Source organism: Podarcis filfolensis (genome assembly GCF_964270895.1).
Source record: "Podarcis filfolensis genome assembly, chromosome: 4".
Taxonomy (NCBI): Eukaryota; Metazoa; Chordata; class Lepidosauria; order Squamata; family Lacertidae; genus Podarcis; species Podarcis filfolensis.
In genome coordinates, this window is record NC_139607.1 from 98,481,024 (window position 1) to 98,693,758 (window position 212,735).

General features: G+C 44.5%; 6 protein-coding genes and 3 long non-coding RNA genes across 11 annotated transcripts in view; 7 read left to right on the forward strand and 2 right to left on the reverse strand.

Annotated features, from left to right (window-relative positions):
* PGM2L1 (phosphoglucomutase 2 like 1) overlaps positions 1–6,215 on the forward strand; it is a 41,521-nt gene extending 35,306 nt beyond the window's left edge. Inside the window, exons 14-15 of the mRNA XM_083609914.1 lie at positions 1–807; positions 2,246–6,215. The exon at positions 1–807 is cut by the window's left edge and continues 632 nt beyond it. The gene's annotated coding sequence lies outside the window, so the exon portion shown is untranslated. The remainder of the gene's footprint in view (positions 808–2,245) is intronic.
* Positions 6,216–13,523: 7,308 nt separating this feature from the next.
* Positions 13,524–100,965, reverse strand: LOC310761005. Its single transcript, XR_014547173.1, has 2 exons — positions 100,617–100,965; positions 13,524–13,909 (listed from the first exon to the last, which is right to left on the reverse strand). It is a non-coding gene; the product is annotated as an uncharacterized lncRNA (long non-coding RNA).
* LOC310760675 (uncharacterized protein) lies at positions 16,832–35,338 on the forward strand. Of its 2 annotated transcripts, XM_083609590.1 has the most exons (6): positions 16,832–16,945; positions 18,108–18,600; positions 18,768–18,849; positions 19,134–19,216; positions 24,084–24,210; positions 31,638–35,338. In XM_083609590.1, exons 2-6 carry the CDS (start codon positions 18,199–18,201, stop codon positions 34,238–34,240), a joined length of 3,297 nt encoding a protein of 1,098 aa, XP_083465716.1. In that variant the 5' UTR covers positions 16,832–16,945; positions 18,108–18,198; the 3' UTR covers positions 34,241–35,338. The 2 variants fall into 2 exon arrangements, with proteins under 2 accessions (XP_083465716.1, XP_083465717.1); XM_083609591.1 differs by lacking the exons at positions 16,832–16,945; positions 18,108–18,600; positions 18,768–18,849; positions 19,134–19,216 and adding an exon at positions 21,239–22,737.
* Positions 61,297–77,537, forward strand: LOC310761026. The gene is made up of 2 exons (XR_014547198.1): positions 61,297–62,512; positions 77,034–77,537. It is a non-coding gene; the product is annotated as an uncharacterized lncRNA (long non-coding RNA).
* On the forward strand, positions 65,028–75,356 carry LOC310760810 (uncharacterized protein). Its single transcript, XM_083609988.1, has 5 exons — positions 65,028–65,091; positions 68,640–68,721; positions 68,984–69,066; positions 69,999–70,125; positions 72,919–75,356. Exons 2-5 carry the CDS (start codon positions 68,661–68,663, stop codon positions 74,511–74,513), a joined length of 1,866 nt encoding a protein of 621 aa, XP_083466114.1. The 5' UTR covers positions 65,028–65,091; positions 68,640–68,660; the 3' UTR covers positions 74,514–75,356.
* Positions 86,255–129,978, forward strand: LOC310760749 (uncharacterized protein). The gene is made up of 7 exons (XM_083609879.1): positions 86,255–86,355; positions 86,921–87,413; positions 87,609–87,690; positions 87,975–88,057; positions 92,467–92,593; positions 114,103–115,902; positions 129,916–129,978. Exons 2-6 carry the CDS (start codon positions 87,264–87,266, stop codon positions 115,443–115,445), a joined length of 1,785 nt encoding a protein of 594 aa, XP_083466005.1. The 5' UTR covers positions 86,255–86,355; positions 86,921–87,263; the 3' UTR covers positions 115,446–115,902; positions 129,916–129,978.
* On the forward strand, positions 101,882–129,605 carry LOC310760752 (uncharacterized protein). Its single transcript, XM_083609890.1, has 6 exons — positions 101,882–101,901; positions 121,595–122,087; positions 122,284–122,365; positions 122,649–122,731; positions 123,653–123,779; positions 128,269–129,605. Exons 2-6 carry the CDS (start codon positions 121,686–121,688, stop codon positions 129,441–129,443), a joined length of 1,869 nt encoding a protein of 622 aa, XP_083466016.1. The 5' UTR covers positions 101,882–101,901; positions 121,595–121,685; the 3' UTR covers positions 129,444–129,605.
* LOC310760989 lies at positions 108,919–126,634 on the reverse strand. The gene is made up of 2 exons (XR_014547157.1): positions 126,228–126,634; positions 108,919–110,650 (listed from the first exon to the last, which is right to left on the reverse strand). It is a non-coding gene; the product is annotated as an uncharacterized lncRNA (long non-coding RNA).
* Positions 129,979–134,179: 4,201 nt separating the features above from the next.
* On the forward strand, positions 134,180–187,544 carry LOC310760700 (uncharacterized protein). 2 transcript variants are annotated; one of them, XM_083609696.1, is made up of 7 exons: positions 134,180–134,296; positions 143,848–144,340; positions 144,537–144,618; positions 144,903–144,985; positions 150,777–150,903; positions 160,711–161,893; positions 186,337–187,544. In XM_083609696.1, the coding sequence occupies exons 2-7, from the start codon at positions 143,939–143,941 to the stop codon at positions 186,998–187,000; spliced, it is 2,541 nt and encodes an 846-aa protein (XP_083465822.1). In that variant the 5' UTR covers positions 134,180–134,296; positions 143,848–143,938; the 3' UTR covers positions 187,001–187,544. The 2 variants fall into 2 exon arrangements, with proteins under 2 accessions (XP_083465822.1, XP_083465823.1); XM_083609697.1 differs by lacking the exons at positions 134,180–134,296; positions 143,848–144,340; positions 144,537–144,618; ... (1 more) ...; positions 150,777–150,903; positions 160,711–161,893 and adding exons at positions 173,964–174,074; positions 175,292–175,784; positions 175,952–176,033; positions 176,319–176,401; positions 177,347–177,473 and having other exon boundaries at positions 185,490–187,544.
* Positions 187,545–212,735: the final 25,191 nt, after the last annotated feature.

The following is a 212,735-nucleotide window of genomic DNA, read 5'->3' on the forward strand; positions in this document are numbered from 1 at the left end:
AGGTATCTTTACTGTACTGTTGAGTCTTACCTTTTTTAAAAAATCAGTCTGTTCAGTAGAATTCAGTACTTAGGGTTTTCTAGTGCAGAAGTTGTTTAGAAGTCATAAAGGTTCCAGCTCTTTAAATCTCTTCTTTTGAAAGGTGCTCTTTGTGCATTGTATTCTTATCTGTCTGTGTATTTGCTGAAGTTTACTCGACAGTTAAGCAGTAGTGGCAAGCTATATCATATGAGGTGTAGCTGGCTAGCCCTGGGGCCAAAGCAGGTATGATGGACCACCTCATTCCTCTTTTGGCCCTCAGACTGCCTACTGGGCTTCTTGGAAGTTAGGAAGCAAGACAGAATGCAGACCTCTTGGCTCAAGGGGATACAAAATTGATCATTGCTGTGCCTGCTTTGCCTTCACCTGCCACCGTTAGAAATCCTTCTAGTCTAGACATACCAACTTTGCCCCTGCCACTATTTTAAAGTCACAGTATCTTTAAAATAAACAACCTACATCAAATAAAGCAATATTCAATAATCCATCCAAATCTAAGAGTAAACAATAAAACATCAGCGAATAATAACTAAGCAGTTTGCACCTATCAGTTACAACAAAGAATTACTAATCTATAATCAATAAAGATAACACCAAATCGCAATGCATAAAATACCACAAAACCATGTAAAAGCGTCAAATGGAGAAACAGAGACACACAACTAATAATTATTTTTTAAAAAAATATCCCCGAACGCCTCTATTCCCAGCTGCTTCTGCTGTTCTCAAAGTCATGGAAAGGCTCCCAGAGAGGGCTGGAGGCCGGGGGCCAGGCAGGTGGAAAAAGCCATCTTGCTGCCTCTAACACGGAGCTGCAGCTCTGCGATAAAGTAATTATGCTTAATCAGTATTTTCTTTAAGGGTCTGATTCTGGAGGGTGTTGCATTAGTGTTGGCCAGCAGTGCATGTTAATAAACATGGTATTTGCAAGGTCACATGTGACGTTTTTCTGCATCATCACAGGCCTTAAAACAGCCTTGCTGTGCTGTCAGCTGAGCGCCAGATCTTTGGAAGATCTTGGCTAGACTAAGAGCCTCCAGAAAGGAAGGGAGGAAGGTTGTGAATCAAGGCCCTTGAAAACTGCTAGGACACAGTTTTCGTCAGCTAAAAGTGCCACAGCTGAGTGCATTTTTCAACCCATAGCCATGGGCTGTACCTCTTAGCCACTACTGGGGAGGGGCCGGGAATGGTGGTCTGCATGCCAGGGCAGAGGCAGAATTTCATAGTAACAGCCCAGAAAAACCCAGCGGAAGTGGAGTCTTGCCTTTATTCTGCTGTGTGCAGACAAAACTCCATGGAAACAAGGATTTCTGGGGTGGCAATCATTCTGTCATGGTGCCAGGCTGCACCTCAGTGACATTATATCCAGTTCTGACATTGTCAGACGTGCTTGTGAGGTGGAAGGGAGACTTAGCTGCAGATCACGTTTGTAATCTGCATCAGTCTGCTTCAGACAAGGTAATTCACGATGGAGCGTCTCTGGGGTGTGGCATATCATGTTTGTGCTTGGATTAACTTTGTCCAAGGCTCTGTATGAAACAAGTTTGGAAAATAGAGAACAATGATACTCAGGACTACGGCCTGGTTGTGGGGATGTTCCAGTGTTTGGGCTTCACACTGCAGGAGGAAGGTCACATGATTGACTCTGTACCTTCATATACCACCACTCCCAACACCTGGGAAGCTAGCATGGGTGGGGTGAAGGCTACTCTAGAAACCTTTTCCCTGGCATGTGTTTGAATGCAGGGACATTTGTATGGAGCATTTGGTCAATCAATCATAATTTATTACGGCCAAAGACCAGCTCGAAAAGCACAACTGGGACAGCTTTCACAAGAATAAAATATACATTTAGAACATTGTACAACAACAGCTTAAAGATTAAAATCTGAGATAAACACATATACACATAAAGACCTAAAATTTGGGCTACCATACAAATTGGCCCTGCCACCATGAGGGCCTACTTTGACTGTTTTCCTAGTGAACTAATTTGTTTCAGGGGGTGCAAATCTGCGCGCAGAATCTGGCGACCATCCAGGTCGTCTTGTGGTCTTTGCCTAAGAGGAGAAAATTGAGTTTAGACTTACCCGAAAGGTCAGGAAGCCTCTCCAGCTGAGGGTCAATGGTATCTCTGCGTATCTCATCATAAAAGGGACATCTAAGAAATAAATGCTCGGGGCTTCCTAGGCGCAAAGTCTCTGAGCATACGGGACTTTTCCAAATGTTCCTTCCAAAACTGGCGAGGGCAAGGCCGAGCTTCTGGCTAGAGTAAAAGCCCTTTTTGTGTTTCTTGATGTGAGAAAGTAGAGGTATGCTGCCGGGGCCGCAACATATCTCTCATTGTCTGCAATTATATAATTGGGGGACCTCAAGCAGTCCTGTTGTCTCTCTGTATCCATGATTCTTTGCCTGACCACAGATCTTGCTTGACCCAGGCCCAAATGGAGCATTTGGTCATTGGAGCCTCCAAGCTGCAATGCGAAATGGTACAGCCCGGACACAGCTTTGCCACCTCAGAACTAGACATAATGCCGCTTGGTTAAATTGATCAAGTATATATTTGAAACAGGGAGAAGTCCCATCCGTTTCCCCATCTGGCACTACCAAAGTTTCCAAGCAGATTTTTTTCTTCTTCTTCTAAACCCAGTAGCTTCTTTCTTCTGAGCTGACGGAAAAGCTGAGTTTCGGTAGCCCAGTTGATATAGCTTTGCCACCGTTGCTTGACTTTGTCCTCCTCTTTCTCCTTACACCGTTTGTGAGTTGGATCTGATAAGGTGGTGCAGGTGACTTCTGTCCTGATGACCCAGCTTTAGGCCACAGGGACAAGAAACTCCATTTCTTGTACATCTGGGTTGGGGGTTTGGGGGGAAAGAGGGGGATTGGTGCCAACTGAAGCTTTTGCTCTGTGGCATAACAAAGTACCTTTGTGGTATCTGAATGTATGTGGACAGCAGGAACTTGCTTGTATTGCACGAGGCTTTCGGGGCAAGATCCACCAGGAACTCGTCCTGCGCGCGGGACGTTTTCCTGTTGTGTTTTGCCGTTGATTTACATGCAATATTTATTTATTATTTTTATTATTTAATGCTTAAATGCCTTCCAGGTTGTTCGTATATATCTGAGTGAAATGTATTGAATGCCAAAAAACCTTCCTTTTTATTTTATTTTTTACTCTTTGTTTTCTTTTTCATTTACTGTATATTTGAAAGTGCTGCGAGGAGAAATTACGAGGGGGCAATTAAAGCGACAGAGCTGCCCCAACCTACGTGCCAGAAGGCATCCAAAGACAGTGGGGGCAAATGTTTGCCTCATGGGGAGTTTTGTCATCCTTTAAGAATCCAATTCCCATCTCCTTAAAGTGTTGCTGTTTGGAACAGAGAGAGCAGAATCCAAGGCCTTAAGAGGCTCTTTCTGAATCCTTTGCTGATTTGGGGGGAAAGAACCCTCTTTCTCTGGTTTAGTTTGAACAAACATAAGTCATGGAAGAACAAAGCAACATGTTTATTGACAAGTTTTCTACCTGTAGAGAGGATAGCAGAGGTGGCAGCCTAGGTCCTCCCAATTCACATGATGGAGTGAGTAGCTTAGGGATCACTATCGGATTGATTCTGTCCTGGGACAAGAGTTTAAAAGAGAGGGGGCATATACTCCCTACCCCCAAAATGTATGGGAAAGAGGTCTATGGCTCCAGTTTTATTTAGTGTCCTGAGAAAGCTGACTTGTTAAGGATTCGGTTATTTCTGCTGGAACCGCTGCTATCGGTGGTTTTTTTTTTATTTTTTCAATTGTTCACAATGCTTGAAAATCCATCCTATTCCATTGGGGGAAGTTTCTTTTTCTTCTCTTCCTTGTTTTTCTTAACTGTGAAAGATCACCTCCTTCTCTTACCTCAACAATGAGCAACATGGAGGTCCTTTGGCCTTCTGCTCCCACCCTCCTTCCCTGCGGGGTTCCTCTTGACTGATGCCAGGAACATTTATAATGTGGCATGACAGGCAAAAGTATTTGAAACCACTTCAGAAACACACTGTGGTTTGTTTAAGATGCCTCTTCCCTTCTAAGATGTTGGTGTGGAGCGATATCACCAGGTTGTTGTATGATGATTTGACAAGGTGGGGGGTGGTTTGTTGTTTTGCTGTTTCAAATCTTGAAAAGATTTGCGGAAAGCACTTTCATCTCCTGAAATTCTGTAGCGTGGTCTCTGTGCATGTCTCCTCAGAAGTAAATCCCAGTGAATACAGTGGGACTTACTCCAAGCTAAAAGAGTATAGGTTTGCAGCTTAAAATGCAGGCTTTGAAAAAGCAACACACACACACACACACACACACACACACACACACACACACACACGAAGTTTGCTAGTTGAGAATATTTATAATTCACTTTGGCTACTTTGTTTACTTGAGCATGCTTTTGAGAAAACGTCCCCTTTCCTACCCAATAAGAAAACGTCTTAATGGTCTTCATCGTCTTAACTTTGTTATGACAAAAAATGACAACCACTGTTTTGGGAATGGGTGAGGGAGAGAACAGATTTTCCCTTGTAATATCAACTGCAAAGGAAGAGCCTAAAATCTGGTCTCATTTTTATTATGGAGAAGACTCCCTTTCTGGTGCAGCCTTTCACTTGATGAATCACATCCCATAAAGAAGTAGCCCCGCACATGCAAGCAAGATTTTTTTCCATTATCAGCAGAGTCCAGTGCTATAGTGGGCTCTGTATACTTGGAGCTCCAAATCACACTCAGTAAGTTTTTAAGTCCTCATGCCAACAGAGTGCGTTGAAATAACCTTTAGAAACTGGCAGGGCACATCCAGGCCCCTGCCCCAGTTTCTTCCAGCTCCTGCCACTCCCTGTGCCAGGTTTACAAGTCCCAGGTGGGGCCCTCTCCTGTGTGTCTTTCAGCCTTGACAGCACTGCTGCCTGAGCAGCTGTGCTTTACGCTGACAGGGAGCCCAGCAACATCTCAGGGAGCTGAACTCTCCTAGGCCAAATAGGGAGAATCACAGCAAAAATTGGCCAAGCGGAGATGAGTCTCTTTGACTGACACGTTGTTGGTTCTGGTGAATGGAGCTTCGTAGCTCACCTGTGCCTCACTGCATCCAATTTCATCTCACTTAAGGATGCTTTCAGGGCATGGGGAGTCATGCTCTGCAATGTGCGCTTGTGCAAACAAGCACTGGAGCTTGTGTAGAACTTAAGGTCATAAAGCATTCTGTTGATCAGTGTGAAGATAATTCAGTTTTTTGCAGGTGGGGCTGACCATTCTAGTCCATAGATGTTTGACTCAAAGCAAGACCTTCCTTCATAATTTTTGTTCAGTGTGTACTGAGACTTTCAGAAATGTGTACCGCTTCTTCTGGGCTGTTTATTGCAGACAGCCCAAGTGCAGCAGGAATGCCAGCTGAAATGAGACTCGGTTGGAATACTTGTTTGGCTGCCCCAACCCAGCAACATCCCAGGCTATAATGTGGCACCTCCCCCTTCCTCTTTTCACAAAGCTCCAGACTGTTGAGAGACTTCAAGAATAAATAGAGAGAGAGAGTTTTGCTCTTTATTGGAAGCACACATATGTGCCATAATGAGAGACCTTGTGTGTTTCCTCTGGGACCTTGCAGCGTTATCTGCCACTCAAAAGCTGGAATGGTAGGAGTTGAGGGTGTGATTCTTACAACTGATAAGATTCCATGTCTCTTCTTTTTGTTCTGAAAGATGCGCATGTCCTAAGTTTACATAGGTGTACCCTTCCCACAAGACAGGGTGTGTGTAGTACAAAACACGGAGTACAAAAAGCAAAGCGAGGCTTCGCCCCTTACTGTGCCTGCCTTCGTTTGGTAGCCCACTTAGCTTGGAAGGAGGTGATGCACTTAGCACCTGCCCAGCCCAACCTTCAGCTTCCTTTTTATGTATCCTACTTGACTTCATTTTCAGGACTGTTGCTTTAACCAGGGTAGTCACCATCTTGGACTGCCCTTCAACTAAATCTAAAGAGTGGTACCAGGCAAGCTTTTCATTATCCTTCTTTCATTTCAGATGTGCTTTTCTGCCTAAGAGACAATGGGTGTATTATCAATATGGACTGAAAATTTGCACTTTGATTCTGTTGGAAGTATTTTTTTGTGTCTGGATTATGAAGTGGGTTTAGTTGAATAAAGTGTTAAGTTAATAAAACTTTCTCCTTGTAGAAGTGTTCTTCTGTGTCTTTGTTTCTCCAGCTTTTGAAAAGGACTGCGGGGGGATTCTTGGTGACCAGATAATTTCCTGGGCTCTCTGGACGGAGACTCGAACCCTTGTTTGTTTCTAATTAAAACCAAATTGTGAGGCAGATGAATTTTGCCTTCTGTGCTCTGTGGGGGGGGGGGTTGCAGTTTAGATGCAGCCTTGCTTGTGGCTCCCTGATGGACCCAGGGAGGCAACAGGGCAGCCAGGGTTATAAAAAAAGGTAATGAAGGAATGGGTTTCCCAAATCTAAAACCTGACTGTTCAGTCAGTCTGAAACGGGCCCCAAAATTCCCATTTTTCCTCCTCCAAGGATGCATTAGCTAAAAACCATTAACGTAAGCCCCTGAGCAAATGTGTAACAGGAACCCAGCTGTATAAACAGCAGCTCTCTCCTTTATCAGTCTGTGACGCTTAATGGATGACCTTGTCAGTGGAGACAGGATGGCAGAGCTGGGGCTTCTCTTGTAAGCACACTGACGCACAGACTCTGCAAGACAGGAGGCTTTGCCCCGCTAACCCCAAGCTAGAACAGCGAGATGGAGCGCTGCGCAGCGCTCCGTCTCCCTGTTCTGGCTTTGGGCTTAGCCGCGCAGCCTGCATTCGCTCTATAGGACGCACACACATTTCCCCTTGATTTTTGGAGGGGAAAATGTCCGTCCTATAGAGCGAAAAATACGGTATGTCCCCTCTCAGTCCCTAATAGGAGTGCTGTTGTTCAGCATTCCAGGCAAGCCAGAAACTTTGCAGCAATTGGGCTGCGGGGAGAGAGAAACCAATTTTATTTGTGTGCACGCGTTGCAATTGACATAAGAAGAGGCCTGCCTAGTTTAACTATGTGCTGTGTGACATGCTTTTTTGTCTGGCATTCAGCTTCATTGGATGACCAAGGGTTGGGTTCTAGCATGATGGGTGTGAAGAAATAGTGCACTCTCTGCTGTGGCATGGCTCCCCAAATCTATTTTCTGATGAGAGCAGCTTTTGCATCTCATCTGGAAACCAAGGACCCAGAGTCTGGAGGAAGAATGGGGAGGCACACAATGCCAGATGCTTGAAGTCCAGTGTGAAGTTTCCACAATCTGTGTTGATTTGGGGAGCCATGTCATCAGCTGGTGTTGGTCCACTGTGCTTCATTAAGTCCAGGGCCAACGCAGCCGTCTACCAGGAGATTTTGGAGCACTTCATGCTTCCTTCCACAGACGAGCTTTATGGGGATGCTGACTTCATTTTCCAGCAGGACTTTGGCACCTGCCCACACTGCCCAAAGTACCAAAACCTGGTTCAATGCCCATGGGATTACTGTGCTTGATTGGCCAGCAAACTCTCCTGACCTGAACCCCATAGAGAATCTTTGGGACATTGCCAAGAGAAAGATGAGAGACATGAAACCGAGCAATGCAGAAGAGCTGAAGGCTGCTATTGAAGCATCCTGGTCTTCCATAATACCTCAGCAGTGCCACAGGCTGATAGCATCCATGCCACGCTGCATTGAGGCAGTAATTGATGCAAAAGGGGCCCAAACCAAGTACTGAGTACATGTGCATGCTTCTACTTCTCAGAGGTCCAATATTGCTCTATTTGCAATCCTTGTTTTGCTGATTTCATTTAATATTCTAATTTTCTGAGATTGTTAATTTGGGGTTTTCATCAGCTGTACGCCATGATCATCACAATTATAACAAATAAAGGCTTAACATATCTCGCTTTGCCGGTCATAAAACTATCTCATATATTAGTTTCACCTTTTAAGTTGAATTATTGAAATAAATGAATTTTTCCACGATATTCTAATTTTCTGAGTTTCACCTGTATTGCGTTCTGAAGAGGGAAGAAAAATCTGGGTCAGATGACACCACAAAACCCACCTTGGATGGCTGCAAGAGAGCACAGAAGCAGCCCCAAGCCAGAAAGGATGGGGCTCCCCCTGGTTTGGACCCAATCCCTTGCCCCAGAGGACCTCCCTGGGCCCCACAGCCTCCTGGGCAGAGGTGGAAGGGCAGCATCAGGAAAGGGGTCAGGAAAAGCCTCTGGCCTCATCCTGGCACCCAGGGACACATACTGCATCATCTGTGTTGAAAGTTGTTTGGGGGTGTGCTCTCGGGAGCGATGGAAGCAACCAAAGAAATGAATACAGGAAGGAGAGCTACTTATTCTGAGGTGGGCGAATCTCTGCGCAAAGGCCAGCAGTTCAAAAATGTTGCTGGCCGGTACTTTCCCCAAGGGCATAGCCTTGAAGGTCCTGCGGGAGGAAAGAGCATCTCAGAGTTGGGGGCCAGTGTGGGCCAAAGCGGCCCTGCCCTGCCCCCACCACGGAGTCCCTGGCACTCCTGAACCATGAAGGTTTTGGTCTTGGGCCAACCCCATCCTGCCTATGAAGCAGACAGGAACATCTTCCCGGAGCAGGGTCACCATTTGGAGTTTCCGCATTGGCCTAAAGGAAAGTCACTAAAGTTCTAGCGATTCTACCAGTCTCTGCTTCCTGCCCCTGTGTTTGTAATATAAGGGGTCACAAGGTGGGTCTGCAATACGGGGGGTCTAAGAAGTGCTGAAGTGGGACGCGGGTGGTGCTGTGGGTTAAACCACAGAGCCTAGGACTTGCCGATCAGAAGGTCGGCGGTTCGAATCCCCGTGACGGGGTGAGCTCCTGTTGCTTGGTCCCTGCTCCTGCCAACTTAACAGTTTGAAAGCATGAAGTGCTAGTAGATAAATAGGTACCACTCCGGCAGGAAGGTAAACGGCGTTTCCGTGCGCTGCTCTGGTTCGGCAGAAGCGGCTTAGTCATGCTGGCCACATGACCCAGAAGCTGTACGCCGGCTCCCTCGGCCAATAAAGCGAGATGAGTGCCACAACCCCAGAGTTGGCCATGACTGGACCTAATGGTCAGGGGTCCCTTTACCTTTACCTAAGAAGTGCTGAAAAATAAGTTTTTTTTAATAATAATAAAAATACCCCACAATCAGTTGTAACAATGGCAGATGACATATGGCATCCTAAAATCTGCATTTAGTTCGACGAGAGGGAAAACATATTTCCAAAACAATTACAGGGCAGGATTAATATAGGATCCAAGATCCCTCATTTGCACAGGCACCAAAGCTGCTGTTTCCGGGAGAAAACGCTAATACAGTGGTACCTCAGGTTACAGATGCTTCAGGTTACAGACTCCGCTAACCCAGAAATAGTATCTCAGGTTAAGAACTTTGCTTCAGGATGTGAACAGAAATCGTGCTCAGGCAGCGGGAGGCCCCATTAGCTAAAGTGGTGCTTCAGGTTAAAAACAGTTTCAGGTTAAGAACGGACCTCCGGAACAAATTTACTTCTTAACCTGAGGTACCACTGTAGAAGAAAGGTCGTGGATCAACACAAAGAAAGCCCCATCCCCAGATGCCTGGCCACGTCCTTCATCCTGCAAACGGAACTAAACTACACTACACAGACTCCTTCCTCCCTGCCTCCCTGCCTCTGTTGTGGAGAATAAACTCTTTCTCCACGCTTGGAAAAGGCTGAAGCGTCCATCGGCTGGCCGGCTTTGAAGAGGAGGGCAGGCTCAAGGGCCTGAGCACTGAGCAAGTTGGGGGGGAGCCCACAAGGGCCAATTTCTGTTCTCTCCCCCCCCCCAATAATTTTTATTATTTTTTTCCAAATGTCGTAAACACAATAATAATATTATTCTCCTTTCAATCTATATCTTATCCAAATTAACTTCTCTCCACCCCTCTTCCAGCTTCTTCACATTGCTCTTACTTAAGCGTGATTACTGTATATACATTCTATAAATGTCTATAATTCCTTAATAAATTTTTGTATTATACTTCAGACATACATTCCTTATTACAGCATTACATCTTGTGGTCTAACCAAACGTTTACAATAAACGTTATGAGTTTTATTCCAGTCCTGTGAGTGTCTTTCTTTATGTACAGTTTTCTCTCTCTTTTTTTTAACAAAAATTTTATTAGTTTTTATAATATCAACAACAAACAAAAAGACAAAACAAACAAAACATAACAAACATAAATCATAGCCTTATTGAAAATAACAGTTATTTACTTTGTAAAACGACTTCCTCATTTCCTCTTAGTTGAATTTCATTGCATATCCTTATAACAGTTTTCCAAATCCCAATTTTAATACCCTTTAAATTAAACATTAACATATTTAAATCTTCTCCTTCTTGTATTAAACATATTATTTTATCAGTTAACATAAATACAATCCTAAGCCCATTAAGTATCTGGAAGCTATTTTCAAATATTTTAGCTTAACAAATTTAGCTAAATAATCATTAAATTTCTTCCATTCTTCATGGTGTTCCTCCTCCTTCTGGTCGCGGACTCTTCCGGTTAGATCGGCTAGCTCCATAAAATCCATCATCTTCATCTGCCATTCTTCTACTGTTGGTAATTCTTGAGTTTTCCACTTTTTAGCTAACAAAATACGAGCCGCAGTTGTGGCATACAAAAATAAATTAACATCTTTCTTGGGCAATTCTGAACCTGTTATTCCAAGAAGAAAGGCCCCTGGTTTCTTTATAAATGTATATTTCAACATTTTTTTCAATTCATTATAAATCTTTCCCCAGAAGTCTTTCACCTTGGGACATATGAAAGAATGTTCCTTCTTTTTCTTTACATTTCCAACATATATTATCACAATTATGATACATCTTTGCTAATTTTACAGGAGTCAAATACCATCTATACATCATCTTCATAATATTTTCCTTTAACAAAGTACATGCGATGAACTTAATCCCTTTCTTCCACAATCTTTCCCAGTCCTCAAACATTATATTATGTCCTAAATCTCTTGCCCCATCTATCGTCATCGATTTAACTTGTTCATTTTTCGTATGCCACTCCAGCAAAAGCTTGTACATTTTAGATAAGTTTTTACCTTCAGTATCTAACAACTCCATCTCCAACTCCCTCCCTCCCCCACCTCTCCATGGGGGTCCCTCCCCAGAACGGCCTCTGCTGTCGGGTACTTGGACACCTGAAGGGCATAGAGTTTGGGTGTAATCTTCGATACCTCCCTCTCCATGGAGGCGCAGATTACATAGGCTATAACAAAGGCGGCATTTTTCATCTCCGCCAAGCTAAGCAGTTGGCTCCTTACCTCTCTCGCCCTGACCTAGCCACTGTGATCCACGTGACGGTCACCTCCAGACTGGATTATTGTAACTCGCTCTACATGGGTCTGCCCTTGAGACTGACCCAGAAACGGGGGGGGGGGGGGCGGCGCTAGGGGCACATTGGAAGATGGCCAACAATACCATCTCTCTGGCTCACACGAGGTAATTAAGAGGCTAATATGGGAGTAATTAGGCTCCTGGCTTTTCCCAGGGAGAATGGGAAAACGCTGCCTCATCCGTGAATGCCTATAAATCACCCTTGAGTTCGAAAGAAGGAGGGGGTGAGGGCACTGGACGGAAAGCCCTTGTGTGAGTTTTTGGCTCTCCCGGACGCTGCTTCTGATCGCGACCCTAGTTGCATGACTCAAGATAAACAATTGGAGAAGAGTAAATGCACATGCTTCAAGCGAAAGAAAGGGAGTATTGATTGCTAATTGAATCGACCTCTGATAAGCTGAGTGACGGGTTGGATTGAACAGAAAACTACATCAAAAGAAGACTACATCAAAGAAGCACAGCTATGTCGGTATGTGAAATGGAGCGGAAACGGGGGGGGACTTTTCTTTTTTTCTCTGTGTGATTTACCTAACAACCCCTCCCTAAGAAGAACCGTCGCACGACCGATAGCAAACGAGATGGAATAATAAACTGTGTGGAAATGAATTATTAACCAGAGGCCTTGTTTTGTGGAAGATCTGGAAAGGAAATGAAAGGCTTTTGGATGACGCAGTTCTAATTGAGACAGGCTTTGTTGCAGGATTTACGGTCAAGAGGGGGAGGAAGCCACGGATTTGCTATTATATCTGAATTCTACGTTTGTTCTGGCAAGAACTCCCCTGAAAAGACTGATGTTGGAGCAACAGGTCTGGGAAAGTTAATGAGCAGACGCTTAGACTGTATTTTACGGGAAATGCTGAAATGGCGTCTGCCGTTCGAACAGGACCTTTGGATTAATGTTAAAATCCACACAGGACTACAACAATGTTTGTTTCAACTCGCTTGTGGAGACTCTCAGAGATTATAAAGAAAGGGGGGAAAAAACAAAAAACGATAACAACAAGAAGATTGGAAGACAATTTGTAAAGGATAATAACAAAGAGATGGAAAGATAGAACTGTGAGCATCAAAGCAGCAGAAATATGAGAGCTTTCTGAGCTTGAAGAATGGGTACCCCCAACAAAAATTTAAAATTCGGCTAAATATTTGGAAATATTTGGAGTTTATTATGTATTGGTATAATTTGGAATTAATGTGATTTGATTTTGGTTTGTTAATAAAAATTATTTTAAAAAAGAGAGAGAGAGACTGACCCAGAAACTCCAGCGGGTGCAGAATGCCGCGGCGAGACTCCTTACGGGGTCCTCGCTGCGAGATCACATTCACACGGTGCTATACCAGCTGCACTGGCTCCCGGTGGAGTACAGGATCAGGTATAAGGTGCTGGTTTTAACCTTTAAAGCCCTATACGGCCTAGGACCCTTGTACCTATGGGACCGCCTCTCCTGGTATGTCCCACAGAGGAACTTACGGTCTTCAAATAAAAACATCCTGAAGGTCCCAGGCCACAGGGAGGTTAGGCTGGCCTCCACCAAAGCCAGGGCTTTTTCGGCTGCGGCTCCATTCTGGTGGAATGCTCTGCCACAAGACTAGGGCCCTGCGGGACTTGACATCTTTCCGCAGGGCCTGCAAGACAGAGCTGTTCACCAGGCCTTTGGCCAAGGCACAGCCTGACTTCTTCCATTGGCAATCTTTGCAGAGCTGTGGCCCAATGGTTGCCATCGGTTTGATTTGAATTAATTTTATAATGAATGATTTTAGAGTGTTGTGTTGTGTTGTACTGTTGTGCTGTTTTATTGTTGTTAGCCGCCCTGAGCCCGGCTTCGGCTGGGGAGGGCGGGATATAAATAAAATTTATTATTATTATTATTATTATTATTATTATTATTATTATTATTATTGAGGTGTCTCAGGGCAGCTGCCTGGCGGCTCTGTCACCTGGAGCAAGAGGTCTTGCTCCGGCTCCAGCAAAAGTCAGGCTGTCAGTTCCTCACAACTGAAAGTCCTGGCAGCGGAGAGCAGGTCTTTGGGATCCTCTCCCTCATAGCTGTCAACTTTTCCCTTTTCACGCGAGGAATCCTGTTCGGAATAAGGGAATTTCCCTTCAAAAAAGGGAAACGTTGACAGCTATGCTCTCCCTACTCTTGTTTCCTCCAATACTCACCATTGCTGGATGAAGAAAGCCTGTGGCACATCTTCAAGAAGAGAAAAACAAGTAATAAATGAAATAAGAAACTGAGAAAATAAGAATCCACTGATTGCCTCGCCTTGTCCTCCGTCAACTGCCACCAACTGCTCTCTCCTCCACTCGCCTCACTGCTAACCCAAAATGGCCGCCTGCAAGTCTGTGATTCTTGTCACCATGGCAACCCCCCCCTCACCTGGACCTGGGCCCACCTGGCTCCACCTATTGGGAGATGATCTATAATGAAATGAAAAAAATGTTTAAGATAACCTTTGTTAAAAGACCAGAAGCGTTTCTATTAGGTATTTATTAGGCATTTTAGGTATCTTACAAAAAAGTAAGAAAAATCTATTCATGTATGCGACAACTGCAGTCAGAATTTTACTAGCTCAAAGATGGAAAGGCGATGAAAAACCAGCAAAAGAACACTGGCAAGAAAAGTTGATGGAATAGGCTGAAATAGCGAAGCTAACTGAGAGACTGAAAGATAAGGACAATAATGACTTTAAAAAGGATTGGGAACCTTTTAAGATGTATATACAGAAACAATGCATAGAAATGAACTCACAGGCAGGATTTGAATGATGCACTTACAATGGACAAATACAAACAGAAAATGCAGTTATGAGGTAAAAATGAGAAGGAAGAGACAAATGTTATAACCTTCATTTTAATATATAAGGAATACAAATTTATAAGAAAAAGAAACAGAGATGTTATAAACCAGGAAGGGAAGTTGAGGGAATTCGCATGGCGGGGGCGGGGGTGTTAATTGAAATTGTAAAATGAAATTTGAATATTTGATTATGTTAACATTTCTTTAATTAAGTTATTTTTTAAAAAAAGAAAAGAAAGCAAAGCAATGGCTCCTCTTACTTAAGGGCCCCACAGACGTCATAGGACACCAGAGCAAATTCCCTTGTTGCTTTTTTGAGTCAACCAGCAATGGGAGTTGCATTTCCTTATTTCCAGGAGGGCTGTTGCTAAAGCACATGACATGCTCTTCACACTTATCTATTAGAAACACAGGCACAAATTATTGTATGTGTGTTTGTATTTGCAAACTACCCCAGTCTCTGAGCGGTGAGATTCCAGGGGTCCCAGGCGCTTCCCCATCTTCGGTTTACTTGGAACGAAAGTCAGCGGAGACTGTGTTGTCTTTATGATATCTAGTTTTATTTACTCGCATACACAACCGGAGTGTCGGATGGAGGGGCTCACAGCATCAAGACCCGAACAGATCTTGCTTCTCTATTAGTCGCAGCTTTGGCTCCAGCACAGAGCAAGCTGGTTTCGGGGTTTCCCACAGCTCTCTCTGGGTCTTGCTTTCCTACCTAGCAGCCAGGTGAGATGGGAGGGGGGAGGACAGCCCCCTATTAGCTGCAGCTTTTGCAACCCAGCTCCCTTTTGGGGGCCAAACTGTCAGTATTTCATTCTCCCATTGCTAGCGTACCATGATACCATGATACTGAAGTCAGTCTGTACAGAAGTCAGTCTGTAAATCACTTCTATCCTTTGTTCTTTGTTCTTTGATTCTGACCAAGAAGGAGACGACTGCGGAAGACAGCTCACGCCATGTTTCTTTGTTATTTTCCGCTGTTGATAAAGCTTGATGTCACATTCCAACACAGTTTGCAGCACATCTGCAAAGAGAAGCACATGGGGACAGGTGAGTCCATCCCTGAGCACCTGGCAAGGCTATTCCAAGAGTTTTCTCCTGGATTCCAAATCCTACTACAGTGGAGGGACAGCCTAGGCCTTTGGGAGATTATCCTGGCCCCCTTCAACCAGAATGTGGCTCCCCAGTCTAACGAGATGTTCAATATCTGGTTTCACTCCATCCTTTAAAAATTTAAATATCAAAACAGATCCCAACTTTCAGAGCATGTAAACCACATGAGTGGAAAGACCGCTGCGCCACTCACAGAAATAGAACTATACTTCCTTCTCCCACCTTTAAAGTAAAAGTCTATGTAACGAATCCAAATCGACCCAAGTCTGCCTTCCTACACCAACCTCAACTTCGCTCTTCAAGCCAAAAGACAACACTTCCCCATCCCCTGGCGAAACCCCCTGGCTTTTCATTGGTAGAGCTGCCACCACGCCAGTGGCGTTTACCTCAGCGCAGCATGACGACTGACTCAGTGAGTGGTGAGATGCTTTGAGCCTCGGGCACTTGGCGGGTTCTAAAATGGCCGTACAGGACACAGTTTGAGGACCCCTGGTCAACACTGACTAGGACATTCTGCATGCCAAACAGATGCTCTAGGGCTCCCCATATTTCACTAGCCTTTCAACGTTATGCTATTAGCAACTATGGAGATTCCACCTGCCTCTTTTGAAAGGAGATCTGATCAAATGAAATAATAATAATAATAATAATAATAATAATAATAATAATAATAATAATATATTTATAATATATTTATATATTTTTCCCCTGCCACTCTGGGCGGCTTCCAACAAAATATTAAAATACAATAGTCCATCAAATATTAAAAGCTTCCCTAAACATAACAACAACCATCCATTTTCAGTCCTTTGAATTAGCAATTAAACATTTCTGGAAAGGGAAATGGCATACTTTTGTATATTAACATAAAAAGCATGCATGAGAAAGTATTACTCATTTATGATGAGAATAGGATTTATTTATTTTGAACTTCACTGGGTTCCTCCTTGGCAGCCAGTGCGATTGTTTCAGGAGGGCTAGAACTCAGGACCCGCTGCCTTGAGGGACATCTAAGAGCAGATGGGCAGGGAAAGGTCTCCCTTGGGAGATGGTGGACTCTCCTTCCTTGGAGGTTTCTAAGCAGAGATCGGACGGCCATCTGGCATGGATGCTTTAGCTGAGATTCCTGCATTGCTGGGGGTTGGACTAGATGACCCTGGGATCCCCTCCTATCTCTCCACTCCGGAATTCAAGGAGGAGCTTCCTTGCCTCCTGCAAAGCCCCTTTCTCTGCAAGCTCTTCCTCTGGTTTCCACCCAAGGGAGGGAGATGCTCAGAGTCCAGCCAAGAGCCTCACCCCCAAAGGATATCTGGGCATTGGCATAGCCAGGGGGGCAGCTGCCCCCTTAATCCATGAAAAATAATAAAAATCTGAGGTTCTGCCAAGCGGGAAAGGGCTGAGCTGGAGGGACTCGGCTTAGCAAGGGTTAAAGGGAAGTGAGCTGCCTTCCTAGAGAGGCCAGGAAGCAAGAGGGGGCCAGGTCCTCCAGAGCCAAGGCCCCTCCCTCCCCAGTCCTTTCCTTGCTTTGGGGTCTCTCCTGCAAGGGCTGCCTCGCTGTCCCCTCCTGGGATCTGGTGAGTCTCCTCTCTCTCCCCCCAGAGGGTGCAGTGGGGAGACGGGGGGGGGGTCCCAGGGCTGCAGCAGGGGAGGATGCCTGGGGGGCCTGATCAGGGAGGGGCCAGGTCTGCCACGCTCTCCTTCCTGGAGATCAGAGGATCCCAAACTCATTTGGCCCTCCGCACCCCCTTTCGGAAAAAAATCTCCCTTCTTTAAACAAAGGAGTCCCTGGGACTTTAACTCTGTGTGACATTGCTCAGCCTCATTGCACAACAGAGGAAACATGTGCAAATGGTTTTCCAAAGCTGGACGAGGAGATGGACTAGCCCCCCCCCCAAAAGAAAACCCCACATGGAGGGAGGAAGGAAGGAAAGGTGGGAGAGGAAGGCCAGGAATAAAGAGAGGGATCCCAGCCCATAGTCTGGCTGCTGCATTGCAGACCAGTTTCCCAGTCGTCTCCAAGGGCAGCTCCCCACGGAGGCCACTGCAGCAATCCCCTCGCACCCAGAGCATGGCATCCCAGGACCACATCCTCTCTGTCCCAAAGGGATTGTTGCTGGCAAAGAAGCCGGAAATGGGTGCTGCTACTCACCGAACCTGCAGGGACCTTGGCATCAATGGCTGTGTGTGTTAAGCTATCTAGCGGGATAATAATAATAAATTACCCGCCTAAATTTCAAGGGAGATGTCTTTGGCTTTGCCCACTTGGCCCTCAGGGGGTTGGTCAGGGACCTGGCCCTCAGAGCAAATGAAAAGGGTCCCCACCCCAGGAGTCTGTCTGGAGAGCGGCAGAGAGTACAAGTGCAAGAAAAGGAGACAGAAGCAGGGGAGGGGGGGGAGCAACTCCTGAGGACCCCCGGGTGAGGACCCCACTAGACCCACAAATGACTCCCTTGTCAATCGGTTCTGACTTCATGCATTGACTGGAAGGGCAGCAGAAACCATGTTGATTAATCTCACAGAAATCCCTTCAGTTGCCTCCACATTTTGCATTGCTAGAAGGCGAGAGACTTGGTTATTCTCCTCTTACTGCTCTTTCTTTTCAAAAAGATAGCTCATGGTCTGGGATGCGATGCAATCCTGCCCTGGTTCCCAGCAAGACTCATCCATGCTTGCTCAGGGAACCATTTCCCCCCCGTCCTACAAATTCTGTAACAGAACAATGTATTTGCTTTGTAGGATTTCCTAGAGCTTTTCATTACAACAGACAGAACTTGTCAAAAGACCAAAGGGTTCCTTCCGATCTCTCAGAGGCTTCCTGAGAGCACAGATGGATGAGCGAAACTCAGCTGGCCCTGGAACAGGAAGAGGCCATGCCAGCCAAACTGGGAGCAGTGGGGGATTCTGGGAAAACCCAGTGCAGAAGATCCTGGGGGAGGAGGACACCCTCCGCTCAGAGGTGCAGAGCCAGCAGTTGAGGCAGTTCTGCTGCCAGGAGGCCAAAGGACCCCGAGAGGTTGGCAGCCGACTCTACCACTTTTGCCACCAGTGGCTGAAGCCAGAAAGGCACACGAAAGCTGAGATGCTGGACCTGGTGATCTTGGAGCAGTTCCTGGCTGTCCTTCCCCCGGAGATGGAGAGCTGGGTGAGGGAATGCGAAGCGGAGACCAGTTCCCAGGCGGTGGCCCTGTCCGAAGGTTTCCTCCTGAGTCAGGCAGAGGAGAGAAAGCAGGTGAGAGAGACTTTCCTCTGGATACTCCCAAGGGGCTCCAAACAGGACAGAGAACATCCCATAATGGTCTGCTGATGGCCCATCCGTTTTCTGGGAAAGCATCCATGGAATGAGATCTCACAGCCTTTCTCCCCATTCTCTGTTTTGAATCCGTGTTTCTTTTTCAGGGAAAGGATCTCTTTGCAGAAATGGACCTGGATTCCTGTGAGGCAGAGAGGCCTCCGTTGGACACCAGAGAGAGGCCACTGGGTAAGGAGGAAGGTGGTTTTTCTCCGTTTGGTCTCATTCTGTTGGTTTTCCAACTCATCTGAGGGTTCTTTTCATCTTGTTTTGCGGGGAGACAGTTGGGAAGGAGGGTCCAGAGGAGGGGAGATGTATTTCTGCACAACTAACATATGAAATGGGCACAAACGTCCAAATGCTCTCAGTTGGTAAGGCTTTCTCAAAAGCCCATCTGTAGTAAGAGATGCCCTGTTTCACCTGTGAGAGAAGCAGGCACTCCAGGTGTCCTGATCACCTTTTTTCTCTTGCAGGTGACACAATGATGCCGGCAAGACCTCCTGATCCGTCTTTTCATGGGGACAGAAGGGAAGTAGTGGCTGTGGAACCAGATCAGGTCAGGGGAAGCTGCCTTGTGGGGACAGAGGCCGAGGGATGGAGCAGTGTCATGGACTGGTTGGGCACAGAGGAATGGTGGGAGGATGCAGCTGGGGAACCAGGAAGGGAAGATGGCTCAGAGTCAAAGGAGTGGAGGTAGAAGAAGGATGGGTGGTCAGAGGGGGAAGAGGGAGAAGCCTGGGAAGAGGAGGTGTCAGAAGCTGAAGGGCGAACAGGGCTTAGTGAGCTGGGAGACTCTGTGGCAGAATGCAGTGCAGAATCAGAGGCAGAAGAGGAAGGAAGCGAGTGGGAGGAGGGAGGTTGAGAGGCAGAGGTGAGTCAGGATAAGGAAGAGCTCCCTCTCCTTTTGCCAGAAGGTGGCTCCCTCTCCTTTTGCCAGAAGCCACCCTCCCTGCTTGTCTCTCAGAGCCAGGAGACCCCGTGCATTGCAGGAATCTCTGCTAGATCACCCAAGACAGATGACCATCCAAAACAGGCTTATTTTATTTCTAGATTGATCACTGAATGCTCAGATTGCTTTCTAAGCAGTGAACAAATCAGAACAAATAGTGGCCTGGATTCACCTAACCAGCCCCATCGGCTACAAAAAGGGGCCTGCCCCCCATTCCTCCCCCTCTCCATGCCCCCATGAACCCCTGGATTTTGGCTCTAGGGCATTGGGAGGGAACTCCCCAGAACAGCTCAGGAGGAGAGGAGAACGTGGACCCTTCCATTGGGGAAACTGGAATGCTTGTGTAGGCAGAATGACTTGGAAAACACAAGGTGGAGTACCACCTATTTGCACAAAGACGAATACCCATAATTAAAACTTAGAATAAAATAAGCATCCAGAATTAAAATGTGCAGCAAAGTAATCCTATTGAAACAACTCCCCTGCGTGAGTGCCTGAGGGCCCTGCTCCTGCCACTCACCACCTGGCCCAGGGCAGGGCCCGAAGCCTCATAAGGACTGCTTGCTGCCCAGGAGGACTCCCCTCCATGAGTGCCTGAGGGCCCCGCTCCTGCCACTCACCACCTGGCCCAGGGTGGGGCCTGAAGCCTCTTAAGGACTGCTTGCTGCCCAGGAGGACTCCCCTGCATGAGTGCCTGAGGGCCCCGCTCCTGCCACTCACCACCTGGCCCAGGGTGGGGCCTGACAGGCCTCATAAGGACGGTTGCTGCTGCTGCTCCTGCTGGCCAGGAGGACTCGGAGCGGCGCAATGTTCTTTTTAAAATGTTATTTAAATTTTCTTTTTTCCCTTTTGATTACTTTTTTGTGGGGGGTAGGATGGATGTTTGGTTGGGCTCGGGAATTTGTTTGATTTTGATTGTAATTTTTTTTATTGTAATTTGATTGTAATTTTTTTTGGTTTGTATTGATTTATTGTGGGTTCTTTCTTTAAGGGTTTTATTTTGTTCTTAAGGGGGGGGGTAAGGGCTGCCGGGGAGTGGGCCCCAGCCCACAAAATAGCTGGGGCATGTTCCATGAGGGGGATGCACTGGGACAACCGATCTCAGTGATCACGGGTAGGAGGAGGAGTTACGCTAAGAGCAGACCATGTCATTACAGAGGAGACAGGTTTAGTCGTTGTTGGAGGACTATCCCTGCCTCCGGGTCTGGTCCTGACTGGACGGATACTAGAATCAGCAAGCGATACCCACAAGACCTAAAGGTGCTGCTGTGCAATGCCAGGTCAATGATTCATAAAACCACTGCCATCCATGACTTGATCATGGATGAAGGACTTGACCTGGCATGTGTAACAGAGACTTAGTTGGATGAAGCAGATGGGCCTGTCCTTGCCGTTGCTTGCCCACCAGGTTTCTCTTACACAGCAACCCAGGACTTGTGCATAGCTGTCAAGTGTCCCTTATTTGAAGGGACAGTCCCTTATTCCAGCGCCATGTCCTGCTGCTGTCCCTTATTGATAGATGTCCCTTAAATGATGTCCCTTAAATTTCAAAGGAAGCAGCTCCTCTCCCTCCCTCCCTTCCGGCCAGGGAGGAGGGAGGCTCCAACTGTGTTGCAATAAGAAGTCTAAGAACGACTGGGGGGTGGAGCTTGCATGCCTTGTGTGTGGCTAGTTAATGCAAGCTGAGGGTGTTTTTGAATGCTGGACGCCATTTTGTTGCACGTGCTGTTGCAAACTTTACAGTGCAAAGCCAGTCTGCGGAGCCATCTTAAGTTGAGGCTGCATAGGCCTTGTGGTGCATGTGATTCAGATTCTATTCAGTTGAACCTCTGGTTACAAAGTTGGTTGGACAGTGTTCTCGAAGCTACCCAGCATGAGTTTGACCAGACTGCAGGAGGACAGGAAGACTGGAGTGCCTGGAACAGATGAGGCTGCAAGTCCCTTATTTTGGCTGCTGGTCCCTTATTTTCAAGGCTGCTGGTCCCTTATTTTCAAATCTATAAGTTGACAGCTATGGCCTTGTGGGCAGGGAGGGGGGGTTGCAGTGCCATGGTCAGATCACTTCCTGGTGCAACTGGACTTCTCCGCGACCCTTCCCCTCTGCAGGGAGGTGGGACCGATTCAGATGGTCCACCCCCGCCACTTAATGGATTCAAATGGTTTCCAGAGAGTGGTAGGGGATGCTTTATCCCATGTTGATGGCCTTTCAGCTGATTCCCTGGTGGCCCGCTGGAATGTGGAGTTAACCAGGGCTGTTGACTGTTTGGCTCCGAAGCGCCCTCTTCGATCGCATGGAGCCTGGACAGCCCTGTGGTTTTCCACGGATCTGAGGGCAATGAAACAATCGCTGAGACGGCTCGAGCGCTGGTGGCGGATAACTCATTCTGAAGCTGACCGGACACGGGTTAGAGCTCAATGCCGAGCCTACCAAGTGGCGGTAGCAACGGCGAAGAAGACTTTCTTGGCCGCCTCTATTGCATCTGCAGAAAACAGCAGCAGGAGACTTTTTCAGGTGGTTTGCAATATAGCAGAACCACCTGCTACATCGGGGCCCAGTATAGGCCACATGATCTCCTGCAATGATTTTGCAAAGTTTTTTGCAGATAAAGTCGCTCAGATTCAGGAAAAGGTAGACTCCACCGTGGGAGCAGGGCCGGGGCAGGAGAGTGCTAGAGCCCTGTCTAGTCAAGTTGTGTGGGATCAATTCCAATCTGTTACCTCTGAGGATGTGGACAGGCTGCTTGGACGAGTGAGACCAACCACCTGTCTCCTTGATCCTTGCCCATCCTGGCTTATAAAAGCTAGCCGGGAAGGGCTGGGCGATGGGCTTTGAGGGGTCGTGAATGCTTCTCTCTGTGAGGGAGCCTTCCCAGACCCGCTGAAAGAGGCGGTTATCAAACCGCTTATTAAAAAAACATCTTTAGCTGCTGCCAATATGGCTAACGCCCAGTCTCAAATCTTCCATTCTTGGGCAAAGTGATTGAGCGAGTGGTTGCTGAACAACTCCAGGCACGCCTGGAAGAAGCGGACCATTTGGATCCCTTCCAGTCAGGATTCAGGCCTCATCATGGGGACTGAAGCTGCCTTGGTCGCACCGGTCGATGATCTCTGGCGGGCTAGGGACAAAGGTAAGAGCTGTTTCCTAGTTCTGCTGGCTCTCTCAGCAGCGTTTGATACCGTCGACCATAACATCCTTCTGGACCGTCTTGAGGGGCTGGGAGCTGGGGGCACTGTCATCCAGTGGTTCCGCTCCTTCCTCCTGGGCCGTGTTCAGAAAGTGGTGGTGGGGGATGAGTGTTCAGACCCCTGGGCTCTCACTTGTGGGGTGCCTCAGGGTTCCGTCCTCTCCCCCATGCTTTTCAACATCTACATGCAGCCGTTGGGAGAGATCATCAGGGGGTTTGGGCTGGGTGTTCATCAGTATGCGGATGATACCCAGCTCTACCTCTCTTTCAAATTGGACCCAGTGAAGGCGGTGAAAGTCCTGTTTGAAAGTCCTGTTGGAGGATGGATGGCAGCTAACAGATTGAGGTTGAATCCTGACAAGACAGAAGTACTGTTTTTGGGGGACAGGAGGCGGGCAGGTGTGGGGGGACTCCCTGGTCCTGAATGGGGTAACTGTGTCCCTGAAGGACCAGGTGTGCAGCCTGGGAGTCATTCTGGACTCACAGCTGTCCATGGAGGCACATGTCAATTGTGTGTCCAGGGCATATGTTTATCAGCTCCATCTGGTACGCAGGCTGAGACCCTACCTGCCCTCAGACTGTCTCACCAGAGTGGTGCATGCCCTAGTTATCTCTCGCTTGGACTACTGCAATGCGCTCTATGTGGGGCTACCTTTGAAGGTGACCCGGAAACTACAACTAATCTAAAATGTGGCAGCTAGACTGGTGACTGGGAGCTGCCACCGAGACCATATAACACCGGTCTTGAAAGACCTACACTGGCTCCCAGTACGTTTCCGAGCACAATTCAAAGTGTTGCTGCTGACCTTTAAAGCCCTAAACGGCCTCGGTCCTGTATACCTGAAGGAGCGTCTTCACCTCCATTGTTCTGCCCAGACACTGAGGTCCAGTGCCGAGGGCCTTCTGGCGGTTCCCTCGCTGCGAGAAGCCAAGTTACAGGGAACCAGGCAGAGGGCCTTCTCGGTAGTGGCACCCGCCCTGTGGAACGCCCTCCCACCAGATGTCAAAGAGAAAAATAACTACCAAACTTTTAGAAGACATCTAAAGGCAGCCCTGTTTAGGGAAGCTTTTAATGTTTAATAGATTATTGTATTTTAGTGTTTTGTTGGAAGCCGCCCAAAGTGGCTAGGGAAACCCAGCCGGATGGGCGGGGTATAAATAAATTATTATTATTATTATTATTATTATTATTATTATTATTATTATTAACAGGAAGGAAATAACAGAGCATTGTGTAGCAGATCATATTTCTGCTGTCTCAGAGGAGGACATTTCCCTTTTTCTTTTAGGGTCCAGTGTGCTTTGAAGATGTTGCTGTTCGTTTCACGGACGAGCAGTGGGCATTGCTGGATCCTGACCAGAGAGCTCTGCATAAGAACGTCATGGACGAGAATTGTGGGATATTGGCTTCTCTTGGTAAGGCTCCCTGTGGGATCGTCATATCAACCTGGAAATTCAAAAAATACCTCAATGTGACCAACCTCATATATTTTCACAGAGCTCAACAGTGCCCCCTATAACACCTGGGAACCTAACACCCCCACAATAAAGAGTAAATTACAGTTTTTTCTTTGAACAGCCTACCTCAAATTATTCCTTTTTCTACCAGGATTGGGCTGGTCTGAACTTCCCAGGCCATCTTCAATGTCAGCTTCAGAATTGTTAGGAAAGCTAAGTAGCTTCAGGTTTTTGTTTTTGTTGCTGTCAGTCTTGGGTTGACCAAAGCGACGACTGGCAGCGAAGCTCAGGTGCTGCCAGCCAGAGAAGAAGCAGGCCTAGGGAGAGGAGAGTTAGCAGCGGAAGGCAGAGAGGAGGGGGAGAGGAACTGTCATCTGAGTTCTGAACAAAGGGGAGAAGAAAAAGAGAGACAGAGTGACAGCTGTATGAGAGCTACAGGAGTGAGTCAGACGCTGGAATGCAGGAAGCATTCTTTGCCTAATTTAAAGATACTGGAAGAGAAGGTGGGGGCTTCCGTGCTGGGGAAGGGGGAGGAGCTCAGTCTGGGCAACTCCATCTTGTGGGGAGGACGATGAGTAGAGGAGCTCCGTCCAAGTTTGTTGTTTTACCAATACATCTGAAATTCTTAACAGAGTCGTCTCACGTTTGTGGGAGAGACCAAGCCATAAGAAGGACTGACATTGGAGATGGAGGGGATGCCATGACTGGGCCAAACAAAATCCATCCCAGAGAAGAGCTAGGCTTATGGAATCTCAGGTAGCAGTAGCAGTGATGAGGATGATAGAATGGTACCTCGGTTTACAAAATTAAGCTTTTCCAGAACAGGTACCACTGTAGTAATAATAATAATTTTTATTTCTACGCTGCCCATAATAAGAATAAGAATAATAATCTGATTCCATATAAAAAGAACATTAACTTTAAAATGAACAACTTCTACTAGTGGCCAAAATTGTGGAAACCTTTTGTGAAAAGTGTATTTCTGAGGTTTGATGGCTCATAACTCCACCTTTGTGTGGAATAATGCCATAAAATTATATAGCAATGGAAAGATATTTTAATGAAGAATGTAATGCAATGACTTTTATGAAGGAGTATTTATTAGAACAGCAGTCATAAAGAAAAAATGTGAAATCTTTGGTAACCATTGGTATCCTTTAGCTTTCACTACTGCCTTACAATGCCTTCCCATGAAGTGAACCAAGTTTTTAGTTCTGCAACTGTAAGAATGTGAAACCAAGATTGAATTATTGGCTCTGTTCACTGGGCTTTATTGCTGGGTTACTTCTGACTAACAAGTTTCTTTCAAGTATTTCATTTATGTATTTTGAGGCATTTACATTCCCATTAATGACGCAAATTCTGCCCACACCTTTTGCTGCCATACAACCTCAGATCATCACACTATCTGGGTGTTTCACGGTCGGTGTAATGCAAGTAGCATGTAAATCTTCTCTGATTCTTTTCCTTGTGTATTTCATGCCATCACTACCAAGCAAGGAGATTTGGGTCTCATCGCTCCAAATAACACTGTCCCATTGTTTCACTGTCCAGTTAACATGGATTTAATCTTTTCAACCTTTGCTTGAGAGATAACAATGGCTTTTTCCTTAGAATTCTAACATTTTGACCAGTCCTTGTACTCAACTTCACATTGCATCTCGCCATGTCATCTTGTATACACCAAGATGATTTTCTTCTGTCAGGTAGGGACAGTCTCTCCATTCTTCGATCGTCACTTGCCTTTGTGCATGTTTTCCTGCCTTTACCAGTCTGATTTTGTAGTGCCTGGGACTTCCGGGTTAGCACCATCGCCTAATGGCAGATTCCCTCTGAGCTCCGGAGGGAATCGGCTCAGCAGGGGTCGGGTCCTGACGCGCCGGCAACGCGGGGACCCTTAGAAACCACAGGCGTGGAAGCCTGTGGACTTGGTGACTTGGTGGGCACCTTTGCGTCCCCCCGACCCGCGAAGGAGCCTTTTTAAAGGCTGCGGAACGGGGGACGGGGAGCGGCGCGGTGCTGAGAGTCCTCTGCTTCCCCTGCTGAGTGAAGCCGCATGCCATGGACGGAGAGCGCTGACTTCTTCCTTTAAATATCTGGACTAAAAGTAACAACCCGTGAGTAATACGGAAATTGGATTTAAAAGGGAATTTTTTTTCGGATTTGGAACGAACAGGGTAGGCGCAAAGAGGAAGTCCGTCTCCCCGCCTTGTAAACATTTTAAAGCAAGGACTAGCTAACTAAGGTTGAGAGAACATTTTCTTTTTTATTGGATAAAAGTTATTAATTTCACGACTTGGCAGTTTAAGCTATTTGCTGGATGATAAGAGTTGTTTTTAAGAGTTGAAGTGCAACCCCCCCCCCCCCGGGATCCGGGAGTGATCCGCGAGAGAGCCTGTTTAAGAGACATAGAAGATTTTGACAGCTGTCAAACTAGCTGTCAAAGTTGGGAAAGAAAGAGAACATTGTTTCTGTTGTCTCTGCTGGATATATTTGTTACAATTTGGTTATAAATTGTTGGAAACAAGGAAGAATTGATACAAACTAATTTGACTTTTGGTTTTTTGAACTAAGTAACCAGAATCGCTCTAGAGGGGGTTCTGAGACACTACAATGGCTGCAAGTGGAAAAATACTGATGGACTTAAACAGGACTTTCTTTCTACTGGGAAAGTTACAAGAACAAAATGATGTTTTGGCTATAAGGGTCAAAACATTGAATGAAACCGTAAACAATCTTACTGAACTTGGAAGGGACTTGACTCAAGTGTTTGCAATTGAACAAAAGGCCCTTGCAGCAGAACAAAAAGTTTTGGTAGCCGAACAGGAAGAGAAACTTGAGAAACTTGAGAAAGTGGGAAAAGAAATATATGATGTGCTGGAGAGTAAGGAAGGAGGAGCAACAATGCCACAGATGAAGGAAAGCCAGAGGCCTGTCAAGAAGGATACAAAGGAAAATAAGAACTGGATGAGGAAAATTTGGTTTGAATTGGAGAATGAAGAATGGAGAGATCTCCCCAGGAGATCTGAAGACTCTTGGATTATAAATCTGATCAAGATGGAAGTTGGAGCTTTTGGGACATTTGGACTTAAAAGGATTAAGAAACAAGATTTGAGCTCCACTTTTAAATATGGAGATCTGGCTGGAAGAAAAATGGACATTACTGAGACAGAGCTTCTCCGAGTTTTGGTGTTTGATATAAAGGACTATCAAAAAAACCGGCAGAGAGGAATTGAGAGAGAACTACGAGCCTCGGACGTGAGATCTCCAGGCTGACTGCAGATAGACTGATAGACATTGGTGGGGGATCAAAACCGGGAAAAGGGGGGTGGGGATTGGGAATCCAAAGGGTGTATAATTATATTTTGATCTTTTTTATTTTATTTTGTTAGGGGTATTAAAATGGGGAATTCGTGGAAGGGTATTGGGGTCGACCTTAGAAAAAGATTCTAAGAATGGGTACTGAGGTACAAAGATGGATGTTTATAAGTTAAAATTGGTTATATAAAATGAGCTAAATATAACAATGAATTAAATATAATAAGGTTAAAAACTGGGGATAAGAACTTGTTGAACTAATAATTGGAAATGGAATACAAGAGAGGGAGGTGTGGGGAAGTCATGGAAATACGTTGTTGAAAATAAGGTTGTAAACGGTGAATGGTTTTTTTTCTTTTTTTCTTTTTTAATCTTTTTTGTTCTTTCTTTTCTTTCTTTTTTTCTGGATTTTTGGAAAATTTTAATAAACATTTTTGGGGAAAAAAAGATTTTGTAGTGCCTGAGTCTCCTTATACCTCTTCAAAAATATAGAAAGGCCAGCTTTGGTTATGTTTTCCCCAATCTCTCTTCAAATTTCTTCATAATTGTAGCCTTGTTCACTTAATAGTACTATTTTACATCGCTTTCTGGGTGACCCGTCAACTCCTGTGCCATTTCTATAATTTTATTATGTTTTTCAACCTCACTAAATGAAAGAACACAAAAAAGCAACCAACTTGATAGCAATCACATAACACATTGACAAAAGTAAACCTAAGCAAGTTGTGCTTCCTTTTTCTGGTTAATTGACTATAACATTTGATAAAATACGAGTAATTGAACATACTTGCATTCAGACAAAATTACTCTGTAGAGACCCTTTTCATATCCCACAAAAATGCCTCTGGCATTCTTTACTCCACCTGGAGCTTCTGTCCTCACATGAGACCCAACAACCTTGAAATGGGCAAACGAAGGTTTTCTATGGAACAGTTTCTCAAAAGGAGAACTTCCCAACTCTTTTGATACCTTTCTCAACCACGTATAACAAAACGACATTAGCAACTCCGCCCAGTACTCATGTGGCAGATGTGAACTAAGCAATTGCGCATTCATCCCCTTTTGCAATTCTTTGTTCACCCGTACACAGACACCCCTGTTCCATGCTTCCGCTGAAACAGCAACCTTGTGTCTTATCCCTTTCTTCTGCAGGAACTCCTGAAAATCCTGTAAAAGAAAAATTTGCTTCTCATCTGTTAAAAGACAATCAATGTTAGCATCATGCATATTTTTAACCTTGTCACAAAACTCCTGAAACCTTTCCAAGGCTTCCTGTGGCCTCTGTAACATATAAATCCAGACAAAGTTAGAGAAATGATCCACACACACAAGATAAAATCTTGCATTGCCTCTAGATGGTTCTAGAGGACCAATCACATCAGCATACACCCGCTGAAACGCTCTGTCGACCCTGGCCATCTTCTCGGCACTCGTTTTGGTCACACCTGCGAGAGAAATCAAGTTAGACTCAGAATTACATTCCATGTAATCACTTTGCTCATAAGTCAACAAATACAGTCCATCTTTCTCTCTGGCAGAAAGATACAACTCTCCATCTTTGAAGATCTTGCAGCTCTCAGCATCATAGGACAGTTTCAGTCCTTTCTTTGCAATCTGCGAAACATTCAGCAGATTGAACTTCAATTCAGGAACCAAGTAAACATTGTGTATAGTCAGGTTCAGACTCTTAAGATACACAGTCCCTATCCCGCTCGCTTCCAGCTCCTGACCGTTGGCTTGTTTCACAGCGAAGCTTTGCTTCTTAAACGTTGAAAAGAGTCCTCTGTGTGGGGACATATGAAAAATACAGCCCGTGTCGATTATAAACGAGTTTTCAACATCTGGCGTGGTTCCTTTCGCCATCAAAGCCTTTGCAGGTTTCACTGAAGACTTGGTATGACCTTTGCCTGCTGCCTCAGGCTTTGCTGAGCGGGCCTTAGCTCCTTTTGGCTGGCGTGGCTTCTTGCAGTTCCGCTGAAGATGCCCAGCCTGTCCACAATTGTAACATCGGACAACGTTTAAAGCTACAGCATTCTCTCCAGTAGCAACATCAGTGGGGGAATTAGAACTCCGTTCCTCCCTCCCCCTGTCCTTTACTTCCAGTGCAGCAAGGCGGTCGTGTTCATTCAAAACAACGGCACACACCCTCTCCGCGGTCAAATCTTGAGCCGGAAGGGAACCAAGCTGACTGGCAACCGTTTTGTAAGTCTGATTTAGGCCGTTTATCATCATGAAGCAGAACACTTCCTCCTGTAGACGGAAATTGCGTTCCACCATCTGTTGGCGCAGATATTTCATCTCCGTCAGGTGCGCTTGAACATCTCCATCAGGCGCAAGCCTCAGAATGGTCAGCTTCTCAAAATACAGCAACGCTGAAGAACCAGCATCCCTCTGATGTGTTCTACGCAGCGTCTCCCAAATCTCTCACGCATACTCTAAATTCTGAATATGCACCAATTGGCTATCTGAGACACACAGAATTATGGCCGTCCTGGCCTTTAGATTCTGTGATTCCCAACCTCGCGTTGGTGCTGCAGGGATGGGGTTCTCAATCACCTCAAAGATCCTCTGATTCTGCAGCAGGGCCTTCATCTTTACAGACCAAGATGAATAATTGTCATTAGTCAGGGGAGGGGGATAAGGTAAACCTCCCCCCTTCTTGGCATCCATTCTGAATCCAAGTCTCTGCTCTTACCTCCAAGCCAGTAAATTCCAAAAGTCTATTTTTGGGCTGTTTACTGCCTTCTCTGGCAGGTTGACTGCAAGCTGTTTCAAAGTCCTTGCTAAGATAGTCAAAACAATTCCACTTCCTAGGCTCTCTGACTGAGCCAGTAACTTTCCACTGTACTGACTGTCATTGCCTAGCAACTGTGCATACCTTTCTTCAGACAGGAAATCTTATCAACCACAAGAATTCCTGGTATGCAAGCCTTTGCTCTCAGAGCTGTTTTTCCAAACGCAGCTCCCGTGAACCAGAGAATGAATCAATCTGCGTTCACACTTTTAGCCCGAAATTCAGCATACCTTTTGGGGCTCCGTTGCTTGGAAAACACCCCCTCTCGGTGTCCAGCCGTCTGTTCAGCTTCTGGCTGCACGCAGACGTTATCTTCTTTCCTTGGTGCAGAGGATGGCACACGATCCATCGACCTCTCACCTCTCATGCTGATTCCCATGGATCAGATAACCATCGGTTTCTGCTACCAGTTGTCGGAATCAAGCCTTAGTCAGAGGAATTGGCCATTCTCCAGGTGCCCGGCTTGAGTTCCTTGTTGACCTCCCCGTCAGCGACTCCCGGCAAGACAAGGCGAGATCTCAATCGGCGATCCTCCTCAACGTGAGAAGAACACACCACTCCTCCCCTACTATCCCCAGGGAGGGGAGAGAGAGAGAGAGACAGAAATGTATTTACATGCCTTTATTCCTGTTTTCCAGCAGTATAGAGAAAACGTGTCTGCACTCTCTTAACATCAACAGCAGAGAGAGAATAACTCCTCCCATGTACTTCCAGTACAGGTCAGGTGACACTCTGAGCTAACATCCGGTGCTCAGTGGTGTGAATAGACTGTTCCTTTGTTCCCACGGTACAGTCCCAAAACATCAACATCCTGTTTGGCTTTCCAGCCATCTGGAGCACTCAGCTGCATTGCTCCTTTCTCGTAACACATAACACATTGACAAAAGTAAACCTAAGCAAGTTGTGCTTCCTTTTTCTGGTTAATTGACTATAACATTTGATAAAATACGAGTAATTGAACATACTTGCATTCTTGATGGATTGCATTCTTGATTAAATTATCTTTCCATTGATATACAATTTTATGTTATTCTTATAAAAGAAGTGGTGTTATGAGCTATCAAACCTCGGAAATACACTTTTCTCCAAAAGGCTTCCACAATTTTGACCACTACTGTATATTAAACAAACCAACATTCAAGAACTCATCAGAATCTAATAATAAATATGTTGGTTAATGACAAACAACACAGGTAATGAACACCCCCCCAACTTCCTTCAGTTCTTCTCCATTTGTTCCTGAGGCTCTAATCCCTTTTTGTCTCCATTGCAGATTGTGATGAATCGGAAATCGAGAACAAAGGTGACCACGATAAAATCCCCAGAGAGGAGAAGCCACGTAAAAATTTGGAGTGTGGAGAAAGCTGCAGTCAGAGCTCCCATTCCACTTCCCATCAACAAAATCTCATTGGAAAGAAACTCTATCACTGCATGGAATGTGGAAAAAGCTTCAGTCACAGCTCCTCTCTCACTTGCCATCAAAGAATTCATACAGGGGAGAAACCCTATCAGTGTGTGGAATGTGGAAAGAGCTTCAGTCACAACCACAGTCTCACCTCCCATCAAAGAATTCATACAGGGGAGAAACCCTATCAGTGTGTGGAATGTGGAAAGAGCTTCAGTCACAGCCACAGTCTCACCTCCCATCAAAGAATTCATACAGGGGAGAAACCCTATCAGTGTGTGGAATGTGGAAAGAGCTTCAGGAAGAACTCCCATCTCACTTCGCATCAAATAATTCATACAGGAGAAAAACCCTATCAGTGTGTGGAATGTGGAAAGAGGTTCAGGACACGCTACAAACTCACTTCCCATCAAAGAATTCATACAGGGGAGAAACCCTATCAATGTGTGAAATGTGGAAAGAGCTTCAGGAAGAAGGACAAACTCACTTCCCATCAAAGAATTCATACAGGAGAAAAACCCTATCAGTGTGTGGAATGTGGAAAGAGGTTCAGGACATGCTACGAACTCACTTCCCATCAAAGAATTCATACAGGGGAGAAACCCTATCAGTGTGTGGAATGTGGAAAGAGCTTCAGTCACAGCTCCTCTCTCACTTTCCATCAAAGAATTCATACAGGGGAGAAACCCTATCAGTGTGTGGATTGTGGAAAGAGCTTCAGTGACAGCCACAGTCTCACCTCCCATCAAAGAATCCATACAGGGGAGAAACCCTATCAGTGTGTGGAATGTGGAAAGAGCTTCAGGAAGATCTCCGATCTCACTTCCCATCAAAGAGTTCATACAGGGGAGAAACCCTATCAGTGTGTGGAATGTGGAAAGAGCTTCAGGAAGATCTCCGATCTCACTTCCCATCAAAGAGTTCATACAGGGGAGAAACCCTATCAGTGTGTGGAATGTGGGAAGAGCTTCAGTCAGAGCTCCAATCTCACTTACCATCAAAGAATTCATACAGGAGAAAAACCCTATCAGTGTGTGGAATGTGGAAAGAGCTTCAGGAAGAGCTCCGATCTCACTTCCCATCAAAGAGCTCATACAGGGGAGAAACCCTATCAGTGTGTGGAATGTGGAAAGAGCTTCAGTCAGAGCTCCTCTCTCACTTTCCATCAAAGAATTCATACAGGGGAGAAACCCTATCAGTGTGTGGAATGTGGAAAGAGCTTCAGTCAGAGCTCCAATCTCACTTCCCATCAAAGAATTCATACAGGGGAGAAACCCTATCAGTGTGTGGAATGTGGAAAGAGCTTCAGTGACAGCCACTATCTCACTTCCCATCAAAGAATTCATACAGGGGAGAAACCCTATCAGTGTGTGGAATGTGGAAAGAGCTTCAGTCAGAGCTCCAATCTCACTTCCCATCAAAGAATTCATACAGGAGAAAAACCCTATCAGTGTGTGGAATGTGGAAAGAGCTTCAGTCACAGCCACTATCTCACTTCCCATCAAAGAATTCATACAGTGGCGAAACCCTATCAGTGTGTGGAATGTGGAAAGAGCTTCAGTCATAGCTCCTCTCTCACTTCCCATCAGAGAATCCATACAGGAGAGAAACCCTATCAGTGTGTTGAATGTGGAAGGAGCTTCAGTCATAGCTCCTCTCTCACTTCCCATCAGAGAATCCATACAGGGGAGAAACCCTATCAGTGTGTGGATTGTGGAAAGAGCTTCAGTCACAGCTCCTCTCTCACTTTCCATCAAAGAATTCATACAGGGGAGAAACCCTATCAGTGTGTGGATTGTGGAAAGAGCTTCAGTTACAGCTCCTCTCTCACTTTCCATCAAAGAATTCATACAGGGGAGAAACCCTTTCACTGTGTGGAATGTGGAAAGAGCTTCAGTCACAGCCACAGTCTCACTTCCCATCAAAGAATCCATACAGGGGAGAAACCCTATCAGTGTGTGGAATGTGGAAAGAGCTTCAGTGTTAGCTCCGCTTTCACTTCCCATCAAAGAATTCATACAGGAGAAAAACCCTATCAGTGTGTGGAATGTGGAAAGAGCTTCAGGAAGAGCTCCGATCTCACTTCCCATCAAAGAGTTCATACAGGGGAGAAACCCTATCAGTGTGTGGAATGTGGAAAGAGCTTCAGTCAGAGCTCCTCTCTCACTTACCATCAAAGAATTCATACAGGAGAAAAACCCTATCAGTGTGTGGAATGTGGAAAGAGCTTCAGTGACAGCCACAGTCTCACCTCCCATCAAAGAATTCATACAGGGGAGAAACCCTATCAGTGTGTCGAATGTGGAAGGAGCTTCAGTCATAGCTCCTCTCTCACTTCCCATCAAAGAATTCATACAGGGGAGAAACCCTATCAGTGTGTCGAATGTGGAAAGAGCTTCGGGACGAGCTCCAATCTCACTTCCCATCAAAGAATCCATACAACGGTCGAAAAAACCATTATGCAGCTTTAGGAACCAGGAACCTTTTTAACCAGGCTTTTGGCTGATTGACATCTAATGCCCTTTTTAATAGGTGGTGTTTTTTTGTTTCTTGTTTTTTTTATGTTGTAACCATCCTGAGGCTTTTGGGTGTAGGGAATAGGTGCCAACTCTTAAAGGCCTAGGGGTCTTTGCCCCACCCCCCAATAAAATATTTAAGGATGCCACCCCCAGCTTTGGTGTGTATTTTTCCAAACACAACTTTTTATTCTTCTGCCGCTTGCCATACAATTTCTCTTTCAATTTGCTCTCTTAAAAAATAAACAAAACTAAACGCACAAAGGTCATGAGGAAAACAAAATACAAGAAAATACAAACGTGGACAGGTCCCATCTTTGCAGGTAAACCGGAAAAGTTGCTTTGAAGCTGGGTTTCCCAAGCTTAGGTCCCCATCAGCTCCCGGACTACAGTTTCCATCATCCCTCCCCATTGGTTCTGCTAGCTAGGGATGATGGGAGTTGTATGAAAAACAGCTGGAGACCCAAGTTTGCTTTAAAGGGAAAGTAGGCTGGCCCTGTGACACCCTCTGCTGGACAAAAGCACTGCCCCAGAATCTGAACCACCCCCAGTACTGCTAATTGGAATTAACAGAGCGCAAAACTGAAGTTTGATCAGCACTTCAACCTCTAGGGAGCTTCTAGGTGCTTTCTGCACCACCTAGAGTACCCACAGAATTGTGGCGTCTACTGGCAACACACATAGGAGAACAAATGAAAGACAAACACAAGGGGCAGGAAAAAACCTGGAAAGGGCCATACCAAATGGACATCCGGTGTGAAGAGGTCACTTTCCCCACTGCTGAACAATGCCACAGGTAGAGGAGATAGAATGCTAGAAGTGTCTCCGGGGCAAGGGGAGCTGCTGGGAAACTGAACTACGGGCTCAAAATATTACTTTTTAAAAAAGTTGTTGCCATTATAGGCATTGCCATTCAAATGGCATGCATGCATCATGTGATTGATTGTGCAAGGCGGGCCTTACCTGGCCCCCCATCAATATTTTATTCAAGTCGGCACCACTGGGGCGGGTGGTTTCCAAATTAAATAAAGACATAAATCGCCTTCCTTTGCACATGTCAATGTCCTCATTTATTCTTTTTAAAATTTATTTGCATTCATCTGAAAATTTTACAATATAAGCATACAGGATGAAATCATGGCTTTCTCAAAAACAAGTGAAGCCAGAGAAACCTCTTTTCTCTTTTTGGATGGAGTTACAAAGTTTGTTGATCAGGGGACTGCTGTTGAAATAGTGCATCTCGATTTCAGTAAGGCTTTTGACAAAGTCCTCTGTGATATTTATGTGAGGAAGGTGGTAATATGTGGGCTGAATGAGGTAACTGTTAGGTGGATTTGACTGACCAAACCCAAAGAGGACTCCTTCATGGTTCCTCCTCATCCTGGGGAAAAGTGACCAGAGGGGTGCTGCAGGGTTCTGTTCTGGGCCCGTTGTTGTTCAACGTCTTGATAAGTGACTTGCATGAAGGAACTGAGGGGATGCTCATCACATTTGCAGTCAACACCAAAGGGATTATAATGGCGTCCTCTCTCGTCTTCAGCAACAGACAGGGAGACACAGAACAGCGCAAAAGCACAGCAGAGCGGAAGAGATAAGACTGACTTCCATTCTTACACTTTCCAAGCCTAGGAAAGTAAACAGCTTCATGTTCAAAATGAACTTTCTTAAACACCCTGAAGCCTTTTTGTTAGGTATCCCAAACCAAGAGCTGCCCCAAAAAAAAAGGATATTACTTATGTATGCTACACCAGCGGCCAGAATCTTGATTGCACAATATTGGAAGACGGAAGACATACCATCAAAGGAATAAAGGCAAGAAAAACTGATAAACTATGCAGAGTTGGCTAAGCTAACAGATAAACTATGAGAGAAGGACAAAAAGGACTTCAAAAGAGTCTGGGAACCATTTACAGTGGAAAGAAGCGTATATTACACTTATACCAAAGTCAGAGACTGAGAAGAACCAGGTTAAGAACTACCGCCCTATATCATTACTTAATGTGGATTACAAAATTTTTGCAGACATTTTGGCAAAAAGATTGAAGAGAGTTTTGGTGGGGGAGATTCATAAAGACCAAGCGGGCTTTCTTCCAGGAAGACATTTGTCAGACAATGTGAGAAACATAATAGATATTATGGAGTTGCTGGAAGTTAATATTAATACTAAGGCAGTATTAATATTTGTGGATGCGGAGAAAGCCTTTGACAATATTTCTTGGAGTTTTATGAAAAAGAATCTCCAAGGGATGGGGGTAGGCCAAGGTTTTGAGAATGGTATAGGTGCAATTTATTCTGAACAAAAAGCAAAACTGATTGTAAATAATGTGGTAACAGAAGAATTTGCTATTGAAAAAGGGACACGACAGGGGTGCCCAATATCCCCATTACTTTTTATATCTGTCTTGGAGGTGTTATTAAACATGATCAGAGGGGACCAGCTGGTTAAAGGGATTCAGGTCGGAGCTAAACAATATAAATTGAGAGCGTTCGCAGATGACCTAGTATTAACTTTACAAGAGCCAGACACTAGTACGAGAAGAGTTTTAGAGTTAATACAAGCATTTGGTCAAGTAGCAGGATTTAAGTTGAACAAACAGAAAACGAAAGTATTGGATAAAAACCTAACAGTTGCTGAAAGAGAGAAGTTCCAGAGTGAAACTGGCTTAATGGTAGCAAAGAAGGTGAAATACCTGGGGATTAATTTGACATCTAAGAATGTGAATTTATTTAAAGATAACTATGAGAAATGTTGGTCAGAAGTTAAGAAAGATTTAGAAGTATGGTCAAATTTGAGACTTTCCTTGTTAGGCCGAATCGCTGTTATTAAGATGAATGTCTTGCCGAGAATGTTGTTTTTGTTTCAAACATTGCAGATTTTGGATAAAATGGATTGTTTCAAGAGGTGGCAAAAAGACATATCTAGATTTGTCTGGCAGGGCAAAAAGCCCAGAATAAAATTTAAGATACTAACTGATGCAAAAGAAAGAGGGGGGTTTGCCCTGCCGGACTTAAAGCTGTATTATGAATCAGCGGCTTTTTGCTGGCTGAAAAGCTGGCTGCTTCTTGAAAACACAGACATTTTGGACTTGGAAGGGTTTAATAACAGATTTGGCTGGCATGCATATATATGGTATGACAAGGTTAAAATCCATCAAGGTTTCAAAAACCATATTGTTAGGAAAGCATTATACAATGTTTGGATTCGGTACAAAGATTTGTTGGAAAACAAAACCCCTAGGTGGTTGTCACCAATGGAAGCCAAGGAAGTGAAAAAACTTAATATGGAATCCAAATGGCCAAAATATTGGGAAATTATAGAACATGAGGAGGGAAAAGTGAAATTGCAGAGTTATGAGAAATTGAAGTCCAAAGTAAGAGACTGGCTTCATTATTACCAGATAAATGAAGTTTTCAAACTTGACAGGAAAATTGGCTTCCAGGTGGAGAGGTCAAAATTAGAAACAGAGCTATTGGAACCCAATACTAAGAATCTGTCAAGAATGTATAACTTGCTGTTGAAATGGAATACACAGGATGAGACGGTTAAATCAGCTATGATTAAATGGGCACAAGACATTGGTCATGACATTATGTTTGCTGACTGGGAACAGTTATGGACTACCGGTATAAAGTTTACGGCATGTAATGCCTTAAGAGAGAACATTATGAAAATGATCTATAGGTGGTACATGACCCCAGTCAAGCTTGCAAAAATTTATCATACGCCCAATAATAAATGTTGGAAATGTAAGGAAACTGAAGGTACTTTTTACCACCTTTGGTGGACGTGCCCAAGGATCAAGGTCTTCTGGGAAATGATTTATAATGAAATGAAAAAGGTGCTTAAATGCACATTCGTGAAGAAACCAGAAGCCTTCCTCCTGGGCATGGTAGGCCAATTGGTGTCAAGGAAAGATAGGACGTTTTTTATGTATGCTACAACAGCAGCAAGAGTACTTTTAGCAAAGTATTGGAAGACACAAGAGCTACCCACACTGGAAGAATGGCAGACCAAGGTGATAGACTACATGGGACTGGCTGAGATGACTGGCAGAATCCGTGACCAAGGGAAAGAGACGGTGGAAGAAGATTGGAAGAAATTTAAAGTTTATCTTAAGAACTGTTGTAAAATTAATGAGTGTTAAAATGTCTTGGGTAACGCAAAATAGAATTGCAGTGACAAACAATTGGATATGAGAAAAAAGATTTAAAGAAAGTGCTATAAGTAATTGAAATTAGGGGTTGCTGGAAAGATTTAAAACAGGGATGCAGAAAGGGGAGGTATGGGGAAGTCGCTGAAAGAAGGATTAAGGAAAAAAAGGTTAAGAAATTATACGTGTTTATATGTTTGTTTGTCTATGTATTGTGTTGTATTGTCTTTTAATATGTGTTGAAAAACCAATAAAAAATTTATAAAAAAAAAAGTTCAAAGTTCAAAGTTTATTATTAGATTTGTGAGGTCCATGCCTTTACACAAAATACCATAAAACATTATTAAAAGATGAACAATAAAATTATAAAAATAAGTTAAAATTCATGCCATGCTGTCCCAGCAAGGAAACTACCCAAAAACCTCGCCATTCAGGAAAGCAGATACAGCAACAGGTTAGGAGAGCAATGGGAGGAACCTCTCCATTTCCTCCAGGAACCATACCCTAGTTTTCATAGCCTTCACCACAAAGACCGCTACCACGTGAGAAATCCGTGGATCAGCGTCCACCAGTAAAAACTTTACTTGGTCCTCAGAGTTAGCTATTGATTTGGGAATAGTTTGTAACATCGCATCCCTGAAGGCCGAATAGATGGGACAATACAACATGTAATGTGTGAGATCCTCTTTGGTTCTCATATGACAAGGACATATATGCTGCTTGTAGTAAAGTTAGGTTTAGTTGGAAGCTATTCCTTGGTCAAGCAACAAGAGTAAGGCCTTGTGGGTAACCAGCTAGCCACAAGGATCATGGGATATAAGTTCTGTCCCTTTAACCTCAGACTAGCAGGCTCCCAGAGTGTGAGAGATTTACTATGGGAAAGGAAACCCCTTGATTTAATGAAAGCTTTGACACCTGGGTCCAAAGTTAAGTGCATTCCCTCAGTGATGTTATCTGGCCTTGATTGCCTGAGAATGTGAATCTACATAAGTTTCACGGAAAGGGAGGAACCCTTTGATTTAGGCTCTGGGTTCTTAATGAGTCCAGCTGCCAGGAGTTAGATTGATTAGTCCACAAGCTCGTCATTGGCGAATTCAAAAAATAATCAGGAGTTATGATTGGTTGTGGGGTTCCGACGCTACTTGGAAATGGGGGATAAAAGATCTTAGAAATGGCTGAGAAAGCGCGCTCTGCAATCCGCCCGGCTGCTGATGTTCCACCTAGTAGCCGTCCTTTCATCCTTTGTAATGGAGAATCGGAAAAGACTTTGAATGCGGACTTTGGAAGGACTCCAACTATTCTATCTATTTCTTAGTTGTGAGTATGTAAGTCAGTTAGACTCTACAATGTCTTTATTTTTCTTACTTGTAACTTGTCAAAGAAGTGCCTGCTATTTTAGCATGTTTTTCTGTTGTTCTTTTAAAATAAATTTTTAAAGAAGAAACTGTTTGGTTTATGTGCCTTTCCAAGGGAATAGCTAAATCCTAGCCTTGCGCTTGGTTACGCTCTACCGTAGAATTTCTGTCTGCAAGTCTGTGGATACAACTTGTAGAGTGGGGATAGCCAGTGATAACGGGTCACAGCCTACTCCCTGGGTTGTGGTTCTGGGTCCCCGGGAACAGAGGGAGTGGTGGCAGCCCTACCGGGTTTATTTGGTCTTGGTTCTGTAAAACGTAAACACGCCTACCAGCCCTGCTCAAGAAGCCTGGACTGGCCGGAGAGCAAAGACAGGTGAGGGAGGGGCAGGCGGCTGGAGGCGAAGGTTTACCACACTGCTCTACTGGGATTTTTGCATATCTGCCTGACAAATAGGCCGTAGGAATGGTTTGAAAACGGGCCATGGTGAAAGCTCTCCGAAGGGTGGGATTGGTGATATTCGCCAAATAATTGGCGCAGGTTTTGACTGTTTTCAGTCGGGGAAACCAGTGGGAGGACCCTGGGTTCTGTATTTTTGTGATATTTAACAGAGCGTCTCTCTCCAGGATCCATTCCCGAACTTTGTCCGGGCTCCACAGTTTGAGAATATTAAACTCTGGTAGGGTGTATCTAACCAGGATCTCAGATAGGTTTTGACGCCAAGTGGTGTTCTTTTGAAGAGATACAAAGGCTTGTTTGGCCAATAAGGTGTTTGAAGTGTTTGCAAGGTTGATGTAAAATCGTAGGAATCTTAAGTGGGCCCTGGCAGACACAGAGGGTAATCCAACTTCCACCCTCAAGAAAGCTGCTGGTGTTCCTTGAAGAAGGCCTAGAATCCTCTTGAAGTAATAATTTTGCAAAATTTCAAGCCGTTCCAACAGCCTCTGGTTCCACCCCCAGAGTTCTATCCCATATAACATCTGGGGAATAGCTTTCCCAACAAAAGCTCTTAATGCCGGGATCACCAATTGTCCTCCCCAGGTATGGAAGAAACTAAGCAGGACACCAATTGTTCTTCGTGTTAGGATGGTTACAGCCTTAAAGTGGGCTAGCCAACTAGATGTAGCCTGAAATGTAACACCCAGATATTTAAAAAAGGGGCACTGTTCAATCACATGTTCGTCTAAAGACCATCTAAAGGTGTGGCGAGCTCTAGTAAACACCACAATTTTTGTTTTGTCATAGTTTATCTTTAGTGAGTTATGAGAGCAGTAGGCTGCGATCCCCTCCAGCATGCTGCGTAAGCCTCTTCGGGTGAGTGCCATTAAAGCCATGTCATCGGCGTATAGCAATATATTCAAACGTTTACCTTCAATGGCTGGAGCCGATGACTTGTACTTTGCCATGTACTGAACAATGTCGTTTATATAAAAGTTAAAAAGAAATGGATTAAAAGGCCTAGAAAGGCTACAGGACGTCCAACTTCCAAGATGCTGAGATCTACTCCCAGTAATAAAAAACCTGCCAGTGATCTACCCATTGTCTTTGCCCAGAGTTGTTGAGCTTTTCTCAGGGAGCAGTGACCAGAGTTGTGGATCCACCAGTAGATCGCGACTGACCTCTTGCACATGCCTCCATTCTAGGAACAGCATCCCTGACGCAGAATTTCACAGGAAGTCCCTAAGATGATTCCCCTTTCAGACAGGATACCTGAACGTAAGCCAGCAGGGTCCTCCTCTCCGGCAGCCCCAGAATGGCCTCCACTGTCCGGTGCTTGGACACCTGAAGGGCGTGGAGGCCTCTCAGGGCAGCTGCCTGGCAGCTCTGTCACCTGGAGCAAGAGATCTTGCTCTGCCTCCAGCAAAAGTCAGGCTGTCAGTTCCTCACAACTGAGAGTCCTGGCAGCGGGGGGCAAAGAGTCCTGGCAGTGGGGAGCAGGTCTTTGGGATCCTCTCCCTCATTCATAGCTGTCAACTTTTCCCTTTTCATGCGAGGAATCCTGTTCGGAATAAGGGAATTTCCCTTCAAAAAAGGGAAACGTTGACAGCTATCCTCTCCCTACTCTTGTTTCCTCCAATACTCACCATTGCTGGATGAAGAAAGCCTGTGGCACAACTTCAAGAAGAGAAAAACAATAAATGAAATAAACTGGGGAAAAAAAGAATCCACTGATTGCCTCGCCTTGTCCTCCGTCAACTGCCACCAACTGCTCTCTCCTCCTCGCCTCACTGCTAACCCAAAATGGCCGCCTGCAAGTCTATGGCTTTTACCGGTCCTTGTCACCATGGCAACCCCCCTCCCCCTGGACCTGGGCCCACCTGGCTCCACCTATTGGGAGATGATCTATAATGAAATGAAAAAAAAGTTTTAAGATAACCTTTGTTAAAAGATCAGAAGCGTTTTTATTATGTATTTTAGGGCAAGATTTACCAAAAGATAAGGAAAATCTCTTCATGTATGTGACAACAGTGGCCAGAATTTTACTAGCTCAAAGATGGAAAGGGGATTAAAAACCAGTGAAAGAACACTGGCAAGAAAAGTTGATGGAATAGGCTGAAATGGCGAAGCTAACTCAGAGACTTAAAGATAAGGACAATAATGACTTTTAAAAAGATTGGGAACCTTTTAAGATGTATATACAAAAACAATGCATAGAAATGACCTCACTGGCAGGATTTGAGTGATACACTTACAATGGACAAATACAAACAGAAAATGCAGTTATGAGGTAAAAATGAGAAGCAAGAGACAAATGTTATAACCTTCATTTTAATATATAAGGAATACAAATTTATAAGAAAAAGAAACAGAGATGTTATAAACCAGGAAGGGAAGTTGGGGGAATTCGCATGGCGGGGTGGGGGTGTTAATTGAAATTGTAAAATGTAATTTGAATGTTTGATTATGCTAAAATTTCTTTAATTAAGTTATTTTTTAAAAAAAGAAAAGAAAGCAAAGCAATGGCTCCTCTTACTTAGGGGCCCCACAGACATCATGGGACACCAGAGCAGATTCCCTTGTTGCTTTTTTGAATGCAATGGGGGTTGCATTTCCTTATTTCCAGGAGGGCTGTTGCTAAAGCACATGACATGCTCTTCACACTTAGTTATCTATTAGAAACACAGGCACAAATTATTGTGTGTGTGTTTGTATTTGCAAACTACCCCAGTCTCTGAGCGGTGAGATTCCAGGGGTCCCAGGCGCTTCCCCATCTTCGGTTTCCTTGGAACGAAGGTCAGCGGAGACTGTGTTGTCTTTATGATATCTAGTTTTATTTACTCGCATACACAACCGGAGTGTAGGACGGAGGGGCTCACAGCATCAAGACCCGAACAGATCTTGCTTCTCTATTAGTGGCAGCTTTGGCTCCAGCACAGAGCAAGCTGGTTTCGGGGTTTCCCACATCTCTCTCTGGGTCTTGCTTTCCTACCTAGCAGCCAGGTGAGATGGGAGGGGGGAGGACAGCCCCCTATTAGCTGCAGCTTTTGCAACCCAGCTCCCTTTTGGGGGCCAAACTGTCAGTATTTCATTCTCCCATTGCTAGCGTACCATGATACCATGATACTGAAGTCAGTCTGTACAGAAGTCAGTCTGTAAATCACTTCCATCCTTTGTTCTTTGTTCTTTTATTCTGACCAAGAAGGAGACGACTGCGGAAGACAGCTCACGCCATGTTTCTTTGTTATTTTCCGCTGTTGATAAAGCTTGATGTCACATTCCAACACAGTTTGCAGCACATCTGCAAAGAGAAGGACATGGGGACAGGTGAGTCCATCCCTGAGCACCTGGCAAGGCTATTCCAAGAGTTTTCTCCTGGATTCCAAATCCTACTACAGTGGAGGGACAGCCTAGGCCTTTGGGGATTATCCTGGCCTCCTTCAACCAAAATGTGGCTCCCCAGTCTAACGAGATGTTCAATATCTGGTTTCACTCCATCCTTTAAAAATTTAAATATCAAAACAGATCCCAACTTTCAGAGCATGTAAACCACATGAGTGGAAAGACCGCTGCACCACTCACAGAAATAGAACTATACTTCCTTCTCCCACCTTTAAAGTAAATGTCTATGTAACGAATCCAAATCGACCCAAGTCTGCCTTCCTACACCAACCTCAACTTCGCTCTTCAAGCCAAAAGACAACACTTCCCCATCCCCTGGCGAAACCCCCTGGCCTTTCATTGGTAGAGCTGCCACCACGCCAGTGGCGTTTACCTCAGCGCAGCATGACGACTGACTCAGTGAGTGGTGAGATGCTTTGAGCCTCGGGCACTTGGCGGGTTCTAAAATGGCCGTACAGGACACAGTTTGAGGACCCCTGGTCAACACTGACTAGGACATTCTGCATGCCAAACAGATGCTCTAGGGCTCCCCATATTTCACTAGCCTTTCAGCGTTATTCTATTAGCAACCATGGAGATTCCACCTGCCTCTTTTGAAAGGAGAAAACTCACCTGATCAATTTAATTAACAACAACAACAACAACAACAACAACAATAATAATAATATATTTATACCCCTCCCATCTGGCTGGATTTCCCCAGCCACTCTGTGCAGCTTCCAACAAAATATTAAAATACAATAGTCCATCAAATATTAAAAGCTTCCCTAAACATAGTAACAACCACCATCCATTTTCAGTCCATCGAATTAGCAATTAAGCATTTCTGGAAAGGGAAATAGCATACTTTTGTATATTAGCATAAAAAGCATGAATAAGAAAGTATTACTCATTTATGATGAGAACAGGATTAATTTATTTTGAACCTCGCTTGGTTCCTCCTAGGTAGCCAGTGTGATTGTTTCAGGAGGGCTAGAACTCAGGACCTGCTGCCTTGAGGGACATCTAAGAGCAGATGGGCAGGGAAAGGTCTCCCTTGGGAGATGGTGGACTCTCCTTCCTCGGAGGTTTCAAAGCACAGATCAGACGGCCATCTGCCATGGATGCTTTAACTGAGATTCCTGCATTGCTGGGGGTTGGACTAGATGACCCTGGGATCCCCTCCTATCTCTCCACTCCGGAATTCTAGGAGGAGCTTCCTTGCCTCCTGCAAAGCCCTTTTCCCTGCAAGCTTTTCCTCTGGTTTCTGGCCAAGGGAGGGAGATGCTCAGAGTCAAGCCAAGAGCCTCACCCCCAAAAGGATATCTGGGCATTGGCATAGCCAGGGGGGCAGCTGTCCCCCTAAATCCATAAAAAATAATAAGAATCTGAGGTTCTGCCAAGCGAGAGAGGGCTGAGCTGGAGGGACTCGGCTTGGCAAGGGTTAAAGGGAAGTGAGCTGCCTTCCTAGAGAGGCCAGGAAGCAAGAGGGGGCCAGGTCCTCCAGAGCCAAGGATCCTCCCTCCCCAGTCCTTTCCTTGCTTTGGGGTCTCTCCTGCAAGGGCTGCCTCGCTGTCCCCTCCTGGGATCTGGTGAGTCTCCTCTCTCTCCCCCCAGAGGGTGCAGTGGGGAGACGGGGGGGGGGGGGTCCCAGGGCTGCAGCAGGGGAGGATGCCTGGGGGGCCTGATCAGGGAGGGGCCAGGTCTGCCACGCTCTCCTTCCTGGAGATCAGAGGATCCCAAACTCATTTGGCCCTCTGCCCCCCCTTTCAGAAAAGATCTCCCTTCTTTAAACAAAGGAGTCCCTTGGACTTTAACTCTGTGTGACATTGCTCAGCCTCATTGCACAACAGAGGAAACATGTGCAAATGGTTTTCCAAAGCTGGAGGAGGAGATGGACTAGCCCCCCCCCCAAAAAAAGAACAACGGGGAGGAAGGAAGTTAAAGTGGGAAAGAAAGGCCAGCAACAAAGAGAGGGATTCCATCCCATAGTCTGGCTGCTGCATTGCAGACCAGTTTCCCAGTCGTCTCCATGGGCAGCTCCTCACAGAGGCCACTGCAGCAATCCCCTCGCACCCAGAGCATGGCATCCCAGAACCACATCCTCTCTGTCCCAAGGGATTGTTGCTGGCAAACCAGCCGGAAATGAGCGCTGCTACTCACCTAGCCTCCTGGGACCTTGGTATCAATGGCTGTGTGTCTGTTAAGCTATCTAACAGAATAATAATAATAATAATAATAATAATAATAATAATAATAATAAAAATTACCTGGCTAAATATCAAGGGAGATGTCTTTGGCCCTGCTCGCTTGGCCCTCAGGTTAATCAGATACATACCTGGCCCTCAGAGCAAAGAAAAAGGGACCCCACCCCAGGAGTGCAAGAAAAGGAGACAGAAGCAGGGGAGTGGAGAGGAGCAACTTCTGAGGACCCCCGGGTGAGGACCCCCACTAGAGCCAAGCATCCATTTTTCACAAGATACAAACGATTCCCTTGTCTGTTGGTTCTCACTTCATGCATTGACTGGAAGGCTGCAGAAACCATGTTGATTAACATTCCAGAAATCGCTTCAGTTGCCTCCACATTTTGCATTGCTAGAAGGCTAGAGACGTATTTCTTCTCCTCTTCCTGCTCTTTCTTTTCAAAAAGATAGCTCATTGTCTGGGATGCGGTGCAATCCTGCCCTGGTTCCCAGCAAGACTCATCCATTCTTGCTCAGGGAACCATTCCCCCCCCCCCCGTCCTACAAATTCTGTAACAGAACAATGTATTTGCTTTGTAGGATTTGCTACAGCTTCTCATTTAGAAGGGCAGAACTTGTCAGAAGACCAAAGGGTTCCTTGCGATCTCTCAGAGGCTTCCTGAGAGCACAAATGGAGGAGCAAGATTCAGCTGGCTCTGAAGCAGGAAGAGGCCATGCCAGCCAAACTGGGAGCAGTGGGGGATTCTGGGAAAACCCAGTGCAGAAGATCCTGGGTGAGGAGGACACCCTCCGCTCAGAGGTGCAGAGCCAGCAGTTGAGGCAGTTCTGCTGCCAGGAGGCCAAAGGACCCCGAAAGGTTTGCAGCCGACTCTTCCACTTTTGCCATCAGAGGCTGAAGCCGGAAAGGCGCACGAAAGCTGAGATGCTGGACCTGGTGATCTTGGAGCAGTTCCTGGCTGTTCTTCCCCCGGAGATGGAGAGCTGGGTGAGGGAATGCGAAGCGGAGACCAGTTCCCAGGCGGTGGCCCTGGCCGAAGGTTTCCTCCTGAGTCAGGCAGAGGAGAGAAAGCAGGTGAGAGAGACTTTCCTCTGGATACTCCCAAGGGGCTCCAAGCAGGACAGAGAACATCCCATAATGGTCTGCTGATGGCCCATCTGTTTTCTGGGAAAGCATCCATGGAATGAGATCTCACAGCCTTCAAGTCTTTGCCATTCTCTTTCTAGTATTTCTCCCCATTCTCTGTTTTGAATCCGTGTTTCTTTTTCAGGGAAAGGATCTCTTTGCAGAAATGTACCTGGATTCCTGTGAGGCAGAGAGGCCTCCGTTGGTCACCAGAGAGAGGCCACTGGGTAAGAGAAAGGTGGTTTTTCTCAGTTTGATCTCATTCTGTTGGTTTTCCAAGTCATCTGAGGGTTCTTTTCATCTTGTTTTGGAGGGAGACAGTTGGGAACAAGGGTTCAGAGGAGGGGAGATGTATTTTTGTACAACTAACATATGAAATGGGAACAAACCTCTAACTGCACTCAGTAGGTAAGGCTTTCTCAAAGGCCCATCTCCAGTTAGAGATGCCCTGTTTCACCTCTGAGAGAAGCCAGCACTCCTGGCATCCTGCTTACCTATTTTCTCTTGCAGGTGACAGAAGGATGCCAGCAAGACCTCCTGATCTGTCTTTTCATGGGGGCAGAAGGGAAGCAGCGGCTGTGGAACCAGATCAGGTCAGGGGAAGGTGCCTTGTGGGGACAGAGGCCGAGGGATGGAGCAGTGTCATGGACTGGTTGGGCACAGAGGAATGGTGGGAGGATACAGCTGGGGAACCAGGAAGGAAGATGGCTGAGAGCCCAAGAAGTGGAGGTAGAAGAAGGATGGGTGGTCAGAGCACTTGAGAAGATCTTTCGTAGCCTGTGAAAACTTCACGAACAAAGCATTGTTTTGGCTAAAAATGTCATAATATTGAATGAAAAAGTAAACAAACCTGTGGAAATTGGAAGGGACTTGACTCAAGTCTCTGTACCAGAACAAAAAGACTGTGCCCTTGAACTAAAAACTCTTGCAGCTGAACAAGAAAAGGAATTTGAGAAATTTGAAGAAGCTACAAATGACAATTTAGAGGGAAAGGAAGGAGGAGCTATAATGCAGCAGAGGATTAAAGAAAGAAGCAAAAAACAAGATTTGGATTACAATCATAAATATGGAGACCTGGCAGGCCAGAGGCCTGTAAAGATGGCCTTAAAGGGAAAGGTAAATTTGACCAAAGTGGAAGCAGGAGTTTCTGGGACATTTGGACTTAAAAGAAGTAAAAAACAAGATTTGGATTACAATTTTAAATTTGGTGGCCTGGCAGGAAGAAGTATGGACCTTATGGGGACAGAGCTTCTCCGAGATCTGGCGTTTAACATAAAGGACTATTAAAAAAACCGGCAGAGAGGAAAGGAGAGAGACTTAAGGGCCTCGGATGTGAGATCACCAGGCTGATACCAGATGGATTGATGGACATTGGTTGGAGATTGAAACCGGGAAAAGTGGGGAGTGGGGTTTTGGGTATCCAAAGGCGGTATAAATATATTCTTTTTTTTCTTTCGTGTAAATAATCTGTTTTGCTATTTTAGATTAAAATGGGGAAATCGTGAAATGGAATTGGGGTCGACTTTAGAAAAAGGTATTAAGAATAAGATTTGATGTATCAAGATTGAGATTTATGTTAAAATTGGTTAAACAAAAAGGATTTAAATATAATAAGGAAAAATTTGGGGACAGGAACTTGTTGAACTAAAAATTGAATTGGAATACAAGAAGAGGAGATGTGGGGAAGTCAAGGAAAAATGTTATTGAAAGGTATATGTTTGTTCTTGGTTTTTTCTCTTTTTTTGTGTGTGTTTGGTTTTTTTTTTGTTTTTTAAACTTTTTGAAAATTTCAATAAATATTGTATAAAAAAAAAAAAAGAGAGCCCAAGAAGTGGAGGTAGAAGAAGGATGGGCGGTCAGGGGGGGAAGAGGGAGAAGCCTGGGAAGAGGAGGTGTCAGAAGCTGAAGGGGTTAGAGGGCTTAGTGAGCTGGGAGACTCTGGGGCAAAATGCAGTGCAGAATCAGAGGCAGAAGAGGAAGGAGGCGAGTGGGAGAGGAAGGTCGAGAGGCAGAGGTGAGTCAGGATAAGGAAGAGCCACCGATGGCTCCCTCTTCTTTTTCCAGAAGCCACCCTCCCTGCTTGTCTCTCAGAGCCAGGAGACCCCATTCATTGCAGGAATCTCTGCTAGATCATGCTAGAGACAGATGGCCATTCAAAATTGTCTTATTTTATTTCTTGACTTCGGTTACCAGACGTCCCCTTTTCCCAGGGACTGTCCTCGGATTTGTGAATAAGTCTGCGGACAAATACCATCCCTGGCATGTCCCCAGATTTCATCTAATGTCCCTGGGAAATGCAGCAGTGGCAGTCTCAGCAGCCCAGAGCTGCCTGAGAGATCCCTGCCTCCTCCTGCTTGCACGCAAGTAGCAGTTGGGATGGGGCTGCTCCGAAAGGCAGTGTAAAGCCTCGCTTCGCAGCTAAGGGATCTACGCTCCCTCCTGCTAGCATGCAAGTAGGAATGGAATTGGGGCTGCTCTGATGAGAAGGGAGGCATCGCGCTGCCCGAACCTTGGCGTTGCTCTTGGCCCTCCTTCTTCGCCTTCCATGCCTGACCCACCGCGCAGCGCTTCCCCACCACCACCACCACCGAAGAACCAACAACTCAGGGGCTACCCAGGCTCATGGAGAAAGGAGATAGAAGCCTCGGAGGAAGGGGAACCGTGGCGGTTGAGGTCAAGGTGGTGGCCGCCCCTCTGCCACCTCCGTCGCTGCAGCATCAACGTACCACACATGTAGTATTATTTATTTATTTATTTATACTTAGTGTCCCCAGATTCATCGAAAAAAATCTGGTAACCTTATACAAGATTGATCAATGAATGCTAAAATTGGTTTCTAAGGGGTGGACAAATGTGAACAAATAGTGGCCTGGATTCACCTAACCAGCCCCATCGGCTGCAAAATGGGGCCTGCCCCCCATTGCTCCCCCCTCCATGCCAACATGAACCCCTTGAATTTGGCTCTAGGGCATTTGGAGGGAACTCCCCAGAACAGCTCATGAGGAAAGGAGAAAGTGGACCCTTCCATCGGGCAAACTGGAATGCTTGCGTAGGCAGAATGACTTGGAAAACACAAGGTGGAGTACCACCTATTTGCACAAAGACAAATACGCATAATTAAAACGCAGAATAAAATAAGCATCCATATTTGAAATGTGCAGCAAAGCAACCCTATTGAAACAACACCGCAATGTACAGGAAGGAAACAACAGAGCATTGTGTAGCAGATCATATTTCTGCTGTCTCAGAGGAGGACATTTCCATTTCCATTTAGGGTTCATTGTGCTTTGAAGATGTCGCTGTTCGTTTCACGGACGAGGAGTGGGCGTTGCTGGATCCTGACCAGAGAGCTCTGCATAAGGATGTCATGGAGGAGAATTGTGGGATCGTGGCCTCTCTTGGTAAGCCTCCCTGTGGGATCGTCATATCTGCCTGGAAATTCAAAAAATACCTCAATGTGACCAACCTCATCTATTTTCACAGAGCTCAACAGCGCCCCCATAACACCTGGGAACCTAACACCCCCACAATAAAGAGTAAATTACAGTTTTTTCTTTGAACAATCTTTCTCAAATTATTCCTTTTTCTACCAGGATTGGGCTGGTCTGAACTTCTGAGGCAATCTTAAATGTCAGCTTCAGAATTGTTAGGAAAGATAAGTAGCTTCAGGTTTTTGTTTTTGCTCCTGTCAGTCTTGGGTTGACCAAAGAGACGACTGACATTGGAGATGGCACCACTGTGATAATAATAGTAATTTTTATTTCTATCCTGCCCGTCTGGCTGGGTTGCCTCAGCCACTCTGAGCGGCACAACACATATATAATCATGAAACATAAATAATAATAATCTGAACCCATATAAAAAGAACATTAACTTTAAAATTAACAACTTATACTAGAGGCCAAACTTGTGTAAATCTTTTGTGAAATGTGTATTTCTGAGGTTTGATGTCTCACAACACCACTTTTGTGTGGAGTAATACCATAAAATTATAGAGCAATGGAAAGACAATTTAATGAAGAATGTAATGCAATGACTTTTATGAAGGAGTATTTATTAGAACAGCAATCATGAAGAAAAAAACGTGAAACCTTTGGTAACCATTGGTAACCTTTAGCTTTCATTACGGTCTTACAACGCCTTTCCATGAAGTGAACCAAGTTTTTAGTTCTGAAGCTGTAAGAATGCCAAACCAAGACTGAATTATTGTCTCTGTTAATTGGGCTTTATTGCTGGGTTGCTTCTGACTAATAAGTTTTTTTAGTCGGCTCTATAGATTTCTGATTGGGTTAATGTTTGGGCTATTCCCAGGCCATTCCGGCAGTGAAATAAGATTATCTTGAAAGCACCTTTTGCACACAGCAGCAACATGACATGGAGCTGAATCTTGTTGAAATAGAAAACAAACAAACAAACAAATATAAATGCTTCCGTATCTGGGTAAAGATCACCTGCGGAACGCTTCAGTTTGCGCTCAAGTATTTCATTGATGCGTTTTGTTGTTGTTTAGTCATTTAGTCGTGTCCTACTCTTCGTGACCCCATGGACCAGAGCACGCCAGGCACTCCTGTCTTCCACTGCCTCCCACAGTTTGGTCAGACTCATGTTTGTAGCTTCAAGTACACTGTCCAACCATCTCATCCTCTGTCGTTCCCTTCTCCTTGTTTTTTTTTTTTTTATAATATTTTTATTTTTTCCATATAAACACAACATACATAAACATACAAAAACAAAAACAAAACAAAAAACATGTACCATTTCATATCCTAATTTCTTATACCTTTCTTCCCCGACTTCCTCATGCCTCCCTTTTCTGTATTCCAAATTCTTATCGATTGCTCAGCAAATCTTCCCTTATTTTAATTTAAATTTAGACTAATCTTCCTTATTCTCCTTGTCTTAACCATTACTAATAGTAACCATTTACTTTCCAGTCCAACATCATTCTAACTTTCATTAATTTTGTAATATTTCTTTAAATAGTCCTTGAATTTTTTCCATTCTTCTTGCGCTGCTTCTCTTCCCTGGTTTCGGATTCTGCTCGTCATTTCTGCCAAGCCCATGTAGTCTATCACCTTCATCTGCCATTCTTCCAGTGTGGGTAGCTCTTGCGTCTTCCAGTACTTCGCAATGAGTATTCTAGCTGCTGTTGTAGCATACATAAAGAAAGTTATATCCGTCTTTAACACCGCTTGGCCGACAATACCCAAGAGAAAGGCCTCTGGTTTCTTGGGGAAAGTATATTTAAATACCTTTTTAAGTTCATTATAGATCATTTCCCAGAATGCCTTAATCTTCGGGCAAGTCCACCAAAGATGAAAAAATGTACCTTCAGTTTCTTTACATTTCCAACATTTGTTGTCAGGCACATGGTAAATCTTTGCAAGCTTGACTGGGGTTATGTACCACCTATATATCATTTTCATAATGTTTTCTCTTAAGGCATTACATGCCGTAAATTTTATCCCGGTGGTCCACAACTTTTCCCAATCAGCAAACAAGATATTATGACCAATGTCCTGAGCCCATTTAATCATGACCGATTTAACCGTTTCATCTTGTGTATTCCATTTCAGCAGCAAATTGTACATTTTTGACAAATTCTTAGTACTGGGTTCTAACAGTTCTGTCTCCAATTTTGATCTTTCCACCTGGAAGCCAATTTTACTGTCCAGTTTAAACGCTTCATTTATTTGATGGTAGTGGAACCAGTCTCTCACCTTCCCTTTTAATTTCTCAAAACTCTGCAATCTCAATTTGTCCCCTTCCTTTTCCAAAATTTCCCAGTATCTTGGCCACTTGGACTCCATATTTAACTTTTTAACTGCCTTAGCTTCCATTGGCGACAGCCACCTTGGAGTTTTATTTTCCAGCAAGTCTTTATATCTGACCCAGACATTTAATAGTGCTTTTCTGACAATATGATTTTTGAAACTTTTATGTGCTTTAACCTTGTCATACCACAAATATGCATGCCACCCAAAAATGTTATTAAAACCTTCCAAATCCAAAATGTCTGTGTTTTCAAGAAGTAGCCATTCTTTCAGCCAGCAGAAAGCTGCCGCTTCATAGTAAAGTTTAAAGTCTGGCAGGGCAAACCCCCCTCTTTCCTTTGAATCCGTTAATATCTTAAATTTAATTCTGGGCTTTTTGCCCTGCCAGACAAATTTAGATATGTCTTTTTGCCACCTCTTGAAACAATCCATTTTATCAATTATTTGCAATGCTTGGAACAAAAACAACATTCTTGGCAATACATTCATCTTTATAGCTGCAATACGGCCTAACAAGGAAAGCTTTAAGTTGGACCAAATCTCCAAATCTTTTTTCACTTCTCTCCAAGTTTTTTCATAATTGTCTTTAAACAAATTCACATTTTTAGCTGTCATGTTTATACCCAAATATCTCACTTTTTTAACCACAGTTAACCCTGTCTCATTCTGGAACCTTTCCTTTTCTATCTGTGTCAAATTTTTCTCCAAAACCTTTGTCTTAAACTTATTCAATTTAAATCCTGCCATATGACCAAACTCTTGAATTATTTCCAAAACTCTTTTCGTGCTAGCTTCTGGCTCTTGTAATGTAAGTACTAAGTCATCTGCAAATGCTCTCAGTTTATATTGTTTAGCTCCGACCTGAATCCCTTTAACCAACTGGTCCCTCCTAATCATATTAAGCAAAACCTCCAGGACCGATATAAAAAGTAGTGGGGAGATAGGGCACCCCTGACGTGTCCCTTTTTCAATCTTGAACTCTTCTGTAACCACATTATTTACAATTAGTTTAGCTTTCTGTTCAAAGTATATTGCACCTATACCATTCTCAAACCCTTGGCCTACCCCCATCCCCCGGAGGTTCTTCAACATAAAACTCCAAGAAATGTTGTCAAAGGCTTTCTCGGCATCCACAAATATCAAAACAGCTTTAGTGTTTATGTTCACTTCCAGCTTTTCCAAAATGTCAATTATATTCCTTACATTGTTCGACAAATGCCTTTTTGGGAGAAAGCCCGCTTGGTCCCCGTGAATCTCCTCCATCAAAACTCTTTTCAGTCTCTTTGCTAAAATATTAGCAAAGATTTTGTAATCCACATTCAATAACGAGATGGGTCGGTAGTTTTTAAGTTGGGTCTTTTCAGTCTCTGTCTTTGGTATAAGTGTAATGTAGGCCTCTCTCCACGTATCGGGTGCCTTTTTCCCCTCCATAATCTCATTGCAGACTTCCTTCAAAGGTTGTATCAACCCTTCCTTCAAAACTTTGTAATATTTGGAAGTCAGTCCATCCGGTCCGGGGGATTTGCCCAGCGTCATACCTTGAATGGCATCTTCTATTTCTTGTGCTGATATCTCCTGATTCAATATTGTCTTACTTTCTTGCGAAACTTTTTTCAGCCCATTTTCCTCGAGGAACTGTTGTATGTCCATTTCTTTCTGCGGCCCTTGTGTGTAAAGTTGTCTAAAGTAGTTCTGAAAACAGTTCCTAATTTCCGCTGGGTTGCTTATGTTTTTTCCTTCCACTTCTATATTTGTTACCGTGTTGAGTTTTTGTCTCTTCTTTATTTGCCAAGCCAGTAACTTGCCACATTTATCAGCAGATTCAAAGGTCTTTTGTCTCATTTGTTTAATTCTCCACTCTAATTCTTGATTCATCAGTTCCATATATTGTGTTTGATGAAATTTGATTTCTCTTAAAATCTCTTGGGATTTTGGCTTTGATCTTAATTGTTTTTCCCCTTCTTTTATCTTTTCCAAAATTCTCTCCTTCTTCTCATTTTGCTTTCTCTTCTTTAAAGCATTTTGCTGAATCAAAAACCCTCTCATCACGGCTTTGCTTGCGTCCCATACTATTCTTTTTTCTACTTTAGACCTTAAGTTAATTTCAAAGTAGTCTTTCAAGGTTTTTTGGGCCTTCTTGCAGATCTCCTCATCTCTGAATAAGGTGTCATTCATTCTCCATCTGAAGGAACCAGTTGTTGTTTGCCTCATCACCATCTTTACAGCATTATGGTCGGAGAAAGTTTTTGGGCAGATTTCTACTTTTTTTATGTTCGGAGCCATACTGCTAGTCACCCAGATTTGGTCAATCCTTGTCCATGTCATTTTGGCTTCAGAAAAGAAGGTTCCCTCTCTTTCTAATGGGTGTTTTGTTCTCCAAATATCAATCAAGTCCATATTGTCAGTCATTTCAAAAAAAGTCTTTGGTAGTCTTCCATCTTTTGTTATTACCTGTCTTTGTGCCTTGTCCATATTTGTTGAAACTACTCCATTCATATCTCCCATCAAAATTAAGTTGTAATCCATATGGTCCATCAAGATTTCATGCAACTTCTTAAAAAATTCAGCTTTCCCTTCGTTTGGTGCATAGATTCCCACTATCAAATACTTCTCTCCTTGGGATTGAATTTCAATTGCCAAATATCTTCCTTGATCATCTTTAAAAATTTGTTTCGGTTGCAATTTTTCTTTTGCATAGATCACCACTCCTCTCTTTTTTACTCTGTCTGAGGATATAAATTCCTGTCCCAGTCTTTTATTTATTAGTAATTTTCTGTGTGCTCTTGTCACATGGGTCTCTTGTAGGCAAATCAAGTCCAATTGGTCTTTCTTTAAGGCATGAAATATACTTTTTCTCTTCCTGGGAATGTTCAAGCCGTTACAATTCCAGGTTAGAAGTTGCAGAGCCATGATGGGATTATTTACTCCTTCCTCCTACAGCTCCCTGTTTTTGTTCCTCGTCCGTCGGTGGTGCCGTGTTCGTGTCCAGTGATGGATGCCCCTGTCCTGGAAATGTCTCTTTCTGTAGGTCTTCTTCGTGCTCTCCCAAGAACTTGTCTTTATCACTTACAGTCTTTATTCTTCTCTTCTTTCCCTTATATTTAAAAGACAAGCCTTGGGGAAATTCCCACCTGAATGGTATGTAGTTCTTCTTCAGCAGTGTCACCAGGTCCTTATAATGTCCTCTTGCGTCCAAGATACTCTTAGGGATGTCTTTAAAAATCTCAATAAAAAAGTCTTCAATTCGAAGGGTTGTTTGGTAGTGCAGGTTCAGTATTTTATCTCGCTCCTCCTTTGATCTTAGAGTAATAAGACAATCTCTGGGTCGATTCTTCTTCTGTCTTGTTCCCAATCTAAATGCACTTTCTATCTTAAAGTCCTCTTTCTCCAACTCCTGCTTCCAAAAATCAGAGAATTCTTTTGTCAAATAATCCACCAAGTTGTCTCCTTCCTTTTCCGGCACAAGTCTGATCCTTAAATTCCTCTCCTTACGTTGCATATCCTGCATAGAGAGTGCCAGTTCATACTCGTCCAATTTCTTGTAAACTGGTGGAAATCTTTCCTCCGCAGCAGTTGCAATTTCCTTAGCTTCCTCAGCTATTTTTCGTGTTATAGATGAATCTTCCAATAATTTCCCAATTGCTTCTGCATTTGAGTTCACTTTGTTCCCAAGGTCAGTTATACTTTTGGTATTTAGGTCAATTTTCCCAGAGATTTCTTCAATTTTTTTATTTGTTTCAGCAACTTGTACTTTAGTTTCAGCAACTTGCAATTTAGTCTCTGCGCCTTGCTTTTTTAGTTCCTCCAAAGAGTCATTTATCTTCTCCAATACCTTAGCAAATGATTCTTCTGTAGACATTGCTTTCACTTTTGGCTTTGCAGCCACTATAGTTCCAGAGGCTCCTGTTACAGAGGCCCTTCTTTGCATGAAAGGGTCAATTTTATATTGTCTGCCAGATCTCAAGGTTGTTTCTTGTAAATTCCCTTTCTCTTTACCATCTGCCATAACAAAGTCTTTTAGTCAAGGTCATTCCCAGACTTTGGAGCTCACAAACAAAAGTTCTCAAACTCCACTTGTTGCTGAAACAATTTGTAGGTCCTCTAGAGGGCGTAGAGTCAGTTCTATGCTTCTCAAAATAATCCCACTCTTCAGAAAAAAATAAAAAAATAAAAGTTTCCTAGTCCCTTTCAATTTTTCTTTTCTCTTTCAAGGGGATCCCGATCAATAATGTCCTGTAAGTAACTTTGTAATGCCACAGAGACAGTGTTTCAAATTGGAAGTAACCAAAGTCAATTAAAGATACTTTTTACCTTCTTATAGCAACAGTCCTTAGCCGGTTCCTTTTCTCCGGCAGTCCGATCCCAGGTTAAAGAGCAGCGGTACTTAATCCAATTCTTTTAAATTGGCAGGGAAACACTTTTAAAGTCTTCTTCCCCCCCCCTCCTGCCTTCGGGGGGGGGAGTTCTTTGCTTTGGTGGTGGATTTCTTAATTCCCACAAGTTTCCTCTCAAGCAGTTACAGCTAGAGTGCCTTTCGCTTTGATCTTGCTACAGAACGGAAAGCAGACTTCCTTTTTAGTGCTTATCCGTCTCGGTGCCCAATTTCTTTATTTTAGAGTCCAATTATACTTTAACAGTCAATCCTACTCACGGATGGTTGTTCTTTTAATCCAATTTCACGGGAAGAAGTCAGCGCTCTCCGCTAATGGCGACGCGGCTTCGCTTCGCAGGCTGGGTGAAAACGACTCTCAGCACCGCTCCAAAACCCCTCCGCTGCTCCGCAGCCTTTAAAAAGGCTATTTCGCAGCGTCGGGGGGGCGCAAAGGTGCCCGCCGAGTCTCCTGTTCACAGGCAACGCGCCTGTGATTTTTAAGGGTCCCCGCTTCGCCGTAGCTGACAGGACCCGAACCCGCGAAGCAGATCTCTCCCGGAGCTCCGGTTGAGATCCGCCATTAAGCGCCGGCGCTAACCGGAAGTCGTTCCCTTCTCCTTGTGCCCTCCATCTTTCCCAACATCAGGGTCTTTTCCAGGGAGTCTTCTCTTCTCATGAGGTGGCCAAAGTATTGGAGCCTCAGCTTCACGATCTGTCCTTCCAGTGAGCACTCAGGGCTGATTTCCTTAAGAATGGATAGGTTTGATCTTCTTGCAGTCCATGGGACTCTCAAAAGTCTCCTCCAGCACCATAATTCAAAAGCATCAATTCTTCGGCGATCAGCCTTCTTTATGGTGATGCGTTTTACATTCCCATTAATGACGCATATTCTGCCCACACCTTTTGCTGCCATGCAGCCCCAGATCATCACACTATCTGCGTGTTTCACGGTCGGTGTAATGCAAGTAGGATGTAAATCTCTGATTCTTCTTGCATATTTCATGCCATCAATACCAAGCAAGGAGATTTGGGTCTCAATGCTCCAAATAACACTGTCCCATTGTTCCGCTGTCCAGTTAACATGGGTTTAATCATTTCAAGCTTTGCTTGAGAGATAACAATGGCTTTTTCCTTAGAATTCTAGCCTTTAGATGAGTCCTAGCTCTCAACTTCACAGTACATTGCTCCATGTCATCTTGTATACATCCATATGATTTTCTTCTGTCATGTAGGGACAGTCTCTCCATTCTTTGATCGTTATCTGCCTTTGTGCACTTTTTCCTGCCTTTACCAGTCTGATTTTATAGTGATTGAGTCTCCTTATACCTCTTCAAAAATATAGAAAGGCCATCTTTGGTTAAGTTTTTCCCATCTTTCATCTAATTTCTTCATAGCGGTAGCCTTGTTCACTTAATGCTACAATTTTACATCTCTTTCTGGGTGACCAGTCAACTTTTTGTGCCATTTCTATAATTTTATAATGTTTTACAACCTAAGCAAATTGTGCTTCCTTTCTCTGGTTACTTGGCTATAACATTTGCTAGAATACGGATAATTAAATGAACTTTGTTGAATTGCATTCTTGATTAAATTATCTTCCCATTGATATATAACTTTATGATATTACTCCAAAAGAAGTGGTGTTATGAGCCATCAAACCTCTGAAATACACTTTTTTCCAAAAAGCTTCCATAATTTTGACCACTACTGTATATCAAACAAAGCAACATTCAACAACACATCACAATCTCATAATTAATATGTTGGTTAATGACAAACAGCACAGGTAATGAACACACACCCTTCAGTTTTTCTCCATTTGTTCCTGAGGCTCTAACCCCTTTTTGTCTCCATTGCAGATTGTGATGAAACGGAAATAGAGAACAAAGGTGACCATGACGAAATCCCTAGAGAGGACAAGCCACGTAAAAATTTGGAGTGTGGAGAAATGTGTAGTCAGAGCTCCCATTCCACTTCCCATCAACAAAATCTCATTGGAAAGAAACTCTATCAGTGCATGGAATGTGGAAAAAGCTTCAGTCACAGCTCCAAACTCACTACCCATCAAAGAATTCATACAGGGGAGAAACCCTATCAGTGTGTGGAATGTGGAAAGAGCTTCAGTCAGAACTACCATCTCACTTCCCATCAAAGAATTCATACAGGGGAGAAACCCTATCAGTGTGTGGAATGTGGAAAGAGCTTCAGAATCAGCCACGATCTCACTTCCCATAAGAGAATTCATACAGAAGAGAATCCCTATCAGTGCGTAGTATGTGGAAAGAGCTTGAAGAATAACTCCAATCTCACTTCCCATCAGAGAATTCATACAGGGGAGAAACCCTATCAGTGTGTAGAATGTGGAAAGAGCTTCAGTCAGAACTCCGATCTCACTTCCCATAAGCGAATTCATACAGGGGAAAAACCCTATCAGTGTGTGGAATGTGGAAAGAGCTTCAGTCAGAGCACCCATCTCACTTCCCATCAAAGAATTCATACAGGGGAAAAACCCTATCAGTGTGTGGAATGTGGAAAGAGCTTCACTGATAGCTCCGATCTCACTTCCCATAAGCGAATTCATACAGGGGAGAAACCCTATCAGTGTGTGGAATGTGGAAAGAGCTTCAGTCACAGCCACAGTCTCACTTCACATCAAAGAATGCATACAGGGGAGAAACCATATTAATGTGTGGAATGTGGAAAGAGCTTCAGTCACAGTCAGAATCTGACTTCCCATTATCGAATTCATACAGGGGAGAAACCTTATCAGTGTGAGGAATGTGGAAAGAGCTTCAGTCAGAGCTCTGATCTCACTTCCCATAAGCGAATTCATACAGGGGAGAAACCCTATCAGTGTGTGGAATGTGGAAAGAGCTTCACTCATAGCTCCTCTCTCACTTCCCATCAAAGAATTCATACAGGGGAGAAACCCTATCAGTGTGTGAAATGTGAAAAGAGCTTCAGGAAGAGCTCCGATCTCACTTCCCATCAAAGAATTCATACAGGAGCGAAACCCTATCAGTGTGTGGAATGTGGAAAGAGCTTCAGTAACAGCCACAGTCTCACTTCCCATAAGCGAATTCATACAGGGGAGAAACCATATCAGTGCGTGGAATGTGGAAAGAGCTTCAGTCACAGTCAGAATCTCACTTCCCATCAAAGAATCCATACAAAGGTTGAAAAAACCATTATACAGATTTAGGAGCCAGGCAAATCCACACTTTTTAACCAGGCCTTTGGCTGATTGACATTTAATGCCCTTTTAAAATGTGGTGTTTTGTGTGTTTTTTTGGTGTTTTTTATGTTGTAACCATCCTTAGACCTGTGGGTGTAGGGAATAGCTGCCAACTTTCTGCACCACCTAGAGTACCCACAGAATTGTGGCTTCTACTGGCAACACACATAGGAGAACAAATGAAAGACAAACACAAGGGGCAGGGAAAAACCTGGAAAGGGCCATACCAAATAGACATCCGGTGTGAAGAGGTCACTTTCCCCACTGCTGAACAATGCCACAGATAGAGGATTTGAAATGCTAGAAGTGTTCTCGTGGGCAAGGGGAGCTGCTGGGAAATTGAACTACGGGCTCAAAATATTACTTTTTCAAAAAGTTGCTGCCATTATAGGCATTACAGGCAAAAAGATGGAAAAAACTGCGACCAGGGCCATGGGCTAAGCTGGGTGATTGACAGTGGGGCCAGTCACCACCTCATGCCATCGCCATCTAGTGTTTTTTTGTGGAACTGCAAGGCTGTGAAAACTGGAAGAAGTGTATCACTTGCAGATGGTTCCAAGCGCTAAGTCTGGCTCTGTTTATTGTTCCTTTTTACAGGCGGAGATTGAGGCCTATGTCATTCCAGAGATGCAGTGCTGTTTGCTTTCTGTTTCCTCTCTTGTCCATGATGGATTCAAAGTGTGTTTTGAAAATAATGTTTATTCCATTTCCAGAGGTGGGTGACAACTGGTCAGTGTTGAGTGCAAAGACAGGCTGTTTGTGCTAGAAACGCCTACTGCAGGTAAAGGTCCCACTGAGGATGCACAAGCACAGTGTGCTAAGGTTCCCATCCATGATGGGTGCCATCATGGCATTTGGCACCAGAGAATGTCATATGTCAACTGGGGTACATGAAGAAGGTTCCAGGGTGCACTGAAGGGTGCAAGATGAAGGCATGTGACAAATACCTGGAATGCAGGGCCTTCAAGAAAGCTCTTATCCTAGGTCTGACAGGGTAACCACAAAACCTTTTCAGCTAGTCCTTGCAGACCTTTGGGGCCCTATGCCAGTTGCCAGTCTGGGCGGGGCCAAATTTGTGTTATCTCTGGTGGATGATTATTCCAGAAATGGGTGGATTTTCTCTCTGAAGCACAAGGGAGAGGCCGCTGCTTTGGTGAAAGACGGGATAATGGCAGTAGATCTACAGATCTCACTGCAGGTCAAGAGCTTTCAATCAGATTGCGGTGGAGAGTTCACCAGGTCTGTGTTGCAGAACTTCTGCCAGAAAGGCATACGCCACAGGTTGACTAGCAAATTCTCCTCAGGAGAATGGAGTTGCAGAATGCAGGGAGAGAACGCTGCAGGAGGCAACCGAAGCCATGCTCTTTGACACAGGGTTGCCCCAGCAGTTTTGGGTGGAAGCGTGGAAATCTGTGTCCTTCACTCGGAACCTTTCTTACAGTTCTGTAGTAGGGGTCACGTCCTATTTTCTGCTGCACGGCAAGAAGCCCAATGTGCATTTCTTCTTTTCCTACAATCCCTAACAATAATGCTTCAGGCTTTTTTACAAAAGTTAATTGGAACATTTTCTTCAACTCATTGCATATCATTTCCCAGAATTTTTTTATTTTATTACAATCCCACCACATATGGTAAAAAGTCCCTTTTTCTTACATTTCCAACATATCTTTGAGCTGGTTTTATACATTCTTCCTATCTGCACTGGTGATATATAGTGTCTATACATCATTTTCATGTAATTTTCTTTCAGCAAAGAGCAGTCTTTAAATTTTAAATCAGTTTTCCACAATCTTCCCTAATCTTCAAACATTAAATTATGACCTACATCTTGTGCCCATTTAATCATGACTGATTTCACCTCTTCATCTTTTGTTTCCCATTCTAGCAGAATACTATATGCACTTTTCAGCAACTTCCCTTTCCCTTCTACGACTTCCTTTTGAAATCTAGATGTCGTGTAGCTAAATCCTTTCTTATTGTCTTCTTTGTATGTTTCATGTAGTTGCCGATAGTGTAACCAACTCTGAAAGTGGTCTATTTCCTTGTAATCTCTTCGTTTGCATTTTCCTTCTTGATCCTTTAACAAGTCAGCATACGTAAGCCACTTTCCTTTCTATCCAAGTGGTTTGAGCAGTAAAGCTTCATGTGGTGAAAGCCACCAAGGGGTCTTCTGTTCTAACCTATCTTTATACAGTAGTACCTCGGGTTACATACGCTTCAGGTTACACACTCTGCTAACCCAGAAATAGTGCTTCAGGTTAAGAACTTTTTCTTCAGGATGAGAACAGAAATGGTGCGGTGGCAGCAGGAGGCCCCATTAGCTAAAGTGGTGCTTCAGGTTAAGAACAGTTTCAGGTTAAGAACGGACCTCCGGAATGAATTAAGTACTTAACCTGGGGTACCAGTGTATCTCTACCATATGCTCATTAGTGATTTCCTAATTATATGGTTATAAAAACTTTTTTTATATACCTTCCCTTTCCTATGCCATAAATATCCGTGGAAACCCCCCCCCCCATAAACCTGATAATTTATTTCTGCCATTTTTTGAAACATTTTGAAAAATCTTTCACAATTACTGGGACTGATTGAAAGAGGAATAGCATTTTTGGCAGAACATTCATTTTAACCACTTAAATTGATCTAATCTAAATACTGGACTACACAATAGCCCAATCTATTTGAAAGCTTAAAATGCATGAGAATCCTCCATAGGGCTGTAGGTAATAAGACACTATACATTGAACATAAAAGCAATTATACACAAAAATTGGGTGTCCCCCCCCTTTGTGGAAATAACATACTGTCAGACACATGTTAGCATTCCTACACAATATCACACAATACACCATATACTAATTAAATATCAGTTGCATATCTTGAGGCAATTGTGATCTTTTACATATCTTCAATCCTGGGGCACAGAGTCTTGATGTTTAAAAGGTGAGAGAAAAAAAAATTTTTCCTTCCAGTAGCACCTTAAAGACCAACTAAGTTAGTTCTTGGTATGAGCTTTCGTGTGCATGCACACTTCTTCAGATACACTGAAACAGAAGTTGCCAGATCCTTCTATATAGTGAGAAGGTGGGGAGGGGTATTACTCAGAAGGGTGGTGGGAATGGGTGGTTGGCAGATAGCTGTGATGTGTTTTTAGATGAGTTATTTGTGGGGCATAGGACTTCGTTCATCCCCCCCCAAAAAATATAGTCTGGCCCCCTACATGGTCTGAGGGACGGTGGACTGGCCCATGGCTGAAAAAAGGTTGCTGACCCCTGCCCCAGGCTAACAAGGTGGCCAATATCCGGTTCCATTCCACCCTTTAAAAATCTAAATATCAAAACAGATCCCAGCTTTCAGAGCATGTAAACCACATGAGTGGAAATACCGCTGCTCCATGCACAAAAATAGGACTATACTTCCTTCTCCCACCTTTAAAGTAAACCTCTACGTAACGAAACCGAATTGATCCAAGTCTGCCTTCCTCCACCAACCTCAACTTTGCCCTTCAAGCCAAAAGACAACACTTCCCCATCCCCAGGCAAAACCCCCTGGCCTTCCATTGGTAGAGCCGCCACCATGCCTGTGGCGTTTACCTCAGTGCAGTGCGGGGACTGACTGAGCTGACGGTGACATGCTTTCAGCCTCAGACACTTGGCGGGTTCTGAAATGGCCGTGGAGGACATAGTTTGAGGACCCCTGGTCTACACTGACTGGGACATTCTGCATGCCAAGCAGATGCTCTAGGGCTCCCCATATTTCACTAGCCTTTCAACATTATGCTATTAGCAACCGTGGAGATTCCACCTGCCTCTTTTGAAAGGAGAAAACTCACCTGATCAATTTAATCAATTAATAATAATAATGATAATATATTTATACCCCACCCATCTGGCTGGATTTCCCCAGCCACTCTGGGCAGCTTCCAACAAAATATCAAAATACAATAGTCCATCCAATATTAAAAGCTTCCCTAAACATAATAACAGCAACCATCCATTTTCAGTCCATTGAATTAGCAATTAAGCATTTATGGAAAGGGAAATGGCATACTTTTGTATATTAGCATAAAAGCATGCATAAGAAAGTATTACTCATTTATGATGAGAATAGGGTTTATTTCTTTTGAACCTCGCTTGGTTCCTCCTTGGCAGCCAGTGCAATTGTTTCAGCAGGGCTAGAACTCAGGACCCGCTGCCTTGAGGGACATCTAAGAGCAGATGGGCAGGGAAAGGTCTCCCTTGGGAGGTGGTGGACTCTCCTTCCTTGGAGGTTTCTAAGCAGAGATCGGGCGGCCATCTGCCATGGATGCTTTAACTGAGATTCCTGCATTGCTGGGGGTTGGACTAGATGACCCTGGGATCCCATCCTATCTCTCCACTCCAGAATTCAAGGAGGAGCTTCCTTGCCTCCTGCAAAGCCCCTTTCCCTGCAAGCTCTTCCTCTGGTTTCTGGCCAAGGGAGGGAGATGCTCAGAGTCCAGCCAAGAGCCTCACCCCCAAAAGGATATCTGGGCATTGGCATAGCCAGGGGGGCAGCTGCCCCCTTAATCCATTAAAAATAATAGAAATCTGAGGTTCTGCCAAGCGAGAGAGGGCTGAGCTGGAGGGACTCGGCTTGGCAAGGGTTAAAGGGAAGTGAGCTGCCTTCCTAGAGAGGCCAGGAAGCAAGAAAGGGCCAGGTCCTCCAGAGCCAAGGCCCCTCCCTCCCCAGTCCTTTCCTTGCTTTGGGGTCTCTCCTGCAAGGGCTGCCTCGCTGTCCCCTCCTGGGATCTGGTGAGTCTCCTCTCTCTCCCCCAGAGGGTGCAGTGGGGAGAGGGGGGGTCCCAGGGCTGCAGCAGGGGAGGATGCCTGGGGGGCCTGATCAGGGAGGGGCCAGGTCTGCCACGCTCTCCTTCCTGGAGATCAGAGGATCCCAAACTCATTTGGCCCTCCGCACCCCCTTTCGGAAAAAAATATCCCTTCTTTAAACAAAGGAGTCCCTGGCACTTTAACTCTGTGTGACATCGCTCAGCCTCATTGCACAACAGAGGAAACATGTGCAAATGGTTTTCCAAAGCTGGACGAGGAGGTGGACTAGCCCCCCCCCAAAGAAAACCGCATGTGGAGGGAGGGAGGAAGGAAAGGTGGGAGAGAAAGGCGAGGAATAAAGAGAGGGATCCCAGCCCATATTCTGGCTGCTGCATTACGGACCAGTTTCCCAGTCGTCTCCAAGGGCAGCTCCCCACGGAGGCCACTGCAGCAATCCCCTCGCACCCAGAGCATGGCATCCCAGGACCACATCCTCTCTGTCCCAAAGGGATTGTTGCTGGCAAAGCAGCCGGAAATGGGCGCTGCTACTCACCGACCGTCCAGGGACCTTGGCATCAATGGCTGTGTGTTTGTTAAGCTATCAGAATAATAATAATAAAGTAATAATAAAGTACCTGCCTAAATTTCAAGGGAGATGTTTTTGGCCCTCCCCACTTGGCCCTTAGGGGGTTGGTCAGATACATACCTGTCCCTCAGAGCAAAAAAAGGGACCCCACCCCAGGAGTCTGTCTGAAGAGCGGCAGAGAGTCCCAGGGCAAGAAAAGGAGACAGAAGCAGGGGAGTGGGGGTGGGGAGCAACTCCTGAGGACCCCCACTATTTTTCTTTTTTTTTATATAATTTTTTATTAATTTTCCAACTTAAATTAAAACACAATACAACTAACAATACACAGACAAACAAACATATAAACACGTATAGTTTCATAACCTCTTTTTCTTAAACCTTATTTCAACGACTTCCCCATACCTCCCTTTTCTGCATCCCTATTTTAAACTTTTTCAGCAACCCCTAGTTCCAATTACTTATAATTCACTTTCTTTAATCCTTTTTCTCTTACCCAATTATTTATCACTGCAATTTTGTTTCACATTACCCATGACATTTTAGCACTCATTAATTTTACAACAGTTCTTAAGATAAACTTTAAATTTCTTCCAATCTTCTTCCACCGTCTCTTTCCCTTGGTCGCGGATTCTGCCAGTCATCTCGGCCAGTCCCATATAGTCTATCACCTTCGTCTGCCACTCTTCCAGCGTGGGTAGTTCTTATGTCTTCCAATACTTAGCTAAAAGAACTCTTGCTGCTGTTGTAGCATACATAAAGAACGTCCTATCTTTCCTTGACACCAATTGGCCCACCATGCCCAGGAGAAAGGCCTCTGGTTTCTTCACAAATGTGCATTTAAGCACCTTTTTCATTTCATTATAAATCATTTCCCAGAAGACCTTAATCCTTGGGCACGTCCACCAAAGGTGGTAAAAGGTACCTTCAGTTTCATTACATTTCCAGCATTTATTATTAGGCAAGTGATAAATTTTTGCAAGCTTGACTGGAGTCATGTACCACCTATAAATCATTTTCATAATATTCTCTCTTAAGGCATTACATGCCGTAAACTTTATACCGGTGGTCCATAACTGTTCCCAGTCAGCAAACATAATGTCATAACCAATATCTTGTGCCCATTTAATCATAACTGATTTAACCGTCTCGTCCTGTGTATTCCATTTCAACAACAAGTTGTACATTCTTGACAGATTCTTAGTATTGGGTTCTAACAATTCTGTTTCTAATTTTGACCTCTCCACCTGGAAGCCAATTTTCCTGTCCTGTTTAAACACTTCATTTATCTGGTAATAGTGAAGCCAGTCTCTTACTTTAGACTTCAATTTCTCATAACTCTGTAGTTTCACTTTTCCCTCCTCCTGTTCTATGATTTCCCAATATTTTGGCCATTTAGATTCCATATTGAGCGTTTTCACTTCCTTAGCTTCCATTGGTGACAGCCACCTAGGGGTTTTATTTTCCAACAAATCTTTATACCGAATCCAAACATTATATAGTGCTTTCCTAACAATATGGTTTTTGAATCCTTGATGAATTTTAACCTTGTCATACCATATATATGCATGCCAACCAAACCTATTATTGAACCCTTCAAGATCCAAAATGTCTGTGTTCTCAAGAAGTAGCCAGTTTTTCAGCCAGCAAAAAGCCGCTGATTCATAATACAGTTTTAAGTCTGGCAGGGCAAACCCCCCTCTTTCTTTTGCATCAGTTAATATCTTAAATTTTATTCTGGGCTTTTTGCCCTGCCAGACAAATCTAGATATATCTTTCTGCCACCTCTTGAAGCAGTCCATTTTATCCACAATCTGCAATGTTTGGAACAAAAACAGCATTCTCGGCAAAACATTCATCTTAATAACAGCAATTCGACCTAACAAGGAAAGTCTCAAATTTGACCATATTTCTAAATCTTTCTTAACTTCTGTCCAGCACAAGCATCCATTTTTCACAAGATACAAACGATTCCCTTGTCTGTCTGTTCTGACTTCATGCATTGACTGGAAGGCAGCAGAAACCAGGTTGATTAACATCCCAGAAATCCCTTCAGTTGCCTCCACATTTTGCATTGCTAGAAGGCTAGAGACGTATTTCTTCTCCTCTTCCTCCACTTTCTTCTCAAAAGATAGCTCATGGTCTGGGATGCAGTGCAGTCCAGCCCTGGGTCCCAGCAAGACTCATCCATGCTTGCTCAAAGAACCAACCCCCCCTCCCGTTCTACAATTCTGTAACAGAACAATGTATTTGGTTTGTAGGATTTCCTAGAGCTTTTCATTACGACAGACAGAACTTGTCAGAAGACCAAAGGGTTCCTTCTGATCTCTCAGAGGCTTCCTGAGAGCACAAATGGATGAGCAAGATTCAGCTGGCCCTGGAACAGGAAGAGGCCATGCCAGCCAAACTGGGAGCAGTGGGAGATTCTGGGAAAACCCAGTGCAGAAGATCCTGGGGGAGGAGGACACCCTCCGCTCAGAGGTGCAGAGCCAGCAGTTGAGGCAGTTCTGCTGCCAGGAGGCCAAAGGACCCCGAAAGGTTTGCAGTCAACTCTACCACTTTTGCCACCAGTGGCTGAAGCCAGAAAGGCACACGAAAGCTAAGATGCTGGACCTGGTGATCTTGGAGCAGTTCCTGGCTGTGCTTCCCCCGGAGATGGAGAGCTGGGTGAGGGAATGCGGAGCGGAGACCAGTTCCCAGGCGGTGGCCCTGGCCGAAGGTTTCCTCCTGAGTCAGGCAGAGGAGAGAAAGCAGGTGAGAGAGATTTTCCTCTGGATACTCCCAAGGGGCTCCAAACAGGACAAAGAACATCCCATAATGGTCTGCTGATGGCCCATCCGTTTTGTGGGAAAGCATCTATGGAATGACATCTCACACCCTTCAAGTCTTTTTCATTCTCTGTCTAATATTTCTCACCATTCTCTGTTTTGAATCCTTGTTTCTTTTTCAGGGACAGGATCTCTTTGCAGAAATGGACTTGGATTCCTGTGAGGCAGAGAGGCCTCCGTTGGTCACCAGAGAGAGGCCACTGGGTAAGGAGGAAGGTGGTTTTTCTCAGTTTGATCTCATTCTGTTGGTTTTCCAAGTCATCTGAGGGTTCTTTTCATCTTGTTTTGGGGGGAGACAGTTGGGAAGAAAGGTCCAGAGGAGGGGAGATGTATTTCAGCACAACTAACATATGAAATGGGCACAAACGTCCAAATGCTCTCAGTAGGTAAGGCTTTCTCAAAGGCCCATCTGCAGTTAGAGATGCCCTGTTTCACCTGTGTCCTGTTTATGTTTTTTCTCTTGCAGGTGACAGAAGGATGCCGGCAAGACCTCCTGATCTGTCTTTTCATGGGGGCAGAAGGGAAGCAGCAGCTGTGGAACCAGATCAGGTCAGGGGAAGCTGCCTTGTGGCGACAGAGGCTGAGGGATGGAGCAATGTCATGGACTGGTTGGGCACAGAGGAATGGTGGGAGGATACAGCTGGGGAACCAGGAAGGGAAGATGGCTGAGAGCCCAAGAAGTGGAGGTAGAAGAAGGATGGGTGGTCAGAGGGGGAAGAGGGAGAAGCCTGGGAAGAGGAGGTGTCAGAAGCTGAAGGGCGAACAGGGCTTAGTGAGCTGGGAGACTCTGTGGCAGAATGCAGTGCAGAATCAGTGGCAGAAGAGGAAGGAGGCGAGTGGAAGAGGAAGGTCGGGAGGCAGAGGTGAGTTAGGATAAGGAAGAGCCACTGGTGGCTCCCTCTCCTTTTGCCAGAAGCCACCCTCCCTGCTTGTCTCTCAGAGCCAGCAGATCCCGTACATTGCAGAAATCTCTGCTAGATCATCCAAGACAGTTGGCCATCCAAGACAAGCTTATCTTATTTCTGTATTGATCTTTGAATGCTAAAATAGTCTTCTAAGCACTGGACAAATGAGAACAAATAGTGGCCTGGATTCACCGAACCAGCCCCATCCGCTACAACAAGGGGCCGGCCCCTCATTCCTTCCCCTCTCAATGACCCCCTTGGATTTGGCTCTAGGGCATTGGGAGGGAACTCTGCAGAACAGCTCAGGAGGAGAGGAGAAAGTGGATCCTTCCATTGGGAAAACTGGAATGCTTTCATAGGCAGAATGTCTTGGACAACACAAGGTGGAGTACCACCTATTTGCACAAAGATAAACACCCATAATTAAAATGCAGACTAAAATAAGCATTCATATTTAAAATGTGCAGTAAAGCAATCCTATTGAAACAACACCGCATTGGAAGGAAACAACAGAGCATTGTGTAGCAGATCATATTTCTGCTGTCTCAGAGGAAGACATTTCCCTTTTTCTTTTAGGCTCCAGTGTGCTTTGAAGACGTTGCTGTTCGTTTCACGGACGAGGAGTGGGCGTTGCTGGATCCTGACCAAAGAACTCTGCATAAGGACGTCATGGAGGAGAATTGTGGGATCGTAGCCTCTCTTGGTAAGGCTCCTGTGGGATCGTCATATTTGCCTGGAAATTCAAAAAATACCTCTATGGGCCCAACCTCATTTATTTTCACGAAGCTCAACAGCGCCTCCATAACACCCCCACAATAAACAGTAAATTACAGTTTTTTCTTTGAACAATTTCCTCCAATGATTCCTTTTTCTACCACAATAGGACTGGTCTGAACTTCACAGGCCATCTAAAATGTCAGCTTCATAATTTTTAGGAAAGATAAGTAGCTTCAGGTTTTCTGTTTCTGTTTTTGCTCCTGTCAGTCTTGGGTTGACCAAAGAGATGATTGGCAGTGAAGCTTAGGTGCTGCCAGCAAGAAAAGAAGCAGGCCTAGGGAGAGGAGAGTTAGCAGCGGAAGGCAGAGAGGAGGGGGAGAGGAACTGTCATCTGAGCTCTGAACAAAGGGGAGAAGAAAAAGAGAGACAGAGTGACAGACAGCTGTGTGAGAGCTACAGGAGTGAGTCAGACGCTGGAATGCAGGAAGCATTCTCTGCCAAATTTAAAGATACTGGAAGAGAGGGGGGGGCTTCCGTGCTGGGGAAGGGGGAGGAGCTCAGCCCGGGCAACTTCATCTTGTGGGAAGGACGGTGAGTAGAGGAGCTCTGTCCAAGTTTGTTGTTTTACCAATAAATCTGAAATTAGCCAGAGTTGTCTCACAAGCCATAACAAGGACTGACAATGGAGATGGAGGGGATGCCATGACTGGGCCAAACAAAATCCATCCCAGAGAAGAGCTAGGCTTATGGAATCTCAGGTAGTAGTAGCAGTGATGAGGATGAGGATGATAGCAATAGTAATACAGTGGTACCTCGGTTTACAAACTTAATCTTTTCCTGAACAGAACTGTTCTTAAATCGAGGTACCACTGTAGTAATAATAATAATAATTTTTATTTCTACCCTGCCCATCTGGCTGGGTTGCCCCAGCTACTCTGGGCGGCTTCCAACACATATATAATCATGAAACATAAAAAACAATAATCTGATTCCATATAAAAAGAACATTAACTTTAAAATGAACAACTTCTACTAGTGGCCAAACTTGTGGAAATCTTTTGTGAAAAGTGTATTTCTGAGGTTTGATGTCTCATAACACCACTTTTGTGTGGAGTAATACCATAAAAGCAGTACCATAAAAGCAGTACCATAAAAGCAGTGGAAAGATAATTTAGTGAAGAATGTAATGCAATGACTTTTATGAAGGAGTATTTATTAGAACAGCAGTCATAAAGAAAAAATGTGAAACCTTTGGTAACCATTGGTAACCTTTAGCTTTCATTACGGCCTTACAAAGCCTTCCTTTGAAGTGAACCAAGTTTTTAGTTCTGCAGCTGTAATAATGGGAAACCAAGACTGAATTATTGCCTCTGTTAATTGGGCTTTATTGCCGGGTTGCCTTTGATTAACAAGTTTCTTATTCGGCCCCATAGATTTCCAATTGGGTTAAAGTTTGAGCTATTCCCAGGCCATTCCGGCAGTGGAATAGGATTATCTTGAAAGCACCATTTGCACACAGCAGCAACATGACATGGAGCTGAGTCCTGTTGAAATAGATAGATAAATAAATAAATAGATAAATAAATAAATAAATATTTATAAATATATATATAAATGCTTCAATATCTGCGAAAAGATCAGCTGCAGAACGCTTCAGTTTGGGCTAAAGTATTTCATTTATGTATTTGGGGGCATTTACTTTCCCATTAATGACGCAAATTCCACCCACACCTTTTGCTGCCATACAACCCCAGATCACCACGCTATCTGGGTGTTTCACGGTCAGTGTAAGGCAAGTAGGATGTAAATCTTCTCTGAATCTTCTCCTCGCGTATTTCATGCCATCACAATCAAGCAAAGAGATTTGGGTCTCATCGCTCGAAATAATACTGTCACATTGTTCCACCGTGCAGTTAACATGGGTTTAGTCTTTCAACTTTGCTTGAGAGATAACAATGACTTTTTCCTTAGAATTCTAGCCTTTAGATGAGTCCTTGCAATCAACTTCACATTACATTGCACCATGTCATCTTGTATACACCCAGATGATATTCTTCTGTCATGTAGGGACAGTCTCTCCATTCTTCGATCATCACTTGCCTTTGTGCACCTTTTCCTGCCTTTACCAGTCTGATTTTATAGTGACTGAGTCTCCTTATACCTCTCCCAAAATATAGAAAGGAAGCTTTGGTTATGTTTTCCCCAATCTCACTTCTAATTTCTTCATAACTGTTGCCTTGTTCACTTAATAGTACAATTTTACATCGCTTTCTGGGTGACCAGTCAACTCTTTGTGCCATTTCTATATTTTTATTATGTCTTACAATGTCACTAAATGAAAGAACAATAACAACCCAACCAACTTGATAGCAATCACATAACAAACTGACAAAAGTCAACCTAAGCAAGTTGTGCTTCGTTTTTCTGATTATTTGGCTATAACGTTTGATAGAATACGGATAATTAAACAAACTTTGTTGAATTGCATTCTTGATAAAATTATATTTCCCTTGATATATAATGTTATAATATTACTCCAAAAGACGCAGAGTTTTGAGCCATCAAACCTCTGAAATACACTTTAATCCAAAAGGCTTCCACAATTTTGACCATTACTGTATATCAAACAAAGCAAGATTCAACAAATCTCCAGAAACTCATAATAAATATGTTGGTTAATGACAAACAACACAGGTAGTAAACACCCCCCCCCCCAAACTCCCTTCAGTTCTTCTCCATTTGTTCCTGAGGCTCTAATCTCTTTTTGTTTCCATTGCAGATTGTGATGAATCGGAAATCGAGAACAAAGGTGACCACGAAAAAATCCCCAGAGAGGAGAAGCCACGCAAAAATTTGGAGGGTGGAGAAAGCTGCAGTCAGAGCTCCCATTCCACTTCCCATCAACAAAATCTCATTGGAAAGAAACTCTATCAGTGCATGGAATTTGGAAAGAGCTTCAGTCAGAGCTCCTCTCTCACTTCCCATCAAAGAATTCATACAGGGGAGAAACCCTATCAGTGTGTGGAATGTGGAAAGAGCTTCAGTCAGAGCTCCGATCTCACTTCCCATAAGCGAATTCATACAGGGGAGAAACCCTATCAGTGTGTGGAATGTGGAAAGAGCTTCACTGATAGCTCCAATCTCACTTGCCATCAAAGAATTCATACAGGGGAGAAACCCTATCAGTGTGTGGAATGTGGAAAGAGCTTCAGGAAGAGCTCCTCTCTCACTTCCCATCGAAGAATTCATACAGGGGAGAAACCCTATCAGTGTGTGGAATGTGGAAAGAGCTTCAGTCAGAGCTCCGATCTCACTTCCCATAAGCGAATTCATACAGGGGAGAAACCCTATCAGTGTGTGGAATGTGGAAAGAGCTTCACTGAGGGCTCCAGTCTCACTAAGCATCAGAGAATTCATACAGGGGAGAAACCCTATCAGTGTGTGGAATGTGGAAAGAGCTTCACTGATAGCTCCAATCTCACTTGCCATCAAAGAATTCATACAGGGGAGAAACCCTATCAGTGTGTGGAATGTGGAAAGAGCTTCAGGAAGAGCTCCTCTCTCACTTCCCATCGAAGAATTCATACAGGGGCGAAACCATATCAGTGTGTGGAATGTGGAAAAAGCTTCAGTCACAGCCACAGTCTTACTTCACATCAAAGAATTCATACAGGAGAGAAACCATATCAATGTGTGGAATGTGGAAAGAGCTTCAGTCACAGTCAGAATCTCACTTCCCATCAAATAATTCATATAGGGGAGAAACCCTATCAGTGTGAGGAATGTGGAAAGAGCTTCAGGAAGAGCTCCCATCTCACTTCCCATCAAAGCGTTCATACAGGGGAGAAACCCTATCAGTGTGTGGAATGTGGAAAGAGCTTCAGTCAGAGCTCCTCTCTCACTTCCCATCAAAGAATTCATACAGGGGAGAAACCCTATCAGTGCGTGGAATGTGGAAAGAGCTTCAGGAAGAGCTGCGATCTCACTCGCCATCAAAGAATTCATACAGGCGAGAAACCCCATGAGTGTGTGGAATGTGGAAAGAGCTTCACTCAGAGCTCCAGTCTCGCTAAGCATCAGAGAATTCATACAGGGGAGAAACCCTATCAGTGTGTGAAATGTGGAAAGAACTTCAGTCAGAGCTCCCATCTCACTTCCCATCAAAGAATTCATACAGGGGCAAAACCCTATCAGTGTGTGGAATGTGGAAAGAGCTTCAGTAAGAGCCGCAGTCTCACTTCACATCAAAGAATTCATACAGGGGAGGAACCATATCAGTGTGTGGAATGTGGAAAGAGCTTCAGTCACAGGCAGAATCTCACTTCCCATCAAAGAATCCATACAAAGGTTGGAAAAACCATTATACAGATTTAGGAGCCAGGCAAATCCACACTTTTTAACCAGGCCTTTGGCTGATTGACATTTAATGCCCTTTTAAAATGTGGTGTTTTGTGTGTTTTTTTGGTGTTTTTTATGTTGTAACCATCCTTAGACCTGTGGGTGTAGGGAATAGCTGCCAACTTTCTGCACCACCTAGAGTACCCACAGAATTGTGGCTTCTACTGGCAACACACATAGGAGAACAAATGAAAGACAAACACAAGGGGCAGGAAAAAACCTGGAAAGGGCCATACCAAATGGACCTCCGGTGTGAAGAGGTCACTTTTCCCACTCCTGAACCATGCCACAGGTAGAGGATTTGAAATGCTAGAAGTGTTCTTCGGGGCAAAGGGAGCTGCTGGGAAATTGAACTACGGGCTCTAAATATTACTTTTTTAAAAAGTTGCTGCCATTATAGGCATTACAGGTAGAAAGCTGGAGGGAGAGTAGGCCCAGGCTGTGCTGCACCCAAGAATGGGGGTGAAGGGAGAAGGGAGAAGTGAAGAAACAGTGAAAGCTTTTTCTTCCCGACGTTTCCGGTGCGGCTCTGACTTCCACCTGGTCCGGAATTGTCCAGTAGAGGGACAGGATGTCTCCAAGGCCGTTTTCTGTGGCAACCAGATAACAGGAGCTGCCAAGTGTGGGAAGCCTCGCAAAAGTCCCAAGGGAAGTGGCAGAGACATGTCGTCACAGCATCATTTGGCTGCTGCTATGGCAACAGTGAAAAACTGCAACCAGGGCCACGGGCTGAGCTGGGTGATTGACGGTGGGGCCAGTCACCATCTCATGCCATCGCCATCTAGTGATTCTTTGTGGAACTGCAAGGCTGTGAAAACTGGAAGATTGCAGATGGTTCCAAGCGCCAACTATGTCTGGCTCTGTTTAATGTTCTTTTTTACAGGCAGAGATTTAGGCCTATGTCGTTCCAGAGATGCAGTGCTGTTTGCTTTCTGTTTCCTCTCTTGTCCATGATGGGTTCAAAGTGTGTTTTGAAAATAATGTGTGTTCCTTTTCCAGAGGTGGGTGACAACTGGTCAGTGTTGAGTGCAAAGACAGGCTGTTTGTGCTAGAAATGCCTATTGCAGGTAATGGTCCCACTGAGGATGCACAAGCACAGTGTGGTAACGTTCATTCATGATGGGTGACATCATGGCGTTTGGCACCACAGAATGTCACATATCAACTGGGTGTACGTGAAGAAGGTCCCAGGGTGCACTGAGGGGTGCAAGATGAAGGTATGTGACAAATACCTGGAATGCAGGGCCTTCAAGAAAGCTAAGGTTCAGAGGTGCTCTTATCCTAGGTCTGGCAGGGTAACCACAAAACCTTTTGAGCTAGTCCTTGCATACCTTTGGGGCCCTATGCCAGTTGCCAGTCTGGGCGGGGCCAAATTTGTGCTATCTCTGGTGGATGATTCTTCCAGAAATGGGTGGATTTTCTCTCTGAATCACAAGTGAGAGGCCGCTGCTTTGGTGAAAGACTGGATAACGGCAGTAGAACTACAGTTCTCACTGCGGGTCAGAGCTTTCAATCAGATCGCGTTGGAGAGTTCACCAGGTCTGTGTTGCAGAACTTCTTCTGCCAGAAAGGCATACACCACAGGTTGAATGTAGCAAATTCTCCTCAGGAGAATGGAGTTGCAGAATGCAGGTAGAGAACGCTGCAGGAGGCAACCGAAGCCATGCTCTTTGACACAGGGTTGCCCCAGCAGTTTTGGGTGGAAGCGTGGAAATCTGCGTCCTTCACTCTGAACCTTTCTTACAGTTCTGTAGTAGGGGACACGCCCTATTTTCTGCTGCACGCAAGAAGCCCAAGGTGCATTTCTTCTTCTTTTCCTACAATCCCTAACAATAATGCTTCAGGCTTTTTTACAAAAGTTAATTGGAACATTTTCTTCAACTCATTGTATATCATTTCCCAGAATTTTTTTAATTTTATTACAATCCCACCACATATGGTAAAAAGTCCCTTCTTCCAACATATATTTGAGCCAGTTTTATACATTCTTCCTATCTGCACTGGTGATATATACCATCTATACATCATTTTCATGTAATTTTCTTTCAGCAAAGAGCAGTCTTTAAATTTTAAATCAGTTTTCCACAATCTTCCCCAATCTTCAAACATTAAATAATGACCTATATCTTGTGCCCATTTAATCATGACTGATTTCACTTCTTTATCTTTTGTTTCCCATTCTAGCAGAATACTATATGCACCTTTCAGCAACTTCCCTTTCCCTTCTACGACTTCCTTTTGAAATCTAGATGTCGTGTAGCTAAATCCTTTATTATTCTCTTCTTTGTATATTTCATGTTGTTGCCGATAGCGTAACCAACTGTTAAAGTGGTCTTTTATTTCCTCGTAATCTCTTCGGTTCCATTTTCCTTCTTGATCCTTTAAAAAGTCAGCATACGTAAGCCACTTTCCTTTCTTTTCAAGTGGTTTGAGCAGTAAGGCTTCATGTGGCGAAAGCCACCAAGGGGTCTTCTCTTCTTACATATCTTTATACAGTGGTACCTCGGGTTACATACGCTTCAGGTTACACACTCCGCTAACCCGGAAATAGTGCTTCAGGTTAAGAACTTTGCTTCAGGATAAGAACAGAAATCGGGCTCCTGCGGCGCAGCGGCAGCAGGAGGCCCCATTAGCTAAAGTGGTGCTTCAGGTTGAGAACAGTTTCAGGTTAAGAACAGACCTCCGGAATAAATTAAGTACTTAACCTGGGGTACCACTGTATCTCTCCCATATGCTCATTAGTGATTTCCTAATTTTATGGTTATAAAAACTTTCATGTACCTTCCCTTTCCCATGCCATAAATATGCGTGCCAGCCAAATCTTTTGTCATGTCCTTCCAATTCTAATGCTTCTTGCTTTTCCAACTTCACCCAGTCCCTAATCCATACCAGGCATGCTGCTTCATAATATAATGAAAGATCTCGGAGGGCAAAACCACCTCTGTCCTTTATGTCTGTAAGTACCTTGTGTTTTATCCTTGGTCTTTTGCCCCCCCCCCCCACTAAACTTGCCATTTTTTGAAACATGCATCTTTCAGAATTACTGGGACTGATTGAAAGAGGAATAGCATTTTTGGCAGAACATTCATTTTAACCACTTAAATTCATCTAATCTAAATACTGGACTACACAATAGCCTGATCTATTTGAAAGCTTAAAATGCATGAGAATCCTCCATTGGGGTGTAGGCAATAAGACACTATACATTGAGCATAATAGCAATTATACACAAAAATTGGGTCCCCCTCTTTGCGGAAATAACATACTGTCAGACACATGTTAGCATTCCTACATAATATCACACAATACACCACATACTAATTACCATTTTTCGCTCTATAAGACGCACATTTTCCCCTCCAAAAATTAAGGGGAAGTGTGTGTGCGTCTTATGGAGTGAATGCAGGCTCCTTGGCTTCAACGATAGCAACGCGAAGCCTCCGAAGCGCAGTGGGAGCGCTGCTGCCACGCTCCGGAGGCTTCACGTTGCTTTCACTGAAGCCTGGAGAGCGAGAGGGGTCGGTGCGCACTGTCCTCTCTCGCTCTCCAGGCTTCAAGGATAGCCGCCTGAAGCCTCCGGAGCGTGGCGGGAGCTCCCGCTGCACTCCAGAGGCTTCGGGTTGCCTTCACTGAAGGGTAGGTGCCCCTTCAGCTAAGGTGCAGCGCCCCTTCAGCTAAGCGGGAGGAGAAATGGAAGGGGCTCCATTTCTCCTGCCGCTTCGCTGAAGGGGCGCTGCGCAGAGAGAGGGAGATTTTTCCCCCATGGTCTCCCCCCTCTAAAACAAGGTGCGTCCTATGGTTGGGTGTGTCCTATAGAGCAAAAAATATGGAAAATATCAGTTGCATATCTTGAGGCAATTGTGATCTTTTACATATCTTTTCAATCCTGGGGCACAGAGTCTTGAGGTTTAAAAGATGAGAGAATGTGCTTGCAATTCAACTTTCCCCCCTTTGTCAGCCCCCCCGTCAGTCTATATCCTTTGGAAAGAGTTAGCTGTGGCCACTCTGGTGTCTTTTGTTGTTGTTGTTGTTGCAGGTAATGAATAGTCTTGTGGTGACGAGGTCTGCGTTGACATCTGTAGAAGGGATATCCTGTGGGGGGGGGGGGGCAGGACTTTTGGGACTTAAAGACACAGTTATAAAGGGAAGAGGTAAAAGCCAAAAAGGGGAGAATCTCCTTGAGTTTTCTTGGGAAGCTGCGCACATTTTATTCATTTCGCTATTATTATCTTAGCGAGTTTAGCATTTTATTCATTTCAGTATTATGATCACATTTCTATATACCAGTATTTACTACTGTTATTATATGCTAAAAATACAAAAAAAAGTAAAAATATAAAAAGAAAACAAAAGTAAGAAAGATAGATTACCAGTTAAACATTTTTTCCAGATAAAAAATAATGAGGGAACTTTATTTCACAAATAAAGTAAAATAAAATAAAATAAATGCTATTTATTTTAAAGAAAACCAAAGCTTTCCTATTGGATATTCTAACAATAAGCATACCAAATGAAAATAAAAGAGTGTTTCTTTACACGACAACAGCGGCTAGGATGTTAATAGCAAAATACTGGGAAATGAGTTAATATCAACAAAAGATGAGTGGCAATTAAAGTTGTGCTAGTACCTTGAACTAGCCACAATGCCAGAACTTCCAAGAGACTCAAATCTATTCCCAGTAATAAAAATCCTGCCAGTGATCTACCCATTGTCTTTGCCCAGAGTTCTTGAGCTTTTCTCACTGAGCAGTGACCAGAGTTGTGGATCGACCACTAGATTGTTTAACAAATTAAAATTATATAAACAATTGTGCTTATAATTGTTATGACATATAAAAGTTATGACGTATATAAAAGTTATGACGCTGGAAGATGAGCCCCTCAGGTCGGAAGGCGTCCAACATGCTACTGGGGAAGAGTGGAGGACAAGTACAAGTAGATCCAGAGCTGATGAAGTGGCTGGGCCAAAGCCGAAAGGACGTTCAGTTGCGGATATGCCTGGAAGCGAAAGGAAAGTCCAATGCTGTAAAGAAAAATATCGCATAGGGACCTGGAATGTAAGAACCATGAACCTGGGTAAGTTGGATGTGGTCAAAAATGGGATGGCAAGAATAAATATTGACATCCTGGGCATCAGTGAACTAAAATGGACGGGAATGGGCAAATTCAGTTCGGATGACCATCATATTGAATGGGTGAATTCAGTTCGGATGACCATCATATCTACTACTGTGGGCAAGAAACCCGCAAAAGAAATGGAGTGGCCCTCGTAGTCAACAAAAGAGTGGCAAAAGCAGTACTGGGATGCAATCTCAAAAATGATAGAATGATCTTGATACGAATCCAAGGCAGACCTTTTAACGTAACAGTAATCCAAGTTTATGCACCAACTACTGGTGCTGAAGAAACTGAAATTGACCAATTCTATGAGGACTTACAAGACCTTATAGAAGTGACACCAAAGAAGGATGTTCTTCTCATTATAGGGGATTGGAATGCTAAAGTAGGGAATCAAGAGATAAAAGGAACAACTGGCAAGTTTGGCCTTGGAGAGCAAAATGAAGCAGGGCAAAGGCTAATAGAATTCTGTCAAGAGAACAAGCTGGTCATCACAAACACGCTTTTCCAACAACACAAGAGATGACTCTACACGTGGACATCACCAGATGGGCAGCATCGTAATCAGATTGATTATATTCTCTGCAGCCAAAGATGGAGAAGCTCAATACAGTCAGCAAAAACAAGACCTGGAGCTGACTGTGGCTCAGATCATCAGCTTCTTATAGCAAAATTCAAGCTGAAACTGAAGAAAGTAGGAAAAACCACTGGGCCGGTAAGATACAATCTAAATCAAATCCCTTATGAATACACAGTGGAAGTGAGGAACAGGTTTAAGGATTTAGATTTGCTAGACAGAGTGCCTGAAGAACTATGGATGGAGGCTTGCAACATTATACAGGAGGCAGCAACGAAAACCATGCCAATGAAAAGGAAATGCAAGAAAGCAAAGTGGCTGTCCAATGAGGCCTTACAAATAGCGGGGGAGAGAAGGCAAGCAAAATGCGAGGGAGATAGAGAAAGATACAGGAAATTGAATGCAGATTTCCAAAAAATAGCAAGGAGAGACAAGAAGGCCTACTTAAACGAGCAATGCAAAGAAATAGAGGAAAACAACAGAATGGAAAGAACCAGAGATCTGTTCAAGAAAATTGGAGATATGAAAGGAACATTTCGTTCAAAGATTGCCATAATAAAGGACAAAAGTGGTAAGGACCTAACAGAAGCAGAAGACATCAAGAAGAGGTGGCAAGAATACACAGAGGAATTATACCAGAAAGATATGGATGTCTCGTACACCCCAGGTAGTGGGGTTGCTGAGCTTGAGCCAGACATCCTGGAGAGTGAAGTCACATGGGCCTTAGAAAGCACTGCAAATAACAAGGCCAGTGGAAGTGATGGTATTCCAGCTGAACTATTTAAAATTTTAAAAGATGATGCTGTTAAGGTGCTACACTCAATATGCCAGCAAGTTTGGAAAACTCAGCAGTGGCCAGAGGATTGGAGAAGATCAGTCTACATCCCAATCCCAAAGAAAGGCAGTGCTAAAGAATGCTCCAACTACCGCACAATTGCACTCATTTCACACGCTAGCAAGGTTATGCTTAAAATTCTACAAGGAAGGCTCAAGCAGTATGTGGACCGAGACCTCCCAGAAGTGCAAGCTGGATTTAGAAGAGGCAGAGGAAGCAGAGACCAAATTGCAAACATGCGCTGGATTATGGAGAAAGCTAGAGAGTTCCAGAAAGACATCTACTTCTGCTTCATTGACTATGCAAAAGCCTTTGACTGTGTCGACCACAGCAAACTATTGCAAGTTCTTAAATAAATGGGAGTGTCTCATCACCTCATCTGTCTCCTGAGAAATCTCTATGTCGGACAAGAAGCTACAGTTAGAACTGGATATGGAACAACTGACTGGTTCAAAATTGGGAAAGGAGTACGACAAGGCTGTATATTGTCTCCCTGCTTATTTAACTTATATGCAGAATTCATCATGCGAAAGGCTGGGCTGGATGAATCCCTAGCCGGAATTAAGATTACTGGAAGAAATATCAACAACCTCAGATATGCAGATGACACAACCTTGATGGCAGAAAGTGAGGAGGAATTAAAGAACCTTTTATTGAGGGTGAAAGAGGAGAGTGCAAAATATGGTCTGAAGCTCAACATCAAAAAAACAAAGATCATGGCCACTGGTCCCATCACCTCCTGGCAAATAGAAGGAGAAGAAATGGAGGCAGTGAGAGATTTTACTTTCTTGGGCTCCATGATCACAGCAGATGGTGACAGCAGCCACAAAATTAAGAGACGCCTGCTTCTTGGGAGGAAAGCAATGACCAACCTAGACAGCATCTTAAAAAGTAGAGACATCACCTTGCCAACAAAGGTCCGTATAGTAAAAGCTATGGTTTTCCCAGTAGTGATGTATGGAAGTGAGAGCTGGACCATAAAGAAGGCTGATCGCCGAAGAATTGATGCTTTTGAATTATGGTGCTGGAGGAGACTCTTGAGAGTCCCATGGACTGCAAGAAGATCAAACATATCCATTCTGAAGGAAATCAGGCCTGAGTGCTCACTGGAAGGACAGATCGTGAAGCTGAGGCTCCAATACTTTGGCCACCTCATGAGAAGAGAAGACTCCCTGGAAAAGACCCTGATGTTGGGAAAGATGGAGGGCACAAGGAGAAGGGGACGACAGAGGACGAGATGGTTGGATAGTGTCTTCGAAGCTACAAACATGAGTCTGACCAAACTGCGGGAGGCAGTGGAAGACAGAAGTTCCTGGCATGCTCTGGTCCAAGGGGTCACGAAGAGTCGGAAACGACTAAACAACAACAACAACAAACAATTGTGCTATAGAAGTACATGCCATATACGAAGTATCAAGATAATAGAACTTTTAACACAGTGGTTTCTTCAGTGAACCACAACTTATTTTTCAGGGGGGGAAATCAAGGAAAAAATATAATCCCCCCCCGTAGCTCTGGGAGCAGCGGAGAGGCTGCACGCAGCCTGTGCACTACTCCAAGACCTTCTCCCTGCTTTTGCGGGAGGTGGTGGAATTCCCCCACCTCCCAAGCGCGACTCCTGCAGGCTTTTCGACCAGGAGGGAGAAGGGACTGAAACGGCGCTACTCCAAGACCTTCTCCCTGCTTTTGCGGGAGGTGGCGGAATTCCCCCATCTCCCGCAAAAGCCCACAGGAGGGAGAAGGGACTTACTCAGCCAGTCAGTCCCTTCTCCCTCCTTGGGGAAAAGCACCCAAGAGTGGTGCGCTCTTTAAAGGCTGCACGGCTCCTGCGGGATTTTCTATGAGGTGGGGGAATTCCCCCATCTCCCGCAAAAGCCCACAGGAGGGAGAAGGGACTTACTCAGCCAGTCAGTCCCTTCTACCTCCTTGGGGAAAAGCACCCAAGAGTGGTGCGCTCTTTAAAGGCTGCACGGCTCCTGCGGGATTTTCTATGAGGTGGGGGAATTCCCCCATCTCCCGCAAAAGCCCACAGGAGGGAGAAGGGACTTTAAAGAGTGCGCGGCTCCTGCGGGCTTTTCAACCTAGCTTGTGGGGCTGGCGCTGCTTTTCCCCACCGCCAGCCTCAAAGCCGGGTCGTGGAGCAGCGCTTAGGAGTCACACGCCTTCCCGCTGTCCCTCCCCCCAGCTTGTGGGGCTGGCGGTGGGGGGAAGCGCTGCTTTCCCCCACTTCTAGCCTCAAAGAGCAGACTCTCCTGGCTTCAGCGAAGCAACACGAAGCCTCCAGAAAGCAATGCGAAGCCTCCGTTGCTATCGCTGAAGCCAAGGACGCACACACATTTCTCCTTCATTTTTGGAGGGGAAAAAGTGTGTCCTATAGGGCGAAAAATACGGTATATAGACAGGCGCAGCATTTATTTTAGCTTCAGGTGACAGAAATCTGCAGCTGTAAGGTTTTCTTCTTTAAGTGACCCCTTTAAAACAACAAATGTAAAACAAACTTTATCCATTCACAGGTTTGTTAATTTGTTCAAGTATGTTGAATTACAACATTATATTCATTTATATTACTTAGAATATGTGCAACGGATGAAGCCCATGAGAGCGAAACAAGGCATTATTCCGGAAATCCTTGTCAACACTGTGGAACTGTAGTAGGCTCCAATCTGGACTTTATGAACGTATGTGGAACAGAAACTAGCAGACATTTGGTCTTTCGAATGAACTGATTTACTGGGGACTTCAGTCTATATTATTGCAATTTATGTGTTGTTTATGTGCAATATAAACCTTTGATATTGTGATAAGAATGTATAGAAGAGTATTGTTTATGTGAATGCACAGCCGATTACATCTTGTGTGTTTGTCAATTCCGGAACAGCATTCCCGACCCAGATTTTCACAGGAAGTCCCTAAGATGATTCCCCTTTCAAACAGGATACGTGAACCTAGGCCAGTAGGGTCCTCCTCACTGGCAGACGAAGAACCCCTTCCCCAAAGCCCCTCCCTCCCCACTTCCTCATGGGGGTCCCCCACACTATCCATCACTCACCAGGATGGCTTTGGCCGTCTCCTGCTTGGAGCACTTCAGGGTTCGGAGCCCCCTGAGCTGAGCTGCCTGGCAGTTCTGAATCACCTCTGGCAGGTACAGCTGATCTTCCTCCAGCAGCTGAAAGGCAAAAGTCAGTTCCTCAGGAAGGGAGGGCTTCTCCACCTCCGAGAGTGCAGATTGGGGGGCAAGGAGGGCAGGTGTGAGTCCCTGCTCTGGTTCTCTCCAATACTCACCTCTGGGGGAGGGATGTACAACTGCAGCACATCTGCAAAGAGAAGGACATGGGGACAGGTGAGTCCCTCCCTGAGCACCTGGCAAGGCTATTCCAAGTGTTTTCTCCTGGATTCCAAGCCCTACTGCAGGGGAGGAGGGACTCCCCAGGCCTTGGGGGCAAATCCTGACCTCCTTCAACCAGAATATGGCTCCCCAGGCCAGGGGTAGGCAAGCTAAGGCCTTGGGGCCAGATGCAGCCCAATCATCTTCTCAATATGGCCCGCGGACAATTCTGGAATCAGGATTCTTTTATATGAGTAGAATGTGTCCTTTTATTTAAAATGCCTCTCTGGGTTATTTGTGGGGCATAGGAATTCGTTCACCCCCCCATATAATCTGGCCCCCTATATGCTCTGAGGGACGGTGGACCGGCCCACGGCTGAAAAAGGTTGCTGACCCCTGCCCCAGGCTAACAAGATGGTCAATATCCAGTTCCACTCCACCCTTTTAAAATTTAAGTATCAAAATAGATCCCAGCTTTCAGAGCATGTAAACCACATGAGTGGAAAGACCGCACAAAAATAGGACTATACTTCCTTCTCCCACCTTTAAAGTAAACGTCTACGTAACGAAACCAAATTGACCCAAGTCTGCCTTCCTCCGCCAACCTCAGTTTCGCTCTTCAAGCCAAAAGACAACACTTCGCCATCCCTGGGCGAAACCCGCTGGCCTTCCATTGGTAGAGCCGCCACCACGCCTGCGGCGTTTACCACAGTGCGACGCAAGGACTGAGCGGATGGCGAGATGCCTTAAGCCTCAGACACTTGGCGGGTTCTGAAATGGCCATGCAGGCCAGATTCACGACCCTGGCAGGCTGGATTCGGCCCATGGGACATAGTTTGTGGACCCCTGGTCTACACTGACTGGCAGCAGCTCCCCAGAGTTTCAGGCAGGGATTTCGTCCAGCCCTTGCAGATGTCAGGGGTTCACCCTGGGACATTCTGCATGCCAAGCAGATGCTCTAGGGCTCCCCATATTTCCCTAGCCTTTCAATGTTATGCTATTAGCAAGCGTGGAGATTCCACCTGCCTCTTTCGAAAGGAGAACACTCACTTGATCAATCTAATAAACAAACAAACAAATAATACCCCGCCCGTCGGATTTTACCAGCCACTCTGGGCGGCTTCCAACAAAATATTAAAATACAATAGTCCATCAAATTTTAAACATAAAAATAACAACAATCCATTTTCAGTCCATTCAATTAGCAATTAAGCATTTCTGGAAAGGGAAATGGCATACTTTTGTATATTAGCATAAAAAGCATGCGTAAGAAAGTATTACTCATTTATGATGAGAATAGGATTTATTTATTTTGAACTTCGCTGGGTTCCTCCTTGGTAGCCAGTGCGATTGTTTCAGCAGGGCTAGAACTCAGGACCCGCTGCCTTGAGGGACATCTAAGAGCAGATGGGCAGGGAAAGGTCTCCCTTGGGAGATGGTGGACTCTCCTTCCTTGGAGGTTTCTGAGCAGAGATCGGGCGGCCATCTGCCATGGATGCTTTAACTGAGATTCCTGCATTGCTGGGGGTTGGACTAGATGACCCTGGGATCCCCTCCTATCTCTCCACTCCTGAATTCTAGGAGGAGCTTCCTTGCCTCCTGCAAAGCCCTTTTCCCTGCAAGCTCTTCCTCTGGTTTCTGGCCAAGGGAGGGAGATGCTCAGAGTCCAGCCAAGAGCCTCACCCCCAAAAGGATATCTGGGCATTGGCATAGCCAGGGGGGCAGCTGTCCCCCTAAATCCATAAAAAATAATAGAAATCTGAGGTTCTGCCAAGCGAGAGAGGGCTGAGCTGGAGGGACTCGGCTTGGCAAGGGTTAAAGAGAAGTGAGCTGCCTTCCTAGAGAGGCCAGGAAGCAAGAAAGGGCCAGGTGCTCCAGAGCCAAGGCCCCTCCCTCCCCAGTCCTTTCCTTGCTTTGGGGTCTCTCCTGCAAGGGCTGCCTCGCTGTCCCCTCCTGGGATCTGGTGAGTCTCCTCTCTCTCCCCCCAGAGGGTGCAGTGGGGAGACGGGGGGGGGTCCCAGGGCTGCAGCAGGGGAGGATGCCTGGGGGGCCTGATCAGGGAGGGGCCAGGTCTGCCACGCTCTCCTTCCTGGAGATCAGAGGATCCCAAACTCAGATGGCCCTCCGCCCCCCCTTTCAGAAAAAATATCCCTTCTTTAAACAAAGGAGTCCCTGGCACTTTAACTCTGTGTGACATCGCTCAGCCTCATTGCACAACAGAGGAAACATGTGCAAATGGTTTTCCAAAGCTGGACTAGGAGGTGAACTAGCATCCCCCCCCAAAGAAACCACCACGTGGAGGAAGGAAGGAAGGAAGGAAAGGTGGGAGAGGAAGGCCAGGAACAAAGAGAGGGATCCCAGCCCATAGTCTGACTGCTGCATTGTGGACCAGTTTCCCAGTCGTCTCCAAGGGCAGCTCCCCACGGAGGCCACTGCAGCAATCCCCTCACACCCAGAGCATGGCATCCCAGGACCACATCCTCCACATCCTACAAATTCTGTAACAGAACAATGTATTTGCTTTGTAGGATTTGCTAGAGCCTCTCATTAAGATGGACAGAACTTGTCAGAAGACCAAAGGGTTCCTTCCGATCTCTCAAAGGCTTCCTGAGAGCACAAATGGATCAACAAGATTCAGCTGGCCCTGAAGCAGGAAGAGGCCATGCCAGCCAAACTGGGAGCAGTGGGGGATTCTGGGAAATCCCAGTGCAGAAGATCCTGGGTGAGGAAGACACCCTCTGCTCAAAGGTGCAGAGCCAGCAGTTGAGGCAGTTCTGCTGCCAGGAGGCCAAAGGACCCCGAGAGGTTGGCAGCCGACTCTACCACTTTTGCCACCAGTAGCTGAAGCCAGAAAGGCACACGAAAGCTGAGATGCTGGACCTGGTGATCTTGGAGCAGTTCCTGGCTGTCCTTCCCCCGGAGATGGAGAGCTGGGTGAGGGAATGTGGAGAGGAGACCAGTTCCCAGGCGGTGGCCCTGGCCGAAGGTTTCCTCCTGAGTCAGGCAGAGGAGAGAAAGCAGGTGAGAGAGACTTTCGTCTGGATACTCCCAAGGGGCTCCAAGCAGGACAGAGAACATCCCATAATGGTCTGCTGATGGCCCATCCGTTTTCTGGGAAAGCATCTATGGAATGAGATCTCACACCCTTCAAGTCTTTGTCATTCTCTGTCTAATATTTCTCCCCATTCTCTGTTTTGAATCCTTGTTTATTTTCAGGGAAAGGATCTCTTTGCAGAAATGGACCTGGATTCCTGTGAGGCAGAGAGGCCTCCGTTGGACACCAGAGAGAGGCCACTGGGTAAGGAGGAAGGTGGTTTTTCTCCGTTTGGTCTCATTCTGTTGGTTTTCCAAGTCATCTGAGGGTTCTTTTCATCTTGTTTTGCGGGGAGACAGTTGGGAAGAAGGGTCCAGAGGAGGGGAGATGTATTTCTGCACAACCAACATATGAAATGGGCACAAACGTCCAAATGCTCTCAGTAGGTATGGCTTTCTCAACGGCCCATCTGCAGTTAGAGATGCCCTGTTTCACCTGTGAGAGAAGCAGACACTCCTGGCATCCTGTTTACCTTTTATCTCTTGCAGGTGACAGAATGATGCCGGCAAGACCTCCTGATCCGTCTTTTCATGGGGGCAGAAGGGAAGCAGCGGCTGTGGAACCAGATCAGGTCAGGGGAAGATGCCGTGTGGGGACAGAGGCTGAGGGATGGAGCAATGTCATGGACTGGTTGGGGACAGAGGAATGGTGGAAGGATACAGCTGGGGAACCAGGAAGGAAGATGGCTGAGATCCAAAGAAGTGGAGGTAGAAGAAGAATGGGTGGTCAGAGGGGGAAGAGGGAGAAGCCTGGGAAGAGGAGGTGTCAGAAGCTGAAGGGGTTAGAGGGCTTAGTGAGCTGGGAGACTCTGTGGCAGAATGCAGTGCAGAATCAGAGGCAGAAGAGGAAGGAGGCGAGTGGGAGAGGAAGGTCGAGAGGCAGAGGTGAGTCAGGATAAGGAAGAGCCACCGATGGCTCCCTCTTCTTTTTCCTTTTTTTTTAAATGAATATTTATTAAATTTTCCAATTTTAAATAAGGACAAAACGAAAAAGAAAAAGAAAAAAATTAAAAACAATTCAGTATCAATAACAATTTTCAATCACATATTTCTTTGACTTCCTCATACCTCCCCTTCTTGTTCTCTAGTTCAATTTGTTAGTTCAGCAAATCCTAATCTCTTAACATTCCTTTTAAAATATCACCTTATTTTCCACTCAACTTTTTTAAATTTAGTAACAAAAACAATTATAATCCCCATTATCTTTATCATAACAGCTGGAGACCACCAAAGTTCAAACCAACATCTTTTCAAAGTTCATTAGTTTTATAATATTTCTGTAGGTATTCCTTAAATTTCTTCCAATCTTCTTCTGCTGACTTTTCTCCCTGGTCGCGGATTCTGCCGGTCATTTCCGGTGGCTCCCTCTTCTTTTTCCAGAAGCCACCCTCCCTGCTTGTCTCTCAGAGCCAGGAGACCCCGTTCATTGCAGGAATCTCTGCTAGATCATGCTAGAGACAGATGGCCATTCAAAACAGTCTTATTTTATTTCTTGACTTCGGTTACCAGACGTCCCCTTTTCCCAGGGACTGTCCTCGGATTTGTGAATAAGTCTGCGGACAAATACCATCCCTGGCATGTCCCCAGATTTCATCTAATGTCCCCGGGAAACGCAGCAGTGGCAGACTCAGCAGCCCAGAGCTGCGTGAGAGATCCCTGCCCCCTCCTGCTTGCACGCAAGTAGCAGTTGGGATGGGGCTGCTCCGAAAGGCAGTGTAAAGCCTTCCTTCGCAGCTAAGGGATCTACGCTCCCTCCTGCTAGCATGCAAGTAGGAATGGAATTGGGGCTGCTCTGATGAGAAGGGAGGCATCGCGCTGCCCGAGCCTTGCGGCTGCTCTTGGCCTTCCTTCTTCTCCTTCCATGCCTGACCCACCACGCAGCGCTTCCCCATCACCACCACCACCGAAGAACCAACAACTCAGGGGCTACCCAGGCTCATGGAGAAAGGAGATAGAAGCCTCGGAGGAAGGGGAACCGTGGCGGTTGAGGTCAAGGTGGTGGCCGCCCCTCTGCCACCTCCATCGCTGCAGCATCAACGTCCCACACATGTAGTATTATTTATTTATTTATTTATTTATACTTAATGTCCCCAGATTGCTTGAAAAAAATCTGGTAACCTTATACAAGATTGAGCAGTGAATGCTAAAATTGGTTTCTAAGCGGTGGACAAATGTGAACAAATAGTGGCCTGGATTCACCTAACCAGCCCCATCCACTACAAAATGGGGCCTGCCCCCCATTGCTCCCCCCTCCATGCCCCCATGAACCCCTTGAATTTGGCTCTAGGGCATTGGGAGGGAACTCCCTAGAACAGCTCATGAGGAAAGGAGAAAGTGGATCCTTCCCTTGGGGAAACTGGAATGCTTGCGTAGGCAGAATGAATTGGAAAACACAAGGTGGAGTACCACCTATTTGCACAATGACGAATACCCATAATTAAAAAGCAGAATAAAATACCGTATTTTTCGCTCTATAGGAGACACCCGAGCATAGGACACACCTAGTTTTTAGAGCAGGAAAACAAGAAAAAAATATTCTGAATCAAACGTTGTATAAACTACTGTATTTAATAAACAACCAGTATATCAGAATCATATTACAGCCATGTAAAGTGATCAGCAGTCAACAGTGGCATTAAGAACCACCACCACTGTCATTAACAAATGAAGAGAGACTTTAAGGTTTGAGTACTCTTCTAGTCTTCTGTGAACCCCAAGAACTCATCGCTGCTAGAGTCAGAATTTATGAAGCTCAGTTGCTCACAATCACTGACATCACTTTCTTCGCTGTCTTCATGTAAAATACCATCTTCGTTTCCACCCAAAGCATTGCTAATGCAACATTTTTTGAATGACTGGACAACAATTTCCTCCTTCACCGAGTGCCATGATGTTTTCACCCATTCACAAACTTGAGTGATAGTGGGCCTCTTCATTTGTCCAGTGGGTGTTAGATCATGATTACCATTAGCCATCCATTTGTTCCACTCTTCTCGCATAAAGACCTTAAATGGCTTGTTGATGGAAACGTCGAGAGGTTGCAACTGGCTGGTAAGACCTCCAGGAATTACAGCTAGATGAGTCTTCACTTCTTTAAAGCACTTTTTTGTAGTTTCGCTAATATGTGCTCTAAACTGGTCAAGTACTAATAAGGCAGGTTTTTTCAAAAGCGTGGTCCAGGACGTTTGGACCACACTTTTTCAACCCATACTCTCATTCCATTTTCGTCAATCCATTCTTTCTCATGAACATGTACAAATAATTCCTCGTGGAATCACTTCTTTTGGAAATGTTTTCCTTTTGAAAATTAACATGGGTGGCAATTTGGTGCCATCTGCACAGCAAGACAACACAACCGTGTAATGGGTTTTCTCATGTCCAGAGGTTTTCATGGCGATAGTTTTGGCACCTTTCAGATCAACAGTCCTATTAGATGGCACATCAAAGATTAGCAGGACTTCATCCATATTCCCAATGTGGCCAATTTCAAATCCATTTCTCTTCCTAGCATCAATTACAAATTTATGAAAAGACAGAATCTTAGATTCATATTCTTCTGGCATTTTTTGTGCCATTCTAGTTTTGGTGCGCATAGCAAGGCCACATCGCGTCATAAATCTGTAGCACCATGATGGTGAGCCAGTAAAATCATGAATGCCTTTCTCTAAAGCAATGCTTTTGGCTTCATATATTATCATTTTTGTAGAGACTACAAAGCCATTATTCCGGTGATTGGTGATCCATTCTTTCATGGCAATGTCCATCTGTGGCTACTTTGTAGCATTTCCACAAAATGTGTGCTTACTTCTATCTGCTTTTTCAAGCTGATCCTCCTGTTTCCTCCACTGTCTTATCATTTTTTCAGTTGGAGGTGGTCCAAAATGTCTCTCTGCTGCTCAGTTTCCATGCTCCTTAGCGTATTTTACTACCTCTAGTTTAAAAGGAATCTTATATGCTAGTCTTTTCTGCTTTATCATCCTTATCAGAATGGGGGAGGTTTTCTGCAAGAAAATACAGTGATTAAGGAACTGTCAGTAATGTACAGTACAGTATCTCCAGTGTTTACCATTGAGCGCTTAACTGCCTCCCCCCAATATTTTATTCAAGTTGGAAGAGGGAGGGAGGGAGGGAGGGAAGGAAGGGAGGGAGGGAGAGGGAGAGGGAGAGCTCAACCTGTGGGTCCCCAGATGATGTTGGACTACAACTCCTATCATTCCTCAACTCCCATCTTCCCTGAGCTCTGGCCTTGCTACCTAGGGGTGATGGGAGTTGTAGTTCAACATCTGGGGACCCACAGGTTGAGAAAGGCTGAATTGTATGTGAGGTGGGGCTTAACTGCCCCCCTCTAATATTTTATTTAAGGTGAAAGAGGGAGGGAGGGAGAGAAGGAAGGAAGAGAGAGGATGTCTGTGAGGGCAGCTGCCTTGCCTCGTGGAACCAGAGCAAAAGGAGGAAATTCCGGGAATTACCGGCACAGTAAGCTGGGGGAGGGGCGGAAGGGGCTATCCCCATCCTTCCGGCTCATTGTAAAGCCAGCAGAGTAAGAGCTGCTTACACGTGTGCAAGCGGCTCTCCCTTTGCTTAAATTACAGTCAGCTGGGGGAGGGGCAGAAACAGCTGGCCTCGGGGCTGAAGGGGGAAGCCCGGGGTTTTCCCAGCCAGCCCCCAAGAGCGGCTCACGGGACAGTGGGCAAACTGCACGCAGCCTCTCCGCTGCGCCCTGAGCTTGGAGGGGCTGGAGGGGGAAGCCTCAGGACCACACATTCGCTCCATAGGACGCACAGACTTCTCCCCATAGTTTTTAAGGGGGGAAATGTGCACCCTATGGAGCGAAAAACACGGTAAGCATCCAGAATTAAAATGTGCACCAAAGCAATCCTATTGAAACAACACTACAATTAACAGGAAGGAAACAACAGAGCATTGTGGAGCAGATCATATTTCTGCTGTCTCAGAGGAGGACATTTCCCTTTTCTTTTAGGGTCCAGTGTGCTTTGAAGATGTCGTTGTTCGTTTCACGGACGAGGAGTGGGCGTTGCTGGATCCTGAGCAGAGAGCTCTGCATAAGGACGTCATGGAGGAGAATTGTGGGATCGTAGCCTCTCTTGGTAAGCCTCCCTGTGGGATCGTCATATCTGCCTGGAAATTCAAAAAATACCTCAATGTGACCAACCTCATCTATTTTCACAGAGCTCAACAGCGCCCCCATAACACCTGGGAACCTAACACCCCCACAATAAAGAGTAAATTACAGTTTTTTCTTTGAACAATCTTTCTCAAATTATTCCTTTTTCTACCAGGATTGGGCTGGTCTGAACTTCTGAGGCAATCTTAAATGTCAGCTTCAGAATTGTTAGGAAAGATAAGTAGCTTCAGGTTTTCTGGTTTTGTTTTTGCTCCTGTCAGTCTTGGGTTGACCAAAGAGACGACGGACATTGGAGATGGAGGGGATGCCATGACTGGGCCAAACAAAATTCATCCCAGAGAAGACCTGGGCTTATTGAATTTAAGGTAGTAGTAGCAGTGATGATGATGATGATGATAGTAATAGTAATACAGTGGTACCTCGGTTTACAAACTTAACAACAACAACAATAATAGTAATAACAAGAGTAATACAGTGGTACCTAGGGTAACAAACTTAATCTTTTCTGGAACAGGACTGTTCTTAAATCGAGGTAACACTGTGATAATAATACTAATTATTATTTCTATCCTGCCCATATGTCTGGGTTGCCCCAGCCACTCTGAGCGGCTTCCAACGCGTATATAATCATGAAACATAAATAATAATAATCTGATCCCATAGAAAAAGAACATTAACTTTAAAATTAACAACTTATACTAGTGGCCAAACTTGTGGAAATCTTTTGTGAAAAGTGTATTTCTGAGGTTTGATGTCTCATAACACCACTTTTGTGTGGAGTAATACCATAAAATTATACAGCAATGGAAAGATAATTTAATGAAAAATGTAATGCAATGACTTTTATGAAGGAGTATTTATTAGAACAGCAGTCATAAAGAAAAAATGTGAAACCTTTGGTAACCATTGGTAACCTTTAGCTTTCATTACGGCCTTACAACGCCTTTCCATGAAGTGAACCAAGTTTTTAGTTCTGCAGCTGTAAGAATGCCAAACCAAGACTCAATTATTGTCTCTGTTAATTGGGCTTTATTGCTGGGTTGCTTCTGACTAACAAGTTTCTTTAGTTGGCTCCATAGATTTCTGATTGGGTTCATGTTTGGGCTATTCCCAGGCCATTCCGGCAGTGAAATAAGATTATCTTGAAAGCACCTTTTGCACACAGCAGCAACATGACATGGAACTGAATCCTGTTGAAATAGAAAACAAATAAACAAACGAACAAATAAATAAATAAATATAAATAAGTAAATATTTATAAAAATATATATAAACGCTTCAATATCGGCAAAAAGATCAGCTGCGGAACGCTTCAGTTTGGGCTAAAGTAATTCATTCATGTATTCGGGGGCATTTACATTCCTATTAATGGTGCAAATTCTGCCCACACTTTTTGCTGCCATACAACCCCAGATCATCACACTATCTGGGTGTTTCACGGTTGGTGTAATGCAAGTAGGATGTAAATCTTCTCTGATTCTTTTCCTTGCGTATTTCATGCCATCACCACCAAGCAAGGAGATTTGGGTCTCATCCCTCCAAATAACACTGTCCAGTTAACATGGGTTTAATCTTTCAACTTTGCTTGAGAGATAACAATGGCATTTTCCTTAGAATTCTGACATTTAGACCAGTCCTTGCACTCACCTTCACAGTACATTGTGCTATGTCATCTTGTATACACTCAGATGATTTTCTTCTGTCATGTAGGGACAGTCTCTCTATTCTTCGATCGTTATCTGCCTTTGTGCACCTTTTCCTGCCTTTACCAGTCTGATTTTATAGTGACTGAGTCTCCTTATACCTCTTCAAAAATATAGAAAGGCCATCTTTGGTTAAGTTTTTCCCAATCTTTCATCTAATTTCTTCATAACGGAAGCCTTGTTCAGTAAATACTACGATTTTACATCTCTTTCTGGGTGACCAGTCAACTTTTTGTGCCATTTCTACAATTTTATTATGTTTTACAGACTAAGCAAATTGTGCTTCCTTTTTCTGGTTACTTGGCTATAACATTTGATAGAATATGGATAATTAAATGAACTTTGTGGAATTGCATTCTTGATTAAATTATCTTCCCATTGATATATAATTTTATGATATTACTCCAAAAGAAGTGGTGTTGTGAGCCATCAAACCTCTGAAATACACTTTTTTCCAAAAAGCTTCCATAATTTTGACCACTACTGTATATCAAACAAAGCAAGATTCAACAACACATCAGAATCTCATAATAAATATGTTGGTTAATGACAAACAACACAGGTAATGAACACACACCCAACTCCCTTCAGTTCTTCTCCATTTGTTCCTGAGGCTCTAACCCCTTTTTGTCTCCATTGCAGATTGTGATGAAACGGAAATCGAGAACAAAGGTGATCACGACATAATCCCCAGAGAGGAGAAGCCACGTAAAAATTTGGAGTGTGGAGAAAGCTGCAGTCAGAGCTCCCATTCCACTTCCCATCACCAAAATCTCATTGGAAAGAAACTCTATCACTGCATGGAATGTGGAAAAAGCTTCAGTCACATCTCCTCTCTCACTTACCATCAAAGAATTAATACAGGGGAGAAACCCTATCAGTGTGTGGAATGTGGAAAGAGCTTCAGGAATAGCTCCGATCTCACTTCCCATCAGAGAATTCATACAGGGGAGAAACCCTATCAGTGCGTGGAATGTGGAAAGAGCTTCACTGATAGCTCCTCTCTCACTTCCCATCGAATAATTCATACAGGAGAGAAACTATATCAGTGCTTTGAATGTGGAAAGAGCTTCAGGAATAGCTCCTCTCTCACTTCCCATCATAGAATTCATACAGGGGACAAACCATATCAGTGTGTGGAATGTGGAAAGAGCTTCAGGAGGAGCTACAGTCTCACTTCACATCAAAGAATTCATACAGGGGAGAAACCATATCAGTGTGTGGAATGTGGAAAGAGCTTCAAGAAAATCTCGAATCTCACTTCCCATCAAAGAATTCAAAGCTGCAGTCAGAGCTCCCATTCCACTTCCCATCAACAAAATCTTATTGGACATAAACTCTATCAGTGCATGGAATGTGAAAAGAGCTTCAGTCAGAGCTCCCATCTCACTTCCCATCGAAGAACTCATACAGGGGAGAAACCCTATCACTGTGTGGAATGTGGGAAGAGGTTCCATACGCGCTACAGGCTCACTTCCCATCAAAGAATTCATACAGGGGAGAAACCCTATCAGTGTGTGGAATGTGGAAAGAGCTTTAGTCACAGCAACAATCTCATTAACCATCAAAGAATCCATACAAAGGTTGGAAAAACCATTTTACAGATTTAGGAGCCAGGCAAATCTGCACTTTTTTAACCAGGCCTTTGACTGATTGACATTTAATGCCCTTTTAAAATGTGGTGTTTTGTGTTTTTATGTTGTAACCATCTTGAGACCTGTGGGTGTAGGAATAGGCGCCAATGCTTAAAGACCTAGGGGTCTCCCCCCCCCAATAAAACATTTAAGGAGGCCACCCCCCAGGGTTTGTTTTTTTGCTTTATTTCCAAACGCAACCTTTTATCCTTCTCTTAAAAAATTAAAAAATAAACTCACAAAGGTCATGAGGAAAACAAAATACAATAAAATACAAACGTGGACAGGTCCCATCTTTGCAGGCAAAACGGAAAAGTAAAGCAGGCTTTCCCAAACTTGGGTCCCCAGCAACTCCCAGACTACAGTTCCCATCATCCCTCCCCATTGGTCCTGCTAGATAGGGGTGATGGGAGTTGTAGTCCAAAAACAGCTGGAGACCCAAGTTTGCTTTAAAGGGAAAGTAGGCTGGCCCTGTGACACCCTCTGCTGGACAAAAGCACTGCCCCAGAATCTGAACCACCCCCAGTACTGCTAATTGGAATTAATAGAACGCAAAACAGAAGTTTGATCGGCACTTCAACCCTTAGGGAGCTTCTAGGTGCTTTCTGCGCCACCTAGAGTACCCACACATAGGAGAACAAATGAAAGACAAACACAAGGGGCAGAAAAAAACCTGGAAAGGGCCATACCAAATGGAGATCCGGTGTGAAGAGGTCACTTTCCCCACTGCTGAACAATGCCACAGGTAGAGGAGATGGAATGCTGGAAGTTTCTCTGGGGCAAGGGGAGCTGCTGGGAAATTGAACTACAGGTTCAAAGTATTACCTTTTTTAAAAAAATTGCTTCCATTATAGGCATTGCCATTCAAATGACGTGCATGCATCATGTGATTGATTGTGCAAGGCGGGCCTTAACTGGCCCCCCACCAATATTTTATTCAATTCGGCACCACTGGGTCAGGTGGTTTCCAAATTAAATAAAGACATAAATCTCCTTCCTTTGCACATGTTCCAGCTTGTCAATATCCTCATTTATTCTTTTGAAAATTTATTTGCCCTTCATCTGAAGATTTTACAATATAAACATAGAGGATAAAAGCATGGCTTTATCAAAAACTAGACAAGCCAGAGAAATCTCTCCTTTTCTTTTCTTTTTTTTGGATGGAGTTACAAAGTTTGTTGATCAGGGGACTGCTGTGGAAATTGTGCATCTCGATTTCAGTAAGGCTTTTGACAAAGTCCTCTGTGATATTTATGTGAGGAAGGTGGTAAAATGTGGGCTGAATGAGGTAACTGTTAGGTGGATTTGACTGACCAAACCCAAAGAGGACTCCTTCATGGTTCCTCCTCATCCTGGGGAAAAGTGACAAGAGGGGTGCTGCTGGGTCTTGATAAATGACATGGATGAAGGAACTGAGGGGATGCTCATCACATTTGCAGACGACACCAAAGGGATCATAAACAGCGGCCAGAATCTTGATTGCACTATATTGGAAGACGGAAGAAATACCATCAAAGGAACAATGGCAAGAACAACTGATGAACTATGCAGAGTTGGCTAAGCTAACAGATTAACTATTTTAACCTTATTTTCCCTTTAATACTCCAATGATCTATCTGTACTTAATTCCTTCTAACATTTCTACTAAAGCCGTGTAACTTCATTCCAACATTTTTCTAACACTCATTACTTTTACAATATTTCTATAAATAGTCTTTAAACTTTTTCCAGTCTTCTTCCACCATCTCTTCTCCCTGGTCTCGGATTCTGCCAGTCGTTTCCGCCAATTCCATATAGTCCATCAACCTGGTAATCTTCTGTCCAAGGCTCTTAACTCTTTTCCAAGTCCCTTCTGCAAGTCTTCTTCATATTTATGCATGCACTTTACTTTGTCTTCTGTTGATCTTATTCTTATTTTCCTTCCTTTGATGCTGAAGAGTAGATCTCGGGGAAACTCCCACCTAGTGATGTTTTTATTCCTTCTCGACAGGGCAACCAAATCTCCATAGTTAAAACTAAGATGCAAAAGATATTTCAGGACGTGTTTCAGGATTCCTCCAAATCTGAAGGCCCCCACAGCTCCAATCTCCTCCTGACCCAAGTCCAGGTCCCAAAAATCAGCAAATCCCTGCGTGGGGGGATCTATCAAACTTTCCTTCTCCATTCCAAGCAGGGCTCCAATCCTCAAAATCTGACTTTCACTAAATTCAATCATGGAAGGCATCAACTTATTGTCATCAAATTGCATCTGTAAGGCCAGGGCTCTCTCCCTCTCCACTTGTGTTACTTTAGGTTCAACGGCAACGACTTTCTCCCTAGCCTTCTCCACAGTTTGCCATGTCAAAGTAGATTCCTGTATCAATTCCTGAATAGTTTCTGTATTGATGTTCACTTTTTGTTCCAAATTGTTCACTCTTTGTCCCAAATTACCAATTTTGGTAGTTGTCACGTCCATCTTCTTGTGGAGCTGTTCCAGTGAGTCATTTATCTTACATAATGCAGCCACTAAGGCTTCTTCTGTCGACATTCTTAACCGATTCAAGGTCAGTCCCAGATTCTCAGAGCTTTTTATCTTGCAGCTGGAAATTCCCCCAGCTCAATTCTTGTAACAGTTTCAAAGGCTTCCTCTAGAGGGAAACAGTTTCTATTTGTATCGATCCTTTTAAACAATTTTCTTTTTGTAAAATTGGGAGCCATTGAGGGAACGGCAGTGAGAAGGACCCCTTTTGTGTGTTTGTGTAAAATGGTTGGTTGCCCCAAATCTTTGCCCCAGGGGGTCCCAAAGGGGAAATAAGGGTGAAGTACTGAACCATCAACAATGGAAGAAAGGTTGCCAAGGTCCAAAAATAACATGAAGGATTCTTTCCACAGGTAAATTTCAGAGTTCTCCCACTCTGAATTGTATCTGAGTAGTTGTTTTTTTTAATGGATTTTTATTGATTTTATCAGGTTTTGTTTCGTGTGTATATACCTCTGCATTACAGCAGGGACATCCAACTTCCAAGATGCTGAGATCTACTCCCAGTAATAAAAACCTGCCAGTGATCTACCCATTGTCTTTGCCCAGACTTGTTGAGCTTTTCTCAGGGAGCAGTGACCAGAGTTGTGGATCGACCAGTAGATCACGACTGACCGATGCCTCCATTCTAGGAACAGCATCCCTGACACAGAATTTCACAGAAAGTCCTTATGATGATTCCCCTTTCAGACAGGATACCTGAACGTAAGCCAGTAGGGTCCGCCTCTCTGGCAGACGGACAACCCCTTCTCCAAAGCCCCTCCCACCCCCACCTCCGCATGGTGGTCCCTCCTCAGAACAGCCTCTGCTGTCTGGTGCTTGGACACCTGAAGGGCATGGAGGCCTCTCAGGGCAGCTGCCTGGCAGCTCTGTCACCTGGAGCAAGAGGTCTTGTTCTGGCTCCAGCAAAAGTCAGGCTGTCAGTTCCTCACAACTGAGAGTCCTGGCAGCGGGGAGCAGGTCTGAGGGATCCTCTCCCTCATTAATAGTTGTCAACTTTTCCCTTTTCATGCGAGGAATCCTGTTCGGAATAAGGGAATTTCCCTTCAAAAAAGGGAAACGTTGACAGCTATCCTCTCCCTACTCGTTTCCTCAAATACTCATCATTGCTGGATGACGAAAACCTGTGGCACATCTTCAAGAACAGAAAAACAAGTAATAAATGAAATAAGAAGCGAAATAAGAAGCTGAGACAATAAGAATCCACTGATTGCCTCGCCTTGTCCTCCATCAACTGCCACCAACTGCTCTCTCCTCCACTCGCCTCACTGCTAACCCAAAATGGCCGCCTGCAAGTCTATGGCTTTTACCGGTCCTTGTCACCATGGCAACCCCCCCTCACCTGGAACAGCATCCCTGACACAGAATTTCACAGAAAGTCCTTATGATGATTCCCCTTTCAGACAGGATACCTGAACGTAAGCCAGTAGGGTCCGCCTCTCTGGCAGACGGACAACCCCTTCTCCAAAGCCCCTCCCACCCCCACCTCCGCATGGTGGTCCCTCCTCAGAACAGCCTCTGCTGTCTGGTGCTTGGACACCTGAAGGGCATGGAGGCCTCTCAGGGCAGCTGCCTGGCAGCTCTGTCACCTGGAGCAAGAGGTCTTGTTCTGGCTCCAGCAAAAGTCAGGCTGTCAGTTCCTCACAACTGAGAGTCCTGGCAGCGGGGAGCAGGTCTGAGGGATCCTCTCCCTCATTAATAGTTGTCAACTTTTCCCTTTTCATGCGAGGAATCCTGTTCGGAATAAGGGAATTTCCCTTCAAAAAAGGGAAACGTTGACAGCTATCCTCTCCCTACTCGTTTCCTCAAATACTCATCATTGCTGGATGACGAAAACCTGTGGCACATCTTCAAGAACAGAAAAACAAGTAATAAATGAAATAAGAAGCGAAATAAGAAGCTGAGACAATAAGAATCCACTGATTGCCTCGCCTTGTCCTCCATCAACTGCCACCAACTGCTCTCTCCTCCACTCGCCTCACTGCTAACCCAAAATGGCCGCCTGCAAGTCTATGGCTTTTACCGGTCCTTGTCACCATGGCAACCCCCCCTCACCTGGACCTGGGCCCACCTGTCTCCACCTATTGGGAGATGATCTATAATGAAATGAAAAACATGTTTTAAGATAACCTTTGTTAAAAGATCAGAAGCGTTTTTATTAGGTATTTTAGGGCAGGATTTACCAAAAGATAAGGAAAATCTCTTCATGTAAGTGACAACAGCGGCCGGAATTTTACTAGCTCAAAGATGGAAAGGCGATGAAAAACCAGCGAAAGAACACTGGCCAGAAAAGTTGATGGAATACGCTGAAATGGCGAAGCTAACTGAGAGACTTAAAGATCAGGACAATAATGACGTTTAAAAAGATTGCAAACCTTTCAAGATGTATATACAGAAACAATGGATAGAAATGAACTCACTGGCAGGATTTGAGTGATACACTTACAGTGGACAAATACAAACAGAAAATACAATTATGAGGTAAAAATGAGAAGAAGAGTTATAATGAAATGTTATAACCTTCATTTTAATATATAAGGAATACAAAATTATAAGCAAAAGAAACAGAGGTGTTATAAACCAGGAAGGGAAGTTGGGGGAAGTCGCGGGGGGGGGGTGTTAATTGAAATTGTAAAATGTAATTTGAATGTTTGATTCTGTTAAAATTTCTTTAATTAAGTTATATTTTTAAAGAAAGAAAAGCAATGGCTCCTCTTACTTACGGGCCCCACAGACCTCATGGGACACCAGAGCAGATTCCCTTGTTGCTTTTTTGAGTTGACCAGCAATGGGGGTTGCATTTCCTTATTTTCAGGAGGGCTATTGCTGAAGCACATGACATGCTCTTCACACTTAGTTATCTATTAGGAACACAGGCACAAATTATTGTATGTGTGTTTGTATTTGCAAACTACCCCAGGCTCTGAGCAGTGAGATTCCAGGGGTCCCAGGCGCTTCCCCATCTTCGGTTTCCTTGGAACGAAGGTCAGCGGAGACTGTGTTGTCTTTATGATATCTAGTTTTATTTACTCACATACACAACCGGAGTGTCGGACGGAGGGGCTCACAGCATCAAGACCCGAACAGATCTTGCTTCTCTATTAGTGGCAGCTTTGGCTCCAGCACAGAGCAAGCTGGTTTCGGGGTTTCCCACAACTCTCTCTGGGTCTTGCTTTCCTACCTAGCAGCCAGGTGAGATGGGAGGGGGGAGAACAGCCCCCCCATTAGCTGCAGCTCTTGCAACCCAGCTCCTTCGTTGGGGATGCTGAGGAGGACACTCTATGGCCAGCGAAGGCCCTTGTCTTGCCAAGAAACTTGTCTGTGGGAATTGTGCATCCATAATGCTATGGAAAAGGTGAATGTCTTCTAGAATTCTCTGGTGTCACCAGAAGAGGAAGCCGTTCTTTTCAGTTAGGTCTGTTCTCAACTGCAGAGGATGAGTAGCCTTGGGAGCCTCTTGGGGAGATGGAAGTATTTCGAAAGGAGAACACTCACCTGATCAATTTTAATAATAATAATAATAATAATAATAATAATAATATTTATACCCCGTCCATCTGGCTGGCTTCCCCAGCCACTCTGGGCGGCTTGCAACAAAATATTAAAATACAGTAGTACATCAGATATTAAAAGCTTCCTCACAGGGACTGACTGAGCTGACGGTGACATGCTTTCAGCCTCGGACACTTGGCAGGTTCTGAAATGGCCGTGCAGGCCAGATTCACGACCCTGGGGGGCTGGATTCAGCCCGTGGGACATAGTTTGAGGACCCCTGGTCTACACTGACTGGCAGCAGCTCCCCAGAATTTCAGGCAGGGATTTCATCCAGCCCTTGAAGGAGGTGTCAGGGGTTGACCCTGGGACATTCTGCATCCCCGTATTTCCCTAGCCTTTCAATGTTATGCTATAGCAACCCTGGAGATTCCACCTGCCTCTTTCGAAAGGAGAACACTCTCCTGATCAAATAATAATAATAATAATAATAATAATAATAATAATAATAATAATATATTTATACCCTGCCCACCTGCCTGGGTTCCCAAGCCACTCTGGGCGGCTTCCAACAAAATATTAAAATGCAATAGTCCATCAAATATTAAAAGCTTCCCTAAACATAAAAATAACAACAATCCATTTTCAGTCCACTGAATTAGCAATTAAGCATTTCTGGAAAGGGAAATGGCATACTTTTGTATATTAGCATAAAAAGCATGCATAAGAAAGTATTACTCATTTATGATGAGAATAGGATTTCTTTATTTTGAACTTCGCTGGGTTCCTCCTTGGTAGCCAGTGCGATTGTTTCAGCAGGGCTAGAACTCAGGACCCGCTGCCTTGAGGGACATCTAAGAGCAGATGGGCAGGGGAAAGGTCTCCCTTGGGAGATGGTGGACTCTCCTTCCTTGGAGGTTTCAAAGCACAGATTGGACGGCCATCTGGCATGGATGCTTTAGCTGAGATTCCTGCATTGCTGGGGGTTGGACTAGATGACCCTGGGATCCCCTCCTATCTCTCCACTCCAGAATTCTAGGAGGAGCTTCCTTGCCTCCTGCAAAGCCCCTTTCTCCTGCAAGCTTTTCCTCTGGTTTCTGGCCAAGGGAGGGAGATGCTCAGAGTCCAGCCAAGAGCCTCACCCCCAAAAGGATATCTGGGCATGGGCCTAGCCAGGGGGGCAGCTGCCCCCTTAATCCATAAAAAATAATAAAAATCTGAGGTTCTGCCAAGCGAGAGAGGGCTGAGCTGGAGGGACTCGGCTTGGCAAGGGTTAAAGGGAAGTGAGCTGCCTTCCTAGAGAGGCCAGGAAGCAAGAGGGGGCCAGGTCCTCCAGAGCCAAGGCCCCTCCCTCCTCAGTCCTTTCCTTGCTTTGGGGTCTCTCCTGCAAGGGCTGCCTCGCTGTCCCCTCCTGGGATCTGGTGAGTCTCCTCTCTCTCCCCCCAGAGGGTGCAGTGGGGAGACGGGGGGGGGGGGTCCCAGGGCTGCAGCAGGGGAGGATGCCTGGGGGGCCTGATCAGGGAGGGGCCAGGTCTGCCACGCTCTCCTTCCTGGAGATCAGAGGATCCCAAACTCACTTGGACCTCCGCCCCCCCTTTCAGAAAAAATCTCCCTTCTTTAAACAAAGGAGTCCCTGGGACTTTAACTCTGTGTGACATTGCTCAGCCTCATTGCACAATAGAGGAAACATGTGCAAATGGTTTTCCAAAGCTGGAGGAGGAGATGGACTAGCCCCCCCCCCCAAAAGAAAACCCCACGTGGAGGAAGGATGGAAGGAAAGGTGGGAGAGGAAGGCCAGGAATAAAGAGAGGGATCCCAGCCCATAGTCTGGCTGCTGCATTGCGGACCTGTTTCCCAGTCGTCTCCCAGGGCAGCTCCTCACGGAGGCCACTGCAGCAATCCCCTCGCACCCAGAGCATGGCATCCCAGGACCACATCCTCTCTGTCCCAAAGGGATTGTTGCTGGCAAAGCAGCCGGAAATGGGCGCTGCTACTCACCGAGCCTCCAGGGACCTTGGCATCAATGGCTGTGTGTGTTAAGCTATCTAGCGGGATAATAATAATAATAGTAACAATGATAATAAATTACCCAGCTAAATATCAAGGTAGATGTCTTTGGCCTGCTCACTTGGCCCTCAGGGGGTTGCTCAGATACATACCTGGCCCTCAGAGCAAATAAAAAGGGACATCACCCCAGGAGTCTGTCAGGAGAGCGGCAGAGAGTCCAAGTGCAAGAAAAGGAGACAGAAGCAGGGGAGTGGGGTTGGGGGTGGGGAGCAACTCCTGAGGACCCCCAGGTGAGAACCCCTACTAGAGCCAAGCATTCGTTTATCACAAGATACAAACGATTTGCTTGTCAGTCGGTTCTGACTTCATGCATTGACTGGAAGGCAGCAGAAACCAGGTTGATTAATCTCCCAGAAATCCCTTCAGTTGCCTCCACATTTTGCATTGCTAGAAGGCGAGAGTTATTTCTTCTCCTCTTCCTCCTCTTTCTTTTCGAAAAGATAGCTCACGGTCTGGGATGCGGTGCAGTCCAGCCCTGGTTCCCAGCAAGACTCATCCATGCTTGCTCAGGGAAATATTTCTTTTCCTGTCCCAAAAATTTTGTAACAGAACAATGTATTTGCTTTGTGGGATTTGCTACAGCTTCTCATTTAGAAGGGCAGAACTTGGCAGAAGACCAAAGGGTTCCTTCCGATCTCTCAGAGGCTTCCTGAGAGCACAGATGGATGCGCAAGATTCAGCTGGCCCCGAAGCAGGAAGAGGCCATGCCAGCCAAACTGGGAGCAGTGGGGGAATCTGGGAAAACCCAGTGCAGAAGATCCTGGGTGAGGAGGACACTCTATGCTCAGAGGTGCAGAGCCAGCAGTTGAGGCAGTTCTGCTGCCAGGAGGCCAAAGGACCCCGAGAGGTTGGCAGCCAACTCTACCACTTTTGCCACCAGTGGCTGAAGCCAGAAAGGCACACGAAAGCTGAGATGCTGGACCTGGTGATCTTGGAGCAGTTCCTGGCTGTCCTTCCCCCGGAGATGGAGAGCTGGGTGAGGGAATGCGGAGCGGAGACCAGTTCCCAGGCGGTGGCCCTGTCCGAAGGTTTCCTCCTGAGTCAGGCAGAGGAGAGAAAGCAGGTGAGAGAGACTTTCCTCTGGATACTCCCAAGGGGCTCCAAACAGGACAGAGAATATCCCATAATGGTCTGCTAATGGCCCATTCGTTTTCTGGGAAAGCATCTATGGAATTACATCTCACACCCTTCAAGTCTTTGTCATTCTCTTTCTAATATTTCTCACCATTCTCTGTTTTGAATCCTTGTTTATTTTCAGGGAAAGGATCTCTTTGCAGAAATGGACTTGGATTCCTGTGAGGCAGAGAGGCCTCCGTTGGACACCAGAGAGAGGCCACTGGGTAGGGAGGAAGATGGTTTTTCTCTGTCTGGTCTCATTCTGTTGGTTTTCCAACTCATCTGGGGGTTCTTTTCATCTTGTTTTGGGTTGAGACAGTTGGGAAGAAGGGTCCAGAGGAGGGGAGATGTATTTCTGCACCACAAACATATGAAATGGGCACAAACGTCCAAATGCTCTCAGCAGGTAAGGCTTTCTCAAAGGCCCTTCTGTAGTTAGAGATCCCCTGTTTCACCTGTGAGAGAAGCCGGCTATCCTGGCATCCTGTTTACCTTTTATCTCTTGCAGGTGACAGAGTGATCCCAGGAAGACTTCCTGATCCATCTTTTCATGGGGGCAGAAGGGAAGCAGTGGCTGTGGAACCAGATAAGGTCAGGGGAAGTCAAAGGAAGTCAAAGTCAAAGGGGGAAGAGAGATAAGCCTGGGAAGAGGAGGTGTCAGAAGCTAAAGGGGTTACAGGCCTTAGTGAGCTGGGAGACTCTGTGGCAGAATGCAGTGCAGAATAACAGGCAGAAGAGGAAGGAGGCGAGTGGGAGAGGAAGGTCGAGAGGCAGAGGTGAGTCAGGAGAAGGAGGAGCCACAGGTGGCTCCCTCTCCTTTTGCCAGAAGCCACCCTCCCTGCTTGTCTCTCAGAGCCAGGAGACCCCCTGCAATGCAGAAATCTCTGCTAGATCATCCAAGACAGATGGCCATCCAACAGAGGCTTATTTGATTTCTAAATAGATCACTGAATGCTCAGATTGGTTTCTAAGCAGTGGACAAATGAGAACAAATAGTGGCCTGGATTCACCTAACCAGCCCCATTGGCTGCAAAATGGGACTTGCCCCCCATTCCTCCCCCTCTCCATGCCCCCATGAACCCCTAGAATTTGGCTCTAGGGCATTGGGAGGGAACTCCCTAAAACAGCTCACGAGGAGAGGAGAAAGTGGATCCTTCCATCGGGCAAACTGGAATGCTTGTGTAGGCAGAATGACTTGGAAAACACAAGGTGGAGTACAACCTATTTGCACAAAGACGAATTCCCATAATTAAAACTTAGAATAAAATAAGCATCCATAAATAAAATGTGCAGCAAAGCAATCCTATTGAAACAACTCCCCTGCATGAGTGCCTGAGGGCCCTGCTCCTGCCACTCACCACCTGGCCCAGGGCGGGGCCTGAAGCCTCATAAGGACTGCTTGCTGCCCAGGAGGACTCCCCTGCATGAGTGCCTGAGGGCCCTGCTTCTGCCACTTACCACCTGGCCCAGGGCGGGGCCTGACAGGCCTCATAAGGACAGTTGCTGCTGCTGCTCCTGCTGGCCAGGAGGACTCGGAGCAGTGCAATGTTCTTTTTAAAATGTTTTTTAAAATTTTCTTTTTTCCTTTTTGATTACTTTTTTTTGTGGGGTGGGGGGGGTGGGGTGGATGTTAAGACCAGAGCATGTCATTACAGAGGAGGCAGGTTTAGTCGTTGTTTGAGGACTATCCCTGCCTCTGGGTCTGGTCCTGACTGGACGGATACTAGAATCAGCAGGGGATACCCACAAGACCTGAAGGTGCTGCTGTGCAATGCCAGGTCAATGATTCATAAAACCACTCCCATCCATGAATTGATCATGGATGGAGGACTTGACCTGGCATGTGTAACAGAGACTTGGTTGGATGAAGCACATGGGCCTGTCCTTGCTGCTGCTTGTCCACCAGGTTTCACTTACACACAGCAACCCAGGCCTTGTGGGCGGGGAGGGGGGTTGCAGTGCCATGGTCAGATCACTTCCTGGTGCAGCTGGACTTCTCTGCGACCCTTCCCCTCTGCAGGGAGGTGGGACCGATTCGGATGGTCTGCCCCCGCCACTTAATGGATCCAAATGGTTTCCAGAGAGTGGTAGGGGATGCTTTATCCCATGTTGATGGCCTTTCAGCTGATTCCCTGGTGGCCCGCTGGAATGTGGAGCTAACCAGGGCTATTGACTGTTTGGCTCCGAAGCGCCCTCTCCGATTGCATGGAACCCAGACAGCCCCGTGGTTTTCCACGGATCTGAGGGAACAATCGCTGAGACGGCTAGAGCGCTGGTGGCAGATAACTCATTCTGAAGCTGACCAGACACGGGTTAGAGCTGAATGTTGAGCCTACCAAGTGGCGGTAGCGACGGCAAAGAAGACTTTCTTCGCCGCCTCTATTGCATCTGCAGAAAACAGCAGCAGGAGACTTTTTCAGGTGGTTTGCAATTTAGCGGAACCACCTGCTACATCGGGTCCCAGTATGGGCCACATGATCTCCTGCAATGATTTTGCAAAGTTTTTTGCAGATAAAGTCGCTCAGATTCGGGAAGAGGTAGACTCCACCATGGAGCAGGGCCGGGGCGGGAGAGTGCTAGTGTCCTGTCTAGTCAAGTTGCGTGGGATCAATTCCAATCTGTTACCTCCGAGGATGTGGACAGGCTGCTTGGACGAGTGAAACCAACCACCTGTCTCCTTGATCCTTGCCCATCCTGGCTTATAAAAGGTAGCCGGGAAGGGCTGGGCGATGGGCTTTGAGGGGTCGTGAATGCTTCTCTCTGTGAGGGAGCCTTCCCAGACCCGCTGAAAGAGGCGGTCATTAAACCGCTTCTTAAAAAACCATCTTTAGATGCTGCCAATATGGCTAACTATCGCCCAGTCTCAAATCTTCCATTCTTGGTCAAGGTGATTGAGCGAGTGGTTGCTGAACAACTCCAGGCACGCCTGGAAGAAGCGGACCATTTGGATCCCTTCCAGTCGGGATTCAGGCCTCATCATGGGGCTGATACCCCCATGGTCGCACTGGTCGATGATCTCCGGCAGGCTAGGGACAAAGGTGAGAGCTGTTTCTTAGTTCTGCTGGATCTCTCAGCGGCGTTTGATACCATCGACCATAACATCCTTCTGGACCGTCTTGAGGGGCTGGGAGCTGGGGGCACTGTCATACAGTGGTTCCGCTCCTTCCTCCTGGGCCGTGTTCAGAAAGTGGTGGTGGGGATGAGTGTTCAGACCCCTGGGCTCTCACTTGTGGGGTCCCTCAGGGTTCTGTCTTCTCCCCCATGCTTTTCAACATCTACATGCAGCCGCTTGGAGAGATCATCAGGGGGTTTGGGCTGGGTGTTCATCAGTATGTGGATGACACCCAACTCTACCTCTCTTTCAAATCGGAACCAGTGAAGGCAGTGAAGGTCCTCTGTGAGTGTCTGGAGGCAGTTGGAGGATGGATGGCGGCTAACAGATTGAGGTTGAATCCTGACAAGACAGAAGTACTGTTTTGGGGGGACAAGAGGCGGGCAGGTGTGGGGGACTCCCTGGTCCTGAATGGGGTAACTGTGCCCCTGAAGGACCAGGTGCGCAGCCTGGGAGTCATTCTGGACTCGCAGCTGTTCATGGAGGCACAGGTCAATTGTGTGTCCAGGGCAGCTGTTTATTAGCTCCATCTGTTACGCAGGCTGAGACCCTACCTGCCAGCAGACTGTCTCACCAGAGTGGTGCATGCTCTGGTTATCTCTCGCTTGGAGTACTGCAATGCGCTCTATGTGGGCCTATCTTTGGTTTTTGTTTTTTTAAATGTTATTTATTATAAGGTAAAAAATTGCAGAAAAAAGCAGAAAGGAAAACCACAAAAAATTACAATACATAAAAAAAGTAAAAAGTAAAACATAAAAACCAATAAAACAATACAGCAAAAAAGAACAATAACATTAAAACACACATCCAATATTCCATATCTTTATCTTTCATTTGCTTGTTTCATCGACCTCCTCACACCTCCCTTTCTGTATTCTAGTTTAATTAATTGTTTCAGCAAATTCTTTCCATCTTTCTCAATTTTGTTGAATAATTTATCTTAACGGTCTAAACCTATTAATTAACTCAGCAAATACTTTCCATCTTTCACTATATTCTGTCATTCAGTTTACCTTAATTTATTTTAACCTTATCTTACCATAAAATACCTTAAAACCTAAAACTTAATACTTATTTATACATAACTCCTTATACGATTTCTACTAAAGCCAAATAGTTTCATTCCAACATTTTTCCTAACACTTATTAATTTTACACTAATTCTCAAAATAAATTTTTAAGAACTTTCTTCCAATCTTCATCCAGCGTCTCTTCTTCCTGGTCTCGGGTTATGTCAGTCCTTACTGTCCGTTCCATCTAGTCCATCAACCTGGTGATCTCATGTCCGAGGCTCTTAAGTCTTATCCATGTCCCTTCTGCAGATCTTCTTCTTGTTTATACCTGCACTTTACCTTGTCTTTTGTTGATCTTTTTCTTAATTTCTTTCCTTTCTCATTGAGGAGTAGGTCTCGGGGAGACTCCAACCCAAGAATATCTCCGTCTCCCCTCCACAGATCAGCCCATTCTTCACAGTCAACACTGTAGTCCAGAAAGTATTTAAAAGCATGTTTCAAAATCCCTCCAAAGTTAGGAGCCCCCACAACTCCAGACCCCCCCCCCAGCCCTATGTGGGCCTATCTTTGAAGGTGACCCGGAAACTACAACTAATCCAAAATGTGGCAGCTAGACTGATGACTGGGAGTGGCCGAGACCACATAACACTGGTCCTGAAAGACCTGCATTGGCTCCCAGTATGTTTCCGAGCACAATTCAAAGTGTTGGTGCTGACCTTTAGAGCCCTAAATGGCCTTGGTCCAGTATACCTGAAGGAGCGTCTCCACCTCCATTGTTCTGCCCAGACACTGAGGTCCAGTGCCGAGGGCCTTCTGGCGGTTCCCTCGCTGCAAGAAGCCAAGTTACAGGGAACCAGGCAGAGGGCCTTCTTGGTAGTGGCACCCACCCCGTGGAATGCCCTCCCACCAGATGTCAAAGAGAAAAATAACTACCAAACTTTTAGAAGACATCTAAAGGCAGCCCAGTTTAGGGAAGCTTCTAATGTTGAATAGATTATTGTATTTTAGTGTTTTGTTGGAAGCCGCCCAGAGTTCTGGCTGGGGAAACCCAGCCAGATGGGCAGGGTATAAATAAATAAATAATAATAATAATAATAATTATTATTATTATTATTATTATTATTAACAGGAAAGAAACAATAGAGCATTGTGTAGCAGATCATATTTCTGATGTCTCAGAGGAGGACATTTCCCTTTTTCTTTTAGGGTCCAGTGTGCTTTGAAGATGTCGCTGTTCATTTCACGGACGAGGAGTGGGCGTTGCTGGATCCTGACCAGAGAGCTCTGCATAAGGACGTCATGGAGGAGAATTGTGGGATATTGGCCTCTCTTGGTAAGGCTCCCTGTGGGATCGTCATATCTGCCTGGAAATTAAAAAAAAAATACCTCTATGGGACCAACCTCATACATTTTTACAGAGCTCAACAGCACCCCCTATAACACCTGGGAACCTAACACCCCCACAATAAAGAGTAAATTACAGTTTTTTCTTTGAACAATCTTCCTCAAATTATTCCTTTTACTACCACAATTGGGCTGGTCTGAACTTCCCAGGCCATCTTCAATGTCAGCTTCAGAATTGTTAGGAAAGCTAAGTAGCTTCAGGTTTTTGTTTTTGTTGCTGAGAGTCTTGGGTTGACCAAAGCGACGACTGGCAGCGAAGCTCAGGTGCTGCCAGCCAGAGAATAAGCAGGCCTAGGGAGAGGAGAGTTAGCAGCGGAAGGCAGAGAGGAGGGGGAGAGAAACTGAGCCCTGAACAAAGGGGAGAAGAAAAAGAGAGACAGACAGCTGTGTGAGAGCTACAGGAGTGAGTCAGAAGTTGGAATGCAGGAAGGTCTCAGAGGTCTAATCTCAGAGGTCTGAAAACTGGTCGAGACAGGCGAAAGATACTGGAAGAGAAGGTGGGGGCTTCCGTGCTGGGGAAGGGGGAGGAGCTCAGTCTGGGCAACTCCATCTTGTGGGGAGGACGGTGAGTAGAGGAGCTCCGTCCAAGTTTGTTGTTTTAGCAATAAATCTGAAATTATTAACAGCCAGAGTCCTCCCACGTTTGTGGGAGAGACCAAGGATTGACATTGGAGATGGAGGGGATGCCATGACTGGGCCAAACAAATCCATCCCAGAGAAGAGCTAGGCTTATGGAATCTCAGGTAGCAGTGATGAGGATGAGGATGATACAGTGGTACCTCGGTTTACAAACTTAATTTTTTCCAGAACAGGTAGCACTGTAGTAGTAATAATAATTTTTTGTAATGGCTTGGCTCTCCCACAGAAGCGAGACACCGGCAGTAATTATCTCAGGTTTATTGCTCAAACACATAAATCACTCCGGAGCTCCTTCACTCCGTGTCTGACTTCAAGTTTGCAGTTGCCAAGTCTAAACTCCGCCCCTTCCTCTTCTTCCAAGAGGGGGGAAAACCCTTTCGCGTCTGCTCTTTCCCCTCCTCTCACTGACCTTTTCGCGCCTTCTAGTTTTTGGGCTAGCTATTCCTGGCCTCTCCTCTTCTGTCTCTGAGCTAAGATTGGTATTTTGTGGATCTTTGCTATCTGCTGCCTGCTCTCTGTTCTCTGAAGCTCTGCCACTCGGCTGCCCCTCCTCCTTCTCACATTCCAGCTCACATTCCAGTGTCCTTATCTCTCTTCGCCTGCTTTCATACATTCCAGCCTCTGTCAGCTCCGGAACAAAGCTGACATTTTTATTTCTACCCTGCCCATCTGGCTGGGTTGTCCCAGCCACTCTGGGCGGCTTCCAACACATATATAAACATGAAACATAAATAATAATATTCTGATCCCATATAAAAAGAACATTAACTTAAAATGAACAACTTATACTGGTGGCCAAAATTGTGGAAACCTTTTGTGAAAAGTGTATTTCTGAGGTTTGATGGCTCATAACACCACTTTTGTGTGGAGTAATACTATAAAATTATATATCAATGGAAAGATAATTTAATGAAGAATGTAATGTAATGACTTTTATGAAGGAGTATTTGTTGGAACAGCAGTCATAAAGAAAAAACGTGAAACCTTTGGTAACCATTGGTAACCATTAGCTTTAATTACGGCCTCACAACGCTTTCTCATGAAGTGAACCAAATTTTTAGTTCTGCACCTGTAAGAATGTGAAACCAAGACTGAATTATTGCCTCTGTTAATTGGGCTTTATTGCTGGATTGCTTCTAACAAAGAATTTTCTTTAGTTGGCTCCATAGATTTCTGATTGGGTTAATGTTTGGGCTATTCCCAGGAAATTCTGGCAGTGGAATAGGATTATCTTGAAAGCACCGTTTGCACACAGCAGCAACATGACATGGAGCTGAATCTTGTTGAAATAGAAAAATAAATAAATATGCTTCAGTATCTGTGAAAGATCACCTGCGGAATGCTTCAGTTTGGGCTAAAGTATTTCATTTATGTATTTTGGGGCATTTACTTTCCCATTAATGACGCAAATTCTGCCCACACCTTTTGCTGCCATACAACCCCAGATCATCACACTATCTGGGTGTTTCACGGTCGGTGTAATGCAAGTAGGATGTAAATCTTCTCTGATTCTTCTCCTCGCGTATTTCATGCCATCACTACCAAGCAAGGAGATTTGGGTCTCATCCCTCCAAATAACACTGTCCCATTGTTCCACTGTCCACTTCAAGGGTTTAGTCATGGCGTGGTGTAGTGGTTAAGAGCGGTAGACTCGTAATCTGGTGAACCGGGTTCACGTCTCCACTCCTCCACATGCAGCTGCTGGGTGACCTTGGGCCAGTCACACTTCTTTGAAGTCTCTCAGCCCCACTCACCTCACAGAGTGTTTGTTGTGGGGGAGGAAGGGAAAGGAGATTGTTAGCCGCTTTGAGACTCCTGAAGGGGAGTGAAAGGTGGGATATCAAATCCAAACTCTCCTCCTCCTCCTCCTCCTCCTCCTCCTCCTCCTCCTTCTTCTTCTTCCTTCATCTTCTTCTTCTTCTATCTTTTCAAGCTTTGCTTGAGAGATAGCAATGGCTTTTTCCTTAGAACTCTAACATTTAGACCAGTCCTTGCACTCAACTTCACATTACATTGCGCCATGTGATCTTGTATACACCCAGATAATATTCTTCTGTCATGTAGGGACAGTCTCTCCATTCTTCGATCGTCACTTGCCTTTGTGCACCTTTTACTGCCTTTACCAGTCTGATTTTGTAGTCACTGAGTCTCCTTATAGCTCTTCCAAAATATAGAAATGCCAGCTTTGGTTAAGTTTTCCCCAATCTTTCTTCTAATTTCTTCATAACTGTAGCCCTGTTCACTTAACAGTACAATTTTACATCGCTTTCTGGGTGACCAGTCAACTCTTTGTGCCATTTCTATAATTTTATTATGTTTTTCAACCTCACTAAATGAAAGAAGACAGAAAACCAACCAACTTGTTAGCAATCACGTAACACACTGACGAAAGTCAGCCTAAGCAAGTTGTGCTTCCTTTTTCTGGTTATTTGGCTATAATGTTTCATAGAATATGGATAATTAAACAAACTTTGTTGAATTGCATTCTTGATTAAATTATCTTTCCATTGATATATAATTTTATAATATTACTCCAAAAGAAGCAGAGTTTTGAGCCATCAAACCTCTGAAATACACTTTTCTCCAAAAGGCTTGCACAATTTTGACCACTACTGTATATCAAACAAAGCAACATTCAACAACACATCAGAATCTCATAATGAATATGTTGGTTAATGACAAACAACACAGGTAATGAACACCCCCCCCCAGCTCCCTTCAGTTCTTCTCCATTTGTTCCTGAGGCTCTAACCCCTTTTTGTCTCCATTGCAGATTGTAATGAATCGGAAATCGAGAACAAAGGTGACAAAGATAAAATCCCCAGAGAGGAGAAGCCACGTAAAAATTTAGCGTGTGGAGAAAGCTGCAGTCAGAGCTCCCATTCCACTTCCCATCAACAAAATCTCATTGGAAAGAAACCATATCAGTGTGTGGAATGTGGAAAGAGCTTCAGGAGGAAGGACATTCTCACATTTCATCAAAGAATTCATACAGGGGAGAAACCCTATCAGTGTGTAGAATGTGGAAAGAGCTTCAGTCACAGCTTCAGTCTCACTTCCCATAAGCGAATTCATACAGGGGAGAAACCCTATCAGTGTGTAGAATGTGGAAAGAGCTTCAGTCACAGCTTCAGTCTCACTTCCCATAAGCGAATTCATACAGGGGAGAAACCCTATCAGTGTGTAGAATGTGGAAAGAGCTTCAGTCACAGCTCCAGTCTCACTTCCCATAAGCGAATTCATACAGGGGAGAAACCCTATCAGTGTGTAGAATGTGGAAAGAGCTTCAGTCAGAGCTCCAGTCTCACTTACCATCAAATAATACATACAGGGGAGAAACCCTATCAGTGTATGGAATGTGGAAAGAGCTTCAGTCAGAGCTCCCATCTCACTTGCCATCAAATAATTCATACAGGGGAGAAACGCTATCAGTGCTTTGAATGTGGAAAGAGCTTCAGTCACAGCCACAGTCTCACTTCCCATCACAGAATTCATACAGGGGAGAAACCCTATGAATGTGTGGGATGTGGAAAGAGCTTCAGGAAGAGCTCCCATCTCACTTCCCATCAAAGAATTCATACAGGGGAGAAACGCTATCAGTGCTTGGAATGTGGAAAGAGCTTTAGTCACAGCCAGAGTCTCACTTCCCATCACAGAGTTCATACAGGGGAGAAACCCTATGAATGTGTGGAATGTGGAAAGAGCTTCAGGAAGAGCTCCCATCTCACTTCCCATCAAAGAATTCATACAGGGGAGAAACCCTATCAGTGTGTGGAATGTGGAAAGAGCTTCAGGAAGAGCTTCGATCTCACTTCCCATCAAAGAGTTCATACAGGGGAGAAACCCTATTATTGTGTGGAATGTGGAAAGAGCTTCAGGAAGAAGGACCAACTCACTGGCCATCAAAGAATTCATACAGGGGAGAAACCCTATCAGTGTGTGGAATGTGGAAAGAGCTTCAGTCGGCGGTCCTCTCTCACTTCCCATCAAAGAATTCATACAGGGGAGAAACCCTATCAGTGTGTAGAATGTGGAAAGAGCTTCAGTCAAAGCTCCAAACTCACTTCCCATAAAAGAATCCATACAAAGGTCGGGAAAACCATTATACAGCTTTAGGAGCCAAGAAATCCGCACCTTTATTACCTGGCCTTTGGCTGATTGACATCTAATGCCTTTTGAACATGTGGTGTTTTGTGTTTGTATGTTGTAACCATCCTGAGACCTGTGGGTGTAGGAATAGGCGCCAATGCTTAAAGACCTAGGCGTCTTCCCCCCCCATAAAATATTTAAGGAGGCCTGTGGGGTTTGCCCTCCTAGGCGTGTGACATCATACTGGGTCATAAGGAAAGGGTTAACTAAGTGTAAAATGATTAACCAATAGGAACCCAAGGGGAGGAGTTAAGAGTTGTACGAAAGTGAGTCTGGAGTTAGAGAAGGGAGAGGGAGGATAAGTCTGTGGGTTGAGCTAGTCTGATATGAGAGAGTGAGAGAATCTGTTAAGAGGAGTCAGTTAAACAGCTGGGATAATCAGTTAGAAGGTATTAGGAAGGTATAGGCCAGTAAAGAAACTACGGTTAAGAAACCGACAAGAAAAATTATTTGAAACCATAAGCTTGTTAATGCTTATAAGATAAACTTGTTTATTTGGTTTAATGTTAACAACTGTCTGGACTCAGTTTGTACCTGAGAGTAATGGGTTGGTGGCAGCGGGGAAACAATCACAGTGGTGGCACAAAGATCAATAGGCCGTCAAATGTCTGGGGACCCTGTGTGGTCGCCACAAGGCCACCTCCCAGGTTATTTTGGTTTTTTTCCAAACGCAACCTTTTATTCTTCTGCAACTTGCCATACAATTTCTCTTTCAATTTGCCCTCTTAAAAAATGAAAAAATAAACGCACAAAGGTCACAAAGAAAAGAAAATACAAATGTGGACAGGTCCCATCTTTACGGGCCAAACTTGGGTCCCCAGCAGCTCCCGGACTATAGTTCCCATCATCCCTCCCCATTGGTCCTGCTAGCTAGGGATGATGGGAGTTGTAGTCCAAAAACAGCTGGAAACCCAAGTTTGCTTTAAAGGGAAAGTAGGCTGGCCCTGTGACACCCTCTGCTGGCCAAAAGCACTGCCCCAGAATCTGAACCACCCCCAGTACTGCTAATTGAAATTAATAGAGCGCAAAGCTGAAGTTTGATCGTCACTTCAACCTCTTGGGAGCTTCTAGGCGCTTTCTGCACCACCTAGGGAACCCACAGAATTGTGGCGTCTACTGGCAACACACATAGGAGAACAAATGAAAGACTAACACAAGGGGCAGGAAAAAACCTGGAATGGGCCATACCAAATGGACATCCGGTGTGAAGAGGTCACTTTCCCCACTGCTGAACAATGCCACAGGTAGAGGAAATGGAATGCTAAAAGTGTCTCTGGAGGAAGGGGAGCTGCTGGGAAATTGAAGTACGGGCTCAAAATATTACTGCTTTAAAAAGGAAGCTTCCTGGCAGCTCTGCAACATCCGGAGCAATAGATCTTGTTCTAGCTCCAGCAAAAGTCAGGCTGTCAGTTCCTCACAACTGAGAGTCCCGGCAGTGGGGAGGAGGTCTTTGGGATCCCCTCCCTCATAGCTGTCAACTTTTTCCTTTTGTTGCGAGGAATCCTATTCAGAATAAGGGAATTTCTCTTCAAAAAAGGGAAACGTTGACAGCTATTCTCTCCCTACTCTTGTTTCCTCCAATACTCACCATTGCTGGATGACGAAAGCCTGTGGCACATCTTCAAGAAGAGAAAAACAAAATAAATGAAATAAGAAGCAAAATAAGAAACTGAGAAAATAAGAATCCACTGTTTGCCTCGCCTTGTCCTCCGTCAACTGCCACCAACTGCTCTCTCGTCCACTCGCCTCACTGCTAACCCAAAATGGCCGCCTGCAAGTCTATGGCTTTTACCGGTCCTTGTCACCATAGCAACCCCCCCCCCCTCACCTGGACCTGGGCCCACCTGGCTCCACCTATTGGGAGATGATCTATAATGAAATAAAAACATGTTTTAAGATAACCTTTGTTAAAAGATCAGAAGCATTTTTATTAGGTATTTTAGGGAAGGATTTACCAAAAGATAAGGAAAATCCCTTCATGTATGTGACAACAGCGGCCGGAATTTTACTAGCTCAAAGATGGAAAGGCAATGAAAAACCAGCGAAAGAACACTGGCAAGAAAAGTTGATGGAATAGGCTGAAATGGTGAAGCTAACTCAGATAAGATAAGGACAATAATGACTTTTAAAAAGATTGGGAACCTTTTAAGATGTATATAGAGAAACAGTGCATAGAAATGAACTCACTGGCAGGATTTGAGTGATACACTTACAATGGAAAAATACAAACAGAAAATGCAATTATGAGGTAAAAATGAGAAGGAAGAGACAAATGTTATAACCTTCATTTTAATATATAAGGAATACAAATTTATAAGCAAAAGAAACAGAGGTGTTATAAACTAGGAAGGGAAGCTGGGGGAAGTTGCATGGGGGCGGGGTGTTAATTGAAATTGTAAAATGAAATTTGAATGTTTGATTATGTTAAAATTTCTTTAATTAAGTTATATATTTTAAAAAAGAAAGAAAGAAAAGCAATGGCTCCTCTTACTTAAGGGCCGTACAGACCTCATGGGACACCAGAGCAGATTCCTTTGTTGCTTTTTTGAGTCAACCAGCAATGCAGGTTGCATTACCTTATTTTCAGGAGGGCTATTGCTGAAGCACATGACATGCTCTTCACACTTAGTTATCTATTAGGAACACAGGCACAAATTATTGTATGTGTGTTTGTATTTGCAAACTACCCCAGGCTCTGAGCAGTGAGATTCCAGGGGTCCCAGGCGCTTCCCCATCTTCGGTTTCCTTGGAACGAAGGTCAGCGGAGACTGTGGCGTCTTTATGATATCTAGTTTTATTTACTCACATACACAACCGGAGTGTAGGACGGAGGGGCTCACAGCATCAACACCCGAACAGATCTTGCTTCTCTATTAGTGGCAGCTTTGGCTCCAGCACAGAGCAAGCTGGTTTCGGGGTTTCCCACAACTCTCTCTGGGTCTTGCTTTCCTACCTAGCAGCCAGGTGAGATGGGAGAGGGGAGGACAGCCCCCCCCCCATTAGCTGCAGCTCTTGCAACCCAGCTCCTTCGTTGGGGATGCTGAGGAGGACACTCTATGGCCAGCGAAGGCCCTTGTCTTGCCAAGAAACTTGTCTGTGGGAATTGTGCATCCATAATGCTATGGAAAAGGTGAATGTCTTCTAGAATTCTCTGGTGTCACCAGAAGAGGAAGCCATTCTTTTCAGTTAGGTTTGTTCTCAACTGCAGAGGATGAGTAGCCTTGGTAGCCTCTTGGGGAGATGGAAGTGATGAAAGGACTGAATCCATGAGGGAGAGCTACTTGCTCTGAGATGGGGGGACCTTCGGGCAAAGGCCAGCAGAGCAGGGATGCTGTTGGCTGCTGGTTTCTGTTGCTCCCCACTTTCCCAAAGGGCGTAACATCGGAGGTCCTGCGGGAGAAAAGAGCGTCTCGGAGTCAGGGGCCAGTCTGGGCCAAAGCGGCCCCCATTGCCCCCACCACGGAGTCCCTGGCACTCCTGGACCATGAGGGTTGCAGATTTTGGTCTTGGACCAAATTGGGGGCCAAACTGTCAGTATTTCATTCTCCCATTGCTAGTGTACTATGATATCCATGTTTACACCTTCTGTACTGTCTGTGTAAGAATGGAAGTCAGTCTGTAAATCACTTCCATCCTTTCTTCTCTTTTACTCTGACCAAGGAGGAGATGGCTGTGGAAGACAGCTCACGCCATGTTTCTTTGTTATTTTCCACTGTAAATAAAGCTTGATTTCACATTCCAACACAGTCTGCAGCACATCTGCAAAGAGAAGGACATGGGGACAGGTGAGTCCGTCCCTGAACACCTGGCAAGGCTATTCCAAGAGTTTTCTCCTGGATTCCAAGTCCTACTACAGGGGGCAAATCCTGGCCTCCTTCTACCAGAATGTGGCTCCCCACGCTAACGAAACGCTATTAGCAACCTTACGTTATTAGCTATTTCGAAAACGCTTTTTCGAAAGGAGAACACTCACCTGATCAATATAAATAATAATAATAATAATAATAATAATAATTATACCCCGCCCATGTGGCTGGGTTTCCCCTGCCACTCTGCGCAGCTTCCAACAAAATATTAAAATACAGTAGTACATCAAATATTAAAAGCTTCCCTAAACATAATAACAACAACCATCCATTTTCAGTCCTTTGAATTAGCAATTGAGCGTTTCTGGAAAGGGAAATAGCATACTTTTGTATATTAGTATAAAAAGCATGCATAAGAAAGTATTACTCATTTATGATGAGAATAGGATTTATTTATTTTGAAATTCGCTTGGTTCCTCCTTGGTAGCCAGTGTGATTGTTTCAGCAGGGCTAGAACTCAGGACCCGCTGCCTTGAGGGACATCTAAGAGCAGTTGGGCAGGGGAAAGGTCTCTCTTGGGAGATGGTGGACTCTCCTTCCTTGGAGGTTTCTAAGCAGAGAACGGACGGCCATCTGCCATGGATGCTTTAGCTGAGATTCCTGCATTGCTGGGGGTTGGACTAGATGACCCTGGGATCCCCTCCTATCTCTCCACTCCTGAATTCTAGGAGGAGCTTCCTTGCCTCCTGCAAAGCCCTTTTCCCTGCAAGCTTTTCCTCTGGTTTCTGGCCAAGGGAGGGAGATGCTCAGAGTCCAGCCAAGAGCCTCACCCCCAAAAGGATATCTGGGCATGGGCCTAGCCAGGGGGGCAGCTGCCCCCCTAAATCCATTAAAAATAATAGAAATCTGAGGTTCTGCCAAGCGAGAGAGGGCTGAGCTGGAGGGACTCGGCTTGGCAAGGGTTAAAGGGAAGTGAGCTGCCTTCCTAGAGAGGCCAGGAAGCAAGAGGGGACCAGGTCCTCCAGAGCCAGGGCCCCTCCCTCCCCAGTCCTTTCCTTGCTTTGGGGTCTCTCCTGCAAGGGCTGCCTCGCTGTCCCCTCCTGGGATCTGGTGAGTCTCCTCTCTCTCCCCCCAGAGGGTGCAGTGGGGAGAGGGGGGGTCCCAGGGCTGCAGCAGGGGAGGATGCCTGGGGGGGGGCTGATCAGGGAGGGGCCAGGTCTGCCACGCTCGCCTTCCTGGAGATCAGAGGATCCCAAACTCACTTGGACCTCCGCCCCCCCTTTCTGAAAAAATATCCCTTCTTTAAACAAAGGAGTCCCTGGCACTTTAACTCTGTGTGACATTGCTCAGCCTCATTGTACAACAGAGGAAACATGTGCAAATGGTTTTCCAAAGCTGGACGAGGAGGTGGACTAGCCTCCCCCCCCCAAAAAAAAAAAACACGTGGAGGGAGGAAGGAAAGGTGGGAGAGAAAGGCCAGGAATAAAGAGAGGGATCCCATCCCATAGTCTGGCTGCTGCATTGCAAACCAGTTTCCCAGTCGTCTCCATGGGCAGCTCCTCACGGAGGCCACTGCAGCAATCCCCTCGCACCCAGAGGGGGCATCCCAGGACCACATCCTCTCTGTCCCAAAGGGATTGTTGCTGGCAAAGCAGCCGGAAATGGGCGCTGCTACTCACCGAGCCTCCAGGGACCTTGGCATCAATGGCTGTGTGTGTGTTAAGCTATCTAGCAGAATAATAATAGTAATAATAATATTAAAATAAAAAATTATCCACCTAAATTTCAAAGGAGATGTCTTTGGCTTTGCCCACTTGGCTCTCAGGGGGTTGGTCAGATACATACCTGGCCCTCAGAGCAAAGGGGACCCCACCCCAGGAGTCTATCTGGAGAGTGGCAGAAAGTCCAAGTACAAGAAAAGAAGACAGAAGCAGGGGAGTGGGGGGGAGCAACTCCTGAGGACCCCAGGGTGAGGACCCCCACTGGAGCCAAGCATCTGTTTTCACAAAATACAAATGACTCCCTTGTCAGTCGGTTCTGACTTCATGCATTGACTGGAAGGCTGCAGAAACTAGGTTGATTAATCTCCCAGAAATCCCTTCAGTTGCCTCCACATTTTGCGTGGCTAGAAGGCTAGAGATTTATTTCTCCTCCTCTTCCTCCTCTTTCTTTTCAAAAAGATAGCTCATGGTCTGGGATGCGGTGCAGTCCAGCCCTGGTTCCCAGCAAGACTCATCCATGCTTTCTCAGGGGACCATTCCCCCTCCCCACACACAAATTCTGGAACAGAACAATGTATTTGCTTCGTAGGATTTGCTACAGCTTCTCATTTAGAAGGGCAGAAATTGGCAGAAGACCAAAGGGTTCCTTCCGATCTCTCAGAGGCTTCCTGAGAGCACAAATGGATGAGCAAGATTCAGCTGGCCCCGAAGCAGGAAGAGGCCATGCCAGCCAAACTGGGAGCAGTGGGGGATTCTGGGAAAACCCAGTGCAGAAGATCCTGGGTGAGGAGGACACCCTCCGCTCAGAGGTGCAGAGCCAGCAGTTGAGGCAGTTCTGCTGCCAGGAGGCCAAAGGACCCCGAGAGGTTTGCAGTCGACTCTACCACTTTTGCCACCAGTGGCTGAAGCCGGAAAGGCATACGAAAGCTGAGATGCTGGACCTGGTGATCTTGGAGCAGTTCCTGGCTGTCCTTCCTCTGGAGATGGAGAGCTGGGTGAGGGAATGCGGAGCGGAGACCAGTTCCCAGGCGGTGGCCCTGGCCGAAGGTGTCCTCCTGAGTCAGGCAGATGAGAGAAAGCAGGTGAGAGAGACTTTCGTCTGGATACTCCCAAGGGGCTCCAAACAGGACAGAGAACATCCCATAATGATCTGCTGATGGCCCATCCGTTTTCTAGGAAAGCATCTATGGAATGAAATCTCACACCCTTCAACTTTTTGCCATTCTCTTTCTAATATTTCTCACCTTTCTGTGTTTTTAATCCGTCTTTCTTTTTCAGGGAAAGGATCTCTTTGCAGAAATGGACCTGGATTCCTGTGAGGCAGAGAGGCCTCCGTTGGACACCAGAGAGAGGCCACTGGGTAAGGAGGAAGGTGGTTTTCTACGTTTGGTCTCATTCTGTTGGTTTTCCAACTCATCTGAAGCTTCTTTTCATCTTGTTTTGGGGGGAGACAGTTGGGAACAAGGGTACAGAGGAGGGGAGATGTATTTCTGCACAACAAACATATGAAATGGGCACAAACGTCCAAATGCTTTCAGCAGGTATGGCTTTCTCAACGGCCCATCTGCAGTTAGAGATGCCCTGTTTCCCCTCTGAGAGCAGCAGACACTCCTGGCGTCCTGTTTACCTTTTGTCTCTTGCAGGTGACAGAATAATGCCGGCAAGACCTCCTGATCCGTCTTTTCATGGGGACAGAAGGGAAGCAGCAGTTGAGGAACCAGATCAGGTCAGGGGAAGCTGCCTTGTGGGGACAGAGGCCGAGGGATGGAGCAATGTCATGGACTGGTTGGGCACAGAGGAATGGTGGGAGGATGCAGCTGGGGAACCAGGAAGGGAAGACGGCTGAGAGCCCAAGAAGTGGACGTAGAAGAAGGATGGGCGGTCAGAGGGAGAAGAGGGAGAAGCCTGGGAAGAGGAGGTGTCAGAAGCTAAAGGGGTTACAGGGCTTAGTGAGCTGGGAGACTCTGTGGCAGAATGCAGTGCAGAATCAGAGGCAGAAGAGGAACGAGGCGAGTGGGAGAGGGAGGTCGAGAGGCAGAGGTGAGTCAGGATAAGGAAGAGCCACCGATGGCTCCCTCTTCTTTTTCCAGAAGCCACCCTCCCTGCTTGTATCTCAGAGCCAGGAGACCCCGTGCATTGCAGGAATCTCTGCTAGATAATCCAAGACAGATGGCCATTCAAAATAGGCTTATTTTATGTCTAGATTGATCACTGAATGCTAAAATCGGTTTCTAAGCAGTGGAAAAATGAGAACAAATAGTGGCCTGGATTCACCTAACCAGCCCCATCTACTGCAAAATGGGGCTTGCCCCCCATTCCTCCCCCTCTCCATGCCCCCATGACCCCCTTGGATTTGACTCTAGGGCATTGGGAGGGAACTCCCCAGAACAGCTCAGGAGGAGAGGAGAAAGGAATGCTTGCGTAGGCAGGATGACTTGGAAGATACATTGTGGAGTACCACCTATTTGCACAAAGATGAACATCCATAATTAAAATGCAGACTAAAATAAGCATCCATAAATAAAATGTGCAGCAAAGCAATCCTATTGAAACAACACCGCAATGTACAGGTTGGAAACAACAGAGCATTGTGTAGCAGATCAAATTTCTGCTGTCTCAGAGGAGGACATTTCCCTTTTTCTTTTAGGGTCCAGTGTGCTTTGAAGATGTCACTGTTCATTTCACGGACGAGGAGTGGGCGTTGCTGGATCCTGACCAGAGAGCTCTGCATAAGGGCATCATGGAGGAGAATCGTGGGATATTGGCCTCTCTTGGTAAGGCTCCCTGTGGGATCGTCATATCCACATATCCAGTGTCTGGAGGCGGTTGGAGGATGGATGGCGGCTAACAGATTGAGGTTGACAAGACAGAAGTACTGTTTTTGGGGGACAGGAGGGGGGCAGGTGTGGAGGATTACCTGGTCCTGAATGGGGTAACTGTGCCCCTGAAGGACCAGGTGCGCAGCCTGGGAGTCATTTTGGACTCACAGCTGTCCATGGAGGCACAGGTCAAATCTGTGTCCAGGGCAGCTGTTTTCCAGCTCCATCTGGTACGTAGGCTGAGACCCTATTTGCCTGCGGACTGTCTCGCCAGAGTGGTGCATGCTCTGGTTATCTCCCTCTTAGACTACTGCAATGTGCTCTATGTGGTGACCTATGTGGTCACCTTTGAAGGTGACCCAGAAACTACAACTAATCCAGAATGCGGCAGCTAGACTGGTGACTGGGAGTGGCTGCCGAGACCATATAACACCGGTCTTGAAACATTGGCTCCCAGTACGTTTCCGAGCACAATTCAAAGTGTTGGTGCTGACCTTTAAAACCCTAAACGGCCTCGGTCCAGTATATCTGAAGGAGCTTCTTCACCCCCATCGTTCTACCCGGACACTGAGGTACAGCACCGAGGGCCTTCTGGTGGTTCCCTCACTACGAGAGGCCAAGTTACAGGGAACCAGGCAGAGGGCCTTCTAGTAGTGGCGCCCTCCCTGTGGAACGCCCTCCCACCAGATGTCAAAGAGAACAACAACTGCCAGACTTTTAGAAGACATCTGAAGGCAGCCCTGTTTAGGGAAGCTTTTAATGTTTGATGTATTACAGTATTTTAATATTTTTTTGGAAGCCACCCAGAGTGGCTGGGGAAGCCCAGCCACATGGGCGGGGTATAAATAAATTATTATTATTATTATTATTATTATTATTATTATTATTATTATTATTATCATCATCATCATCATCATCATCATCTGCCTGGATATTCAAAAAATACCTCAATGTGACCAACCTCATATATTTTCACAGAGCTCAACAGCACCCCCTATAACACCTGGGAACTTAACACCCCCACAATAAAGAATAAATTACAGTTTTTTATTCGAACAATCTTCCTCAAATTACTCCTTTTTCTACCATGATTGTGTTAGAATATTGATGTTCCGTTCCACCTAAACAGATGTGTGGAGCTATTGTATGTCACATGTCTGTTTACATTCCAGCACAGCTTGCTGGGAACTTCCGTTTGTGTATAGCTTTTGCCTCATGCTTTCTGCTCTTAGAAATGAAGTAGAGCACACATGTTTTTCTTTGTCTTGATCTATGCTGAATAAACTGCTTGTAAATATGCTTTACATATGCCTCTGTCCACCCTTCTGTTGCAACGAGTTAATTACTCTGCTGATTAGAGGGTGCTCCAGCTTCTGAAGAGTTCTGAAGCTGTGGGTCGCTGTTTGATGCTGTTCCACCGACTGGAGTTTGCTCGGTTACCGGCCGGTGGGCTGGAGCCAGCTGGGGGCCTGCCAAATGCCCCTGTTTCCCTTGGACGCATCCCACCAGATTGGGCTGGTCTGAACTTCGGAGGCCATCTAAAATGTCAGCTTCATAATTTTCAGGAAAGATAAGTAGCTTCAGGTTTTTGTTTTTGTTGCTGAGAGTCTTGGGTTGACCAAAGCGACGACTGGCAGCGAAGCTCAGGTGCTGCCAGCCAGAGAAGAAGCAGGCCTAGGGAGAGGAGAGTTAGCAGCGGAAGGCAGAGAGGAGGGGGAGAGCAACTGTCATCTGAGCTCTGAACAAGGGGGAGAAGAAAAAGAGAGACAGAGTGACAGATAGCTGTGTGAGAGCTACAGGAGTGAGTCAGACATTGGAATGCAGGAAGCATTCTCTGCCTAATTTAAAGAAGAGAAGGTGGGGGCTTCCGTGCTGGGGAAGGGGGAGGAGCTCAGTCTGGGCAACTCCATCTTGTGGGGAGGACAATGAGTAGAGGAGCTCCGTCCAAGTTTGTTGTTTTAGCAATAAATCTGAAATTATTAACAGCCAGAGTCCTCCCACGTTTGTGGGAGAGACCAAGGATTGACATTGGAGATGGAGGGGATGCCATGACTGGGCCAAACAAAATCCATCCCAGAGAAGAGCTAGGCTTATGGAATCTCAGGTAGTAGTAGCAGTGATGATGATGATACAGTGGTACCTCGGTTTACAAATTTAATTTTTTCCAGAACAGATACCACTGTAGTAATAATAATAATTTTTTGCTTGGCTCTCCCACAGCAGCAAGACACCGGCAGTAATTATCTCAGGTTTATTGCTCAAACACATAAATCACTCCGGAGCTCTTTCACTCCATGTCTGACTTCAAGTTTGCAGTTGCCAAGTCTAAACTCCGCCCCTTCCTCTTCTTCCAAGAGGGGGAAAAACCCTTTCGCGTCTGCTCTTTCCCCTCCTCTCACTGACCTTTTCGCGCCTTCGAGTTTTTGGGCTAGCTATTCCTGGCCTCTCCTCTTCTGTCTCTGAGCTAAGATTGGTATTTTGTGGATCTTTGCTATCTGCTGCCTGCTCTCTGTTCTCTGAAGCTCTGCCACTCGGCTGCCCCTCCTCCCTCTCACATTCCAGCTCACATTCCAGTTTCCTTATCTCTCTTTGCCTGCTTTCATACATTCCAGCCTCTGTCAGCTCCGGAACAAAGCTGACATTTTTATTTCTACCCTGCCCATCTGACTGGGTTGCCCCAGCCACTCTGGGCGGCTTCCAACACATATATAAACATGAAACATAAATAATAATATTCTGATCCCATATAAAAAGAACATTAACTTAAAATGAACAACTTATACTGGTGGTCAAAATTGTGGAAACCTTTTGTGAAAAAACGTGAAACCTTTGGTAACCATTAGCTTTCATTATGGCCTTACAACGTCTTCCCATGAAGTTTTTAGTTCTGCAGCTGTGAGAATGTGAAACCAAGACTGAATTATTGCCTCTTTTAATTGGGCTTTATTGCTGGGTTGCCTTTGATTAACAAGTTTCTTTAGTCAGCCCCATAGAATTCCGATTGGGTTAAAGTTTGAGCTATTCCCAGGACATTCTGGCAGTGGAATAGGATTATCTTGAAAGCACCGTTTGCACACAGCAGCAACATGACATGGAGCTGAATCTTTCATCACACTATCTGGGTGTTTCACGGTCGGTGTAATGCAAGTAGGATGTAAATCTTCTCTGATTCTTCTCCTCGCGTATTTCATGCCATCACTACCAAGCAAGGAGATTTGGGTCTCATCCCTCCAAATAACACTGTCCCATTGTTCCACTGTCCACTTAACAAGGGTTTAGTCATGGCGTGGTGTAGTGGTTAAGAGCGGTAGACTCGTAATCTGGTGAACCGGGTTCGCGTCTCCACTCCTCCACATGCAACTGCTGGGTGACCTTGGGCCAGTCACACTTCTCTGAAGTCTCTCAGCCCCACTCACAGAGTGTTTGTTGTGGGGGAGGAAGGGAAAGGAGATTGTTAGCCGCTTTGAGACTCCTGAAGGGGAGTGAAAGGTGGGATATCAAATCCAAACTCCTACTCCTACTCCTACTCCTCCTCCTCTTCTTCTTCTTCTTCTTCTTCTTCTTCTTCTTCTTCTTCTCCTTCTTCTTCTTCTATCTTTTCAAGCTTTGCTTGAGAGATAGCAATGGCTTTTTCCTTAGAACTCTAACATTTAGACCAGTCCTTGCACTCAACTTCACATTGCATTGTGCCATGTGATCTTGTATACACCCAGATGATATTCTTCTGTCATGTAGGGACAGTCTCTCCATTCTTCAATCGTCACTTGCCTTTGTGCACCTTTTCCTGCCTTTAACGGTATGATTTTATGGTCACTGAGTCTCCTTATAGCTCTTCCAAAATATAGAAATGCCAGCTTTGGTTAAGTTTTCCCCAATCTTTCTTCTAATTTCTTCATAACTGTAGCCCTGTTCACTTAATAGTACAATTTTACATCGTTTCTGGGTGACCAGTCAACTCTTTGTGCCATTTCTATAATTTTATTATGTTTTTCAACCTCACTAAATGAAAGAAGACAGAAAACCAACCAACTTGTTAGCAATCACGTAACACACTGACAAAAGTCAACCTAAGCAAGTTGTGCTTCCTTTTCTGGTTATTTGGCTATAATGTTTCATAGAATATGGATAATTAAACAAACTTTGTTGAATTGCATTCTTGATAAAATTATCTTTCCATTGATATATAATTTTATGATAGTACTCCAAAAGAAGCAGAGTTTTGAGCCATCAAACCTCTGAAATGCACTTTTCTCCAAAAGGCTTCTGCAATTTTGACCACTACTGTATATCAAACAAAGCAACATTCAACAACACATCAGAATCTCATAATAAATATGTTGGTTAATGACAAACAATACAGGTAATGAACACATCCCCCCCGAGCTCCCTTCAGTTCTTCTCCATTTGTTCATGAGTGTCTAACCCCTTTTTATCTCCATTGCAGATTGTAATGAATTGGAAATTGAGAACAAAGGTGACCACGAAAAAATCCCCAGAGAGGAGAAGCCACGTAAAAATTTAGAGTGTGGAGAAAGCTGCAGTCAGAGCTCCCATTCCACTTCCCATCAACAAAATCTCATTGGAAAGAAACCATATCAGTGTGTGGAATGTGGAAAGAGCTTCAGTAAGAAGGACAGTCTTGCTTCCCATCAAATAATTCATACAGGGGAGAAACCCTATCAGTGTGTGGAATGTGGAAAGAGCTTCAGGAGGAAGGACATTCTCACATTTCATCAAAGAATTCATACAGGGGAGAAACCCTATCAGTGTGTTGAATGTGGAAAGAGCTTCAGTCACAGCTTCAGTCTCACTTCCCATAAGCGAATTCATACAGGGGAGAAACCTTATCAGTGTGTTGAATGTGGAAAGAGCTTCAGTCACAGCTCCAGTCTCACCTCCCATAAGCGAATTCATACAGGGGAGAAACCCTATCAGTGTGTAGAATGTGGAAAGAGTTTCAATTACAGCCATAGTCTCACTTCCCATCAACGAATTCATACGGGGGAGAAACCCTATCAGTGTGTAGAATGTGGAAAGAGCTTCAGTCAGAGCTCCCATCTCACTTGCCATCAAAGAACGCATACAGGGGAGAAACCCTATCAGTGTGTGGAATGTGGAAAGAGCTTCATTCAGATCTACTCTCTCACTTACCATCAAAGAATTCATACAGGGGAGAAACCCTTTCAGTGCTTTGAATGTGGAAAGAGCTTCAGTCACAGCCACAGTCTCACTTCCCATCACAGAATTCATACAGGGGAGAAACCCTATGAATGTGTGGAATGTGGAAAGAGCTTCACGAAGAGCTCCCATCTCACTTCCCATCAAAGAATTCATACAGGGGAGAAACGCTATCAGTGCATGGAATGTGGAAAGAGCTTTAGTCACAGCCAGAGTCTCACTTCCCATCAAAGAATTCATACAGGGGAGAAACCCTATGAATGTGTGGAATGTGGAAAGAGCTTCAGGAAGAGCTCCCATCTCACTTGCCATCAAAGAGTTCATACAGGGGAGAAACCCTATCAGTGTGTGGAATGTGAAAAGAGCTTCAGTAAGAAGGACAAACTCACTTCCCATAAAAGAATCCATACAAAGGTCGGGAAAACCATTTTACAGCTTTAGGAGCCAAGAAATCTGCACCTTTATTACCTGGCGTTTGGCTGATTGACATCTAATGCCTTTTGAACATGTGGTGTTTTGTGTTTGTATGTTGTAACCATCCTGAGACCTGTAGGTATAGGAACAGGCGCCAATGCTTAAAGACCTAGGCGTCTCCCCCCCCCCCATAAAATATTTAAGGAGGCCTGTGGGGTTTGCCCTCCTAGGCGTGTGACATCATACTGGGTCATAAGGAAAGGGTTAACTAAGTATAAAATGATTAACCAATAGGAACCCAAGGGGAGGAGTTAGAGTTGTTAAGAGGTGAGTCTGGAGTTAGAGAAGGAGGGAGCATAAGTCTGTGGGTTGGGCTAGTCTGATATGAGAGAGTGAGAGAATCTGTTAAGAGGAGTCAGTTAAACAGTTGGGATAATCAGTTAGAAGGTATTAGGAAGGTATAGGCCAGTAAAGAAACTAAGGTTAAGAAACTGACAAGAAAAATTATCTGAAACCATAAACTTGTTAATGGTTATAAAATAAACATGTTTATTTGGTTTAATGTTAACAACTGTCTGGACTCAGTGTGTACCCGAGAGAAATGGGTTGGTGGCAACGGGGAAGTGATCACAGTGGTGGCACAGGGATCAATAGACCGTCAAACGTCTGGGGACCCTGTGGACAGGTCCCATCTTTACGGGCCAAACTTGGGTCCCCAGCAGCTCCCGGACTACAGTTCCCATCATCACTCCCCATTGGTCCTGCTAGCTAGAGATGATGGGTGTTGTAGTCCAAAAACAGCTGGAAACCCAAGTTTGCTTTAAAGGGAAAGTAGGCTGGCCCTGTGACACCCTCTGCTGGCCAAAAGCACTGCCCCAGAATCTGAACCACCCCCAGTACTGCTAATTGAAATTAATAGAGCGCAAAGCTGAAGTTTGATCGTCACTTCAACCTCTTGGGAGCTTCTAGGCGCTTTCTGCACCACCTAGGGAACCCACAGAATTGTGGCTTCTACTGGCAACACACATAGGAGAACAAATGAAAGACAAACACAATGAGCAGGCAAAAACCTGGAAAGGGCCATACCAAATGGACATCCAGTGTGAAGAGGTCCCCACTGCTGAACAACGCCACAGGTAGAGGATGTGAAATGCTAGAAGTGTTCTCCGGGGCAAGGGGAGCTGCTGGGAAATTGAAGTACGGGCTCAAAATATTACTTTTTTAAAAAGTTACTGCCATTATAGGCATTGCCATTCAAATGGTGTGCATACATCATGTGATAGATTGTGCAAGGCGGGCCTTACCTGGCCCCCCACCAATATTTTATTCAAGTCGACAGCACTGGGTTGGTTGGTTTACAAATTAAATAAATACATAAATCTCCTTCCTTTGCACATGTCAATATCCTCTTTTATTATTTTTAAAATTTATTCACCCTTCATCTGAAGATTTTACAACATACAGGATGAAAGTATGGCTTTCTCAAAAACAAGTCAAGCCAAAGAAATCTCTCCTTTTCTTTTTTTGGATGGAGTTACAAACTTTGTTGATCAGGGGACTGCTGTGGAAATTGTGCATCTTGATTTCAGTGAGGCTTTTGACAAAGTCCTCTGTGAGATTTATGTGAGGAAGCTGGTAAAATGTGGGCTGAATGAGATATATGTCTTAGGACATCAAACTGGGAAAGTGGATTTTAAACTGACTGAAGAGGTTTTATGCCCTTGGGAATTTGGTCTCTTAAATCTACCCCTTCGCCTTCCGTTTCCATGCTCTGCTGTGGTTCGCCAGAAGCGGCTTAGTCATGCTGGCCACATGACCCAGAAGCTGTATGCCGGCTCCCTCGGCCAACAAAGCAAGATGAGCGCCGCAACCCCAGAGTTGGCCATGACCGGACCTAATGATCAGGGGTCCCTTTACCTTTACCTTTACCTATGCATTATAGAAGGGATGTCCAACTTCCAAGATTCCATTCTAGGAATTTGCAAAACAACATCAAACCTTGCGTTACATGAAATACAATCGACAAACACAAGATGTAACCGGCTGTGGATTCACATAAACAATACTCTTCTATATATTCTTATCACAATATCAAATGTTTATCTTCCACATAAGCAACACATAAAGTGCAATAAATCAGTTCATTCATAAGGACCAAATGTCTGCTAGTTTCTGTTCCACATATGTTCATAAAGTCCAAATTGGAGCCTACTACAGTTCCACAGTGTAGTAGTGTTGCACATGCCTCCATTGTAGGAACCGCATTCCTGACCCAGAATTTCACAGGAAGTCCCTAAGATGATTTCCCTTTCAAACAGGATACGTGAACCTAGGCCAGTAGGGTCCTCCTCTCCGGCAGACGGACAACCCCTTCCCCAAAGCCCCTCCCTCCCCCACCTCCCCATGGGGGTCCCTCCCCAGAACAGCCTCCACTGTCCGGTGCTTGGACACCTGAAGGGCGTGGAGGCCTCTCAGGGCAGCTGCCTGGCAGTTCTGCATCAACTGGAGCAAGAAATCTTGCTCTGGCTCCAGCAAAAGTCAGGCTGTCAGTTCCTCGCAGCGGGGAGCAGGTCTTTGGGATTCTCTCCCTCATAGCTGTCAACTTTTCCCTTTCCTTGCGAGGATCCTATTCGGAATAAAGGAATTTCCCTTTAAAAAACGGGAAACGTTGACAGCTATGCTCTCCCTACTCTTGTTTCCTCCAATACTCACCATTGCTGGATGACGAAAGCCTGTGGCACATCTTGCAGAAGAAAAAATAAATAAATAAGTAATAAATGAAATAAGAAGCGAAATAAGAAACTGAGAAAATAAGAATCCACTGATTGCCTCGCCTTGTCCTCCGTCAACTGCCACCAACTGCTCTCTCGTCCACTCGCCTCACTGCTAACCCAAAATGGCCGCCTGCAAGTCTGTGATCCTTGTCACCATGGCAACCCCCCCCCTCACCTGGACCTGGGCCCACCTGGCTCCACCTATTGGGAGATGATCTATAATGAAATGAAAAAAAAATTTTTAAGATAATCTTTGTTAAAAGACCAGAAGGGTTTTTAGTAGGTATTTTAGGGCATGATTTACTAAAAAGATGAGAAATCCATTCATGTATGTGACAACAGCGGCCAGAATTTTACTAGCTCAAAGATGGAAAAGCGACGAAATACCAGCGAAAGAACACTGGCAAGAAAAGTTGATGGAATAGGCTGAAATGGTGAAGCTAACTGAGAGACTTAAAGATAAGGACAATAATGGCTTTTTAAAAGATTGGGAACCTTTTAAGATGTATATACAGAAACAATGGATAGAAATGAACTCATGGGCAGGATTTGAGTGATACAGTGGACAAATACAAACAGAAAATACAATTATGAGGTAAAAATGAGAAGAAGAGACAAATGTTATAACCTTCATTTTAATATAGAAGGAATACAAATTTATAAGCAAAAGAAACAGAGGTGTTATAAACCAGGAAGGGAAGTTGGGGGAATTCACATGGCGGGGGGTGGGTGTTAATTGAAATTGTAAAATGTAATTTGAATGTTTGATTATGTTAAAATTTCTTTAATTCAATTATTAAAAGTGGCTCCTCTTACTTAAGGGCCGTACAGACCTCATGGGACACCAGAGCAGATTCCCTTGTTGCTTTTTTGAGTTGACCAGCAATGGGGGTTGCATTTCCTTATTTTCAGGAGGGCTATTGCTGAAGCACATGACATGCTCTTCACACTTAGTTATCTATTAGGAACACAGGCACAAATTATTGTATGTGTGTTTGTATTTGCAAACTACCCCAGGCTCTGAGCAGTGAGATTCCAGGGGTCCCAGGCGCTTCCCCATCTTCAGTTTCCTTGGAACGAAGGTCAGCGGAGACTGTGTTGTCTTTATGATATCTAGTTTTATTTACTCACATACACAACCGGAGTGTAGGACGGAGGGGCTCACAGCATCAACACCCAAACAGATCTTGCTTCTCTATTAGTGGCAGCTTTGGATCCGGCACAGAGCAAGCTAGTTTCGGGGTTTCCCACAACTCTCTCTGGGTCTTGCTTTCCTACCTAGCAGCCAGGTGAGATGGGAGAGGGGAGGACAGCCCCCCATTAGCTGCAGCTCTTGCAACCCAGCTCCTTCGTTGGGGATGCTGAGGAGGACACTCTATAGCCAGCGAAGGCCCTTGTCTTGCCAAGAAACTTGTCTGTGGGAATTGTGCATCCATAATGCTATGGAAAGGGTGAATGTCTTCTAGAATTCTCTGGTGTCACCAGAAGAGGAAGCCGTTCTTTTCAGTTAGGTCTGTTCTCAACTGCAGAGGATGAGTAGCCTTGGGAGCCTCTTGGGGAGATGGAAGTGATGAAAGGACTGAATCCATGAGGGAGAGCTACTTGCTCTGAGATGGGGGAACCTTCGGGCAAAGGCCAGCAGAGAAGGGATGCTGTTGGCTGCTGGTTTCTGTTCCTCCCCAGTTTCCCAAAGGGCGTAACATCAGAAGTCCTGTGGGAGGAAAGAGCGTCTCGGAGTCAGGGTCCAGTCTGGGCCAAAGCGGCCCCCATTGCCCCCACCACGGAGTCCCTGGCACTCCTGGACCATGAGGGATGCCAGCTTTGGTCTTGGACCAAATTGGGGGCCAAACTGTCAGTATTTCATTCTCCCATTGCTAGTGCACCATGATATCCATGTTTACACCTTCTGTACTGTCTGTGTAACAATGGAAGTCAGTCTGTAAATCACTTCTAGCCTTTGTTCTCTTTTACTCTGACCGAGGAGGAGACAGCTGTGGAAGACAGCTCACGCCATGTTTCTTTGTTATTTTCCACTGTAAATAAAGCTTGATTTCACATTCCAACACAGTTTGCAGCACATCTGCAAAGAGAAGGACATGGGGACAGGTCAGTCCCTCCCTGAGCACCTGGCAAGGGTATTCCAAGAGTTTTCTCCTGGATTCCAAGTCCTACTGCAGGGGAGGAGGGACACCCCAGGCCTTGGGGGCTAATCCTGGCCTCCTTCTACCAGAATGTGGCTCCCCAGGCTAAGGAGATGGTCAATATCCGGTTCCACTCCACCCTTTTAAAATTTAAATATCAAAATAGATCCCAACTTTCAGAGCATGTAAATCACAGGAGTGGAAAGACCGCTGCTCCACTCACAGAAATGGGACTATACCTCTTTCTCCCACCTTTAAAGTATGCGTAAGTGTTATGTACTGAAGTTCTCACCCTGGGCCAGCAGGGGGATACTGTAGATATTTTTCACTCAGGTCCACATCAGTTATTTTATTTTATTTTTTATATAAATATTTATTAGAGTTTTACAAAAAAAAGTAGAGATTTACAGAATAAAAAAACCACAAAAAGAGATAAACAATAAAAAAAGAAAACACAAAAAATACAAAAATTCACACAAAAAACAGCTAATAAGAGAAGAAGTTAAAAAAAGAAAACAAATCCATTTTTTCTCGATATCCTCAAATTCATATGCTTGTTTCCTTGACCTCCTCCCCCCTCCCCCCTTTGTACTCCCATTTACATAATCAGTTCAGCAAATTCTTACCCTTTTTCATTTATCTTAACTTTGTGTCATAACATATTATAACTCAATATTTTCATCCATTTATCAATACATTTTTTACATATTCTTGTTAACTTTTGTTACTAATTCCCACTTATTGCCAATCCAAACATAATTTCAACATTCATTAATTTTACAGTATTTCTGAAGATAGTCTTTAAATTTCTTCCAGTCTTCTTCCACCATCTCTTCTCCCAGGTCTCGGATTCTGCCAGTCATTTCCGCCAATTCCATATAGTCCATCAGCTTCATCTGCCACTCTTCCAGGGTGGGTAGCTCTTGTGTCTTCCAATACTTTGCGATAAGTATTCTTGCTGCTGTTGTTGCGTACATAAAGAAAATCCTATCCTTTTTTGGTACCAATTGGCCGACTATGCCCAAGAGAAAGGCCTCTGGCTTCTTAAGGAATGTATATTTAAATACCTTTTTCATTTCATTATATATCATCTCCCAGAAAGCCTTAATCTTTGGGCACGTCCACCAAAGGTGAAAGAATGTACCTTCATTTTCTTTACACTTCCAACATTTATTATCGGGCAAATGATATATTTTTGCAAGCTTGACTGGTGTCATGTACCACCTGTATATCATTTTCATAATATTCTCTCTTAGGGCATTACATGCCGTAAATTTCATACCTGTGGTCCACAACTGTTCCCAGTCAGCAAACATGATGTTATGACCAAGATCTTGTGCCCATTTGATCATAGCAGATTTAACTGTTTCATCCTGCGTGTTCCATTTTAGCAGCAAGTTATACATTCTTGAAAGTGTTTTAGTTTTGGGTTCTAACAGTTCAGTTTCCAATTTTGATTTTTCCACCTGGAAGCCTATTTTTTTATCCGAATTATAGGCCTCTCTTATTTGAAAATAATGAAGCCAATCTCGCACCTTGTCTTTTAATTTCTCGAAACTCTGCAATTTCAATTTGTCTCCTTCTTGTTCCAATATTTCCCACACATCAGTTATTTTAGGCGGGAAACCCTGGATTGTTGTTGCTACAATGTTGACAGCCGGCTGCCTATAAAAGCAGGCCGGCTGAGCTGTTTGCTGTTCAGTTCTGTCCAGCTTACAAATAAAGAGCTGCTTTGGACAAATCGCTGTGTCGTCTGCTAAGTTCGCCCACAACTTAACAGTAAGGAACCTCAGCTTCACTGTTCAAGCCAAAAGACAACACTTTCCCGTCCCCAGGCGAAACCCCTGGCCTTTCATTGGTAGATCCGCCACCACACTTGTGGCGTTTACCTCAGCGAGGCGTGGGGACTGACTGAGCGGGTGGCGAGATGCTTTCAGCCTCGGACACTTGGCGGGTTCTGAAATGGCTGTGCAGGCCAGATTCATGACCCTGACAGGCTGGATTCGGCCCACGGGACATAGTTTGAGGACCCCTGGTCTACATTGACTGGCAGCAGCTCCCCAGAGTTTCAGGCAGGAATTTTGTCCAGCCCTTGCAGGAGATGTCAGGGGTTCACCCTGGGACATTCTGCATGCCAAGCAGATGCTCTAGGGCTCCCCGTATTTCCCTAGCCTTTCAACGTTATGCTATTAGCAACGCTGGAGATTCCACCTGCTTCTTTCAAAAGGAGAACACTCACCTGATCAATTTCAACAACAACAACAACAATAATAATAATAATTTATTTATACACTGCCCATCTGGCTGGGTTTCCCCAGCCACTCTGGGCGACTTCCAACAAAATATTAAAATACAATAGTCCATCAAATATTAAAAGCTTCCCTAAACATAAAAATAACAACAATCCATTTTCAGTCCATTGAATTAGCAATTAAGCATTTCTGGAAAGGGAAATGGCATACTTTTTTATTAGCATAAAAAGCATGCATGAGAAAGTATTACTCATTTATGATGAGAATAGGATTAATTTATTTTGAACTTCGCTTGGTTCCTCCTTGGTACCCAGTGTGATTGTTTCAGGAGGGCTAGAACTCAGGACTCGCTGCCTTGAGGGACATCTAAGAGCAGTTGGGCAGGGTCTCCCTTGGGAGGTGGGAGATATAAAAAGAAAACAAAAGTTAAAAAGATAGATTACCAGTTAAACGTTTTTTTCCAGATAAAAATAAATGGACTTGATTGAAAGATAGCAGATTTTTTAAAAAGTTATTATTAAATATTAAACAATACAAAGATATTATCAAAACCACACAGATTGTTACTAGACAGGAACCTTAAAGACTAGGAGGTGAAGGAGGTGATGGTGAAATGGGCACACGATTGTAGCTATCCAATCAAGATGAAAAATGGGGGGAATTATGGAAAAAGACATAAAATTCACCACGTGCTATCTGATTTTTAGATGGTACCTGACCCCATCCAAATCAGTCAAAATAAATAAATATCAGCAGTAAGTGTTGGAGATGCAGACAAAATGAAGGAAACCTTATTCCACAAGTGGTGGACATGTCCCCAAAGGGAAAATAAAATAAAGTAAAATAAAATAAAATAAAAGCTATTTATTTTAAAGAAAACCATAGCTTTCCTATTTTATTTTCATTTGGTATGCTTATTGTTAGAATATCAAATATCAAACTCATTTTCCAGTATTTTGCTATTAACATCCTAGCCGCTGTTGTTGTGTAAAGAAACACTCTTTTATTTTCATTTGGTATGCTTATTCTTAGAATATCAAAGAGTGTTTCTTTACACGACAACAGCGGCTAGGATGTTAATAGCAAAATACTGGAAAATGAGTTAATATCAACAAAAGATGAGTGGCAATTAAAGTTGTGCTGGTACCTTGAACTAACCACAATGCCAGAACTTCCAAGAGACTGAGATCTACTCCCAGTAATAAAAGACCTGCCAGTGATCTACCCATTGTCTTTGCCCAGAGTTCTTGAGCTTTTCTCAGGGAGCAGTGACCAGAGTGGTGGATTGACCGCTAGATCATTTAACAATTTAAAATTATATAAAGAACTGTGCTATAAAAGTACACGCCATATATGAAATATCAAGATAATAGAACTTTTAACACAGTGGTTTCTTCAGTGAACAACAACTCTTACAATGTACCGTATTTTTCGCCCTATACGGCACACCGGCCCATAGGGCGCACCTATTTTTCAGGGGGGGGAAATCAAGGAAAAAAATATGATCCCCCCCGTAGCTCTGGGAGCAGCGGACAGGCTGCACGCAGCCTGTGCGCTACTCCAAGACCTTCTCCCTGCTTTTGCGAGAGGTGGTGGAATTCCCCCATCTCCCGCAAAAGCCCACAGGAGGGAGAAGGGACTTACTCGGCCAGTCAGTCCCTTCTCCCTCCTTGGGGAAAAGCCCCCAAGAGTGGCGCACTCTTTAAAGGCTGCACGGCTCCTGCGGGATTTTCTATGAGGTGGGGGAATTCCCCCACCTCGTAGAAAAGCCCGCAGAAGCCATGCACCCTTTAAAGAGCGTGCGGCTCCTGCGGGCTTTTGCAGGAGGTGGGGGAATTCCCCCATCTCCCGCAAAAGCCCACAGGAGGGAGAAGGAACTTTAAAGAGCGCACGGCTCCTGCGGGCTTTTCAACCCAGCTTGTGGGGCTGGCGCTGGTTTTCCCCACCGCCAGCCTCAAAGCCGGGTCGTGGAGCAGCCGGGTCGTGGAGCAGCGCTTAGGCGACACGCGCCTTCCCGCTGCCCCCCCCCAGCTTGTGGGGCTGGTGGTGGGGAGAAGCGCTGCTTTCCCCCACCGCCAGCCTCAAAGCTGGGTCAGGAAGCAGCGCTAGGGCATCGCGTGCCTTCCTGCTGCCTCCCCAGCTTGTGGGGCTGGCGGTGGGGGGAAGCGCTGCTTTCCCCCACTGCCAGCCTCAAAGAGCAGACTCTCCTGGCTTCAGCGAAAGCAACGCGAAGCCTCCGGAAAGCAATGCGAAGCCTCCGTTGCTATCGCTGAAGCCAAGGACGCACAAACATTTCCCCTTCATTTTTGGAGGGGAAAAAGTGTGTCCTATAGGGCGAAAAATACGGTATATAGACAGGCGCAGCATTTATTTTAGCTTCAGGTGACAGAAATCTGCAGCTGTAAGGTTTTCTTCTTTAAGTGACCCCTTTAAAACAACAAATGTAAAACAAACTTTATCCATTCACAGGTTTGTTAATTTGTTCAAATATGTTGAATTACAACATTATATTCATTTATATTACTTAGAATATGTGCAACGGATGAAGCCCATGAGAGCGAAACAAGGCATTATTCCGGAAATCCTTGTCGACACTGTGGAACTGTAGTAGGCTCCAATTTGGACTTTATGAACGTATGTGGAACAGAAACTAGCAGACATTTGGTCTTTCGAATGAACTGATTTACTGGGGACTTCCGTCTATATTATTGCAATTTATGTGTTGTTTATGTGCAATATAAACCTTTGATATTGTGATAAGAATGTATAGAAGAGGGCATCCTGATCAAATTTGCAGATGACACCAAACTGGGAGGGGTGGCTAACACCCCAGAGGACAGGATCACACTTCAAAATGACCTTGACAGATTAGAGAACTGGGCCAAAACAAACAAGATGAATTTTAACAGGGAGAAATGTAAAGTATTGCACTTGGGCAAAAAAAATGAGAGGCACAAATACAAGATGGGTGACAGTAGCTTGAGAGCAGTACATGTGAAAAGGATCTAGGAGTCTTGGTTGACCACAAACTTGACATGAGCCAACAGTGTGACGCAGCAGCTAAAAAGCCAATGCAATTCTGGGCTGCATCAATAGGAGTATAGCATCTAGATCAAGGGAAGTAATAGTGCCACTGTATTCTGCTCTGGTCAGACCTCACCTGGAGTACTGTGTCCAGTTCTGGGCACCACAGTTCAAGAAGGACACTGACAAACTGGAACGTGTCCAGAGGAGGGCAACCAAAATAGTCAAAGGCCTGGAAACGATGCCTTATGAGGAACGGCTAAGGGAGCTGGGCATGTTTAGCCTGGAGAAGAGGAGGTTAAGGGGTGATATGATAGCCATGTTCAAATATATAAAAGGATGTCACATAGAGGAGGGAGAAAGGTTGTTTTCTGCTGCTCCAGAGAAGCGGACACGGAGAAATGGTTCCAAACTACAAGAAAGAAGATTCCACCTAAACATTAGGAAGAACTTCCTGACAGTAAGAGCTGTTCGACAGTGGAATTTGCTGCCAAGGAGTGTGGTGGAGTCTCCTTCTCTGGAGGTCTTTAAGCAGAGGCTTGACAACCATATGTCAGGAGTGCTCTGATGGTGTTTCCTGCTTGGCAGGGGGTTGGACTCGATGGCCCTTGTGGTCTCTTCCAACTCTATGATTCTATGATTCTAAGAGTATTGTTTATGTAAATGCACAGCCGATTACATCTTGTGTGTTTGTCAATTCCGGGAACAGCATTCCTGACCCAGATTTTCACAGGAAGTCCCTAAGATGATTCCCCTTTCAAACAGGATACGTGAACCTAGGCCACTAGGGTCCTCCTCACTGGCAGACGGAGAACCCCTTCCCCAAAGCCCCTCCCTCCCCACTTCCTCATGGGGGTCCCCCACACTACCCATCACTCACCAGGATGGCTTTGGCCGTCTCCTGCTTGGAGCACTTCAGGGTTCGGAGCCCCCTGAGCTGAGCTGCCTGGCAGTTCTGAATCACCTCCGGCAGGTACAGCTGATCTTCCTCCAGCAGCTGAAAGGCAAAAGTCAGTTCCTCAGGAAGGGAGGGCTTCTCCACCTCCGAGAGTGCAGATTGGGGGGCAAGGAGGGCAGGTCTGAGTCCCTGCTCTGGTTCTCTCCAATACTCACCTCTGGGGGAGGGATGTACAACTGCAGCACATCTGCAAAGATAAGGACATGGGGACAGGTGAGTCCGTCCCTGAGCACCTGGCAAGGCTATTCCAAGTGTTTTTTCCTGGATTCCAAGCCCTACTGCAGGGGAGGAGGGACTCGCCAGGCCTTGGGGGCAAATCCTGACCTCCTTCAACCAAAATATGGCTCCCCAGGCCAGGCGTAGGCAAGTTAAGGCCTGGGGGCCAGATGCAGCCCAATCATCTTCTCAATCCGGGCTGCGGACAATTCAGGAATCAGGATGCTTTTATATGAGTAGAATGTGTCCTTCTATTTAAAATGCCTCTCTGGGTTATTTGTGGGGCATAGGAATTCTTTCACCCCCCCATATAATCTGGCCCCCTATATGGTCTGAGGGACGGTGGACCGGCCCACGGCTGAAAAAGGTTGCTGACCCCTGCCCCAGGCTAACAAGATGGTCAATATCCAGTTCCACTCCACCCTTTTAAAATTTAAATATCAAAATAGATCCCAGCTTTCAGAGCATGTAAACCACATGAGTGGAAAGACCGCACAAAAATAGGACTATACTTCCTTCTCCCACCTTTAAAGTAAACCTCTACGTAACGAAACCAAATTGACCCAAGTCTGCCTTCCTCCGCCAACCTCAATTTCGCTCTTCAAGCCAAAAGACAACACTTCGCCATCCCTGGGCGAAACCTGCTGGCCTTCCATTGGTAGAGCCGCCACCACGCCTGCGGCGTTTACCACAGTGCGACGCAAGGACTGAGCGGATGGCGAGATGCCTTAAGCCTCAGACACTTGGTGGGTTCTGAAATGGCCATGCAGGCCAGATTCATGACCCTGGCAGGCTGGATTCGGCCCATGGGACATAGTTTGTGGACCCCTGGTCTACACTGACTGGCAGCAGCTCCCCAGAGTTTCAGGCAGGGATTTCGTCCAGCCCTTGCAGATGTCAGGGGTTGACCCTGGGACATTCTGCATGCCAAGCAGATGCTCTAGGGCTCCCCCTATTTCCCTAGCCTTTCAATGTTATGCTGTTAGCAAGCGTGGAGATTCCACCTGCCTCTTTCGAAAGGAGAGCACTCACCTGATCAATCTAATAAACAAACAAACAAACAAACAAATAATACCCCGCCCATCTGGCTGGGTTTCCCCAGCCACTCTGGGCGGCTTCCAACAAAATATTAAAATACAATAGTCCATCAAATATTAAACATAAAAATAACAACAATCCATTTTCAGGCAATTGAATTAGTAATTAAGCATTTCTGGAAAGGGAAATAGCATACTTTGTATATTAGCATAAAAAGCATGCCTAAGAAAGTATTACTCATTTAATTTATTACTCATAATTACTCCTTTTGGCAGGGGAAAGGTCTCCCTTGGGAGATGGTGGACTCTCCTTCCTTGGAGGTTTCTAAGCAGAGATCGGACGGCCATCTGCCATGGATGCTTTAGCTGAGATTCCTGCATTGCTGGGGGTTGGACTAGATGACCCTGGGATCCCCTCCTATCTCTCCACTCCGGAATTCTAGGAGGAGCTTCCTTGCCTCCTGCAAAGCCCTTTTCCCTGCAAGCTCTTCCTCTGGTTTCTGGCCAAGGGAGGGAGATGCTCAGAGTCCAGCCAAGAGCCTCACCCCCAAAAGGATATCTGGGCATTGGCATAGCCAGGGGGGCAGCTGTCCCCCTAAATTCATGAAAAATAATAGAAATCTGAGGTTCTGCCAAGCGAGAGAGGGCTGAGCTGGAGAGACTCGGCTTGGCAAGGGTTAAAGGGAAGTGAGCTGCCTTCCTAGAGAGGCCAGGAAGCAAGACGGGGCCAGGTCCTCCAGAGCCAAGGCCCCTCCCTCCCCAGTCCTTTCCTTGCTTTGGGGTCTCTCCTGCAAGGGCTGCCTCGCTGTCCCCTCCTGGGATCTGGTGAGTCTCCTCTCTCTCCCCCCAGAGGGTGCAGTGGGGAGACGGGGGGGGGGGTCCCAGGGCTGCAGCAGGGGAGGATGCCTGGGGGGACTGATCAGGGAGGGGCCAGGTCTGCCACGCTCTCCTTCCTGGAGATCAGAGGATCCCAAAGTCATTTGGCCCTCCGCCCCCCCCCTTTCTGAAAAAATATCCCTTCTTTAAACAAAGGAGTCCCTGGCACTTTAACTCTGTGTGACATTGCTCAGCCTCATTGCACAACAGAGGAAACATGTGCAAATGGTTTTCCAAAGCTGGACAACCCCCCCCCCCCAAAAAAAAGGAACAACGGGGAGGAAGGAAGGAAGGAAAGGTGGGAGAGAAAGGCCAGGAACAAAGAGAGGGAACCCAGCCCATAGTCTGGCTGCTGCATTGTGGACCAGTTTCCCAGTCGTCTCCCAGGGCAGCTCCACATGGAGGCCACTGCAGCAATCCCCTCGCACCCAGAGCATGGCATCCCAGGACCACATCCTCTCTGTCCCAAGGGATTGTTGCTGGCAAAGCAGCCGGAAATGGGCGCTGCTACTCACCAAGCCTCCAGGGACCTTGGCATCAATGGCTGTGTGTTTGTTAAGCTATCTATCAGAATAATAATAATAAAGTAATAATAAATTACCCGCCAAAATTTTTAGGCAGATGTCTTTGGCCCTGCCCACTTGGCCCTCAGGGTGTTGACCAGATATATAGCTGGCCCTCAGAGCAAAAAAAGGGACCCCACCCCAGGAGTCTGTCTGAAGAGCGGCAGAGAGTCCCAAGAAAAGGAGACAGAAGCAGGGGAGTGGGGGTGGGGAGCAACTCCTGAGGACCCCCGGGTGAGGACCCCCACTAGAGCCAAGCATCCATTTTTCACAAGATAAAAACGATTCTCTTGTCAGTCAGTTCTGACTTCATGCATTGACTGGAAGGCAGCAGAAAGCAGGTTGATTAATCTCCCAGAAATCCCTTCAGTTGCCTCCACATTTTGCATTACTAGAAGGCGAGAGACTTGTTTCTTATTTCTGTCTGGTCTCTTCCTCCTCTTTCTTTTCAAAAAGATAGCTCACGGTCTCAGATGCGGTGCAGTCCAGCCCTGGTTCCCAGCAAGACTCATCCATGCTTCCTCAGGGAACCATTCCCCCCGCCCCCCGTCCTACAAATTCTGTAACAGAACAATGTATTTGCTTCGTAGGATTTCCTAGAGCTTTTCATTACGACAGACAGAACTTGTCAAAAGACCAAAGGGTTCCTTCCGATCTCTCAGAGGTTTCCTGAGAGCACAGATGGATGAGCAAGATTCAGCTGGCCCCGAAGCAGGAAGAGGCCATGCCAGCCAAACTGGGAGCAGTGGGGGATTCTGGGAAAACCCAGTGCAGAAGATCCTGGGTGAGGAGGACACTCTATGCTCAGAGGTGCAGAGCCAGCAGTTGAGGCAGTTCTGCTGCCAGGAGGCCAAAGGACCCCGAGAGGTTTGCAGTCGACTCTACCACTTTTGCCACCAGTGGCTGAAGCCGGAAAGGCACACGAAAGCTGAGATGCTGGACCTGGTGATCTTGGAGCAGTTCCTGGCTGTCCTTCCCCCGGAGATGGAGAGCTGGGTGAGGGAATGCGGAGCGGAGACCAGTTCCCAGGCGGTGGCCCTGGCCGAAGGTTTCCTCCTGAGTCAGGCAGAGGAGAGAAAGCAGGTGAGAGAGACTTTCCTCTGGATACTCCCAAGGGGCTCTAAACAGGACAGAGAACATCCCATAATGCTCTCCTGATGGACCATCCGTTTTGTGGGAAAGCATCTATGGAATGAGATCTCACACCCTTCAAGTCTTTTTCATTCTCTGTCTAATATTTCTCACCATTCTCTGTTTTGAATCCTTGTTTCTTTTTCAGGGAAAGGATCTCTTTGCAGAAATGGACCTGGATTCCTGTGAGGCAGAGAGGCCTCCGTTGGACACCAGAGAGAGGCCACTGGGTAAGGAGGAAGGTGGTTTTTCTCTGTCTGGTCTCATTCTGTTGGTTTTCCAGCTCATCTGAGGGTTCTTTTCATCTTGTTTTGGAGGGAAACAGTTGAGAAGAAGGGTCCAGAGGAGGGGAGATGTATTTTTGCACAACAAACATATGAAATGGGCACAAACGTCCAAATGCTCTCAGCGGGTGAGGCTTTCTCAAAAGCCCATCTGTAGTAAGAGATGCCCTGTTTCACCTGTGAGAGAAGCCGGCACTCCTGGCATCCTGTTTACCTTTTATTTTTTGCAGGTCTCAGAAGGATGCCGGCAAGACCTCCTGATCCGTCTTTTCATGGGGGCAGAAGGGAAGCAGCGGCTGTGGAACCAGATCAGGTCAGGGGAAGGTGCCTTGTGGGGACAGAGGCTGAGGGATGGAGCAGTGTCATGGACTGGTTGGTGACAGAGGAATGGTGGGAGGATGCAGCTGGGGAACCAGGAAGGAAGATGGCTGAGAGCCCAAGAAGTGGAGGTAGAAGAAGGATGGGTGGTCAGAGGGGGAAGAGGGAGAAGCCTGGGAAGAGGAGGTGTCAGAAGCTGAAGGGGTTAGAGGGCTTAGTGAGCTGGGAGACTCTGTGGCAGAATGCAGTGCAGAATCAGAGGCAGAAGAGGAAGGAGGCGAGTGGGAGAGGAAGGTCGAGAGGCAGAGGTGAGTCAGGATAAGGAAGAGCCACCGATGGCTCCCTCTTCTTTTTCCAGAAGCCACCCTCCCTGCTTGTCTCTCAGAACCAGGAGACCCCATGCATTGCAGAAATCTCTGCTAGATCATCCAAGACAGATGGCCATCCAACAGAGGCTTATTTTCTTTCTAGATTGATCCCTGAATGCTTAGATTGGTTTCTAAGCAGTGGACAAATGAGAACAAATAGTGGCCTGGATTCACCTAACCAGCCCCATTGGCTGCAAAATGGGGCCTGCCCCCCTTTCCTCCCCCTCTCCATGCCCCCATGAACCCCTGGATTTTGGCTCTAGGGCATTGGGAGGGAACTCCCCAGAACAGCTCACGAGGAGAGGAGAAAGTGGATCCTTCCATTGGGGAAACTCGAATGCTTGCGTAGGCAGAATGACTTGAAAAACACAAGGTGGAGTACCACCTATTTGCACAAAGACGAATACCCATAATTAAAACTTAGAATAAAGTAAGCATCCAGAATTAAAATGTGCAGCAAAGCAATCCTATTGAAACAACTCCCCTGCGTGAGTGCCTGAGGGCCCTGCTCCTGCCACTCACCACCTGGCCCAGGGCGGGGCCTGACAGGCCTCATAAGGACAGTTGCTGCTGCTGCTCCTGCTGGCCAGGAGGACTCGGAGTGGCGCAATGTTCTTTTTAAAATGTTTTTAAAATTTTCTTTTTTCCCTTTTGATTACTTTTTTTTGTGGGGGGTGGCATGGATGTTTGGTTGGGCTCGGGAATTTGTTTGATTTTGATTGTAATTTTAAGTAGTTCAGCTGGAATACCATCACTTCCACTGGCCTTGTTATTAGCAGTGCTTTCTAAGGCCCATTTGACTTCACTCTCCAGGATGTCTGGCTCAAGGTCAGCAACCACACTACCTGGGGTGTATGAGACATCCATATCTTTCTGGTATAATTCCTCTGTGTATTCTTGCCACCTCTTCTTGATGTCTTCTGCTTCTGTTAGGTCCTTACCACTTTTGTCCTTTATTATGGTAGTCTGTGTACAAAGTGTTCCTTTGTATTTTCTTGAACAGATCTCTGGTTCACCCCATTCTGTTTTCCTCTATTTCTTTGCATTGCTCGTTTAAGAAGGCCTTCTTGTCTCTCCTTGCTATTTTTTGGAAATCTGCATTCAATTTCCTGTTGCTTGCCTTCTCTCCCCCGCTATTTGTAAGGCCTCGTTGGACAGCCACTTTACTTTCTTGCATTTCCTTTTCATTGGGATGGTTTTCGTTGCTGCCTCCTGTATAATGTTGCGAGCTTCCATCCATAGTTCTTCAGGCACTCTGTTCACCAAATCTAAATCCGTAAACCTGTTCCTCACTTCCACTGTGTATTCATAAGGGATTTGACTTAGATTGTATCTTACCGGCCCAGTGGTTTTCCCTACTTTCTTCAGTTTAAGCTTGAATTTTGCTATAAGAAGCTGATGATCTGAGCCGCAGTCCACTCCAGGTCTTGTTTTTGCTGACTGTATAGAGCTTCTCCATCTTTGGCTGCAGAGAATATAATCAATCTGATTTCGATGCTGCCCATCCGGTGATGTCCATGTGTAGAGTCGTCTCTTGTGTTGTTGGAAAAGAGTGTTTGTGTTGACCAGCTTGTTCTCTTGGCAGAACTCTATTAGCCTTTGCCCTGCTTCGTTTTGAACTCCAAGGCCAAACTTCCCAGTTGTTCCTTTTATCTCTTGACTCCCCACTTTAGCATTCCAATCCCCTATAATGAGAAGAACATCCTTCTTTGGTGTCAATTCTATAAGGTGTTGTAAGTCTTCATAGAATTGGTCAATTTCAGTTTCTTCAGCACTGGTAGTTGGTGCATAAACTTGATTACTTTGATGTTAAAAGGTCTACCTTGGATTCGTATCAAGATCATTCTATCATTTTTGAGATTGCATCCCAATATAGCTTTTGCCACTCTTTTGTTGACTATGAGGGCCACTCCATTTCTTTTACGGGATTCTTGCCCACAGTAGTAGATATGATAGTCATCCGAACTGAATTCACCCATTCCTGTCCATTTTAGTTCACTGATGCCCAGGATGTCAATATTTATTCTTGCCATCTCATTTTTGACCACTTCCAACTTACCCAGGTTCATGGTTCTTACATTCCAGGTTCCTATGCAATATTTTTCTTTACAGCATTGGACTTTCCTTTCGCTTCCAGGCATATTCGCAAGTGAGCGTCCTTTCGGCTTTGGCCCAGCCACTTCATCAGCTCTGAATCTACTTGTACTTGTCCTCCGCTCTTCCTCAGTAGCATGTTGGACGCCTTCCGACCTGAGGGGCTCATCTTCCAGCGTCATAACTTTTATATGCCTTTTGTCTTTGTCCATGGAGTTTTCTTGGCAGGGATACTGGAGTGGCTTGCCGGTTCCTGCTCCAGGTGGATCACGTTTGGTCAAAACTCTCCACTATGACCTGTCCATCTTGGGTGGCCCTGCACGGCATAGCTCATAGCTTCTCCGAGTTATTCAAGCCCCTTCGCCACGGCAAGGCAGTGATCCATGAAGGGGACAAAGACGAATACCCATAATTGAAACCTAGAATAAAATGAGCATCCATAAATAAGATGTGCAGCAAAGCAATCCTATTGAAACAACTCCCCTGTGTGAGTGCCTGAGGGCCCTGCTCCTGCCACTCACCACCTGGCCCAGGGCGGGGCCCGACAGGCCTCATAAGGACGGTTGCTGCTGCTGCTGCTGCTGCTGCTGCTGGCCAGGAGGACTTTTTTCCCTTTGGATTACTTTTTTGTGGGGGGTGGGATGGATGTTTGGTTGGGCTCGGGAATTTGTTTGATTTTGATGTGCTTGTAATTTTTACAGTTTTGTGTTTGTATTGTTTGATTGTGGATTCTTTTTTTTTTCAAAAGAGTTTTATTTTGTTCTTAAGGGGAGGGGTCAGGGCTGCCAGGGAGTGGGTCCCAGCCCACAAAATAGCTGGGGGATGTTCCACAAGGGGGATGCACTGTGACCACCGATCTCAGTGATCACGGGTAGGAGGAGGGGTTACGCTAAGACCAGAGCATGTCATTACAGAGGAGGCAGGTTTAGTCGTTGTTTGAGGACTATCCCTGCCTCTGGGTCTGGTCCTGACTGGATGGATACTAGAATCAGCAGGGGATATCCACATGACCTGAAAGTGCTGTTGTGCAATGCCAGGTCAATGATTCATAAAACCACTGCCATCCATGACTTGATCATGGATGGAGGACTTGACCTGGCATGTGTAACAGAGACTTGGTTGGATGAAGCAGATGGGCCTGTCCTTGCCGCTGCTTGTCCACCAGGTTTCTCTTACGCACAGCAACCCAGGCCTTGTGGGCGGGGAGGGGGGTTACAGTGCCATGGTCAGATCACTTCCTGGTGCAGCTGGACTTCTCTGCGACCCTTCCCCTCTGCAGGGAGGTGGGACCGATTCGGATGGTCTGCCCCCGCCACTTAATGGATCCAAATGGTTTCCAGAGAGTGGTAGGGGATGCTTTATCCCATGTTGATGGCCTTTCAGCTGATTCCCTGGTGGCCCGCTGGAATGCGGAGTTAACCAGGGCTATTGACTGTTTGGCTCCGAAGCGCCCTCTTTGATTGCATGGAGCCCGGACAGCCCTGTGGTTTTCCACGGATCTGAGGGCAATGAAACAATCGCTGAGATGGCTAGAGAGCCGGTGGCGGATAACTCATTCTGAAGCTGACCGGACACGGGTTAGAGCTCAATGTCGAGCCTACTAAGTGGCAGTAGCGACGGCGAAGAAGACTTTCTTTGCCGCCTCTATTGCATCTGCAGAAAACAGCCGCAGGAGACTTTTTCAGGTGGTTTGCAATTTAGCGGAACCACCTGCTACATCGGGTCCCAGTATGGGCCACATGATCTCCTGCAATGATTTTGCAAAGTTTTTTGCAGATAAAGTCGCTCAGATTCAGGAAGAGGTAGACTCCACCGTGGAGCAGGGCCGGGGCGGGAGAGTGCTAGTGTCCTGTCTAGTCAAGTTGTGTGGGATCAATTCCAATCTGTTACCTCTGAGGATGTGGACAGGCTGCTTGGACGAGTGAAACCAACCACGTGTCTCCTTGATCCTTGCCCATCCTGGCTTAGATGCTGCCAATATGGCTAACTATCGCCCAGTCTCAAATCTTCCATTCTTGGGCAAGGTGATTGAGCAAGTGGTTGCTGAACAACCATAACATCCTTCTGGACCGTCTTGAGGGGCTGGGAGCTGGGGGCACTGTCATCCAGTGGTTCCGCTCCTTCCTCCTGGGCCGTGTTCAGAAAGTGGTGGTGGGGGATGAGTGTTCAGACCCCTGGGCTCTCACTTGTGGGGTGCCTCAGGGTTCTGTCCTCTACCCCATGCTTTTCAACATCTACATGCAGCCGCTGGGGGAGATCATCAGGGAGTTTGGGCTGGGTGCTCATCAGTATGTTAGCCTGGGTCAGCAACCTATCTTTCAAATCGGAACCAGTGAAGGAGGTGAAAGTCCTGTGTGAGTGTCTGGAGGCTGTTGGAGGATGGATGGCGGCTAACAGATTGAGGTTGAATCCTGACAAGACAGAAGTACTGTTTTTGGGGGACAGGAGGCGGGCAGGTGTGGAGGACTCCCTGGTCCTGAATGGGGTAACTGTGCCCCTGAAGGACCACGTGTGCAGCCTGGGAGTCATTCTGGACTCGCAGTTGTCCATGGAGGCACAGGTCAATTGTGTGTCCAGGGCAGCTGTTTATCAGCTCCATCTGGTCCGTAGGCTGAGACCCTCCCTGCCCGCAGACTGTCTCACCAGAGTGGTGCATGCCCTAGTTATCTCTCGCTTGGACTACTGCAATGCGCTCTATGTGGGGCTACTTTTGAAGGTGACCCGGAAACTACAACTAATCCAAAATGCGGCAGCTAGACTGGTGACTGGGAGCGATTGTCGAGACCATATAAACTGGTCTTGAAAGACCTACACTGGCTCCCAGTATGTTTCCGAGCACAACTCAAAAGTGTTGGTGCTGACCTTTAAAGCCGTAAACGGCCTCGATCCAATATACCTGAAGGAGCATCTTCACCTCCATCGTTCTGCCCAGACACTGAGGTACAGCGCCGAGGGCATTCTGGCAGTTCCCTCACTGCAAGAAGCCAAGTTACATGGAACCAGGCAGAGGGCCTTCTCGGTAGTGGCACCCGCCCTGTGGAACGCCCTCCCACCAGATGTCAAAGAGAAAAATAACTACCAAACTTTTAGAAGACATCTAAAGGCAGCCGTGTTTAGCGAAGCTTTTAATGTTGAATAGATTATTGTATTTTAGTGTTTTGTTGCAAGCCGCCCAGAGTGGCTAGGGAAACCCAGCCAGATGGGCGTGGTATAAATAATAAATTATTATTATTATTATTATTAACAGGAAGGAAACAACAGTGCATTGTGTAGCAGATCATATTTCTGCTGTCTCAGAAGAGGACATTTCCCTTTTTCTTTTAGGGTCCAGTGTGCTTTGAAGATGTTGCTGTTCATTTCACGGACGAGGAGTGGGCGTTGCTGGATCCTGACCAGAGAGCTCTGCATAAGGATGTCATGGAGGAGAATCGTGGGATCGTGGCCTCTCTTGGTAGGGCTCCCTGTGGGATCGTCATATCTGCCTGGAAATTCAAAAAATACCTCAATGTGACCAACCTCATCTATTTTCACAGAGCTCAACAGCGCCCCCATAACACCTGGGAACCTAACACCCCCACAATAAAGAGTAAATTACAGTTTTTTCTTTGAACAATCTTCCTCAAATTATTCCTTTTTCTACCAGGATTGGGCTGGTCTGAACTTCCCAGGCCATCTTCAATGTCAGCTTCAGAATTGTTAGGAAAGCTAAGTAGCTTCAGGTTTTTGTTTTTGCTCCTGTCAGTCTTGGGTTGACCAAAGAGACGACTGACATTGGAGATGGAGGGGGTGCCATGACTGGGCCAAACAAAATCCATCCCAGAGAAGAGCTAGGCTTATGGAATCTCAGGTAGTATTAGCAGTGATGAGGATGATGGTGGTGATAGTAATAGTAATACAGTGGTACCTCAGTTTACAAACTTAATCTTTTCTGGAACAGGACAGTTCTTAAATCGAGGTACCACTGTAGTAATAATAATAATAATTTTTATTTCTACCTCCCATCCGGCTGCGTTGCCCCAGCCACTCTGGGCGGCTTCCAACACATATATCATCATGAAACATAAATAATAATAATCTGATTCCATATAAAAAGAACATTAATTTTAAAATGAACAACTTATGCTAGTGGCCGAAATTGTGGAAACCTTTTGTGAAAAGTGTATTTCTGAGGTTTGATGGCTCCTAACACCACTTTTGTGTGGAGTAATACCATAAAATTATATCGCAATGGAAAGATAATTTAATGAAGAATGTAATGCAATGACTTTTATGAAGGAGTATTTATTAGAACAGCAGTCATAAAGAAAAAACGTGAAACCTTTGGTAACCATTGGTAACCTTTAGCTTTCATTACGGCCTTACAACACCTTCCCATGAAGTGAATCAAGTTTTTAGTTCTGCAGCTGTAAGAATGCCAAACCAAAACTGAATTATTGCCTCTGTTGATTGGGTCTTATTGCTGGGTTGCCTCTGATTAACAAGTTTCTTTAGTCGGCTGCATAGATTTCCAATTGGATTAAAGTTTTGGCTATTCTCAGGCGATTCCGGGAGTGGAATGGGATCATCTTGAAAGCACCGTTTGCACACAGCAGCAACAGGACATGGAGCTGAATCCTGTTGAAATAAATAAATAAATATGCTTCAGTATCTGGGAAAAGATCACCTGCGGAACGCTTCAGTTTGGGCTCAAGCATTTCGTTTATGTATTTGGGGTGCGTTTAAAGTTAAAGGGACCCCTGACTGCTAAGTCCAGTGGCGAACGACTCTTGGGTTGTGGCGCTCATCTCGCTTTATTGGCCAAGGGAGCCGGCGTACAGCTTCCAGGTCATGTGGTCAGCATGACCAATCCTCTTCTGGCGAACCAGAGCAGCGCACGGAAACGCCGTTTAAAACCAACCAACTTGTTAGCAATCAACCAACCAACTTGTTAGCAATCACGTAACACACTGACAAAAGTCAACCTAAGCATGTTGTGCTTCCTTTTTCTGCTTATTTGGCTATAATGTTTGAAAGAATACAGATAATTGAACAAACTTTCTTGGATTGCATTCTTGATTAAATTATCTTCCCACTGATATATATCTTTATAATATTACTCCAAAAGAAGTGGGGTTATGAGCCATCAAACCTCTGAAATACACTTTTCCCCAAAAAGGCTTCCACAGTTTTGGCCACTGTTGTTGTTGTTTAATCTCTTAGCCGTGTCCGACTCTTCGTGATCCCAGGGACCAGAGCACGCCAGGCACTTCTGTCTTCCACTGTCTCCCGCAGTTTGCTCAAACTCATGCTCGTAGCTTCAAGAACACTGTCCAACCATCTCATCCTCTGTCATCCCCTTCTCCTTGTGCCCTCCATCTTTCCCAACATCAGGGTCTTTTCCAGGGAGTCTTCTCTTCTCATGAGGTGGCCAAAGTATTGGAGCCTCAGCTTCAGGGTCTGTCCGTCTTTAAATTTCGGTCACCATCTGCAGTGATCATGGAGCCCAAGGAAATAAAATCTCTCACTGCCTCCATTTCTTCCCCTTCTATTTGCCAGGAGGTGATGGGCCCAGTGGCCATGATCTTCCTTTTTTTGATGTTGAGCTTCAGACCATATTTTGCGCTCTCTTCTTTCACCCTCATTAAAAGGTTCTTTAATTCCTCCTCACTTTCTGCCATCAAGGTTGTGTCATCTGCATATCTGATATTTCTTCCGGCAATCTTAATTTTGGCTTGGGATTCATCCAGCCCAGGCTTTCGCATGATGAATTCTGCATATAAGTTAAATAAGCAGGGAGACAGTATACAGCCTTGTCGTACTCCTTTCCCAATTTTGAACCAATCAGTTGTTCCATATCCAGTTCTAACTGTAGCTTCTTGTCCCACATAGAGATTTCTCAGGAGACAGATGAGGTGATCAGGCACTCCCATTTCTTTAAGAACTTGCCATAGTTTGCTGTGGTCAACACAGTCAAAGGCTTTTGCATAGTCAATGAAGCAGAAGTAGATGTCTTTCTAGAACTCTCTAGCTTTCTCTATAATCCAGCGCATGTTTGCAATTTGGTCTCTGGTTCCTCTGCCCCTTCGAAATCCAGCTTGCACTTCTGGGAGTTCTCGGTCCACATACTGCTTAAGCCTGCCTTGTAGAATTTTAAGCATAACCTTGCTTATGTGATTTGAGTGCAATTGTGCGGTAGTTGGAGCATTCTTTGTGTGTTTTTTTAAATAAATTTTTATTAAAGTTTTACAAAAGAAAAAAGTAAAAATTTACAGAATAAAAAAAGAAACCACAAATAAAAATAGACAATACAAAAAAGAAAACACAAAAAATACACAAAAAACAGCTAATTAAGAAAAAAAAAGAAGTTAAAAAGATAAAACAAATCTATTTTTCTCAATAACCTCAAATTCATATGCTTGTATCCTTGACCTCCTCACACCTCCCCCCTTTTGTGTTCCCATTTACATACTTGGTTCAGCAAATTCTTACCCTTTTTCAAATATCTTAACTTTGTGTCATAACATATTATACCTCAATATTTTCAACCATTTATCAATACATTTTTTTACATAATCTTATTAACTTTTGTCGCTAGTTACCACTTATTACCAATCCAGGCATAATTTTAACATTCATTAATTTTACAGTATTTCCGAAGATAGTCTTTAAATTTCTTCCTGTCTTCTTCCACCAACTCTTCTCCCAGGTCTCGGATTCTGCCAGTCATTTCCGCCAATTCCATATAGTCCATCAGCTTCATCTGCCACTCTTCCAGGGTGGGTAGCTCTTGTGTCTTCCAATACTTTGCGATGAGAATTCTTGCTGCTGTTGTTGCATACATAAAGAAAGTTCTGTCCTTCTTTGGCACCAATTGGCCAACCATGCCCAAGAGAAAGGCCTCTGGCTTCTTAAAGAATGTATATTTAAATACTTTTTTCATTTCGTTATAAATCATCTCCCAGAAAGCCTTAATCTTTGGACACGTCCACCAAAGGTGAAAGAATGTTCCTTCATTTTCTTTACACTTCCAACATTTATTAGCGGGCAAATGATATATTTTTGCAAGCTTGACTGGTGTCATGTACCACCTGTATATCATTTTCATAATATTCTCTCTTAGGGCATTACATGCCGTAAATTTCATACCTGTGGTCCACAACTGTTCCCAGTCAGCAAACATGATGTTATGACCAAGATCTTGTGCCCATTTGATCATAGCAGATTTAACTGTTTCATCCTGCGTGTTCCATTTTAGCAGCAAGTTATACATTCTTGAAAGTGTTTTAGTTTTGGGTTCTAACAGTTCAGTTTCCAATTTTGATTTTTCCACCTGGAAGCCTATTTTTTTATCCGAATTATAGGCCTCTCTTATTTGAAAATAATGAAGCCAATCTCGCACCTTGTCTTTTAATTTCTCGAAACTCTGCAATTTCAATTTGTCTCCTTCTTGTTCCAATATTTCCCAATATTTCGGCCATTTGGCCTCCATATTGGACTTTTTCAGTGCCTTTGCTTCCATTGGTGACAACCACCTTGGGGTTTTATTCTCCAGTAAGTCTTTATATCTTAACCAAACATTAAACAATGCTTTCCTGACAATATGGTTTTTGAATGCTTTGTGAGCTTTAACCTTGTCATACCACAAATATGCATGCCACCCAAAAACATTATTAAAACCTTCTAGGTCCAAAATGTCTGTGTTCTCAAGAAGCAGCCATTCTTTCAGCCAACAAAATGCGGCCGATTCATAATAAAGTTTCAGGTCTGGCAGGGCGAATCCACCTCTTTCTTTTGCGTCAGTTAGTATTTTAAATTTTATTCTGGGCTTCTTGCCCTGCCAGACAAATCTAGAAATATCTCTCTGCCACTTCTTGAAACAGTCCATCTTGTCCAAAATTTGCAAAGATTGAAACAAAAATAACATCTTAGGCAATACATTCATCTTAATAGCCGCAATTCTGCCCAACAAGGAAAGCTTCAGATTTGACCATATCTCTAAGTCTTTCTTCACTTCTAACCAACATTTCTCATAGTTATCTTTAAATAAGTTTAAGTTCTTAGCAGTCATGTTAACCCCCAAATATTTAACTTTCTTTACTATTGTTAGGCCTGTCTCCTTCTGAAACCTTTCTTTCTCAATCGGTGTTAAGTTTTTCTCAAGAACTTTAGTTTTTAACTTGTTCAACTTAAATCCTGCCACCTGACCAAATTCTTGAATCAATTCCAAAACCCTTTTCGAACTAGATTCTGGCTCCTGTAATGTTAATACTAGGTCATCTGCAAAAGCTTTCAATTTATATTGCTTGGCTCCGACCTGAATACCTTTAATCAAACGGTCCCTTCTAATCATGTTCAATAATACCTCCAGGACTGAAATAAAGAGCAATGGGGAAATTGGGCAGCCTTGTCGTGTACCTTTCTCTATCTTAAATTCCTCTGTCACCACATTGTTTACAATTAGTTTAGCCTTTTGTTCTGAGTAAATTGCACTTATACCATTTTCAAACCCTTGGCCCACCCCCATCCCCTGAAGATTTTTCTTCATAAAACACCAAGAAATGTTGTCAAAGGCTTTCTCCGCATCTATAAAAATTAAAACTGCTTTGGTGTTTATGTTCACTTGCAGCTTCTCCAAAATGTTAATTATATTCCTCGTATTGTCCGACAAGTGTCTACCCGGGAGAAAGCCAGCTTGGTCCTTATGGATCTCTTCCAGTAATACTTTTTTTAACCTATTAGCCAAAATATCAGCAAATATTTTGTAATCCACATTAAGCAGGGATATGGGGCGGTAGTTCTTAAGTTGCGTCTTTTCAGACTCAGTTTTTCGGTATAAGTGTAATATAGGCTTCCTGCCACGACTCCGGTGCCTTTTTCCCCTCTAGGATCTCATTGCAGACCTCCTTTAGTGGCCGAATTAACCAGTCTTTCAAAACTCTATAATATTTGGAGGTTAAGCCATCTGGTCCTGGAGATTTACCCAACTGCATATTCTGAATGGCACCCTCCACTTCCTGTTCTGTAATTTTATCACTCAACATTGTCTTTTTTTCTTGAGAGATTTTTTGTAGTCCATTTTTCCTCAGGAATTGGTCTAACTCAGCCTCTTTCTGTGGCCCTTGTGTGTATAGTTGTTTAAAATATCTCTGGAAACAGTTTCTAATTTCCAATGGATTCTGTATGATCTTTCCATTTACCTCCAAATTTGTAATAGTATTTAGTTTCTGTCTTTTCTTCATCTGCCATGCTAGCAGTTTCCCACATTTGTTAGCCGATTCAAATGACTTTTGTCTCATCTGCTTAATTTTCCATTCCACTTCCTGGTTTATCATTTTCATATATTGTACTTGATATAACTTAATTTCTCTCAGAATCTCTTGCGATTTTGGTTTCGCTCTTAATTTCTTCTCTCCTTCTTTTATTTTTTCCAGAATTTTATCTTTTTTCTCATTTTGGGTTCTCTTCTTTATTACATTCTGTTGGATCAGAAACCCTCTCATAACCGCTTTGCCTGCGTCCCAGATTGTCCTTTTTTCAACCGTAGTGTTCAGATTTATCTCAAAGTAGTCTCTCAAAGTTTTTTGGGCCTTCTTAATCACCTCCTGGTCTCTGAACAGGGTGTCATTCATCCTCCATCTATAGGAACCGATTGGCGTTAGTTTCATCTCCATCTTCACTGCATTATGGTCGGAGCAGGTTTTTGGGCAAATTTCCACTTTTCGTGTCTTAGGTGGCAGTCCTCTAGTTATCCATATTTGGTCAATTCTTGTCCAGGTCATATTGGCTTCAGAGAAGAATGTTCCCTCTCTTCCAAGGGGGTTCTTGGTTCTCCAAATGTCAATCAAGTCCATATTGTCAGCCAATTCAAAAAAGGTTTTTGGTAATCTGCCATCTTTAGTTACCACCTGTCTCTGCGACTTATCCATGTTTGTAGATACCACCCCATTCATATCTCCCATCATAATGATGTTATAGTCCAAATAGTCCAACAATGTCTCATGCAATTTCTTAAAAAAATCAGACTTCCCCTCATTTGGTGCATACACTCCTACGATCAAATATTTTTCACCTTGTGATTGAATCTCAATTGCAACAAACCTTCCTTGTTCATCTTTAAAAACAAATTTCGGTGATAGGCTCTCTTTAGCATAAATAACAACTCCTCTCTTTTTGACTTTGTCTGATGAGATAAATTCTTGGCCCAATCTTTTGTTAATAAGAACTTTTCTATGGAGCCTTACCACATGGGTTTCCTGTAAACAAATTAAGTCCAATTGTTCCTTTTTCAATATATGAAATACTTTCCTCCTCTTCTTCGGTGAGTTAAAACCGTGAATATTCCAGCTTAATAATTGCAGAGACATGATGTATTTATTTTAATTTCCTCCAGCTGCTCCCAAAAGCTCGTCGAGTTCTTGCGGTGGTATCTTTTTTTTTTGATTTGTCAAGTCCCAAAGGTGGTGGTGCTATGTCTAAAACTCCTGGTCTCTGGACTCTTAGCACTTCTGTCGCTTCTTTTTGTAAGTCTTCTTCGAAATCTCTCAAAAATCTTTCCTTGTCTTCCACTGATCTGATTCTAAACTTTTTCCCTTTAAAGGTAAAAGACAGTCCCTGGGGGAATTCCCATCTAAAGGCTATACAATTCCTTCTCAGTAGGGCCACCAAGTCTCCGTAATTGGTTCTCAGATCCAAGAGATATTTCGGTATATCCTTAAAAATCTCAACTCTGGAGTCGTTGATCTCTAAAGTCTTCTGAAAGTGAGCACTCAGTATTTTATCCCTCTCTTCTTTCGTACGGAGGGTCACCAAACAGTCTCTCACCCTGTTTTTCCTTCCCCCTCTTCCAAGTCTGAAGGCGCTCACTATCTTAAAATCTTTTTCCAGCTCCAAATTCCAAAATTTCACAAATTCCTGTGTAAGATAGTCACTCAAATTGTCCTTTTCAAGTTCCGGCACGGCCCTGATCCTCAGGTTTGTCTGTTTTTCTTTCAATTCGATCATAAACAATAAAGCCTGATGATCCCCAATCTGTTTACGCATAGGTTTAATTTCTTCCTCCACAGCCACAACTTTTTCTTTTGCTTCCTCAGCTATTTTTCTAGTAGACGCAGATTCCTCCAGCAATTTTTCAATGGCTTTTGTGTTTGAATTAATGCTGGCTGTGTTCCCTTCAATTTTAGTTGATTGGTCTGAAACCTGTTTACTTAGGCCTTCCAATTTCTCATAGATTTTATTCAGTACAGATGTAAATTCCCCTTCTGAGGCCATTCCTTTTATCTCGGTTTGCCCCGAATCTTCCTCCTGAGTCACAGGAAGGCCGGGCACAGATGCTCTACGTTGCTGGGAGACTGTACTAGACTGTTGCACTCTGCCCTTGGATCTTGTTGCTCTTTGTTCAGTCATCCCCTTTTATCTTTCAGTCAAGGTCGGTCCCACGGTCAGGCCTTACTGTGGAAATTCCCCAATGTCAGCAATGGAAAATTCCCCCAGCTAGATGCACTCTTGAATAGTCCTCTAGGGGGACACTGTAGCAGCCATAAAGTTCACAGTAACAAAGTACTTTCCTAACTTTCCATGTCCCCTCCAATATAAACAAGCAACAGTTTCCAATCCAAAGAAGACTCTCAAGATGTATCACCTTGCAGAGTTAGATCTTAAATGTAGCAATGTTCATAAGTAGTGCGAGTCCAAATGTAACAGTCCTCATACACCTGGCAGTCCGTTCCCAGGGATTCCAAAAGACAGCTTTTTTTTTTAATTTTCCCAGAAGAAATAAAGTCACTTTCCTTGCTTTCCCCCCTCTCCTGATCTGGGGGGGGGGGGGAATTCTTTCGTTTTAATGCTTGAATTTAAAGTTTTTAATGCTCCACTTTAAAGTACTAGTGTAGAAACGTCTTTGCTTTGATCTGTTACAAAGCGGAAAGGCGGACTTCCTGTTTACACCTTCCTGCTTCAGTGCCAAATTTTCAGGTTTTTTTCTCTTCGAATCCAAATCTTTTAAAGTCACCTACTCACGGATAGTCGTTTAGCAGCCAAATTTTCACAGGAAATAGGTCAGCGCTCTCCGGCAACAGCTACGCGGCTTCACCCCGCAGAAGCAGCAGTCGACTCATAGCACCGCACCGCTCCCGTTACGCTCCGGAACCCCTTACGGGGCTCCCTCGCTAAATGGTGCCCGCCGAGTCCCACGCTCGCAGGCTCCTTCTGCCTGCGATTTTCAGCCGGGTCTCCGCTTCGCCGTAGCGGACAGACCCACTTTCTGCGGAGCTTCTCCCTCCTACTCAGAAGGAGACCGCCATTGCCGTTGGCGCCGCCTCCGGAAGTCCGGTAGTTGGAGCATTCTTTGGCACTGTCCTTCTTTGGGTTTGGGATGTAGACTGATCTTCTCCAATCTTCTGGCCACTGCTGAGTTTTCCAAACTTGCTGGCATATTGAGTGTAGCACCTTAACAGTAGCATCTTTTAAAATTTTAAATAGTTCAGCTGGAATACCATCACTTCCACTGGCCTTGTTATTGGAAGTGCTTTCTAAGGCCCATTTGACTTCACTCTCCAGGATGTCTGGCTCAAGGTCAGCAACCACACTACCTGGGGTGTACGAGCCATCCATATCTTTCTGATATAATTCCTCTGTGTATTCTTGCCACCTCTTCTTGATGTCTTCTGCTTCTGTTAGGTCCTTTCTATTAGGTGATCTTTGTACGAAATGTCCCTTTCATATCTCCAATTTTCTTGAACAGATCTCTGGTTTTTCCCATTCTATTGTTTTCCTCTATTTCTTTGCATAGCTTCTCTGAGTTATACAAGTCCCTTCACCACGGCAAGGCAGTGAAATATGAAGGGGATTTTGATCACTACTGTGTATCAAAGAAAGCAACATTCAACAATTCATCAGAATCCAATAATAAATATGTTGGTTGATGACAAACAACACAGGTAACGAACACATACCCAATTTGACGCGCAGTGTAAATTAATAATGCTGAGTTTTTAAGTGAAAGAATAAGAGCTTTACTGAGTTAAAATAAACTTCTTCATAAAAACATGGTTCCAAACAGTTTGACTGAGATTACATACTGACTCAGCTCACAACTGAGGCAGACTGAGTGACTCAACAGTTAGCAGTTAGGCCTGAATGATTTTAGTAGACACAAATGATTGTGGACCTCCCAGCCTGTTTCCTGTTTCTGCTCTCATGTGTCTTTGTCACATGACACAACTCCCTTCAGTTCTTCTCCATTTATTCCAGAGGTTCTTATCCCTTTTTGTCTCCATTGCAGATTGCTATGTATCGGAAATCGAAAACAAAGGTGACCATGACAAAATCCCAAGAGAGGAGAAGCCAAGTAAAAATGTGGAGTGTGGAGAAAGCTGCAGTCAGAGCTCCCATTCCACTTCCCATCAACAAAATCTCATTGGAAAGAAACTCTATCAGTGTGTGGAATGTGGAAAGAGCTTCACTGGTAGCTCCCATCTCACTTCCCATCAAAGAATTCATACAGGGGAGAAACCCTATCAGTGTGTGGAATGTGGAAAGAGCTTCACTGATAGCTCCTCTCTCACTTCCCATCAAAGAATTCATACAGGGGAGAAACCCTATCAGTGTGTGGAATGTGGAAAGAGCTTCCGTCAGAGCTCCCATCTCACTTCCCATCAAAGAAATCATACAGGGGAGAAACCCTATCAGTGTGTGGAATGTGGAAAGAGCTTCCGTCAGAGCTCCCATCTCACTTCCCATCAAAGAAATCATACAGGGGAGAAACCCTATCAGTGTGTGGAATGTGGAAAGAGCTTGAAGAATAACTCCAATCTCACTTCCCATCAAAGAATTCATACAGGGGAAAAACCCTATAAATGTGTGGAATGTGGAAAGAGCTTCACTGATAGCTCCTCTCTCACTTCCCATCAAAGAATTCATACAGGGGAGAAACCCTATCAGTGTGTGGAATGTGGAAAGAGCTTCCGTCAGAGCTCCCATCTCACTTCCCATCAAAGAAATCATACAGGGGAGAAACCCTATCAGTGTGTGGAATGTGGAAAGAGCTTCCGTCAGAGCTCCCATCTCACTTCCCATCAAAGAAATCATACAGGGGAGAAACCCTATCAGTGTGTGGAATGTGGAAAGAGCTTCAATGATAGCTCCTCTCTCACTTCCCATCAAAGAATTCATACAGGGGAAAAACCCTATAAATGTGTGGAATGTGGAAAGAGCTTCACTGATAGCTCCTCTCTCACTTCCCATCAAAGAATTCATACAGGGGAGAAACCCTATCAGTGTGTGGAATGTGGAAAGAGCTTCTGTCAGAGCTCCCATCTCACTTCCCATCAAAGAAATCATACAGGGGAGAAACCCTATCAGTGTGTGGAATGTGGAAAGAGCTTCAATGTTAGCTCCTCTCTCATTTCCCATCAAAGAATTCATACAGGGGAAAAACCCTATCAGTGTGTCGAATGTGGAAAGAGGTTCAGGACACGCTATGAGCTCACTTCCCATCAAAGAATTCATACAGGAGAGAAACCCTATCAGTGTGTCGAATGTGGAAAGAGCTTCAGTCAGACCTTCTCTCTCACTTCCCATCAAAGAATTCATACAGGGGAGAAACCCTATCAGTGTTTGGAATGTGGAAAGAGCTTCAGTCGCAGCCAGAATCTCACTTCCCATCAAAGAATCCATACAAAGGTGGGAAAAACCATTATTCAGCTTCAGAATCCAGGCCTTTGGCTAAATGACGTGTATGAAAATCAAAGTGTTATGGGCCTTAATTTATGATGAGTTTTAAAAAATGTTTGGAATAACCTTTCTAAAAAGACCAGAGGGATTTCTGTTAAGTATTGTTGGCAGGGACATCCTGGATGCCTTTAGAGAGGTATTCTTATATGCAACGGCTGCAGCTTGGACTTAGGTGGGAAAGGGGTGGAAGGAAGACAAAAACGGACTGGCATAACAAGCTACATGAATTTGCTGAAATGCAGTTGACAAATAGCCTGAGAGGCAATTCAAAACAAAAATTTATGGAAAAGTGGGATAGATATATGTTCAAAAATACAGTAATGGTTCGCTATCTATGCTAGCATTCAATTGACGTTGGAAAGAGACTCAGTTGAGAAATAAGACCAAGGGTACATATTGATATAGGAATGTATTAGATAAAATGTAAAGAAATATACAGTAATAAGAGCACATTCTTTTGTGGAAAAGGAATATACAACGGGATAGACAGGTAGTCCAAAGTGTTGGTACATATATGATTTTGGAATAATTTTTTGTCCTTGTTTTCTTTTTCTTTTAGCATATAAACTTTGTATACATGTTGAAAATTATAGTATAATAAGCTTTGTGATGTTACATGATAATGTTTACCAATGTAACATAAGAACATTAATAAATAATTTTTTTGGACAAAAAATCTAATGCCCTTTTAACATGTGATGTTTTGTGTTTTTATGTTGTGTTTTATGTTGTAACCATCCTGAGACCTGTGGGTGTAGGGAATAGGCTACAACCCTTAAAGGCCTAGGGGTCTTTGACCCATCCCCCAATAAAATATTTGAGGATGCCACCCCCCCAGTTTTTGGTGTTCCCCCCCCCAAACACAACCTTTTATCCTTCTCTTAAAAAATAAAAAAATAAACTCACAAAGGTCATGAGGAAAACAAAATGCAAGAAAATACAAACATGGACAGGTCCCATCTTTGCGGGTGAAGCGCAGAAGTTGCTTTGAAGCAAGGTTTCCCAAACTTGGGTCCCCAGCAGCTCCCGGACTACAGCTCCCATCATCCCTCCCCATTGGTCCTGCTAGCTAGGGGTGATGGGAGCCGTAATCCAAAACCAGCTGGAGACCCAAGTTTGCTTTAAAGGGAAAGTAGGCTGGCCCTGTGACACCCTCTGCTGGCCAAAAGCACTGCCCCAGAATCTGAACCACCCCCAGTACTGCTAATTGGAATTAATAGAGCGCAAAACAGAAGTTTGATCGGCACTTCAACCTTTAGGGAGCTTCTAGGTGCTTTCTGCGCCACCTAGAGTACCCACACATAGGAGAACAAATGAAAGACAAACACAAGGGGCAGAAAAAAACCTGGAAAGGGCCATACCAAATGGAGATCCGGTGTGAAGAGGTCACTTTCCCCACTGCTGAACAATGCCACAGGTAGAGGAGATGGAATGCTAGAAGTGTCTCTGGGGCAAGGGTAGCTGCTGGGAAATTGAAGTACGGGCTCAAAGTATTACTTTTTAAAAAAGTTGCCGCCTTTATAGGCATTGCCATTCAAATGGCATGCATGCATCATGTGATTGATTGTGCAAGGCGGGCCTTACCTGGCCCCCCATCAATATTTTATTCAAGTCGGCAGCACTGGGTCGTGTGGTTTCCAAATTAGATAAAGACATGAATCTCCTTCCTTTGCACATGTTCCAGCTTGTCAATATCCTCATTTATTCTTTTTAAAATTTATTTGCTCTTCATCTGAAGATTTTGCATTATAAACATACAGGATGAAAGCTTGGCTTTCTCAAAAACAAGTGAAGCCAAAGAAATCTCTCCTTTTCTTCTTTTCTCTTTTTGGATGGAGTTACAAAGTTTGTTGATCAGGGGACTGCTGTGGAAGTAGTGCGTCTCGATTTCAGTAAGGCTTTTGACAAAGTCCTCTGTGGTGTTTATGTGAGAAAGGTGGTAAAATGTGGGCTGAATGAGGTAACTGTTAGGTGGATTTGACTGACCAAACCCAAAGAGGACTCCTTCATGGTTCCTCCTCATCCTGGGGAAAAGTGACCAGAGGGGTGCTGCAGGGTTCTGTTCTGGGCCCATTGTTGTTCAACGTCTTGATAAGTGACTTGGATGAAGGAACTGAGGGGATGCTCATCACATTTGCAGTCAACACCAAAGGGATTATAATGGCGTCCTCTCTCGTCTTCAGCAACAGACAGGGAGACACAGAACAGTGCAAAAGCACAGCAGAGCAGAAGAGATAAGACTGACTTCCGTTCTTACACTTTCCAAGCCTAGGAAAGTAAACAGCTTCATGTTCAAAATGAACTTTCTTAAACACCCTTTTTGTTAGGTATCCCAAACCAAGAGCTGCCAAAAGAAAAATGAATATTATTTATGTATGCTACAACAGCGGCCAGAATCTTGATTGCACAATATTGGAAGACAGAAGACATACCATCAAAGGAATAAAGGCAAGAAAAACTGATAAACTATGCAGAGTTGGCTAAGCTAACAGATAAACTATGAGAGAAGGACAAAAAGGACTTCAAAAGAGTCTGGGAACCATTTACAGTCTATTTGCAGAAACAACAAAATGGACTGGATTCACTGGCAGGGTTTGAATAAACGTTCACAACTTTATTTCAGTAACAGACACTTTAGAGAAATGATTTGGGAAATTGCTTTTATATAAGAAAAGCAGGATACAACAAATAAAGCTAAATAACTCAGCAGAGGGGAAGTTGAGGGATGTCCAGAAGAGGGGAGGGAAAACAATGGCAAATAACATGATGATTGAGATCTGCATTTTTATTTGTTATAAAATTCAATAAATATTCATTTTTTTAAAAGAAAGTAAAGAGAGACATGTGACATACTAGCCACATATCCAGCAATGGGAGGAGTGAATTGCTAACACAACACACATGATTGCAGATGTTACAGAAATGACATGGGGTGGCAAATCTTTAAAGTTGTCACAATGTGTTCAATTCTGGGCATCACCGAAGGAGAAGGGATGTGTCTGCAAGCATTGGAGAGTGAATTTTAAGTTATGGTGGGGTGAAATTTAGCCAAGCTTTGCTCTTTGGTAGAAAAAGATGGAAGGACTGGTTTTCAGAGTTTGGAATAGAGAGTGTTAAGAAGTGGGAGGTGAAAGCGGTGATGTTTTGAAGCAGAGCTGGCGATATCAAGCATTTGAGTGATTATCTGGGGATTTTCATCACTTTGTCTGTTATTCAAATCGGACTTCAAATACGCTAAAGTCCAGCCAAATTTTAAAGCACATACAAATTCATAATTAGGTGGAATGTGCCTTGACCAAACTTTTATTACTGGCTTTTGGTGGGAAAGTTGAGTTGTTGGGTTGTCTGAATGTTGAAGTTCTGATCTATAAGCCTGCTTGCTAAGCAAAAAGAAACAGGAAAGCATACGTATGAGAAATGTCTTAGGACATCAAACTGGGAAAGTGGATTTTAAACTAACTGAAAAGGTTTTATGCCCTTGGGAATTTGGTCTCTTAAATCTTAAATCTACCCCTTCACCTTCCTTGAGACCCTGGTAGGACAAGCCAATCATGGCTTTATTCAAATGGTAATTTAGTCAGGTGATGCAACACTTCAAATGGTATAATAGATTGCTGAATCATGTACCCTGTACATGTACAGTGGCTACGTTGGTTTAAAAAAAGAAGAAAAGAAAAAGTAGGTTTAAACCAAGAGGTGACAAAGCTATGCTCTGCACATGAAACTTGATTCAAATTTCTTTTTGTAAAATTGGGAGCCATTGAGGGAACGGCAGTGAGAAGGACCCCTTTTGTGTGTTTGTGTAAAATGGTTGGTTGCCCCAAATCTTTGCCCCAGGGGGTCCCAAAGGGGAAATAACGGTGAAGTACTGAACCATCAGCAATGGAAGAAAGGTTGCCAAGGTCCAAATCTAACATGCAAGATTCTTTCCACAGGTAAATTTCAGAGTTCTCCCACTGTCAAACAGTACACTGTCAAACAGTACATCTAGATTGTTGCAAACTTTTCCGGGAACAGAGCCAGGGAACAAGAGAAACATTTCTATGCAATCCTGTGAAGGGGGAGAGGGAAAAAGGGGGTTTGGGAAAAAGGATAAAAACCTGCTGTAAAATGTTTTTTTCTGCGGCCTGTTTTGTGAATCCATCACACAGGTGCCTCTGCGCCCCCCCCCCCCACGGCAGAATAAAGCTCTTTCTCTGGATTTAAACCCTTGGTGTCGATTGACCCTTTTCGTCTCTGCCCGGGTGCAACGTTTTCCTACCTATGGTTAAAAGGCCTAGAAAGGCTACAGGACGTTCAACTTCCAAGATGCTGAGATCTACTCCCAGTAATAAAAAACCTGCCAGTGATCTACCCATTGTCTTTGCCCAGAGTTGTTGAGCTTTTCTCAGGGAGCAGTGACCAGAGTTGTGGATCCACCAGTAGATCGCGACTGACCTGTTGCACATGCCTCCATTCTAGGAACAGCATCCCTGACGCAGAATTTCACAGGAAGTCCCTAAGATGATTCCCCTTTCAGACAGGATACCTGAACGTAAGCCAGCAGGGTCCTCCTCTCCGGCAGCCCCAGAATGGCCTCCACTGTCCGGTGCTTGGACACCTGAAGGGCGTGGAGGCCTCTCAGGGCAGCTGCCTGGCAGCTCTGTCACCTGGAGCAAGAGATCTTGCTCTGCCTCCAGCAAAAGTCAGGCTGTCAGTTCCTCACAAGTGAGAGTCCTGGCAGTGGGGAGCAGGTCTTTGGGATCCTCTCCCTCATAGCTGTCAACTTTTCCCTTTTCATGCGAGGAATCCTGTTCGGAATAAGGGAATTTCCCTTCAAAAAAGGGAAACGTTGTCAGCTATGCTCTCCCTACTCTTGTTTCCTCCAATACTCACCATTGCTGGATGAAGAAAGCCTGTGGCACATCTTCAAGAAGAGAAAAACAAGTAATAAATGAAATAAGAAACTGAGAAAATAAGAATCCACTGATTGCCTCGCCTTGTCCTCCGTCAACTGCCACCAACTGCTCTCTCCTCCACTCGCCTCACTGCTAACCCAAAATGGCCGCCTGCAAGTCTGTGGTCCTTGTCACCATGGCAACCCCCCCTCACCTGGACCTGGGCCCACCTGGCTCCACCTATTGGGAGATGATCTATAATGAAATGAAAAAAATGTTTTAAGATAACCTTTGTTAAAAGATCAGAAGCGTTTTTATTAGGTATTTTAGGGCAGGATTTACCAAAAGATAAGGAAAATCTCTTCATGTATGTGACAACAGCGGCCAGAATTTTACTAGCTCAAAGATGGAAAGGGGATTAAAAACCAGTGAAAGAACACTGGCAAGAAAAGTTGATGGAATAGGCTGAAATGGCGAAGCTAACTCAGAGACTTAAAGATAAGGACAATAATGACTATAAAAAGGATTGGGAACCTTTTAAGATGTATATACAGAAACAATGCATAGAAATGAACTCACTGGCAGGATTTGAGTGATACACTTACAGTGGACTAATACAAACAGAAAATGCAGTTATGAGGTAAAAATGAGAAGGAAGAGACAAATGTTATAACCTTCATTTTAATATATAAGGAATACAAATTTATAAGCAAAAGAAACAGAGATGTTATAAACCAGGAAGGGAAGTTGGGGGAATTCGCATGGCGGGGGGGTGTTAACTGAAATTGTAAAATGAAATTTGAATATTTGATTATGTTAAAATTTCTATAATTAACTTTTTTTTTTTAAAAGAAAAGAAAGCAAAGCAATGGCTCCTCTTACTTAGGGGCCCCACAGACATCATGGGACACCAGAGCAGATTCCTTTGTTTCTTTTTTGAGTCGACCAGCAATGGGGGTTGCATTTCCTTATTTTCAGGAGGGCTGTTGCTGAAGCACATGACATGCTCTTCACACTTAGTTATCTATTAGGAACACAGGCACAAATTATTGTATGTGTGTTTGTATTTGCAAACTACCCCAGTCTCTGAGCGGTGAGATTCCAGGGGTCCCAGGCGCTTCCCCATCTTCGGTTTCCTTGGAACGAAGGTCAGCGGAGACTGTGGCGTCTTTATGATATCTAGTTTTATTTACTCACATACACAACCGGAGTGTCGGACGGAGGGGCTCACAGCATCAAGACCCGAACAGATCTTGCTTCTCTATTAGTGGCAGCTTTGGCTCCAGCACAGAGCAAGCTGGTTTCGGGGTTTCCCACAACTCTCTCTGGGTCTTGCTTTCCTACCTAGCAGCCAGGTGAGATGGGAGGGGGGAGGACAGCCCCCCATTAGCTGCAGCTCTTGCAACCCAGCTCCTTCGTTGGGGATGCTGAGGAGGACACTCTATGGCCAGCGAAGGCCCTTGTCTTGCCAAGAAACTTGTCTGTGGGAATCGTGCATCCATAATGCTATATGGAAAGGGTGAATGTCTTCTAGAATTCTCTGGTGTCACCAGAAGAGGAAGCCGTTCTTTTCAGTTAGGTTTGTTCTCAACTGCAGAGGATGAGTAGCCTTGGGAGCCTCTTGGGGAGATGGAAGTGATGAAAGGACTGAATCCATGAGGGAGAGCTACTTGCTCTGAGATGGGGGAACTTCGGGCAAAGACCAGCTGAGTAGAGATGCTGTTGGCTGTTGGTTTCTGTTCCTCCCCACTTTCCCAAAGGGCGTAACATCAGAGGTCCTGTGGGAGGAAAGAGCGTCTCGGAGTCAGGGGCTAATCTGGGCCAAAGCGGCCCCCACCGCCCCCACCACGGAGTCCCTGGCACTCTTGGACCATGAGGGTTGCCAACTTTAGTCTTGGACCAAATTGGTGGCCAAACTGTCAGTATTTCATTCTCCCATTGCTAGTGTAACATGATATCCATGTTTACAACTTCTGTACTGTCGGTGTAAGAATGGACGTCAGTCTGTAAATCACTTCCATCCTTTCTTCTCTTTTACTCTGACCGAGGAGGAGACGGCTGTGGAAGACAGCTCACGCCATGTTTCTTTGTTATCTTCTGCTATAAATAAAGCTTGATGTCACATTCCAACACAGTTTGCAGCACATCTGCAAAGAGAAGGACATGGGGACAGGTCAGTCCCTCCCTGAGCACCTGGCAAGGGTATTCCAAGAGTTTTCTCCTGGATTTCAAGTCCTACTGCAGGGGAGGAGGGACACCCCAGGCCTTGGGGGCTAATTCTGGCCTCCTTCTACCAGAATGTGGCTTCCCAGGCTAAGGAGATGGTCAATATCTGGTTCCACTTCACCCTTTTAAAATTTAAATATCAAAACAGACCCCAACTTTCAGAGCATGTAAATCACAGGAGTGGAAAACCGCTGCGCCACTGACAGAAATAGGACTATACTTCCTTCTCCCACCTTTAAAGTAAATGTCTACGTAAGGAAACCAAATCGACCCAAGTCTGTCTTCCTCCTCCAACCGCAATTTTGCTCTTCAAGCCAAAGACAACACTTCCCTGTCCCTGGGCAAAACCCCCTGGCCTTTCATTGCTGGAGCCGCCACCACGCTTGTGGCATTTACTTCAGCGCAGGGACTGACTGAGCGGGGCTGCAAGATGCTTTCAGCCTCAGACACTTGGCGGGTTCTGAAATGGCCGTGCAGGCCAGATTCACGACCCTGGCAGGCTGGATTCATCCTGTGAAACATACCGTATTTTTTGCTCTGTAAGACTTTTTCCCTCCTAAAAAGTAAGGGGATATGTGTGTGCATCTTATGGAGCGAATGCAGGCTGCGCAGCTATCCCAGAAGCCAGAACAGCAAGAGGGATTGCTGCTTTCACTGCACAGTGATCCCTCTTGCTGATCTGGCTTCTGAGATTCAGAATTCTTTTTTCTTGTTTTCCTCCTCCAAAAACTAGGTGCGTCTTGTGGTCTGGTGCGTCTTATAGAGTGAAAAATACGGTAGCTTGAGGACCCCTGGCCTACACTGACTAGCAGCTGCTCCCCAGAGTTTCAGGCAGGGATTTCGTCCAGCCCTTGCAGGAGATGTCAGGGGTTGACCCTGGGACATTCTGCATGCCAAGCAGATGCTCTAGGGCTCCCCATATTTCCCTAGCCTTTCAACGTTATGCTATTAGCAACCATGGAGATTCCACCTGCCTCTTTCGAAAGGAGAACACTCACCTGAATAATAATAATAATAATAATAATAATAACAATAATAATTTATTTATACGCCACCCATCTGGCTGGATTTCCCCAGCCACTCTGGGCGGCTTCCAACAAAATATTAAAATACAATAGTCCATCAAATATTAAAGTCCATCAAATATTAATAGTCCATCAAATATTAAAAGCTTCCCTAAACATAATAACAGCAACCATCCATTTTCACACATCCAAGAACAGATCCTCACCAACACACCAACAGAACCTCGACCAGGAACTTTCTATCTTCTACCTAAAATACACAAACCAGGAAATCCAGGACGCCCCATCATTTCAGGTATTGGCACTATTACAGTGGGTGTCTCCGGTTATATGGACTCTGTTCTGAAACCATATGCCATCAGTGCTCCCAGCTATGTACGTGACACCACAGATTTTCTGAGGAAAATACAATCTTTAAATAATCTTCCCAACAACACTATACTAGCTACTATGGATGTGGAATCTCTGTATACCAACATCCCACACAACGATGGTTTACAAGCTATAAGGAACACCATTTCAGATAAAACCACAGCGGACTTTGCCACCAAACTCTGCCCATTTGTCCTTACCCACAACAACTTCAAATTCGGTGATGACCTGTTCCTTCAGATCAGCGGCACAGCAATGGGCACCCGCATGGCCCCACAGTATGCCAACATCTTCATGGCAGATTTAGAACAACGTTTCCTAAACTCCTACCCACTCAAACCTCTCTTGTACCTGCGATACATTGACGATATTTTTATCATCTGGACACATGGTCAACAGACCCTGGACACCTTCCACCAGAAATTCAATGATTTTCACCCCACAATCAACCTAACAATGAATCAATCTATGCAAGAAATACATTTTTTGGACACTACTATAAAAATACAGGATGGATGCATAGCCACCACCTTATACCGTAAACCAACTGACCGACAAACAAACATATCTACATGCCTCTAGCTACCATCCCAAACATACCAAACAGTCCATTGTATATAGCCAGGCACTACGTTACAGCCATATCTGTTCCAATTCTACAGACAGAGACTCTCACCTAAGAGATCTACAGCAAACCTTTTTAGAACTAAAATACCCAGCAGATGAAGTTAGACAACAGATCAACAGAGCCAGACAGATACCCAGAGTGAACTTGCTGCAAGACAGACCCAAAAAAGAAAATAACAGAACACCTCTAGTCATCACATACAGCTCCCAAGTTAAAACAGTACAACGCATCATCAGAGATCTACAACCTCTCCTGGACAATGACAGTTCTCTTTCTCAAGCTCTGGGAGGAAGACCTTTCATTGCCTACAGACAGCCACCCAATCTTAAACAACTCCTAACCAGACGTAACACGGACACTGGCACCAGAGCCTGCAATAAACTCAGATGCCAACTTTGCTGCCACATACACCCGGACAACACCATTACTGGCCCCAACAACATCACACATACCATCTCGGGACTATTTAATTGCTCATCGTCTAACATTGTATATGCCATCAAATGCCAACAGTGTCCTTCAGCTCTCTATATTGGACAAACAGGCCAAACCTTACGCCAAAGAATAAACGGACATAAATCGGACATCAAGAATCACAAGACAGAGAAACCAGTAGGAGAACACTTCAATCTCCCAGGACATTCTATACAAGATCTCAAAGTAGCTGTATTACTACAAAGGAATTTCAGAAATAGACTGGAAAGAGAAGCTGCTGAATTGCAACTCATTACCAAACTTAAAACCATGGAGAGACCTGGTCTGAACAAAGACATTGGATTCTTATCTCATTATACATGACAAAGCCATTTTTCACCTTCTCACCCCTTGCTTTTTCCTGTAAGACCTATTGCAGTCGTTAAAAGTCGTCAACAGGCTCATCACAGCTATCTGCCAACCACCCATTCCCACCACCCTTCTGAGTAATACCCCTCCCCACCTTCTCACTATATAGAAGGATCTGGCAACTTCTGTTTCAGTGTATCTGAAGAAGTGTGCACGCACACGAAAGCTCATACCAAGAACTAACTTAGTTGGTCTTTAAGGTGCTACTGGAAGGAAAATTTTTTTTTTTGTTCATCCATTTTCAGTCCATTGAATTAGCGATTAAGCATTTCTGGATAGGTAAATGGCATACTTTGTATATTAGCATAAAAAGCATGCATAAGAAAGTATTACTCATTTACTCATTTAATTTATTACTCATTATTACTCATTTTGGCAGGAGAAAGGTCTCCCTTGGGAGGTGGTGAACTCTCCTTCCTTGTGAAGGGAGTAGGCAGGGAGTGTATTAACAGTTGGAAGGCAAAGCCCGGAGAGAAGGAGGAGGAATGCATCTCGAGCAAACAAGATGTGCAGGCTTGGCTGATAAGTGAAAGGAGTGCACTGGCGAAATGTTTTAGCAACACCCAATAAGGCAAATTGGGCAAATTGGGGAATATGATATTGTAGGGAGCTGTTTACTTATAGAGCTATCTTAACCATAACGTTTTTCAACAGTTTGTGAAGACTGGCCATTGCTTTGGCAATACTGAGCGAGTTACAGCAATCTGGAGGGGAAGTTTCTATTCTCCTGAAACTGAAAGGGAGAACTTTAAGAAATACTTCCCTCGCCCTATTTGCCCTTATAAGGAAATAAGGCTTTGGCCAAACTGTCAAACTGTAGAGGAAGCACCTGCATAGCCCCCTCCTTTTGTCACACCACATCACGCCACCCCTGAGACAGCATAGCACGAGTTTCTGAACCTATCTGGCAGAAGGCCACGAGGAGCCCATGCCCCCCTTAGACCAATCAGAAATAGACACACAAGCTGATCTCGAGGCATATGCAACAATGTATGGACTGCCAGGGTGGGGTGTAAGTGTAAATGTTGTTGCCTGAAGCTATGTGACGCAGCCAGTTTTCAGAAGTTATTCTGCTGGTTGCCCCTGCATACAGTTTTGAATATATCTCTTTTCTTTGAACCTTCGTCTCCTTGGAACTTTTGTTTCCCTCCGCGGCCCGCGGTTGGCGGGCCTCTGCATCCCTGAGGTAAATAAGGCTTCATTTCGATGAGTTACTGGTGGGGGGTGGTCGGGAGGTGCTGCAGGGGTATAAATATTGCTTGCTTACGTGTATTAGGGGCCGCCAGCCTTTGGAAGCAATTCCGCTGGTTGCCTCTGCACAGATCACAATAAACTTTTTTCTCCGAAGGAACTGAATCCCTGGTGCTTTTTTTTTTGGCTCCTCTACGTCCTGGGTAAGCGGGCAAATGGATCCCAAGTAATTAAGGCTTCACTTGGAGGTTTCTAAGCAGAGATCGGGCGGCCATCTGCCATGGATGCTTCAGCTGAGATTCCTGCATTGCTGGGGGTTGGACTAGATGACCCTGGGATCCCCTCCTATCTCTCCACTCCGGAATTCTAGGAGGAGCTTCCTTGCCTCCTGCAAAGCCCTTTTCCCTGTAAGCTTTTCCTCTGGTTTCTGGCCAAGGGAGGGAGATGCTCAGAGTCCAGCCAAGAGCCTCACCCCCAAAGGATATCTGGGCATGGGCCTAGCCAGGGGGGCAGCTGCCCCCCTTAATCCATAAAAAATAATAGAAATCTGAGGTTCTGCCAAGCGAGAGAGGGCTGAGCTGGAAAGACTCGGCTTGGCAAGGGTTAAAGGGAAGTGAGCTGCCTTCCTAGAGAGGCCAGTAAGCAAGAGGGGGCCAGGTCCTCCAGAGCCAAGGCCCCTCCCTCCCCAGTCCTTTCCTTGCTTTGGGGTCTCTCCTGCAAGGGCTGCCTCGCTGTCCCCTCCTGGGATCTGGTGGGTCTCCTCTCTCTCCCCCCAGAGGGTGCAGTGGGGAGACGGGGGGGGGGTCTCAGGGCTGCAGCAGGGGAGGATGCCTGGGGGGCCTGATCAGGGAGGGGCCAGGTCTGCCACGCTCTCCTTCCTGGAGATCAGAGAATCCCAAACTCCCTTGGACCTCCGCCCCCCCTTTCAGAAAAAATCTCCCTTCTTTAAACAAAGGAGTCCCTGGGACTTTAACTCTGTGTGACATTGCTCAGCCTCATTGCACAACAGAGGAAACATGTGCAAATCGTTTTCCAAAGCTGGACTAGGAGGTGGACTAGCCCCCCCCCCCAAAGAAAACCGCATGTGGAGGGAGGAAGGAAGGAAAGGTGGGAGAGAAAGGCCAGGAATAAAGAGAGGGATCCCAGCCCATATTCTGGCTGCTGCATTGCAAACCAGTTTCCCAGTCGTCTCCAAGGGCAGCTCCACATGGAGGCCACTGCAGCAATCCCCTCGCACCCAGAGCATGCCATCCCAGGACCACATCCTCTCTGTCCCAAAGGGATTGTTGCTGGAATAGAAGCTGGAAATGGGCGCTGCTACTCAGCAAGCCTCCAGGGACTTTGGCATGAATGGCTCTGTGTGTGTTAAGCTATCTTACAGAATAATAATAATAATAGTAATAATAATATTAAAATAAAAAATTACCCACCTAAATTTCAATGGAGATATCTTTGGCCCTGCCCACTTGGCCTTTAGGGGGTTGTTCAGATACATACCTGGCCCTCAGAGCAAATAAAAAGGGACCCCACCCCAGGAGTCTGTCTGGAGAGCGGCAGAGAGTCCAAATGCAAGAAAAGGAGACAGAAGCAGGGGAGTGGGGGTGGGGAGCAACTCCTGAGGACCCCAGGGTGAGGACCCCTACTAGAGCCAAGCATCCATTTTCACAAGATACAAACGATTCTCTTGTCAGTTGGTTCTGACTTCATGCATTGACTGGAAGGCAGCAGAAACCAGGTTGATTAAACTCCCAGAAATCCCTTCAGTGGCCTCCACATTTTGCATTGCTAGAAGGCGAGAGACTTAGTTCTTCTCCTCTTCCTGCTCTTTCTTTTCAAAAAGATAGCTCATGGTCTGGGATGCGGTGCAGTCCAGCCCTGGTTCCCAGCAAGACTCATCCATGCTTGCTCAGGGAACCATTTTTCCCCGTCCTACAAATTCTGTAACAGAATAATGTATTTGCTTTGTAGGATTTGCTAGAGCCTCTCATTAAGACGGACAGGACTTGTCAGAAGACCAAAGGGTTCCTTCCGATCTCTCAGAGGCTTCCTGAGAGCACAGATGGATGAGCGAGACTCAGCTGGCCCTGAGGCACGAAGAGGCCATGCCAGCCAAACGGAGAGCAATGGGGGATTCTGGGAAAACCCAGTGCAGAAGATCCTGGGTGAGGAGGACACTCTATGCTCAGAGGTGCAGAGCCAGCAGTTGAGGCAGTTCTGCTGCCAGGAGGCCAAAGGACCCCGAGAGGTTTGCAGTCGACTCTACCACTTTTGCCGACAGTGGCTGAAGCCAGAAAGGCACACGAAAGCTGAGATGCTGGACCTGGTGATCTTGGAGCAGTTCCTGGCTGTCCTTCCCCCGGAGATGGAGAGCTGGGTGAGGGAATGCGGAGTAGAGACCAGTTCCCAGGCGGTGGCCCTGGCCGAAGGTTTCCTCCTGAGTCAGGCAGAGGAGAGAAAGCAGGTGAGAGAGACTTTCCTCTGGATACTCCCAAGGGGCTCCAAACAGGACAGAGAACATCCCATAATGCTCTCCTGATGGACCATCCGTTTTGTGGGAAAGCATCCATGGAATGAGATCTCGCAGTCTTTCTCCCCATTCTCTGTTTTGAATCCTTGTTTCTTTTTCAGGGAAAGGATCTCTTTGCAGAAATGGACCTGGATTCCTGTGAGGCAGAGAGGCCTCCGTTGGACACCAGAGAGAGGCCACTGGGTAAGGAGGAAGGTGGCTTTTGCCCTGTTTGGCTTCATTCTGTTGGTTTTCCAACTCATCTGAGGGTTCTTTTCATCTTGCTTTGGGGGGAGACAGTTGGGAAGGAGGGTCCAGAGGAAGGGAGATGTATTTCTGCACAACTAACATATGAAATGGGCACAAACGTCCAAATGCTCTCAGTAGGTAAGGCTTTCTCAAAAGCCCATCTGTAGTAAGAGATGCCCTGTTTCACCTGTGAGAGAAGCAGGCACTCCAGGCGTCCTGATCACCTTTTTTCTCTTGCAGGTGACAGAAGGATGCCGGCAAGACCTCCTGATCTGTCTTTTCATGGGGGCAGAAGGGAAGCAGTGGCTGTGGAACCAGATCAGGTCAGGGGAAGCTGCCTTGTGGGGACAGAGGCCGGGGGATGGAGCAATGTCATGGACTGGTTGGGCACAGAGGAATGGCGGGAGGAAGCAGCTGGGGAACCAGGAAGGGGAGACGGCTCAGAGCCCAAGAAGTGGAGGTGGAGGAAGGATGGGTGGTCAGAGGGGCAAGATGGAGAAACCTGGGAAGAGGAGGTGTCAGAAGCTGAAGGGCTTACAGGGCTTTGTGAGCTGGGAGACTCTGTGGCAGAATGCAGTGCAGAATCAGAGGCAGAAGAGGAAAGAGGCGAGTGGGAGAGGAAGGTCGAGAGGCAGAGGTGAGTCAGGATAAGGAAGAGCCACAGGTGGCTCCCTCTCCTTTTGCCAGAAGCCACCCTCCCTGCTTGTCTCTCAGAGCCAGGAGACCCCGTGCAATGCAGGAATCTCTGCTAGATCATCCAAGACAGATGGCCATTTAAAATAGGCTTATTTTATTTCTAGATTGATCACTGAATGCTAAAATCGGTTTCTAAGCAGTGGACAAATGAGAACAAATAGTGGCCTGGATTCACCTAACCAGCCCCATCTACTGCAAAATGGGGCTTGCTCCACATTCCTCCCCCTCTCCATGCCCCCATGAACCCCTGGAATTTGGCTCTAGGGCATTGGGAGGGAACTCCCCAGAACAGCTCACGAGGAGAGGAGAAAGTGGACCCTTCCATTGGGGAAACTCGAATGCTTGCGTAGGCAGAATGAATTGGAAGATACATTGTGGAGTACCACCTATTTGCACAAAGACGAATACCCATTATTAGAACGCAGAATAAAATAAGCATCCATATTTAAAATGTGAAGCAAAGCAATCCTATTGAAACAACACTGCAATGTACAGGAAGGAAACAACAGAGCATTGTGTAGCAGATCATATTTCTGCTGTCTCAAAAAAGGACATTTCCATTTTTCTTTTAGGGTCCAGTGTGCTTTCAAGATGTTGCTGTTCGTTTCACGGACGAGGAGTGGGCGATGCTGGATCCTGACCAGAGAGCTCTGCATAAGGACGTCATGGAGGAGAATCGTGGGATCGTGGCCTCTCTTGGTAAGCCTCCCTGTGGGATCGTCCTATCTGCCTGGAAATTCAAAAAATACCTCTATGGGACCAACCTCATCTATTTTTACAGAGCTCAACAGCGCCCCCTATAACACCTGGAAAATTAACACCCCCACAATAAAGAGTAAATTACAGTTTTTTCTTTGAACAATCTTCCTCAAATTATTCCTTTTTCTACCACAATTGGGCTGGTCTGAACTTCTTCTTCTTATTAGTTAGGGTTATTAGTTAATCACATAGAGCAAAAAAAATAAAAAGTCATTTCCTCCCCCTTTCAGTTCCGTTGCATTCCATTCCACATACCATGTCTGTAGTACTTTGATGTAATCTTCCGTCTCAGTCTTCTTCATTTCAGTGGTAAAATTGTTAGCAGATAAAAATATCCTGCCTCTCTTGAAGCCTGTGCGTTATCTTTCACCAATTTTTTTCCTTTTAAGTAACGCAACTAGTTTCGCACCTGGAAGTAGCTTCGGAGGAGTTCCGAGGCCCGCCGAGGGTTGTGCACCCAGTGCCTCACCCCCTCCTTCTTCCGAACTCGGGGGTGATTTATGGCAACAGCGGGTGAAAACTGCATCTCTCCCCATAATCAGCCTCTAATTACCTCTTGCGAGCTGGATAGATGTTAATATCCACCATCTTCCAAGGCGCCCCAGCGGCCCCCAGGCTGCTCTGAACTTCCAAGGCCATCTTAAATGTCAGCTTCAGAATTGTTAGGAAAGATAAGTAGCTTCAGGATTTTGTTTTGTCAGTCTTGGGTTGACCAAAGCGACGACTGGCAGCGAAGCTCAGGTGCTGCCAGCCAGAGAAGAAGCAGGCCTAGGGAGAGGAGAGTTAGCAGTGGAAGGCAGAGAGGAGGGGGAGAGGAACTGTCATCTGAGCTCTGAACAAAGGGGAGAAGAAAAAGAGAGAGAGAGTGACAGACAGCTGTGTGAGAGCTACAGGAGTGAGTCAGACGCTGGAATGCGGGAAGCATTCTCTGCCTAATTTAAAGATACTGGAAGAGAAGGTGGGGGCTTCCGTGCTGGGGAAGGGGGAGGAGCTCAGTCTGGGCAACTCCATCTTGTGGGGAGGATGATGAATAGAGGAGCTCCGTCCAAGTTTGTTGTTTTAGCAATAAATCTGAAATTATTAACAGCCAGAGTCCTCCCACGTTTGTGGGAGAGACCAAGGATTGGCATTGGAGATGGAGGGGATGCCATGACTGGGCCAAACAAAATCCATCCCAGAGAAGAGCTAGGCTTATGGAATCTCAGGTAGCAGTAGCAGTGATGAGGATGATACAATGGTACCTCGGTTTACAAACTTAATTTTTTCCAGAACAGGTACCACTGTAGTAATAATAATAATTTTTTGTAATGGCTTGGCTCTCCCACAGAAGTGAGACACCGGCAGTAATTATCTCAGGTTTATTGCTCAAACACATAAATCACTCCGGAGCTCTTTCACTCCGTGTCTGACTTCAAGTTTGCAGTTGCCAAGTCTAAACTCCGCCCCTTCCTCTTCTTCCAACAGGGGAAAAAACCCTTTCGCTTCTGCTCTTTCCCCTCCTCTCACTGACCTTTTCGCGCCTTCGAGTTTTTGGGCTAGCTATTCCTGGCCTCTCTCCTTCTGTCTCTGAGCTAAGATTGGTATTTTGTGGATCTTTGCTATCTGCTGCCTGCTCTCTGTTCTCTGAAGCTCTGCCACTCGGCTGCCCCTCCTCCCTCTCACATTCCAGCTCACATTCCAGTGTCCTTATCTCTCTTTGCCTGCTTTCATACATTCCAGCCTCTGTCAGCTCCGGAACAAAGCTGACATTTTTATTTCTACCCTGCCCGTCTGGCTGGGTTGCCCCAGCCACTCTGGGCGGCTTCCAACACATATATAAACATGAAACATCAATAATAATATTCTGATCCCATATAAAGAGAACATTAACTTAAAATGAGCAACTTATACTGGTGGCCAAAATTGTGGAAACCTTTTGTGGAAAGTGTATTTCTGAGGTTTGATGGCTCATAACACCACTTTTCTGTGGAGTAATGTCGTTGTTGTTGTTTAATCGCTTAGTCGTGTCCGACTCTTCATGATCCCAGGGATCAGAGCACGCCAGGCACTCCTGTCTTCCACTGTCTCCCGCAGTTTGGTAAAAATCATGCTCATAGCTTCGAGAACACTGTCCAACCATCTTGTCCTCTGTCATCCCCTTCTCCTTGTGCCCTCCATCTTTCCCAACATCAGGGTCTTTTCCAGGGAGTCTTCTCTTCTCATGAGGTGGCCAAAGTATTGGAGCCTCAGCTTCAGGGTCTGTCCTTCCAGTGAGCACTCAGGGCTGATTTCCTTAAGAATGGATAGGTTTGATCTTCTTGCAGTCCATGGGACTCTCAAGTGTCTCCTCCAGCACCATAATTCAAAAGCATCCATTCTTCTGCGGTCAGCCTTCTTTATGGTCCAGCTTTCACTTCCATACATCACTACTGGGAAAACCATAGCTTTAACTGTACGGACCTTTGTTGTCAAGGTGATGTCTCTACTTTTTAAGATGCTGTCTAGGTTTGTCATTGCTTTTCTCCCAAGAAGCAGGCATCTTTAAATTTTGTGACTGCTATCACCATCTGCAGTGATCATGGAGCCCAAGGAAGTAAAATCTCTCACTGCCTCCATTTCTTCCCCTTCTATTTGCCAGGAGGTGATGGGACCAGTGGCCATGATCTTCGTTTTTTTGATGTTGAGCATCAGACCATATTTTGCGCTCTCCTCTTTCACCCTCAATAAAAGGTTCTTTAATTCCTCCTCACTTTCTGCCATCAAGGTTGTGTCATCTGCATATCTGGGGTTGTTGATATTTCTTCCAGCAATCTTAATTCCGGCTTGGGATTCATCCAGCCCAGCCTTTTGCATGATGAATTCTGCATATAAGTTAAATATGCAGGCAGACAATATACAGCCTTGCCATACTCCTTTCCCAATTTTGAACCAGTCAGTTGTTCCATATCCAGTTCTAACTGTAGCTTCTTGTCCCACATAGAGATTTCTCAGGAGACAGATGAGGTGATCAGGCACTCCCATTTCTTTAAGAACTTGCCATAGTTTGCTGTGGTCGACACAGTCAAAGGCTTTTGCATAGTCAATGAAGCAGAAGTAGATGTCTTTCTGGAACTCTCTAGTTTCTCCATAATCCAGCGCATGTTTGCAATTTGGTCTCTGGTTCCTCTGCCCCTTCTAAATCCAGCTTGCACTTCTGGGAGTTCTCGGTCCACATACTGCTTAAGCCTGCGTTGTAGGATTTTAAGCATAACCTTGCTAGCGTGTGAAATGAGTGCAATTGTGTGGTAGTTGGAGCGTTCTTTGGCACTGCCCTTCTTTGGGATTGGGATGTAGACCGATGTTCTCCAATCCTCTGGCCACTGCTGAGTTTTCCAAATTTGCTGGCATATTGAGTGTAGCACCTTAACAGCATCATCTTTTAAAATGTTAAATAGTTCAGCTGGAATATCATCACTTCCACTGGCCTTGTTATTAGCAGTGCTTTCTAAGGCCCATTTGACTTCACTCTCCAGGATGTCTGGCTCAAGGTCAGCAACCACACTACTTGGGGTATACAAGGCATCCATTTCTTTCTGGTATAGTTCCTCTGTGTATTCTTGCCACCTCTTCTTGATGTCTTCTGCTTCTGTTAGGTCCTTTCCACTTTTGTCTTTTATTATGGTAATCTTTGTACGAAATGTTCCTTTCATATCTCCAATTTTCTTGAACATATCTCTGGTTTTTCCCATTCTATTGTTTTCCTCCATTTCTTACATTGCTCGTTTAAGAAGGCCTTCTTGTCTCTCCTTGCTATTTTTTGGAAATTTGCATTCAATTTCCTGTATCTTTCACTATCTCCCTCACATTTTGCTTGCCTTCTCTCCCCCGCTATTTGTAAGGCCTCATTGGACAGCCACTTTACTTTCTTGCATTTCCTTTTCATTGGGATGGTTTTAGTTGCTGCCTCCTGTATAATTTTATGAGCCTCCATCCATAGTTCTTCAGGCACTCTGTCCACCAAATCTAAATCCTTAAACCTGTTCCTCACTTCCACTGTGTATTCATAAGGGATTTGACTTAGATTGTATCTTACCAGCCCAGTGGTTTTTCCTACTTTCTTCAGTTTAAGCTTGAATTTTGCTATAAGAAGCTCATGATCTGAGCCACAGTCAGCTCCAGGCCTTGTTTTTGCTGACTCTCCATCTTTGGCTGCAGAGAATATAATCAATCTGATTTCAATGCTGCCCATCTGGTGATGTCCATGTGTAGAGTCATCTCTTGTGTTGTTGGAAAAGAGTGTTTGTGATGACCAGCTTGTTCTCTTGGCAGAACTCTATTAGCCTTTGCCCTGCTTCGTTTTGAATTCCAAGGCCAAAGTTGCCAGTTGTTCCTTTTATCTCTTGACTCCCTACTTTAGCATTCCAATCCCCTATAATGAGAAGAACATCCTTCTTTGGTGTCACTTCTATAAGGTGTTGTAAGTCTTCATAGAATTGGTCAATTTCAGTTTCTTCAGCACCAGTGGTTGGTGCATAAACTTGGATTACTGTGATGTTAAAAGGTCTGCCAGGATGTCAATATTCTTGCCATCTCATTTTTGACCACATCCAACTTACCCAGGTTCATGGTTCTTACATTCCAGGTTCCTATGCAATATTTTTCTTTACAGCATTGGACTTTCCTTTCGCTTCCAGGCATATCCGCAAGTGAGCGTCCTTTCGGCTTTGGCCCAGCCGCTTCATCAGCTCTGAATCTACTTGTACTTGTCCTCCGCTCTTCCTCAGTAGCATGTTGGATGTCTTCCGACCTGAGGGGCTCATCTTCCAGCGTCATAACTTTTATATACCTGTTGTCTTTGTCCATGGAGTTTTCTTTTTTTTTAATTTTTTTTTATTTTCAATGCAAAATCATAACAAAAATTACAAACATTGAATCCAAAATAATACTATACAAACAAAAATCCCCGGTACGTATAGGAAAAAAAACAGAAAACAAAAGGAAAAAAAAAAAACAAAAGAAACAAGACTAAACTAAACAAAAACGAAAAAGCACACATCTACAGAAAAAAAACCATATCATTACGTACATAAACACAAATTGACTTCCTTTCTTTGTTCCAAGACCTCAAAAAATTTACTCTTACTGTGTTGTTGTGTCTAATTAGATTACTTCCACCTTGATACTTTTTTTTTTTTACACCATTTTTCTTTTCCTTTAACCCTGTAAAGCATCATTCATTACATACCAATATACTAACTCCAGAACAATGTTTTTTCATATACTCTTTAGCACAACCCCATTCTTTTAATAATTTCTGGTCCGATTGTCCCCTTATGTAAGCTGTGAGTCTTGCCAGATTTATGTATTCACAAAATTTAATTTGCCAATCTTTCACTGATGGAATTTTTCTGCCTTTCCAGTTTTTAGCTATAAGCATCCTGGCAGCTGTTGTTGCATAAAGGAATACTTTCCTTTGATTTTCGGGGATATCATTTGTAATTAAACCTAAAAGGAATGCCTCCGGTTTTTTTCTGAAAGATATTTTAAACATCTTTTTGAGTTCTTCATAGATTTCATTCCAGAATTGTTTAATAGGTCGGCATTCCCACCACATGTGAAACATTGTTCCTATTTATTTTTTACATCTCCAACAGGTATTCGATTTTAATTTGTAAATTTTAGCCATTTTTACCGGAGTTAAGTACCATTGGTACACCATTTTCATAAAATTTTCTCTTATTGTATAACATGCCGTGAATTTAATATCATATTTCCATAATTTCTCCCATTGGTCCAGCCGAATTACATATCCTATATCACATGCCCATTTAATCATAACTTCTTTTATTTCTTCATCCTTTAATTCCCATTCTAATAATAAATTGTACATTTTGGATATATATTTTTTTGAGTTTTGTAATAATACTTTTTGTAATTTTGATTCTTCTTTTTCAAATCCTATTACTTTATCCTGGTTGAATATTTGTGCAATTTGGTGATATTGTAACCATGTGGTACAGTATTGGGTCACCTCATCGTATGGTCTTAGTTTTACTTGGCCCTGTTCTTCCTTTAGGAGCTGCTGGTATGTTGCCATTCTTCCTATAGTATTTATCTTTTTAACCGATATTACTTCTAGTGGTTTTTGGGGTTTTTGGTTCTAACAACCATGGGGTTTTTGGTTCTAACAACCTTCTATGTCTCATCCAGACCTTGTATAATGCATTTCTAATTACGTGGCTTAGAAATTCTTTATGGACTGCCACTTTGTTATAAATTAGATAGGCATGCCAACCATATCTGTTGTTCCATCCCTCCAAATCCAAAATGTCACTGTTATCCAATTTGATCCAATCCTTGATCCAAGTAAAGCATGCTGCATCGTAATATAGTCTCAGGTCTGGGAGTCCAAAACCTCCCCGCTCTTTTATGTCAGTTAATAATTTATGTTTGATCCGTGGCTTTTTGCCTTGCCATATGAACTTTGTTAGGTCCGTTTTCCATTTTTTAAAACAATCATCTTTACCTATTATGGGCATATCCGCAACTCAGCGTCCTTTCGGCTTTGGCCCAGCCGCTTCATCAGCTCTGAATCTACTTGTACTTGTCCTCCACTCTTCCTCAGTAGCATGTTGGATGTCTTCCGACCTGAGGGGCTCATCTTCCAGCGTCATAACTTTTATATACCTGTTGTCTTTGTCCATGGAGTTTTCTTGGCAGGGATACTGGAGTGGCTTGCCGGTTCCTGCTCCAGGTGGATCACGTTTGGTCAAAACTCTCCACTATGACCTGTCCGTCATATGCATGGCATATGCATGGCATAGCTCATAGCTTCTCTGAGTTATTCAAGCCCCTTCGCCACGGCAAGGCAGTGATCCATGAAGGGGTTTTAATTAATTAAAATTAATTAATTAATTTAATTAATTACTTTAATTAATTAATTAGCTTTAATTACGGCCTTACAACGCCTTCCCATGAAGTTTTTAGTTCTGCAGCTGTGAGAATGTGAAACCAAGACTGAATTATTGCCTCTGTTAATTGGGCTTTATTGCTGGGTTGCCTTTGATTAACAAGTTTCTTTAGGCGGCCCCACAGATTTCCGATTGGGTTAAAATCTGAGCTATTCCCAGGACATTCTGGCAGTGGAATAGTATTATCTTGAAAGCACCGTTTGCACACAGCAGCAACATGACATGGAGCTGAATCTTGTTGAAATAGAAAGAAAAATAAATAAATAAATTATATATATGTATGTATATATATATATATATATATATATATATATATATATATATATGCTTTAGTATCAGGGAAAAGATCACCTCCAGAAGGCTTCAGTTTGGGCTAAAGTATTTCCTTTATGTATTTGGGGCCATTTAGTCTTTCAAGCTTTGCTTGATAGATAACAATGGCTTTTTCCTTAGAATTCTAACATTTCGACCAGTCCTTGCACTCAACTTCACATTACATTGCACCATGTCATCTTGTATACACCCAGATGATATTCTTCTGTCATGTTTGTGCCATTTCTTTAATTTTATTATGTTTTTCAACCTGACTAAATGAAAGAAGACAGAAAACCAACCAACTTGTTAGCAATCACGTAACACACTGAAAAAAGTCAACCTAAGCAAGTTGTGGTTCCTTTTTCTGGTTTTTTGGCTATAATGTTTGATAGAATACAGATAATTAAACAAACTTTGTTGAATTGCATTCTTGATTAAATTATCTTTCCATTGATATATAATTTTAGAATATTACTCCAAAAGAAGCAGAGTTTTGAGCCATCAAGCCTCTGAAATACATTTTTCTCCAAAAGGCTTCCGCAATTTTGACCACTACTGTATATCAAACAAAGCAACATTCAACAACACATCAGAATCTCATAATAAATATGTTGGTTAATGACAAACAACACAGGTAATGAACACCCCCCCGAGCTCCCTTCAGTTCTCCATTTGTTCATGAGTGTCTAACCCCTTTTTGTCTGCATTGCAGATTGTGATGAATCGGAAATTGAGAACAAAGGTGACCATGACAAAATCCCAAGAGAGGAGAAGCCACATAAAAATTTAGAGTGTGGAGAAAACTGCAATCAGAGCTCCCATTCCACTTCCCATCAACAAAATCTCATTGGAAAGAAACCATATCGGTGTGTGGAATGTGGAAAGAGTTTCAGGAAGAGCTGCGATCTCACTTGCCATCAAAGAATTCATACAGGGGAGAAACCCTATCAGTGTGTGGAATGTGGAAAGAGCTTCACTGATAGCTCCTCTCTCACCTCCCATCAAAGGATTCATACAGGGGAGAAACCTTATCAGTGCATGAAATGTGGAAAGAGCTTCAGTCACAGCCACAATCTCACTTGCCATCAAAGAATTCATACAGGGGAGAAACCCTATCAGTGTGTGGAATGTGGAAAGAGCTTCACTGATAGCTCCTCTCTCACCTCCCATCAAAGGATTCATACAGGGGAGAAACCTTATCAGTGCATGAAATGTGGAAAGAGCTTCAGTCACAGCCACAATCTCACTTGCCATCAAAGAATTCATACAGGGGAGAAACCCTATCAGTGTGTGGAATGTGGAAAGAGCTTCACTGATAGCTCCGCTCTCACCTCCCATCAAAGAATTCATACAGGCAAGAAACCCTATGAGTGTGTGGAATGTGGAAAATGGTTCAGTCAGAGCTCCCATCTCACTTCCCATCAAAGAATTCATACAGGGGAGAAACCCTATCAGTGTGTGGAATGTGGAAAGAGCTTCAGGAAGAGCTGCGATCTCACTTGCCATCAAAGAATTCATACAGGGGAGAAACCCTATCAGTGTGTGGAATGTGGAAAGAGCTTCATGAAGAGCTCCCATCTCACTTCCCATCAAAAAATTCATACAGGTGAGAAACCTTATCAGTGTGTAGAATGTGGAAAGAGCTTCAGTCAGAACTACCATCTCACTTCCCATAAGCGAATTCATACAGGGGAGAAACCCTATCAGTGTGTGGAATGTGGAAAGAGCTTCAGGACGAACTACCATCTCACTTCCCATCAAAGAATACATACAGGGGAGAAACCCTATCAGTGTGTGGAATGTGGAAAGAGCTTCAGGAAGAAGTACATGCTCACTTCTCATCAAATAATTCATACAGGGGAGAAACCCTATCAGTGCATGGAATGCGGAAAGAGCTTTAGTCACAGCAATAGTCTCACTTCTCATCAAAGAATTCATACAGGGGAGAAACCCTATCAGTGCATGGAATGTGGAAAGAGCTTTAGTCAGAGCTCCTCTCTCACTTGTCATCACATAATTCATACAGGGGAGAAACCCTATCAGTGTGTAGAATGTGGAAAGAGCTTCACTCATAGCTCCAGTCTCACTTTCCATCAAAGAATTCATACAGGGGAGAAACCCTATCAGTGTGTGGAATGTGGAAAGAGCTTCAGGAAGAACTCCCATCTCACTTCCCATAAAAGAATCCATTCAAAGGTCGGAAAAACCATTTTACAGCTTTAGGAGCTAAGAAATCCGCGCCTTTATTACCTGGTGTTTGGCTGATTGACATCTAATGCCTTTTGAACATGTGGTGTTTTGTGTTTTTATGTTGTAACCATCCTGAGACCTGTGGGTGTAGGAATAGGTACCAATATTTAAAGACCTAGGCGTCTCCCCCCCCATAAAATATTTAAGGAGGCCTGTGGCGTTTGCTTTCCTAGGTGTATGACATCATACTGGGTCATAAGGAAAGGGTTAACTAAGTGTAAAATGATTAACCAGTAGGAACCCAAGGGGAGGAGTTAGAGTTGTTAAGAAGTGAGTCTGGAGTTAGAGAAGGGAGAGGGAGGATAAGTCTGTGGGTTGGGCTAGTTTGATGCGAGAGAGTGAGAGAATCTGTTAAGAGGAGTCAGTTAAACAGCTGGGATAATCAGTTAGAAGGTATTAGGAAGGTATAGGCCGGTAATGAAACTAAGGTTAAGAAACTGACAAGAAAAATTATCTGAAACCATAAACTTGTTAATGCTTATAAAATAAAGTTGTTTATTTGGTTTAATGTTAACAACTGTCTAGATGCAGTGTGTACCCGAGAGAAACGGGTTGGTGGCAGCGGGGAAGCGATCCAGTGGTGGCACAGGGATCAATAGACCGTCAAACGTCCAGGGACCCTGTGTGAACGCCACGAAAGTGTCGGCAGCTGTGGGATAACATCAATACGCCTGTGAAATCCATTCAGTACCCTGTGGTGGGATATTTAGATTGTTGCGCCTAGTCACCAAAAAAGCGACGGCAGCAGTGAAAAATGAACATAAATACTAAGGCAGTTTTAATATTTGTAGATGCGGAGAAAGCTTTCGACAACATTTCCTGGAGTTTTATGAAGAAAAATCTTCAGGGGATGGGGGTTGGTCAAGGTTTTGGAAATGGTATAGGTGCAATTTATTCAGAACAAAAGGCTAAACTAATTGTTAACAATGTGGTGACGGAGGAATTTAAGATAGAGAAAGGGACACGACAAGGTTGCCCAATTTCCCCATTGCTCTTTATTTCGGTCCTGGAGGTTCTCCTAAATATGATCAGAAGGGACCAACTGGTCAAAGGTATACAAGTCGGAGCCAAACAGTATAAATTGAAAGCATTTGCACACGATCTAGTACTGATATTACAGGAGCCAGAATCTAGCACTAAAAGAGTATTGGAATTGATTCAAGAATTTGGTCAGGTTGCAGGATTTAAGTTGAATAAGTTAAAAACTAAGGTTCTAGAGAAAAATCTAACACCGATTGAGAAAGAGAGGTTTCAGACGGATACAGGTTTAACATTGGTCAAGAAAGTAAAATACCTGGGGGTTAATATGACCGCTAAAAACTTGAATTTATTTAAAGATAACTATGAAAAATGTTGGTCAGAAGTGAAAAAGGATTTAGAAATATGGTCAAATTTGAAGCTTTCCTTGCTAGGCCGTATTGCTGCTATAAAAATGAATGTATTGCCAAGAATGTTGTTTTTGTTTCAATCATTGCAAATTTTGGACAAAATGGACTGATTCAAGAATTGGCAGAGAGATATTTCTAGATTTGTCTGGCAGGGCAAGAAGCCCAGAATAAAATTTAAAATACTAACTGATGCAAAAGAAAGAGGTGGATTTGCCCTGCCAGACCTTAAACTTTACTATGAATCAGCTGCATTTTGCTGGCTGAAAGAATGGCTGCTTCTTGAGAACACAGACATTTTGGATTTAGAAGGTTTCAATAATGTATTTGGGTGGCATGCATATTTGTGGTATGACAAGGTCAAAGCACATAAAGCATTTAAAAACCATATTGTCAGGAAAGCATTGTTCAATGTCTGGATAAGATATAAAGACTTACTTGAAAATAAAACCCCAAGGTGGCTATCACCGATGGAAGCGAAGGCTCAGAAAAAGCTCAATATGGAGGCCAAATGGCCGAAATATTGAGAGATTTTGGAACAAGAAGGAGATAAATTGAAATTGCAGAGCTTTGAGAAACTAAAAGACAAAGTGCGAGATTGGCTTCATTATTATCAAATAATAGAGGCATACAATTTGGACAAGAAAATTGGTTTCCAGGTGGAAAAATCAAAATTGGAAACAGAACTGTTAGATCCCAATACCAAGATATTATCAAGAATGTATAACTTGCTGTTGAAATGGAATACTCAGGATGAAACGGTGAAATCTGCTATGATAAAATGGGCACAAGATGTCGGACATAACATTTGTTGGCTGACTGGGAACAGTTATGGAGCACAGGTATGAAATTTACGGCATGTAATGCCCTAAGAGAGAATATTATGAAAATGATATACAGGTGGTACATGACACCAGTCAAGCTTGCAAAAATCTACCATTTGCCCGACAATAAATGTTGGAAATGTAAAGAAAATGAAGGTACATTCTTTCACCTCTGGTGGACGTGCCCAAAGATTAAGGCTTTCTGGGAGATGATATATAATGAAACGAAAAAGGTATTTAAATATACCTTCCTGAAGAAACCAGAGGCCTTTCTCTTGGGCATGGTCGGCCAATTGGTGTTAAAGAAGGATAGAACTTTTTTTAGGTATGCTACAACAGCAGCAAGAATACTCATTGCAAAGTATTGGAAGACACAAGATCTACCCACCCTGGAAGAATGGCAGATGAAAGTTATGGACCAGAAATGACCGGCAGAATCCGAGACCAGGGAGAAGAGTTGGTGGAAGAAGATTGGAAGAAATTTAAAGACTATTTACATAAATACTGCAAAATTAATGAATGTTAGAATGATGTTGGCATGAAGTTAAGTGGTTCTAGCAGTAATGTTATAAAGGAGTATGCAAAAATGGATTGTTATCAGGTGAGAATGTAAAGTTATAAATACATTAAGGTAGAGGAATAAGATAAAAATAAGGAGGGAAAGGATTTGCTGAATTAACTAATTGAACTGGAATACAAAAAAGGGAGGTGTGAGGAGGTCAAGGAAATATGTAAATGAAAGATAAGTTACGAAAAGATTGATTTGTTTTTAACTGTTTTTCATTTTTCTGTACTTTGTATTTTTTCTTTTTCTCTTGTTTTTCTTATTTTGTAACCTTTTTTGTAACCTTTTTTGAAACTTTAATAAATATCTTTAAAAAACATTGGATTTGAGGCGGGATCAGATAGATACGCCTGTGTTGGGGAAAACAATACACTTGGAGGTGGAAGGGTGAATCTGTGAAGTGATTACCTAGCCTGAGTGTGTAGTTGTAAAATACCCAAGGTAAGCCGCAAAGCCAAAATAACAAGGAAAAAGAGAGCTCAAAATCTGTTCTGGCAGAGGGTTTAGGCTCGTGGTCAGAGGAAGTAAGCTTAAAGGGTTAGAGAGAAAACCCATAGCAGAACTTTGGGACCAGAGTCTTGAGAGAAGCCTAGCCAGAGGGAACGGTACTGAGAGGAAAGTTCTCTTATTTTGTTAATTTACTGACAATTCTCGCTCACACATTATGCCGCCCAAAAAGATAAGAAACCCCGTGAGGGAAACAACTTATGAAAGTTCTGAAGGAGAGGAGAATGTAAATCCTCAGAGGGAAGAACAGTACCTGAGGCAGGAGGTCCAAAATTCTCTGAAGACTTTGTAAAGTGGAAGTTAGAACAAGAATATAAATTGGAATTAGAAAAGATTAGATCTGTACTAGAAATAGAAAGAATTAAAGCTGAAAGTGAGAGCGAAAGAATTAGGGCTGAGCAGGAGAGCGAAAGAATGAGAGCTGAGCAGGAGAGGGAAAGTGAGATAGAAAGAATGCAATTTCAGCTGGAGATGAGGAAACTGGAATTAGCAGCTATGGAAAATCAAAATAATAGTAATAACACCAGTAGTCAAACTCAAGTGAAGGTAGATTTAAAGCGTTTTCCTGTGTTTAAGGAAAAAGATAGCCCTGAGGCTTTTATTATATCATTTGAAAGAGCTTGTCAAGATTTTCAAGTGAAAGATGAAGATAAGATGAAGATACTTAGAGCCAAAATAAGTGGTGCATTAGCTGAAATCTATGCCCAAATGACTGAGGACCAATCCAAAAATGTTGATATGTTTAAGCAACTAATATACACCAGGTTTGGGATTATCCCAGAACAACTGAGAAAGAAATTTAGAAGTGTGACTGAAATGAGGGAGGAAACATACGCTCAGCTTGGGGCTAAAATCTCAAACTACCTCACAAAATGCTTAGAACAGGAGAGGGCAGACTCCGTTCCAAAAATCAGAGAAGTGTTTGCTCTGGAACAATTTTATGAAATGATAAACGGCCAATTAAAATATCTTATAAAGGAAAGACACCCTTGATCGCTTCAAGAAGCCGCTAACTTAGCTGACCAAATAAATGAAATAAGGGACCATAGGTTTGATGAACCAAGTTTTGGCGGGAAAGTGTGGGGGACTGCCAGAAATAGATTCCAACAGGCAAAGGGAAACCCATCTTCAGAGACAGACAAGGGAAATAGGCCATTGTCAAAAGGGCAAAATGACAAGGCCCAAGCAAACACCAGTCTCACTGAGGAGAAAGGTTGGAAAACAAATTATACAAATCCCAAAGAACTGAAATGCTGGGGATGTGGAAAATTTGGCCACAAAAATTTTAATTGTAGAGCTGGAGGGGGAAAGTCTGTCAATATTAGCCCTCCAAAAAAAACCATATTGTATCAAAGCAGCTGAGGAGAGCCAAGCTAGTCAGGATAGGCCGAAGCCTGCTGAAGTGGTGGAGGCTAAAGTGGCACATTGCTATGCCATTAAACAAGACAATCTTGAAAAACGCTGGGGAAATTATTTGGATTGAAGGGAGGAGATTTCTAGGGTTAAAAGATACAGGCTCGCAAGTCACTATTGTCCATCCAGATATAATCTGTCCCACCAAAATAATTCCAGGGAAAGTTATGCGATTAAAAGGAATTTCAAAGCAGCCTGAGGTATTCCCCGTTGCAGAGATCCATGTTAAGTTCCAAGATTGGTCAGGACAGTGGCAGGTTGCCATTTCTGAGGAGATTCCCACTGCTGTGCTGATCGGATGGGATCTCTTGGAGCATGAACAGAGTTCTTTTGTAGTTACTCACTCCAAGGGGGGGTCAACAGTCACCCGATGCTGAGGGGAATGCTACTGTTGCCAAAGGAGACAGAGCTGAGGAACAGATCTCTGAGGGGAGAAATGAAGCCCTGCTGGTTCCTTTTACAAAAAACCAAAAACCTAGTTTTGCCCAAGAACAGAAAGAGGATGCTGATTTAATTAATTGTTTTGAGGCAGCCCAAACAAAGCAGAAAACCTGGTACGACAAAAAGGCCAGAATAAGAACTTTTGAACCCAATAGTGAAGTGTTGCTACTGAGACCAACCAAAGGAAATAAAATGCAACTAGCAAGGAAGGAACCATACAAAATCGTGTCCAAAATGAGTGATGTAAATTACGTCATCCAACAAGGGGAAGAAGGGCGTCAGGTGGTTCGTGTGAACATGTTAAAGCCTTATCTTAGACCAGAAGGCTGGACAATGTATGCAATACGTGAAGATCCAGACAAAGCCGATAGAACATGCTGGGAAGGGAGAGGGGAGCAATTGTGCAATCTACAAGAAATTAAGATAGCTCCTACATTAACCCTTAATCAGCAGGTGGAGGTTAAACAGATCCTACAAGATTATGAGGAAATTTTCAGTACTACTCCAGGTAGAGCTAAGGGAGTTGTACATCATATCGACACCGGGGATGCCGAGCCCATTGCTGTAACCCCCTATAGGATAACTAAGGGAGTTGTACATCATATCGACACCGGGTATGCCGAGCCCTTTGCTGTAACCCCCTATAGGATAACAGGAGAATATGTGGGGAAAGTTAGCAATGAGGTATGGGAGATCTTGAAGGCAGGGATCATAACCCCTTCGGAAAGCCCCTGGGTAGCATCCAAAGTGTTGTTAGACAAACCTGAGGGATCTATCAGATTTTGCCTGGATTATAGGAAGCTGAACCATGTCACTAAAGCAGATGCATATCCAATGCCACATTTAGATAACCTGATCGAAGCTATAGGCCAGGGTCATTACATCACCTGCCTAGACTTAACAAAGGGATACTATCAAGTAAAAATGGACCCTAGGAACCAGGAGAAAACTGTGTTTAGGACTTCTGGTCAGCGCCAGCGATCGTAATGGCGGATTTCCTCTGAACTCCGGAGGAAATCGGCTTCGTGGAGCTGGGGTTCTACCGCTACGGCGAAGCGGGGACCCGAAAAAAGTCACAGGCGGGGAAGCCTGTGAACTGAAGGCTCGGCGGGCTCCATTTGCGCTCCCCCCCCCCGCTGCAAAGGAGCCTTTTTAAAGGCTCCGGAACGGACCAGGGTGAGGGGTGCGGAGCTGAGAGCTGTCTACCCATCTCCGCGAAGTGAAGCCGCACAGCCAGGGTCGGAGAGCGCTGATTTCTTTTCTGGCTAATTGGACTTGAAAACAACTACCCGTGAGTAGGATTTTGATATATATTTGGAAGAAAATTACTAAAGAATCTGGCCGAAATGGGAAAGGCAAAAACAGGAAGTCTGCCTTCCCGGACTGTTAACAGATCAAAGTAAAGAGATTGTAAAGCCGGGACTTAGAAAGACGAGTTTTCGGAAGGATTAAAATCCAGCATCTAAAGAGGAAAACTACCCCACTGTTAGCAGGAACAGTGGGGAGACACTTGAAAGATTTTTGACCTGCAAGGAAAGGAAATTCTAAAATATATCTGCTGACTTTAAAACCTGGGAACGGACTGCCTAAGACAGGGAAGCCGATCAGAGGGAACTGTCAAACGGAGAGTGGAAATAAAAGTTTGATTTAGCTCTGCAAAGGATACAGTGTGGATAAAATATCTGGGAAAGGAAAGTAACATTTTGGGACTAAAATTTTGATACTAAGATACTGGGACTTTATTAGAACATCATTGTTATAAAGTTGCAATAAGAAGTTGGATTTGTGACCCCTAGAGGTGACTATGTTGCAATGACACTCTAGACAACAAGTACTGCTGTGGGAAAATTTCCATCTTACCTAAACAAATTCTCCAAGCGTGTGACTGACCTTGGGAGTGTATGTGATTGTTATGGCAGATGATAAAAAAGCAGAGTTGACACAGGAAAAAACTACCAGGTCTGGAAGACAATACAAAGTTGACACTACAAGAAGGCCTTCAACAGGGGGTGTAGTGGGCACAGCAGGAGCTGCTGCCCCACAGGCAAAATTAAAGGTTATGTCAACTGATGAACTGTTGGCCCAAGCATTGGGTAAGATTGATGCATCTTTGGAGAAGTTGGCCAACAAGGTCGAAGAGACAAACAAACAAGTAGCAGAGGCTTGTGCAAAAATTGAAGCGAACACCTCAAGCATTAATTTGAATACTTCAAGTATCAATGAACTAGGGAAAAAGGTGAACTCTAATACACAGTCTATTGAAAAATTATTGGAAGAATCGGCTTCAACCAGAAAACTGGCTGAAGAGGCCAAGGAAATTGCAACTACTGTTCAGGAACAGATTCCACCGGTACACAAGAAGTTAGAAGAGTATGATTTGACGCTGTCCATGATAGATCTTGAAAGAAAAGCGAGAAATCTAAGAATAAGAGGCGTGCCAGAAAGTGAGAAAGATAATTTGGCAGAATTTCTTACTAAAGAATTGTCACAATTTTGGCAGAAGGATTTGGGGGAGGAAGAATTTACTATTGTGAGTGCTTTCAGACTTGGTAGAAGACAAGGAAAGAATAAAGCAAGAGACTGTCTGATAACCTTGAAAACAAAGGAAGAAAGGGATAAGATACTGAATCTACATTATCAAAGAACCTTGGAAATTGAGGATACCTTTGTGGAAATCTTCAAAGACATACCTAAACACATTTTGGAGGTAAGGGCCTACTACAGAGACCTGGTTGCCTTGCTGAGAAAAAACAAAATAATCTTCAGGTGGGAATTCCCCCAAGGCCTATCTTTTAAATATAGAGGAAAGAAAATAAGAATAAGGACAGTAAACAACAAGGACAAGTTTTTGAAAGATCACGAAGAGGATCTACAGAAGGAAGTGGAATCTGCTGAGGATGTATTGATGCCAGGACAAGGACTTTTGGAGATTGCAAATTTGATACCTGGACACTCCGGCTCAAGGAGAGACAAGCCACCGACAGAAGAAGAACAACAACTTGGTGCAGTAGGAGGGAAAACTAACTAACTTAACTCCCCTAGAAAGAGAAAAGAGATCTTTCATATATTAAAGAAAGAACATTTGGACTTGATTTGTTTACAAGAGACTCATGTTATGAGGCTACACAGGAAAATACTTATTAATAAAAGACTAGGGCAAGAATTTATCTCGTCTGATAAAGTTTAAAAAAGAGGAGTGGTGATTTATGCAAAGGAGAAACCTTCACCAAAATTTATTCTCAAAGATGAACAAGGAAGATATTTGGCTATTGAAATTCAGTTTCAAGGAGAGAAATTTTTGATAGTAGGTGTGTATGCACCAAATGAGGGGAAGTCGGAATTTTTCAAGAAGTTGCATGAGACTTTGATGGACTTTATGGACTATAATATAATTTTGATGGGGGACATGAATGGAGTTGTATCTACCAATATGGACAAGGCGCAAAAACAGGTAGTTACCAAAGATGGTAGATTACCAAAAACTTTCTTTGAAATGACTGATAATATGGACTTGATCGATATCTGGAGAACTAAGAACCCCTTGTAGAGAGAGGGAACATTCTTCTCTGAAGCCAAGATGACATGGACCAGAATTGACCAAATTTGGATTACTAGAGGAATGGCACCAAAGATAAAAAAAGTGCAAATCTGCCCCAAAACATGCTCCGACCATAACGCTGTAAAGATGGAGATGAAGTCAACAACAATCGGTACCTTCAGATGGAGGATGAATGACACCTTCTTTAGAGATGAAGAAGTATACAACAAGGCCCAAAAGACTTTAAAAGACTATTTTGAATTAAATTTGCCAACAAATGTGGAAAAAAGAGTAATCTGGGATGCAAGTAAAGCCGTGATGAGAGGGTTTCTGATACAACAGAATGCATTAAAAAAGAGAAGGGAAAACGAAAAAAAAGATAAAATTTTGGAGAAAATTAAAGAAGGTGAGAAAAAATTGAGAGCCAAGCCGAAGTCACAAGAGATTCTGAGAGAAATAAAGATCTATCAAACACAATATATGGAATTGATGAATCAGGAAATAGAATGGAAAATTAAACAAATGAGACAGAAGACATTTGAATCGGCGGACAAATGTGGGAAGTTACTGGCTTGGCAACTGAAAAAAAGACAAAAATTAAATACAATTACAAACCTGGAAGTAGAAGGAAAAGACATAAACAATCCAAATGAGATTAGAAACTGTTTCCAGAAGTATTTTAAGCAACTATACACACAAGGGCCACAGAACGAAAGGGACATTGATGGATTTTTGAAAACAAATGGATTACAAAAAATTTCACAAGAAAGTAAAGCATTGTTGAACTGTAAAATAACAGATCAGGAGATAGAAGGTGCCATTTTAAATATGCAATTGGGCAAATCTCCGGGACCGGATGGACTGACTTCCAGATACTATAGATCCTTGAAGGATTGGATAATACAACCTCTGAAGGAAGTCTGCAATGAGATTTTGGAAGGGAAAAGAGCACCAGAATCGTGGAAAGAGGCTTACATTACACTTATACCGAAAACAGAGACTGAAAAGACCCAACTTAAAAACTACCGTCCCATATCCTTACTAAATGTGGATTACAAAATCTTTGCTGACATTTTGGCCAAGAGATTGAAAAGAGTATTGATTGAAGAGATACATAAGGACCAAGCGGGCTTTCTGCCGGGAAGACACATATCTGATAACTTGAGGAATGTAATTGACATTTTGGAAAAGTTAGATGTGAACATAAATACTAAAGCTGTTTTGATATTTGTGGATGCGGAGAAAGCCTTTGACAACATTTCTTGGAGTTTTATGAAAAAGAACTTACAGGGTATGGGGGTAGGCCAAGGTTTTGAAAATGGTATAAGTGCAATATACTCTGAACAAAAGGCTAAACTAATTGTAAATAATGTAGTTACGGAACAATTTAAGATTGAAAAAGGGACACGACAAGGGTGCCCAATTTCCCCTTTACTTTTTATATCGGTCCTGGAGGTTTTGCTGAATATGATCAGAAGGGACCGGTTGGTTAAAGGTATACAGGTCGGAGCTAAACAGTATAAATTGAGAGCATTTGCAGATGATCTAGTCTTGACGTTACAGGAGCCAGAATCTAGTACCAAAAGAGTTTTAGAATTAATTCAAGAATTTGGTCAGGTGGCAGGATTTAAATTGAATAAGACCAAAACTAAGGTTTTAGAGAAAAATATGACATTGTTTGAAAAAGAGAAATTTCAGAATGAAACAGGTCTGTCTGTGGTGAAGAAGGTGAAATATCTGGGGATCAACATGACTTCTAAAAATGGGAACTTATTTAAAAATAATTATGAGAAATGCTGGTCAGAAGTGAAAAAAGATCTCGAAATATGGTCAAATTTAAAGCTTTCCTTGATGGGTCGAATAGCAGCTATAAAGATGAATGTATTGCCTAAAATGTTGTTTTTGTTTCAAACATTACAAATTGTGGACAAGATGGACTGTTTTAAGAAGTGGCAGAAAGATATCTCTAAATTTGTCTGGCAGGGCAAGAAGCCCAGGATAAAATATAAGATTTTAACTGATGCAAAAGAAAGGGGTGGCTTTGCCCTGCCAGACTTCAGACTGTACTATGAATCAGAAGCATTCTGCTGGTTGAAAGACTGGCTGCTTCTTGAAAACACGGACATTTTGGATTTAGAAGGTTTTAACAACGTTTTTGGATGGCATGCATATTTGTGGTATGATAAGGTTAAAGCTCACAAAGCATTTAAAAATCATATTGTCAGGAGATCTCTGTTTAATGTTTGGATCAGATATAAGGATTTACTGGAAAATAAGACCCCAAGGTGGTTGTCACCAATGGAAGCGAAAGCTCAGAAAAAGCTCAATATGGAGGCCAATTGGCCAAAATATTGGGAAATTTTGGAACAAGAAGGAGACAGACTGAAACTGCAGAGTTTTGAGAAACTAAAAAATAAAGTCCGAGACTGGCTTCATTATTTTCAGATAATGGAGGCTTACAATTTGGACAGGAAAATTGGCTTCCAGGTGGAAAAATCTAAATTAGAGACAGAAGTGCTAGAACCTAAAACTAAAATTATGTCAAAAATGTATAACTTGCTGCTGAAATGGAACACACAGGATGAAACGGTTAAGTCAGCTATGATTAAATGGGCACAAGATCTTGGACATAACATTATGTTTGCTGACTGGGAACAGTTATGGACCACAGGTATGAAATTTACGGCATGTAATGCCTTAAGAGAGAATATTATGAAAATGATATACAGGTGGTACATGACCCCAGTCAAGCTTGCAAAAATATATCATTTGCCCGATAATAAATGTTGGAAATGCAAGGAGGTTGAAGGTACATTCTTTCACCTTTGGTGGACGTGCCCAAAGATTAAGGCTTTCTGGGAAATGATTTATAATGAAATGAAAAAGGTATTTAAGTATACCTTCTTGAAAAAACCAGAGGCTTTTCTCTTGGGCATAGTCGGCCATTTGGTGCCAAAGAAGGATAGAACTTTCTTCATGTATGCTACAACGGCAGCAAGAATATTTATAGCAAAGCACTGGAAGACTCAAGATCTACCCACTCTGGAAGAATGGCAGATGAAGTTGATTGAGTGTATGGGACTGGCAGAAATGACCGGCAGAATCCGCGACCAGGGAGAAGAGTCAGCAGAAGAAGATTGGAAGAAATTTAAGGACTATTTACAGAAATACTACAAAATTAATGAACTCTGAAAAGATGTTGGATTGAACTTTTGTGGTCTCTAGCTGTTATGACAAAGATAATAGGGATTAAAATGGTTAAAGTCATTAAATTTAAAAAAAAAGTTGAGTGGAAAATAAGGTGTTATTTTAAAAGGAATGTTAAGAGATTAGGATTTGCTGGATTAACAAGTTGAATTAGAAAACAAGAAGGGGAGGTATGAGGAAGTCAAAGAATCATGTTATTGAAAAACAGTTATTGAAATTGACTTGTTTTTAATATTTTTCTTTTTCTTTTTGTGTTTATATAAAATTGGAAAACCTAATAAATATTCATATATATAAAAAAAGAGAAAACTGTGTTTAGAAGTCGCATAGGGCTGTTTGAGTTTAAAGAATGCGCCAGCCACTTTTCAGCGACTGGTGGACAAAATCCTGAACGGATTATGAGGGTTCACAGTTGCTTATTTAGACAATATTGCTGTGTACAGTCCAACTTGGGATAAACACAAAGAGCACTTAGGGATAGTGCTACAGCGAATTAAAGAGGCGGGCTTAACCATCAAAGCTAGCAAATGCCAGATAGGGGGCTCGATTATTCAATACCTGGGACACATGTTGGGAGGAGGAGTGATGAAACCTTTAGAGACAAAGGTAGAAGCCATTTCAAAATGGCCTACCCCTACCTCCAAGAAGAAAGTCAGAGCTTTCCTAGGACTAGCCGGTTATTATCGAAAATTTATTCCAAAATTTAGTGAGTTAGCAGCGCCTTTATCTGACCTAACTCGGAAGAAGGAGCCAGATAAGGTTAAATGGACAGCAGCGTGTCAGCAGGCCTTTGATGCCTTAAAAAGCGCCTTGACGTCAAGACCAGTCCTTGTTGCTCCTAATTATGATCGTGAGTTCACCGTCTTCACCGATGCCTCCAATGCCAGGATTGGGGCCGTACTGTGTCAACAGGGAGAGAAGGACGACCTGCATCCGATCACCTTCGTAAGCAAGAAATTACTTCCGAAGGAAAGACATTTTCGACCATCGAGAAGGAATGCCTTGCCATCGTGTGGGCATTATAGAAACTGAAGCTGTACATCTGGGGCCGAACAGCAAGGGTGAATGGTCAGTACATAAGATAAGGGCCGAACTTTTATCTTATGTACTGACCATTCACCCTTGCTGTGGCTGAGAACAATGAAAAACAGTAAGTTGATGAGGTGGGCCCTATCGCTGCAAGACTTTAATTTTACAATTAAAAATGTGAAAGGGTCCCTGAACACCATTGCAGATGCCTTATCAAAAAGACCTGCGGTTGAAAGTTAACCAGTGCACAGTTATAATTTTTCTGTAGTTAACTGAATACCAAAGATATATCAGGTTTTATTTATAAGTGTATATTTTGCCAGAACAAAGTAATTGATGTACCAATGTTATGTGGGATGTGAAGGGTGTAATAACAGATTAGTAAATGTTTATTTGCATTAGATATGTAATGCTGTGGAAACAGTATAGGTGCAATATATTCTGAACAAAAGGCCAAACTAATTGTTAATAATGTGGTGACGGAGGAATTTAAGATAGAGAAAGGGACACGACAAGGTTGCCCAATTTCCCCATTGCTTTTTATATCGGTCCTCGAGGTCCTCTTAAATATGATTAGAAGGGACCAATTGGTTAAGGGTATATTAGTCGGAGCCAAATAGTACAAATTGAAAGCATTTGCAGATGATCTAGTATTGACATTACAGGAGCCAGAATCTAGCACCAAAAGAGTATTGGAACTGATTCAAGAATTTGGTCAGGTTGCAGGATTTAAGTTGAATAAGCTAAAAACTAAGGTTTTAGAGAAAAATCTAACAGTGATTGAGAGAGAGAGGTTTCAGAAGGAGACAAGTTTAACATTGGTTAAGAAAGTGAAATACCTGGGGGTTAATATGACAGCTAAGAATGTGAATTTATTCAAAGATAACTATGAAAAATGTTGGTCAGAAGTCAAAAAAGATTTAGAAATATGGTCAAATTTGAAGCTTTCATTGCTAGGCCGTATTGCCGCGATAAAAATGTATTGCCAAAAATGTTGTTTTTGTTTCAAACACTGCAAATTTTGGACAAAATGGACTGTTTCAAGAAGTGGCAGAGAGATATTTCTAGATTTGTCTGGCAGGGCAAGAAGCCCGGAATAAAATTTAAAATACTAACCGATGCAAAAGAAAGAGGTGGATTTGCCCTGCCAGACCTTAAACTTTACTATGAATCAGCTGCATTTTGCTGGCTGAAAGAATGGCTGCTTCTTGAGAACACAGACATTTTGGACTTAGAAGGTTTCAATAATGTATTTGGGTGGCATGCATATTTGTGGTATGATAAGGTCAAAGCACATAAAGCGTTTAAAAACCATATTGTCAGGAAAGCATTCTTTAATATCTGGATAAGATATAAAGACCTACTTGAAAATATAACCCCAATGTGGTTGTCACCGATGGAAGCGAAGGCTCAGAAAAAGCTCAATATGGAGGCCAAATGGCCGAAATATTGGGAAATTTTGGAACAAGAAGGAGATAAATTGAAATTGCAGAGCTTTGAGAAACTAAAAGACAAAGTGCGAGATTGGCTTCATTATTATCAAATAATAGAGCCATACAATTTGGACAAGAAAATTGGCTTCCAAGTGGAAAAATCAAAATTGGAAACAGAACTGTTAGACCCCAAAACTAAGATTTTATCAAGAATGTATAACTTGCTGCTGAAATGGAACACTCAGGATGAAACGGTGAAATCTGTTATGATTAAATGGGCACAAGATGTTGGACATAACATTATGTTGGCTGACTGGGAACAGTTATGGACCACAGGTATGAAATTTCGGCATGTAAAAGGCGAAAGATTTATACGATCTGAGGTGAAACCAGAGTATTTAAATATACCTTCCTGAAGAAACCAGAGGCCTTTCTCTTGGGCATGGTCGGCCAATTGGTGTTAAAGAAGGACAGAATTTTTTTTATGTATGCTACAACAGCAGCAAGAATACTCATCGCAAAGTATTAGAAGACACAAGATCTACCCACCTTGGAAGAATGGCAGATGAAAGTGATAGACTATATGGGACTGGCAGAAATGACCGGCAGAATCCGAGACCAGGGAAAAGAGACGGTGGAAGAAGATTGGAAGAAGTTTAAGGACTATCTTAAGAAACATTGCAAAATTATTGAAGGCTAGAACGATGTTGATTTAGAAATTAAGGAGTTTAAAGCTGTAATGATTACGTGTTAAGAAAAGAAAGGTTAAAAAAGCATATAGAAATTAGGGAAAGGATTTGCTGAATTGACTTAATTAGAGAATGGAATACAGAAAGGGGAGGTATGAGGAGGTCGGGAAAGTAGGTTTTATGAATATAAGGGATGGAAATTATACCTGTTTTGTATGTGTGTTTCTTTTTCATATTTGGAGTGTATGTATTGTTATTGTTTTTGTTGTTATTGTTCTGTTTACTCTGTTTTATATAAATTTCTAAACTTTTAATAAATATATTATCAAAAAAAAATAAATGATATTTCGGCATGTAATGCCTTAAGATAGAATATTATGAAAATGATATACAGGTGGTACATGACACCAGTCAAGCTTGCAAAAATATATCATTTGCCCGAAAATAAATGCTGGAAATGTTAGGGGTTGCTGGAAAAGTTTAAAACAGGGATGCAGAAAAGGGAGGTATGGGGAAGTCGTTGAAATAAGGTTTAAGAAAAAGAGGTTATGAAATTATACGTGTTTATATGTTTGTTTGTTTATGTATTGTCAGTTGTATTGTGTCTTAATATATGTTGGAAAATTAATAAAAATTTATATATATATAAAAAGAAAATAAATGCTGGAAATGTAAAGAAACTGAAGGTACATTCTTTCACCTTTGGTGGACGTGCCCAAGGATTAAGGCTTTCTGGGAGATGATCTATAATGAAATGAAAAAGGTATTTAAATATACCTTCCTGAAGAAACCAGAGGCCTTTCTCCTGGGCATGGTCGGCCAATTGGTGTTACAGAAGGATAGAACTTTTTTTATGTATGCCACAACAGCAGCAAGAATACTTATCGCAAAGTATTGGAAGACACAAGATCTACCCACCCGGGAAGAATGGCAGATGAAGGTGATGGAGTACATGGAACTGGCGGAATTGACTGGCAGAATCCGAGACCAGGGAGAAGAGTCAGTAGAAGAAGATTGGAAGAAATTTAAAGACTATCTACAGAAATACTGTAAAATTAAGGAATGTTAGAAGGATGCTTGAATGAAGTTATGTGGTTTTAGCAGTAATGTTACAAAGGGGTATGTAAAAATGGATTGTTAACAGGTGAGAATGTAAAGTTAAAATATATTAAGATAAATTATTAAGATAAAAGCAAAAATGGAAAGGATTTGCTGAAATAACTAATTGAACTAGAATACAAAGAAGGGAGGTGTGAGGAGGTCAGGGAAACAAGTAAATGAAAGACAAGACATGGAAAGACCGGCTTGTTTTTAATTGTTTTTATTTTTCTGTATTTTGTATTTTTTGTTTCTTTTTCTTTCTTTTTTCATTTTTGTAACTTTTTTGAAACTTTAATAAATATTATTTTTTTTAAAAAAAAATAGATATGTAATGCTGATTGATCAGGAGAATAACTACCGTAATTTTCGCTCCATAACACGCACTTTTTTGCTCCTAGAAAGTAAGGGAAAATGCCTGTGCGTGTTAAGGAGCGAATGCACTGGACTGGAGCCCTGGCTGCCGTCAGTCAAGCAAAGCGTCTGTCCTGCTTTGCTTGCTTTAAAGCAACCTACGGAGGAGCCGGGGAGGAGGGAGGGAAGAAGAGCCATGGCAGCAAAGCGGGAAGCAGCCGCTTACACGGGAGGAGGGACAGACGGGAGCCATAGCCAGCCGGAAGGAGGCAGGCGGTTAAACGCCAGCAGGCGCTTTTAAAAGCGTTGCGTAGTCAGCAACAGCTGCTGCAGCCTCAGCTAGCAAAGGTCTCTCTCTAAACGGAGCAACGTTTGCTCTAAACGGAGCAATGAGGCTGCAGAGGGATGGCAGGGCACAGAAGGGGTTGGATCGGGAAGGAAAAAAATTAAGCCACCAGCAGCAAAAAAAAACCCAAGCTCGAGCTCTGAGCCACGAACGCAGTGAAAACCAGGAAGTAAAAAAAAAGGCTGGGGAAGGCAAGGGATGAGGGAGAGGGGAAAACTATGCAAATCCCCCCCCCCTTGTCTCAGCTGATCCACTGGGGACGGGAGCTGGTGTGTGCTTTTTTACTTCTGCAGCTTGTTTTCTTTTTTTTTATATGAATATTTATTAGATTTTCCAATTTTATATAAACACAAAAAGAAAAAGAAAAAGAAAAATATTAAAAACAACTCAATTTCAATAACAATTTTTCAATAACATGTTTCTTTGACTTCCTCATACCTCCCCTTCTTGTTCTCTAGTTCAACTTGTTAATTCAGCAAATCCTAATCTCTTAACATTCCTTTTAAAATAACACCTTATTTTCCACTCAACTTTTTTTAAATTTAATAACTTAAACAATTTTGGTCCCCGTTATCTTTATCATAACAGCTAGAGACCACCAAAGTTCAAACCAACATCTTTTCAAAGTTCATTAATTTTATAGTATTTCTGTAAATAATCCTTGAATTTCTTCCAATCTTCTTCTGCTGACTTTTCTCCCTGGTCGCGGATTCTGCCGGTCATTTCTGCCAGTCCCATACAGTCAATCAACTTCATCTGCCATTCTTCCAGAGTGGGTAGATCTTGAGTCTTCCAGTGCTTTGCTGTAAGTATTCTTGCTGCCGTTGTAGCATACATAAAAAAAGTTCTGTCCTTCTTTGGCACCAAATGGCCGACTATGCCCAAGAGAAAAGCCTCTGGTTTTTTCAAGAAGGTATACTTAAATACCTTTTTCATTTCATTATAAATCATTTCCCAGAAAGCCTTAATCTTTGGGCACGTCCACCAAAGGTGAAAGAATGTACCTTCAACATCCTTACATTTCCAGCATTTATTATCGGGCAAGTGATATATTTTTGCAAGCTTGACTGGGGTCATGTACCACCTGTATATCATTTTCATAATATTCTCTCTTAAGGCATTACATGCCGTAAATTTCATACCTGTGGTCCATAACTGTTCCCAGTCAGCAAACATAATGTTGTGTCCGAGATCTTGTGCCCATTTAATCATGGCTGACTTAACCGTTTCATCCTGTGTATTCCATTTCAGCAGCAAGTTATACATTTTTGACATAATTTTAGTTTTAGGTTCTAGCACTTCTGTCTCTAATTTAGATTTTTCCACCTGGAAGCCAATTTTCCTGTCCAAATTGTATGCCTCCCTTATCTGAAAATAATGAAGCCAGTCTCGGACTTTGTTTTTTAATTTTTCAAAGCTATGCAGTTTCAGTCTATCTCCTTCTTGTTCCAAAATTTCCCAATATTTTGGCCAACTGGCCTCCATATTGAGCTTTTTCTGAGCTTTCGCTTCCATTGGTGACAACCACCTTGGGGTTTTATTTTCCAGTAAATCCTTGTATCTGATCCAAACATTAAACAAAGATCTCCTAACAATATGATTTTTAAATGCTTTATGAGCTTTAACCTTGTCATACCACAAATATGCATGCCATCCAAAAACGTTGTTAAAACCTTCTAAATCCAAAATGTCCGTGTTTTCAAGAAGCAGCCAGTCTTTCAACCAGCAGAATGCTGCTGATTCATAGTACAGTCTGAAGTCTGGCAGGGCAAAGCCACCCCTTTCTTTTGCATCAGTTAAAATCTTATATTTTATCCTGGGCTTCTTGCCCTGCCAGACAAATTTAGAGATATCTTTCTGCCACTTCTTAAAACTTCTGCAGCTTGTTTTCAGGCAGGATAGATTTGAGCATTGTCTGGGTCCTAGTTCCCCTACCGCTTTTTTGTGCTCCATTCTATTGCTGCTGGTTGCTGCTTATCTCTCAAACTGAACCTGATACCAGTAGCCACGTGTACAAAGCAGAAGGCTGCAAGGAGGAGCGCTTTTACACAGCTAATGGCGAATCCCCTGCAATCCAAGTCCTCCTCACTTGCTCAAATCTATTCTGCCTCAAAACAAGGAGCGGAAGGAAAAGGTGGCAAACTGTTAAATGGAAAAAAAACCCAGGCACAGGGCAAATACCTTAAGTATACCTTTAAAGCAACAGTGCTCTTTCCCTCCCTCCTCCCCGCTCAGCTCGCCGAAAAGATCCTTCTCCACCCACCCCACGCGTGTTCCTTGAGTGCTTTTCATTCCCTCCCCACTTAAAACGTGGTTACAAAGCACAATCCACATGGATCCTCAGGATTTTTGCACTGGGTCACCCCAAATTCACCATCAGATCACATGTCTGTGGCCACAGCATGAACCACAAAAATCATACATCCACTGTTTCGTTTAGAATATTTTTTTCTTCTTTTCCTCCTCTAAAAACTACGTGCGTCTTATGGTCAGGTGCGTGTTATAGGGCAAAAAATACGGTAGGTTAAGTTATCCCTCCTGAGTCAATCTTCTTAAGGGGGGAGGTATGTGGCGTTAGCCCTCCTAGGTGTGTGACATCATACTGGGTCATAAGTGTTGTGACGTGGGGTTTGTGATTTCAGCTCTCTTGACATAATATGCTGGAGACAGTTCTGTAGCAACACTTCTTTATTTAAGCAAACAAGACTGGGAACTGAGGAGGGCAGAGCTACATTTATAGGGACAGGGAACTAGCTAGAAAGGATACATTTTGGAGGGAACAATATCAGGCAATCACAGTCCTGCCTTTTGGAGAAACCAATAAGACAGAGGATCCAAATACAGCAGCTTAAATGAACCAATAGTAGCTGTACCCTCTGGAACCAAAAGGCAGTTACTTTACCCTAATGCAAATACAGACAATAATAATACAGATATAAAATCCTTTGACTCAATACACAACACCCCTCCCCCCCTAGTGAGCACCGCAGACGTAATCTCTCAGGTACTGTGGGGTCCTACAACTTCTGCTTGATCTCCTGACAACAGGTGTTGCCGGTTCTGGATTGGATGTTACCTGTGGTGGTGGGGGGGTGCTATAGGGGTTTCGTCAGGAACAGATGGAGTCCCAGACATCGCAGGGTCCCCTACCTGTACCTCGTCATCCTGAGGACTAGCAGACCCTGGTTCATTTGCTGAAGCCCCTGGTGACTGCACCTCAGGGCCATTTTCACTCTGGTCTTGCAGCTCTGCGTCGTTAGCCAGGGATGAATTATCTGACCCCTCCCTGCTGAGCGCCCGGCGCCTCAGCTGATCTATATGTCTCTTCCAAACTTGCCCATTTTCCAAGGTCACATAGTAGGACACTGGTCCACTAGTCCGGGTGACCACACCAGCCACCCACCGCGGACCTCGTGAATAGTTCCTCACCCAGACCAGATCTTCAGGGGCAAGATACCTTGTTGTGTCAGCCTTAGCCTGGGGGGTTACTCTTGAATTACGGTTTGGCATTTTATCGGGGTGGACATAATCCAGCACCGTTACCAGTCTTCTACCCAAGAGCAGCTCAGCTGGCGACTTGCCCGTCGCAGTACACGGCGTCGCATGCTGCAAAAATAACATTCGCGCGATGCGAGCTGACCAGTTACCCTCCATTAAGCACGCAATGGATTCTTTGGCTGTTCTTACCATGTGCTCAGCCTGCCCATTGGAGGATGGGTGAAAGGGCGCGAATGTGACCCCTCTTATGAAGTTATCAGCCAAGAATGCCCTGAATTATTGGGATACAAAAGCTGCCCCATTATCTGATACAATGGTCTCAGGTAACCCGTGGGTTGCAAACAGCTGCCTCAACACCTTGATTACGGCAGCTGATGCCATGCTAGGGACCATCGCCACTTCTAACCATTTGGAATATGCATCGACGATAACCAAAAAGACCTTCCCCTGGAATGGCCCAGCAAAATCTAAGTGCAGCCGGCTCCAGGGAGATCTGGACTGCTCCCACCAGTGAACTGGTGCTCTGGCCACCTCTGGCCGCACCTCTTGGCATGCCTTGCATGTTCGTACCCATTGTTCTATGTTCTGGTCCATTCCAGGCCACCACACATAGCATCGGGCTAGCGACTTCATCCTGACCATTCCCGGGTGTCCCATGTGAAGCGTCTCAAGAACCCTGTTTCTCAGTGGTGCTGGGATGATCACCCTATCTCCCCACAGGAGACAACCCTTATGCATGGACAACTCGTGCTGCCTTGTCGCATAAGGCCTGAATTTGTCTTCATGCAGACCACCTGGCCACCCCCTCCCCACCCAAGTGAGCACACGGGAGAGAACAGCATCTTTCCTCGTTTTCTCAGCTATATCAGTAGCCGTTACAGGAGCCCCCGGAAGTGTTTCCAGCATCATTATGTGCTCCGCTGAAGCAGGATCCACATTGCTCCCGCCAGGAAGAGGCAATCGACTCAGCGCATCAGCGTGGCACAACCGTTTCCCCGGCACATGGGTCAAGGTGTACTGGAACCCGTTCAGGAATATAGACCAACGCAACATTCTGGGGGAGAGAATTTGTGGCGTTTGTTTGTTCGGGTTGAACAACCCTAACAGTGGTTTGTGGTCCGTTTCAATGGAGAAATGGCGACCATACACATAATCATGGAACTTTTTGATTCCTGCCACAATTGCAAGCGCCTCTTTGTCAATTTGAGCATAGTTGCGCTCCGTGGGCGACAACGTACGGGAATAGAAAGAGATGGGCTTTTCCGACCCATCTGGTTCCCTATGACTCAGCACCGCCCCCAGGCCGTATTGAGAGGCATCACATGCCAGGACCAGCGGCTTCGACTCATCATAATGAGCAAGGACGCTCCTGCTACTCAGCATTCCTCGCAAGGAGTCAAAAGCCTTCTGCTGCCCCTGCCCCCATCGCCACACATTCTTTTTCTGCAACAGTCGATGTAATGGTTCAGCTACCGAAGCTTTCTGGGGTAAGAACGAATGATAAAAGTTAATAAGTCCCAGGAATGACTGCAACTGCGTCTTGTTCTGTGGTCGTGGTGCCTCGATGATGGCCTTAATCTTAGCATCTGTGGGGTGGATGCCTGATGCATCAATTTTAAACCCCAAGAAATCCACAGTTGGCACCCCAAAACTGCATTTTTCCTTTTTCAGTTGCAACCCCACCTCCTTGAACTTGAGCAACACTGCATGGACACGTGCAACCAGTTCCTGTGGGTCTTTTCCAGCAATCAAAACGTCATCAAAAAATGGCAAGACCCCCGGCAGACCTCTTAACAGGCGTTCCATGAGCCCTTGAAAAATCCCTGGGGCCACACAAACTCCAAATTGTAATCTGTTAACTCTGAACGCCCCTTTATGTGTGACAATAGTCTGTGCTTCCGCTGATTGTGGGGTTACTGGCAGCTGTTGGTAAGCTTGTGCCAGGTCAATTTTGGCGAACACCTTGCCCCCAGCCAGTTTAGCCAACAGATGTGATACGACTGGAATGGGGTATGAGTTTCCCCTGAGTGCCTTATTGATAGTACATTTGTAATCTGCACAGATCCTGACTTCCCCATTTGCTTTAAGGGGCGTGACGATTGGAGTCTCCCACTTAGCAGAGTCCACGGGTGAGAGAACTCCCTGCTTGACCAATTTATCCAGCTCTGCTTCGATCTTGGGTTGCAGTGCAAATGGCACTCGCCTTGGTTTGAGTCGGATTGGGGCCACCCCAGGGTCCAATTCGAAGTCAACTGGGGGCCCTTTATAACAACCCAGTTTTCCATTGAAGAGACCAGCAAATTCTTTGCATAATGCCTCGCTCATCTCAGGGCAGGTTTGGATTGAATTAAGCCCTGATATACTCAGTCCCAGGGCGGGGAACCAGTCAGTGCCCAGGAGACTGGGGCGACTGCCCTTCGCAATCACCAGTTTGAGTACCGCCTGTTTGTCCCGGAACTGTACCCTCACGGCACACATTCCCATGACATGGATGCGGCCCGCTGAGTATGACTGCAAGGTTGCCAGGAAGGGCTCCAGAGGGGGCAACTTACCCCTGGGGAAGAATGCCCTCGCGGTCTGGTCCGACACGATAGTGAATCCAGATCCGGAGTCCACCTCCATGTCGCACAGCTGACCCTCAATCTTCACCTTGACGTGTGCCTTGCCTTGCGCTAGAAACTGCACGACCCTCCCGTTGATCTCCGTTATGTAGTGGCAGTCCTTTAGAACATGGTTTGCCGTGGACGGTCTGCGATGCTCCAGTCTAGTTGCTCCTGTCGCTCCCAACGCCGCCGATCTACAGACCCTGGCGATGTGACCTGTCTTCCCGCACGTCCGGCACATAGCATCCCGGAAACGACAACTCTTCCGCTCATGGTTTCCGCCACAACCAGGGCACCTGCCTCGGTGATCTTTGTGCACTGTGCAGGCCTGACGCACTGACTCGACCCCACAGACTGGGCTTTGGCTCGGAGTAGCCTCTAGCTCGTCCATGGCATGCGCAACTTCAATCTGTGGCTTAGGGGCCTTGCGACTGGCATCAAGCTCCTCTCTTTCATAATTCTCCGTGGCGGTGGCCTCCTTCAAGGCTGAAGCAAGGGTAACCTCTTCTTTAGCCACGATGCGTCTTCTGGCTTTCTTGCTGCTCAGACCACCGATAAACCGATCCAGGAGAGTCTCTTCCAGATCTTGGAAGTCGCAGTGCTGAGCGAGCTTCCGCAGTTCAGCTAGGAATGCAGATACAGACTCCCCAGCACGCTGCTGCCTCTTATGAAACTCCAACCGCCGGGCCATCTTGGTCTCAGTAGGCGCCAAATGGCTTGTCAGGCAGGCAAGAATATCTTTGAGAGGTGTCTCACTTAGCTTCGCTGGAGCAAGCAATGCCGTGGCCAGCTTGAAGGTCTCAGGCCCACAGTAGCTCAGGAATGTGGCCCTTCTTTTGCTGGCATCGGTGATCCCTTGAGCCACTGCGAAGAACTCAAAGCGTTCGACGTAGTCTTCCCACGTGTGGGGCTCTGATGGCTGGAAGGGCTCCAATACCCTTGGACTCTCCATTGTCCTGTGGGCAGGGTCGTCTTCTCAGCCAGCCAGTGAGTCTTGTTCTTAGCTACAATCCGGACTCTGAGGCAGGGCTGCGTTTAACCGCTCCTCAGCATTCCGGATCCCACCTTCGTCGCCAGTTGTTGTGACGTGGGGTTTGTGATTTCAGCTCTCTTGACATAATATGCTGGAGACAGTTCTGTAGTAACACTTCTTTATTAAAGCAAACAAGACTGAGAACTGAGGAGGGGAGAGCTACATTTATAGGGACAGGGAACTAGCTAGAAAGGATACATTTTGGAGGGAACAATATCAGGCAATCACAGTCCTGCCTTTTGGAGGAAACCAATAAGACAGAGGATCCAAATACAGCAGCTTAAATGAACCAATAGTAGCTGTACCCTCTGGAACCAAAAGGCAGTTACTTTACCCTAATGCAAATACAGACAATAATAATACAGATATAAAATCCTTTGACTCAATACACAACAATAAGGAAAGGGTTAACTAAGTGTAAAATGATTACAAGGCTACCCCCCAGGTTTGTTTGTTATTTTCAAACGCAACCTTTTATTATTCCGCAACTTACCACACAATTTCTCTTTCAATTTGCCCTCTTAAAAAATAAAAAAAAAATAAACGCACAAAGGAGGAAAACAAAATACAAATGTGGACAGGTCCCATTTTTACGGGCCAAACTTGGGACCCCAGCAGCTCCCGGACTACAGTTCCCATCATCCCTCCCCATTGGTCCTGCTAGTTAGGGATGATGGGAGTTGTAATCCAAAACCAGCTGGAGACCCAATTTGCTTTAAAGGGAAAGTAGGCTGGCCCTGTGACACCCTCTGCTGGCCAAAAGCACTGCCCCAGAATCTGAACCACCCCCAGTACTGCTAATTGAAATTTAGAGAGCTCAAAACTGAAGTTTGATCGGCACTTCTACCTCTAGGGAACTTCTAGGTGCTTTCTGCGCCACCTAGAGTACCCACACATAGGAGAACAAATGAAAGACAAACACAAGGGGCAGGAAAAAACCTGGAAAGGGCCATACTTCACATCCGGTGTGAAGAGGTCACTTTCCCCACTGCTGAACAATGCCACAGGTAGAGGAGATGAAATGCTAGAAGTGTCTCTGGGGCAAGGGGAGCTGCTGGGAAAGTGAACTACGGGCTCAAAGTATTACTTTTTTAAAAGGCAGCTGCCTGGCAGCTCTGCATCACCTGGAGCAAGAGGTCTTGTTCTGGCTCCAGCAAACGTCAGACTGTCAGTTCTTCTCAACTTCTCAAAATTAAGGGGAAATGTGTGTGCGTCCTATGGAGCGAATGCAGGCTCCCTGGCTTCAGCGATAGCAACCCGAAGCCTCAGAAGCCTGCGCTCCGGAGGCTTCGCGTTGCTTTCGCTGAAGCCAGGAGAGTCTGGTATTTGAGGCTGGCGGTGGGGGAAAGCAGCGCCAACACTGGTGGCGTTTACCTAATAATAATAATAATAATTTATTATTTGTACCCCGTCCATCTGGCTGGCTTTCCCCAGCCACTCTGGGCGGCTTCCACAGCGACCAAAAATGCACTAAAATCTCACACATTAAAAACTTCCCTGAATACGGATGCCTTAAGATGTCTTCTGAATGTCAGGTAGTTGTTTATCGCTTTGACATCTGATGGGAGGGTGTTCCACAGGGCGGGCGCCCCCACCGAGAAGGCCCTCTGCCTGGTTCCCTGTAGCTTTGCTTCTCGCAATGAGGGAACCGCCAGAAGGCCCTCAGAACTGGACCTCCGTGTCCAGGCAGAACGATGGGGGTGGAGACACTCCTTAACGTATACGGGGCCGAGGCCATTTAGGCC

What these genes read in the sequence shown, in the direction of transcription:
- LOC310760752 (XM_083609890.1), top strand. Translation starts at nt 121,686, where the DNA reads ATGGATGAGCAAGATTCAGCTGGCCCCGAAGCAGGAAGAGGCCATGCC. An exon ending in AGGCAGATGAGAGAAAGCAG is followed by an intron (nt 122,088 to 122,283) that starts GTGAGAGAGACT and finishes TTTCTTTTTCAG; the next exon opens with GGAAAGGATCTCTTTGCAGA. An exon ending in CAGTTGAGGAACCAGATCAG is followed by an intron (nt 122,732 to 123,652) that starts GTCAGGGGAAGC and finishes TTTTTCTTTTAG; the next exon opens with GGTCCAGTGTGCTTTGAAGA.
- LOC310760810 (XM_083609988.1), top strand. Translation starts at nt 68,661, where the DNA reads ATGGACTTGGATTCCTGTGAGGCAGAGAGGCCTCCGTTGGTCACCAGA. An exon ending in CACCAGAGAGAGGCCACTGG is followed by an intron (nt 68,722 to 68,983) that starts GTAAGGAGGAAG and finishes TTTCTCTTGCAG; the next exon opens with GTGACAGAAGGATGCCGGCA. An exon ending in TGGGATCGTAGCCTCTCTTG is followed by an intron (nt 70,126 to 72,918) that starts GTAAGGCTCCTG and finishes TTTCCATTGCAG; the next exon opens with ATTGTGATGAATCGGAAATC.
- LOC310760749 (XM_083609879.1), top strand. Translation starts at nt 87,264, where the DNA reads ATGCTGGACCTGGTGATCTTGGAGCAGTTCCTGGCTGTCCTTCCCCCG. An exon ending in AGGCAGAGGAGAGAAAGCAG is followed by an intron (nt 87,414 to 87,608) that starts GTGAGAGAGACT and finishes GTTTATTTTCAG; the next exon opens with GGAAAGGATCTCTTTGCAGA. An exon ending in TGGGATCGTAGCCTCTCTTG is followed by an intron (nt 92,594 to 114,102) that starts GTAAGCCTCCCT and finishes TCTCCATTGCAG; the next exon opens with ATTGTAATGAATCGGAAATC.
- LOC310760700 (XM_083609696.1), top strand. Translation starts at nt 143,939, where the DNA reads ATGGATGAGCAAGATTCAGCTGGCCCCGAAGCAGGAAGAGGCCATGCC. An exon ending in TGGGATCGTGGCCTCTCTTG is followed by an intron (nt 150,904 to 160,710) that starts GTAGGGCTCCCT and finishes TCTCCATTGCAG; the next exon opens with ATTGCTATGTATCGGAAATC. An exon ending in TGTGTCGAATGTGGAAAGAG is followed by an intron (nt 161,894 to 186,336) that starts GTTCAGGACACG and finishes ATGTGGAAAGAG; the next exon opens with CTTCATGAAGAGCTCCCATC.
- LOC310760675 (XM_083609590.1), top strand. Translation starts at nt 18,199, where the DNA reads ATGGATGAGCGAAACTCAGCTGGCCCTGGAACAGGAAGAGGCCATGCC. An exon ending in CACCAGAGAGAGGCCACTGG is followed by an intron (nt 18,850 to 19,133) that starts GTAAGGAGGAAG and finishes TTTCTCTTGCAG; the next exon opens with GTGACACAATGATGCCGGCA. An exon ending in TGGCTGTGGAACCAGATCAG is followed by an intron (nt 19,217 to 24,083) that starts GTCAGGGGAAGC and finishes TTTTTCTTTTAG; the next exon opens with GGTCCAGTGTGCTTTGAAGA.